Below are 288,358 nucleotides of genomic sequence, written 5' to 3'. Positions count from 1 at the left end.
AAGGTTCTATGGATTTTTCCCAAGGTTGTGGATACACGGAGGATGATCTCACACTTTGGTCTTTAAACCTCTATCTCCTTCCCCAGATTTCCACTTTCACAGCAGTTGCTCCAACGCTTCCCCCAAAGAAAGGCCTCCGGGCAAGCTCTCCTTCACCCCTCTGGGCTCTTTCTCAGCTTCTTCGCCTGCCTTGGTTCTTCCTCTTTGCATTCCCACCCCACTGCATCACAGAACTTCCCCACTCGTCGCTGTGATCCAGTAAGTCAGCCAGCAAAGGGGAGCAGGCAGAGCCAGGGCCTGGAGGGAGGAGGGGGGCCGGGATCCAAGTCAGCGAGAAGAGCAGACCCTCATGAGCTGGAAAGACTGGAGGCCGAGGTAGGACTCACCCTGGTCAGCATGTAAATCTGCCCACGGAGGTAGCGCTTCTGCCTCCCGTCCCCAGCTTCCCGGCATGGAAATAATAATAATGTAATGGACTCGAAACAATAATAGCATAAATTAAATTAGTTGATACGAATAAAGTGCTTAGTGCAGAGCTTAACATTTAGTGAGTGCCCAGTGAGTGCCCGCTATGATCGTTGTTCTCCCACACCCTGAACCTCCTCCGTCCCTGTATCAAAGTCCAATGTAGTTGACGGGAGGAAAATGCTAAAAAGCATGAGTTGGCTGCAGTGGTTCTCATGCTGTGGCCAAGGACTAATCTTAATTTCAGTTTCCAATCTGTCCTGGTCCTTCTGCACACGTCTAGAATGCAGCTCCTGCCCACAGGCAACTCGCTGTGTGAACTTGACAGGTTAAACCCCGTTAACGAGATGCGCTCACCAATCATGAGTTCATCACATTTGGAAGTCACGGCAATATCGTGTTGTTAAGAATGTTTCTAAACACTTGTTCTCAATTTCTGTCACGGACTAGTAACGAGAGTTCTCAGACCACACTCAGCGTGGCGGGTAGTGATTAGCCGGGGCCCGTGAGCTGAGCTCCACAAGGCTGAACTCCTCTGAGCTCCAGCAATCTGAAAGTGTACTTAGCCTTAGAGAAAACTGATACGCCTCTTCCCACGTATCCAAGGAACCAGAGGTATGCTTTCAGACCCAAACTCCACGACCCTGTCTCCAACCCAGGCCTTCGGCTGAACAATCTGTGAGGTGGTCAGGGTCCCCCCCGTGCTCCTTCCGGTGGCTAGTCCCTGTATCTTTCCACTCTTTCTCCCCAGCCCAACCTGGCACAGAGATGCACAAAAGAAAAACCTACTTGCCCGGGATAACCATTTGATAAGCTAATTCATGCTACCATGTTAGAGATTTGATGGGGGCAGGGAGGGGCTTAAGAAGGGATTTGAGTTACAAAATGGTAGTAAAGGGAGGATAATCGTCCCTATAAAGAAACATTAGACAGTTGCAAGTTTTGGTGAGAATGTGAAGGAACTGGAATCTTCATACACTGCTAGTGGGAACATAAAATAGTGTAGCTCTTCAGAAAACAGCCTGGCGTTTCTTCAAAATGTTAAACAGAGAGTTTCCGTAGGACCTAGAAATTCTATTTTGAAGTATCTACCCAAGAGAAATAAAAACATCAGTATACACACACACACACACACACACACAGAGCCTGTACATGAATGTTTACAGCACCGTTATTCATAACAGCCAAAAAGTAGAAACAACCCAAATGTCCATTCAAAGGCGAATGGAAAAATAAAATGTGGTGTAGTCATAAAATGGAATACTATCCAGCAATAAAAAGAACTGAGGTACTGATCCATGCCACAAAATGAATGAAACTTGAAAACACGCTAAGCAAAAAATGACAGGCAGAAAAGGCCACGTGTTGTATGATCCCATTTATATAAAATGTCCAGCAGAGGCAAGTCCACAGAGATTGAAAGAGGATTAGTGGTTGCCTACAGCCGGGGGAAACGAGGAGTGACTACTACCAGGCATGGGCTTTTTGTTTTTGGAAAGACAAAAATTATCAAAAATTAAATTGTGATGGGGGCGCCTGGGGGGCTCAGTCAGTTGAACATCCGACTTCAGCTCAGGTCACGATCTCACAGTTTGTGGGTTCAAGCACCACATCAGGCTCTGTGCCGACAGCTCAGAGCCTGGAGCCTGCTTCGGATTCTGTGCCTCCCTCTCTCTCTATCCCTCCCCTGCTTGTGCTCTGTGTCTCTCTGTCTCAAAAATAAATAAATAAATAAATAAATAAATAAATAAATAAATAAACAAACAAACATTAAGAAAAATTAAATTGGGATGGAAAACAATTGAATTGTGATGATGATTCCATAACCCTGTGAATACAGTAGAAAACACTGAACTGTATACTTTAAATGAATAAATTATGTTTGTTAATGATATCTCAAGAAAGCTTTTCAGAGTAAGGATATTAGCATTTAGTTATATATGTTATTATACATGATGAGATGTTTCAGTTCAGCAATAGTTTTGGGAGAACTACTTCCAGAAGCACCACACCACATAGGGATAATCCATATGCAGACTAATACATAAAAAAAAATTTTAATGTTTATTTGTTTTGAGAGAGAGAGAAAGTGTGTGTGTGTGTGTGTGTGTGTGTGCGCGCACAAGCAGGGGAAGGAGGAAAGAGAGAGGAGAGAGAGAATCCCAAGCAGGTTCCACACGGTCAGCACAGACCCTGATGTTGGGCTCGATCCCTCGAATCATGAGATCATGACCTAAGCCAAAATCAAGAGTCGGTCACTTAACTGACTGGGCCCCCCAAATCCCCTTACGTAAAAATTTTAAACTGCATCGACAAAAAGACTGGAGCAACCCCCTTACAATATGAAGAGCAAGGATTGCCTTCGTTCTGTGGAAGTAATTATTTTTTTTCCTCAAACCAATTCTTCTTTATTTAAAATGTTTTCCTGAAAAAAAAAAAAAAAAAAAAAGAGGCTAGAGAGGGAGGGAGCCAAAGCATAAGAGACTCTTAAAAACTGAGAACAAACTGAGGGTTGATGGGGGGTGGGAGGGAGGGGAGGGTGGGCAATGGGTATTGAGGAGGGCACCTTTTGGGATGAGCACTGGGTGTTGTATGGAAACCAATTTGACAATAAATTTCATATATTGGAAAAAATAAAAAATAAAAAAAATAAAATGTTTTCCTGTATTTTTGGTGTTTCATTTTATAATAAAAAAAAAATACGACCCTAAACGTATAGAGAGGTGCTCTTTTTTTCAATATTTTTTACGATTTTTTTTTTTAGTTTATTCATTTGTTTTGAGAGACACAAAGAGAGCGAGCGGGGTAGGGACAGAGAGAGGGCGAGAGAATCCCTAGCAGGCTCCACACTGTCAGCATTGAGCCTAATGAGGGGCTCGAACTCACAAACCATGAGATCATGGCCTGAGCTGAAAACAAGAGTCGGGCGCTTAACCGACCGAGTCACCCAGGCGCCCCTGGAAAGTGCTCTGTATATATAACCCAAATCGATCCATATGTGGTGACCCATGTTGACATGAAAATCTAGCCCTTGGGAAGTGTTGAAGACACATTGCTTTAGCAGACAGGGATTGTGTTATCTTCCCTTCCGGAGGTGCTCATGAGGGTGGGCACTGGGAAGCCCTACAGGGAGAAAAGAAACACCCTGTGATGCTCCAGAGACCCCTGTACTGGAGCCAGGACGTGGCTGCCATTTACTCTTCTGAGACAGCTTGTACTGACATTTGGGTTTATAATTCTAGGTCCTCTTAACCTGCCAAGGGAGAGACTTGGAGGGAGCATTCATTTGGGATTCATTTGGGGGTGGCCTTTTAAGTATCTGCCCTGGCAAAGGGAGATTCTGCTGCAGGTTTGCGTTTGTTTGCTTTTTCATGGCACTCCTCTCCCTTCCAAACTTACTTTTCTCATCTTCCTTGAATATAGTGTCCTCAAACAAATAACGAATTGCAGGTACACATAACTGCTTAGCTATTTACAGAGCATTTGCAATGTAAATACAATGAGCTCAAGAGTATTCTTGTGTAAAGTGCTAACAAATATTTGTTCTGCTGAGGAGAGCCCCAGCCCTCCCAGGCTGGGATGGCTCTGGGGCCGGCCAAGAACAGCCTCGGTGCAGGGCCCCAGGCCACTAGCTCTGTGCTCCCCTCACACTTTGGCAGCCAAGGCAGCTGACCTCCTAACTCAGTGAAATTAAAAAAACACTTAGTCACAAATGGATGTTTAAACAGTCTCATTCCTTGGCTTATCTCAGAGTCTGTGTTTCTGAAACAGAACTTAGTTTGGGAATAAAATTGTACTTTCCTTCCTGCGCTTGCCAGGTCAGAGTGGCCCATCCATACCTGAAGCTGTCACTGTTTGCCGAGCCCTCCAGACCCTCTCCCGAACCCACAGTGTTGGAGACATCCCGGGGGGGGGGGGGGGGTCGGTAAAGGTGCCACTGAAAGCCACAAAGAGATCTCATGATGAAAACTCATGACAGAGTTACTTTCCTGAATGACATCAGTCTGGGTGCAGAGAGAAGAGAAGGGGTGGAAAAGAAAGTGAAGGGAGAGCTTTTCCACAAGGGAAATGCCAAAGTTCCAGAACCCTTCAATGGCTTCCCATTGCTCGAAAGATAAAGCTCACGTTTGTCCTCCAAGGCTGTGGGACCAGTCCGCCATACTTCTCCATCTTGCTCACTTCCCCCTGCTCTCTGTAATCCAGCCGTGCTCACCATACCCCCTCCCAGAACCAGGTCTTTGCTGTCTTCTGCCTCCACCTCACTCTCCTTCCCGTCTCTGCTAGATAATACCGTGCCATCCCTCAGGGTTCAGGCCAGGAGTCAAGTCAGTTCCTCAGGAAATGCTTCCCTGACGTCCTGTCCAGTTCAAATCCCCTGAGCATAGGCTCTCTGGGTATCCTGCACCTCCCCTGTCTACACTTGTCAAGGTTACAGTTTTTGCAGCCATATTGGTGTTTGATTGTTTCTCTCCCTTGACAAAACAGTAAGCCTGTAAGATCAAGAGTCGGAAATATTTTGACTCTTATGGCTTCAACAATGTCTCGGGCATAATAGGCGTTTCGTAAGTATTGAATGAATGACAGAATGAATGAAGCCAGGCCTTAACTCAAGTCTTTCCCCTCGAAAGCACGTTTTCTTAAAATAACATTTACGGGATGGAGCACCTGGGTGGCTCAGTCGGTTGAACATCCGACTTCGGCTCAGGCCGTGGTCTCCCAGTCTGTGAGTTCAAGCCCATGTGGGGCTCTGTGCTGACGGCTCAGAGCCTGGAGCTGCTTCAGATTCTGTGCCTCCTTCTCTCTCTGCTCCTCCCCCACTCGTATTCTATCTCTCTCACACACACACAAAGGTAAATAAACATTTTTTAAACATTTAAAAGAACATTTACTGGAAAGGGAAAAGCCTAATCACATAAAAAGGTAGGAAAAGAACACTCAAGGTAGAGACTACCAAGTACAAAGACTCGATGTTCCAGAAAGAGAAAGGCAGCTGGGAGGTAGAGTGAGCGAAGGAGGTGTGATCACAGGCCATAGAGCCTCTCCTCTTCCCATCTCTCTGAGACCGATGACCTCCCAACCTTATTGGAGTATATTTACAAATACACTGGTGTGACCCTGACATTGCCGCCACCTCATCTCCACCACATCCCCCAACACTCTTCCCCCCGCCACACACACACACACACACACACACACAGACACAGAAAGAGAGCGAGAGAGAGAGCTGGCCACTGCCCTAAAATAAATTCTAAAAGAGGGGAAAACATCCTCATTTCACTTTGCAGAGGTGTTTTTAACTTTAATACCTCACCTATCTAGAACTTCAAAGTTTCTCTGTACGTGCAATGAAGAGGGGGGAAAAAAAGCAGACTAACAGAGAAAGCATCAATAAGAAAAACGGTGCATTTGGCAATGGTGCAAAAGCATGCTGCCTGAGGTTACTACTCAGGAAAATACACTAAGAAGAGATCCTAGAAAAGCCTTCAACTATGAGGGAAAAAGGTACAAGTTCTATTTTTTCAAATTTGTTAATATTCAAGGGAAAATTGTTTTTCATTTAAATATGATGGAGACATCCCAGCCCATGCATGTTTCTGGGGCATGCTAGCAGCTGTTGATCAATTCAGAGAATAGATGGTCAATATTCCATATCCTTTTGCTTCATTTAAATAGCCAGGCGCAGCAAAAACCTCAATTTTAAGCTCATGGATTTTCCCATTTGCTGCTCTAAGAGCCCATAAACATATGTATCTTTGGAAAACTATCATGTGTTTTCAACTTCCTGAAGAATTCTTGTAAAATATAACCGAACCACATTACCCTTTGTCCTGAGCTTTTATTCCACTAATGGACAAATTGGGAGGAGGCTGAGAACAAATGTGCTATTAATTACCCAGATGGCTTTTTAATAGAACCTTGGATTATTCTTCAGCCTCTAAACATTGTCCAGAAATTTCTTAATAACACTGGCGTGCAGGGCATTCCTTCCAGAAGAATAAAGATCTCATTGACTGGCAGGCTGGCTCAGTTATGTCAGGTTGGTTTAGGAGACGGTAGACAAAGGGTGGGTATTGTATAGACCAGAGACATGTCTCAGCTGCCCAGTCTCCTGAGCAATGACAGATTTTCTAATTCACTGCAGATTCTCACAAAACTGGGTGGTCAGCTTTGGAGAGGACCAACAGTGGGCCTATTGATTCTGGGTGGGAGCAACAGAATTCTGAATTAACCTGAATTGATTCAATACAACAGAGAGTCTTGGTATCGGATTAAAATTAGGATTAATACATTAAATGTTAGGTCAGAATGTTAAGTCCCAGTGCTGAAAGACCTACATGCAGTTAAGTCGAAGCTAATGCAGGCAGGTATTTTAGGCAGGAGATAATCTGTACTTTTAAACTCTAGGAATACGTCATCCAAAATTCACTGGCCCAGATGAAGCCTTTTATCAAACTATGTGTTGTGTTATGGTTTGGGCTGCTTAGATCATAAACAGTCATTTTAAATGTGTGCCTCTTAAGTTCATCGTGTGTGTGTGCATGCGTGTGTGTGTGTGTGTGTGTAGAGAGAAAGAAGCTTTCATCTGACATAGTAATGGCTGAGAGACAGCCTGGCTCATTATTTGTTCCCGCTTTTGTAAAATTATCTTGCCAGGGGCAAACTCTGCTGCTTCCAGCTTTCCAAGTAGACAGCAATTAACTTTCGCTGTGCTCTTTAGCAGACACATGCTCCTATTAAATCATGAAGGATGCAAACTACCATTTTGAATATGTTTTCCCAACTACTAGATGAACGTATTTATATTTAGGAAAATAAGATGAGAACTAAATACCTTACAGTTTCCTGGAGTAATTATTTTAATATAAAAATTTTAAACCCTCTGATTTTCAACCCATATTTAAAAAGTATCCAAATAGCTATGTCTAAAGAAAAGAATATGAGGGGGCACCTGGCTGGCTGTGCTGGTGAAGCGTGTGACTCCTGATCTTGGGGTCATGAGTTTGAGCCCCGCATTGGGTGTAGAAATTACTTAAATGAATACATAAATAAAATCTTTAAAAAAAAAAAAAAGAATATGAACATCTGTTGCAAAATAGTCAGGATACAACCAAGCAAAAGAGTTCGCAAATAAGCTGCGGTAAAAATAAAATATTAGCAAGCAATGAAACTGTGACATTTCTGGGGGGAGTGTATTTTCTTAAATGTTTAGCATCGCTTGGTTATTTTACTGCATACTTCATCTTACCTAAAAGAATGAAGTGATAAAAGATTGAAATGGTCTGTCGCAATTATCCAACACGTTACAGGGTACTTTTTTTCATTTTAAAAAATGAGATGCTTGTACTTAAATCTTGATAATTTACAAAATACACCTGCCTATCGGTCTTCCTCTTTCTTTCGACCGTTCTCTATTCTCCTTGTCATGCAATCACCCCCACAAAGGGCCATGCAATCATCCTTTATTAAGGGTGATTTACTATCACCCTTAATAAATTTGAAAAGACTGTTGTATCTGTCTGTGTACTGCAACTTAGTCACATTATCATTTAAAAGCATTTGCAACCATAATGGTACGTTCATTTTGCCCTCACCTCGGAAGGATTGGCTTTCGTGTCTTCAGACAGACCCAATCATAAGTAACTTCTTATTTATAGTTTCAGTTTGGGGTTTAACCTGCCAGGGGCTCTTTGCCAAGTCTTACTAACCGAAATACAGTTTTCATTTCCATTTTCCATTTTGATCCAAGTTTGTTTTCCCAAAGCTGCCTCTTGCCTAGATTTCTAGCACCTGCACACTGACCCCTGGTGGCAGAAACTAGGCCCCGCAAAGCCTCTTGCACGGTAATCACACTCCTCAGATGCAAAGTTCTCTTCCTGAACCACTCCATATTAAAACCCATCGTCCTGTATCTCATTCTCAGACTCCTGCTAGGTAATTCAGTTAACTAATCCAAAATAAGCTGTGAGTGTGGATTTCCATCCCTTCCCCGGTGCCGCAAAGTTTTATGGCAAAGGAGTTTCTCATACCCAGCTGGACAAAGGAGAAACTCTGGAGCAAGGGACCTTCACAGGCAAATCATATCACAGAGGTCTTCCATCCAACATACTCACAAGATTGGCTTGAGCCAGTGACACTTCCTCGAGTCACGTAATAAGAAGAACAGAGGCTCGGTTTAATCCTGATATCTTGGTTTACAAGCTGTGTGGTCTTAGAGAAGCTACTTAACCTTCCTGAGTTCTCAATCTGCCTATTTGTAAAACCAGGATAGTGATGTTTTACCCTGAAGGATTGTTGAAAGGAATATGGATGCAGACTAACTGGAACGTAAGTCCTCAAATAAATGTTTGGCATTATTATTTCCAAGGAAAAGATGAGGGCCCTCGTATCTGTAGGATCGTATTTTTTTGTTTCAAAAACCGCGTTGGGGACATGAAAAGAGTAAATGACATGGAGAGAGAAAAGGACAAAAATATTTGAGGTCGGAATCGTCTCTGAGAAATCTGGGTCCTATAGGCAACACGTCTGTGGGGCAAAACAGCAGGTCGGTTTTTCGGTTGGAGTAAATCCATGTGCTGGTGGGTGTAGCTTCCAGAAGAGTGCTAGCTAACACCAAATCAGATTTCCATAGAAGCCCAGAGAACAGGCAACCCCAACAAATGGACAAGTGTTCAGGAGATGTTTGTTTACACAGACATCTTCTAACACTAAATAAGACAATAAGAATGCACACTCCTGCTCAGCATCCAAAAAAGCTAGAATGGAGTTAGGCAGTGTCTAGACGCCTTTGATCAAAAATCAGGGATTAGTGGTTACTGAATTTACTAACACAATTTTCCTTCCTTTTCTCCAATTATTTCTATTTTCAGCCTTCACTTTTAGGATTTAGTTACAGCATCTTGCACTGCTTAGTCAGCAGACATGTGCCATTTGGGGGATGCCATGATCCCCTTTTTCAAAATTAAATTTTGAAGCCTGAAGTGTCAAGTTTCATTTCTCATTTAGTGTAATTCTATGAGACTTTACTCAGCATTAAAAGACAAAGTCAGTACCCAGTGATCATCACGTGTTTTCGGGCTTTAAGCATACTGACTCATGCTTGCTATTATTCTTTTCCCCATGCACTATCTACAAACCTTTATCAATTAGGTAAACACTCATAACAAGACACAGAGAAATATAAGCTAAGTTCCCTAATGGACACATAGTTTAGCTAAAGAGAGCCAATCTATGCAAATTAGCACTGGTAAAGTATTAGGGTATAAATTATACCAAAACCTCACTAGAACACTTTTTAATCGTTAGGTATTCCTTAAGAAAATAATCGGTACCTGAGGCCATGCTGGCAGGTACTTTATCTTACTGCATTGTTCGGCTTGCCTAATGTTGTATTCCCTACAGGTCAGGATTTAATAACAGACCATCATCCGTCGTAGGTGGCCCTGCATTTGCGATTTTCTGCAGTATCAGAGCACCTCTTTCATTACAAGACAGGCTCAACTGTAAGACGGCCCCAAAGACATAGACCCAGGGGGCAATTTTACAGAGAGATTTCTGTGTAGATGCTTGTATGCCAGGGGGGTGGAAGATAAAGGGAGCACCTAATCCCTTTCTTGTGAAGCTCATGGTAAGTGAACATTCCAACTGTGTCTTCGCTCCTCAAACCCTTCCTTACTTGCTGCAGCTAACTGGTCACCCCTTCCCAGAGAGGGGGCTCCTAGGCAGAGATTTAACTGCTGCTGAGAGATAGGAAATTCTTCATTCAACCCTAGCTGCTATAGGGTGTAAACTGAGACTCATGGGGAACAGATACTATAGAAAAGATGAGGGACAGTATTCACAGAAATGATCCATAGCTGTGGTGAATTCTCCCTGCCTAGAGTAAGAACTGCAAGTTCAGATGAGACCAACCCCATATTCTCATCTGCTCTCCTATCTGGGTAGTTTTCCTCACATGACTTTATATTCATCACATTCTGAAGATTTCGAGCTTTTTGGCTTTTTTGACTCAGAGCTCCCCGTGTTTGGCAAAACTCTTTGTCCTGAAGAAAAACCCAGTTGTTTTTCTCTTAGGCTAGACGATTATATATATCGTACACTGCGAACAGAGATATCATTTGCTTCTAAAGATGAATCTATTCTCCTTTTTAACACTTCTGAAACGGCTCCTTCCCCAGGTGAAAATCTGGTTTTGGTGCAGTTCTCTAAGAGGCAGTACAGATCTTTTTGGGGGAAATGATTCTCTCAGGCTCTGAGAAGTACAAGGTTGTCTGATACATGCATGGAAGATAAATTTGAACATTCTGCACAAAGATGCATAGAAACATGTTAGTTTTATGAATTATTGGAAGTCTAGACAATTATGAAACATTTCTATTTATTCTTTTCAGGAAATACTCAGATATGCAAGCCTGAATTCTTAAAATTACTTATGTGTACTACTTAATAAGAAATTGAAGCAGAATATAACTTTACTAAAAATACTTTTCCTATTATGGATGGGAAAAGATAAAAAGCTGAAGATGGCATTCACTGTAATGACCAAATTATCAATTTTAAAATTAGATTTTAATTTAAAATTGCACATTTCCTGGGGCGCCTGGGTGGCCCAGTCGGTTGAGCGTCTGACTTCAGCTCAGGTCATGATCTCACACTCCATGAGTTTGAGCCCTGCGTCGGGCTCTGTGCTGACAGCGCAGAGCCTGGAGCCTGATTCGGATTCTGTGTCTCCCTCTCTCTCCGCCCCTCCGCTGCTCATGCTCTGTCTCTCTCTGTCTCAAAAATAAATAAAAACATTAAAAAATTTTTTTTAATTCCACATTTCCTGATCCCTGAAAATTTTCATAAATCCTCATTTCGAAATATGGTACCCAAGTCTCCAAGCTCCAGTCCAGGATTTTACTTAGAACTCTTTTCCCAAAGTCTGTTCATCATATGGGAAAGAAAAGAAGAAACCAGATTTTGGTAAAGAAAGACCTATTACATTTCATTGCCATTTAAAAGAAAAAAATATTTTGGCAGTGGGCAATGGTGCTTAAAACTTAAACAGTTGAGTTTGGTATTATTTAGCATTTAGCCAGATATTTACCTTTTTAAAAACCTGCTTCAAAAAAAATTGTCCCAGTTTTCCCTTAATTTTTGAATCAAAATGTATTTCAAAGAAAATGAAATCCATCTGCTCCTAGTTTATCCCCCCTAATTCCTCAACATTTTGTTTTGGAAGATCATCTGGCAGTTAAAAAGCCCTAATTAATCTCGAGGTTTTGTCATTTAATTATTGTATTTGACTAACAACTGTGAAATCACGAATTTGGAAAACTGAGTATTTATTACAATCCTGAGCCCCTTAGATCTTAAAGAAGTGCTTTAACAAATAAATGAACGAATGAATGACAAGTAGGGGACAACTCAAAACAACCAGATATTACTTAAATAAGTTTTAAACTCTATTAGTAAATAACAATTGAAAATTTTACCCATGCTGTACATGTTAAATTTATATAGTTGTGTATGTATCAATTGTGTCTCAATAAAACTGGGGGGAAAAGAGAAAAAGAAAATTTTATCCTGGTACCAGAGAAAGACTTTCCTTCCTTCAAGTATTAATTTGGCCAATATAAATACAATTTTCATATATTTTTTAGACTCTATTATAAATTCTCATGTGCTCTATATACACCATTTTTTTCATGTAAATCTCTCCAAACTTTGAAAGAATGCACACGTTTACTAAAAGTATGGAAAAGATTAGCAAAATGAAACTTCTCATTTAAGATGGGAATATACCAGTAAAAGTAGATAAGACTTATGAGCTGGCCACAGAATGTGATTCTAGAACCGCCAACGGTTAATAACATCAGAGCTCATGTGCTAGGCACGGTGTTCTGTGTACCATATACATCTGTTCATTTAATCCTCATGAAAACCCTAGGAGGTCATGCTTTTATCCCCGTTTTGTAAAATTGCAAACTGAAGTTCAGAAAAGTTGAATCAGTGATCCCAGGGTACACAGTTGGTGAGGTGAGCCCCAGTTTCAACCTTGGGACTATGTGTGTTCAAAGCTGGTACTCCTAAGCATTCCTAAATTAAACTGCAGTAGGGGAGGACTTTAATATTATTAATATAAATAAGCAGTCACTTCTCCCTTAAAGGATTTTCCCAACCCACCCTGCTCCTCGGACAATTGCTCCTGCCTTTGCCTGTGGGCTGCTTTTGGTTACCAAGGAAGGTAAGTAAGAGATTAATGTCAAGGCTCCCGTAAAACATAATGCTATAAAGGTACCTCTAATCTGAATCTACATATTATCCAGGGAGATCATAGAAAAGCTCCTGGGGAACCACAAAAGTCAAATATAGTTATCAGCTGTGATCACTTTTTAACTAGCTGCAAGGTGAAGTGTTTCTAGGATACAAGGAAGGGTCTTGTGTCTCTATTACCCTAGGACTAGACTGATCCCACTGGTAGAGCAACAGATTGCTGAAGACACTTTCTTAACTTACACGGAGACTGGGAAGAGCCATAAATGAAAATATAACTGTTCAATAAGCACATTGCCCAAATGGAAAAGATAAAACCCTTTTTAGTGGCAGAAATCATGATTTGAGAGCACCAGGTGTATGGTTCCTTATCTAGGTGGAAGTTAGAGGCTTTGGAAGAGAGTATCACTTCTTTCTCACCCAGTAGTACACTGATTGTTATTTCCAGTCCACAACTTGTACAATTTTATTTCTCCAGGTTTGCCCTTCTAGGAAAAGCAAGGTAAATATCTAATAATCATGAGATGAAAGTAGCTCATGAAACAAAAGTGTCTACTCTTTTTGCAGTTAGGCAACTTATCAAAGGGAGATTCATACCGCTAAGTCCACAGAGATGGAGAACACTAACGTTCATCAGTGTGGCCTTATGACTTACATAAGAAGAGTGTAGAAGATTTCAAACCATTATCCGAGCCACTTCCACATCTAGTTTTAAGATCTGAGATCATATCTAAGGAAACTCCATTCCTTCGCTGGGTTTCTTAGAAGTAACCCACTCAGCAGATCGGATTAGCCACAGTTTCCAACCCAGATTTCACTTTTGTTTCCTTACAGAAATTCATTCCCCTCTTCAGATGCTCTGTCTCTATTGGCTTGTTCTGGAGTGATTATAAGCTGCTACGGTTTTTCTCTTAAGATTTGTTGAAATAGCCAAATTATGGAAACAGCCTAAATGTCCATCAACTGATGAATGGATAAAGATTCATATATACAATGGTTCATATATACAATGGAATACTACTTGGCAATGAGAAAGAATGAAATCTGGCCATTTGCAGCAACATGGATGGAACTGAGGGTATTATGCTAAGTGAAATAAGCCAGGCAGAGAAAGACAGATACCATATGTTTTCACTCATATGTGGATCTTGAGAAACGTAACAGAAGACTGTGGGGGAGGGGAAGGGGAAAAAGAACAAAGTTACAGAGAGGGAGGGAGGCAAACCATAAGAGACTCTTACGGGCTGAGAATAAACCAAGGGTAGATGGGGGGTGGGGGAGAGGTGAAAGTGGGTGATGGGCAGGGAGGAAGGCACTTGTGGGAATGAGCACTGGGTATTGTATGGAAACCAATTTGACAATAAATTAGATTTAAAAAAAGATTTGTTGAGATGATAAGCCTGCTCAGAACCAGATTCACTAACTTAAGTCAGGCCATGTCATACCTCAAAACTAACCCTCATCTTCTCCTCTCTAGATATCCTGCATATCTTTAAATACAGCTCAAGTGTCCCTTTTACCATTGAAGCTTCCTCTGATAATCCTCATGGAAAATGTTTGCTTCTTCCTCTGTAGCACTCATGTGGCATAATCACACATTTCCTGAAACAGTTAATAATCTTTTTCCAGGGAAGGAACTAATATACAACCAAATCAGTCGAAATCCCCCCCAAATTGCACCTGGGTCACCAAACCAGCATGATGCCTTCCACACAGTATCTGCTCAGTAAGTCAGAATCTAAGTTCTCTACACTCTGTGGACAGCTCATGATGCTAGGGTTACTAGGCTTATGTGGATACTCTTTAAAATGCAACCCGAATGTCTAAATAAACAGTGCAATCTCAGGGAGCCCAGCTGCTGAAAGCTAACCCAGAGGATTTGGGAGGATTCTGGGAAACTAGGTTAAAATTAGTCTTCTCTCCCCCATTAGAATGTCCCATGGAGTGTTGTACATTGTTTTTCTTTCACACAAGCAAAATTATCTTTACAAAGGAGATTTATATGTACAACCTTAGGTATTTTTCATCCCTAAACCAAAGTCTTCAAGACCTGCTGGAATTGGGCTTTTTCTAAGTATAGTTAACTCCAGATCCTGGGCTTGTCTTTAGGTTTGACTGGGCAACATTTTAAAATTAAAAAATAATAAAGCTGGTGGTTGTTCAAAAAGTGAAACATGGAGGGGCGCCTGGGTGGCTTAGTCGGCTGAGCATTCAGCTTCGGCTCGGGTCATGATCTCACGGATGATGAGTTCGAGCCCCGCATCGGGGTCTGTACTGACAGCTCAGAGCCTGGAGCCTGCTTCGGATTCTGTGTCTCCTTCTCTCACTCTGCCCCTCCTCTGCTCATGCTCTGTGTCTCTCACTCTCCCTCAAGAATAAATAAATGTAAAAAAAAATTTTTTTTAAGTGAAACACAGGATTACCAAAAAAGTCAGCAATTCCACTCCTAAGTATATACCCAAGAAAACCGAAAACACGTACACAAATACTAATACACAAATGTCCATGACATTGCTGTTTTCAGTAACCAAAAGGCAAAACAACCCAGTGTCCATCAATGGTTGAATGAATAAATAAAATGTGTTTTATACCTACAATGGAATATTACTCGGCCATAAAAAAGAGTGAAGCACTGATACATGCTTAAAAGCATTATGTTACATTAAAGAAGCCCCACATAAAAGGTCACATATTGTATATGTGTATTTCCTATCCACTGATAGGAAACGTCCAGAACTGGTATGTCGTACGGATTTCACTTCGATCCAAAAAATAATAGCAAAGCTTGTCTGACACCTATAGCTCCTCTAGTCCAAGATCCCACAGAAGCAGAGAGAAGGGCAGCCTAACTCAGGCATGGAAAACTTCTTGGAGAGGCTGACAGCTAAGCCAAGAACTGAAAGACAAGTAGGATTTAAACTAAGCGGGAAGACTGATGTGGGTAGGGAAAGAAAAGGGAAGAGAAAAAGATCCCAGGAAGGCATGTGTATAGCGCTGATATAAATTATTTCCCCTCACCCATAAAATCAAATTAACAAATGTGTATTAATTATTTATTATTGTGAGAACCATGAAAGGTGCTGGGAGAAACATAGGCAAAAAAAAAAAAAAAAAGACATGGTCTTACAAGAGAAATAAAACGAGCATTTATTGAGTGCCTTCCAAATGATGGATATTTTACATATATTTTCACAATTCTTTTTTTAATTTTTTAATGTTTATTTAATTTTAAAAGAGACAGAGAGACAGAGTGTGAGCGGGGGAGGGGCAGAGAGAACGGGGGACACAGAATCTGAAGCAGGGTCTAGGCTCCGAGCTGTCAGCACAGAGCCCGATGCGGGGCTCAAACCCACAAACCATGAAATCATGACCTGAGCTGAAGTCGGATGCTCAACTGACTGAGCCACTCAGGCGCCCCACAATTAATTCTTTAAACATACCAGAGAGGTGAGAATAATGAACCCTACAGAGTTAAGTAACTTGCTCAATATTGCACAGCTTGCAAATGGAAGAGACGAGGTTCAAATCTAAGTGTGTCTGACTCCAGAGTCTACATTTTTGCCAAGACAGGAGTCTGTCAATCATAAAGGACATCATTATAGCTGCTGAAAGTTGAAGAACTTATTGAGGCATCAGTGAAGAGAGGTCATAAAGTAGAACACAATGCTCCTCGTCAGTGACAAAGGCCATGGAAAACACTGGGACCAGACCTCGAGAGGAACAGAAGTCCCAGATCCCAGATCCCAGGGTCAGAAGTAGAGGTGAGGAGAAAAAGGCCTGCACATCACCTGCTCCTGAAACCCTACCCCAATCCCTATTATATTAAGCTGATAGAGCCTCCTCTCTGCGCCCTGAACCTACCCCAACAGAGCACTCCACAAATTCAATGTTTGGTTTTGAATCTTTATTTGCACCCCAGGTCCATCATTTACTAGCTGTGGGTACATTACAGAAAGGTGTGTGACTCCCTGTGCCTGGGTGTACACAAAGGAAAAACTAGAATAATATTGGTAATAATTCTGGATCAAATGAATTCATACCTACAAAGTACTTAAGGGTCTACAAAACAGCAAGTGCTTAATAAATGTTGTTGTTGCTGTTGATGTCGCTGTGTTACTGTTTCCCTTATCAGGAATTCTCAGCTTCTTAAAACCATGGGCATATCTTTCTTTTTTTATTTTCTTTTTTATATCTAGCCTCTAGCACCAAGCCTTAGAAAGGTTTCAGTCAGGGCAGTAGTGGACCCACTGCTTTGTTGATTAGTGGAATTTTCAGGACCAAGGCTGTGACATCCTCTAAATTCTCACACTTTTGTTGTAAACCCCTTGACAACTGTAAAATAGAGATTGTCAGTCGTCAAATATTTAGTGAATACCTACTATCTGGCAGGCCCGGCACTGAGGGTACAGGGTTCTCTAAATTGCCAGAACTAAAATCATTCAGTTGAGACAGAGGGAAAAAATAAGAATGCACACACTTACACAGTCTCTAGGGAAATACCTGTGCAGTGTCAAAGTTTTGGCTATCATTACAAAGAAAACATTGCTACTCATGTACAAAACAAACTATGATCCATTAACTCAGCACAGAAGTCCTTTTTGGCTCCAAAAAAGCTGGCACCCAAACAAGTTTTGTAGTCACACTGCCAAAAAATACCTGGCTGATACATTTTAACATCCTTCCTTGTTTTCTTTCAGACATATTTCAGTAATAGCCTGTCTGCAGGTACAAGATGCTTACAGGAAGTGATTAATCTTTCATGAGACTATTCTACTATTCCTCAATGCAATACGATAAGAGCTTGAAGGGACAGGCACCCTCGTGTCAGTGCATGCTTCAAGGAAAGGAAGTTTTCATGGGAGATAAATCTGATCACATGATAGCAGCCGATGATAAAATCTCTTTTTTAAAAGAAAGCAACCTAACAGGACAAAACCACTCTGGGAAGGAAAAAAACAATAAAAAGCCCACCTCTAAACCTAAAACTTCTTTTTTTCTGGTAGGAGGCCAGATGGGATCCTTGGACATCATGAAACGCTACAGCTGGAAGCTGAACGGTTCATCTATACCCCCAGCCCCCCACATGTAGATACTGGAGATGAGAAAGGCTCTTGTTTGCTGTCTGAAGCAGGTGTGGTTGGACTAAATGGGGAGAAGATGTCCAGCTGGAAGAACCCATCAACCAGCTGCCCAGGGCAGTCTGCTTAGATAAATACCACCTGTTACTAAACAGCCAGAGAAAAATTAGTCATATCCCAGGAACCTGCTGATTCTCTCTATTATGCTGAAGCTTTTGTGTCTTCTGACATCCCAAATCCCATGTGTCTTAGAGCGATAGTCATTTTCACTGTGCTTAATTTGATTCTAGACAATGGCAGAGGCTTTTGAAGCATTAGGTTAAAGTATTTCCTGGGGGCTGGGAGCAAATACATGAGAGAATAATAAATAACATAGAAGAAGAGGGCAGTGACTCCAAAAAGTACCTTTTAACTCAACAACAATCTCAGCGCCCTACAGAGTCTGTCTCCTTTGATGGACAGAGCACGGCCTTATGTTTTATATGCTGTTCCCTCTCCCTCATTGCTCCCAGCTGGACCGGCCCTCTCTTGAGCACTATGGTCAAATACACACACGCACGCACATACACACTTAGACACACACATAGACACACACTCACTCCTTTACTCGTGCTGTTCCCATACCTGTAATGTCTTCTCCTGAACTTTCCAAAACCCACTCTTCAAGGCCCAAATGAAATCCTGCTTCTCCTGGAGTGTTCCCTAAAAATTTTAGTAAAAAATGATTGTCTCTTACCCACTATAGCACTGAACGTCCATGTGGTACATTTTGCACTAGAACTTGTTGCTTTCTCCTCTTGTCCCAAGTAGACCTCATCCCCAACAAGATTCTGCGAGTGTAAAACCCACCCCCCAGAGGCCTACCCCTCATCCAATACAAAGTTAGGCATACAGCAACCCCATAAATGTACTCTCAACTGAAATAACACTGACCTCAAAAGTTATTTTAGAATGACAGGCAAAATGCTAGGTCTAAATAAGAGATCCCATGTGAAAAGGCTTTTGCTGATTTTCACCTTCAAGCTACCAAAAGTCAATGTGCTGAAAGCCCTGGGCATGTAGCCAAAAGGCTTGGGACTGAATCTTGATTTTCCTAGTTATTAACTTTCGGATACTAATTAACTATGGTATTAATTAATTACTAACACTAATGATATCAGTTCCCTCATCTGTAAAATGGAACTCACAACGTCTAAATCAAGGTTACTATTATTGGAAAGCTCCAATGAAGCAACTTATGACTACTGCGGTTATACGCATTGCCAAAACCACGCATTTGTGGTTCTTCAGTAAACTGCACAATTCCTTCGACATCCAACTGATCAGAACAAAATGACTTATTCTTCTAGACTGACATTTTAGGCTTCACAAACTTGGCTGATTATCAGAACCATCCGGGGATCTTGTTAAACTAGGTTGCTGTATCTCTGTTTTGGAGATTCTAATTCAGGAGGCCTGAGTGGGCTCGAGTGAATTTAACAATTAGCCAGGTTTAGGAACTACTGGATGGAAGCATTTTTGTCCGTATTTGTTTTTCTCAGTATCTGACTAATGAAAAGTTATTGGGATTATGAGCTTTTAGCAATATATCTTAAACTGTAAGAAACCCATTGATAGTGCGATTCAACTTAAAAATAGGTTTTATCTCCTAAGCTTTTTGTGTAATTAAAATTTATATAGGCGCATACACACACACACATATGCAGGAGGTTAATGTGGAGTGTGTGTGTGTGTGTGTGTGTGTGTGTGTGTGTGTGTGAATTTCCTGAAGGTATGTGCTGTAATTACCCAGTATTCCGGAACCTCTCATATATCAATTTATCTCTGTAATCTGATCATTTGCTAGAGTCAGGGTATGTCCCATTTCTACCCCTCCACAAAGTTCACTCGTCTTTGTAAAATAATTACTCCAACTAAGAAATAAGACAAAAAGTGAAAGAAAAGTAACATACCAAGAAAAAAGACAAAATCCTAGGCACGCGACATTTACTTTTTAAAGAAGCAATTTGGGGCACTTTCCTACCTGAAAATCTGCCAGCATCATGCAGCCTTGAGCGGAGAATACAGGCACTCCTAAGAAAGCCCTCCATCCAAGGCATTTAGTGCCTCAGCTGGGCAGAGGTCAAGGCAATCAACAGTAGTTTAGACTCAAAGAAGAAAACCAGCTCAATTAATGTGACAGACACAGGAAGAGTCATCCCATTTAGAAGCAACACAACTTTGAGAAGAATTTGGTTGCTGAGAGTTAGCTAATACGTGCAGATACCTGCGTCCCCCATCCTTTTCAAATGTATCTGGTAAATCCACCAGATTTACAAGCATTGTATTGCACTCAAGTTCCCCATAGAGAGTCCACAAAAATCAACTCAGTCTCTTTCTAAAAATATTGCCAGACATGGCTTCTGGCACAGAGGAAACAGAGCATCCCTTTGCCTGCCCCCCGCCACCCCGCCCCGCGTAAGGAAAGCCACCAACTCTCACAGGAGCAGATTGTTTCAACTTAATTGAATGAAGTAAACTTGGGGAAATACCTGACATTGCCAACTTGACCTCTGCTAAGCCTTTTGAACTTCAATCACTGTCCTCCAACACAAAGCTTTCTATTAGGCTTTCAGCTATTTCCCCCCCGGTTACACAGGTAGCTTATCTTAAGGCTTGCATGGTTTCAGTTCTCATTTCTGACCTGATTGTGAAGCAAGTATTATTTCCGTGCTGGGTTTTATGACTAAGTCTGCAGAGGTATTTGCTGGTTTGATTGAGTAAAGAGCATCTCATTTCAGTTTCTTATCCACCAAGATCCAATAACTTATTTTAAAGAAAAAAAAAGTTTTAATTTATGAGAATGCAAAGGGAAAGACTCAAATTAGCACTAGTCAGAAACTGTCCAGCATCATAATCTTTGGTGTTTTGTATAGATTTCAAAGTTAAAAATATAATTTGTAACGTGGGTTGATAAAGATGAAGATTGTTCCCAATAACAAAGCGCAGATGGTAAGTACAAAAAAATGCCTGAATTTCTGGAACAAGCAGAAATACTTATTTCTTGTCTCACTCCCCCACAGAAGTAGCAAACATTCAGGTTAATGTCTGAAACATTTTGAAGTAATTACCAATCCTGGCAAATAAGATGTATTTTTTAATGTTTATCTATTTTTGAGAAAGAGAGAGAGAGAGAGAGTGGGAGACGGGCAAAGAGAGAGGGAGACACAGAATCTGAAGCAGGCTTCAGGCTCTGAGGTGTCAGCACAGATCAAGACGTGGGGCTCGAACTCATCAACCACAAGATGATGACCTGAGCCAGAGGTGGACACTTAACCGACTGAGCCACCCAGGGGCCCCTAAAATGTATTTTTAATCTGACATTAAAGATGTGAATAGTAGTTATTTTAAGTGGTGTTTAGTCCTACCTAAGCATCTGATTCTAGAGTACATGTACCTTTTAGAATTATACCAGAAAAAATTTAAATGTATGAAACACTCAAAATCATCCAGTTCTTTATTGCAAAGTAAAACAAAATGCAATTTGCCCTTAGCAGATTGTCAGTGATACAAAAGACTGCTAACAGCCAGCTCCATGGGGAAAATATACAAATACAAATTTACAAATACAAATCGTGGGGAAAATAGACAAATTTTGTGGAAAGTAATTTGCTTGTCAATATCTACTGAAATTCAAAATGTGCATACTTGGCAAGGCTATTCATTGAAAAATTGTTTACATCAGCAAAAAGAAGAAAAAACCTAATAGAGGAAAAATATAAAAAATAAATGGGGGAATGGTTCCATAGCAACAATACACAGACATTGAAATGTTAAAAAAAATCCTGCATGAAGTGACCTAGAAAAATACCTATACTATTGTAAATAAAACTGATTCTAGATAAGTATATTTAATAATATTATAATTTAGGGTATCTGATGTATACAGGCATATAAAGTATAAACCTAGGGAAAAAAGGAAGAATACACATCAAATAGCTAGCCAATAGTTTTTAACCCTGAGAGGAGAAAAATGTACAGCTGGAAGGGGTCTTTAGTGCCTTTATTTAATAAAATCCAAACTTAGATGACAGGTGAATTCTATTTATTTTGATCTTTCAGCATATTTCAAAATATTTTTAAACTATAAAAGTGTTTGGAAACCAGAAACTTTTATTTAAGTAAATATTAAAAGAAGTAAATACTTATTCTCATCTGCAGAAATAAAACATCTTTGAAATAATTAACCTCTTAATTTAGGCAGAATTACATTTGTTAAATTGAGTTACATCAACTTGGATTCTTTTCCTTTGCCATCTCTTATCATGATATCCAGTCAGTCTAAATATAATAACATGGATATTTTATTTCTTTCTGTATATTTGAAATGTAAGTTGGTTGAAGGAATACACACATTGCTTGTGTTATAAATTTTTTTGGTAATTGCCAAGAGTTGCCTCAAGAAACTTTATTATGTTGTTTGGTCCAATGAATGGAAATGATCTTCCTTTAAATAAAACTGTGAAGGGGGGTGCCCAGGCAGCTCAGTCGGTTGAGTGTCTGACTTTGGCTCAGGTCATGATCTCTCAGTTAGTGAGTTTGAGCCCCGTGTCGGGCTCTGTGCTGACAGCTCAGAGCTTGGAGCCTGCTTTGGATTCTGTGTCTCCCCCTCTCTCTCTGCCCCTCCCCTGCTCATGCTCTGCCTCTCTCTTTCGAAAATGAATAAACTTAAAAAATTTTTTTTTTAAAAACTGTGGAGGACTATGGGATGGAATATTGTAACATTCCCAGTAAATGTTTTGATTATGAGTTGTTTCATTTTGCTTCATAAAAATAAAACATACTTATGGGCTCACATCCTACTGAAAGAAAATAGATTATCACACAACAGGTTTTTGTTCGTATTTTCCAAAGTTACACACCTTATTTCTAAAGCTGCCCAAATTTCTTATCAAACCAAAAATGTGAACATTAGCCAAGCAAACAAGTCTCCATAGCCTCATAAGTGTCATAGAGGGATGTTAGTATTGGCAAGAAAAGTGCATGAAATCTATTTCTTCTGCCACAAGTGTGTGGAATTTCCTGGCATTCCATTTCATCAGAATATCAGTTTAACAGTTGAGTTCGGCAATGCCCAAGCAGGCAAGCGTCTTAGGAGTTCATATGTATTATAACATCCACACAACTGAGGTAACAGATAACTCTAACATAGTTTTTTGCATAACAAAAAAATTTGCAAATTAGTATGTTTACCAAATTTTCGTTCTCTTTTCCCCTTCACTTTTTTGAATACTACTACTTTACGTGGCCTTGAGAAATCTGTTTAACTTTTCTGAGTCTTGGTTTCTCATCTGCATGATCTTCACCATAAAAGTTTACTGTGAAAATCAAGTGAATGTGTTGCTTACAACAGTACATAGCTTAAAATAACTTCTCCAAAAATAGTAGTTTCTTGTTGTAATCCATATATATTAAAGGTAGCAATACGAGAATCAAGAGTAGTACTCTACTCCACTATATATATAGGGCAATACACCTCAATCTCTAGAGAGTAAAAAAATCAAATCCAGACTTTCAAAATGAAGATTTGGGAAGCCCACCCACCAAGAATTCCGATTTATTCCTTCTGGGATCAGGCCTGGGAATAGGAAATCTTCATTCCTCACGAGCATCCCAAGTGACTCTGACAAGGAGCAGGAATTCAGGAGGAGCAACGGAGAGCCTTCAAGGAAGGAGAGGAATAGAATCCATGCCCCCTCTTAAAAGATGTTCAGTCTTTAGGAATATGAACTGCTTTCTCCTGACCCTGAGACCAAGAAATCTTTTCCTAAATCTAATTTACATTTATGTCATGCCAGAAAAAAAAAAGAAAGAAAGAAAAGAATCAGAATGGTTCCCCTACTTCATCTCTATCAACTCTGTATTTTCTCCCAACTTTAATGGTACATTCCTCTATGCCTTATACGCCCTTTCTGCTCCATTAGGTTTTGTTCCTTTGGATTCCCATTAATGTTGCTTCCTTTTGACATTATTGGTGTAGGATTGGAAGATTAAGATAATTGCTGAAGACCTGCACATTTAATTCCTACGTATCGATCCCCTAAATCTAAAAGTTTTCACAGCTCCATCAGAACCTGGGAATTTCACATCAGCCCCTATGTCCTCCATGTCAAACAACAGAGGAATCTCTCACTTGCCCACTTCCCCCCACATCATCCCTCCTCCGGTCTACCTCTCCTGCTGAACAGTGGGCCTAATGAATATCTTGCCCTCAGACAGAAGGTGGACCCACACTGCATGGGGCCTAAAGCCTATCCTATGGGGGGTGGGGAGGGGGTACTCTTAAAGAATACAAAAAGAATCTTACTTTACACACACACACACACACACACACACACACATCATGTGAATTCAAGGCCAGATCCCCTCTCAGATCCTTAGAAGTTGTAATAGACTATTTTGTGCCCTATCGTCTCAAACCATATATTGAAGCCCTAACCCCCAATGCGACTGTATTTGGAGATAGGACCTTTTAAGGGATAATTAAGGTATAATGAGGTCATCGTACCTTATGTATGTACCGGATACAATACAACAGAGTATTGTATAAGAATAGACAGAGAAACCAGGGATGTGCATGCACAGAGAAAAGGCCATGCGAGGACACAGAGAACTTGTGGCCATTTACGAGCCAAGGACAGAGGCCTCAGGAGAAACCAGCCCTGCTGATACCTTGATCTCGGATTTCTAACCTCCTAATTTGCAAGAAAATGAATTGCCGCAGTTTAAGCCATCCAGTCTGTGGAATCCTGTTATGGCAGCCCGAGTGTACTATTACACAAGTGGTCCATGCAGTTGGGAGACCCTGAAGCTAAGGTGCCATTAGCTTTTTGCCATAGCCTCCTGTCCTACCAGGCAAACTGAATTTCACGTCACCATTACAGCAATTCCAACCCTGACTCCAGACCAGTGGTTCTCAGTTTGCTGAATACACTCATTCTTAAAAATCCGGTTCAAATATTATGCTCTTCTCTAATCTCTGTAAGTTATGTATATCTTCCCTCCCCCATATCATAGCCCACAGGTGTCTGCACCTCTTTTGCTGGCTTTATTTGATTCTGTCTTATACTGTCATCAGTCATTATACTTATTATACTATGATATGCATGTTATCATTCATATGCATTAATATTTATGTTAATTTGTAATTATAATCGTCATTTTAATTAGTTGTTTAAAAAATTTAAATTCTCTGTGGGAAGAGATTATGTTTAATTCCATGCCTAACACTATATTTGCACACAGGAAGCCATGAACAAATGTTTATTAAATTGACTGATAGTTATAAAAAGCCATGAGGTCTTTAGTGAACAGAACATGACAGTTAATTATCTATGTACTTAGCTGCCTACAGAGAACATACATAAAATCAAATTTTACAATTAAAAAGGTCTTAGAGATCATTTATTGCCAGTTTCTTATTTTACCATTCTACCAAGCATCACTCAGTGAGTTAATTCTCAGATCCATGACTGAACCAGAGGTCTCACAAATTCTAGACCTCATCCCACCAAACAACCTGGACAGTCATCCAGACTTACCAAAAAATCGTAGATGCACAGACACATCCAGGTATTTTAGAATCACCTAAAGAACACTGTGCTGCCACAGAGCACATAATCCAATTATGATTCGGCTTCCATCACAGGTCTTCCTAGAAGCGTAGAATGCACGGATTTCACCAACATGCGCATTGCAGTTTAGATTACCGTTTTACTTCTCATTGTAGTTAAATAAATTAACATTCTGGTTTTTTAACTTAAACTTGAAGCAGATTGAAAACTTCTTGGAAATAGTTCAACTGCTGTGGATATTTATTTAAACTCGAGAAAAAGAATTTCTCTCACTCCTAACTCAAATACAGACAGCAAAGACTACTGCTCAGAGCAAGTAACATGCATCCGGCCAAACTTGGAAGCAACTGGCTCAGGTCAAACTGAATACCTGATTTAGCCTTTGTGTTTAAACTCTTCACTTCTTCACCAGAGAGCTGAAAAAGACTCTGACGGCGATGCTACTTGGAACATGAACTACAACATTCCAAACCATGTACCAACCAACGCTCGGTTCCTCCCATGCTGGTCTCTGAATAGAAGCAGTGACGACAGCCATTAGATAGACACTGCTAACAATGAAGTGCTGACTCGGGAGGATTTACATCCCATTACCAATCCCTTGGGCCACGCCATGGACTTTTAACTAGACATTTTATCATGTTGGTTGCCATTCTCTGAATTTTCTCTAATTTGTCTCTTTTTCAACATGTGGTATCCCAAACTAAAAGCAGTTGAAATATGTTCAGGCAGGATGAGTGCCAAGTTGCTGGAAATAATTCTTTTCTTTTTTTTTTTTCCTGGTTTGGAACATAATGCTTCCATTAACACACACTGATATCACTTTGAAAGGATTTGAGGGATCTTTCTTTTTTAACAAATCATGCTGTTTTGTTGACCTTAATAGCTCTCAAAATATGCTCAATGAGTGGCAACCTATGGCTCACATGCCAAAGTGGTAGATAATTTTGAGAGAGATAAATGAAGGTGGGCTTCAGTAGCCATTAAGTCCTTCCATCGGCCTCCTTCCTCCTGGCCCTCCTCAGCTGGCTCGCCATCATCCTTCCCCACAATTCCATCAGCCCATCTCATCTATATATCACCTAATCATAACTAGAGCGTTAAAAGTGACAGTCTTAGTAGACACAGGTTCATATGCTCTCGCTCCACCCCACCTACAACTTCCAGCCACTAACTCTTAGGTTTCTACATTTTTAAAGTGATTCTAGAGAATAGAAAAGAATTCAAAACCAAAGCAATGAAGTTACTCTATCTAGTATGAGATCATGTTTTATTTGGGAGTTGGGTTCTAAAGTTAGTGTGAAATACAAAAATCAAGCCTGGTCAAAATTACCCACCCATTGGAAATCTTGGGGTGCCTGGGTGGACTCAGTCACTTAAGCATCCCTCTTTGACTCCAGTCATGATCTCATGATTCATGAGTTCTAGCCCCGCATCAGGCTCTCTGCTGCCAGCTCAGAGCCCACTTAGGATCCTGTCTCCCTCTCTCTGCCCCTCCCCTGCTTGTGTTCTCTCTCTCATGCTCTCTCTCTCTCTCTCTCTCTCTCTCTCTCTCTCAAAAATAAACACTAAAATTACCATTGGAAATCTTAAGAAGAAGGTGACTGTGTAGACAGAATGCTAAAGGTGGCCTCCTGAATTCCCATCGTGATTATTCAACACTAACCTAAGTTAGTGTTTAAGTCAGCGTTTATTCAACACTAACCTAAGTACCACTGTGAAGACATTTTGCAGATGCAAAGTCCTTAGTCAGTTCACCTTAAAATAAAATAGGTGGCAGATTAACTGGGTGGGCCTGACCCAATTGAGTGAGCCCTTTAAAACCAGAGTGTTTTCACAGGCCGGTAGCAGGAGAAATCAGAGAGATTCAAAGCACTGAAAGAAATCAACAAGCCACTTTCTGGTTTGCAGTTGGAATGTGCCATGTGGGAGGACCACGGATTGGCCACTAGCCACTGAGAGTGACCTCTGGCCAACAGCCAGCCAGGAACAAGAACGTTAGACCTATAACCACGAGAAACTAAATGAGCCTACAAGCAGATTTTTCCCAAATCTCCAGATAAAAGCCCAGCCCAGCCAATACCTTCATTTCAGTCTTTCAAGATTCTAACCAGAGAAATCAAAGGATCTCAGACTTCTGACCTAAAGAATTGTGAGGTAATTATAAATGGGTATGTAAACCGCTAAGTTTGTGGTAACTCTGTCATGCCGAAACAGAAAACTAATGCCATTCAATATGGCAGCATGAGGCTATCTCATTTAAATTAATTTGTATTAGTTTCAACTTCTCTGGCACACGAGCCACATGTCAAGTACTCCCTAGCCACGTGTGACTACTTGCTACCATACTGGACACTACGAACTATAGAACTTTTCCATCATCACAAAAATTTTACAGGACAGTACTCCTCCGGAAGAACCATTTTGCTTACAGCTTTGGCCCAGGCGACTATTTCTTTGGTTGAGCAGCAATTAAGGTTGGTTGCAATAAACAGTTTCCCTCCATGTCACACTCAGGGACCTCTCTGAAGTGGATTACATGAAGCGTATATATTTATTGAACTACATTCTGAAGAAAACTCTCATTCTTTGGTTCAAGAGAATTGAACGAGAGGGCCATGTGGTAGGTATATGTGTGTGTGTGTGTGTGTGTGTGTGTTTAATACTGTAATCACACTTAGCCCAACGAGATGCTCACACCATGGAGAAACAAACGGGAACTAAGACTGATCGAGAGAAATGATTTCTGCCTTCCATTTCCTGCCGGCACCCAGTTGCACAATCAGTTGGCAAAATGGTAGGTAGATCTATGGTATTATCTCCACCCTATCTCCCTGAGCCCCTGTAGTTGGACTTGTTTAGTAAAATGTGCATATGATTCCACTGTACCCTTCCTACTCCTTCTTTGCACAAAGCTGGCGATCACATGTCTGGGCCATCTGGGAGACAAGAACAAGCTGGGACGGACTTTGGAGTCTGACCAGCTTGGCAGGAGGAATACTTTGGCCATTTAAGACCAAATCCAGGGAGGTCTGACCCTGGCTAATGGCGTGGGGATAATGTTGAGATACAAACAATGGAAGAGCACACAGGCTTTGAGGTGGCAGTGATTATAGATATCAATTAAGTATCAATAGTAATCCACAAAATTGTTTTTCTAAAAGATGATAAGATTTTCATCAGTGTCATAGCGGGCATCTCTGTCATTTGCACATAGTTCGTGAACCAAAAACAAAAAAAAAAAACTCACATTTTAAGCCGTTTTAAACATTTTTGCAACAGATAACTTCGTCCCATGGTATGTGCTTAAGAATGTCCCCAAGGCTATGGGAAGACTATACAGTGGAAGGCCAAAATGTCCTAATAAAAACCTGGAAATCAGATGTTTCTTTAAGCCCTGGCAGAAAAGAAAACTACAGGAATTAGACAAAAGGCCAAATCTAGACTCAAGTCATTCCAGGAAGATGGAAGGCAAAACCACATACCAGGGCCTTGGGAAGACGGGGAAATAGGAAAACTAGGCACAACAGACACAGTCGGAGGGCTCTATACCTACACGCAGTGCCAAACAGACCACAAACATATATTAATGGTCAGAAAGTCTATAGCTTCAGGCTCAAATGGGCCCTGGTGCTCAGTTTAGTCTTACTGAGATAAGTAGGGGATATCAGTTCATTTCGAGACCATTCTCTTTATAAAAGAATGGAGACAGTTTCGTATGTACTATCAGATCCAGTGCCCATTGGCCCATGACCTCAGGCAGGAGGACTAGATCGGCTCAAGCTGACACAGGGATGGTAAGCATGTGGATAGGGCCAAGGAAGGAGGGGTGAGCCCATGGCTCTCCACTCCTGATTTTGTTGCTGACCACCCAAAGAGGTTCTTTGCCTAGAAAAAGTGGGTTCATCCTCTCCCTTCAGTTAACTCCTATCTTGTAGCACTCCCAGCTGTTAGGAACTTCTCACCCGGGACTGGGCACTTATCTGTGTCCCATCTTGTTTTCAGCTTACTGTCAAACAATCTCAACTCAGGACATTATAGCTTTTACATCCAGTCCGTTGCACATACGTATGCAATATATATATGAAAGTGAAACCCTGGCAGTTCGTGTAACTTTTGTAAACCCACACACTTAACGGCACGATTAACTGTCAAAGCCATTTATGCCACGCATAACCAGGCATGCCGGGCCTCCTGACTCCTGGTCCAGTGGTCTGGTCATGCTGCCTTCCAGCAACTGTTCTAAAATTTTCCAAAGCATTTTCAAAGGTGCTATTCCCATCATCTTCACACATTGGTGGGGCAGTCATTCATCACGATACCACAGAGAAGAAAATTGAACTTCAAATAGTAAGTCACTTGTGTGTATTTTGTCTCTGCGGTTACTAAAAATTCAGATCGGTTGAAATAAACAGTTTCCCTCCATCTCACACTCTTTGAAGTGAATTAGATGAAGCATATGTATTTATTAAACCACATTCTGACGAAAATTCTCATCCTCTCTGTCTCAGTAGATGTTTTGTGAAAGAAGTGTTTAATGGTTCAATCTGTTTAGGGAAAGTTAGGTTAAAAAGGGGGATAAACGGGGGCGCCTGGGTGGCTCAGTCGGTCAAGCGTCTGACTTCGGCTCAGGTCATGATCTCATGGGGGTCAAGCCTCACATCGGGCTCTGTGCTGACAGCTCGGAGCCTGGGTCCTGCTTCGGTTTCTGTGTCTCCCTCTGTCTCTGCCCCTCCTCTGTTCACACTCTGTCTCTCTCTGTCTTTCAAAAATAAATAAATGTAAAAAAAAAATTTTTAAGGGGGATAAGTGTAAAAATGGGGTGGGGGATAAATGTTTCTGAAATTCCCCTAGTCTTTAACATCTAAGTGAGCAAAGTTTGATTATAAGGTATATGGAATATTTTTCCAGTGAAACAACCATTGCCATCTTGAAAACATTAGTGTTCCATAGAACACAGTATGGGAAACACTGTCATAAAGTTTAGAAACATCAGTCCTATGATGTGTATTTATAATGTACGAGAAAGTGCTCTGCAAATCAGTCTATGAAACTGGTGCCTGCCACCATCTACTCACCCATTTCAGAAATTCTTACCACTTTTTTTCACTTGGTTTACTAGATACCTTTCTGTATTTGTTCCTTCCTGTATTCCTGTGCCTGCCCCATCCCAGTTTTTTCCTACAGAGCCAATAGCAAATTTCTTTATTATGATAGCAGCCTCCTCTGCATTTCTTTTGTACACTGCTTTTCATTCTCTCCTCTCTTAGCTTCCCCCAGTAGGCCTTATTCCCTTTTCTTAAACAACACTTAATATTCATTAAGTGTTCATCATGTACTCACTACAGGCATAAGCCTGGCTTTAATTCTGGTAGTTTGTCCTATTATCCCAACTATGTCTCTTTTTTTAATGTTTAAAGTTTGTCATATCAAGAGAAAGGATTAATTTCATAAAGACATTATACTTGGAAACACTAATAGCCACAAAACCAAAAGCTTCCACTGTTTATTTCCAGATTCATCATTTGCTTCTATCATGTTGGATGTATTCTGACTTCCACTTGTATCGATGTGGAAAAAATCATCTCTCCTACCTTGACCACTGCCTCACCTACTTCATCCTTTCATTCATATATCCATCCATCCGTTCTATATTCAGCACATACTTATTGAAGATTTCTAAATGCTATCGAGGGCCCATTTAGTCAGGCCTTGAGGATATCAAGTTTAACAAGACATGGTTCCTATTCTTGAGGAGTGTACAGTCTAGCCATAGGAGATAGGCGTATTAACAGATGGCCATGTACATCCTCATGAGTGCCATAAAAAGTATGGAAAGAATCCTGCTGGAAGACCCAAGAACCTTATGATGTTGAGTGACCTTCACAGGGAAGGCAACTGGAAGTACAAGAGATACAGAATGTTTTTTGAATGTGACAATATGATACGTTATTGGTTCAACAAGCAGAGAGCATTATTTTAATGACTATCTCTGAGAGCTGATTTGGGCAGGAAACCTGAAGTTAACTATTCACACTCCTAGCCTGGGATCCCAAATCTATATTCATCTTCTTTTATCCTGCAACAGTGAGTAATGTGCTTTAGAGCCAGTAATGAAAGAGTGGTCTTATTTGTTGGGACAATATTATTTTGGGTACTGTTTGGTGAGGTACAAAGGGAATTTGGGGAAATGTAACTCCTGATATGGAGATATTTCATTCTTTTGTCCCTCTTTTTGTCCTGGATCTTCAAAGTAAACTTTTGTGAATTTCATGAGTCCCTACAGAAGACATCCTTGAGGGAACCGTCGTTTAGGGAAACCTTTCCATAGTCTGAAAAATAGGCCAGTGTATAGACATGTGCATAGGAGTTTGCCAAGCAGAGAAAGGAAAGAAGCAGAGGCAGAGCATGAACAAAGGCCCAGAAAAGTGATGGTTTCAGCATGTTTGGGAATTGTTGAGTTCACTCAGGAAGCTCCAATGCTATGGAGGGAGATGAGGCCAGATGATGTGTACGAGCCAGAACATGAAGGAACTTATAAACAAGTTTGGAACTTAAATTTTTCCCCTATGGATAATGGGGAGGCCAGAGGAGGATTACAACAAGAGGCTCACATGGTCCAATTTGCATCTTAAGCAGTAAATCTAGTGGTATTCTATAAAATATACTGTGCTCACAACAGCCAGGTAAGGGGAAACAGGATAAGAAGATGTTAAGAATGGTCTTGGGAGGATGGGATTGAGGCAAGATGAAATTCTGAACTAAGGACATTAGAAATGAAGAAGAGGGGCACCTGGGTGGCTCAGTCAGTTGAGCATCCGGCTCTTGATTTCTGCTCAGGTCATAGTCTCACAGTTCGTGAGTCTGAGTCCCACATTGGGCTCTGTGCTAACAAAAGCACGGAGCCTGCTTGGGATCCTCTCTCCCTCTCTCCTTGCCCCTCCATGCTTGCAGTCTATCTCAAAAATACATAAACTTTTAAAAGAAGAAAAAAGAAATGAAGAAGAGAGGCCAGTTCATAAAATTATTCCTGAAGAAAATTAGTGGCATATTGGAGCCATGTTGTACCAGCTTACCATAGTCAATTGTCACATAGTCAGAAATTCTGTGAGCTGGTTGGTTTTTTGTTGTTGTTTTGTTTTTACTTAGTTTGAGAGGGGGTGAGGAGCAGAGAGAGAGGGAGAGAGGGAATGCCATCCAAGCTCTGTGCTGTCAGTGCAGAACCCTACAAAGGGCTTGATCCCACAAACAATGAGATCATGACCTGAGCCAAAATCAACAGTCAGACACTTAACCAATTGAGCCACCGAGGTGCCCCTGTGAGCTGGTTGTTAAACCACTGGTAGCTTGGTATCTGAAATAGAAAGTGACAGATATTAGCACACACTATAAATCAGGGCTTTTTATTTTTTGAGAGTCAGTTGACCAGCATACCGCTAGATGGAATTGACAGGATTTGGTGACTAGATACAAGGAGCTAGAGGGAGATATCAGGTTTTTTGGACCTTGCAACTTTTACAGTTTAGAGGATCCTCCTTAAAAAATATAGAACTATGAATTCAAAATTAGGTATAAATAATGGACAGTAGGAGTATTCCTGGAAGCCAGCAATAACATATATACACGGAAGTGACTGCAAACCGCATAAAAATTTCCCACTAAACCCAAACTAAATGTGTCCCCAACGCAGCTTCCCCTTAGCCAGACACGAAAAGTGCCCACAACCACTCCAACACCACATCACATGATGGGAAGTATGTCAGAAGAGAAGTCAAAGTGGAAAGAAACAGCAGTCCTAACCCACTGTGGTTAAAATGTCTTACTTTTGCACATTTTGCAAAAATATGTAACCATGTGAACCCCTTGCGAGGGCATCTCTCAGAACCTGGGAAAGAGCCCATGCAATTGCAAGAATGTGAAGCTTGGGCTTCCTCAGCTTCGCGGTAAATTTGGCTCCGAGAGTGAGAGAGGTATTCTCAGCAACGGGAAGACTAGGGGACCAAGGGAATGGCTCATTGAGTTACTTATACTTCCATCTAGTTCCACTACGGATTCAAGATGGCTGGATGGATGGTGACACTGTTATCTGAAGAAGAGGTGAGGGTTGACTATCCCTGTGAGATCACAGAGCTTTCTCCATTATTCCTATTGGAAGCATAGGAGAAACGTTGTTCATATGTCACCGTTAACTGTTAACAAGAACTAACCTTAACTGATAACCTTGTCAGGCCTTGACATCCCAGAGCCGTTTTTAAAAGCACACCATGCGGGCTCCCCTCTGTGGGCCCTTATAGAGAGTGGCCTGCTCTTTGGCAGTGATGTTCCTGGAGGACGTCACCATGAGGAAAGGTGAAATGTTTCCAGCACAAGCCAGAATAATCCATTCCAGACACATGTGTAATGCAGGGGAAACAGGTGCAAACAATTGAACCAGCTGTCAACAAGCTACAGGGATCGCTTTTGATGTCTTAATCGTTAGTTGATCCATGGGCCACGTTGGCAGCGTCACTGTCATGGCTGCCTGCACATCTGTAAACCTTTTTGAGTCTCTTCAGATGTCCATGCGAGTCCGTGAAAAAGCCTGACATCACGGGAGACTTAAATTGAGCATGATTGCTGCTGTTTCCGTTTTCCTGCCATAGAAGCAGACTTGACAAATGCCAATAATTGCTAATTCTTCACTACTGTTTGTCAAGAGCAGAGAGAGATCCTGCTGTCTCTGAGAGCATCCTGTCATTGCCGGTTTGAGGGATGGCATATCCTTCCTCTATCAGAGAAGCTATTTGCCTAGGAGCCAAGTTAGGGAGTTTTATGATGTGTTTACCCCCGCCTCTTTATCATATCAACAAAGATAATACCCCATGATCAGCTGGGAAAAGATTTTAAATGAATGAATGTTTACATTGATAAATGTCTTCATTCTCCTTTCATGTCTCCTTTCTGAAAAAAAATGTCTTCACTATGATTACCTCAGTAGGTCATTATTCCCAATAAGGAGACTGGAAATCAGTGACATCTGTAGTGACCCATTAGCTAAGAGATTTATATAAAAAGATTTATATAAAAATACTTTATATAAATATATATAAGTATATATTATATACAAATAATAAAATATGTTGTATAAAAGTTTATATAAAGAGATTTATATAAAAATCTTTTCATAGAAGCTACTATTACTAATTGAACACATTAGAAAAGAAACTATTTTGTTTTATTTGATTCTTTGATTTCTGTTTGGTATTTAAAATGATATTTTTCTTGTTAACATTTTTAGAATGTTAGTTTAGAGGATATAACATATTTTAATGGAAACTTAGGGGTGCCTGGGCGGCTCAGTGGGTTAAGCTAAGTTGGACTTCGGCTCAGGTCATGATCTCACCATTCGTGGGTTCGTCAGACTCCCGCGCTGACAGCTGGAAGCCTGCTTGGGATTCTCTATCTCCCTCTCTCTGCCCTTCCCCTACTTGCACTCTCTCTCAAAATAAATTTTTAAAAAAACCCTCAATAATGGAAACTTAGATCTGTGTGGAAATTCAGCCGTTCCTATTCAATTGGTGACCTTAGGCAAGCATTAGTTTTCGCATCTATAAAAATAGGAATAGTAATAGTATCTGGAACTTCTATGAAGACAGTGAAAACATATTTAAAGGACTTGGCCAATGCCTGATGCATAGTAGTGGGTCAATAAATGGTAGTTAAGGAAAGCATGTAGAAAATGCTTATTTCACTTACTCTGGAAAGAGAAGTTAAAATATTTTTTCTTGCTTGCTTAATTTCGAAATAATGGAAACAGTTACTCAAAAATGTAGACAGGTTACTAGGAAAACATCACAATCATATCCTAACAATTTGAGATAGGTAAGTGCAAAAAAAAAATGTCCTTAAGTGACGGCGTCTCATGCATTCTTTTCCCTGAATTATTTTCATTTGAAAACTAGTGAACTCATTTAATTCCACATCATTATTTTTGGTGTTTTACCAAAAACGAAGATGTCATACTTCACATCCACTCTCCAAGAAAAACCTTTAGCTGTTCGAGTTTAACAACCTTCATTTTTGTGCAAATGCCAAAAAAAAAAGTTCTGGTAAGTAAAGTGTTGTTTAATTTTTAGGTTATTTTTCATGTTTGAATCTAAAAATCTTGATAAAAGTTAAAATAGGAACATAATTTACTGTCAGTAGACTTTTTATAGTGGAAATTATCTTCCAAAAGTTCTCCTGAAGACCTTCTAGAATGTTGTACCCATGATGTGGATAATGATAAGCGTTTATAAATCTTCAACATCTCTCAAGTGAATCTTAGTGTCTGTACAGCATTGTAACAATTCTGAAAGCCATAGGCAAAACCGTAAAGAAAGAGAAGTTAAATTATCTCAACACTTTCAATATTTTAATGTTCCTCTTCCCAATCCTGGTGTCCCTTGCCTATGTTTCAGGTGCTGTTGTGATCATTTTGCATACTGTGTTCACATCGCGTACGGTGGGTTCCCTGCCCTCATGGAGCAGGCAGCCCCATGAAGAAGACAATAATCAAATATTCACAAGAATAAAGGTACACTCAGTAATTCCTGTGATATAGCAAGGAAATAAGAAAAGAGAATACTTATCTTGGAAGTAAAGGGTAAAATGAAGAGAATTAACTGGGGTATATGCAAGCCACTCCCCCAGTTTCTAAAGGACTACTCTGGAGTATCCTAAAGCATATCAGTGATACCCCACTGGATACTCCATCCAGGAGTAACATTCAATATCACTTCTTCTTCCTTTTTTTTCCCACCTTCCCCTATTCAAACCATTCACTGCTACAGATGTTTTGCCCTTGGCAGACAAAAAGAACTATTATTAATTGAGCGAATGCAAAAACATTCACCCTAACATATAAATGACCAATAATAGGGAGAGAAACTATCATTTATTGAGCTTCTATTCTGTACCTGGAACTCTGCAGAATGCATTCACATGTTAGCTCAATTAATCTTCCCAAAAAACTTCTATTAGAAACATATTATTATTTTCTTTTTCATCAGATAGAGAAACTCAGGCTCAGAGGAGTTAGGTATCCCACTCAAATTAAGACACATTATAAACAGCAGAGCTGAAATATAAGTGTCTGACTCTAGCCCAACTCCTTGTTACTGTACCAACCATGCTTCGTGTAAAGATCTCATGATCCGGATGCTAGCTCTCAGATACTTCTAGTTTTATTATAACCAAATGACTAAATCTGAGACCAATATCACTCCTTTTACAGGAGCTCTCTAAGACCTTTTGGCTCAGCCTGAGGCCAGCTGAGTTGTCCCCCAGTTGCATTAACTATCTTATACCCCAGTCCAAGAACTAGATATTATCTATTCCTTAATCTCTGACTTGGTTTCCAGATCCAGCTCTTTGTATCTGAGGGCTTTACTTCCTCCAAGTCTTTCCAAGGATAGGAGCCCTCCTTCTTATGTATAGTCCCTCACCTATGTTCTCACCCTCTCTGCATCTTCCCTAATACAGTCTATCTGCCACCTGCACCCATCTTTGTTGATTGACTTCTACATTGGTCTCTCCCAGTCTGGGAACCCTATCTTCTCTCTCTCAGTCATTTCTTGTCCAACCTGCATAGCTGCTTGGTAGGGACAAACAATGACTAAATCCAAAGGAAAAAAATCCCAAAGATAAAATGTCAAGCAATTTAGCAGACATGTAGAAGATTCTGAAGCAAGAAAACCTTCCCACTGCCCCTCAAGCTTACCATACAGATGACTGCTGGTTCTACCTACGTGTAAGGCAAGATCTCCACGTAACTCCCTATACTACAATTAATAACTAATATGTTTGGAGCACTTACTATGTACCTGGCTTGGCTAAGTATGTTGCATGGATTATTTCATATAACCCTCATCTTAACCCTTGAGGTAGCTACTACTATTATCCCCATGGAGGGAGGTGGGTGAGGAAAGAAACTTACAGAGAGATATGTAACTTGCTCAATATCACAACACTTAGGAATACATAAAGCTAGTATTTGAATCCAAGCAATCTGGCTTAAAGGCCTACATGCTTAACTGCTATACTTTGAAAGATTATGATAATCCATGTTTATAAGATGCTAACATTTAGCAAAAGTCAATAGGTTCAACCATGCCATTTATTCATTTTTTGAATAAATATTTGTAAAGCCAGGAATTATAATATTCTAGGAACTAGACACAGAAGTGAACAAGATAGATAAGGGATCTGGCCTCCTTTTTTTTTAATAGTTTAATGTTTATTTATTTTTGAGAGAGACAGACAGACAGACAGAGTGTGAGTGGACAAGGGGTAGAGAGAGAAGGAGACACAGAATCCGAAGCAGGCTCCAGGCTCTGAGCTGTCAGCAGAGAGCTTGATGCGGGGCTGGAACTCACGAACCAGGAGATCATGACCTGAGCCAAGGTAGGACGCTTAACCGACTGAGCCACCCAGGCACCCTGGGATCTGACCTCCTATAGCTGATATTCTACTGGGGTAAGCTAGATCATAAGCAAATTTTAAAAATTGGGTAATTTTGAATAATAAAAAGTGAGATAAGGGAAATGTGATTAAAGGAGGAAAGCTACTTTTGGTAGAATGATCAGGGAAAGTCTTTCAGAAGAGGTGTTACTTGTACTGAAAGGTGACATTGACCCAGCCAATGGTCTAGTGAGGCATTCTAGTTGAAGGACTATGAGGAAAAGGCCCTGGGGCAGGAAGAGATGGGGTCAAGGAACAGGCAGACATGAAGTGAAGACAAGAAGAATAGAAGGCAATGCCAAAATAAGCCCAGCTAGCTCATGCAAAGCTGTGTTGACCACATTAAAGAATTTGGGTTTATTCTAAGTGTAATGAAAATCAATCAAAGATTTTTATGCAAGGGATCTTAAAGATCGCTCTGGTTTCTTTGTAAAAGCGGATTGACTGGAAAAACAATTTTAAAGGATTGAATTATATCTCAACTCAAAAAAATTAATAAAAGACAGGTTGGGGATAGGAAAGGATCGAAGTAGGGGAAAAAGTCAGGAGTCTTCTGCAGTTGTCCAGGCAAATGATAACAATGGCTTGGACTAGAATATTGAACATAATATGTAAAGAAATAGGTAGAGAGACATTTGAAGGTAGGGCTTCAAACACATTTGGATGGATTGGATGTGGGGAAAGAGGGAAAGGGAGTAATCAAGGAGGGAGTCAAGGGTAAAAAAAAATGTAATGCACTGCATCCCACAATAAACTAAGTTTGTGGGGCACCTGGGTGGCTCAGCCGGTTTAGCACCGACTTTGATTCAGGTCATGATCTCATGGTTCGTAGGATCAAGCCCCGTGTCAGGTTCTGTGCTGACAGCCCAGAGCCTGGAGCCTGCTTCAGATTCTCTCTCTCTCTCTCTCTCTCTCTCTCTCTCTCTCTCTCTGTCCCTCCTCTACCTGCACTCTGTCTCTCAAAAATAAATAAACACTAAAAAAATTTTTTAATTAGGAAAATTAAAAAAAAACCCTGGTTGTTTACATCCATCTCATTTCTCATTGATTCTAATCAACCAAATCAGTCAACAGTCATGAACACGTTTTTTGGCATTACAGTGTAATACCTCTATGAATGATATGAAGATACAAAACTAAAAAGGAAAAAATTAAAGTACGTTGCTGTTTCATGTTGGATTCTCTGGAAGCAGGTACTGATGAGGAGTTTGGAGGGCTAGATATTTACTAAGGATCCACACCATGGGAAAAAAAGAGGAGGAAGCAGGATTGGGCAGGTGGAGAATTTGAACTGCGATGTAAAGACGACCAATTCTCGACCAACCTGGTAAGGAGCCCTGGAGTGAGTGCTATGCATCAGAAATAACCCCCACGTCTCAGTCGTTGGATGTGAGGAGCCTGGGAAGGTTGTGACTTGTAGCAAGGCAGCCCTCAGTAGTTGAGGCAAACTCTTCATAAGCTGATGCCTGAATGCGGCCCACTGATGGCACTTTCCACAGTTCAGCAGCAGATCCTTCCTCAAAGGGGGCCTTAAGTGGCATATCCACCATAATTCTGTTTTATGTCTTGTATACTTAACAAATTTTCCAAGACAGCCCCTTTACAAATACTTGGTGACATTACAGACCATGTATCAGATAACAGGTTCTCATTATTAGTCCAGAAAATATGTTTAGGGTATATATACTTCAAGAGGAGAGGGAAAGCCAATTCAGTTTCTATTTATCTTCCCGTGTGGGTTGCCCTATAGCAGCTCTGTTGTGCAGAATGATACCATTTCAGGACTGTATCTGAGGTATATTTTTCATTGTCGCCTGTTGCTGAAGTGGGTTAGGGCCGCGTGGCCGGGCTGTCGTTAATTAACCTCTCAGTCCAGCTCAGAAAGTAGAGAGCTTGAAAGAGCACCACTCCCACCTTTAAAACAAGAAAGAAGATGGACAAATTGAAAATCAATTACTTTTCTTGAACCTTTCTGAGAACTGAGGTCGCAGAACAATTAATCCCAAAGTAAGAGAGACTGGCACCTGCGGGGAGAAACAGAAGCTGAGCATTTGCTTATCCAGAGCAGAGGCAAGCAAACATCATATATGCCAGTGTATTAGTCACCTTGGGCTTCCATAACAGAATACCATAGATCAACTGGCTTAAACAGCAGAAATTTATTTTCTCATAGTTCTGGAAGCTAGAAATCCAACCTCAAGGTACCAGCATGGCTGGGTTCTTACAAACAGCTGCCTTCTTGCTCTATCCTTATATGGTTGGTGGGGAGAGATATCTATAGTCTTCCATGGTCATTTCTGGAGAGGGGAACAGCAGCTCCTGCCAAAACATCCAGACCTATCTCTCGGATTTCCCCTATGGAACAAAACCTTTAAACATCAGGGATAAGAGCATAAAAACTGGCTGGAGAGCATCGGTAGAAACCCGCTGCATCTAAGAGACAGAAACAAGGGGGGGGGGGGGGTACAAAGAAGCTCTACCCTTGGGGTGGAGAAAGGATTCAGTCAAATATTACATCTACAGAAGGTGCAGAACACGTGTGAAGGCCACACTGCTAAAACCTAGGTTCTCAGTGCCTACCTAAAACTGAGGCTTAAAAAAAAAACAAAAAACAAAAAACTGAGGCTTAATGAGAACATCAGAGAATGCTCTACTCTCTCTTCCCATGCATCCTAGTAAAAATAACAGTGAAATAGAGGTGAGAGTGCTTCAGAAAGAAAGACTCTCTAGGAAATAGTGCAATAGAAGACAAAAAGCCAAGCAAAGAGACCAACATAACCTTGATAATAAAAACTGAATTTTTCAAGGAAATAAAGTCTATGGTCCAATCTCTTTCATGAACAAACCTAAATATATATATGCAAATACATATATGCATGCATATGCAAATTGAAGGCAGTGTTGTATAAATAGAATATTATATCATAACAAAATTGGCTACATTTCAGGAATTCAAAGATAGCTTAACATTTGAAAATCAATCGGGGCACCTGGGTGGCTCAGTCAGTTAAGCATCTGACTTCGGCTCAGTCATGATCTCACAGTTTGTGGCCCACGTCGGGCTCTGTGCTGACAGCTCAGAGCCTGGAGCCTGCGGTCAGATTCTGTGTCTCCCTCTCTCTCTCTGCCCCTCCCCCACTCACACTCTGTCTCTCTTTCTCTCAAAAAATAAACATTAAAAAATTTTTTTAAAGACAATCAATGTACTTTTGCACATTAAGATAACAAAAGAAGGAGGAAAAATATATAATCCTCTTAATAGATGAAGAATAGAAAATCTGGTAAAATCCAAAACCTCTCAGAAAATTAAAGTTAGAATAAAATTACCTTAATCTGATAAAGTACATCTACCACAAAAATTTGTAACAAATATCATCTTTAACGTTTAGAAATGTTAGAAACCTCCAAGATCTACATCTAAATAAGAAGGCCCTCCAGCAACATTTTTATTTAACAATATATTTAAATCTTAGCCAAAGCAAATAAGACAAGATAATAAAATAAAAGTTATAATATGGGGAAGGATAAAAAAAACTCTCCTTATTTACAGATGACATTATTGTATAAATAAAAACTCCCAAAGAAGTTATAGATTAATGGTTATAATTAAGTGGATTTAGCAAGACTCCTGGATATTAGGGCAACACACACACACACACACACACACACACACACACTGAACAGCACATCAATATATCCGCAGTAAACAATTAGAAAATAAAAATATTTATTAATACTAATAACATCAGCATCAAAAGCATCAAATACCTAGGAAGAAGTTTCATGAAAGATCCACAAATTCTACACAGAAAACTGCAGAACGTCATTTAAGGAAATTAAGAAAGACCTAAATAGGCACGAACTTCTGGGAAAATGGTGGAGTAGGAGGATCCTAAGCCCACCCCATCCCACAGACACACCTAGATAACAGCCACATTAGTGCAACCAACCCAGAAAATACCCAAAGACTAGCAGAACAGATTTCCACAGTTAATTGTAGAGAGGAAGCCACATAGCAGAGGGTAGGAGGGGTAGAGATGCGGTCAGAACCAAACTCCTGGCGAGACTAATTACAAACGGGAAGGACACCACAAGCACAAAGAAGGGAGAAAAGCAGACCCTAAGCCAGGCACCCCAGACGTAGGGGACCTGCACGGGGAAGATGAGGGCCTTAACATTTGGCTTCGAAAATAAGTGGATCTTAATTTCAGAAGGTTTTACGATCCGCAGGGCTTAAGTCTGGGTACTTTAAAACAGCAGGCTTGGCTCTGGAAGAGCCAGAGAGTGACAGGAAACGGGGTCCCTGCCCTTAACAAGCCAGCATAACAAATAACCTTGCTGGAGATATAGACAAAAACAGCAGTTTAAAAAGCACATTCGGGGCGCCTGGGTGGCTCGGTCAGTTAAGCCTCGGACTTGGGCTCAGGTCATGATCTCGCAGTTCATGGGTTTGAGCCCCGTGTCGGGCTCTGTGCTGACAGCTCAGAGCCTAGAACCTGCTTCAGATTCTGTGTCACCCTCTCTCTTTGCCCCTCCCCCACTTGCGCTCTGTCTCTGTCTCTCAAAATAAACATCAAAAAAAGTTTTAAAGCACCTACAGTATATGAGTAGAATATTTTTTCATTAACTTCAGAACATGTGTTGGAGGGGCAGGGATCTTTAGGAAACTTCTCCAAAAATGAAAGTGCTATTAGCAGGTACCATATCTCTTCCCTACCCCCAGACTACCCCAGCCTGGATGGTGGGACACTTGTAGGCACCAGTGTGAATACCCTCTACCTACCTTGCTAACACTGCATGCCCGGCATTCACACTCTCCTGCAGATCCAACCCACCCCACTCAGCAGGAGGGAGTCCTTCCCAAGGGGCTCCTGCCATGTCACATCCTGCAAGTAGCCCCAGCAGGGATCAGCATTACTCCAAAGAAACTCTTGCCCTGGGAGAGGGGAAGATAACCACCACACCAGTTCCACTGCAGCCCCAAAAGACAGACTGAGGGCAGACATATGATCTGACTGCTGGCCCTGCCCACCAACAAAAATCTCTCAGGGTGCATCACAGGGAGAGCATCCTGCAGTTTGGTGTGACCAGATCCCCAGCAAACAGGCTGAGGGCAGGCATCTGATCTGACTGCTGACACTACCCATCTATAAGCCCACGGCAGCCCCAAACTGACCCCTTAACAGCACATTGACCAAACCCTGCCTGGTGCACCCACAGCAGGTAAAGTGGGCCATGGCAGCCAATTGGACTGAAGGTCAATGAGTCTCAGCCACAACACTAGGGCACACACAAACCACACAGGAGACACCCCTGAAGTGCCCGGTTCTAGTGAACAGGGGCCATTGCACTACAAGGCATCACAGGATTTCATGTTCATAAGGCCACTATTTTCAAGATCAGGAGATGTAGCTGATGTTTGTATTAAGTATAAATAAACAAAGAGTGTTACACAAAATGAGGAGACAAAGAAAGGAATATGTCCCAAATGAAAGAACAGCACTAAACCACAACAACAACAAAAAAATCAAATGAAATGGAGATAAGCAATATGTCTGATAAAGAATTCAAAGTAATGGTCATAAAAACACTTACCAGACTTAAGAAAAGAATGGAGGATGGAAGGACAAATATTATTAAAATATCACTACTACCCAAAGCAATCTACATATTCAATGCAATCCCTATCAAAATAACACCAGCATTCTTCACAGAGCTACAACAAACAATCCTAAAATTTGTATGAAAGCACAAATGACCTTGAATAGCCAAAGCAATCCTGAAAAAGAAAGCCAAAGCTGGAGGCTTTACTATGCTGAACTTCAAGCTGTATTACAAAGCTGTAATCATCAAGACAATATGGTACTGCACAAGAACAGACACTCAGATCAACGAAACAGAATAGAGAACCCAGAAATGGACCCACAAACGTATGGCCAACTAATCTTTGACAAAGCAGGAAAGAATATCCAATGGAATAAAGACAGTCTCTTCAGCAAGTAGTGCTGGGAAAACTGGACAGTGACATGCAGAAGAATGAACCCAGACCACTTTCTTACACCATACACAAAAATAAACTCAAAATGGATGAAAGACCTAAACGTAATACAGGAAGTCATCAAAATCCTAGAGGAGAAAGCAGGCAAAAACCTTTTTCATCTTGGCCACAGCAACTTCTTACTCAACACATCTCCAGAGGCAAGGGAAGCAAAAGCAAAAATGGGGACCTCATCGAGATAAAAAGTTTCTGCACAGCAAAGGAAACAATCAGCAAAACTAAAAGGCAACCGACAGAATGGGAGAAGATATGTGCAAATGACTTATCAGATAAAGGGCTAGTATCCAAAATCTATAAAGAACTTATCAAACTCAACACCCAAAAAACAAATAATCCAGTGAAGAAATGGGCAAAAGACATGAATAGACACTTTTCTAAAGAAGACATCCAGATGGCTAACAGACACATGAAAAAATGTTCAACATCACTCATCATTAGAAAAATACAAATCAAAACCACAATGAGATACCACCTCACACCTGTCAGAATGGCTAACATTAACAACTCAGGCAATGACAGATGTTGGCAAGGATGCAGAGAAAGAGGAACCCTTTTGTGCTGCCGCTGAGAATGCAAACTGGTGCAGCCACTCCGGAAAAAGGAGATTCCTCAAAAAATTAAAAATAGAAATACCCTACAACCCAGCAATTGCACAACTAGGTATTTATGCAAAGGATATCCAGGTATGCTCTTTCAAAGGGGCACAGGCACCCCAATGTTTATAGAAGCGCTATCAACAATAGCCAAAGTATGGAAAGAGCCCAAATGTCCATGGATGGATGGATGGATAAAGAAGATGTGGTACATATATACAATGGAGTATTACTCGGCAATCAAAAAGAATGAAATCTTGCCACTTGCAACAATGTGGATGGAACTAGAGTGTATTATGCTAAACAAAATTGGTTAGTCAGAGAAAGACAAATATATGATTTCACTTTTCTGTGGAATTTAAGATACAAAACAGATGAAGATAAGGGAATGGAAGCAAAACTGATACCAAAACAGGGAGGGGGACAAAACATAAGAGACTCTTGAAATACAGAGAACAAACTGAGGGTTGCTGGAGGGATTGTGGGTGGGTGAATGAGCTCAATGGGCAAGGGGCATTAAGGAGCCACTTGGTATGAGCACTGGGTATTATATGTAGGGGATGAATCACTGGGTTCTACTCCAGAAGTTATTATTGCACTGTATGCTAACTAACTTGGATGTAAATTTAAAAAAAAATGAATGAATGAAATTTTTTTAAAAAAGAAATGTAGAATTGTACATTTAGCCACATATATTTTTAATGACCAAATGTTATGTTTATGAAGTTAGTGACAGTAAAAGTTAACTGATTAAAGATGGAAAATAAAGGTGAAATGAAAATGAAAAAAAATATAAATGAAAATAAAAGCTATTTGGGGCACCTGGTGGCTTAGTCAGTCAAGAGTCCGACATCAGCTTGGGTCATGATCTCACGGTCCATGGGTTCGAGTCCCACATCGGACTCTGTGCTGACAGCTCAGAGCTTCAGATTCTGTGTGTGTCTCTCTCTCTGCCCCTCCCCCACTTGTGCCCTGTCTCTCTCTTTCTCTCAATAAATAAACATTAAAAATTTTAAAGAGGGGCTTCTGGGAAGATGGCAGCGTAAGAGGATGCTGGGCTCACCGCGTCCTGCGGATCACTTAGATTCCACCCACACCTGCCTAAATAACCCAGAAAATCACCAGAGACTGGCAGAATGGATTCTCTGGAGTCAAGCATAGACAAGAGGTCCACAGAAGAGGGTTGGAAGGGCAGAGAGGCGGTGCGTGCTCCGCGGACTGGCGGGAGGGAGCCAGGGCGGAGGGGCGGCCTACCGGCAAAGCAGAGCCCCCGAGTCTGACTTGCAAAAACGGAGGGGCCAGAGGGAGTGTGTTCAGACAGCAAGCAGGACTTAACAACTGGAAGGTTATAAGTTAACAGCTCTGCTCAGAGAACGGGCGGGCTGGAGGACAACGGGAGGGAGAGTTGTTGAGCCCTGGACAACAGAGCACAGATTGGCAGGGAACAAAGGCACTCGCCAGCACCATCTCCCTCACCCATCCCCCAGCCAAAATCCCAAAGGGAACCAGTTCCTGCCAGGGAAATTGCTTGCAACGCGCAAACACCCAACGCTGTACTTCTGTGGATCCATCCCCCCAGCGGGTCTGACTCCCTCCTGGTGCCACAGGGCCCCTCCCGAGGCAGATCACCGAAGGAAAAGTGAGCTGAGCCTGCCCCTCCCGCCCCTGTGCAACTTGCCAATCCACCCCAGCTAATACACCAGATCCCCAGCACCACAAGCCTGGCAGTGTGCAAGTAGCCCAGAAGGGCCATGCCGCTCCACAGTGAATCCCGCCCCTAGGAGAGGGGAAGAGAAGGTACACACCAGTCTGAGTGTGGCCCCAGCGGTGGGCTGGGGGCAGATATCAGGTCTGACTGTGGCCCGCCCACCAACCCAAGTTATTCAAGACAGCACAGGGGAAGTGCACCGAAGTCCCGCACCACTCCAGGGACTATCCAAAATGACAAAACAGAAGAATTACCCTCAAAAAAACCTCCAGAAATAATGACAGCTAACGAACTGATCAAAAACGATTTAAACAATATAACAGAAAGTGAATTTAGAATAATAGTCATAAAATTAATCACTGGGCTTGAAAACAGTATAAAGGACAGGAGAGAATCTATTGCTAGAGAGATCAAGGGACTAAGGAACAGTCAGGAGGAGCTAAAAAATGCTATTAATGAACTGCAAAATAAAATGAAGACGACCACAGCTCGGGTTGAAGAGGCAGAGGAGAGAATAGGTGAACTAGAAGATAAAATTATGGAAAAAGAAGAAGCTGAGAAAAAGAGAGATAAAAAAATCTAGGAGGATGAGGGGAAAATTAGAGAACTAAGTGATGTACTAAAGAGAAATAATCTACGCATAATTTGTATTCCAGAGGAGGAAGAGAGAGGGAAAGGTGCTGAAGGTGTACTTGAAGAAATAATAGCTGAGAACTTCCCTGATCTGGGGAAGGAAAAAGGCATTTAAATCCAAGAGGCACAGAGAACTCCCTTCAGTCGTAACTTGAATCGATATTCTGGACGACATATCATAGTGAAACTGGCAAAATACAAGGATAAAGAGAAAATTCTGAAAGTAGCCACAGATAAACGTGCTCTAACATATAAAGGGAGACGTATAAGACTCATGACCGAACTCTCTACTGAAACTTGGCAGGCCACAAAGGAATGGCAGGAAATCTTCAATGTGATGAACAGAAAAAATATGCAGCCAAGAATCCTCTATCCAGCAAGTCTGTCATTTAGAATAGAAGGAGAGATAAAGGTCTTCCCAAACAAACAAAAACTGAAGGAATTCGTCACCACTAAACCAGCCCTACAAGAGATCCTAAGGGGATCCTGTGAGACAAAGTACCAGAGACATCACTACAAGCATGAAACCTACAGACATCACAATGACTCTAAACCCATATCTTTCTATAACACTGAACGTACATGGACTAAATGCACCAACCAAAAGACATAGGGTATCAGAATGGATTAAAAAAAAAAAAAAAAAAAACAAGACCCATCTATTTGTTGTCTACAAGAGACTCATTTTAGACCTGAGGACACCTTCAGATTGAAAGTGAGGGGATGGAGAACTATTTATCATGCTACTGGAAGTCAAAAGAAAGCTGGAGTAGCCATACTTATATCAGACAAACTAGACTTTAAATTAAAGGCTATAACAAGAGATTAAGAGGGGCATTATATAATAATTACAGGGTTTATCCATCAGGAAGAGCTAACAATTATAAATGTCTATGCGCCGAGTACTGGAGCCCCCAAATATATAAAACAATTACTCACAAACATAAGCAACCTTATTGATAAGAATGTGGTAATTGCAGGGGACTTTAACACTCCACTTACAGAAATGGATAGATCATCTAGATGCACGGTCAATAGAGAAACAAGGGCCCTGAATGATACATTGGATCAGATGGACTTGACAGATATATTTAGAACTCTGCATCCCAAAGGAACAGAATATACTTTCTTCTCAAGTGCACATGGAACATTCTCCAAGATAGATCACATACTGGGTCACAAAACAGCCCTTCGTAAGTATACAAGAATTGAGATCATACCATGCATACTTTCAGACCACAATGCTATGAAGCTTGAAATCAACCACAGGAAAAAGTCTGGAAAACCTCCAAAAGCATGGAGGTTAAAGAACACCCTACTAAAGAATGAATGGGTCAACGAGGCAATTAGAGAAGAAATTAAAAAATATATGGAAACAAACAAAAATGAAAAGACAACAATCCAAATGCTTTGGGATGCAGCGAAGGCAGTCCTGAGAGGAAAATACATTGCAACCCAGGCCTATCTCAAGAAACAAGAAAAATCCCAAATACAAAATCTAACAGCACACCTAAAGGAAATAGAAGCAGAACAACAAAGACACCCCAAACCCAACAGAAGAAGAGAAATAATAAAGATCAGAGCAGAAATAAACAATATAGAATCTAAAAAAACTATAGGGAAGATCAATGAAACCAAGAGTTGGTTTTTTGAAAATATAAACAAAATTGATAAACCTCTAGCCAGGCTTCTCAAAAAGAAAAGGGAGATGACCCAAATAGATAAAATCATGAATGAAAAAGGAATTATTACAACCAATCCCTCAGAGATACAAGCAATTATCAGGGAATACTATGAAAAATTATATGCCAACAAACTGGACAACCTGGAAGAAATGGGCAAATTCCTAAACACCCACACTCTTCCAAAACTCAATCAGGAGGAAACAGAAAGCTTGAACAGACCCATAACCAGTGAAGAAATTGAATCAGTTATCAAAAATCTCCCAACAATTAAGAGTCCAGGACCAGATGGCTTCTCTGGGGACTTCTACCAGACATTTAAAGCAGAAATAATACCTATCCTTCTCAAGCTATTCCAAAAAATAGAAAGGGAAGGAAAACTTCCAGACTCATTCTATGAAGCCAGTATTACTTTGATTCCTAAACCAGACAGAGACCCAGTAAAAAAAGAGAACTACAGGCCAATATCCCTGATGAATATGAATGCAAAAATTCTCAATAAGATACTAGCAAATCGAATTCAACAGCTTATAAAAAGAATTATTCACCACGATCAAGTGGGATTCATTCCTGGGATGCAGGGCTGGTTCAACATTCGCAAATCAATCGACGTGATACATCACATTAATAAAAGAAAAGAGAAGAACCATATGATCCTGTCAATCGATGCAGAAAAAGCATTTGACAAAATTCAGCATCCTTTCTTAATAAAAACCCTTGAGAAAGTCGGGATAGAAGGAACATACTTAAACATCATAAAAGCCATTTATGAAAAGCCCACAGCTAACATCATCCTCAATGGGGAAAAACTGAGAGCTTTTTCCCTGAGATCAGGAACACGACAGGGATGTCCACTTTCACCGCTGTTGTTTAACATAGTGTTGGAAGTTCTAGCATCAGCAATCAGACAACAAAAGGGAATCAAAGGCATCAAAATTGGCAAAGATGAAGGCAAGCTTTCACTTTTTGCAGATGACATGATATTATACATGGAAAATCCGATAGACTCCACCAAAAGTCTGCTAGAACTGATACATGAATTCACCAAAGTTGCAGGATACAAAATCAATGTACAGAAATCAGTTGCATTCTTATACACTAATAATGAAGCAACAGAAAGACAAATAAAGAAACTGATCCCATTCACAATTGCACCAAGAAACATAAAATACTTAGGAATAAATCTAACCAAAGATGTAAAAGATCTGTATGCTGAAAACTATAGAAAGCTTATGAAGGAAATTGAAGAAGATATAAAGAAATGGAAAAACATTCCGTGCTCATGGGTTGGAAGAATAGTGTCAAAATGTCAATACTACCCAAAGCTATCTACACATTCAATGCAATCCCAATCAAAATTGCACCAGCATTCTTCTCGAAACTAGAACAAGCAATCCTAAAATTCATATGGAACCACAAAAGGCCCCAAATAGCCAAAGTAATTTTGAAGAAGACCAAAGCAGGAGGCATCACAATCCCAGACTTTAGCCTCTACTACAAAGCTGTAATCTTTGTACAGCATGGTATTGGCATAAAAACAGACACATAGACCAATGGAATAGAATAGAAACCCCAGAACTAGACCCACAAACGTATGGCCAACTCATCTTTGACAAAGCAGGAAAGAATATCCAATGGAAAAAAGACAGTCTCTTTAACAAATGGTGCTGGGAGAACTGGACAGCAACATGCAGAAGGTTGAAACTAGACCACTTTCTCACACCATTCACAAAAATAAACTCAAAATGGATAAAGGACCTGAATGTGAGACAGGAAACCATCAAAACCCTAGAGGAGAAAGCAGGAAAAGACTTCTCTGACCTCAGCTGCAGCAATTTCTTGACACATCCCCAAAGGCAAGGGAATTAAAAGCAACAATGAACTACTGGGACCTCATGAAGATAAAAAGCTTCTGCACAGCAAAGGAAACAACCAACAAAACTAAAAGGCAACCAACGGAATGGGAAAAGATATTTGCAAACGACATATCGGACAAAGGGCTAGTATCCAAAATCTATAAAGAGCTCACCAAACTCTACACCCGAAAAACAAATAACCCAGTGAAGAAATGGGCAGAAAACATGAACAAACACTTCTCTAAAGAAGACATCCGGATGGCCAACAGGCACATGAAAAGATGCTCAACGTCGCTCCTCATCAGAGAAATACAAATCAAAACCACACTCAGATATCACCTCATGCCAGTCAGAGTGGCCAAAATGAACAAATCAGGAGACTATAGATGCTGGCGAGGATGTGGAGAAACAGGAACCCTCTTGCACTGTTGGTGAGATTGCCTTCTCACCAGTTTGCCTACTGGTACAGCCACTCTGGAAAACAGTGTGGAGTTTCCTCAAAAAATTAAAAATAGACCTATCCTATGACCCAGCAATAGCACTGCTAGGAATTTACCCAAGGGATACAGGAGTACTGATGCATCGTGGCACTTGTACCCCAATGTTTATAGCAGCACTCTCAACAATAGCCAAATTGTGGAAAAAGCCTAAATGTCCATCAATTGATGAATGGATAAAGAAATTGTGGTCTATATACACAATAGAGTACTACGTGGCAATGAGAAAGAATGAAATATGGCCCTTTATAGCAACGTGGATGGAACTGGAGAGTGTGATGCTAAGTGAAATAAGCCATACAGAGAAAGACAGATACCATAGGTTATCACTCTTATGTGGATCCTGAGAAACTTAACAGGAACCCATGGGGGAGGTGAAGGAAAAAAAAGAGGTTAGAGTGGGAGAGAGAGCCAAAGCATAAGAGACTCTTAAAAACTGAGAACAAACTGAGGGTTGATGGGGGGTGGGAGGGAGGGGTGGGTAGGTGATGGGTATTGAGGAGGGCACCTTTTGGGATGAGCACTGGGTGTTGTATGGAAACCAATTTGACAATAAATTTCATATATTAAAAATATATATATATAGCAGGTTAAAAAAATTTTTTTTAAAAGAACAAATAGTGACAACTCAATAACTGAAATTAAAAACACACTAGAGTATATCGATAGTAGATTAGAGGAACCAGATGATCTGGAAGACAGAGTAAGGGAAAGCAAACAAGCTGAACCAAAAAAAGAAAAAAGAATGATAAGAAATGAAAATCGGTTAAGGGAACTCAGTGACATTATCAAGAATAATAACACACAGTATAAAGACCCCAAAATAAAAGAAAAAAAGAGGGGCAGAAATTTATTTTAAAAAATAACAGTTGAAAACTTCCCTAATTCAGAGAAAAAAACAGACATTCAGATCCAGGATGCACAGAGAGCCTAAATCAACCCAAAGAGGTCCACACCAAGCCACATATTAATTAAAATGGAAAAGTGTAGTGATAGACTTTTTAAAGCAGCAAGAGAATAAAAAGTTACATACAAGGGAAGCCTCATAAAGCTATCAGCTAATTTTTCAGTAGAAACTTTGCAAGCCAGAAGGGAGTGGCTAAACCACCCTTACAAAAAAATTAAAGGGAACTCTGAGTGGAAAGAAAAGGCTGTAATCAGGATTAAGAAAATTATTTCAAAGGAAGAAATTTCACAGGTCAATACAAACATAACAAAAGTAGTAGATATAAAACTAGCATGGGGGTTAAGGGAAAAAAAAGGTAAAATCAATTACATCTATAAAAGTCAATCAAGGGGTACACAAAATTAAAGGATGTAAAAGTATAGCATCATATACATAAAATGTGGTGGGGGACCAAAAATATAATGCTTTTAGAATGGGTATGAAACTAGAAATAAATCCAAGAAAAAGTCTGAAAAGAAAACAAATACCATGTACTAAGTGATGAATAGGTCAACCAAAGAATCAAAGATGAGATAAAAAAAAAAAAATAGAGACAAATGAAAATTCAAACACAATGGTCCAAAAACTTTGGGATCCAGCAAAGCTATTCTAAGAAAGAAGATTATAACAATACAGGCCTACCTCAAAAAGAAAGAAAAATCCCAAATGAACAATTTAACTCTACACCTAAAGGAGTTAGAAAAAGAAAAACAAAGCCCAAAGCCAGTAGAAGAAAGGAAATAATAGAGATTAGAGAAGAAATAAATGAAATTGAGACTAAAAAACAAAAAAACTGATCAGTGAAACCAGAAGCTGGTTCTTTGAAAAGATCAACAAAATTGACAAACCTTTAGCCAGATTCATTAAGAAAAAAAGAGAGTACTAAAATAAATAAAATCAGAAATGAAGAAGAAAAGATAACAACTAACACCACAGAAATGCAAAGCATTATAAGAGGATATTATGAAAAATTTATATGCAAATTGGACAACCTAGAAGAATTGGATAAATTCCTGGAAACATATAACCTTCCAAAATTGAAACAGGAAGGAATAGAAAATGGGGCACATCAATTACTAGATATGAAAATGAATCAAAATGAGTCAAAATTTCCCAACAAACAAAACTCTAGGATTAGATAGCTTGACAAGTGAATTCTACCAAACACTTAAAGAAGAGTTAATATCTATTCTCAATCTATTCCAAAAAATAGAAAAAGAAGGAAAACTTCCAAATTCATTCTCAGGCCAGCATTACCCTGATGCCAAAACCAGATAAAGACTCTACTAAGAAAGAGAACTACAGGTCAATATCCCTGATGAACAGGAATGCAAAAATTCTCAATAAAATACTAGCAAACCAAATGCAACAATACATTAAAAAAAATAAAAGATTCATTCACCACAATCAAGTGGGATTTATTCCTGGGTTGAAAAGGTGGTTCAATATTCACAAACCAATCAATGTGATATACCACTTTAATAAAAGAAAGTATAAGAACCATGTGATCATTTCCTTTTTTTAATATTTTATTTTATTTTATTTTATTTTATTTTATTTTATTTTATTTTATTTTATTTTAGAGAGAGAGAGAGAGGGCACAAGCAGGGGAAGGGCAAGCAGGGGAAGGACACAGAATCTGAGGCAGGCTCCAGGCTCCAAGCTCTCAGCACAGAGTACAATACGGGGCTTGATCCCACAAACCGTGAGATCATGACCTGAGCCAAAGTCGAAAGCTTAACCGACTGAGCCACCCAGGTACCCCTAATTATTTCAATAGATGCAGAAAAAGCATTTAACAAAATACAATATCCATTCATAATAAAAACGCTCAACAAAGTAGGTTTAGAGGGAATATACCTCAACATAATAAAGGCCATATATGAAAAACTCACAGCTAATATCCTCAGTGGAGAATTTCTTCTATGATCAGGAACAAAAGAGGGATGTTCACTCTCACCACTGTTATTTAACATAGTACTGGAAGTCCTAGCTACAGCAGTCAGACAAGAAAAGGAAATAAAAGGCATCAAAATGGGCAAGGAAAAAGTAAAACTTTCACTGTTTGCAAATGACATAATATTCTATATAGAAAATCCAAAAGACTTCACCAAAAAACTGCTAGAACGGATACACAAGTTCAGTAAAATCATAGGATACAAAATCAATGTACAGAAATCTGTGGTATTTCTATACACCAACAATGAAGCAGCAGAACGAAAAATCAAGGAATCAATCCCATTTACCACTACAACAAAAACAATAAGATATCTAAGACTTAACCTAAGCAAAGATGTAAAATACCTATACTCTTAAAACTATAGAATGCTGATGAAAGAAATTAAAGAGGACACAAAGCAGTGGAAAAACATTCCATGCTCATGGATTGGAAGAACAAATATTGTTAAAATATCTATACTACCCAAAGCAATCTACATTTAATGCAATCCCTATTAAAATACCACCAGCATTTTTCATAGAGCTAGAACAAATAACCCTAAAACTTGTATGGAACCACAAAAGACCCGGAATAGCCAAAGCAACCTTGAAGAAGGAAAGCAGCTGGAGGCACCACAATTCTGGATTTCAAGTTATATTACAAAGCTGTAGTGACCAAAACAGTATGGTATAGGCATAAAAATAGACACATAGATCAACGGAACAGAAGAGAAAACCCAGAAATGAACCCATAACTATTTGGTCAATTCAACAAAGCAGGAAAGAATATCGAATAGAAAAGACAGTCAGACAGTCACCTCAACAAAACAGAAAACCATCAAAATCCTAGAGGAGAACACAGGCAGTAACCTCTTTGACATTGGCCATAGCAACTTCCTTCTAGACATGTCTCCTGAGGCAAGGAAAACAAAACCAAAAATAAACTATTGGAACTACATCAAAATAAAAAGCTTCTGCACAATGAAGGAAACAACAAAACTAAAGACAACCCATGGAATGGGAGAAGACATATCTGCTAAAGGGTTAGTATCCAAAATATATAAAGAACTTATCAAACTCAACACTGAAAAAATGAATAATCCAGTTAAGAAATGGCTGAAGACATGAATAGACATTTTTCCAAAGAAGACATACAGATGGCCAACAGACACATGAAAACATGCTCAACATCACTGATCAACAAGGAAATACAAATCAAAACTACAATGAGATATCACCTCACACCTGGCAGAATAGCTAAAATTTTTTAAAAAATGCAAGAAACAACAAGTGTTGATTAAGATATGGAGAAAAAGGAACGCTTTTGCACCATTGGTGGGAATGCAAACTGGTGCAGCCACTCAGGAAAACAGTATAGAGTTTCCTCAAAAAGTTAATAATAGAACTACCTTACAATCGAGCAATTACACTATTAAGTATTAACCTAAAAAAACAAATATACTAACTTAAAGGGATACATGCACCCAGATGTTTACAGCAGCATTATCTACAGCAGCCAAATTATAGAAGCATATAACAGAATATATATATATATATATATATATATATATATATATATTGGAATATTAGTCAACAATAAAAAAGAATGAAATCTTGCCATTTGCAATGACATGAATGGAGCCAGAGAGTATTATGCTAAGCAAAATAAGTCAGTCAGAGAAAGGCAAATACCATATGATTTCACTCATATGTGTAATTTAAGAAACAAATCAAATGAGCAAGAGGAGGGACCAGGGGAGAGAGAAAAGAGGCAAACCAAGAAACAGACTCTTAACTACAGAGAACAAACTGATGGCTTCCAGAGGGGAGGTGGGTCGTGGGATGGATTAAATAGGTGATGGGGATTAAGAAATGCTTTTGTCATTATGAATACCGGGTGTTGTACAGAATTGTTGACTCACTATATTGTACACCTGAAGCTAATATTATACTGTATGTTAACTAACTGGAATTTAAATTAAAACTTTAAAAAAGAAGAAGAAGAATGAGGATGATTTCTATGAACGGATATAAAGTGATTTCCAGGAGGTATTGTTAAATTAAAAAAAAAAGACACCAATGTAATTAAGGTTACTAATCAGTTAACCTTAATAAAGTGAGATTATCCTGGATTAACCAGGTAGGCACAATATAATCATATGAGCCCTTTAAAACAAAAGAGGAAGGCAGCAAATCAGAAGAGAAGGTCAGTGAATTTATCCTAGTTGCTGGTTTTGAAAATGAAAAAAGAGAGCCACAAGCCAAAGAATATGGGTGGCTTCCCGAAGCTGAGAATAGCCTCTGGCTGACAGCTAGCAAGGCAACAGTCTCCTCAGTCCTACAACCACATAGAATTGAATTCTTCCAACAATTTTCAGGAGCCTGAAGGCTGATTCTTCCTGAGAGCCACCAGATAAGAGCCCAGGCAAGCTGACAGTTTTAGTTCAGCCTTGTGAGACTAAACAGAGAAGCCAACTGAACCACCCAGACTTCTGACCTACAGAACTGTGAGACAATAAACTTGTGTTGTTTTAAGTTACTAAATTTGTGGTCATTTATCATGGCAGCAATAGAAAACTAACAGAGGCTCATTTCCTATTCGACCACCAGTTTGCAGGGACTCTCTGAATAAATTATTTCACATTTCTGCTTTAGTTTGCTATCAAGTTCTAACTAATAAGTGGGCTTGCAAATAAACGAATTAAGTAAAAGGAACTACTTGAAAGAACTTAATTTTTTTAAGAATTGAGAATCATCTTAAAAATAATCTAACTGAATCTCCTTTTTTTGCAGACTGGAAAACTGGGTTCCATATTCCTAATCAACAGAAAAGCTGCTATTTGGGGCCAGGTTCGTAACTACCAGCCTAGTGTTCATTTGACCACATAATGTAACTGTAGCACTCACAGATGGCTTCAGCTGTACTAAAGAGCCGTCCAGCATGGTGTGGAGAAGGGTTGCCACTGGCAATAAGAAACTAGAAATTCCTTGGCTTACTGACTTAGTAGTTAGGTGAACTCTGAGGACATCCTTCATTGCCTCAGGGCCTCAGCTCTCTTATCTGTATGACGGGAAAAAATATTCCCTGCCCTGCTTTCTTTACAGGGTTCAGATCAATAAGCGTTTCTTAAGCACCTACTACATATTAAGTATTCATTAAGTGCTATGATATAAAGATAAAATTGGCTTCCTGATCTGAAATAATTCACTTATAAACAGATTATTTCAATGTTATGTGATACATGTTATGCAAAAGTCAAACAAACGGGCCATGGGAATTCTGGGGAGGGTCATCTAATCCAGACATGTAACCCAGACATGAAGACAGAGGAAATGAAGAACACTCCCATATCTTGAAGAACAAGTAGATATGTGCCAGCAGAAAAGGGCTTTCCAGGCTGGGGGACCAGCATGAGCCCAAATGTACCAACAAGAAATTGCACAGTGCAAACTGCAAGTAGCCCTTTTTGCCAAGAACCAAGGGTGTGAGGAGACACGTTCATAGGCAAAAACTAGGTAATAAAAACCATTGTATGACTTGCTAGAGAGTATGAACTTTGTCCTCTAGGCAACAGAAGCCATTGGAAAGTTGGAAGTGAGAGGTAAAAAAAAAAAAAAAAAAATGTGGCAATGAAGAAGATGGATTTGTTAGAATGTAGACTGGAAACATAGGCACAGGGTATCACCATAGTGCAGGTGCGAGGTAACAAAGACCTGAAACAGGAAAATGGTGGTGGTTCTCTCAGAAGAGAACAATCCAACGAATCTTCAGAATTCGCAACCCTGCCGTGGCCATAGAATCCCTTGATCCCAGAGAGACCTTCTGAATCAGAGTCCCCAGGAGCAAGGCCAGGCGCTTTTCTAAAAGTCACAGATGATTCTGATGAGCACCTCGGTTTCTGAGCTGTTCTAGACCAGGGATTAACCACCTACAGCTATGCACCAAATCTGACCCACTGGCTGTTCTGGATAGCCCATGGGCTAAGAATGGTTTTTACATTTTTAAACGGTTGAAAAAATCAAAAAGAATATTGCATGATACATGAAAATTACATGACATTCAAATATCAGTATCCATAAATAAAGTTTTATCAAAACACTCTTTGTTTATACATTGTCAATGACTGCTTTTGTACTATAATGATAGAAGTGAGTAGTAGCAGCAAGGACCACAAATCCTAAAGGCCCAAAGCCTAAACTATTTGCCATCTAGTCCCTTAAAGGAAAAGTTGCTAAGTCCTTATCTCGAGCAATCATTCTTACTCTTTGCTGTACCTTGGAATCATCTTCATTTCCCAAGTCAGATCTCTGGGGGTGCAATCCAGGCATCAGTATTTTTTTTAAGTGTCCTAGCAAGCTTTAAGCTGTACAACCAGTATTGAAAACTGCTGATTTAGAGGGTTATAGTGATAGAGATTAGTGATTGTTTACATGTGATTGGTGAAGGAAAGGAATATTATATGGATTTAAAAACACCTTCTTTAAGATTGTTGTTATTATGAACTCTTTGAAGGCAAAGAATGAAGTCTCCTTTCCACATCTCCAGTACCTAGTACTGAATCTGAGGCATAAAGGTATTCAGTAAGAGTTTACTGTGTGAATGTATGAACTAAGTACTCCTCATTGAAGCAGTCTCCCTCCAAGGTACTTGGGACATAGCTTATGTTCATTTCAGTGCCACAGGAAACTTTTGAAAAATAGACCTTATCTACTTGCACAAAAAATATAGGTTTCATTTCAGCTGGACCTCCAGAGATTAGTAATATTACAAAAATTATGAGAAATTTATGAAGAAGATTAGAACACAATTGCCATTAAAAGTCAAATTTTAGTTACTTAGTTTTCTGAAATAATAATTTCCTTTTCACTCTGGCAGAAATTATTGTATAACTTTCTGTTTTTAGCCTTTAAGCTATTTCAAATAGTCAAATAAGATGAGGTTATATCAAAAATTTTTTTTTAGTCAAGGGTCTTTGCAAAACTTAACAAAGCAAAGAATAAATATGATGGGATATTTTTAATAAATGATAAAGATCAAAACAGACTAAAGTTGGAGGTCATGTTTGACTATAAGAAAAAGGAACAACCATTCACAAATTTGTTATTCTGGTGTCTAAAGTAGGTCTAGATATCAATCACAGACAGTTAACTATTTCTATACTATACAAGAATTGAGACTAATTAGATTATTCCCCCTCCCAACTCTGCTATACTTATCAAGATTTTCTACCATTCTTCAACATACGTATGCTGTTTTGGAGACAGGAAGAGAAAGAGAGAGAAGAGTAAAAGAAAGAGAAGGGGATGGAGGGAGGAATTCTACATACATGGGTACATCACTTTATAAAAAGTCCTTAGTCATGGCAATGGATATGACTTCAGTCCACACTGTCATAAAGGCATGTCTGACTTTTGAAAAGGCAGTATAAAATAGGAAGTGAAATCTATTCTGTCCCTAGTAGCTATTTTTAACTGCACCAATTTTTATACAAAACAGCATAATAACAGTGTTTTGATCAAAGACCTAAGGTGACTGACTTCTCAAGAAAACATTTGAGTTCACAGAGATTGGCCAGCGATGAAACAGTCCACAGAGCTTCAACTAGAGTCTCAGGCAGGCAGAGCATAATGGCTTTCATGGGAAATGGTGGCTGAAACAGGGTAGTGTGTTTCACATTTCCATTTGTAAATATTGTACCTGATCCTGGCGATGGCAAACAAATCTGTAAGACAGATTACAGAGCATTGGTTGTTGAGGCTGGAAATAGGGAAAGGGATGACAGCTAAGGAGCAGCACAAGGACATTTGTGGGGGGTGACAGAACTACATCTCGATGGTGGTGCTAGTTGCACAAACTACACATTTGTCAAAACTCATAGAATTGTGCACCAAGAAGAGTGCATTTTGCTGTATGTAATTTATTAATATATATATGTGTGTGTGTGTGTGTGTATAGTTAATTGTATATATAGAGAGAAAGAGAAAGAGAGAGAGAGTTAAGTGTGTGTGTGTGTGTGTGTGTGTGTCTGTGTATATATATATATATATATATATAGTTAATTGTTTTTAGAATAAACTGAGTTGACATACAGAACTGACAAGGTGATAAGACTTGGTTAGATCAGTAGTTACTTTCTAATATTACATAAAAAATAATCCATGTTATCTTCTAATTGTTAAGTAGAAGCTCTAACTGCTTAATGAAATGTACTATTTTTTATTAAATGTACAAACAAAAGCCAAATAGGACCCTTAGAAGAAGTAAAATTAAGAAAACTTGACATAGAGACTATAAATTGTTGCTGTTATAAGTTAGGTAAAATAAAAATAAAGTATATAAAGGGAAGCACGTTTTGAGAACAATTTTGATGGGAAAAAGTAACCAAACAAGAAAATCTTTGTTATAAAAAGTCAGCTAAAAAATGCAGTTCTGAGAGAGGCTGAGACTCCAGTTTCAGTTAAGAATGTTTAATGCCAAGACTCTACACTCAAAAAGTCTAAGGATAAATAAACCCATCTACTGTATGTAAATTTTAAAATAAGAAATGCTAAATACTGTATACACATAAATCTAATTATCTTAGAAAACCTTTCATACATTCATCAGAGAAAGGGACATATCATTTATATAGACATCACTGTGGAAAAGCATTTTCGTTAAAAGGAACACATTTATTCTCCCCATTTCTCTTACGCCCACATTTCAGAATAAACACAGAAAGGCCAGACAACTCATTCTCTACTTCTTTCCTCAACTCACCATTCAAGCTGAAGGTAGATAATTTTTGTAGATAAGTGTTTAATTTTCAGCCAATGGCTTGTGTGGCCAATATCCACTATAGCCACCAAGTAAAATCAGAAAACAAAAAGGTCAGCAAATGAAAAGAGCAGTGTGGCCTTGAGGATACAACCCGCCAGTTCTCCTTCCGTCCCCAGAGCCAAAAGGGCTACACACGTGCATGGAAGCTAATGTGATGCTTTTTTTTTTTTTTTTTTCCATTTTGCTTTGTCAGCCCTCATAGGATGTTCTATAAAGTTGAATAATATGCTCAAGTCTGAGAATCACATGATCGAATTCTTCCTATTCCAGAAGAAGACTTAGACCTGTCAGACAGGTATTTAAACTCTACTTAAGGATACATGAGCCAAGTATGCTAACATGTTGGGGTTTCTTTTTAATATACCATTTTTGCATTGGCCACCAAGGGTGAAGAATGTAGACCAAATAAAATCATAAATTTCCAACATGTGGAAGATCTGAGTGATTTTGTTTAAAACCTGGGTCCAGGGGAGGGTGGGGAGGAATTGACCCTTCTAGCTAAATACAAACCCCAAGCAGTTATCAGAAAAAGGAACACAGTGGTCAATAAGTTATGAAAGAATGCTCAGCCTTGACCATTGTGAAAAGAAAGGTAAATCAAAACAAGAGACCTTTTAAGGGGCTCCTGGGCGGCTCAGTCGGTTAAGCGTCCAACTTTGCCTCAGGTCATGATCTGACAGTTCAGGAGTTTGAGCCCTATATCAGGCTCTGTGCTGACAGCTCAGAGCCTGGAACTTGCTTCACATTCTGTTTCCCTCTCTCTTTGCCTCTATCTCTCTCTCTCTCTCTCTCTCAAAAATAAATCAACATTAAAAAAAAAAGATAGCTTTTTCACTTATCAAACTGCAAACATTTTTAAGTCTCCGGTCAAGCATGGGTGTGGAGAAATGGGCATTCTCAGGCACTATTTGTGGAGGTGTGTGCACATATCCTTCAAACTATGATTCCCTAGCTAGCAATTTAGCCTACAGATGTACTCACAAAAATATTCCAACGCACATGTGTAAAATGTTGTCTCAGCATTGTCAGTAGCAAAAGATAAACAACTTATTAAATAAACTATGATATATTCACAAAATGAAGTACTCTGCCACTTTAAAATGAACAAAGCAAATCTGTACGTGTTGATATAGAAGCATCTGCAAGATGTCAATTTTTAAAAACCAAAGGCGACAATTCCAGCCAAAATGGAATTAACTCTACTACTGCCCTCTCTCCCCCTATTGTAACTAACAACTCTTTACAAATTAAAAAGCAACTACAAAGGAACTGTGGAGAATTAATAATTGGAGCCAAATCGCACAGGGGACTCTTGACTTCGACTCAGGTCATGATCTCATGGTTTGGGAGTTGGAGCCCCGCGTTGGACCAGCGCTAACAGCGCAGGGCCTGCTTGGGATTTTGTCTCCCTCTCTCCCTGCCCCTCCCCCACACTTCCCTCTCTCTCTCTCTCTCAAAATAGATAAAAATAAACTTTAAAAAACAGTTTTTTCAAAAAAAGAACGATCTATATATAATAGGGCTGAGTTTTGCCATTTTATTTCCTCCTTTATCATCCAGCTTTGACCCAAGGGTGACCCCAATGCAAAACTGAACAGTGGATACAGGCAGCCAAACCTCTGAGAAAAGCTGTCTTTCTGGGGAGAGGACTGGGGAAAGGGATAACAATAAGTAGAAGAGTATAGGAGACACCCACTGATTCTTTTTTGTTGTTCTTTTCTTTTAAGCCATTGAAGTCTCCAAAGGGGAGAAGAAAGAGTTGGATGCAGAAAGAAATATTTTAAGAAATTTGTTGAAAGTCATGAATTTAGAAAGTCATGAAACTCAACAAATCCTAAACAGCAGAAACTCAAAGAAAGGCACGCACAGACATATATCAACCAAATAACTGGACAACAAAGATAAAATTTCAAAATCTTGAAAGCAGCCACAGAAGAATGCGTATTACACATAGGAGAACAAAACTTTGACTGCAGAATTCTCCTCAAAAAGCATGGAAGCCAGAAGAGAATGGGACATCTTTCAAGCAGTGAAAGAAAAGAACTGTTGAGTTCTGCATACAGTAAAGCTATCCTTCATGACAAAATAAGGACACTCTCATCTAAAGAAAAAAATTAGATAACTTAAAACAGTAACAAATTTAAAAGGATAAAAATCTCAGAAAGTGTGCTCTTGGACCATAATTAATTAGATATTACACTAGATATCAAAACAGAAATATATCTAGAAAATCCCCAGTTTGTAAAATGTAGACAGTACATTCTAACTAAGCCATGGGTCAAAGGGGAAGTCACAGAGGAAATTAGAAAATATTTTGACTTGGGGCGCCTGGGTGGCTCAGTCGGTTAAGCGGCCGACTTCGGCTCAGGTCATGATCTCTCACTCCGTGAGTTCGAGCCCCACGTCGGTCTCTGTGCTGACAGCTCAGAGCCTGGAGCCTGTTTCAGATTCTGTGTCTCCCTCTCTCTGACCCTCCCCCGTTCATGCTCTGTCTCTTTCTGTCTCAAAAATAAATAAACGTTAAAAAAAAAAAAAAGAAAATATTTTGACTGGATGAAAACAAAAATATAAGGTACCAAAATTTGCAGCATGCAGCTACAAGACTTCTTAGAGGGAAATGTATAGCATTAAATGCCTATGTTAGAAAAAGAAAGATCTCAATAATGAAAGAAAGTGGAAAAGGAAAAAGCAAAGTAAACCTAAATAGAGGCAAGGAAAAGACAAATCTGAGAACAGAAATCAATAAAATTTTAATAAGAAATTTGATGAAACCGAAACCTCGTTCTTTGAAAAGGTCAATAATATTTGTAAACCTCAAGATAGGCTGACAAAGAAAAAAGAGAAGACTTAAATCAGTGGCAGGAATAAGATATCCCACAGACTTTAAAAGGATAATAAGCAGTGGTGCCTGAGTGGCTCAGTTGGTTAGGCGGCTGACTTCATCTCAGGTCATGATCTCACAGTGCGTGAGTTCCAGCGTGAGTTCCAGCCTGAGTTAGAGGCCCACACAGGGCTCTGTGCTGACAGCTCGGAGCCTGGAGCCTGCTGCGGATTCTGTGTCTCCGTCTCTCTCTGTTCCTCTCCCACTTTCATTCTGTCTCTCTCTCTCAAAAATAAATAAAGATTTTTTAAAAAATAAAAGGATAACAAGCAAATACAACAAGCAACTCTATGCCCATTAACTCAACAACTTAGATCAAATGGGCCGGTGCTGTGAAAGACAGAAATTAACGAGGTGCCTGAGTGGCTCAGTTGGTTAAGCGTCTGACTTCAACTCAGGTCATCATCTTGCGGTTCATGAGTTTGAGCCCCATGTCAGGCTCTGTGCTGACAGCTCAGAGCCTGGATCCTGCTTTGATTTTTGTCTCTCTCTTTCTCTGCCCCTCCCCCAGCCTCTCTCTGTCTCTCAAAAATGAATAAATGTTTAAAAATCTTTTTTAAAAAGACAGAAATCAACAAAACTCACTAAAAATGAAAGAAATAACCTGAATATTCCTTTATCTATTAAAGAAATTGGAAACCTTCCTACAAAGAAAACTCCAGGCCCAGATGGTTTCACTGGAGATTTCTACCAAACATTTCTAGGAAAAAATAATATCAATTTTATGCTATGTCTTCCAGAAAATGAGTTGAGACAATACTTCCCAACTTATTTTATGAGCCAGCATCACACTGATACCAAAACCAGAAATAAGACATTATAAGAAACTACACACCAATATCCTTATGATCATAAATGTCTAAATCCTCAACAAAATTCCAGCAAATTGTATTCAGCAACATATAAAAATATAACACATATAAGCAACCTGGAGTTTACCCAAGGAATATAAAAACTGGTTCAATAATTACAAATCAATGTAACTCACCATTAAAATTTTACCTTATTTCATTTTTAATGTTTATTTATTTATTTTGAGAGAAAGAGAGAGTGTGTGTGTGTTTGCTTGAGAGGGGAAGGGGCGGAGAGAGGGGGAGAGAGAAAATCCCAAGGAGGCACTGACAGTGCAAAGCCTGATGTAGGGCTTGATCTCACAAACTGTGAGATTATGACCTGAACTGAAATCAAGAGTCAGACACATAACAACCTCAGCCACCCAGGCACCCTTTTTTTCAAATCATAGATAATCTCAATTAATGAAAAAAGGAAGCCTTTCACAGAAGTCAACATCCATTCATGATAAAAACTCTCTGCAAAGTAGGAACAGAAGAGAATATCCTCAACCTGATAAAGGGCATCTACAAAAAAGTCTAGAGTGAATATAATACTCACCCAAGTCTTAATCCAAATTAAGCCTTAATCATATCGTCTGTAAAATGAGGATATAAATATTTCCTTCCACTTATGAAAGTGAAAGTTGTTAGCATAATGCCTAGCACATTAAAGTTAGTGAAAATAATAATTATTATAGATGCACTAATAATTATTACATATGCAATAATAATAAAATTTGTATTCGTCACATATCACTACTGCATTATTGGTTGGAATGTTGCATAGTCCAGATCTCAGAATGTCTCCAGCATTAACACACCACACACACACACACACACACACACACACACACACAGCCTACATTGTAAAAAGCACAAGACGACTTTTAAAAAATCAAACAAAAAGGAAATAAAACTGGAAAAGGGAAATAATACCCTATGATTGATCACTCTTTATGGTAATGAGCATTAGTAGTCACTTTCTAAAATCTGACTCCATTGAAAAATAAAATGGAAAACTGAAATGGATTTGAGAAGAAACCTGCTGAAATAGTTTGAGACTCACAAAATCAGTTTCCTAGTGAAGGTGTTACACTTGTGGCTTTTCTTAAATCACAGTTCTCATGAAAGTTCCAACCAGTCTTCTGGAATTTGTGTCAGTTATGGATTTATTTCATATAAAAAATTTTTAAATGTATAGATGTATTTATTTTTGATAGACAGAGAGAAAGAGCATGAGTGGGGGGAGGGACAGAAAGAGAAGGAGACACAGAATCCGAAGCAGGCACCAGGCTCCGAGCTGTCAGCACAGAGCCCTACACTGGGCTTGAACTCAAAAGCCGTGAGATCATGACCTGAGCCAAAGTCGGACGCCTGACCAACTGAGCCACCCAGAAGCCCCTGGATTTATTTCTTTTAGGGAGTTGAAATAGTAGGATTGTCCAGATTACTTCAAAGAGGAAACTTTTATTGATATAAACTAAGGAGCATTTTTCATGCTGGAGAGATTAAACAAGAGCCAAATCTGTGTGAGAATCAAGGGAGAAAAAGGATACCTGTCCACCCACCCACTTGCTAAGAATAAATCTTCTGATAAACAAAAGTAAACTTTCTGAAGTTCCTACTTCTTGCATCCAAGACTCAGTAATTCTAAAACTTCAGGTAGTATGAATGCTTCGGATACTTTATGCTTTATTTCAAAATATGGAATTCATACCACCCAATACCGCCTTTCTATTGTGTGGTAATTATTTCTGTGTTATATATTTTTGGGTATTTGTGTGCCTGTTATTCTCTATTTATGTCCTCCTGAGTTTTTCTTCCCCTACATTTATGGTTTACTGATATACTAGGAATCTAGCTCAGTTTCTACCACCCTCAAAAGGAGTTTTTCTGTTGAAATTAAATAATGGTTTGGGGTTTTTTTATTTATTTATATTTACATCTTGAGTACCTCACACTATGACAAGGACTAGTTTAACTTAAGAGTTTTAGTCTTTGGGACTGCAGAAACTCATACAGAAATAAATTACTGAAGGAGGGACAGCAATATAATGAAACTTAATTGAATAATTCCAAATATATTCTTTAATGGAGTATACTGATCTTGTATCCTCATGGAAAGTTAAACTTAAAAGTTTCATACTGTTCTGATTGTTAGGATGTATAGAATCCTTTATGACTCCATTGGCAGATGTTACTATCTTAAACACTCAGAAATCCATGAGGTTACATAGAACCATCCAGTTGGATGCAAAATTTAATTTTATAGAGCAGGATACATATTTTGTGTCCTCTTTACAAAGAACATTTAAAACTGCATCTCCTCAAAGAAAAAGCATCATGAAGTTGTGTAAATTATATTAAAAATCATTTGAAATGAAATGAATATAATCACACAACTTCATGATGCTTTTTCTTTGAGGAGACACAGTTTTAATATTCTTTGTAAAGAGGACACAAAATATGTATCCTGTTCTATAAAAGTTGATTTTATATCAATATCAAGGGATTTTGCTGACATAAGAATACATGTCTTCGCACCAAGGCAGGCCATATGGCCAAAAAGCACAGAGCAGTTTTTCTTCTATAAATGGAAACATTCTCTACTTAAGGATTTCACAGCCCTGAAAATCCCTGGTTGTAAATCATGGTCTCATAAAAAAACTAATGAGCAAACCCAAATGTGTAAGATAGAGAAAAATTGGTGCACTGGGGTAAGAGAGAGGCAGCTGTGGAACCCACTGCTATGATATAAGGCAAAGAACAGATAGGATCTTTCTAGATACTACATATTGCTAAAAATAATGTAATGGACATCTGTATTCATGCCCTTTCCTTCTAGTAGCAGAAGTCTGATATTCCTTATTCTCAGCTCATGTGGTTTGGGTAAGACTGACACTCACCAGCTCCAAGAATGGGCATGTGACTCAAGACAGACCAACCAGAGCCAATGAAACTCAATTCTTATACTTGAATTGTTGCCAAAATAGAACATAAATCTAGAACTATTGACAGCTATTTTATCACCATTGGGGAAGAACTTGCTCCATAAAATGTTGCCAACGAGAAGCAGAGCCAAGAGAGAAAGACAACCTTACTGACATCATTTGGATCCCTGGATCAGACCATGTAGGTAAAGGTCTTGGCTTTTCAGATATGGAGTCAATCCTTTTTTTTTTTTTCTTCTTCTTTTTTCTTAAGCCAGTTATCAAACAAAAGAAAGTCCTCTCTAAAGGATTAGTCTAAAATACACTCATGGTTCACACTTTTAAATACTTGAGGAGAGTCAGTACTACAGTCACATAGCTCATATTCCAGTCTTAAAAGATGCTTTTGTTTGCAATGGGAAGAGTCTCTAGCAAGCACCATACTTTTGTGTTATTATTTATTTCTTAATTTGTGTATATTTCTACTTACTACAGATATTTCAGAGTATTCAAAGGCTTTCCTGTATTCATAGGAATCCCTGGTAAAGAATAAGCCTCTTCATAAATAAAGAGAAATGTACATATTAACAGAAATATCAGGATAGCCTATTTTTAACTTTCATAAGTTATTCACATATTAAGAAGGAAGAAATTAAATGAAAAAACATGAGACTAGTTATCTTTTTATCCTCATCACCTAGCTGAGTACTGGGAACTTTATATTGGCTAAATGAATAAATGTATGGACAAATAAAGAGATGAAAAAATGAATTTTTTAAATTAATGAAAACTCATTACCCAACATCCGACTCTTGTATTTTACCCATATAACATTATTTTTGTTGATTCAGTTTCTCTACAAGTAAAGTGTAAGTATAAATGACAACTTGGAATCACTGTATGTTATTAGCACAAATCTGGGAAATCCACTAACACTTTTACAAATAGTCCACGCTTGTAGCTGGAGAAAATACCATGCTTTCAGAAGATTTTGCAATTGACACACTTCTCATTGCCAGTAAAGAAAGGCTTGCCCTTATTTTTCTTTTCTTTTCTTTTCTTTTCTTTTCTTTTCTTTTCTTTTCTTTTCTTTTGGTCTTACAGCTTTTAGCAAAGAAAAGTGAATGATAAAATCATATGGTCTAAGTTCCACTTGTTACATTTTAGCAAATATGAGCTTCTAATTTATTCTGATCTTTCACAGGCTAGGCAAATATATAATAACCACATAGTTGTAGAAATAGAACTTTCCCAGATTATTCTATAGTCATTATCAACCTCCACAATAAACTGATGGTATAAATGTTAATATCAACTTTTAAAAAATTAATAAACTGAGAATCAAGATGCATGATTGACCTTCACATGGCAAATTACCAGGCCTAGAGCACAAAAGGACCTGGCCTCCACATTTAATGAGACCACGCAATGGTGGGTCTCACAAACACAAGAAGCAATGCAAAAGTCTCACTAATATAACTAGCTTTTAGAGAATTCTCTTCCTTCTATTGCCAGCCTAGGGGAACTCGGTTAACCTCCTCGATACTTGATTTATTTGGTTTTTTTCCCATCTGTAAAACAAAAATAATAAAACCTACACTACAAAGAGAAGCTGTGAGGTTAAAAATAATGCATTTTTTAAAAGCTTCATACTTAGGACGAGTCCCATAAATGGCTACTGTTATTATTTATTTAAATATCACACTTCCGTTTAGCAGGGAACTGTTCTATTGTTGGAATGCAATATTTCTTTCCATTATTCCATTGGTCTGAGACAAGGAAATGGTCCAACCACCCTTTAAATGAATCTTTCTAATAGATTGTGCTCCCAAGCTCAGTGGAAATTCCTCAAGCTAGCTTAACTGGCTCATCCTCTAATTGCCTGACCACAGCTCTCCACATTAATATCCAAATATGTAACTCACCAGTGAAAACACCACTGCATCCATAATCACTCCCATCCCCCAGCCCCACGTTCTGGTCTTTCACATTAACCTCTCCACTTTTATTCTCAAGAAGGTACAGCAGGAAGTAACTGAGCATTTTGTAGGCACGTTGCATAGTGGAAAGGGCATGGGCACCAGAGACAGAGTGGGTCACAATGGCAGCTCCTCTGCCGAGGAATTTCAACCCAGACAGGTGAACTTAGGCAGGTGTCTTAGTCTCTTGAGTCTCAGTTTTCCTTCTTTATAAAATGGAGATGATAATGTACAGTTTACAATGTTATCAAGATTAATGAGGCTTTACATGCAAGGCACAAAGGAAACTTTCAGGGAAACAGAAATTACTGTTATTTTGAAAAGTGTTTTATTTGTCCCTTCTAAGGCTAAATTATTGAATCTTATAACTTGACCAAATCAAACTATTTTTATAAAGCAAATCAGCAATAGGATCTTATTTTTTCAGCACAGACAACCTCAATACTCTCTTTCACCCTACGTATTTAAAAACACCCAGGGGTACTTGGGTTGTTCAATCGGTTGAGCATCCAACTTCGGTTCAGGTCATGCTCTCACGGTTCGTGGGTTTGAGCCCCACATTGGGCTCTGTGCTGACAGCTCAGAGCCTGGAGCCTGCTTTGGTTTCTGTCTCCCTCTCTCTCCTCTGTTTCTCCCCCACTCGCTTGCTCTGTCTTTCTCTCTCAAAAAATGAATAAACATTTTTAAAAATTTTTTAAAGCATCCTAATCAGATTAATTTTTAGAAAAAAATTAATGAGCATTAGGTAAAGGTATATAGACATCTCACTTTCAGAAGCACAAGTCAGGTTTCAATATGAAGAATACATAGGGATTTTTTTTCTTCTATTATCCTTTTCAATATTATCAATTTCAATTCATGAGTACTCTGGCTATTGCAGATATGATATTAATTTTACTAACCATCACTACTCTGCTCTACCTCTTTAAACTGATTCAAATGGGATGAATATTTTCCAGAAAAACAGCAGTGAATCACCTGGGCTTGCCCTTTCTAAAAAGCAGAAAAATAAAATAATTCAGTAGTTGTAATTTCTATTTTTTAGTTTGAGACTGTGAAATTCAGTCTTGCACTGGAACTATATGCTCTAGCTTTATAATATTAAGAAGTAATTATGAACATCATTAGATTTTAAAAGATCTATTAGGATGTAGAAATCTTGAGTGGGACAGAATTTCAGGGTTGATCCCAGCTTCAGAAGGCATCTGATTTCCCTTTTTCCTTCAAAAAAAAAAAAAAAATGTTGAGAAGGACTTTTGATCAGTACATATAAAAGATTCTTTCTGTTGTCCGTCCAAAAGACAAATTCTTCCTTGGGGAAAATGCTTCACTCCTTTAAGTAAATTCTCTCTACCAGCAAAGAAACTGTCAAAAGCACTACTCTCTCCCCACCCCTTTCCAGGTAATCAGTTTCAAAACCTGGGCAAATATGAAAAGAAAGGCACTTTGATACAGAACAACTGTCTCCTGGAAGAAGTAAACAGAGGAAGATGTCAAGCTGCCCCACTTTCTAATTAGAATGATTCACAGAAAATATCATGTTTTCTTGCCTGAATGAAGGCCACTTTAGGCCAAAAGGGTTGAAGTAAGCCTGGTAGGATAGTTTTCAATGAATTTCTGTGGAAAGTTTTTTGATAACACATGGTGCTGCGGTGAAAACTTTAGGATCTGGAAAGGTTATTCTGGAGATCATCCACCCTGGGTAATGTGGTATCTGGAGACCCGATAAGGTTAATCCAAATTATCCGGGAGATTACCCCTGAGACAGCAAATGGTTCCATAAACATCACCATTGCTATCCCAAGCGGAGAGATGATATGCTTCACTTTTGTTAGCATTTTCAAGGAGACTAAACCTGAAAATGTCAGTGAAATGAAGGCTTGAGTTTATAGGCAAAGCTGTCACTGGACCTCTGAATTATGAGGCTAGACTTTCAGTAGCTGCCAAGTTATAGGTCAGCACTTCTAGGTCAACTTTCACCTCTTTCACAAAACCCACGATGAAATTTCAAAGGCTTTCATGTGAAGTTTTATTAACTTAGGTTAGTTTGAAAGAAAAAGGTAGGCAGGGCAAAATGTAAAATCTCATTATCTTTGTCCATTGTTTTCTGCCCTTTTTGCTGCAATGCTTGTAGGATCGCACACAGATAATCAATTAGTCCGGGCACACAGTGGGAAGGCAGACGAAAAGGCTAAAAGGATTCTTAAAACATTTAGGACATCTGGCACACAATATTCAAGAACTAAAAAGTTTAACTTCTTTTTCCTGTTACATTTTAATACTTTTAACCCCCAAGCTTTTTAAAACTAAGTTGAAATCCTTTTGATTTTTTCAGAATTAGCATACATGTTATAAAATTATGGGGGGATACAAATTTACAGGTCATAAACTAAAACCTGTTATTACCTGGCACGTAGCAGGTGCTCAGTAAATGTTTGTTGGCAAATTCTGTTTAATTTCTGCATTAACAACAAAGCCAAAGTGTTACTCTGTGCTAATACTGACATGTGCAAATTTTGTTATTTCCATATCAAGTGGTTGTTCATACATGCAAATAGTTGTTTGGAAAATGAAAAGTTTAAAATATATCCAGATATGCAAACATGAAAAGACAGTTTCATGTGGAGGAAAAACAAAAAAGAATCACTATATTGGTGTAATTTAGGGAATCTTATTTACCTTTCAGTCAGGTTACATAATTCTAGCACTAATATGGGGATGGCATTCTATGAACCCCTAACTTGTGGTTATTCTCTGTATTTCATTCGAAACAAAGACTAAACCAAGCCACTTGTGTCTTTCCAGCTCCACTGCCATCACCTGCCATATGCCTCCAGCATCTATTATCAGGACTACTGCAACAGTCTCTTAATTGACCTCTCCAAATTCTCACGGGCCCCTCTAAAATCTGGTCAATTTACATTAAGAGTGTTTTTTCTTAATATGTATGCCTTGACTGCATCACTTTCCCTTGCATGCAATATTTCACTAGTTCCTTATTCACAGCCTATCTGAGAGACCACGTGGCCTCACATTCATGAAAAGCCACAAATTTAAAGTTTGGCCCTACCTCCAAGTGAGGATATATATATACAGTCACGGAGACACAGTGCCAGGATTGAGAGAAGATGCTCATTATACAACTTAAGTTTTTTTTCAATGTTTATTTTTGAGAGAGAGAAAGCATGTGTGCATGAGCAGGGAAGGGGCAGAGAGAACAGGAGAGAAGATCTGAATCAGGCTCTGTGCTGATAGCAGAGAGCTGGATGCGGGGCTCAAACTCATGAACTGTGAGATTGTGACCTAAGCCAAAGTCAGATGTTTAAACGACTGAGCTACTCAAACAGCCCTCGTTATACAACTTTAAATTGGTGTTTTATTAACAACCCATACCACCTGCTATATTACTTTAAACTGATCTTTTGTAAATTCTGTAATTTTCTTATGAATAGCATGCTTATATGGAATTGTATTTGTTTATATTTTCAGAATATTAAAATTAAAGCCTTAATTATTAGCGCTTTTTTTGGCATTTCTTCATTTTTTTTTTCATATACCAGAATCCATGGCCTAAGCTTCTCTCAACATCTGAGGGGTCCTTTCCCAGAGAACTTGGGACAACACGGGTACTTAATATGGCCCACAAAGCCCTAATTGCTCTGGACTCCTACCTACTATATGATCTCATCACTGAAGCTACACTACACCCCTCCTTGCCTCTGAACTCTGGCCATTCTCACCTTCTTTCCCCTCTTGAGACAATCCATGCTCCCTCCTACCACAAACTTTTGCATACAAATGCTCCTGTCTGCAATAATCTCCTTCCTTAACTCCCTGATGGCCCTGCAAGGTTATTCTCTGCTCATCCTTTCGACCTCAGCTCAAGCGCCCCTGCCTCAGGAAGCCTCCTTTGGCCTCTCCTAATATATACTCTCTCAATACCATGTTCTTACCCCAGGTATAATTATTCTTTTATTTACATGATGCTTAGATTACTATCTGTCTCCCCACCTGATGTAAGTTATAAGAGAAGAAATATCTTTTCACCAGAAGCAGGAGGGGGCAGCGATGTGTGTGTGTGCACATACTTTCTCTTCACCCAGTACAGTTGGCTGACATTTATTAGAAGCTTAAAAGAGGAGCACCTGGGTGGTTCAGTTGATTAAGTGTTGGACTCTTGATTTCAGCTCAGGTCACAATCTCATGGTTTATGACATTGAGCCCCCCATGGGACTCTGTGATGACAGCGTGGGGCCTGCTTGGGATTCTTTCTCCCTCTCTCTCTACCCCTCCCTCTCCCTGTCTTTCTCTCTCTCAAAATGAATAAAGAAATTTTTTAAAAAAAGAAACTTAAAAGATATTTGGTTTTTTGTGTGTTTTTTAAGGATATTTGTTTAATGAATGAATTTTCTTTATCATTCCACGCTGCCTCTTTAAAAATGTGATCAGATTAATTATAATCTACGTTTAATTATAATTATATATTATAATCTACGTTTAATTTTTTTAATGTTAATTTACTTCTGAAGGAGAAAGAGACGGAGTGTGGGGAGGGGGGGGGGTTGCAGAGAGAGAGGGAGACACAGAATCTGAGGCAGGCTCCAGGCTCTGAGCTGTCAGCACAGAGCCAGACACAGGGCTCAAACCCACAAACCGCGAGATCATGACCTGAGCCGAAGTCAGACGCCCACCCAACTGAGCCACCCAGGCACCCCTACAATCTACGTTTTAGAGGGCAATATATCCAAAGTCTAATCTGTACTGGCCCAATTTATCTAAAACAAACAACTTTTCAAAAAATAGGTATAATACCAAAATACTGTGATACCCATTCAAAAAAGCATCTCTTTTGCTACAAATTTGCAGTTATTAAATAAATAGGTCATAGGAATACAATGTCCAGCATGGTGATTATAGTTAACAATACTGTACTATATATTTGAACGTTGCTTAAAGTATAAATCTTAAGAGTTCCCAACACAAGAAAAAATTGTAACTATGTGTGGTGATGAATGTTAACTAGACATAAGATGGTGATCATTTTGCTATATAAACAAATATCAAACCATTATGTGGTATGCCTGAAATTAATGTAATGTTATATGTCAATTATATCTAGATTTAGTTAATTAATTAAACAAACTTTACAGTAGCCTTAGGAGATAACACTACTTAGTTCCATTTTATAGTTAAGGAAAACAGGGATCAAGGTATTTGAGGCACTTTCACCAGGTCACACAGCCAAGTCCAGAGCCCAAACAAAAGAACTACGCTCTGTGGTCTTCTGAAGTTCTAGATTCTACAAAGCCCCCAGAATTTAGGTAACATATTTATCCACAAGCAGGATAAAATGGGTAGAAACAAAGCAGAGTTGTAGGGATGAGGGGCCTAAATTAACTAATTTCCAAGAGAATGCCTAATGTACAGGAGGAAATTTAATCACTAGTTCATGTAGAAAAGAAAATATTGCAAATAAAGTTTAGAGAAGGTTTGGAAGGGCAGCTTTTAAAGAAATTAGAGATATGACAGTAAAAACTCAAATAACTAGTATTTGTATAAGAAAGGACTTGGCAATACAAATAATAATCACAATAGCAATAATCCTGATAGTGTTTACTAAGCATCAGACATTATTCTGAAGACTTTACATTATCAACTCATTTAATTCTCAAAATCACTCTGAAAGACACATATTATTACTATTCATATTTTATAGATGAGGAAACTAAGGAACAAAGTTTAATTAACTTAACCATAGTCATACAAAAAGTAACTTGGGCAATTTAAGACAACCTATGCTATACTCACCTTTAAGATATTCATAGTGGGAGGCTGCATTTATCTGTTTAATAGGTGTATGTGTGATTTCATATGCCAAATTCAGGTTAGAGGCAATCATTTTCATTGTGCTTTTTAAAAATAGTCTCTTAAGTCCGTATATTTCCTTTTTGAAGAAGGGATTGTGATAATTTTCTGTGAAAGTGCACTTTAGTATGAAACTTAAAAGGAACTAGTAAAGAAGAAATAGGAAACTATGGGCATGCATTCTAACTTTAGTGATCATTAAAATCCCTGTTATCTATTTTAATCTATAATTTCATAGGTCTCCATTCTTTTTTTCTTCCTTCTCTCCTTCTTCAGTATGAAATTCATCAGGCAGACCTCATTAGGACTCAAATGGCATCAAAGTTGTGGAGAAAATGGAACCTGAGCAGCCTAACGGTGGCACCTCTTAAAGATGGTATTTAAACCATGTGGTGAGAGAAGCCTGGCTACAGCTGGTAATGACAGCTCATGTGAAGATGATGTTGGAGTAGGGCAGCAGGAACAGTCTGACAAGGTCAGTAGTTGGTTATATAAAAAGGATTGAGCAAATGAGTAAATATATTGGTGATAATGAGAACCAGGTTTCTCAATGATTGGGAAGAACCCCGTGGTATTGGAGTTATTAATATGAATTTATAGTCTCAGAATACATAAATATAGATGTAAAAGGATGTGTGTATTTGTGTGTATTTCTTAGCTCTGGCCTGGGAACAGCAACACCCCATTTGCAATGAGCACACCCAGCACCCTGAACTTGGTTTCTAAATACCACTTTGCAGTTAAAGGAACTAGGACTTCTTGAGGGAATGGCTGAATCCAGGGCTGGGCAAGGAAAGTACAAGATGAGACTAAAACATTTTTTGGCCTCAAATGCTAGAAGAATGGTAAAGATATGTCAAAAGGACACAGAAGCTAGCTTGAAGGGGCAACTGAAGGCCAAGTCTGGGTCATCAAAATAATAATGATAATAACAGACTATAAACCATTGAATAAAATAGGAATCAGTGCATCTATACTGATGTAAGTAAATAAACAAATCAGTGGAAAGAAAAGAAAGCTCTGCTTATAGTATAACAACAGCTAACAAATGTAGGAGAAATGACAGAATTAGAAACAACACCACTTAGAAACCATCATACTGATAATTAATTCAAGCATGAACAATAGATGCTAAAACTTGAGTGTGAAAGTGAGGTGAAGATCAGGTATTTATACAGTTTCAAAGAATTTCCACAAAAAAACACTTATTTAATTACAAAGAAAAAAAAGCAACTTCACAGTGGAGACTCCTATGGCAATCAAGTGATCAGAATTTACACTACCACTGAGGGGACAAATCAACATCATGTGCCATCTGATTGGAATGCCGCATCATTCTGTAAAATTTTTCCCAAAACTGCATAACCTGATCATCAGGAAACATTTCAAAAATTGACAGACATTCTACAAAGTGACCGATCTATGACCTTAAATTTGAAAAGGATATGAAACTCAAAGGAAGACTGAGGGACTGTTCCAGATTGAAAGAACCTAAGGAGATATGACAATTGGTTGCAGGGTGTGATCCTGCGTGAATCCTTACACTATGCAGGATATCAGTCGGGCAATGGTAAAACTTGAATGCAGGCTCTAAGTGAAGAATATACAGGAGATTTTTGTGCTGTTTCTGCAATTTTTCTGGAAGTTTGATATTATTGCCAAATAAATTGTTTCTTAAAATCTCAAATAGTTGATAATGTTGAATATGACATAGCATAAGACTAAATTGTAATTTGTACATTAACCAGAGGGTTCGTGGATATCTGATAAAGTACTTAAGTAGGCAGAAATATTTATTTTTAATTATATCCACACTAAAAGCTGAGAAATCACCCACTCCATCCTTTATACAGTTGGAAACTGAGGCTGTGAAAATAAGGAAAAATTGAATGTTATGATTTTATCAGATTTACAGAATATTATTCAGAGATAATGTTTTCTTTTAAAAATCTGAGGTTTTTCTCTCATGCTTTAAAATTATCAAAGCAAGGGTGGGGGGGTTGCCTTGGTGACTCAGTCAGTTAAGTGTCTGACTTTGGCTCAGGTCATGATCTCATGATTTGTGAGTTCGAGTCCCAGGTCGGGCTCTGTGCTGACAGCTTGGAGCCTGGAGCCTGCATCGGATTCTGTGTCCCCTCTCTCTCTCTGCCCCTCCCCTGCTCATGCTCTGTCTCTCTGTCTCTCTCTCAAAAATAAATAAACATTGGGGCACCTGGGTGGCTCAGTTGGTTAAGCATCCAACTTAGGCTCAGGGCATGGTCTCACAGTTGGTGGGCTCGAGCCCCACGTCGGGCTCTGTGCTGACAGCTCAGAGCCTGGAGCCTGCTTCAGATTCTGTGTCTCCCTCCCTCTCCCTGTCCCTCCTCTGCTGGCACTCTGTCTCTCTCTGTCTCTCAAAAATAAATAACTAAACTTTCAAAAAAAGAAATAAATCATTTAAATTAATTTGAGATAGGTTTTCTGTTGCAACCAGAAGTTATCTCAATACATACACGTCAATAAAAAAAAGCATAAGATCAGAGAAAATCGCCTACAAAATGAATAAATCTTAAAATGTGCTTTAAAATAAAAGAAGATATCAGCCATAGGTCTTAAGTTACTTAACACAGTTTCCATATCTCAACCAGTTTCTGGAAGGGTACAGTCCAGTGCAGGTGGATATCGTAAGCAAGGGTATAGAGGTCTGTAGAAGATAAAGGAGCGACATGAGGAGAGCTAAACCAGTCAACCAAATTCAAAACGACAGCCTTTTTGTTGTGGGGAAATCTTCAAGGTTCTTATTGATATAAAACACCAACATATTCTGCTTTAAGGTTTGCTCACAAGTTATGGTAATTCAATGCTTAGCATCCCAAAACATGGGTTAGCCAAGTGCAGGAGATCACAGAGGTGAGGACAGCAAATAGGCCCATCAAGGTCACTGTGGAGAGCAGTTAACATAAGTTGCTTGTTAAAAACGTGTGCTCCTAATACCAAATCCAGGCATCACGTTCAAAGCACCTACCCTAGTAGCCATGTTTGACCTTTAGGATGGCCGGCCACAAAACGCTGAGTGGAAGAATTGTCAGATGGAACGGAGAGATGAGATAATAGCTCAGAGATAATGTTAAATGGGTTCCTACCCAACCAAAGCTATCAGGTTTCTCTGAAATGGCATGTGACTTCACTGAGGTATCAGTTTACTTAGGTGCTTGCCATTTGTCTGCAAGGAGATTCCATGTAGGGGGATTGCCATCTGCTGGTGGCTCTCTACTTAGGGACAGATGCCCTTGAAATTTAGGGACTGTGCCTTATGCCAGAGCACACAGAATCACGCAGCAAGTAGTAGTTTCTTTTTCACTGTTAAAATTAGACTGTCTTCTCTGTTGATTAGACAGATAGAAAATTCCCCTGAGGAACTTGAACAAGATATCTCAAAAACCAGAAGAGGAAAAAAATAGGTAACAAATGCATTTTTGTCCAAGTGCTACACTGAAATCCTGCAGATAAAATTGTCGTATTTAAGCAAGTAGTAACAAATTTTTACCAAATGGATGGTGATTCCTATGCTCGGAAAAATAGCAATGTAGTACATTGATTTATCTGAGAACATACCTAAGACTAAGTCTTAAAACCCCCAAGAGACCTAGTCTCCCAGGGAATATATTTTCCATGTGGCATATAAAAAGAAAAGAGAAACACTAGCTTCCAAGCACATAGCTGCAGAACCAACCTTCAAAACAGAGGCTAAAATTCCCTTTTTTTTTTGTAGTGAAATTCCTTGGAAACATACTGTTTTCTATTGTAAATACAGTCATGCAGGCAAAACTCAGTCCTTCAGGATAACAAATATGGATTTTAGAATTATGAAGTTTCCCTTACTCTCTGTCCAGTATATCCCCAAGTCATAGAAGTATAAAAAATATGGAATTAGGTCATCGTATTTACCTACATATTATTCTTCAAAGCAACACTTTTCTCTTGAACAATATTGCAGGACCACTATATCAGGAAACAGCCCCTCAGAACACACCAGGTTATGCTGTTTTCTTTAATGTTCAGCAACAACACAAAAAATCAAAATAAAAGGATAAGCAGCCTTGAAGCAGAAAGAAATCCTGTCACAGGCTACAACATGGATAAACCTTGAGGATGTTGTGGTAAGCGAAATAAGCCAATGACAAAAAGACAAATCCTGCATGATTCCACTTATATGAAACATCTGAAGCAGTCAAATTCATAAAGACAGAAAGTAAAAAGGTGGTTGCAAAGGACTTGGAGGGAAGGGGAATTGGCGTTTAATGGATATAGACTTTCAGTTTTGCAAGATGAAAAAGTTCCGGAGGTCTGCTTCACGACAATGTGAATATAATTAGCCCTACTGAATTATACCCTTAAAATGGTTAAGACAGTAAGTTTTATATGTTTTATTTGATCACAATTTTAAAAAGATAAGCAAAAATATTGGAGGCTGAAAACATGAGCTATAAGTGAAGGGTAAAGGATTTGCCATCACAGTATTTAGTCTAGCAAAACCGAGCATATGCGGTTGCTTAATCACTTGGATTTGAAAAGAGCAAACCCTTGACCTGTTTTCTCTACCTCTGCAGAGGACAGAATGAAGAAACAAAACAAAACCACAGAGCAGCTGCAGGATGTAGTAGAAAGAAGAACCAAATTTTGAGTAAGAAATTCCACTCTCCTTCTAATTGTGTGACCCTGGACAGATTAAGTATCAGAGAAAGAACATCATAACTTTGAGGTAACATGGACTTTGGCAAAAGATGTGACTGCTTTTGATGTTCAGTTTTGTTTCGTTTTGTTCAATGAATTTATGAGTTTGGGCCAGTCCCAGAGCCTCGGCTTTCACATTCGTAATTTCGGGGTGAGAGTACCTATCTGACAGGGTTGTTATGAGGCTATGAAATTGAACTAACAGTGATAAGAATGCACTAAGAATGCCTGGTACATAGTAGGTGTTCAGTAAGTGCCCATTCCCTGAGTCTTTTTCAGCCTGTTTTCTTTTCTGTAAAAGGGAGGGCAATGATATGTACCTAACAAAATAACATCCTAAATACCTGATATATGCTCTTTCTTTGCCTTCTCTGAGCCTCAACCTTGCCATCTATAAAAAGATGCAATAATACTTACTACATAAAGAGAGACAATAAATATAAAATTGTTCTGCACTGAATATGGCACTGAGTAAGTACTCAACAAATCTGTGTTATCATCATTATTATTCTTATTTAGAAATATATTCAACAATCAGCTCTCAAAAAATTTGATCTATAATCATGCCTGCGTGTAGATCAGCTGGTCTTTTCAGCACCCTTGAAGTCTTCTCTAAAGGAACAAATATTTTTGTCACAAACTGTTAACATCCAATGACTGAACTTTTGTCTCAGCAGTGATATTCAAAATTTCAAGCCCTGACTAGGAAGGTGATTTTCAGTAACAGTGAAGGATCATGAACGTGTAAACAAGAGATAGTGGTTAAAAACCTCAAGATATCTCATTCGACATCAATTGATTATTATTTTCACCACTTCTGCGTTAGCTGCTTCTAATTAGCTCAATGTTGGAACAGAAACAGAAAGGGAGAATGTACATCCTCCATGGCCTGGAGATCCTAAGAGAACACTGCTTCTCTCTCAATTTATATATAGGATCCACTGAAATCCAAGGGTAACAATAATCCAGTAGGTGTTTTTGTTGCCTCCAAACCAGAACTGAGACCAACACAACCAGGATTTGACTAATTGTGAAGTTTGCTAAGTTTGTTTCTCTTGCTCCCTTCCTTCCTTTTCAGTCCCTCAACCCATACGTCTTACACTTTAAGTCCTTTTACCAGGGCTGAGGCTCAGTGACCTGCCTCCAGAGCAGCCTTCTATTTTATATCCCACCTTCTAGAAGATTCATGTCCTCTGTCCCATCCCTTCAGCTTTCTGCTCTGTACACTAATAATCTGACAGACAAATCCACAATGCTATGACAGCATGTGTTTACAGGATTTCCTGCTTCAAGTTTCTCATTTAAATCCTTACAAAGCCTTGTTGGGAACTATGTCTTAACCCCAAATATCTGTCTTAAGTCATTTATTCATCAGACATTTACTGAGTACTTGTTATTTTCCATGCAGTGAGCTTGGTACTAACATTATGCACATAAGTGAGAGACATATTTGATTCAAGAAGCCCACAGTCCAGTACAGGAAGCAAGTGTGTGTGCAAATAATTGCAATACAATTAAATGAGAGGTATTGGAAGTATGTACAGGAGGCTATAATAGCAGGTAGTTGGGGGATAAAGGAGTCAAATAAACTGTTCCAGAGTACATAGCTGTGAGTGGTAGAACTGGGATTTGAGGGGCGCCTGGGTGGCTCAGTCGGTGGAGCATCCGACTTCGGCTCAGGTCATGGTCCTGTGGTTAGTGAGTTCCAGCCCTGAGTGGGGCTCTGTGCTGAGAGCTCAGAGCCTGGAGCCTGCTTCGGATTCTGTGTCTCCCTCTCTTTCTGTCCCTGTCCTGCTTGCGCTCTGTCTCTGTCTCTCTCAAAAATACATAAATATTTAAAAACTTAAAAAAAAAAACAACTGAGATTTAAACCCAGGTATTCAGGCTCCAGAGCCTGTGGTCTTAACCACCATGTAGTAGTGGGAACAGTCTCTATTGAACCTATTATTTTGAAAGAAGAATTACAAAATAATGTAGAAAGTGTACCTGATCAACTTCATAAGACAAAACCTAAAAATAATACATTAAACCAGTAGGAGAAAAAAACATGACACACATTAGATCAACTAGCCTTCACAACTGTATCCCTCCCCACTGCCTAACATAGTGCCTGACATATAGTAAGCAGCCAATAAATATTTAGTCTTTAAAATATGAAATAATATTTATAAAACTAAATGTACATTTACCTATAACCTAGAAATTCCACACCTAGATATTTACCCAAGAGATACAAAAACCTATGTCCAGAAGAAATACTGGTACAAAGATGTTTATAGCAACTTTTTTTGTAATAACTAAGACCTGGAAACAACCCACCTAGCCACCAACATTTGGCTTATAATGGATTTTAAAAACTATGGTGTATTTATTTAGTAACGGAATAATAGTCAGAAATAAGAAGAACAGACTACCAATACAGGCGACAACACTGATGAATCTCAAAAATAGTATACTGAGTATAAGAGGCCATCACAAAAAGTAAACAGAATACTTCTATTTATGTGAAGTTCTATAACAGGCAAACTAATCTGATATGAAGGAAAAAAAAAGAACAGTGGTTACCTTTGGTAGGGGCCAGGGATTGACAGGAAAGGAACTTGAGGGAAACTTCTAGTGTGATGGTAATGCTCTATACCTAAGGGGAGTTTAGGTGACACAGGTGTATTCGTGTGTCAAAATTCTGCAAAGGTTCAGTTAAGATTTCTGTATTTTTGCATGAAAATTTTACCTTTAAAAACCTAAACACATATTGAACTCTACTTGTATATTATACATACTGAAGTGGTTAAGGGGAAGCATACTAATGTCTACAATTTACTTTGCAATGTACCAAAAAATAAGATGGATAGATAATGATAAGACAAATAGAGCAAAATATTAATGGTAGAATCTGTGTAGGGAGTATATGGGTATTCACTATAAAATTCTCGCAACTTTTTGTATGTTTAAAATTTTCCAGGGTGCCTGGTTGGCTCAGTCAGTTGAATGCCCCACTCTTGGTCAGCTCAGGTCATGACCCCAGGGTCATGGGATCAAGCCCCACATCAGGCTCCTCAATCAGTGTGGAGTTTGCTTAGGATTTAATACAGGAATCTTCTCTACGACCTGCCAAAACAAGCAAATTGTGACAGCCTCAGTTGACAAATATACGGTGCATGGAAGCTTGCTACACCCCAAGGTAGACTACTGTATCTTTGAACATGGCTAAAAGCAGTTAACTTACATTTAGACTATACTTAAGCAGAGCATGTGAGAAGGAGAGCGTGATTTTGTGTAAGAAGTACAGTCCAAGGAACTAGAAACCTGGGATTTAGTGTGATATCCCTCTTCCCAGGTCCTTACCCTGTTAGGTACTTGTTTGCCTAACAAGTCTATAGATTAGCCTATATTAACCTACCCAGCCTATAGATTTTTATGTCATTCATTCATTCATTCATTCATTCAATAAATAATTACTGAGTCCACATTATATATCTTAAAACCTTAATACCTGAGTGCTTTAAGGCAAAGAGGTAAACTGGATGATGCTGAGATCCCTGTCCATTCTAAAGCCTAATGGTTCCGGATGAAAAACTAACGAATTAGCTAATTGGTCTATTCCATGTATCTAACCAATTGAAAAAGAAGAAGAAATTTACTTTTTTCTTAGTGGAGGGGTTATATTTGAATTATATGTAACTCTCTTGTTTCTTTTCCCTTTGAAAATAAAGACTAGCTTACACATTTAAAATTTCCTCTATAAATGTCATTTTTGAGAAAGATCATTATCTAAGATAGGCCTCTTTTCTGAAAGATTATCTTTGAGCTGCCACTCCCAATCAGAAGCCAGCCTCTTCCTTATTAGATCATAGCTCCTCCTTGTGGTTGAGAGATGTAAGACCCTTAAATTCCAACCACAGAAACAGTTTTTTAAAAATTTAATATGATCATACTAGGATTAACTATGAGGTGAAAAACACCAGTATGATTTTGTTTTTATTCCATTTCCCTAGATGCTCACTCATTCATCTTTTTAACCAATCCAGCTCAATGACTGTTACTTGAGAGATAATCCAGAGTATGATTTTCAGTCTCAGGATCTTTCTTCAATCTGTGGTGGTTTAAAGTAACATACATCTTTTAGCTGCTCAAATCTAGTTCTAAACAATAAATTCACTGCTTTTGCTTTTATCTATGCTAAATCCACACTATAGCATGGTAAATTATAGACTGCTTCATTGGGTAACAAGTCCTATCCTACTCAACATAATTCTTATCAATGGCTTAAATAATATATAGAAGGACTTCGTATCAAACTTGTAAATAACACAAAGATGGAAGGGGAATTAAAACACCAGGTGACCAATTAATCCAAAAATAGTTTGACAATCTGAAAAATGAGATGAAACTAAAAAGAGAGACTTTTAAATGAAAACACAACCTCAAAAGCTTAAACATGAAATATAATTGGGACAAAATATAAATTGAAATGAATGAAAATGAAAAAATAAATTTTTTTTCAGAAAATGAATTACAGTGGGATGAGAAAATCATAGATTAGCAGCAGCATATGGAAAAATTAATCAAAAGTGTGAGTTGTTTATTCGAAAGGTAATATGAATTTGGACAACATTAAAATAAATAGAAACAGCCTAAATGTCTGTCAGCAGAGAAAGGATAAATATTGGTATAGTTACTACAATAGAATCTGATGTAATGATGAAAATAAATGGACAAAATCTTCATATAGCAACATAGTTGAATCTTACAAACATAACAGTAAGTTGGGATAGAATATACATATTATATACATACACATATATGTGTGTGTATATATATGTGTATATATATGTATGTATATGTGTATATATATATGTGTATGTATATAATATATATGTGTGTATATATATCTAAAGGTTCAAAAACTTTTAATGCAAAATGATGTCATATATTGCTTAGGAATACATAAGTTTATAATTTAAAAAGAGAAATCCACGGTTACTTTGGGTGAGTGCATTTGAGGGAGTTTCAACTATAACTAGTTAATATACCATATGCTTAATCTGGTGGTGGGTCTATGGATACCCATTGCATTATTCTTTATATCTCTTTGTATGTCTTAAGTATCATGTTGATATTTCTTATATCTTAGATTTCATTTAGAGAAAGAAGGTAATTAAAAATCCTCTGTATTACACTAATTAAACCATATATTGACTTTTATGTTCTTTTCAGGGATACTAAGTGTTTAAAAAGAAAAATTAAGTACAGTGAGAGGGAAAGGCGCTATGAAGGTATTCAAATCCATGTCATAGTAAAAATAGTTTTTAAAAACTTATTTTTCAAATTTTTCAACTATAGTTGATACATAATGTCACATTAGTTTCAAATGTTCAGCATAGTGATAAAACAAGTTTATACATTATGCTACATTCACAAGTGTAGCTATGGTTTGTCCCCATACCACTATGACAATATCATTGACTATATTCCTTACACTGTGCCTTTTATTCCCAACACTTATTCATTCCATAACTGGAAGTCTGTATCTCCCATTCCCCTTCACCCATTTTGTCCAACCCCTCAGGTCTCTTCTCTCTGGCAGCTATCAGTTTGTTCCCTGTATTTATAGGTCTGATTCTGCTTTTTGTTTGTTTATTCATTTGTGCTTTGGTTTTTCTGAGTTTTTTAGATTCCACTTACAAGTTAAATCATATGGTTTTTGTCTTTCTCAGTTTGGCTTATTTCACTTTGCATAACACCCTCTAGATCTATCCATGCTGTCTCAGATGGCACAATCTCATCCTTTTTATGGTTGCATAATATTCCTGTGTGTGTGTGTGTGTGTGTGTGTGTGTGTGTAGACATACACCACATCTTCCTTATCCATTCATCTGTTGACAGACACTTAGGTAGCCTCCACATCTTAGCTATTGTAAATAATGCAGCAATAAACAAGTGTTCATATTTCTTTTTGAATTAGTGTTTTCATTGTCTTTGGGTAAATACCTAATAGTGGAATTATTGGATCACATGGTATTTCTATTTTTAATTTTTTGAGGAAACTCCATACTGTTTTCCACAGTGACTGTACCAATTTACATTCCCACCAACAGGGCAAGAGGGCTCCTTTTTCTCCATATCCTCATCAACACTTGTTTTTCTTGTGGGGTTTTTGTGTGTGTGTGTTTTATTTTAGCCTTTCTGGCAGGTGTAAGATGATACCTCATTGTGGTTTTTATTTGCATTTCCCTGACAATTAGTGATGGTGAGCATCTTTTCATGTGTCTGTTGGCCATCTATATGCCTTCTTTGGAAAAATGTCTATTTAGGTCCTCTACATTTTTTTTTTACTCAGATTGATTTTTGCTGTTGAATTGTATAGTTCTCTTATATATTTTGGATACACTTTATCAGATATATCATTTGCAAATATCTTTTTCCATTCAGTAAATTGCCTTTTTGTTTTGTTGGTGGTTTCCTTTGCTGTGCAAAAGCCTTTTTATTTTAACACAGTCCCAATAATTTTTGTTTGTTTGTTTCCCCTGCCTTAGGAGACATATCTAGAAAAATGTTTTACAACCAATGTCAAAGAAATTACTGCCTGTGTTCTCTTCCAGGATTTTTAAGGTTTCAGATCTCACATTTAGTGTTCAATCCATTTTTACTCTATTTTTGTGTATGGTATTAGAAAGTGGTCCAGCTTCACCCTTTTTCCCAGTATATTCTTGCCTCCTTTAATTGACCATATAATCATGGGTTTATTTCTGGGGTCTCTGTTCTGTTCCATTGATCTAAATTGCTATTTTTGTGCCAGTACTGCACTGGCACAAAATTTTTTTATTTTTTGTTTTTTTTTATTTTTTTATTACTACAGCTTTATAGTGTATCTTGAAATATGGAATTGTAATACCTCCAGCTCTATTTTTCTTTCTCAAGATTTCTTTGGCTCCTTAAGGTCTTTTGTGGTTACACACAAATTTTAGCAGTATTTGTTCTAGTTTTGTGAAAAATTCTGTTGATAAAGATTGCATTGGGTAATATGGACGTTTTAACAGTATGAATTCTTCCAATCCATGAACATGGACTATCTTTCCATTTATTTGTGTCATCTTCAATTTCCTTTATCAGTGTTTTATGGTTTTCAGTGGACAGGTCTTTCATCTCTTTTGTTAAGTTTATTCTCAGGTATTTTATTACATTTGGTACCACTGCTCTTTTAATTTCTCTTCTACTACTTTGCTATTAGTGTATAGAAATGCTACTGATTTCTTGGTACTAATTTGGTATCTTGAAAATTTACTGAATTCATTTATTACTTCTGGTAGTTTTTTGGTGGAGTCTTTAGGGTTTTCTATGTATAGTATCACGTCATCTGCAAATAGTAATAAAGATTGTTGTATTTTTTTAAACATAAAAGGGCCTAGCTCAAATATTAAGGTAGGCTCTAGACATATTATTCTATAAATTTTTTTAACATTTATTCATTTTTGAGAGGGACATGGAGCATGGGTGAGGGAGGGGCAGAGAGAGAGGGGGAGACATAGAATCCAAAGTAGGTTCCAGCTCTGAGCTGTCATCACAGAGCCCGATGCAGGGCTTGAACTCATGGACTGAGTGATCATGACCCAAGCTGAAGGTGGACATTTAACCAATTGAGCCACCCAGATGCCCAGGCTCTAGACATATTTTTACAACTCCTCCTGATTCTATTGCACAGCCAGAGTTGAGAACACTGAGCTAGACATTGGAGGCTCTACCTTTTATAAGATACTTCACATTTCGTATGATTTTTTTGCAATCTAACACATCTCAAAACAGAGTACCATCTACGTATATTTTACCTTTTATTTCTGATATTTAAAAAGGTTTTGAAAAATAGTATGTCCTTTATTATGTTAAATTCAAAAATTAATGAAGATCTGACATAAATCTCCAGACTAATAAATAGACAATAAGTTCCATGCAGGTCTAGATGTCTGTCTCAGTCATTGCTGTGACACTGTCACTTGTTCATTCACCTGAATTTCATGAAAATCATAGAAATCAATTACTATAAATTATAATTATGAGAAATACATCTGACTCAAATTGGTAAAATTCTAAACTTTCTCTCCACCATCTCTACATGGAGGTAAACTCAATATTTAGAGGTGGGAAGGAACCCTCTACTGATTAGCTAAACCTCTTCCCTGAATCTATAAAAGCTTCAGGGAAATAATACAAAAGTGCTTGAAGGAAGACCCAACTAACCGATGAGAGATTTTTTTATTCAGCTTTTAACTTTAATTCCAGTATACTTAATGTGCAGTGTTATATTAGTTTCAGGTGTACAATATAGTGATTCAACAATTCTATACATTATCCAGTGTTCATCATTATAAAGCCACTCCTAATCCCCATCACCTATTATATCCATCCCTCCATCCACCTCCTGTATGGTGACCATCATTTTGTTCTCTATAGTTAAGAGTCTGTTTCATGATTTGTCTCTCTCTCTTTTATTTTTCCTTCATTCATTTGAGTTATTTCTTAAGTTCCACATATGAGTGAAATTATACAGTATTTGTCTTTGTCTGACTGCCTTTTTCGCTTAGCATCATATTCTCTAGCTCTATCCATGTTGTTGCAAATGAGAAGATTTCATCCTTTTTATGGCTAATATTCCATTGTATATATGTATATATATGTATGTATATACATATATATATGTATATATGTATACATGTATATACATATATGTATGTATATATAGGTATGTGTGTATATATGTATATATATGTATATATGTATATATGTATACATGTATATACATATATGTATGTATATATATGTATATGTGTATATATTAATGTATGTTATACATTATATTAATGTAAATTAATATATTAATATATGTATGTGTGTATATGTATACATATATATGTACATATGTATATATGTATACATGTATAATGTAAATTAATATATTAATATATGTATATGTGTATATATGTAAATATATTAATATGAACATCCCAGTGATTTCACACAATTCCAGGTTTTTATATTTTTTATATTAAAAACTGCTACGACTACTGAGGGTTGATGGGGGGTGGGAGGGAGGGGAGAGTGAGTCACAGGCATTGAGGATGGCACCTGTTGGGATGAGCACTGGGTGTTGTACGGAAACCAATTTGACAATAAATTTCATATTAAAAAAAAAAACTGCTACAACTAAACTTCCTTTCGGCTCATTCTCTCCTCAACATAAGTCCTTTTTTAATGTAAGTAAAGACTTCCTCTCTCAATTATCTTTTGTCTATATTGTCGGAATTAAGCGCCTTTCATTCCATTTTTGAAAATCTTTTCTTCTACTCCAGCTTTCGTGTCTATCTTTGCCAAGTACTTTCCATTTCTCTTTTCTTTTGCTTGTATCCAAAAAAAGAAAAAAAAAATCAATGTCCAGGTCTAATGAATGTCCAAACCCAGTTGTCTGTGGAAATTTGAAGACCAAGAGGGTTTGAAAACTGTAGGTCAGTATGTCCTCATCTAGTCTGGAACAATAATGCAAATGTGATACTCTCTAAGAATGAGCTCATAGAAGAGTGGGGCAATGTATTCATTTATAGAAAGGAAATTGCACTCAGGATACCTGCTTTCTAGATCAGTGAATAGATGGCTATCAAGCTAAAGTAAACCTCTTAAAAGTTAATTTTTATGTGTAAGTCAAGCTGTGCAGAATGACCCTGAGATGGAATTAGGTTTATGGGATGGGAACCAAGAAGTGCATTTACAGCTGCTCAGACACAGAAGAAAAACTGCTTCTAGGATCATAACAGGTGAAAAGAATTTCAATCATCCCCGCCAGGAGTCAGCAGGGTGCAACAGGAAAACACCTGAACTCTGAACATGGCACCAGGATTTACTAGCTGTGAGGCCTTGGGCAAGTTGGCAAACCATGTTTGTTCATCACCAGTAAGATGGAAAAGATAGTAATATCTACCTTCTGAACTACTGTGAGAATTAGAGAAGGTAAGGATTATGTATAGCATCCTGGATTTAAACATTTATGAGAGCCAGACATGGGTTTTATCATTGACGGAAAGAGAAAGAAGTGTGACTGATTTGGCAGAAACCAGCACAGATAGCTACAGGGGTAAAAATGCAGAGCCTTACTGAAAGATGATTTAAAAAATAAAAGAGAGAGATAGAGAGGGTTTATAACATGGAGATGACATGAATGAAAAGCCCTTACAAATAAGACATGATATAGTTCCTGACAAAGGGAAAATAAAAAGGAATTAAAAGATATTTTAATGAAAGCAGATGCCCCAATGTAAATATTTTAAATATAGATATTAGCTCAACAAATGTTCTTTCCTTTCCTCGTCTCTAGCAAGGTACCTGGAGCAGCAAGAATTTGAAATTTTAAAACCCAAAGAAGTTATGTCCTTAAAAAAATATTTACTTGGTATATGTAAAGTTTTTCAAAAACATTCCAACAAATGAGTGAAGCACAGATTTGGAACTGGAGGATATGGATTCAAGTTCAGACTCTGCTATTCACTAGTTGTGTAACCTAAGAGAAGATACACTCTTTCTGAGAATTGGATATGTGATAGTATACTAATAGCTATCTTTTACTCCATAAGGCAGTTGTAAGATATGAAATAAAAGTATAGAACGTATGTTAGAAGTGTTTTGTAAACTATAATGTGCTATATCAACAGATACTGGGTACCTGATTGGCTTATATAAATATAAATTTATAGGGGCACCTGGGTGGTTCAGTCGGTTGAGCGTCCGACTTTGGCTCAAGTCATGAGCTCGCACTTGACAAGTTCGAGCCCTGCATTGGGCTCTGTGCTGACAGCTCAGAGCCTGCTTCTGATTCTGCTTCTGATTCTGTGTCTTCCTCTCTCTCTACCTCTCCCCCGCTCATGCTCTATCTTTCTCTGTCTCAAAAATAAAGATAAACATTAAAAAAATTTTTAATATAAATTTATATTTAATAGGAGACTTTTGCTGTGATTGTTGGTGACAAGTTTCAATTAGTAAGAGTGACTTCTTAAGCTCACACAAAGAAATGATTCCAAGACCTTGAAACTAATGAGTAAATTACTCCACTCTAGGACTTATTCTGAACTAACAGTTGTTTTCATAAATCATAAGAATGGGGGGCTTTTCAGTGGAAGAAACAACAGAGGAAAAAATCAAGATATTTCACTATATAAGCACTTGAAATTTCTACATATGAAATATAAAATTAAAAGGAAGAAATATTTACAACAAATATGACAAAGGGCTAATATCCTTAATAAATAAAGCACTAATAAAAATAAATGATCAAAACAAGAAGACCTCAAAGAACAATAGGACAAGGACCTTTTACAAATAAGTAAATAAATTCATTTTTTTAATGTTTATTCATTTCTGAGAGAGAAAGAGAGAGCAGGGAAGGGGCAGGGAGAGAGAGACACACAGAATCCAAAGCAGGCTTCAGGCTCTGAGCCAGAGCACAGAGCCTGACGTGGGGCTCGAACCCACAAACCGTGGGATCGTGACCTGAGCTGAAGTCGAATTCTTAACCGACTGAGCCACCCAGGTGCCCCAAATTCATTTTTTTAAATCAACCTATTTAATCACCAAAGAAATGAAAATTAAAGCCATAATGTGGTATCACGTTTGAACATAACAAAGATTCAAATAATGGTGTGTTGGTATAGGTGGAATGGGAACTTTCACAGGTACCTTGGAAACATAAATTAGTAGAATCTTTTTGGGGAAACAGTGAATAATACATATCAAGAAGTTTAAAAATAGTCAAAGCCTTGGTCCAAAAAGTTCTATTTCTTAATGCAGAGCTAGGTCGTAAAGACTCCCAGAATTTCTTGGTCATTAAAGTATGTAGTAACAAACAATAATTGTTGTAGCCAGCACTCATTTAGTGCTAATTGTTTTCAGTGACTTACTTGTATTTTCCTGTTTATACAGAAGTCCTATTATCTTTTTTTTTTAAGTTTATTTATTTATTTTGAGAGAGATTGCACACACAAGCAGGGGAGGTGCAGAGAGTGAAGGGGAAAGAGAGAGAGAGAGAATCCTAAGCAGGCTCCCCACTGCCAGCGTGGAGCCCGTGTAGGGCTCAAATTCAGGAACCATAGATCATGATCTGAGCCAAAACAGAGACGTTTAACCAACTGAACCACCCAGGCACTCCCAGAAGCCCTATTATCTTCTTTATCTCAAATGGGTTGAGGCAGAGAAAGATTAAATAATTTCAAAGGCTACACATTTGGTAAGAGAGGAACTAGGATTTAGTTCACACTTGGGCAATAAATTTCACTCTTTTTTTTTAAATGATAAACCACAATGCAAGCATTTGTGACAATAAATGCCAAAGAAATATCATATGTGCCATCTATTTTGTTGGCAAAGACTTTTGTGACTTTCAACAGGAGAATTTCCCTTTCATGGAGAAAACAGTGAATTTCTTTCACAATGAAAGCAGTTTACTTCTCTAAATGGTAATCAGGGAAAATTGTTGGGGAAATAACAGGTAGAGATGGAAATCAATAATGTATGTAAAATTCTTAGAATGGGAACTTGACTTTATTCTGAGGACTCTTAATTACCCAATAGATAATACAACTAGAAATAATTAAATTTTCATGGTCATTATATACTGTATTCTCCTAAGCACCATTTCCGGTCCCCACCCCCAACCAATCCTTTTTACACATTAAATCGAATGGTTAGGTATTCGACCCACAGCCCCAACCTAAACCTTGGAAGTCCCTGTCCTACTCCCCATATGGTACGCCAGCCACTGGTCTTCTCCTTATATATTCATAAGCTGCAGAAGGGAGACCAATCATATGAAATCAGTGTGAACTAAGGGATTTATGAATTGATTAATCGTACATCTAAAATCCAAAGTTTACTTGGAATTTAATTTTTTATTCATTGAAAACTTTTCATTAACCTTTATCTTCTTTGAAAATGGAAGCCTTATCTATAAATCAGTGTACTGTTTGAAATCCTTAAAGGAGTACCCAACTTTGGTCAATTCTTTCAAAAAGTGCCATGAAAATACCGGAAAATGCCAAGCAGCAAAGTTGAAATAAAAACCTAACTCTACTCACCCAATTGTTCCTATGTTACCTATTAGAAAGTGTCTTACATGATGTTCAGCACTCACATTTTATGACATTGTTAATAATGAAAATCTTGTGCAAAAAGCATTATAAATGTATAAAGTGATTTATTTATAAATAAGGTGCTCACTGGATTTATAAAGAAATATTAAAATGGGATCACAAAATTTGATATTTTAACAAATATCTGTGATAAAAATGGGAAAATCCCATTTAAATTCTAGGTTAACTATGAATTAAGCAATTTTTTTTATTTTTCTTGCTTAAAACCTTTCCTTTCTTGGTATATTTTCATATATATTAGCAATATGAAAATGACTTCCTTTTTAAAAAAATACATTAATAAGCAGTGCTGACATTTCTCTGGACTTCACTTAAACTGCCAGAGATTTTTGGCATTTTGCCAAAAGTCTAATTGCAGTGTATGTGGATGCCAAGGAATGACCTTTTTTGCTTCAAAAGAAGTATGTATCTGTGATCACTAAAGTGACATATAAAAATACACTACAGCCTAGATTGAGGGCCTGAGGAATATTTCCAATGTCTCACAATATAGCTAACAGATTTTTCAACATCACAAGCTTACCATACTCCCCTCTACTCTCCTAATTAAATAAGGTACATATGTAAAATGCCTGCACACGATAGCCTCTCAGACATTAGTGCTCTTCTCTCTACATATATCTGGAGGCAGAGAGAAGGACAGGGTGGAAATTGAAAGAGCACTGGATAATCTTGAGTCTCAATATTTGGTAAACACATTCACATCCAGACTTGACTGACATTTGTTTGTGTCATGCTGTTTTTCTTTCCTGCCTATCAGTTTTCCAAGAACTAAATTTTATAACTATTTATTAAAATAAACAACACAAATAATATATACACACATACACTTACATATTTTGGCATAATACATATATATGTGTATGTCTGTACATAGGGATAGATTTTAATCATGGAATAAATATTCCATCAAAGAGACTTTTATGTTCCACAGAGGCAGTTCTCAAATGACTTTCATGGTATCATGTTAAAAACCAGAACACGGTCCATTTTTACAGTAGATTTACTGAATCACAGTTACTAATCAGATTAGCACCGCTTTTATGTCTAACAAATTTTAAAAGTTGGGGGATCATTAGAGAAGCTACATATTATGAGCCTGTAGCCTGCATTGTGCTTTACTTGTTAACCTTTAAAAAAATGGTCTTCAAAAATTCTCTTCAAGGAATTATTTTTCTTTTTTAAACTATACTTAGAATAGGATACAAATGCATCACCAAAAAATTATTCATTTTTAATGTTATAACATAAGCATTTTTATTTTAAAAGTTGTTAATCCTTTATTTATATTAATATATTAAACAGCTAATCTCCATTTCTATATACACACTATTTGAGACTAGGACAGCAATGTTACCTGCCGAGTTTCTCAAATTAGCTGTAACAGAAAAAAGATCTTCCAAATATGGACAATGGAAAGCCTGCAAAATCAACCAGACTGACTTATTATAACTCTTAAAGGAAGTAACATAAATCAACATAAAAGATTTTACGTGGATAGAATAAGGCAAGTTTCCATGCCTCTAAATTTCTCATAATTTAAATATAAGAAATATTTAAGTCATTTTGTTTGACTTAAATTAGGCTAAACTGATGTGTTTTATCCAAAAAAAGGCAAAATTTATGTTATCTACTTATGTCATTAAAAGTTGGGGGATCATTAGAGAAGCTACATATTATGAGCATTCACTTGATTGACATTCACTTGACAATGAAAAAACATAGTAGACAAACCAAAAGAAGTCAGTGTTTGATTTGCCAATAACAAAACAAAAGCAAACAGACCTTTTACAAAGGTCTTCCAACATATCATAAAACTAATTAGTTCAAATTTCATTTCCTAATTTCTACAGTCCACACTTTAAAGGATATACCAAGATCTAGTCAAAACTTGGGAAACCAGAGCAGAAATTTAACATTTGAGAGTTTATTGTACAAATGCCTTGACCCAACACAGTTAATACAGTTTTTTCCTTAGAAAACACCCAAAATAAGCTGTAATTACAGCCTCACTTTTATCAACATACATTTAACTAGTACTCTGAGGTTTCTGATTCTAATTTTTCCTAATGAATTATTCTAACTACATACCCTACTTTAAAATCTAACTACATACCTTAATTTAAAATCAGTTGCAAAATAAATTATAAATATATAATACATAAATATATAATTTATAAATATATATGTATATGTGATATCATCAAAAGAATAAACTGGACCTTTCTAAAGGAAGTATAATTTGCTTTTAAATCGCTTTGCAACAAATTCCTTTTTCCAGCATAATCTTTGCAGGACTGGAGGAAAGAGGAAGGAAGTTGGATAGTTAATAGAGCGTGTCCATAGATCCCACAAATGAATGATCAATTTTCAAAGGATTCTTAAGTTTCCAGGTGTCTGGTAGATTTCCCCATGGCTTATCTATTAAAATTCTAGATGACAGCAATGACATTCACAGACATGGCTGTGCAATTTGTTTGGGAAACATAGAAGTGACTGAATCCTCATCAAAAAAGCTCTTCAGGGTGGTCCCATGAAAGAATTAAAGGAACTCTGAAGAGACAACTAATAGCCAGTCTTCAAGGAAATGTCCTTTTTCTAGAATATGAAGATAATAAGATGAGATATCTTGCCTGGATTCTATGAAAGAACTTTATGAGTTTACAATATTCTCTTAAATCTAGAAAAACTTTGAGGGAAGGCGTAAAAGAAGGAAATAAATTTCCTAGGCAATGGGATTTAGAAAAGAATTCAGGCTAACAAATTTTCAAGATATCTGAGCAAGATGTTCAATGAAGTAGGATGAGCAAATCAACCAAGTCCAACTGAGAACCCCAGCAGCAAGAAGAAAGTGTGAGATATGATCAGTATGGGAGCAGAGCAAGGTGGGAGGGGGAGGAAGGAACAGCTACAAGCTACAATTTATCATTCACCAAATAACTCAAAGAGAGCAAAGAGAACTTCTAGAAAATCTTCAGTCAAATATCAGGCTAACAAGTCCACACAAAGGAGAAACCAGAAAATCGTGATGAATATGGAACTTCATTCAGCTCAAAATAAAATACTCTTGCCACTGAAACTATCCTGGATGTTTTAACTTTATTTTGAGGGTTGAGAAACCACAGAAATTTGCAGGACCTCTGTTATCTTATGATTATTAACATTTCTATTAGTACTAGAGAGTATTTGATCCCCTAAAGAGCTATTATACTTGAGAGTTACTTCTCTCAAGAAGTGCTTCCATTTAAATTGAGCCCACCAAGAGAGCCAAAGCATAAGAGACTGTTAAAAACTGAGAACAAACTGAGGGTTGATGGGGGGTGGGAGGGAGGGCAGGGTGGGTGATGGGTATTGAGGAGGGCACCTTTTGGGATGAGCACTGGGTGTTGTATGGAAACCAATTTGACAGTAAATTTCATATATTAAAAAATAAAAAAAATAAAAAATAAAAAATAAAAAAAAAAAATTCAAGACAACAAGGAAAAAAAAAAAATAAAAAAAAAAAAAATAAATTGAGCCCACCAAAATCTAAGACCATATACCACAACATAAGAAGACCATAAAATAGTTTTCATCATATAATCATAGCTATTCACTAGATTTTTGTTTTGCCCTTCCTAACATTCTAGGGTATAAATGTCTGCCCATGAATCCTATACAGAATTTGAAAGAGAGAATATATATAATTACTTAGTCTTCAATTTCCTTCAGGTCTTCAGTATGTAGTTGGCAAGAGGATATGATCCTCTTAACAGAAGATTTTCAAATCAACACATAAACCTATTTTGGGGATCTATCTGAACTAAAGCAGTAAAAAGCATTTTGCTTAAAGTGGTTGTTACGGGCTGAATTGCATTACTCCAAAATTTATATATCGAAGTCCTAACCCCAATTACTTCAGACTGTATTTGGAGATAGGGCCTTTAAAGAAGTAGTTAAGGTAAAATGTGGTCATGAGTAGGTGCTAATCCAATATGACTGGTGTCTTTATCAGAAAGAGAGATCAGGACAAAGACAACACACACAGAGTCCGAAGGAGGATCATGTGAGGACATAGACAGAAGGCATCACCTGCAAAGCAAGAAGACAGGCCTCAAAAGGAATCAAATATGCTGACACCTTGATGGTGGACTTCTAGCTTCCAGAAATACGAAACAACAAATTCTGTTGTTTAAACCACCGAGTCTGTGGCATTTTGTTAAGTCAGTCCTAATAAAGTACTACAGTGTTAATGAAAAAAGCCTTAAAATATGATTATTAGACTAGGAAATAGAGAGCTAAGTTAGAAGGATGAGTCCTAAATTAAGAACAGAGCTATAACACCTAATGAAGAGAAAAGCAAGCATAGGCTCCAGTTCCTCTAAGTTCTAGATTGAAGACAATAATCTTGTGTTAGTATTATACTAAACAATGTATAAGTGTTGTGTACTTACTTCATGTCAGACACCACACTAACATTGAAAACAGGTAAAATAGAGTATAGAATCAACCAAATGTTCACATATTCCTTTTCTAAAAGACACAATGTCTGAAAATGGTCAATGGTGTTTTCATAACCAAAAATGGTCTGTTTTGTATCTCCTTAGGCACTATCTCAGAATCATAGTGTATATCAGCTCATTTTTTTCCAGTATTCTCTGCACAACATTATATTTAAGCTAATACACCTCTAAAGATATTGTGATCTAATTTTTTTCATTAAAAAATTCTCAAAAGACTACAAATTATTTTGATAATACATTCCAGTGATTCACAATTCCATGGTGAGAAATTTTTGCTATAGAAACGAGATTTCAAGTTCTTTGAGAATGGAAGTAAAACAGTGAAATGGACAAAGTTTATCTTCAGCATTCCTAGTGCCCTTCCTTCAGCATCCCCCTTGACTCCTTTATATAGTCCCTGTCCACTTCATGAAGGACTCAAGGGCTCTTGTTCCCCCTTTTCCTCCCCAATCCCCATCCCCATTCCATCCCCATCTAAAACTTCTCTCAGGGGATAATCTCATAAACCCACCTACCTAATTGAGATACGAAAATATTGAAAAAATACTAAATAAAAACAGTTTTCCCCAAGCACAAGAATCTTTTTCCAATGACAATATTCTCTAACTAGAAATTCTAGTCTCCCGCACGCTTTTTAGCTACCATGCGCATTTGAGTTCCAGAGTCCCTAAGTTATAAGTCATTCCTATGAGAGTGAAGTAAATCAAGAAGGAACTAGTGATTGGGATTGGAAAAGATAGAATGGAAGGGCCAGCAGCAATAAGAGTTGTCTCACTGGCCCCTTCCAGAGATAAAGGAAGCTAAGGAAAAGTAATTGTACTTGGAATTGTACTTCTACTTCTGTAAGGAGGGAAGTTGAGTTATTTTGCTGGTGGTATGTTTTTATGAACATTGCAGTGATCAGAGCCAAGGATATAGAATCTTGAGTTGAGGACATAATTTAGGAAATATCTATTTAGTTCTGTCAAATATGTAAAATAAGGCTACCCAAAGTTTGGTAAATGTAAATCCATAAACTATGCTGCATTTCTGGGACCACAGTGGAAACTAGAGATTGGAGTCAATATTCTGGACTATTAAAGTTCAAACAGAGCATCAGACACAAAATAAATAGCCCTTTAGTATTTGTGCTATCTCCCATAAGGCCAACTGGACATATTTTTACATCTCACTGAAACTCAAGTATATAGAGATCCTGAAAATGTTCGAAGAAGCAAGCAGATGATTGATGGAAATTAGTTGTAAAGTGCCCATTATTATTAATCTCAAGTGGTTAAATGATACTGACTCTTCTCTATTTCATGTATTATGCTTGTTGCTTTATTTTCTTGACTTTAAGATTATTTATAATAACTTTTATAGGATCCTAAAATCTTCAATCTTTCTAACTGTCTTATATCCTTTAACTATGAATTGTCCTACCAAAGAATCAGGAACTTGGCCCTCTCGGTGTGTGCGTGTGTGTGTGTGTGTGTGTGTGTGTGTGCGTGCTGGGGATGGGGTGAGGAGTCTGCTCTTTTGCATTTTCGGAGTACATAAAGTCTTAAATCTGGAGTGTGGAGCAGGGACGGAAGGAAACAAGTCTAGTTGTTGCTAAAGCTAACCTTGCTGCTCTGAACCAAGTTTCACTGAGTAGTGACAGTGTCCATTTCACTATCCTGGGCAGTTATTAAGTTAAAGTGATTATCTAACTTATATTCCTGCTGCCATAATTGGAACCAATTCCCTTTTTCTTTTCTTAATGTAAATTATCATATTATTTACCATTATATTTATCATTATTAAATTATTATAAAAAATATCATCAATAAATTATATTTCTCAGTTTTATGGAAAATGTAAGTAATATAATAATTTGGGGGAATTAGATTCAAATATTTAAAAAAGAGTCCTTTATCTTCTACTTGTATTACTGATGGCCACAAATATTTCTGTTCTTTCCGAACTATCTGAAATAATTTTGATAAGATCTTTTTCTATGACAATTATGATAAATAGACAAGATCTATAATTAAACCACTAAAACTGTACTGATGAAATTTAGATGAAGAAAATAAGATTGTTTTTCAACAAATTGTTGAAAATTGTTTCAAAAATTGTTGCTTGGGGAAAATATTAAAAATATTATGCAAAACAAAAAGCTAAACTGACTTTTAATTAGGTTGATAAATATGTCAAGGGTATTTCTGTTTTCCTTTAAGTGAAGTGATGGGTTAAGTCTATTAAAGTAATGCATCTATAATCCCCTTTAATAACTACATGCTAATGATGCTCTTCCAAGTATATGCTTTGTATCTGAAGTCTGTACTTCCATAGGGGCTTTGCTAGAAGAGACATGACAAGGAAAAGGATTTTATACAAGCCTTCTTTTTGAAAGCTGGCAGGTCACTTAAAAGACTCTAGGGTTTCCTCCAAATTGCATCATAGAGTCTGACACCTGTTCTGTCTGAAAAAAAAAAAAGTATGGCCCTAGAGGAATAACTAACTAATGGTTGAAGAATGTTAACATTTTCTTTAAAGAAAAAGAGAGGGGGAAAAGCTTTGGCAAGGACATAGTACTTTACATTTGCAAATAGCTTTACAGCATACAAAAATCAAATGAAATAATGGATGTGAGGACACTGAGTTAGGTAGAACAGCTGTTATTTCTATTTTACATAAGGAAATTAAGGCTCAGAGATGTTAAGTGACTTTTCTAACGTCCTCAAACTGTTAAGTAACAGAATCATAATTTGAACCCTTCTTTAAATTCCATGAGCAACACTCTTTTCTCCACCACTCAGACAACTGAATACTAGAATACCAGTGGACAGCTTCCTGGAAATACCATCCAGGTTCAGAATGGCAACTCTTTATATGTTATTAACATACTAAAGATTTCTAAGAGGTATGATTCTTCTCAATTTTCCTAAGATATCAATAAACCTTTTATTTTAAGGAAGCAGCAGAGAAACAGGAATGTTATCTCAACTTTTGATCTCAAGGTGGAAAACTCTAAGACATCTACAGTCATCTTATCAATAAGTCAGACAGAGAGAAGTTGGAGGTGTAATAAACAAAGCAGAAAATCAGTTCCATGCGGTGCTAAACAAATAGCTCAAGGGGTGGAAGAACAGATCCAGGCTGCTGTTCATTGGGCAGCCAGCTCTCTTTCTTCTCAGCTTCCTGGTGTAAGTCTTTGCCTGTAAGCAGTGTTATGAAATAGTGTGATTTTAATCAGCTTTGACTGTACCTTGCTCTAAAGGTTTACTCAGTGCAGTCCTTAGAGGCACATTACCATTCGGCCCCATTCCAGGGAAGAAGTCTGTTCTTCATCAGCTTCAGAAAGACAGCAGTGCTTTTGTCTCACCATTCCAGAGCTACAAGAAGGACCTAAGACACAGATGGCCAGCCATAGACTCGGCCTTGCCAAACTGCAACCCCACTGTAAATAGGCCAGTGTGTAACCCAATTTGGTAGCAATGACTTAGGAGAGGTATGTCAAAATGGCACTGTCTCTAAGACCATTCAATCCCTAGTTACATTTCCCAATAGCAAGCTAGTACAAACCAAAGTCCCAGACTATCAAATGTATTCTGCATAACACAGCATGAATGCTACCTAATGCTACCAATATGTTTGGCTCTTTGCCTTCAGATTTCATAGATTTCTTCAGAATCTCTGAGAACCTTCAGATATATTAATTCATTCATTTAACAAAGTACTAGACACTGGTTATATGGTGATAAACAGTCACAGTTTAAGAGTTGGTTACATTACAATAAATAAAAATGATAAATCACTACACTCATAATGGTTTTAATCCAGGTGAGAGATCGCTAATAAATGATTAAATTAGTAGATAAACAGAATGTAATTATAAGGTAAGAAAGATGCCACAAAAGAAAAATAAAAAAAGCACTGTAATAGGAAATAACAGTGCCTGGATGGGGAATGATTTTTAGATAGGGTGACCAGAGAAGGATTTTCTGAGGATTAGCTGAATTTTGAAAGGTGAAAAAGAGCTAATCATGTAGAAAAATCACTTTGGAAAGCACTCCAAGTACTGCAGGATCATTGAGCACAACGGTCGAGAAATAATTCTTGAGATGTTTTATGGTGTAACTTGGGTTTTTTTAAGTAGCACAGGGACAGGACCAGTGGGCAGAAAGAGCTGCACTTTTGTTGTATAAGCTGGTGCTTATGAGCCTAGTGCTCAAAGGGGAGGGGACATGCAGGGAACGTTAGATCATAAATTTTTTTTTCAAATTTCTACTTGTAAAACTACTTCCAAGATATTTCTCTGATGCTTATCATTCAGTTCAATATTAACTATCAGTGAGATGTACAGGCAGTCAAGAGACCCTTTAAGAATGTGGCAACCAGCATGTATTTGATCCTTTTTGAAACTATGCAGGCTATAGGTCAGCCTTCTGGGCTAAAGATGAACATGTTTTTTGCTACTATGCCTCATCATTTCCCCCTGACTAATATTCAGTCCTTAAATCTTTAAGGTTGTGAAAGGGTGAAGGGCTCATCCTCTTAAACTTTTTCAAACTGGCAGGCACCATAGAGATGTCCCTACTTATGGACCAAAATTGGTCACTCTCTGTCCTTACAAGTAACTATTATGGAAGGCCATTGCTGAGAGTGCGGACTGGACATCAGAATGAATTTGTTTCAAGTAGTTAGGACCATCTGTCAGCTGGGTGAAGGAGTCAAGAAGTGACTGTGTTTATCTCAACAAAAGGACAGAATAAAGCAAAAGAGACAACATATTAGGATTAATATTATAATTTTAAAAAAAGAGGTGTGATAAGAAGACTCTTTAGGGTAGAGCACAGTCCACCTCCTGACCAAAAATTTAACCAATCATTAAGTGACAATGTAGGGTCTAAAGGCACCAATTTGGTTATTTATTTCAGTGAGTAATCCTATTATATTTTTATCATAATCTGGAACGTAGACACAAATTACAATTTAATAATGGCACATGTTCCTCCTTGTGCTGCTAAGATATCTAATGCTATTCTACTTTGTATAATTGTTATACTCATTTGAGTTACCTTAGTGTTCAATAATGTAATACTATTTTGAGTCATTGAAGGTCTTTTGTTATTTTATTTTTTTAATGTATATTTATTTTTCAGAGAGAGAGATAGAGAGTGAGTGGGGGAGGGGCAGAGAGAGAGAGGGAGACACAGAATCTGAAGCAGGCTCCAGGCTCTGAGCTGTCAGCACAGAACTCCACACGGTGCTAAAACTCTCAGGCCACGAGATCATGGCCTAAGCCGAAGTCAGATGCTCAACCAACTGAGCCACCCAGGCACCCTAAGTCATTTAAGGTCTTAATTGTGTAGTTATCAAGGGCTTCCATATGCCTTATGACATCTTCTAAACCTACTGATGTAAGAAAAATAGATGTCAGACTGTCATACCAACAGAACAAAGATCTTGTCTGTTGTTGTTTTATATATGGAAGATCAGCTGGACTTGCGATAGGCCTAGCGCTACAGCCATGCATCCGGGCATAACCCATAGTACATTTTCTTTTTTTTTAACGTTTTTTTTTTTTTTTTTTTTATTTATTTTTGAGACAGAGAAAGACAGAGCATGAACGGGGAAGGGGCAGAGAGAGAGGGAGACACAGAATCAGAAGCAGGCTCCAGGCTCTGAGCCGTCAGCCCAGAGCCTGACGCGGGGCTCGAACTCACGGACCGCGAGATCGTGACCTGAGCTGAAGTCGGACGCTTAACCGACTGAGCCACCCAGGTGCCCCCCCATAGTACATTTTCTGATATGGCTTGGTGGAAGCCATGACCACAAATTTTGCCCACATAACCACTGTGTTCCATTAGGTTCTAGCCATCTGATGTCTGGTTGCCTTGTCCAATCAGTAGTAAACCAGTCAGTTGCCTGTAAAATAATGGTGTGGTCACAGGCTTCTGGAGAGAGCTATCTCATTTGATGAGTACTATTGGGCCCTTAAGAAGGGTATGATTTTTCTGTTTCCATCATGAAAGGGCCTTTTGGCTTAGTTGTCCTATTGAGTAAGCCACATATATCCACTCCATATTTGATATAATCCTTCCTGGGGTATTGATGGGAAGGACTACATAGTCAGGGAATTTGTTGTCATAAGCTTACCTGTGGGTTGGCATATTCAGTTAAAATTTTGATAGTTTGAGGATAAAAGCTCAGAGAGTCCCATGTAACATTTACCATAGGGCAGCAAGAAACATTTACCATAGGCCAGCCCCTCCCCAGCTTGTGCTCCTTCATTCAAAATAAATAAAATAAACTTTAAAAATATATATCAAAATGTATAAAACCATTAAGAAGACTTGTTTGCCTGATGTCTAGCCCTAACAATATCCTAAATACGAGAACCTATTAGCAAGTGGAAGATAATTTGTCCCAGTAGATGAGGGCATCCCCAAGTGTATTTTCCAATCCAAATTTAAGGAACATGGGACCATCCATTGTCTCCACAAATTCATATAGTTAACCCAGTGGAAGAGGGTACACTCTAACTTTTAAGGAACAATTTTGTTATCCCAGCCATATCGAATTGATCAAGGTGACAGCTAAGTTATACAATTGTTGCGGAGTCCATCCCATTATCCAGCTGTTTAAATAATCATATGTCCATGGGGTCTCTTTTATTATCTGCTAAGGGTAACAAGGAGGAAGATTGTCTATATATGAGCTATTATGGGAATTTCTCTGAAGTTTATCTCTAGTTGTCTAGTTTAGGCAAACAAACATTTTTTTGGTTTTTTTTTTTTAATTTTTTTTTAATGTTTATTTATTTTTGAGACAGAGAGAGACAGAGCATGAATGGGGGAGGGTCAGAGAGAGGGAGACACAGAATCTGAAACAGGCTCCAGGCTCTGAGCTGTCAGCACAGAGCCCGACGCGGGGCTCGAACTCATGGACCGCGAGTCCATGACCTGAGCTGAAGTCGGCCGCTTAACCGACTGAGCCACCCAGGCACCCCTGGTTTATTTATTTTTGAGAGAGACAGAGACAAGAGCATGACCAGGGGAGTAGAAGAGACAGAGGGAGACACAGAATCCAAAGTAGGCTCCAGGCTCTGAGCTCTCAGCACAGAGCCCAAAGCAGGGCTTGAACTCACAAACTGTGTTATCATGACCTGAGCCAAACTTAAACACTCAAATGACTGAGGCACCCCTAGGCAAACAAACATTTAAAGAAAATTAATCAAAACTAGAATCTGGAGCTGCTGGGAAGATGGCAGCGTAGGAGGACGCTGGGCTCACCTTGCGTCCTGTTGATCACTTAGATTCTACCTACACCTGCCTAAATAACCCATAAAACCGCCAGAAGACTGGCAGAATGGAGTCTCCGGAGCCAAGCGCAGACGAGAGGCCCACGGAAGAGGGTAGGAAGGGTAGCGAGGCGGTGCACGCTACAGGACTGGCGGGAGGGAGCCGGGGCGGAGGGGCGGCCCGCTGGCTAAGCAGAGCCCCCGAGTCTGGCTGGCAAAAGCGGAGGGGCCGGACTGAGTGTGTTCGGACAGCAAGCGGGACTTAACACCTGGAAGGTTATAAGTTAACAGCTCTGCTCGGAGAACAGGAGGGCTGGAGAACAACGGGAGGGAGAGTTGTTGAGCCCCGGACGACAGACCTCAGTTAGGCGGGGAACAAAGGCGCTCACCAGCGCCATCTCCCTCGCCAGCTCCATCTCCCTTGTCCATCCCCCAGCCAAAATCCCAAAGGGAACCAGTTCCTGCCAGGGAACTTGCTTGCACCTCGCAAACACACAACACTGTGCTTCTGCGGATCCATCCCTCTGGTGGCGGGTCTGATCCCTCCCAGTGCCACAGGACCCCTCCCGAAGCGGATCTCCCAAGGAAAAGTGAGCTGAGCCTGCCCCTCCAGCCCCTGTGCACCTTGTGGATCCACCCCAGCTAATACACCAGATCCCCAGCACCACAAGCCTGGCAGTGTGCAAGTAGTCCAGATGGGCCACCCCACCCCACAGTGAATCCCGACCCAGGAGAGGGGAAGAGAAGGCACACACCAGTCTGACTGCGGCCCCGCCCACCAATGCAAGTTATTCAAGACAGCACAGGGGAAGTGCCCCACAGTCCCGAACCAGTCAAGGGACTATACAAAATGACGAAACGGAAGAATTCCCCTCTGAAAAACGTCCAGGAAATAACAACAGCTAACAAACTGATCAAAAACGATTTAAACAATATAACAGAAAGTGAATTTAGAATAATAGTCATAAAATTAATCGCTGGGCTTGAAAACAGTATAAAGGACAGGAGAGAATCTATTGCTACAGAGATTAAGGGACTGAGGAACAGCCAGGAGGAGCTAAAAAATGCTATCGATGAACTGCAAAATAAAATGGAGACAACCACAGCTCGGATTGAAGGGGCAGAGGAGAGAATAGGTGAACTAGATGATAAAGTTATGGAAAAAGAAGAAGGTGAGAAAAAGAGAGATAAAAAAAATCCAGGAGTATGAGGGGAAAATTAGAGAACTAAGTGATGCACTAAAGAAAAATAATCTACGCATAATTGGTATTCGAGAGGAGGAAGAGAGAAGGAAAGGTGCTGAAGGTGTACTTGAACAAATCATAGCTGACAACTTCCCTGAACTGGGGAAGGAAAAAGGCATTTAAATCTAAGAGGCACAGAGAACTCCCTTCAGTCGTAACTTGAATCGATCTTCTGCACGACATATCATAGTGAAACTGGCAAAATACAAGGATAAAGAGAAAATTCTGAAAGCAGCCTTGGATAAACGTGCTCTAACATATAAAGGGAGACCTGTAAGACTCATGACCGATCTCTCTACTGAAACTTGGCAGGCCAGAAAGGAATGGCAGGAGATCTTCAATGTGATGAACAGAAAAAATATGCAGCCGAGAATCCTTTATCCAGCAAGTCTGTCGTTTAGCATAGAAGGAGAGATAAAGGTCTTCCCAACCAAACAAAAACTGAAGGAATTCATCACCACTAAACCAGCCCTACAAGAGATCCTAAGGGGGATCCTGTGAGACAAAGTACCAGAGACATCGCTACAAGCATGAAACCTACGGACGTCACAATGAATCTTAACTCATATCTTTCTATAATAACACTGAACGTAAATGGACTAAATGCGCCAACCAAAAGACACAAGGTATCAGAATGGATAAAAAAACAAGACCCATCTATTTGCTGTCTACAAGAGACACATTTTAGACCTGAGGACACCTTCAGATTGAGAAAGAGGGGATGGAGAACTATTTATCATGCCACCAGAAGTCAAAAGAAAGCTGGAGTAGCCATACTTATATCAGACAAACTAGACTTTAAAGGCTGTAACAAGAGATGAAGAAGGGCATTATATAATAATCACAGGGTCTATCATTCAGGAAGAGCTAACAATTATAAATGTCTATGCGCCAAATACAGGAGCCCCCAAATATATAAAACAATTACTCACAAACATAAGCAACCTTATTGATAAGAATGTGGTAATTGCAGGGGACTTTAACACTGCACTTACAGAAATGGATAGATCATCTAGACGCACGGTTAATAAAGAAACAAGGGCCCTGAATGATACATTGGATCAGATGGACTTGACAGATATATTTAGAACTCTGCATCCCAAAGCAACAGAATATACTTTCTTGTCTAGTGCACATGGAACATTCTCCAAGATACATCACATACTGGGTCACAAAACAGCCCTTCATAAGTATACAAGAATTGAGATCATACCATGCATACTTTTGGACCACAATGCAATGAAGCTTGAAATCAACCACAGGAAAAAAATCTGGAAAACCTCCAAAAGCATGGAGGTTAAAGAACACCCTACTAACGAATGAATGGGTCAACCAGGCAATTAGAGAAGAAATCAAAAAATATATGGAAACAAACGAAAATGAAAAGACAACAATCCAAACGCTTTGGAATGCAGCGAAGGCAGTCCTGAGAGGAAAATACATTGCAACCCAGGCCTATCTCAAGAAACAAGAAAAATCCCAAACACAAAATCTAACAGCACACCTAAAGGAAATAGAAGCAGAACAGCAAAGGCAGCCTAAACCCAGCAGAAGAAGAGAAATAATAAAGAGCAGAGCAGAAATAAACAATATAGAATCTAAAAAAACTGTAGAGCCGATCAATGAAACCAAGAGTTGGTATTTGAAAAAATAAACAAAATTGACAAACCTCTAGCCAGGCTTCTCAAAAAGAAAAGGGAGATGACACAAATAGATAAAATCATGAATGAAAATGGAATTATTACAACCAATCCCTCAGAAATACAAGCAATTATCAGGGAATACTATGAAAAATTATATGCCAATAAACTGGACAACCTGGAAGAAATGGGCAAATTCCTAAACACCCACACCCTTCCAAAACTCAATCAGAAGGAAATAGAAAGTTTGAACAGACCCATAACCAGCGAAGAAATTGAATCAGTTATCAAAAATCTCCCAACAAACAAGAGTCCAGGACCAGATGGCTTCCCAGGGGAGTTCAACCAGACACTTAAAGCAGAGATAATACCTATCCTTCTCAAGCTATTCCAAAAAATAGAAAGGGAAGGAAAACTTCCAGATTCATTCAATGAAGCCAGCATTACTTTGATTCCTAAACCAGACAGAGACCCAGTAAAAAAAGAGAACTACAGGCCAATATCCCTGATGAATATGGATGCAAAAATTCTCAATAAGATACTAGCAAATCGAATTCAACAGCATATAAAAAGAATTATTCACCATGATCAAGTGGGATTCATTCCTGGGATGCAGGGCTGGTTCAACATTCGCAAATCAATCAACATGATACATCACATTAATAAAAGAAAAGATAAGAACCATATGATCCTGTCAATCGATGCAGAAAAGGCATTTGACAAAATTCAGCAACCTTTCTTAATAAAACCCTCGAGAAAATAAAAATTCGGGATAGAAGGAACATACTTAAACATCATAAAAGCCATTTATGAAAAGCCCACAGCTAACATCATCCTCAATGGGGAAAAACTGAGAGCTTTTTCCCTGAGATCAGGAACACAAAGGGATGTCCACTTTCACCGCTGTTGTTTAACACAGTGTTGGAAGTGCTAGCATCAGCAATCAGACAACAAAAGGGAATCAAAGGCATCAAAATTGGCAAAGATGAAGTCAAGCTTTCACTTTTTGCAGATGACATGATATTATACATGGAAAATCCAATAGACTCCACCAAAAGTCTGCTAGAACTGATACATGAATTCAGCAAAGTTGCAGGATACAAAATCAATGTACAGAAATCAGTTGCATTCTTATACACTAATAATGAAGCAACAGAAAGACAAATAAAGAAAGTGATCCCATTCACAATTGCACCAAAAAGCATAAAATACCTAGGAATAAATCTAAACAAAGATGTACAAGATCTGTATGCTGAAAACTATAGAAAGCTTACGAAGGATTGAAGAAGATATAAAGAAATGGAAAAACATTCCGTGCTCATGTGTTGGAAGAATAAATATTGTTAAAATATCAATACTACCCAAAGCTATCTACATATTCAATGCAATCCCAATCAAAATTGCACCAGCATTCTTCTTGAAACTAGAACAAGCCATCCTAAAATTCATATGGAACCACAAAGGCCCCGAATAGCCAAAGTAATTTTGAAGAAGAAGACCAAAGCAGGAGGCATCACAATCCCAGACTTTAGCCTCTACTACAAAGCTGTAACCATCAAGACAGCATGGTATGGGCACAAAAACAGACACATAGACCAATGGAATACAATAGAAACCCCAGACTAGACCCACAAACGTATGGCCAACTAATCTTTGACAAAGCAGGAAAGAACATCCAATGGAAAAAAGACAGTCTCCTTAACAAATGGTGCTGGGAGAACTGGACAGCAACATCCAGAAGGTCGAAACTAGACCACTTTCTCACACCATTCACAAAAATAAACTCAAAATGGATAAAGGACTTGAATGTGAGACAGGAAACCATCAAAACCCTAAAGGAGAAAGCAGGAAAAGACCTCTCTGACCTCAGCTGCAGCAATTTCTTACTTGACACATCCCCAAAGGCAAGGGAATTAAAAGCAACAATGAACTACTGGGACCTCATGAAGATAAAAAGCTTCTGCACAACAAAGGAAACAACCAACAAAACTAAAAGGCAACCAACAGAATGGGAAAAGATATTTGCAAATGACATATCGGACAAAGGGCTAGTATCCAAATCTATAAAGAGCTCACCAAACTCCACACCCTGAAAACAAATAATCCAGTGAAGAAATGGGCAGAAAACATGAATAGACACTTCTCTAAAGAAGACATCCGGATGGCCAACAGGCACATGAAAAGATGCTCAACATCGCTCCTCATCAGGGAAATACAAATCAAAACCATACTCAGATATCACCTCACGCCAGTCAGAGTGGCCAAAATGAACAAATCAGGAGACTATAGATGCTGGCGAGGATGTGGAGAAACGGGAACCCTCTTGCACTGTTGGTGGGAATGCAAACTGGTGCAGCCACTCTGGAAAACAGTGTGGAGGTTCCTCAGAAAATTAAAAATAGACCTACCCTATGACCCAGCAGTAGCACTGCTAGGAATTTATCCAAGAGATACAGGAGTACTGATGCATAGGGGCACTTGTACCCCAATGTTTATAGCAGCACTCTCAACAATAGCCAAATTGTGTAAAAAGCCTAAATGTCCATCAACTGATGAATGGATAAAGAAATTGTGGTTTATATACACAATGGAGTACTACGTGGCAATGAGAAAGAATGAAATATGGCCCTTTGTAGCAACGTGGATGGAACTGGAGATTGTGATGCTAAGTGAAATAAGCCATACAGAGAAAGACAGATACCATATGTTTTCACTCTTATGCGGATCCTGAGAAACTTAACAGAAACTCATGGGGGAAGGGAAGGAAAAAAAAAGAAAAAAAAAGAGGTTAGAGTGGGAGAGAGAGCCAAAGCATAAGAGACTCTTAAAAACTGAGAACAAACTGAGGGCTTGGGGGGTGGGAGGGAGGGGAGGGTAGGTGATGGGCATTGAAGAGGGCATCTTTTGGGATGAGCACTGGGTGTTGTATGGAAACTAATTTGACAATAAATTTCATATAGTAAAAAATAAAAAAATTTTTAAAAAATGTCAAAACTACCCAAAGCAATCTACATATTCAATGCAATCCCTATCAAAATAACACCAGCATTCTTCACATTCTTCACAGAGGTAGAACAAACAATCCTGAAATTTGTATGGAACCAAAAAGACCTTAAATAGCCAAAGCAATCCCGAAAAAGAAAATCAAAGCTGGAGGCATCATAATTCCAGACTCCAAGCTGTGTTACAAAGCTGTAATCATCAAGATAATATGGTACTGGCACAAAAACAGACACTCAGATCAATGGAACAGAAAAGAGAATCCAGAAATGGACCCACAAACATTGCCAACTAATATTTGACAAAGCAGGAAAGAATATCCAATGGAATGGAATAAAGACAGTCTCTTCAGCAAATGGTGTTGGGAAAACTGGACAGTGACATGCCAAAGAATAAACCTAGACCACTTTCTTACACCATACACACACAAAAAAAAAAACTCAAAATGGATGAAAGACCTCAATGTAAGACAGGAAGCCATCAAAATCCTACAGGAGAAAGCAGGAAACCCTCTTTGACCTTGGCCACAGCAACATCTTACTCAACATGTCTCCAAAGGCAAGAGAAGCAAAAGCAAAAATGAACTATTGGGACCTCATCAAGATAAAAAAGCTTCTGTAAGGCAAAGGAAACAATCAGCAAAACTAAAAAGCAACTGACAGAATGGGAGAAGATATTTTCAAATGACTAATCAGATAAAGAGCTAGTATCCAAAATCTATAAAGAACTTATCAAACTCAACAACAACAAAATAATAATCCAGTGAAGAAATGGGCAAAAGACATGAATAGACACTTCTCCAAGGAAGACATCTAGATGGCTAACAGACACATGAAAAAATGCTCAACATCACTCATCATCAGAGAAATACAAATCAAAACCACAATGAGATACCACCTCACACCTGTCAGAATGGCTAACATTAACAACTCAGGCAATGACAGATGCTGGCAAGGATGCAGAGAAAGAGGAATCTTTTTGCATTGCTGGTGGAAATGCAAATTGGTGTACCCACTCTGGAAAATAGTATGAAGTTCCTCAAAAAATTAAAATAGAACTACCCTATGATCCAGCAATTGCGCTACTAGGTATTTATCCAAAAGATACAGGTGTGCTGTTTCAAAGGGGCACACACACCCCCATGTTTATAGCAGCACTTTCGACAATAGTCAAAGTATTGAAAAAGCCCAAATGTCCATTGACGGATGAATGGATATAGAAGATGTGGTATATATACACAAGAGAGTATTACTTGGCAATCTAAAGGAATGAAATCTTGCCATTTGCAACAATGTGGATGGAACTAGAGGGTGTTATGCTAAGCAAAATTAGTCAGAGAAAGACAAATATTATATGACTTCACTCATATGTGGAATTTAAGATACAAAACAAATGAACAGAAGGGAAGGGAAACAAAAATAATATAAAAACAGGGAGGGGGACAAACATAAGAGACTCTTAAATATAGAGAACAAATTGAGGGTTGCTGGAGAGATTATGGGTGGAGGGATGGGCTAAATGCGCAAGAGGAATTAAGGAGGACACTCATTAGCATGAGCACTTGGTGTTATATGTAGGGATTAATCACTGGATTCTACTCCAAAAATTATATGCTAACTAACTTGGATACAAATTAAAAAAATAAAAAGTAAAAAAATTTTTAAAAAGGAAAAAAATTCTGTTTTATGAATCTACTTGAAGATGAAACACATTTTGCAAGAACATCAGAACAGTAACTATAAATGACAAACTCAGAAATGGACATAGTTAACAGTCTGATATGAGGATTCATTATAATGAAATTGACAAATCCAGTTATTTCTCTGACACACTTTTCAATAATTCAAATAATGACCTTTTACCAGGATATACTAAAACTTCAGGGATTTCATATATTTCTTAGAATAATTAGAACATTTATCCATACAATACAACATAAGGCCTATCATTATTGGCTTGACAGAGCTTTCCAAGTAATTTAACATAGCAAACAAACAAGCCTAACTAGTCAAAAAGACTTTATTTACCATTTAAATATTGGGAAGTTTGTTAAAAATCTCAGAAAGTTTTAAAGCATGTGCCTAAATAGGATTACAGATCATTATAAATTTAATATTTATATTTAACAAATGTGGCAATAAGGGGTTCTACAGGAAGCTATATAGTTGTTAGCAAAACTTAACTCCCTTTAACACTGAGAAGATTTAACTTTCTTAAGTAATCAAAGACCTGATAAAGACAAAACAGGAGCTTTGGCTTTCTGGGCAGATAAAGAAAAAAAAAACTTTGTTTATATTTTCTTATCGAAAGCAGACCAACAATCCAAGAAAACTTTGTCTTTTTAAGAAAGAGAAAAGCAGAATTTCAGTCTTATACAAGTATATATTTAAAATTCATTCATTTCAAGCTCAGTCCTGACCACACATAAAACTCTTTTCCAAAGATTTCCCCTCACAAACCTTCTACAATTTTCTTTTTCATTCTGATTTTGTCCGAAGCCCTTTCTCTCTAAACAACCAGTCTCAGGAAAAAATTATCGTCTTTTACTCACAATAAAATATATTGCTATTCTTTATATATTTCTCATATATCTCCTATTTTCCTACATACAGATTCTTTCCTTATTTTCATCAGTCTTAATTACATCGAGCAGAATTTTAACTCTTAGAAACCTTAGTTCCAGCAAAAATTAAATAGTAACTAATTGTGAAGTATTACACAAGAATTCTTTAGATCTGAAATACACTAATACATTCCACAATTTCTTTAAAAAAAACAAAAACAAAAAACAAAACATGTTTTTCCATAGTACAATCTTTCAATAAAGCATACTTACCAACAGACCCAAGTATCTTCAGTTTCTCCATAAGAAGTCAGAGTAGATAAACCTACATTCAGGAATCAATGTTTTAGTATTTTATCTTATTTGGAAAAGACTTATATATCTAATGAATTCAATCCATTTAATTTGGCCAAACTTCAAAGTTTCAGGTTACCAAAAATTTCAAAAGTTATTTAAAAGTTTTACTAATAAAGATACCTGGGTGATTCAGTCAGTTAAGCATCTGACTCTTGATTTCAGTTAAGGTCATAATCTCACAGTTCGTGGGATAGAGCCCCGCACTGTCAGCACTGAGCCTGCTTGGGATTTTCTCTCCCTCTCTCTCTGCTCCTCCCCCGCTTGTTCTCTCTCTCTCTCTCTCTCTCTCTCTCTCTCCCCCTCTCTCCCTCCCTCCCTCCCTCCCTCTGTCTTTCAAAATAAATAAAATAAACTTTAAAGTTTTACCAATAAACATTTTTATTTATTCAACTTATTTGTTCTCTACAATTACCCATGAAAACTCTTATGAGACAAAATTAACCAATCATTTAAGTCATCTTTTTGCTGACAAATTGCAACAGAGATACCATAAGCGTATTTGATCTTTAGTGAACATTGGTAGAATAAAAGTTATATTTAATGCTGATACGTCTGAAGGTATGTCTACCTTAATTAAACTAAAAAACTTAAATTACTTTAAATACGGAATATGTTGCAGCTGGGTCCACTAAAATTCAATTTATTCTCCACGGTCAATTTTTACTTGGAGCACCTGTGGGGGAAATGAAGTGGGCAGTTTAAGTCCAAGGGAACCTTTGGGCCCCTTCGTGTTAAGGAGGTGGTCCAACAGCTTGGGGTGCCCTTTGTTCTTTGATAGAGTAGGAGAAACAGGAACCAATGGTGCCAGAGGCATGGAGGATAGTATAGGAGGTGGTTATGCAAGCTGAACCCATGGTGATGCAGAAACAGGAGGAGCGGCAGGTGGGAGCAGAAGAGTTGAGGTGCCACCACAAGGCTGAACACAGATAAAAGCCCAGAGGGCAGAGAAAGAAAACTCCCAGTCCTAAAGCTGGTCAGCTCAGACAGATGAACAGACACACAGTTTCCTTCCACCAACAAAAAGTGAAAATAGGTAGTCTATATTGGGCCAGAGAAGACAGGGACCTCCCCAAACAAAAGGAATTTCAGCAACTTCTTTGGAATATTCCTTCAAGTCCCTGTCCCAAGATAGACTAACCAGACTATTGGCTCCAATTATCATAGCCATTAACTCAGGTAATGAACGAAGGAGAAAACCCCACATACAACAAGTGCCCGGCAACATTCATCCAGTCCTCTCAAAATATATTCCAGATTTGACACACAAGAGAAGCCAACATTGAGGAGACGAGTGACTCAGGAAAAACATAGACAGGCATGTATAGGATCTTGGCAGCAACCAGCTTACAGGAGAGCTGCATACCCTGAGGGTTGGTTTTCTATCTTTTATAGCCCAATAGCTTGGGGTGCTTTTTCTCTAAATACAAATTGACGCCAGTGTGCTAAAAGAGAGCTCAAGAGGGAATATTTTGAGATCAAGGAAGCTGATCCCAAGGCTGATTCCTACAAAACGAGGAGAGTACATTAACTAACTAGGAGTCCATTACCAAAAATTCCCTTCAGCTTCTGAATGGCATCCCGTCAGGAATACTGCTGAAGGTTCCTGAGGTTCAGAATGGCAGGAGGCATCCCTCTTTCTTGAACACTCTGACACCTTTGTACTACCTCCCTTTGCTTCCCCATTGCATTCCAGATTACAATAGGTGTTGGTGGATGAACTGAAATGCCAAAGAAATTGGGGCTGCCTCTTTCCATTTTGGAGTAATTGGTACATTTGGTAACCAATAATAATACCGTTTGTAAGCCTGTAGATCTAGTATTAATGAATGGGGTAGAGAGTCTGGCCTTTGTTAAGAAGGGGCAGCTATTTTATATCATATTAAGCCACATATCTAAGCTAGAAGTACTTTCAATCTGAGAGCAGGACCAAGAACACCAAATCACCCGTGGGTAAGAACAAATGAAAAACAATGAAAAAAAATGAAAGTATGGAACTCCTATCTAATTCAGGCACCTTTCTTGTGAGTTTTGTCCATGATCCAGTCCCAAAGGAGTACACCAAATTGGATGAGTGCCCCAACTTGGTAATAGCTCCAACCAGTCCCTTTCAGGAAGCTCACAGTCAGATGTATCTTGGATTTTTGCTCACCAAGAGATCACAGAGGGTTATTTAGAAGGAAGACTTACATAGGAGTCTTCAGATCCATAACTGTCCTAATAACATGCATGGTCATCCCATGCCCTAGGAGAATACAAGTATTAAAAGAACAGGTAAAAAGAAGGATTTCCTGATTTCTGAGCTCAACACCATTATGGCCAAGGTACTGGTGTCCAGCTGGGTGGCAGGAGTTTGTCCCTCCCCATAGTGTAGTCACAGGCAAGAGATTCCTGAGCACTCAGGAGAGACACATTTTGAAGGGTCATACTATTCAGGATATCCTCAAAAAAGAAAAAGAAGAGGTAAGAAACAAAGACTGGCAGTAAAGAAGACTTACCAAGTCTCATTGACACTCTTGAATTCACTCCATTGTCCCAGTCCAGGCCACCAAAAATGTTGCAAGATTGTTGAGCACAATGGTCAAGGAAGAATTCTTGGTATGTTTTATAATGCAACTTAGTAAGTTTATTTAAGTAGCATGGAGACCCATGGGCAGAAAGAGCTGCACTTTTGCTGTATGAAACTGGTGATTATACGCTTAGTGCTCAAAGGAGAGGAGAGATGCATGGAGTATTAGATCATAAACATTTTCTTAGAATTTATACTCCTAAAACTACTTTCACAAGATTTCTCTGGTGTTTATCATTCAGCCTGATATTAACTATCAGTGAGATGTACAGACAGTTATGAGACCCTTTAAAACTGTAGCAACTAACATGTTTTTTATCTTTATTGAAATGATGCAGGCTGTAAGTCAGCCTTCTAGGCTAAAGGTGAACATTTTTCTGCTTCTAGCCCACACCACAAGCAGATGACCTGAGTTTTTACAACACCTAAAGACCTGAAAGGAGACCATAGTGGATAGAGTATAAGCAAAGAGAAGAACATTGAGATTAGAAAGGCTAAGTATCATAGGATAGAACATGTAAGATCTGTAGTCCATGACACAAAGTTTTGATTTTATTTATAAATACAATGTAAAACCAGTTAAGTGCTTTAAGCTAAGAACTAACATAAACCTACTTACATTTCTAAAAGCATTGACTCTCACTAATATGTGGAAATCAATTGGAAAGAGATAAGACAAAAAGAAAAACAGTTGGATGCTATTGCTATTTATACATGAAATGATGATGTACTGCCTAAGAAAATGGCAGCAGAGATGCAGAAATGTAAACTGATTCAAGATATATTTTGGCAATTACACATACTAGATTCAGCTAACATAAAAACTCTTAGTATGAAACCATTTTTAGAGAAAATAGTATGTTTTATAACTCCTTGTCCCTGTTTGTTATCCACGGATAACATATCTACCACCTTACTATACCTTATATCTCCAAGTTGTTTCCCAATTTTTATCTGACAACAACAGCCATATGCCAGGTGTATGCTAAGAACTTTACATACACAATATCATTTAATTTCATTTAACAATTATCACATTTGGCAGATGTGAAAACTGAAGCAAAGAAAGGCAAAAAAATTTGCCTATCTTCACATAATTAATAAACTGAGCTGGGAAACTCAATTGACCAAAATTTATTTTCTTCCAGAAGTTTACACCTGAGACAACCAATATTTATAGTGTAATATATTTTGTATTAAAAAAAGTAAACTCATGTGGTAATAATGAAAAAAGTCTGGCGATGTATATAGATATAGATATAGATATAGATATAGATATAGATGATATAGATGATATAGATGATATAGATGATATAGATGATATAGATGATATAGATGATATAGATGATATAGATGATATAGATGATATAGATATATAGATATAGATATATATATGGATACAGATAGATATAGATATAGATATAGATATAGATATAGATATAGATATAGATAGATAGATATAGATAGATATAGGTAGATAGATACACACACACACATACACATACACACACACACTAGAGGGTTAGTTGCAATTATCTCAGGGGATAGAACTATAAATGATTTTCTTTTCCTTCTTAAGAATTATTTATATTTTCCACGATAAACAGGCATCACTTTTATAATCAGGAAAAATGTCCTTTTAAAAATAATAGCAATAACAAAATGCTACCACTGTTAGTACTGATAATAATAATAAATAACAGTATGTAACTAACAGTATAGAAACATACCTTATGTATATTAATTCATTTATCATCATATAACCTTATGAGGATTAGTACTATTTTTTATTTATCTTTTACAGATGAGGAAACTGAGGTATAGAGTAACTTGCCCACATTTACACATCTAGAAAGTGATGAGGCAGATATTTTAACCCAGTCAGTCATGCTACAGTCTTATTCTCTTAATCATTATGCTACATATACTATAAATAACATAGTCTATTGTTATATACAAAGCTCTCACTAGTTAGAATTAAGGTTTTTTTGTGTGTTTATTTAAAAATCAAAATGGGAAATAGTCTAACTCATATTATTTGGCTAGCCAAGTAGAGTTTCTCTTCTGTGACTGCAATAGTTTAAAAGCCATTCACAGTTACCATGTGCTCAAATAATTTTTGTAAAATTAATTAAAGGCTAAAAGTTCTTTACAAATGCAAACTATTATTATTATCCACAGTACTCAAAAGACTATACTATGTCACTTAGCATCATCACTACGTATGAATTTAAAGACTGTGCTTCAGGAAAAATGTTTTTGCAGTTAATGTCACTTGCTATATCTTTAATTTTTTTCACTTAAAGTTTATTTATTTTGAGAGAGAGAGAGCAAGCAGGGGATGGACAGAGAGTGAGACAGAATCCCAAACAGGCTCCACACAGTCAGCACAGAGCCCAATGAAGGGCTCAAACTCACAAACCATAAGATCATGACCTGTGCTGAAACCAAGAGTCAGATGCTTAACTGACTAAACCACACAGGTGCCCCTAGATTTTTAATTTTTATTTGCCCTTATACAATACGAAAGTTTTAGGCATACCATCCCACTAGTATTAATAGTATTAACCAAATTTTACATATATGAATTCCTTATCACAGCATACAAAAGCTGATCTTTACATAGTAATTAATCTGTGCTGGAAGGGTCCTAAGCAATTTATATAGATTAACTCATATTAATCCTGTGAATAAATACTACCACTATCCCATTTTATAAATGGTAAACTAAAGCAAAGGGAAGTCAAGGAGTTCCCCAAGATCACACAGCTGGTAAGTAGTGAAGCTGAAATTAAAAACCAAGCAACCTGGACTAAAAGTCAGAGCTCCCATGTTTATGCTTAGCACAGTAGTATATGTATACTTAATTTCTAAGGCCCTTGGGTTAGAAAAAATATATTGCTGGAAAATCAAATAAGACCTAAACAGATGAAGAGATATCCCTTATTCACAGGTCCAAAGATTCAATATTAAGATGTAAACTCTCCTCAAATTGATCTATATTTCAACACAATTTCAATAAAAGTCTCAGCAAGACTTTCTTGTAGAAATTAACAAGCTAATTCTAAATTGCATATAAAAATGTTAAAGACTTAAAAAATGTTAAAGACCTATAATAGTCAAACAATTCTATGAAAAAAATGATAAGAAAGTTCAATAATTTATACTACTTATTTCAAGAATTATTACAAAACTCTATAATCAAAACAGTATGGTGTTGGCATAAATATTAAACAAATACATCAATGGAAATGAATACAATCCCAGAAATAAATCCACACAGAAATAGAAAACTGATTTTTGACAAAGGTGCAAAGAAAATGTAGTGGAGAAAATAAGCCTTTCCAATAAATCGTGATGGAATTACTGCATATCCATATAAAAAAAATGAATGTGGATCCACATCTTGCAATAAAAAAAAAAACTAAAAATGGATGATAGATCTAAATGAAAAATCTAAAACTATAAAACCTCTAGAACAAACATAGGAGAAAATCTCTGGACCTTGGATTAGACCAAAGGTCAGCAAACTTTTTCTTTAAAGGGCCAGAGAGTAAATATTTTAAGCTCGGGATCAAGAGGAAAAAAAATAAGAATATTGTATAGGTACTTATATGGCAAGAAAGAAAACAAATTTCCATAAAATTTTGAAGAAATTCAAAATAGAATCATGATAACTGAGTGCAATCGTTGTGGTACATGTCCACAACATGGTTGTCAATATGAATAATGGAATTTGTGGTGGAGGGATAATATTTCACTTAATTGGACCCCAAGTTAGTGTTTTCTAACATCAAAACTGATTTCAGAATGATATCAATAAAACTGGCAAAGTAAGTACATCCACAAGTTTGCCTCTCCATAAAAGCAACCAAAAAATGCCCCCCAAAAAATTGTCAAAATTAACTTTTTTAGAACTCTGGAAATTAACAAAAGGCTTGTAGCAATCCAGGAAGCATTTAATAAAAAAAAACAAAAACTAAATCTCAATAAGAAATTGAGGTTTGTTTTAACTTGCATTAGTCCCATACCCTATCCCAGATAGACTTGAAAAAAAATTCATAGCTCACATTCTCGGTTCCAGAGGGAGTACAACAAAATTCATCTCAAGGAATTATTCATTGACCTATCTGGTGGTTCCCTGGAAGATTCCACTTAAAATACCTGCATTTATTTATCTCACTTGAACTTGTCCAGTACCAAATGTCTCTTTCTGGGAAGCATTTGTCAAATGCTTAATATCACACATACCTGAGGTGATGGATAACAGTTGGAGCAAACAATATACTAATCAAAAAGTTTAAAAGGAAAACTTGAGAAATGAAATGTCCATATGGGCTTTGAAAAAAAGATCTGACATATTCCCAGGCATGTAGAAGTCCATATGCCTGCCCAGGGCTATAAGTATGCTAAGGAAAAGACCTAAAAATGCCCCATTCTCTCACTTCTAACTGACCTTAAGTCTCTGTACAAGTAGGAAATGAAGGGTAAGGCAGTGTTGTAAACTTCTTGGCTGAGGGTTGAAAACATGTCTCAAAAAGCATTCATAGTCCCTTGGAAAATACTGGGAAACCTAATGGTTCCAGATATTTAAGGAAATTTCTGTTTAATAGTTAGCTGACCATTCAGCTAACAAATGAAGACTTCAGTGGATTCACACAAAAAAGATACAAAGTTAGGTCAGAAAAGCCACTTAACAAACAAACAAACAACCACCACCACCACCACAACAACAAAAAACTACTACTACTACTACAAGGAACAGTAACCCTAAATTCTAGTGATGGGACAGAATCTAATTTCCAGAGCACTACATTATATTATTTGAAATGTCCGGTTTTTCAACAAAAAATTTTTCAACAAAAAGTTACAAGACATGTGAAAACACAGAAAGAATTAGAAGAACTCAGGAAAAAGTTATCAACATAAACTGTCCCTGAGGAAGCCAGACATTGGACATACTAGCCAAGGACTTTAAATCAGCTATTTTGAATATGCTGAAAGAGCTAAGAAAAATATATTTAAATAAATAAAGTAGCAAATTACGTACATTCAAATAGAAGATATCAATAAAGAAATATAATTATAAAAAGGAATCAAACTGATTCTAGAGTTGAAAAGTGAATAACTTAAATGAAAACTTTACTGGAAGAACTCAACAGCAGATTTGAGCAGGCAGAAACAACAATTAGCAAACTTAAAGCTGGTCCATTAATATTATCCAGTCTGAAGGACAGAAATAAAAAATAATCAAGAAAAATGAATAGAACCTCAAAGACATGTGAAACACCATCACATATGCCAACATACACAATATTGTAGGGGGAAAGAGAGAGAAAAGAGTAGAAAGAATATATGAAGAAATGATGGTCAAAAACTTCCAAAAATTGTTGAAAAACATTTATATGTACAATCAGGAAGCTGAACAAATTTTAAATAGGATAAGAATTAAAGATATCCACACTTATACAAATCATAATAAAACTGTTGAAAGCAGAAGACAAAAACAGAATCTTGAAAACAGTCAAAGAGAAGAGACTCATCACATCATCACATACAAGGGAGTCTCAATAAGATTAACAGCTGATTTCTCATCAGAAATCATGGCGGCCAGAAGGCATTAGGATAACATTCAACTAGTGAAAGAAAAAAAAACCTGTCAATCAAAAAGTTTAAATCAGGCAAAATTATCCTCCAAAAATGAAGGAGATAACACTAAACCTGTTCTTTTTTTTATGTTTTTATTTTATTTTTGAGAGAGAGACAGAGCGCAAGTGGAGGAGAGGCAGAGAGAGGGAGACACAGAATCCAAAGCAGGCTCCAGGCTCTAGGCTCTGAGATGTCAGCACAGAGCCAAGGCAGGGCTCAAACCCACAGACCATGAGATTATGACCTGAGCCAAAGTCGGACACTTAACCAACTGAGCCACTCAGGCACCCCTAAACCTGTTCTTTTTTTTTTTCTGTTTTTCTTTTTTTTTTTAAATGTCTATTTTGGGCACCTGAGTGGCTCAGTCAATTGAGCATCTGACTTAGGTCAGGTCATGATCTCATGGTTTGTGAGTTCAAGCCCCCCATCAGGCTCACGGCTGTCAGTGTAGAGCCCTCTTTGGATCCTCGGTCTCTTTCTCTCTCTGCCCCTTCCCCACTTGTGCTCTCTCAAAAATAAATAATACATTTAAAAAAATTAATGTCTATTTTGTAAAATGAAGAAGAAATTAGGATATTCCCAGATAAACAAAATCTAAGAAAATTTGTTACAAGCAGAACTGCCTTACAAGAAATACTAAAAGGAGTATTTCAGGCTGAAATGAAAGGATACTAGATTTTGGCTCCAGTCATAATATCATGATTCATCAGTTTAAGCCCCCCCATCAGTCTCCATGCTGATGGTGTAGAACCTGCTTGGGTTTCTCTCTCTCTCCCTCTTTCTCTGACTTTCCCCTACTCGTGTTCTCTCTCTCTCTCTCTCTCTCTCTCTCTCTCTTCTCTCTTTCTCTCTTTCTCTCTTTCTCTCCCTCAAAATAAATAAATAAACTTTTTTAAAAAGATTAAAAATATATACACCGAAAATTTATAAGAGAATTAAAACATGTAGAAATATCCATTTAACACAAAAGGTAGCATTAATGGAGGGACTGAGGGGGAAAAAAAGAAATATGAGAAACAAATAGTGAATTGAAAGTATAAATTTTACCTTAGCAATAATTACATTATATGTAAATGGATGAAGTTCTCCATTTAAAAGTCAGAAAATCACAGACTTGGTTTTAAAAACATGATCTAACTATACACTGACTACATAACAGTTTAAATTCAAAGACAAAAATATGTTAATAGTAAAAGTCATCAAAAGAAAATTAGAGAGTCTACACTAATATTAGACAAATTAGACTTTAAGACTAGTATTGATACTAGAATCAAAGAAAGACATTTATAATGATAAAAGGGTGAATCATCAAAATGATGTAACAATTATATATATATGTATATGTAATAAACATCCAAAATTACATTAAAAAAAAACTGCCAGAAGTGAAAGAAGAAATAGACAATTCAACAATTGTTGGAGGCTTCAATATCTCACTTTCAATAATGGATAGAACTACTACACAGGAAATCAGCAAAGAAATCACAGGTTCCACGACAACTTAAGCCAACTAGATCTGACAGGTATCTACAGAACAACAGCAGAATACACATTCTTCAATGCACATGGAACATTTTCTATTATAGATCATATGCTAGGCTGTATAACAAGTCTTGATAAATCTTGAAAGATTGAAATCAAACAAAGCATACTTGACAATGACAAAAGTTTGAGAGGAAAACACATAGAGAAGAAAATGTGAGAAATTTACAAATATATGGAAATTAAACAGTACACTCTTTATTTTTATTTTAGAGTGAGAGAGAGAGCATATGAGTGGGGGAGAGGGGCAAAGGGAAAGAGAGAATCTTAAGCAGGCTCCATGCTCAGTGCAGAGCCCAATGCAGGGCCTGATCCCACAACACTGGGTTCATGACCTGAGCTCAAATCAAGAGTTGGATACTGAACCGACTGAACAACCCAGGCACCCTCTAAACAGTGTGCTCTTAAGCAATGCATCAAGGAAAAAATCATAAGACAAATTTAAATATAGTTTGAGATGAGAGAAAATGAAGAAACAGCATGCCAAAATCTATGGAATGTAGGAATAGCAGTATTCAGAAGTAAATTTATACCTGTGCATGCTTATATTTTTTTAAAAACCTCAAATCAATAACCTAATAATGATTACAGCTAAAATAATGAAATAGAAAATAGAAAAATAAACAGTAGGAGCACCTGGGTGGCTCAGTTGGTTGTGTCTGACTTTGGCTCAGGTCATGATCTCATGGTTGGTGAGTCCAAGCCCTGCATCACACTCTGTGCTGACAGCTCAGAGTCTGGAGCCTGCTTTGGTTTCTGTGTCTCCCTCTCTCTCTGCCCCTCCCCTGCTCATGCTGTCTCTCTCTCTCTCTCAAAAATAAACTGAAAAAAAAATAATAACAATAACACAGTAAATCAATGGAACCTAAAGTTGGTTCTATGAAAAGATAAACAATTGACAGACCTTTAACAAAGGAAAAAAGAGAAGAAAACTCAAACTACTAAAATTATGAATAAAAGGAGAAACATTCCTATTAACCACACAGAAATATAAAGGATTACTAGGGAGTATAATGAACAATTTTATGCCAACAAATTAGATAAATAAAATGGAAAAATTCCTAGAAAGACACAAACTGCCAAAATTAACTCAAGAAGAAATTAAAAATCTGAATGCACTTATAACAAGTAAAGAGATTTAGTTAGTACTCAAAAAGCTTCCCACAAAACATTCCACTAATATCTATAGTCATCAGAAAGAGAAATTAAGAAAACAATCCCATTTACAATTGCATCAGAAAGAATGAAATACCTAGGAATTAATTCAAGCAATGAGATGAAAGACCTACACACTGAAAACTATAAGACACTGAGGAAAAAAACTGAAGATGGCATAAGTAAATGGAAAGATATTCCATGCATATGGAATAGAAGAACTGTTAAAGTGTCCATACTACCTAAAGCAGACCAGTTTGAAGGCAATCTCTATCAGAATTCCAAAGGTATTTTTCACAGAGCTAGAACAAATAATTCTAAAATTTGTATGGAACCACAAAAGGTAACAAATAGCCAAAGCAATCTTGAGAAAGAACAAAACTGAAGGTATCACACTTCTTGATTTTAAACTATACTACAAAGCCATAGTAATCAAAACAGTATGGTGTTGGCATAAAAAGAGACACACAAATCAATGTAACAGAATAGAGAGCTCAGAATCAAACCAACACATATATAGGCAATTAATTTGCAACCAAGGAACCAAGAACAAGCAACAGAGAAAGGACAGTCTCTTCAATAAATGGTGCTGGGAAAACTGGACAGCAACATGCAAAAGAATGAAACTAAACTATCTTACATCATACACAAAAATTAACTCAAAATGGATTAAAGACTTGAATGTAAGACCTGAAACCATAAAATTGCTAGAAAAAAATACAGGCGGTAAACTCCTTGACATTGGCCTTAGTGATATTTTTTGTGAATCTGATTCCAAAGGCAAGGGAAACAAAAGCAAAAATACACAAATGGAATTACATCAAACAAAAAGTTTCTGCACATAAAAGAGACCATTATCAAAACCAAAAGGCAAACTACTGAATGGGAGATTTTTGCAAATCATATATCTGACAAGGATATAATATTGAAAATATATAAAGAACTCACACAACTCAACAACAACCAACAACCTGATTAAAAAATGGGCAGAAAAGCTGAATAGACATTTTTCCAGAGTGGACATACAGATAGCTAACAGACACATGACAAAATCTTCAACATCACTAATTATTAAGGAAATGAAAATCAAAACCACAAAGAAATATTACCTCACACCAGTTAGAATAACTATTATCAAAAAGACAAGAAATAATAAGGGTTAGAGAAGATGTAGAGAAAGGGAACCCTTGTACACTGTTGATAGGAATGTAAATTGGTACAGCCAATATGGAAAACAGTATGGAGATTCCTCGAAAAAATTAATACTAGAACTATCATATGATCTAGCTCTTCTACTTCTGGGTATTTATACAAAGAATTAAAAATGCCAATCCAAAAAGAGATATGTATCCCTATACTCAATGCAGCATTATTTATAATAGCCAAGGGTTGGAAACAAACTAAATGCCCATCAATAAATTAGTGGAAAAAGATGTGGAATATAGAATGGAATACTATTCAGCCACACACATACAAAAAAATCATTTATGACAACATGGATGGACCTTGAAGGTGTTATGCTAAGTTAAATAAGTCAGATAGAAAAAGACAACATGATTTCACTCATATATGAAATCTAAATAAGCACAAAAAACAAAAGAATAAATAAAACAAAACAAAATCAAACTCATACATACAGAAAACAGAATGGGAGTTACCAAAGTGGAAGAGGGGAGGAAGAGTGGGTGAAATGAAAGAAGGGGGTCAACTGTATGGTGATGGATGATAACTAAACTTTTAGTGGTGATTCCTTTGTCTCATATATGTATGTCAAATTATAATGTACACCTGAAACATAATGTTATATAACAATTTTACCTCAATATATAAAAAAGAAAAGAAAAAAATCTATTAGAATAAACGAGTTTAGCAAGGTTGCAGGATACAAATTCAATAAAAATCACTTATAACCTGGCAATGAACAATCTGAAAATGAAATGAAGAAAACAAATTCATTTGCAAAAGCATCAAAAAATACCAAAATATTTAGGCATATTTTTTTAATTAATTTATTTATTTTGAAAGAGGGAGAGCACTTGCATGTGTTAGAGAGGGAGGGGCAGAGAGAGAAAGGGAAAGAGAGAATCCCAAGCAGGCTCTGTGCTGTCAGCAGAGAGCCTGACCTGGGGCTTGATCTCACCAACAGTGAGATCATGACCTGAGCCAAAACCAAGAGTTGGGTGCTTAACCGACTGAGCCATCCAGGCACCCCTAGATATAATTCAACATAAGAAGTATAAGAATTATACTTAAAAGAAATTAAAGAAATAAATATGTGGCAGATATACATCCTGTGTTCATTGAATGGAGCATTTAATATTGTTAAAATACCAATACTTCCCAAATTGATCCAGAGATTCAACGCAATCACTTTTAAAATTCCAATTGCCTTTTCTTTCATAGAAATACAGAGCTGATCCTTGAAAAAGAAGGGCAAAGTTGGGAGATTCACACTTTTTTATTTCAAATTCTACTACAAAGCTGCAGTAATCAAGACAGTGTGATACTGGTATAAAGACAGATATATAGATCAGAGGAATAGAGTTGATATTCCACAAGTAAACACATGCACTTTTAGATAGAGGAACCAAGATCATTCAATGGGTAAAGAATACTCTCTTCAGCAAATGGTGCTGGGACAACTGGATATCAACATGCAAAAACATTAATTTGATCCCATACCTCACACCATACACAAAATTAGCTAAAAATGAATCAAAGACCTAAATCTAAAAAGTGAAACCATAAAACTCTTAAAAGAAAACATAAGTTTAAGTCTTAATGACCTTGGATCAAGCATGGTTTCTTCTCTATGACACCAAAAATACAAGCAAAGAAAAAAACATTACATGACTTCTTCAAAATTAAAAACTAGTATGTATCAAAGAATAATGAAAGACATCCACAGAATGGGAAGTGAAAGTGAAGAGACATCCACAGAATGGGAGAAAATATTGTAAGTCATATATCTGATAAAGGTCTAATATCCAGAATACATAAAGAACACTTACAACTCAACAATAAAAAGACAACCCAATTTAAAAATAGGAAAAAATTATCAACAGATATTTTTTCAAAGAAGATACACAGTGACCAACAAGCACATGAAAAGATGCTAAACACCATTACTCATTAAGGAAATGCAAATCAAAACCACAATGAGCTACCACTTCACACACACTAGAATGGCTATATTAAAAAAAATTATTAGTGAGGATGTGGAGAAGTTGAAGCCCTCAAATACTGCTGATGGAATTGTAAAATGGTACAGCTGTTGTTCAATCAGTTTGACATCTCTAAAAAAGTTAAACATAGAATTATATAACCCAGTGTATTCGTTTCCTAGGGCTTCCAAAACAAATTACCATAAGCTGGATGAATTAAAACAATAGAAATTTATTCCTTTACAGATCCGAAGCCTAGAAATTCTAAATTAGTGTGTGATTTCAGACCACACCCCTTCCAAAGATTCTAGAGAAGAATCCTTCCTTGTCTTTTCTAGCTTCTGGTAGTTGCCAGCAATCCCTAGCTTTCTTGGCTTGGAGTTGCATCACTTCAATTTCTACTTCTGTCTTCACATGGCTGTCTTCTCTCTGTGTATGTCTGTCTCTCTGTCCAAATTTGTCTCTTCTTATAAGGACATCCATCACTGGATTAGAGTTCATCTGAACCCAGTATGACTCATCTTAATTTGATTATATCTACAAAGATCCTAATTTGAAATACAGTCATATCACAGGTCCTAAAGGTTAGGACTACAACACATCTTTGGGGAAGATACAATTTAACCCACAATACTCAGAAATTCCACTATAAAGTATATACCCAAAAAACATTAATAACAGATGCTCAAACAATGTCTTGTGCAGGAGCACTCCCAGGAGTATTATTCATAATAGCAGAACATGGAAACAATCCAAATATCCATCAACTAATAAGAGAAAAAATAAATGTGGTATGTACATACAATGGAAAGCTATTCAACCAGGAAAAGGAATGAAGGACTGAAATAGGATATCCCTGGATAAATCTTGAAAACATTATGTTAAGTGAAAGAAGCCAGACACAAATGGCCATATATATATGATTTCATTTATATGAAATGTTCAGAATAAGCAATTCCATAGAGACAGAAAGTAAGTAGTGGTTGCAGGGGATGGGGGAAAGGGAAAATTAGTAACTACTAATGGTTATGAGGTTCTTTTGGTTCTGATGTAAGTGTTGTGGAACTGGATAATAGTTGTACAACACTGTGAAAATACTAAAAATGATTGAAGTGGATACTTTAAAATGATGAATTTTCTGATATGTGGATATCTCAATATAAAAAATAAATTTTAAAAAATATTTGCAAATGTGCAACTGTTAATGCTCATCTATAATGAGATTTTATAGATTTTTACCTTTGAAAATGTCTTTTACACAGGTACTACAAACTACTGATATCAATCCATAATTATCTGATTTTAATTGAGTATATTTATCATTATACATTTGCAACATAGTCCAAAATATGCTGCTGGAAAAAAAAATGTCTGCTACAAATTTGTGTAGGAAAAAAGATCTCATTTCTTTTTTTAACTTTCAAAATAGAGAAAGTATATAAAATAGCTTGACATTACTTGTGATTCAAACAACAAAAATCAAGATGACTTTGCTTTGGTACAAGTTACATAAGTGCTGTTTTCCTTGTAATTTTAGGTTGAACTCATTAATACATTTTATTAAGTTGCAGCAAAAGCCAACTTTGAAAGCTACTTGGTGCTTGATAATAGTAATTCAAAGACATTCTTCTCTTTCAGAAAAATTTCAATCTTGGCTCTGGGCTCAAAAAAATCATAATAAAACATTACCACTGCTAAATCATTGAATTGTTATGTGAAAGAGCAAACGAGGATATTTCACTTCTGTTTCTGACAAAAATTCACAGAACTCATGATGGTTAAGTCCACAAGAGTGAATGAACTCCACTGTTAACACTACTGGTTCAATAACAAATGACAGATTGAAATATTTCTTGCAAAGTACCACTGAATAACCAAATAAACATCTTTTGTTTTCAAATGCTTTGTTAATTTGTTCAACAAAATCCTTCCTGCTTCACACATATTTTTACTACTATCAGTTGTAATATATTTTAGCAGATATCATCTTCAGGTTGTACTATATTAGCATTTTCATAACTTATTTAAAAATATTCTCACCTGTAGCTGTTCCATACAGACTATTCATAGGGCTAATACTTTATCATTTCAAACTTGGTATTTAATCTTGGAATAAGTAAAAACAATTGAGAAATATTAATAACATTTTCAACTCACCAAGAGTCAAGGAAAACCACTTGAAATAATTTGCCTTCTTTTTTAACTGACTATTGATGTTACTATTAATATCCTCAAATCTTTGAGAAATTGCTTTTGCCAAAAGATTAATAATCTGAAATGTTTTCTCTAGACACACTTTTTCTTCAACTGCTACAAACATGATTTAACTAATTCAGCATCAGAAATCCTTGGTTGGCTAACAAATGGGCCACTCGAAAACTGACTCTGGTTGCAGCTTCATTTTTTATTTTTGGAATGAAATTTTGCCATGATGAGATATTCCACATTGAATTTTCTAATTTTTTTCTGTTTCTTTCCTATGAGTCGGGAATATTGTGATAGTCTGATAATGTCCATGTATTTTTCATTCTTTCAGCAGAGGTATGGTGTCACTGCATAATAAATACAATGCTTTACCATCTGGTTTGTTAAGAAAATAATCTAAACTCCATTGTGCTTTATAAGCATGATATTCAAAGTCTGCTTTTCCCTTCTTTTCTTGTTATGACATGATGGGAATGCACTGGAAATTAAAATGAAATATAATGTAATTGTACGGTGATGTATGGTACACAAAATGCTGTCAAATTATAACTGCATCGCTGCAATTTATAGTTCACTGAGCAGCAGAAGTCAATGAGATCACCACATATGGTCTCTGTAACAACTACTCCATTCTTCTATCATAGAGCAGAAGCAGCCATAGACAATACATAAATGAATAAATGTAGCTATGCTTCGATAAAAGTTATGGACACTAAAATGCGAATTTCATATCATACTCATACATCAAGATATATTATTATTTTGACTTTTTCAACCATTTAAAAATGTAAAAACTGCACCTGGCTGGCTCACTCAGTAAGTATGCAACACTTGACCTCAAGATTGTGAGTTTGAGCCCATGATAGGCATTGAGTTAACTTAAAATGTAAAAATCATTCTTACCCCCACAAATGAGTACAAGTAAAATTTGAAATCTTAATAAGGTTTGTGGATTCTGTCAATGTCAGTATCTTTGTTGCAATATTAAATGGTGTCCTTTTTACCATCCTTCTTCCCATCCGGAGAAATTAGGGAAAGTGTTCATGGATACCTTGCTACATTTTGTTACAATCGCACATGAATCTACATTTACCTCAAAAATTTCAATTAAAATAATTGAAATAACACAAAAACAATCAGCAGACCAGATTTGGACTCCAGGTCACAGTTGGCCGATTCCTGGGTTAGGCTAAAATTTCTTAAAGATAAAACAAAAAGGACAATTCTTTAAAAAATAAATTGACTGCTAAAAATAAATAAATTGACTAATTGTACTTCATCAAAATTAAAAACTTATACTCTTTAAAAGACTCTGATAAGGAGAGGAAGATGGCAAAATAGGAGGAGCCGTAGGCTCATCTTGTCCCACCAACACAACCAGATAACTATCAAATCATCCTAAGTACTGCCAAAATCGACCTGAAAACTGACAGAACTCCACAACTGAAAGGAGAGAAGAGACCGCATTGAAGGTAGGAAGTGTGGAGACATGGTTTAGGGGATAAATGGATCACAGGTGCTGCAGAGGGGAGGGAGCCATGGTCACAGAGAAGGGCAAGAGAGAGAGGAGCATACAGGGGAACACAGGAGGACATTTTCCAAAGCCATTGGCTTGGAAAATAAAAGGGGCTGAATTTTGTGGGTTCTTGCAACCAGCAGGACTTAAAGCCTGGAGTTTTAAAGGTCATCAGGCTTGGCTGGGATATAGCCTGGAGGGTACTTCCCTGCTTCTGGAGAGAAGACAGGTAAACAACCTGAGCTGGGGGGTGTGTGGTTCACAGTGTGGGAACAGCATCAGAAGAATTTCTGAGGCACACACAGGGGAGATTAGTAGCTCTACTCTGAGCATGTCCCTGAGAGGCAGCATTCATGAAGACACCTCTGCAGGAACAAAGGAGTGGCTGGCAACATTTCAGCCCTCACCTTTCAGCACAAACATAGAACCACCCAAATGAAGCAGCACAGCACTGACATGGGCTGACTAACTTGCTGCTTAGATCAAACCCCACAACCCTACACTCTGGCAGGACTGCCTTTCTCAGTCAAGCTTGCCTCAGTCCCAACGTGGTCAGCCCCTTCCTGAGTAGACCAGCACAAACTCCTGCCCACACCACATCTCTTAACCAGAGAGTTCTGCAGGACCTCAGTTCTGGTGGAGTTGGTGTCAGGTCTCATTTCACAGGCAGACCAGAGCATACCTAGTTAAAACTTGCCACATTCAGGCCAGGGACCAAACACTTCCCACAACAGGCAAAGAGAGCCTCTACAGATAATTGGCCTGAAGGACAGAGCAGCCAAAACACAAGAGCAGAGTGCATACAGCTCACACCAGAGACATTCCTTGAAGCGCCATGCCCTGGGCACTATATGACCTCTTCTTCATAAGGCCATTACTTTCAGGAGCAGGAGACATGCAGAGACTTAGACAAAATGCCAAGATGGAGGAATTTATACCAAATGAAAGAACAAGACAAGGCCATGGACAGAGATCTAAGCAAAACAAATATAAGTAACATGCCTGATGGATAATTTAAAGCAAACAGCATAAGGATACTCACCAGGCTTGAGAAAAGAATAAAAGAAATCATTGAGACCTTTACCAGAGAGATAAAAGAGTTAAAAAAAGAATCAATCAGATGGAGAATGCAATGAACAAGTTTGGAAACAAGCTTCAAGCAATGAACAGCAGGCTGGAAAAAGCAGAAGAATGAAGTAGATATGTCTCCTCAAGCAAGGGCAACAAAGGCAAAAATAAACTATTGGGACTACATGAAGGAAAGAAAGAGAGAGAGAGAGAGAGGAAGGAAGGAAGGAAGGAAGGAAGGAAGGAAGGAAGGAAGGGAAAGGAAGGAAGAAAGAAAAGAGAAAGAGAAAGTGAGAAAGGAAGGAAGGAAGGAAGAAAAATGGAGAGGGAGGGAGGGAGGAAGGAAGGAGCATACAGTCTGAAAGAAAAAGGTAAGACTGTCTTAATTTGCAAAAGAAATTACTGTGTACATAGAAAATGTTAAGAAATCTATGAAGAAAAAGCGACTAGAATTAAGTGAATTTAGCAAGTTTATAGGATACAAGATCAATATGAAAAAAATCAGTGTATTTGTATATATCTTAGCATGAACAATTGGAGAAATTGAGAAAATAATATCATTTGCATTAGCATGAAAAATTAAATATGTACATTGAAATTACAAAATATTACTGAGCAAAAATGAAGATCCACACAATGAGAAAATATTGGGAAACTCAATAGGGTTAAGATATAAGATATAAATCATCCCTGGGGTGCCTAGGTGGCTCAGTCAGTTAAGCGTCCGACTTCGGCTCAGGTCATGATCTCACAGTTCGTGGGTTTGAGCCCTGCGATGGGCTCTGTGCTGACAGCTAGGAGCCTGGAACCTGCTTCTGATTCTGTGTCTCCCTCTCTCTCTGCCCCTCACCTGCTCACGCCCTGTCTCTCAAAAATAAATAAATGTAAAAATAAGATATAAATCATCTCTCCCTAAATTGATCCAAAGATTCAATGCAATCCTAATTAAACCCCAGGAGGCTTCTTTAGAAAGGCTGACAGGTTAATTATAATATTTATATGGAACATCAAAAGACCTAGAATAGTGAAAACAGTTTTGAAGAAGGACAAAGTTGTAGAACTTACACTACTTATTCCAATACTTACAGCTTATTTCAACACTTATAGCTACAGTTATCAGAACATTATGAATTGACCTTAGGACAACAAATAGAACAGGCTAAACCAGTGGCTATGGGCATATGTATGTATGTATGTATGTATATGATGTATATGTATATGTATATATATACATATACGTATATGTACATGTGTGTGTGTGTGCATATATATATATATGCACACACAGTCAATTCATTATTTATAAGGGTGCTAAGATAATTCAATGGGGAAAGGACAGTCTTTTCAACAAATTTTGCTGGAACAACTAGAAAGCGATATGGAAAAAAATTAAATTCAATCCTTACCTCATACCACACATAAGAATCACCCAAAATGGCTCACAGAATTAAAGTGAAGATTATAGAGCTTCTAGAAAAAAACACAGGAGAAAATCTTTGAGACTTTGGAGTAGCAAATATTGACTTGCTTTTGCCCAAAAAAAAAAAAAAAAAATGTGAATGGATATGAAGGGGCAGATTTAAGTGCCAGGGTATGATATAACATGTTCCTTTTCTCATGTAATCATGAAAGCATCTGTCAAAATGCAAAGTGCAGAGATCCTTTGTGGATGCATAGCATGAGTGAGACTTAAACCTTTGTTATGTTAAACCACTGATATTTGGGCATTCTTTGCTACTGAAGCATATTCTAGACCAGTCAGTAATAAATGTTTTGGTTATACAGTTCATATGCTATTTTTCTTAGAAATGTAAGATCTTATTGGCACTTTTAATCTAGAAATATGGCAAATCATCAGTTGAGAACTTCAATCAAGCATGATATTGGAGGTAAGACCTCAATAAAGAAAAATGCTGTTAAAGGTGACTTGGGAAAAGAAAAAAAAAATAGAAAAGTATTATTAAAAGAACACCAAGAGAAAAATATGAAATCATTTCTAATAAACCACTGCTCTAGATTTTAAATCTCCATACTTTTATTCTACATAAAGATGACTCTGTACCAATAGCTGAGTTCTGTTTTCTAACTAAATCTTACCAAGATTACAAAGAAATGAAGACACCATTGCAACCAACTGGCTCAGGGACTAATGAAATAGCTGGACTTCATGCTGGACTTTAATTCCAAATATTACAATGATACACTCATTTTGTCCATTCATTGTCTTTGTAGGTAGCAAATAGATCAATGTTTTTGACTCTGACACTTCTCTTTTTTAACTGACAAATGGAAGTTAGAAATGGTATGCCAACATTTCACCATGGAGCTATCAATTTCTTTCCTGGAGTCTGATCCACACACATTCCAAAAGATTAACACACAAAATTTAATCCAAGCATTTCTTCCTTTTCTCAAAATGCACAAGTTGAGTCCATTTTACAACAATCGGGATCATCCAATTTTGCATGTGGAGTTTGTTAAGTGCTACGCCAAAAGAAAAGTCAGCCTGATGGGAAGAAAAAAAGCTGTGTTCCTCTATGACCATGGCCAGTAGATTGCATTCAGTTAAGTTCTTTCAGGCATAATCCATCATTGACAGAGCCAATTTGTTAACACATGTTCTCTGCTGAATTAGGCCATAGCCCTGTTGCCCTGCATACCATTATATCCATAGACATGCCAAATAATACTCCTTTTTCAGTCGGGCAACCTTAATTAAAAATCCCTCAATGACACTTATAAACTGTTTACCTCACCATATCTGTTGGTTAGATCTGTTTATAACCACTCAAAGAACATTTCTGAGCACTCAGTAATCACAATATTGGGGCTTTTTACAAAGTAACAAGACCTCTCTTATAGTACAATAACTATACAGTAAGTTCATCACAAAAATGCATTTCCCTTACATGTATAAATAACCTTATACCTTAATATTTTCATGATCTATTAATTTCCTATCCAGCCTATGGACACAGCATTAAAAAAAATCAATTCTCAAAACAATTATTCAACTGGAACCAACATTTTTTGTCCTTGCCATTAAAATTCTTTGTTTCATACCAAAATATTCCCCTTTACTGGATACCTGGCTAGAAATGGGGAAAACTAAAAGATTTTCAAGTCCTAATAAGCAAAGACTTACAACTCATAAATTAGAAATCAAAGGACTAATTTTGCTGTTCATCTTTACACAGATCTTTTTATATTTTAAAAATATTTGTATGAATAAAAAGAAAGAGTCACCATGGTATTTCAGCATGATGTTATGAGGAGATATCACAATTCAGAATATTTGCAGTCCATCAAATGAAATCTTACACAGCATACATTATTAAACTCCTATCAGTGTCATAAACATTATAGGATTCCTGACTTGTTAGCTTATGGAGGTTGTGATAACCAAAGCATTTCATGGTGTTTTAAACTAGAGTACATTGCCAAGAAATCTGTTTCTCCCCACTATCCCTGCCTATTATTAAACTGGGCCATCCAAAATCCTTTCGGGGTCAACACAAGTTGAAATTCGAATCATTAGGTTCCTTTGGCATGGAGTATTATCCTAAGCATAAAACACTAAAAAGAGATATACATCATTTCCTTTGTGTTCTCTTTTACGAGTCTTTTGTTCAGAGATCAGCAAAGATCTATACAGACATCAAACATACCTTAAGTATTTACAGTGTTCCAATTATCATGCTACAGTCTAAGGTTGCAAAAGTGATTAAGGCACAGTCCTGGTCTCAAGTTGCTTACAGTCTAATAAAGAAAACATCCTTTAATTACACAAAAATAGAGGCATTTTTGTGGTGTTATTGTATTAACTTTCTGATATATAAGTGTAAGTTTGGTAGTTAGCCAGACCATGTTAAATAAAATCTAACTATAAAAGTGTTCAATGGTACATTATACATGGCAAACAAAACATTTTTATTTTGTATATTTTATTTTGTTTACCTAAAGCCCATTTAGAAAATTTTCTTGGGTTTTTTTTTTATAAGCCAATTGTTATTTTTTTTAAAAGACTGGCAAAGATCTGTAAATATCCACAATTATCTTTTTGCCAGGTCTTAAACAATTCATGCTACGGCAGGACTGGATCATCTGCTTCACCCAATTCCCAGAAAACAGGGCTTGACAAGTGTGAGTGGGTTCTCTGAAGGTCTACTCACAGGACACCATTAGTGGAACACACAGTCAAGGAACATTTTAGGTACTACCAGCCTTCTATCAATGGGTATAGGCCACATTTTCTTCTGAGATAGCCTCACTTTATCTTCATTTATAGGCTAATATCATATTCAAGCCAGATTAACTAAGAGTCACCTGATCTATATATAACAAGCATAAAACTTTTTATAGTGTATCAACAGCTTTCCTCTTTTATATACCACAAAACATCATAAATTATCTATCTTCTTTGAAATTGGGTGAGGAGATTAGGATTGTGGCAGCATTAAAATAAGTAGAAATAAAAATTAGTAATCACTTAGACCACAACATAGAATTTTCAAGTCAATCTTTTCAAGTCAATGAGGATAAGAAATAGTCTTGAAAGCAGGCTTTGTAGGAGAGAAAAGGATTTTCTAAATTCCTTGAGGTCCCTGTTTAACAAATGAAAATGCATATCTGACTCCATCACAGATTTTTCTACAAAAGAAGTCTATCCACTCTCACCACTTTTATTCAACATAGTACTGAAAGTCCTAGCCACAATAATTAGATGACAAAAAGATATAAAAGGCATCCAAATTGGTAAGGAAGAAGTAAAACTTTCAAATTTGCAAATGATATGATACTACATATAAAAAAACCCTAAAGCAACAAAAAAACTCCTAGAAATGATCGATGAATTCAGTAATTTTGCTAGATACAAAATCAATGTACAGATATCTGTGGCATTCCTATATATAAATATTGAAGCAGCAGAAAGTGAAATTAAGAAAACAATCTCCCTTAAAATAAAGAAAACAATCACATTTACAATTGTACCAAAAAGAACAAAATACCTAGGAAAAAACTTTAACCAAAGAGGTGAAAACCTCTTTTTCAGGTGTACTATAAAAACTATAAAATATCAATGAAATAAATTCAAGACAATGCAAAGAAATGGAAAGATATCTTCATGGATTGGAAGAATAAATATTGTGAAAATGTCTATACTACCCAAAGCAATCTACAGATTTAATGCAATCTGTGTCAAAATACCAACAGCATTTTTCACAAAACTAGAAAAAACAATCCTAAAATTTGTATGGAACCACAAAAGACCTCAAATAGTCAAAGCAATCTTGAAAAAAGAAGAACAAAACTAGAGGTATCACAATTCCAGACTTCAAGCTATATTTTCAAAGTTGTAATAATCAAAACACTATGGTACTGGCATAAAAATAGACATGTAGATCAATAGAACAGAATAGAAAATCCAGAAATAAACCCACAGTTATATGGTCAATTAATCTTTGACAAAGGAGGAAAGAATATGCAATGGGAAAAAAATAGTCTCTTCAACAAATAGTGTTGGGAAAACTAGACTGTTACATGCAAAACAATGAAACCACACCACTTCGTTACACCATTCACAAAAATAAAGTCAAAATGGATTAAAGACCTAAATGTGTGACCTGAAACCATAAAAATCCCATAGAAGAGCACAGGCAGTACTTTCTCTGACACTGGCCATAGGAACATTTATCTATATAAGTCTCCTCAAGGGAAAACAAAAACAAAAGCAAACTCTTGGGACTACATCAAAATAAAAAGCTTCTTCATAGTGAAGAAAACAACAAAACTAAAAGGCAACCTACTGAATGGGAGAAAATATTTGCAAATGACATATCCAGTATAGGGTTAGTATCCAAAATATATAAAGAACTAATACAACTCCCCAGAAAAACAAATAATCCAATTAAAAATGGTCAGAGAACATGAATAGACATCTCTCCAAAGAAGACATACAAATAGCTAAAAGACACATGAGAAGGTGCTCAACATTACTCATCATCAGGTAAACACAAATCAAAACTGCAATGAAGTATCACCTCACACCTGTCAGAATGGCTAAAATCAAAACCACAAGAAACAACAAGTGTTTGATGAGGATGTGGAGAAAAAGGAACCCTCTTACACTGTTGGTGGGAATGCAAACAGATGCAGCCACTGTGGAAAACAGTATGGAGATTCCTTTAAAAAATTAAAAATAGAACTACCCTAAAATCCAGTCATTGCACTACTGGATATTTACCTAAAACACGAAAACACTAATTCCGGGGCACCTGGGTGGCTCAGTCAGTTAAGCGTCCAACTTTGGCTCAGGTCATGATCTCATGGTTCATGAGTTCAAGCCCCATGGTGGGCTCTGCGCTGACAGCTCAGTCTAGAGTCTCTCTCTCTCTCTCTCTCTCTCTCTCTCTCTCTCTCTCTCTCTCTCTCAAAAATAAAATTAAAACATTAAAAAAACCACTAATTCAAAGGGATACATGCACCCTGATGCTCATTGCAGTGTTATTTACAATAGCCAAATTATGGAAGTAGCCCACAGGTCCGTCGATATATGAATGGATAAGGAAGATATGGTACACACACATGCACACACACACACTGGAATACTATTCAGTCATAAAAAAAGAATGAAATCTTGCTATTTGTAATGACATGGATGGAGCTAGAGAATATAATGCTAAGCGAAATAAGTCAGAGAAAGACAAATATCATATGATTTTACTCATATGTGGAATTTAAAAATCAAACAAGCAAAAGGAAAATAAAAAAGAGAGAGGTGTGCCTCAGTTGGTTAAGCGTGGGACTCTTGATTTTGGCCCAGGTCATGATCTCACAGTCGTGAATCTGGGCCCACGTCCAGCTCGATGCTGGGCAGGGAGCCTACTTAAGATTCTCTCCCTCTCCCTCTGCCCCTCCCCAGCACGTGTGTTCTCTCTCTCTCTCTCTCAAAAAAAACCCCAAAAAACAGAGAGAGAGACAAAGCAAGAAACACACTCTTATCTATGGAAAACAAACCAATAGTTACCAGAGGGGAGGTACATGAAGGGATGGGTTAAATAGGTTTGAGGATTAAGGAATGCACTTGTGGTGATAACCACCAGGTGATGTATGGAATTGCTGAATCACTATATTGTACTCCTGAAATATAACACTGTATGTTAACTAATTGGAATTAAAATAAACACTTACAATGGTTAAAATCGTAAATTCTATGTTATGTATATTATGTAACAATAAAAAAGGTAGTAACTATTAAGTATTAAAACAATGCTTCATATGGTGTTTTGTAACAATGCACCCTACAAGTAAAGTCTCCAAGGGATACATGCTGTATTACATTACAGATCTTAGTTACCGATGTGAATTTCCAACAGAAACAGATGAATCTGTTAATGGGAATACAAGTAAAACAGCTAAAATATTGAAAATAAAGATCAATAATTATCTCCTCATCAGAAGCCTTAACAATTTACAGACTGGATTGAGGGCAGTGTACATTTTGTTCTTACTTAGATGTACACCGAATAAGAAGAGATAAAAATATGTTGTAACAGAATTTGAAATAGCTAAAGAATGATACCTTTTAAAGATATGCTAGTTTCACAACTAAATATTTTTAAAAGTCACTATGTTTATTCTGTAATAAGTACCTCAACAAGTAAATATTAAAATATATATCTGAAAGTAAATATGAAACAATATGGTGAATACAAGCAAGTTAGAACACTAAGTCCTCTAAAGAGTTAAAATAAGCTGTAGTCTGTGAGCGGTCACCCTCTAGAACTGTGTCTTCATAAATTTGAATCATTTATAGAGTGTTTTTGATGATAGGCAATTCTTTGTTGAAAGTTAAGTGCTCTTTTATATGAATAAATAAAGAAGGCTTTGGTTTGAACTAATACATTATTTTGACAAATGTTTATTGGAAACCCAATTATGGGTTCATAAATCAGGGTTCATTGTGGCCCATCAGGTGAGCTCACCAATGCCACCAGATGTCATGGCACATACCGATAGGATAATTAAAACAAGTCCATGGAATGCTGTCCTTCTCCTACACAATGACAGTAGGGAAGACAGAGGAAGAAATAGCTTATTATCTTTAAATTACTAAAAATGCTTTTGCAAGATGTCATAACCATACCTTAAAGGAAAAAGAAACACATTTCTTTCTATTTACTGCTGGATTAAAATAACAAGGTCAAGAATGATACATGATCTCTCAGACAGTTGATTCCTCATAATAAAAAGGGAAAAAATTCATCTGCATATATGCCCTGTCTGAACTATGTCCTTAGAAGAACTGTTCTTTTTTTATTTTTATTCTTCCCTTCCTTATCTTCCATCCCCTTTTTAAATAAGTTCTTTCCAGAAGAAGTGAGTCTTATTAATAAGGCCTAGTGTACTGGGGCCAATATAGCACAATTCAGCAATATATTGTATGGATCTGAGTTGTATGAAAAATTCTATGATAAAAGCTTACATTCTTCATTGCCAAAAAAGAAAACAGTCGACAAGAAAATTCTGGCAAAACCACAAACTCATTGCAACTGAAAATTGGAAAGACTCTTAACTCTAAAGACTTGTCAATGTCCCTCTATAGGCCAAATGTACCAACCATGAAAAGGTAGGGGAATGCGGTATGTAATGAAAGCACAATTTGTGTATTGTAACCAAGAGTAAGAAATTTTCTTGACATTAGACTGTCTAAACCTAGTGAAAGATGTAGAAAAATCAGATCTGAGTGATTAGCATGATAAATAAAATAAAATCTAAGAATTCTGCCTCTTAATAATACAAATTTGTAATAATTATCTAACCATTTTATTTTTTATTTTTTTTTTTTCAACGTTTTTTATTTTATTTTTGGGACAGAGAGAGACAGAGCATGAACGGGGGAGGGTCAGAGAGAGAGGGAGACACAGAATCGGAAACAGGCTCCAGGCTCCGAGCCATCGGCCCAGAGCCCGACGCGGGGCTCGAACCCACGGACCGCGAGATCGTGACCTGGCCGAAGTCGGACGCCCAACCGACTGCGCCACCCAGGCGCCCCTATCTAACCATTTTAAATCTTTCCTTGTTATAAGTGTTTTAATGACTCAGTTTTATTTTCTATGTAGGTATTTTTTCCTTTATAGAAAGAACAACACATACAATAAAAGATATTTGAGTATATTCTGTGATGGAAACAGAAATTTTATGCTTTCTCATACAATACAGCTAAAAAGGGCTTCCGCCCTTTTTGTTCACACACCACGACTTAGCAGTACAAAACGAAGGATCTCTGCCTGTCACAGATTGCTAGACAGGCCTCTGCATAATTCATCCCAAACAATTGCAAGTAATGGAGGCCAACACATCAGAGTTCTGCCACTAGACCAGCCAGACAGCTCCACATGAAGTGCCAGCTGAGTCAGGCCACAAATACAGAGCTCTGCCATTACTATGTAACTGCACTGCTCAAGCCCGCTGGCTTGGCTATTGCTGATAATATAAACAAGAGGGTAAAGGACAACTGAAAATGCAAGCTGTTAAGCCACTCCAATCTTAAACCCAAGAAATTGTGTCACCAAGACTGACTTTTAAAAAGTCAATGTCTAGGGGCGCCTGGGTGGCTCAGTCGGTTAGGCGTCCGACTTCAACTCAGGTCACGATCTCACGGTCTGTGAGTTCGAGCCCCGTGTCGGGCTCTGGGCTGATGGCTCAGAGCCTGGAGCCTGCTTCCAATTCTGTGTCTCCCTCTCTCTCTGCCCCTCCCCCATTCATGCTCTGTCTCTCTCTGTCTCAAAAAGTAAATAAACGTTAAAAATTTTTTTAAAAAATAAAAAAAAATAAAAAGTCAATGTCTAAATGTAACTGTTATATGTGAAAGACAAAAAAATGTCACCATCGTGTCACAGGAAAAATATTTAGAAAGAACGGAACTGGGAGCTGGGTCTCCAAGCACCCTTGATTTCAAACTATCTGGACAGTTTCGTATAAAGAAGAGCTCTATTTAAACGGGTGCCTAAACAGCCCTGAATTCTCATAATGAATTAAGAGACTTTCTTATTGGCTTGAGTTGAATGAATCTTCATAATGTCAGGTTAGTGGACAGTTGTCAAGAGCAACAGACCGCCATGAAAGCGGCATAACAGCACAAAGAGCCCCACTGACTCATTCCCAAACTGGACAGGATTATTAAAAAGCAAGCAACTAAAGCCTCTGGAAATGGTCCTGTGGGTAAACAGCAAATGAAGAAAAACATCTTTTTTTCTTCTATAAAAACATCTTTTATCTTTCGATAAAACCTAAGAAATTTCTTAGGTGATACGTGACAGTCTGTGGCATTTGAATGAAGACCACTTCTTCCACCCCACACCCAGCACAGTGAGGCAGACCCTTCATTCAAGACTGCTGCGGCAGGGAACTCCTCCCTCTGTCCCCTGTTCTCTCCCAGGGAGAGAGAGCTTTCTTTCTGGAAGCTAGCAAGATTTCAGTGCTTCTCATCTTGCACCCGGCTGCCCATTGCTGGGGATAAGTCCCAGGCAAGTACATTCAAGAGGTGGGAGCTCTCTTCTTTCACCCAACTCCCACTTGGGGAACTGAGGCTCCTACGGTGGTATGTCACCCAAACAGAACCTGTCATTGTCCCCACTCCCAGCTCCAGAGCCCTGACCCACAGATTTTGCCGAGGGGAGAAGCAGCCATAAAACAGAGAGTTCCTGATATTTTCGCAAAGCAATTGACTTCATCTGCAATAGAGCTTTGGAGAAGTTTAACCTAAGAGCACTCTTGAGAACAATAACCTGGGTGGCTCAGTCAGTTGAGCGACTCTGGCTTAGGTAATGATCTCACGGTTTGTGAGTTCAAGCTCACAGAGCTGTCAGCACAGAGCCCTCTTCGGATCCCTCTCTCTCTACCTCTCCCTTGCTTGTGCTCTCTCAAAAATAAATAAAACCTAAAAAAAAAAGAAAGGAAAGGAAAGGAAAGAAAGAAAGAAAGAAAGAAAGAAAGAAAGAAAGAAAGAAAGAAAGAAAGAAAGAAAGAAAGAAAGAAAGAAAGAAAAAAGAAAGAAAGAAAGAAAGAAAAGAACAGTGGAGGCTATGGTAAAAGGCCATTGGGAGGGGACTTGTGTATGTAAAGAAGAAAAGGCCTAGACTGTGGCCTGGCTAGTAATTTAGAGAACTGGGGAAGGAGAGAGCCTTCCTGGGGTCAGGACAAATATCACCCTGATCTCAGAAATGATTCTGTCCAAAGAGCCACAGTCTGATTGGATTCATTTGTAGATGAATTTATGCCCCAGGACATTTTTGTAAAAAAAAGAGTAACAGGCAGCAATTACGGGAGTTTTAGCAGCTGAGTACAGTCAGGGAAAGAGTGGAAAAGAGCCCTACCACTGCTGCTGTCATCCCAAAGTGACGGTGGGCACACCTAAAGCTGTGCCTCCCTGAGGAGCAACATCAGATTCATAACCTTGGGGGGGTGAGGAGGTGGGTGGGGAAAGCAGGGAATAGATTTCACTAAAATGATCCAGCCAATCACTAAACAAATAAATAGGCAAGTAACAATAACAAGCCCCAGAATGAGGGGAACAGTGCCCAGGGTTACTACAATATATTGTCTAAAAAGGCCATAAAATTACCGTATCAATAATGCCAATAAAAATTAAGAAGTATGCAAAGAAATAGAAAAGTATGACCCATACCTCAGAAAAAATAAAAGCAGGCAACAGAAACTTCTTGTGAAAGCAACCAGAGGTCTCATATAACAGAAAAACATTTCAAAATAGCCATTATAATTAGGTTCACAGAACTAAAGAAAACCATGTTTTAAGAAGTAAAGGAAGGTATATTGACAATATTGTACCAAAAAGAAAATATCAAAAAAGAGATAAAAATGACTTAGGTATGAGTGGCTCAGTTGGTTAAGCAACTGTCTCTTGATTTTGGCTCAGGTCATGATCACACAGTTCATGGGTTCGAGCCCCATGTCGGGCTCTTTTCTGACAGCATGGAGCCTGCTTGAGATTCTCTCTCTCCTCCTCTCTCTGCCCCTCCCTCACTCATGTGTTCTCTCTCTCTCTCTCTCTCTCTCTCTCTCAAAACAGATAAGTAAATAAATAAGTTTTTAAAAATTACTTTTAAAAAAGAACCAAATGGAAATCTGGAGTTAAAAATGCAATATCTGAAATAAAAATTTACAAGAAGGGGATCAATGGTAGATTTGAGCTGGCAGAAGAAGGAACTGGTAAACTTGAAGATAGATTGATGGAGATTATGTGAACTAAAGAACAGAAGAGGAAAAAGAATGAAGAAAAATAAACAGCCTCAGAGAAATGTGAGACACCACTAAGCACAACAACATACAGATAAAGGCAGTACCTGGAAAGAAGAAAGGAAAAATCCATGATCAAGTGAATTTTTCCCAGGAATTCAAGATTGGTTTAGCATTGAAAATCAACTAACGCAGTACATTATATCAATAGAACAAAAAACAAAAGTCATCAATAATCATCTCAATCACAAAAGCATCTCAAGAGATTTTGAAAAAACTCATCACCCCTTCATGATTAAAAAAACATTAAATAAACCAGGCATAGAAGGGGATTTCTTCCATTTCATAAAGGGCATCTATGAAAAACCCACAGCTAACATTATAATTTATGGTGAAAGACTGAAAGCTTTCCTTCTAAGATGAGGAACAACACAAAGATGTCTGTTCTCACCACTTCTCTTCAACACTGTACTGGAAATTCTAGCCAAGGGAGTTAAATATGAAAAAGAAACAAAAGATATCCAGATAGGAAGGGAACAAGTAAAACTATCTCTACTTGCAGGTGATATGCCCTTGTATAATTGAAAATCCTAAGGTCCCACTAAAAAGTTATTAGAACTAATAAATGAGTTTAACAAGTTTGTAGGACATAAGATCAATACACAAAAAACAGTCGTATTTCTATACATTGGCAACAATCTGAAAATGAAATCAAGAAAATCATTTCATTCACAATAGCAACAAGAAGAATAAAATACTTAGGAATAATTTGATAAAAAGCAGTGTAAAATTTATACTCTGAAAAGTATAAAACACTGTTGAAAGAAATTAAAGAAGATCTAAATAAATGGAAAAACATCTCACATTCATGTACTGGAAGATTTAACTCTGTTAAGATAGTATTAGTTTCCAACTAATCTATAGATTTAACACATTCCCTATTAGAATCCCAGCCAACTTCTTTGTATAAATTAACAAACTGATTCTAAAATTTATATGGAATTGCAAAGGATCAGAATAGCCAAAACAATTCTGAAAAAGAAGAAAAAACTAGGGGCGCTTGGGCAGCTCAGTCAGTTAAGTGTCCAACTCTTGATTTCAGATCAGGTCATGATCTCACAGTTTGTGGGATAGAGCTTGCTTGGGATTCTATCTCCCACTGTCTGTCTGTCTCTGTCTCTCTCTCTCTCTGTCTCTCTCTCTCTGCCCCTCTCCAACTTGCACGTGCGTGCATGTGCTCACTCTCTGCTCCCCTCCCTCTCAAAATAAAAAATAAATAAAAGAAGAAGAAAAAACTAAAAGGACTCATACTTTCCAATTTCAAAATTTACTACAAAGCAAAAGTAATCACCACAGCATGGTTCTGGCACAAAGACAGACACATAGAGCAAAAGAATAGAATTAAGAGTCCAGAAATAACCCCCTTACTTCTGTGGTCAATTGATTTTCAACAAAGGTGTCAAGACCAGTCAGTTGGGGAAAGAACAGTCTTTTCATGATCTCGGAGTTGCAAATGATTCTTAGATATTATGTCAAAATTATGAATAGCAAAAGAAATAATTGATAAATTACACTTCATCAAAATGAAAACTTTTGTGTTTCAAAGGATACCATCAAGAAAGTGAAAAAGCAACCCCTGAGTGGGAGCAAATATTTGTAAATCATATATTTGATAAGGGACTTGAATCTAGAATATATAAAGAACCTTTACAAGTCAGTAATAAAAAGACAAATAACCCAACTAAAAAGATGAGCAAAGGTTCTGAATAGACATTTCCTCAAAGAAGATATACAAATGGCCAATAAAAACCTGATGCTAATATCATCCTCAATGGGGAAAAACTGAGAGCTTTCCCCTTAAGGTCAGGAACAAGACAGGGACGTCCACTCTCGCCACTGTTATTCAACATAGTATTGGAAGTCCTAGCCTCAGCAATCAGACGACACAAAGAAATAAAAAGCATCAAAAACGACAGGGAGGAAGTCAAACTTTCACTCTTTGCAGATGACATGAAATTCTATGTGGAAAACCCAAAAGATACCACCGAAAAACTGCTAGAACCGATTCATGAATTCAGCAAAGTTGTAGGATATAAAATCAGTGCACAGAAACAGTTGCATTCCTATACACCAACAATGAAGCAACAGAAAGAGAAATCAAGGTATCAATCCCATTTACAATTGCACCAAAAACCATAAAACACCTAGGAATAAATCTAACCAAAGAGGTGAAACATCTATACACTGAAAAGTATAGAAAGCTTATGAAAGAAACTGAAGAGAACACAAAAAAATGGAAAAATGTTCCATGCTCCCGGATTGGAAGAACAAACATTATTAAAATGTCAATACTATCCAAAGCAATCTACATTTTCAATTCAATCCCTATCAAAATAACTCCAGCATTCTTCACAGACCTAAAACAAGTAATCCTAAAATTTGTATGAATCAGAAAAGACTCCTAAAAGCCAAAGCAATCTTGAAAAAGAAAACCAAAGCTGGAGGCATCACAATCCCAGACTTCAAGCTGTATTACAAATCTGTAATCATCAAGACAGTATGGTACTGGCATAAAAACAGACACTCAGATCAATGGAACAGAACAGAGAACCCAGAAATGGACCCACAAACGTATGGCCAACTAATCTTTGACAAAGCAGGAAAGAATATCCAATGGAATAAAGACAGTCTCTTCTTCAGCAAGTGGTGCTGGGAAAACTGGACAGCGACCTGCAGAAGAATGAACCTGGACTTACACCATACACCATACACAAAAATAAACTCAAAATGGATGAAAGACCTCAATGTAAGGCAGGAAGTCATCAAAATCCTCAAGGAGAAAGCAGGAAAAAACCTCTTTGACCTCGGCCACAGCAACTTCTTACTCAACACGTCTCCAGAGGCAAGGGAAACAAAAGCAAAAATGAACTACTGGGACCTCATCAAAATAAAAAGCTTCTGCACAGTGAAGGAAACAAGCAGCAAAACTAAAAGGCAACTGCCAGAATGGGAGAAGATATTTGCAAATGACATATCCAGATAAAGGGTTAGTATCCAAAATCTATAAAGAACTTATCAAACTCAACACCCAAAGAACAAACAATCCAGTGAAGTAATGGACAAAAGACATGAATAGACACTTCTCCAAAGAAGACATCCTGATGGCCAACCGACACATGAAATATACTCAACATCATTCATCATCAGGGAGATACAAATTAAAACCACAATGAGATACCACCTCACAGCTGTCAGAATGGCTAACATTAACAACTCAGGCAACGACAGATGTTGACGAGGATGCAGAGAAAGAGGATCTCTTTTGCACTGCTGGTGGGAATGCAAACTGGTGCAGCCACTCTGGAAAACAGTATGGAGGTTCCTCAAAAAACTAAAAATAGAACTACCCTACGACCCGGCAATTGTACTACTAGGCATTTACCCAAGGAACACAGGTGTGCTGTTGGCCAATAGTAAGTTTATGAAAAGATGCCTAACATCATTAGTCATCAGGGAAATACAAATCAAACCACGAGATACCATTTCTTACCACTAGGTGTTTAGAATAGAAGATTCAGATGACAAGTGTTGGTGAAGAGGTGGAGGAATTGGAACCCTCATACACTACTGATAGGAATGTAGAATGGTGTAGCTACTCTGCTAAAGAGTGGCAGTACTTCAAACAATTAAACATAGAGTTACCATATGACCCAGCAATTCCCCTTGTAGGTATATTCTCAACAAAAATGAAAACATGTCTACACAGAAACTTGTACAAATGTTCATAGCAACATTATTTATAATATCCAAATAGTGAAAACAACCCAAATGTCCATTAAAGAACAGCCAGATAAACAAAATGTGGTATATTCATACAATGGAATATTATTCTGCATAAAAAGAAGAAATGAAGTACTAGCACATGCTACAACATAAACCTTGAAAATAATATGTTAAGTGAAAGAAGCTAGTCACTAAAGACCAGATACTATATAATTCCTTCATATGAAAATCCAGAATAGGGAAATCTATAGACAGAATGTAGATTAATGGTTGCCTCAGGCTGGGAGCTGTGGAAGGGAAGATGGAAGAGGAGGGTTATATTAGTGTTCTCCAGAGACACAAATCAATAGAATGTGTGTATATAAAGAAGGAGATTTATTTTAAGGAATTGATTTATACAATTATGGAGGCTGGTGAGTTCAAAATCTACAGGGTGGCCAATAGGCTGAGACCCAGGATAAACTGATGATGTAGTTCAAGTGTAAAGACCAAAAGTCCTTCCTGCTTTGAGTAAATCAGTCTTTTATTCTATTCAGGCCTTGAAACGGATTGGATGAGGTTCAAAGTCCATCTATTTAAGTATTAATCTCATCCAAAAACACCTTCATAGAAACATCCATAATAATGTTTCACCACATTTCTGGGCACTGTGGCCCAGCCAAGTTGACACACAAATTAACCATCACAAGATTAATAGATAAAGGTACAGGGTTTATTTCTGAGATGATGAAAATGTTCTAAAATTGACTGTGGTAATGGTTGAACATGTCTGTAAATACACTAAAAAACACTGAACTATACAATTTAATAGGTGAAATGTATGTGAATTACACTTCAATAAAGCTATTTTTTTTTTCAAAAGGACAAACTACACTAATACCACCACTACCACTAATCTTCATATCCTTGGAAAATGCAAACAAATTATTTTACCCATAATTCTCACTCTACATATACAGAAACTGAGACTTAGAGACATTAAATGATTCATCAGGGTCACATAGGTAATAATGTCAAAGCAGGGAATCAAACTCAAGTCTTTGGCCTTTCAAATCAAAATTTCTGCAATACAATGAAAAGCAATCGCTGTTTCAATCTAAGAAAGAGGCCTACTCAGAAAGATGTCTATGTCTACAGCCATGATCTATCAAAAATTATTTTTTAAACTAATAACAGCAGTACTAAAGGCAGCTTTCAAGTTCTGTACTAGGCCAGGCAAACAAAAAATATAACAGCCCTACAGACTACATCTTTTGATTTTTCTCTAATCCTTGTCTACTATCAAAGGAAGTATCTAGGAGAAAAAAATTACAAATTCCATACACTGTGTGGATCTTTATGTTTTGTGAATTCATGTTTGGTATAAACTTAATCTACTAAGTTTAGTATCTTTAAAAAGTACTTCGATCTCGCTTTCGTAAAATAAAAGGTGGGTCTTAAAACAATACCTCTTAAGTGTGGCATTATCTCCATAACAAACTAAAACTATTATCAAAATGTAGTCTCTTTGGGAAACCACAAATAGTTCCTTTTAACCTCAAAGGCTACTAGGTGTATGTGCAAATGCCCACTTAAAGAAGTCCAACTTTTAATTTATCATGATCACTAAATGGGCTTCATCCAGAGTTAGAGCTGCATTATACATTTCTGACCCCCACAATCATAAGGACAAGCTTTGATTTATATTACAATTGAGAATGAGCCTCAAGATATTGTACAGGAAATTAATGTTTGGCTTGGGTATTCTCATGGCTTATAGCAATATTGTAGTTGATGGCATAAACCAGGGAACCTATTAAGCAGCACATCCAATTTGTCCATGGTTCCATTGCCCTCTAGTGGCGATTTTGCAACTAGTTATTAACGGTAGCCTTTGAAAGTCAGCAAGTGCTTCTCAAAGCGTGTAAGCAGATCAACATCAACAGCAACATCCAGGAACTTCTTAGACATACAAATTTCAAGCCCTAACTAAGATCTAGTGAAAAGAAACTCTGTGGATGGTACCCAACAATCTGTTTCAATGTACCCTCCAGGCAATTCTGATGCACAGTAACTTTTGGGAACCACTCACTAGTTTAAGGGAAGCATTTTATTCAATTTGAAGTAAATGTGAATACAGATAGGTGCATGTGATGGTTAGTTCTGTGTGTCAACTTGACTGGACTAAGGGATGTCCAAATAGCTATTAAATAAAACATTATTCTTGGTGGTTTGTGACGGTATTTCTTAAAGAGATTAGCATTTGAGTTGGTGAATTGAGTAAAGCAAAAGTCCTCCCCAACATGGATGGGTATCATCTACTGGGTCTAAACAGAACAAAAAGGCAGAGGAAAGGCAAATTTGCTCTCTCTCTACTTGAGCTAAGACATCCATCTTTTCCTGCCCTCAGAATATTGGCATTTCTGGTTTTAAGATTTCAGACTCAGATGAATAATTACACCATTAGCCCCCCAATTCTCAGGCTTTCAGCCTTAGACTGAATTACACCACTGGCTTTCATGATTCTCCAGCTTGCAGACAGAGATCATGGGACTTTTCAGCCTCCTTAACCATATGAGCCAATTCCTATAATAAATCTCCTCTTGTATGTATGTATGTATGTATGTATGTATGTATGTATGTATCTATCTATCTATCTATCTATCTATCTCCTATTGGTCCTTTCTCTGAAGAAACCTAATACAGTAAATATAAGTGTTCTTTTATAAGAGTATTGCTCATAATTATTCCTATGCTTTTTCTGAATTTTGAAAGGTCTTTTATATGCACAGAATACTCTAAGAAAAGCTTACATTCATTTGGGGAGATTTAAAAGTGCTAAAAAGCCATGACTAACTGATACAGAAAACCATAGGATAAAATGAATAAAAGTAAATTCATTTTAAGACCTTGCTGACTAACCAAAACATCTGACCAGGATCTACCTATTTGTTACTTGTCTATAAATCAGAGAGAAAATGTTTGTTTGATGAACTAAATATTAAATCCAGGTTTGGGTGGGGAATTTAATAGCCAAGCTCTTTAATGGATGTATATTATTTTCTACCCATTTTTCCATTACATAAATTGCTACTTCCCATTACATATATTGTTAATTGAATCATTCAAACTATCAGAGACAGTACCTCAGCCACATCCCGAGCTAAGGCCAAAAACTATGTAAGGCAGACTTTTTAAAAATTATATTTTGAATAAATATTTCAATAATTTTTAAATCATGTATAACTTAGTGTCAGCTCTAGGCTGCTAATGGTCACTTATTCTGTTCATCAGATAAAGATGGTGTGGTTCTACAAAAAGCAAAATAGACTTGAGGTAAAAAAAAAAATATATATATATATGAGATTTGATCTATGTGACCTTTGGTAAGTTTCCTAAACTCTATAAGTCATGGTTTCCCAGCTAAAGAGTAGTGGGAAAAAATGATATCTATATTACTGAGGTTTTGTGAGGGTCAAGTACACAAGACTAAAGGAAGATTAAATGTTAAAAGAAACTTATACATCACGTTTAAGAAAATATCCCAGAAAGAATGGCATATATTACAGAGTATTAAAATTGTTATTGATTAATAAAAAGATGGCCGTATCTCCTACTGCACAAAACCCTTACAAATAACCACTATAAACTCTGCACAAAATATAGAAAAAAACTAACTGAAAGCACTTGAGGGAAAAAAAGCAAGCAGACATTGAAGAGGGGGTCAACATTTATAAGAAAGAATGGCTCTGAGCAAGGATAGACCCCAGTCAACACACTGAGTACACAAACACAGAAAACCTGCAGTCTTAGTGGTTAAAGCCTAGAAGACAGAGTATGGAGTGACCACAGCAGCTGAAAAGTAAGGGTGAAAATCCTAGGGAAAGAGAGAGCCAATAGAAAGTAAGCCTTACTCCATATATTAAATAGTCTTCTAATTCTCTGACTGACTCTGAACAATATATAGAAGGGCAAAATCCAATCAGCACAATGAAGGCTAAGCAAATAAAGACCGTTCAGAGTTTGAAGTTCAGGTTAGCTGTCTGCTAAAAGAAAAAAAATATACTCTTCTGAAAAACAAACATGATCAAGGGAGGTCTAAAATACATCATTCATAACATCCAGGACACACAAAAAAATTAGTAGACCTATGAGAAAACAGGAAAATATGACCTGTACTCAAGAGCAAAGGCAATCAATGGAGACCACACCTGAGATGACTCAGATACTGAAATTAACACACAAGGATTTTAAAGCATCTATTACAGTTATGGTCAAGGATATAAGGGAAACATGCTCATAGTAATACAAAATCTTAGCAGAGAAATAGAAACCATAAAAAATGAAAATTCTAGAACATAAACATAAAATCTCTGAAATTTTTTAAAAATCCATTGGATGGGAGTGCCTGGTGGCTCACTTTGTTAAGAATCCAACTTCAGCTCTGATCATCATCTCATGGTTTGTGAGTTTGAGCCCCACATCAGGCTCTCTACTGTCAGCACACTGCCGGTTTCTGATCCTCTGTCCCCCTCGCTCTCTGCCCCTCCCCCCTCACATGCTGGCTCTCTCTTTTTCTCTCTCTTTCAAAAATAAATACAAACATTTTTAAAAAATTCATTGGATGAACTTAACAGTAGATTTAAGATGAAGGAAGAAGTCAATGAACTTGAAAACAAATCCAGTAAGAACAGAAAACATAAATTGGAAAAAAAATGAACAGAGCTTCTCAGAAATCTGTGGGATAACATCAATAAGTCTAACACATGTGTCAATGGAGTCCAAGAAGAGAAGTAAAATGATAGAAAGAATATGTGAAGAATAATGACTGGAAACTTTCTAAATATAGTAAAAGACTAAAATTTACAGGTTCAAGAAGCACAGAGAGCCCCAATTAGGATAAATACAAAGAAAAACTACACCCATAAACACAGTAGTCAAACTACTGCAAACAAAACACTAAAGGTAAAATCTAAAAACATCCAAAGAAAAACAACCAATTACATATAGGGGATATAATTTGAATAACTAACTTCTCATCAGAAACAATGGAGGCCAGAAATTAGCAAAATAATCTTTAAAATGCATAAGGGGAAAAGAAAACTGTCAACCCAGAACTCTGTATCCAGAAAAAATATAAGAACAAAGGAATAATAAAGACATGTTGAGATAAGGGGTGCCTGCGTGGCTCAGTTGGTTAAGCCTCCAACTCCTGATTTCCACTCAGGTCATGATCTTATAGTTTATGAGCTCGAGCCCTGTATTGGGCTCCACACTGTATTCTCAGTCTCTCAAAATAAATAAATAAACTTAAAAAAAAAAAAAAAAAGACACGTTCAGATCAAAGAAAACAATTCATCATCGACAAACCTAAACTACAGAAAATGCTAAAAGATGTTCTCTAGGCTGAAGGGAAATGATAATACATGAATATTCAAATCACCAGAAAGGAATAAAGAGCACTTTCTGTTTATGCCTCAAAGTCTGTCTTTTAAAATGACTCAAAGATTCTGATTAAAGTGCTACTAAATGGGCCTAACTTCTTTTCCCAACTTCACTTTCTCAAACATACAGGCATACATAGCACCAAACATGCAGGGATGGGGAAATATTCAATAAGTGGTATTCACATATACAAGGATTAAGTACCCAAAGTAAACTGTAGATTCTCTAGTTCCTGCAAGGTTTTTCCACACTGCCTATCTTTCTCAATGGAGATACTGAGTTTATATACTCTATAAATATAACCACTTTTGTTAGTCAATATTTTGTTTCACTTACTATAAAATGAAAACTGCAAACATTAAACATTCTGAAAGATAACTCATCAGTTTCTATAAATGCTTCAGTATATAACCTTTTCAAGGAACAGAACTCTATTATACACTTGTTTTGTACCCCGAACAATACCTAACAGAATGGTGGGCAGAGTGAGTGTTTAACATTTACTTATTGTTTTCAAATAGCTTTGATAGTTGAAATGTGTTGTATCCAGTTAACTTTAATCTCATCCCAAAAGTTATACAGTAGTTTTACATTAATTTAGAAGACTAGGGATGCCCAGATGGCTCAGTTTGTTGAGTGTTCGACTTTGGCTCAGGTCATGAGTTTAAGCTGCGTGTTGGGCTCTGTGCTGACAGCCCAGAGCCTGGAGCCCACTTTGAGTTCTGTGTCTCCCTCTCTCTCTGTCCCTCCCCTGCACGCTCTCTCACACTCTCTTTCTCTCTCTAAAATAAATTAAAAAATTTTTTAAGTTATAAGACTAAATGTGGAAACGGAAATTTTTTCTCCTGGTATTAGAGAAGGCTATTGTTTGAGGACTCATTCATTAACAGCTGACCCAAGGAAAAGAAAAGGTAAGAAACTGAAAAAGAAAAGAGAATCTGATGGAAAAAGTTTGATTATTTCCAGAAGTTCAACGTAATCTTATTGTCCTATTTACTCCTAGGACCAAATTTACTTCTTACTGTAAGGAGTAATGCAAAAAACTATTAATATATGATTTGGTTAAAGTCCTTTCCCTATTTTTTAATCAGGCTATTTTAGTTTTGTTATTGTTGAGCTGTAGTTCCTCCTCCATTCTGGATATTAATCCCTTATCAGATACAGACATTTCCCTGAAGAAGATATACAAATGGCTAACAGGTATATAAAAAGATGTTCAACATCACTAATAGAGAAGTGCAAATCAACACTATAATGAGATTATCACCTCACACCTATTAGCATAGCCACTATCAAAAATAGAAAAAATAGAAAATGTTGGTGAGGACGTGAAGAAACTGGAAGAAACCCTAGTATACTATTAGTAGAACTATAAAATGATGCAGCCAGCCACTATCAAAAAATGGTATGGAGACTCCTCAAAAGATTAAAAATGGAGTTTAGCAATCCCACTTCTGGGTATACATCCAAAAGAGATGAAAGCAGGATCTTGGAGAAATATTTGCAAACCCATGTTCACAATGGCATTATTCACAATACCCAAGAGATGGAAGCAACCCAGTGATGGATAAACAGAGAAAATGTGGCATATGCATACAACAAAATATTACTCAGCCTTTAAAAAGAAAGAAATCCTGTCACACGGCACAACAGACAACATGCTACGTAAAATGTACCAGTCACAAAAAAGACAAAAACTCTGAGATTCCCCTTGTATGAGGTATCTAAAGTAGATACCTGTTTCAAATTTATAGAAACAGAGGGGTGCCTGGGTGGCTCAGTCGGTTAAGTGTCCGACTTCAGCTCAGGTCATGATCTCACAGTTTGTGAGTTCAAGCCCCGCGTCAGGCTCTGTGCTGACAGCTCAGAGCCTGGAGCCTGTTTCAGATTCTGTGTCTCCCTCTCTCTCTGCCCCTCCCCTGCTCATGCTCTGTCTCTGTCTCAAAAATAAATAAACATTAAATTTTTTTTTTTTTTAATTTATAGAAACTGAATATAGAACTATAGTTCCCAGAGGCTGGAGAGAGGAAAATGGGAAGTTGTTCAATGAGAAAAGAGTCTCAGTTTTACAAGACGAAAAAGTTATAGAGATGCACAAGGTGAATGCTAGTTAACACGATTAAACTGTGCATTTAACAATGGTAAACTTTATGTTTTGCTTTTTTCTTCTTTCTTTCCATTCCCTTTCCCTCTACCCAATCTGTCCCAAACTCAAAATATATGCACTGAATCAACAAAATAGAGGAAGGAAAAATGAGCATTCTGTTCTTCTCCTCCCTTTGAGTTCTCCACAACAAGCATTAGTTTTGGTTCCGAAACAGTGAGGGGAAAATTGGAGGGAAGTTCAATTCCAGGCTTCTGATTTGGGGGAACCAGAACATTTCTTCCAATTCAGGTCAAGTTGGCAACTCTACCAGGCAATAGGGAAACGTATCTGAGTACTCAAGATCTTTAAAGCCCAATGAGAAATTAATTTAAATAATAAAATATTACAATACTCTCATATTCATAGTTAATATACCAAAACTGATCTCAAAATAAAGGAAAGAAAGAGAGAGAGAGAGAGGGATGGAAGAAAGAGGGTACGAAGGAAGGGGGGCAGGAAGGAGGCAAAAATAAGAAACAACACATACATATGACATTTTCTTTACTAACCAATGAAACAAAAAATAAAAAAACATATCTCGTAAATGAATAGCTATTCCATTAGAAAATACTTCATTCTACAATCTCTTTCAGCTGCTATTCCATCAATTTCATCAGGTTTTGTTTCTTCATTTCTGTTTGGATGCAAAGTCCCATAATAAACAATAAGAAAAATAATTCCAAGGACCAGACTAAGAGCTATAGTGATACTGATAGGTATAAAATAGTCTGAATTAAAAATAGAGACTGGGCAAACCCAAAACCCAATCAATATCCCCACTGTGACCAGTACCCTTACAATATAATAACAGAACATTGGATATTTGGTGTTCTGTCCCTTAATATTAAAAAACGTAAAGGTAAGTATGAATCCAACAACAACTCTGTATAAGAATTCCATACTTATAGAAGCACAAAACTGAGTTTGCTTTTTAAATGCCCACAATATCCCTAAAAACCAAAGAAATAACAACAGAAATAATGCAATCTTAACATTTATGAATAAAAGAAGTACAACACTCAGCATCCAAGATAATAATGTAAACAATTTGTAAAAGAGGTATGTGAGTTTAGGACAGAATCCATTAAGGAGATTTTTATCAGGCAAGGATTTTCTTAAAGCTACTTGATAATCAACAGTCGACCAAGAAATAGCACAGCAAGAAACCATGATGGCAGCATCTACAAAACAAAAAATAAAAACATATATTGTTATAGGAATAATAGTAGCAATATCAAATTACTATATGCCATACATGCTTTATCTGTATATATGCATGCCCACAAACATGTCAGGTACCTTATATATTCATTTCATCTAATCTTTGAAGTAGATATTAATATTCCCATATTACATATGAAAGAATTGATGCTTAGAGAATATACATATTACTTGACTCAAGTCACACAGCTAGCAAGTTGCAGAGATCTGAAGCTAAATCTGCCTGAGGGTTCCAAAGTTGGTTTACTTAAATGCTACATTAGACTGCTTTATAAAATTTTAAATAAATTCACTGCACAAATCTTATTGAGCAACTTATATAATGAAAACTGCACACTCTAGAAGTTCTCTAAGAGACTACAGTTACAGTCCTAGTCTTTCCAGTCTTTTTGGCTTTGACCTTGGACATATACCTAATTCTCCAAGAGACAGCAAGATGGGGGATGGGGGTAGGAAGGGAAAGAGGAAAAGAGGGATGTTAAACAGAAAATTTAATGTCAGTATAAGGTATCAACAAGCTTAATTTCCATTTCTATAAGACGAATCAAATGAGCAAATATATTCTAAAACTTACAAATTTCTATAGGTTTGACATCTTTGTCCCATTTTTTTCCCCCAACAAGTAACAGAAGAGTAAGTTCATTACTACTGTAAAAAGGTATGCCATTAGCCCCATTGCCAAAGCTGGGAACTTTAACAGAACTGAAAGCAAAGACATTAGAGAATTAGAATTTAAAGCAGACTACAGAATGCTATTCCTTCCCATTTAGCCTCATTGGAGGTCTATATATTATGATAAAAAGGCAGACTTAAAATAAACTGACCTATTAAGGAGGATTATGATTATAAATGCCTTTGTCTACCCTCCTGGTTTTACCATATTCCACTCTGGACCACACAATTAGCTGAACTTTTTTTTTTCTTCTTTAATTCAAACATATTTTAATTAAAGCATCTCTTTCCCCTAAATTTTGTTTTTTTCTAATTAGTTTTATCTTCTACCAAATACATATACATAACAATTGAACAAATAAACAAAAACAAATTAATACACATATATAACTTAAAAGTCAGTAAGTACTATAGAACTTATAAGAAAAATACCCTGTTCTACCCCCCTCCTCACTTCTCAGTCGCAACCCCCAGAAGAAATCACTATCAATTTCTAGTTTTTCTTCTGACACTTATTGCCATATTTGCAAGTAAAACACACCTATTCTATTTCATAATTTATCTGCTTTAGACAGTGCTTACTGATTTCCTATTTGGAAAGAGGAAAATTTAGCACATACACACATATATGCACATGCTCCTTGCATTTTTCTCTCCCTCCATCTGCCCAACGGAGTAACATCACAATTTTTGGTAAAAGTCTATATTCGGTGTTTATCTTACTATAACTACATAAGTAGAGCTTTTTTTTTTTTTTTTTTTACTGCTCAGCCAAGTATTACATTCATTATATTTTCTTTCCTTTAAAACTGCCCATTGCTCCTTTACTTGTTTAGTTTTTTATAAATTTATTAATATTTCTTAGGAAAATCTTCAAATTAATTAATAAAACTCCCCTATGGGGGCGCCTGGGTGGCTCAGTCGGTTAAGCTTCCGACTTCGGCTCAGGTCATGATCTCATGGTCCATGAGTTCGAGCCCTGCGTCGGGCTCTGTGCTGACAGCTCAGAGGCTGGAGCCTGTTTCAGATTCTGTGTCTCCCTCTCTCTGACCCTCCCCCGTTCATGCTCTGTCTCTCTCTGTCTCAAAAATAAATAAACGTTAAAAAAAAGTTTTTTTAAAAACTCCCCTATATATATCTATCAGTTCTTATTTTTTTAAGAATATAATCCTCCTGGTCTAAGGTGGTTGTTCCCAAGGTTTGCTTCCTGCCTTCCAAGAACTTCCCTTCACTTCTCTTCGGTGTTGACTTCTGTTTCCTGTTCTCATGTTTCTTTCTCGCTTTATTCCCATGTTTTTACCAAGCATTCTCCAGATATTCCTGAGAGAAGCTGCATCTAAGCAAAAATTTTTAAGACCATGTATGCCTCAAAATGTCTTTACTCTACCTTCAAATTTGATACACAGTTTTGCTAGAAATAGAATTGAGTGTTTAAAAATGTTTTCCATTAAAATTCTAAAGTCATTGCTCTATAAGCTCTAATTTCAAGTACTAGGGTTAAGAATTTCAATGCCATTCAGTTTCTCTATCCTTAAGTAATTTTTTTTCTCTCAAATCTTACAGAAAGTTATCTTTATTCTTGCTTCTCTGAATGTTATAATGATGGGCTTGGTATGCCCATTTTTATTCATGCTTTCAATCTAATAACCCACATCCTTCAGTGATATGCTATTTTATTCTTCGGTGGTTTCACTACAAATCACAATATGCATATCAAATATATCAAAGTTATAAGTTAATGCTCTACCTCAGAGGTGGATTTACAACAATGGTAATGAAGCTTAAATTTCAGGGACTCACACTTGCCCAGGTTCCTTCCAAGCCTAGCAAAGCCCTAGCAATGTGTTCACTTTGTCATGTATTTTTATAAGATTCAGGAAAATAAAACATTTTAATTGAAGTTGATTAAAATCCCTGTCTCTACCCCTACTTACTCTCTCTTACATTTTCCCTTGCTGTATTGAAGTAGTTGTGGGTCATTTTGGAGATCTGGCTAAAGGGAAACTGAGTTGAGAATACATTAAGTGTAGGTCTGAGGGACATGTTTATAAGATCTGTTTCAATAATTAAGATTAGTAAGTGACAGAGCTAGAATTCTGTTTGCCTGATTTTAACACTTCACTAGATTGCCATCAACAGGCCTTTGACTATGTAGCAGGAAGGCATGATGATCTTGCCTCATCCAGTAGACGTTATTAGTTTGACACTACTTCCCATTTCTTACTAATCTATATGCTCTAACATATTTTTCTTGTAATTTAGCTAATGTAACACTATATTATACTCTACCCAAACTGAATTCCTTGTCTTTGCCAAACCATGTCTTTGCCTATGTATTTCTCTCAGTCTGAAATGCCCTTGCCCAATTACACATACACAGATCCTTATTAATTTCTTTTTGATTTGACATTATTGACACCGGTGAAGAAAACCTAAGACTCTCAATATTTACTGAGACATCAACAATAAACTAATGTTGTCAATTCACACTATTTAAAATTAGTTACTTCATCTAAAAAAATTGTATATACTCTGATATTATAGCACATTATTGACAAAATTGCCAGGGTTTTTCCCAAATTTAACAATCAAAAAAATATGCATATTATTAATAATCTGTGACATTGAATGAAGCTTTTCTAAGTTAAAATAAAAAACAAATTTCAATCAACTATGCTAAAAATCGGATTGAAATTTTCTGTTCTCTCCATAAATATTATAAAATGATAATCAAATCAAGTCAGTCAGAGAGTACATGCCAAAAAATTTAGAAGAGTATCAAAATAATAAAAACATATTACTTTTTTCTCTCGTGAAATTTATAGTATTTGTCACCTTTCTTACATCTGTAATTTACTACAATTTATTTTATTTTTTAAAAATGTTTACTTTCGGGGCGCCTGGGTGGCTCAGTCGTTGAGCCGCAGACTTCGGCTCAGGTCATGATCTCGCGGTCCGTGAGTTCGAGCCCTGCGTCAGGCTCTGTGCTGACAGCTCAGAGCCTGGAGCCTGTTTCAGATTCTGTGTCTCCCTCTCTCTCTGACCCGTCGGGCTCTGTGCTGACAGCTCAGAGGCTGGAGCCTGTTTCAGATTCTGTGTCTCCCTCTCTCTGACCCTCCCCCGTTCATGCTCTGTCTCTCTCTGTCTCAAAAATAAATAAACGTTAAAAAAAATTTTTTAAACGTTTACTTTCATACCTTTTATGGACTGAACTGTGGTCCTCCAAAATTCATATAGTGAAGCCCTAACCCTCAGTGTGACTCTGTTTTGAGATAGTGCCTTAAAGAGGTAATGAAGGTTAAATGAGGTCACATGGGCATGGCTCAAATCTGATAGGACTAGTGTCCCTATAAGAAGAAGAAGAGACACCAGAGAACTTTCTCCACACAGAGGAAAGGCCATGTGAGGACACAGCAAGAAGGTGGCCATCTGCAACCCAAAGATAGAGCCCTTACCAGAAACCAACCCAAATGACACCTTGATCTTAGACTTCCTGTCTCCCGAACTATAAAAAATATATATTTCTGATGGTTAAGCTGTGAAATTCTATTATGGAAGCCTACACAGACTAACACAATACCTAATTTGTTTACATATTACATTCTTTTTCTTAAATAGGGTCTTTCTAAATGTTTTAGTTTTACACTTCAAAAAACCCAGATCTACCTTTGCTTTACCTTTTTTCTGGACTACACAAGGAATTTAAAACACTTTAACTCCATTATCTTTTACTGGACTTACACATTTTTGCTGTTTTATACTTTCATTCTATCTTTTTCTTAACCACATAGTATTATTTTCCTTTTATACAATCTTAATGTAGATTTACCCACATATTTACTATTTTCTTTCCTCTTTATTCCTTCTTGCATTTCAGAACACCTCCATTCTGTATGAAGTACATTCTTTGGAATTTCCTTTAGTGAGGATATGCTAAGGTATGAATTTCTTTCTACTTAGTTGCTTGTGAGATAAAGGGCTTCCTGAATCTGTAGGTAAGTGACTCTCATCAGTTCTGAAATTTTTTCAGCCATTAACTTCTCAAATACTGCCTCTGTTCCATTCTTTCTCTCTCCTTCCCAGACTCTGTTCAGATGTATATTAGACCTTCTCATCTCTTCTTCCATGTCTCTTAATATCTCTTACATATTTCCCATCTCTTTGTCTCCGTAAACTATAATCTGGATAATTTCTTCTGATCTAGCTTTGACTCACTAATTGTCGATACAGTTGTGTCTTATCTAAGTTTTCATTTTCAATTCTTAAAATTTTTAATTATCAAAAATTCTGCTCTTTTGTCAAATACACAATTCATTTTTTTTAATTTTTTTAATGTTTATTTATTTTTGAGAGAGACAGAGACAGAACATGAACAGGGGAGGGACAGAGAGAGAGGGACAGGGAGACTGAAGCAGTCTCCAGGATCTGAGCTGTCATCACAGAGCCTGACATGGGGCTCAAACCCACAGACTGGGAGATCATGACCTGAGCTGAAGTCAGACACTTAACCAACTGAGCTACCCAGGCACCCCTACACAATTCATTTTTTATAGCTTCCTATTCCATATTTTCAAGTTCATCATTTACCTCTTTCAACATAATAGGAAGTATGTCATACTTGGCAACCATTAATTTCCAATATCTAAAGCCTTACTACATACATTTTTTTCTATTTCTGCTGATTCTTACTCATGATGCCTTATTCCTTCTAGTGCTATAAATTATTGTAAAACATTCATTCTCCTTGGAAAACTGTGAAAATTATTTGAGGCCTAAGAGAAAGTGAATTCCTCCAGGGAGGATTTATACTTGTTTGTGCTAGACAGGGTCACTATCAGTCTGGGACCACTTTAACCTATATTCATAGGTTATAGGCTTTTATTGGTTTGTTTTTGGGGGTTTTTTTGCCTTGTTTTGTTTTTTGGACTAACCAAAGGTGAGAATTTTGATTGCACAATTGTTACAGTGTTATGTTTACCTTCTCTACTCGGCACCAGGCAATATTCCTTGCTGTCTCTTCAAAGTAGAGAGGGAGGTAAGTAACTTCACACTTTTATCTTGAGGAGGGTACCTTTTGGAGTACCAGTTTTACAGATTAGAATTTTCTACCAGATGTCCTTCCCTTGTGAGGACTCAGTTTTGTCTTCAGTCTTCCCCACACTGGAAGCTATTGAAACTGAATCTATTATTTATAGGTTTGGTTAAAACCTCCAGGTATGCCTTCAAAGTCTTACTTAACCCTGCTGTGTTCCCACTTTCACATATTTTGGCTTGTTGTATCAGATTGTTTTATGGCTTTAGGAAGGCTTTTGAAAACATTTATCCAATTGTTTTACATATTTTCAGAGAGAGGATTAATTCAAGTAATTTTGCCTTTCAGTGGTAGGGTTTATTTAAATAATCTGAGTTTTCCATCTGCTTTCCATCTTCTAAACATTTGTTGATATTTCTAATCTGCTATTCTACTCTGCATTCTCTTTGTCCTTGTGGGTTTAGATTGTTTTTACTCCTTTACTCTCCTTTTTAGTATAATTTCAGGAAAGTGCAAAGATAAAGAATATGTTCAGTCTTCTGAAGTACTTCTATATATAACCTGATTATTTTTTACATTTTGAATTATTCTTCCTGATTGTCAAAACAATATGTGATTTCTGCAGAAAATTTTTAAATTCAGAAAAGTATAAAGAAGATTAAATAAAATCACTCATAACCCTACTACCCAGAAGCAGCCACAGTTAACATTTTTGCATATTTTCTTCCAGACATTTTTATATAATGATTTCTTTGTATCCTTAAAAGTATGCTGATAGAAAATTTCATACTGCTTTTTGCCTAAATTTTATTTTAGAATTACTTTCTTGTCATCAAAAGTTATCTGTAAGTACTATTTCTAGTGGCTATATCATTTTTTATACTAACAGTCTACAATAAGTTATTTACTAATTCCACTGTTAGCCAATTAGGTTTCTCATTTTTTGCTATTTTTTACTAACACCTCAACTTCTTATTTCATGAAGAAACTAAAGGATGAGGATAGAACCGTAACATATAGCTAGCTGTCACTGGAACCCATTGTTGGTCTGGATGCTGTGTACTACTCAAAATCATCAGAAGATCCACCATAATATAGGCTGTAAGTTCTAAATGTTGATCTTCCAGCTTCAGGAACTATATGATACAGAACTTTTAAGCCCAAACCCACAAAGTCTTTGTATCACAAGGAATAAAATGTCTCATAAGTAGGTTCTCTTCAATGTCTTACTATCAAAGTAAAGGTAAAAACATTAAAAGGGGCTGCAGTCTAGAGGTTTATGGGAAACCAGAAACAGGAAGCCTGGGAGAATGAACGGATCTCATGGGTGACTCTACCATAGAGAGAACTCCAGGGAAGATGATAATCTGTTCCTCTGAGATGAATCCATGTCTGCACAGAACAATAGTCATTATTGAAAACTGGGTCTATTATTTAGCAAGTAGGTTTTTTTAATATCTAAATTAAATACCTAAAAAGGTTTTTTTTTTAATGGAAATACCAAATTCTGGAAATTCCCAGAATTTACCCTATGAATAAACTTCACACATGCAAAATGATGGCTACATAAGATTACTCATTGTAATTTTACAATAGTAAAATATTAGAAACAACCTAAATTAACATAAATATGGGACTTGTTAAATAACTCGTTGTACATCCATAATTTGTAATCTTATACAGATAATAAAAATGAATGAGGGAGCTCTTTCTGTACAGATATGGATAGATTTCCAACACATACTGTTAAGTTCAAAAAGCAAAGACAGATTTTATGTTTACCATTTCTGTAAAAGAAACAATAGGAAAAAAGGATATAGGCTTTTTAAAATTTTTTCTGAAAGAATCATCAAAAAATTGACAATAATAGTTTCCTTTCTGGGCAGATGAAAAGAAGGAATGGGAATAAGGGAGAGAGAGAATATGTCTTCATATACTTTTTGATACTTCCACAATGTACTTCTTTTCAAAAAAAATGAATAATTCTAAAAAGAAAAAATATAAGAAAAATTCTAAAACCTGCCAAAGAGCTGTGTAGTTGACACAAGATCTCAGTGTATTCATTTAACATACGGTGTGAGGAAAGACTTACACTGAGTGAAATTTGCTTGACCATGCTCCAGAAGGGTGTAGAGCTGCAAAACAAGTTGTGGGCAGCCTTCCAGGTAGGTCTCAAATAGCCTGAGCATGCTCAAGTCAGTCATTCTATCTATAACTTCTTTATGCTGATCAATTTGTTCTTCCATGAAGTTATCAGTTTTGCTGCTGTATTTGAAAGCCACATGATAACCTTTTTTCAAGGCAAACCAATACCTGTAAAAACAAACATTTATCTCCAGTAATATATTCTTTATAAGTGTATGTTAATATACATAATAATTTTGGAAAAGGTAACATGTTTAACTATAGAATTTTCATACAAACTTTGTCTACTACAAAATTTCTTTCAATTCTGAATATTTCATAGTGGCTATATTGAGATTCAGACTCCATAAACTTTAACTGCATGTTTGATTTGTAGGTGTATGCTAGCACACATGTTAAGCATACATGATCTCAATTCATCTTCACAGTAATTATAGGAAATGAGTAGGTATTATTCCATTTCACAGATGAGAAAACTATGGCTGAGAATGTTAGAGTGATTCACTGAAAGTTATGCAGAGCGTAAGAGGCAGACATAGACTCCAAACGTAGATCTTAAGATTCCTAGTCTTAACCACTACTTTCTGAAAGACAAATTGCAATTTTCAATTCATGCAATTTATCTTAAATACAAGACAGATGCATGGTTTTATGATAATGTCAAGGTTGAAGATAAGACTGAACCTAGCAAACAATTACTCAATATCTGCAAAGTGCTAGCCTCTTTGACCACTACCACCCTAAAAAATATGTAATGTCTCAAAGACTTTTAAAACATTCTTGCTCAAGCTCCTCTTTTTAAAGAATTTTAAAATGAACATGATTTTTCACCATGCAAGTAAAACTAATAACAAAACATATCGAGACACTTATTTAGAAGAAATTTGGAGCTAGCAACAAGGCAACCAGGATTCTAGCCCAAAGCTTATCAAAACTCTTTATCTATTCCTCAGTTTCCTCATATATAAAATAAGGGCAGTGATATATACCTTCTTTCAACCTGCCTCTTCTGTCAATTTTTCCCATTTCAGTAAATGGTACCAACATTTACCATGCTGCTCAGACCAAAAACATGGAAATAATTTCTAACTCCTTTCTTTTTCTCACAACCTAAAAAAATTCCTCACCAGGTTCTCTTGGTTCTTGGTTCTAACTTCAAATATATCCAAATCTAAACACATCATCACTTCCACCGCTTCAATCCTAGTTTAAACAGCCAACATCTCCAGTCTATATTACTTCAATAGTTTCATAACTGGGCCTTCTGATTCTATTGCTCCCAATGCATTCTACTCCATAGATAGCATCTAGGTTGAACCTGTTAAACATAGTTCTGATGTCACTCTGCTCAAAATGCTCCAATGATTTCCATCAAACTTAGAAAAAAAACAAAGTCTTACCACTTTTTACATAGCCCTTCATAATCTGCCTCACATGCATTACTCCCGCTACCTTTCCATCATATTTTTCTCACACTTTTGGTATTCTCTTCTTGCTATTTTTTCCAATGTAAAGGCTTTATCTTTGCTACCCGCCTCTGCCTGGAACTCTTCTGGGCAAGATGTGGCAGACGCTGCTCCAGGAAGCTCTACACACGTGTGGCACCATCTTCTGTGAACACCCATGGGAGGTCATGCCCGATCTCTACTTCTACAGAGATCTTGAGGAAACTGGAAAAAAGAAGCAGGCTACTGCTGAAAAGGATGTGACCAAAGAGAAATTTTAGGGTGAATGGACTGCTCCAGCTCCTGAGTTCACTGCCACTCAACCTGAAGTCGCAAAATGGTCTCAAAAAACTCAGGTGCCCTCAGTACCTATTTAGCAATTCCCTATGGAAGACTGGAGTTCTCAGCCTGCCACTGAAGGCTGGTGTGCAGCTCCCACTGGTCTGGCCACTGAATGGGAGGAACAATCACTGAGTGGTCTTAAGCTGCTCTCCCACAAACTCTTACAACAGAAATAAGGCTGACCAAAAAAAAAAAAAAGTTCCTTAAAAACCAAAAATGTTTAAAAAACAGAAAATTTACTAATTTACTCCTTAACTTCATTCAGGTCTCTACTCAAATGCTACTTCCTCATAGAAGTCTTTCCAGGTCACACCATCTAAAGTAGTAGTACTCCCCATCATACTCTCTTTATCCTGTGGTGGTGTTTTTTTATCGCCATTTGACATATTATTTTTATTTTTACCTCCTCACAAAAATGAAATCTACATGAGCAGGGACTTTATTTATTGCTATATCCTAATCAACTAGAACAGCTGGTGCATAGTAGGTTCTCAGAAAATATTTATTCAATGAATGAATAACTGAAAGCTCATGACATTTTTCCCATAAAGATAAAGAGACAGTAGATAGGAAAGAACTTTGAAAAGCTGGAAGTAACACACAAATATAAGATATTGCTATTGTAAACAAGATGTATGCATAAATGGATATACAAAGATTCATTATGTGGCCAACAGCAGTATATTTTTACCATTACAGTTTTAAATACCACGGTCTATTATATTCAGTGTGGGCTAGATGCCAGGTTTACAAAAATGACAAAGGCGTGATCTCCCTCTTCAATGACCTTACAGCCTAAGTAAGTAATCACTATATCAGTAATCACATAAAATGTAAATGGATTAAACGCTCCAATTAAAAGAGAATGTTGGAGCACCTGGGTGGCTCAGTCGGTTAAGCATCCGACTTCAGCTCAGGTCGTGATATCGCGGTCCATGAGTTCGAGCCCCGCGTCGGGCTCCGTGCTGACAGCTCAGAACCTGGAGCCTTCTTCTGATTCTGTGTCTCCCTCTCTCTCTGACCCTCCCCCAATTCATGCTGTCTCTCTCTGTCTCAAAACTAAATAAACGTTAAAAAAAATTATAAGAGAATGTCAAGGCACTTGGGTGGCTCAGTAGGTTAAGTGTCCTACTCTTGATCTCAGCTCAGGTCATAATCTCACAGTTCGTGGGTTTGAGCCCCGTTGATGGCACAGAGCCTGCTTGAGATTGTGTCTTTCTCTCTCTCTCTACCCCTCACTACTCACTCTCTCCCTCCCTCTCTCAAATTTAATAAACTTTAAAAATTTTAATTAATAAGTAAAAGATATTGTCAAACTGGATAAAAAATAAAGATTCACCTTAGGTGATTTGGAATAGACACTTTTTTTTTATATGAAATTTATTGTCAAATTAGTTTCCATACAACACCCAGTGCTCATCCCAAAAGATGCCCTCTTCAAGGCCCATCACCTACCCTCCCCTCCCTCCCACCCCCCATCAGCCCTCAGTTTGTTCTCAGTTTTTAAGAGTCTCTTATGCTTTGGCTCTCTCTCCCACTCTAACCTCTTTTTTTTTCCTTCCCCTCCCCCATGGGTTTCTGTTAAGTTTCTCAGGATCCACATAAGAGTGAAAACATATGGTATCTGTCTTTCTCTGTATGGCTTATTTCACTTAGCATCACATTCTCCAGTTCCATCCACGTTGCTACAAAGGGCCATATTTCATTCTTTCTCATTGCCACGTAGTACTCCATTGTGTATATAAACCACAATTTCTTTATCCATTCATCAGTTGATGGACATTTAGGCTCTTTCCATAATTTGGCTATTGTTGAGAGTGCTGCTATAAACATTGGGGCACAAGTGCCCCTATGCATCAGTACTCCTGTATCTCTTGGATAAATTCCTAGCAGTGCTACTGCTGGGTCATAGGGTAGGTCTATTTTTAATTTTTTGAGGAACCTCCACACTGTTTTCCAGAGTGGCTGCACCAGTTTGCACTCCCAACAGTGCAAGAGGGTTCCCGTTTCTCCACATCCTCTCCAGCATCTTTAGTCTCCTGATTTGTTCATTTTGGCCACTCTGACTGGCATGAAGTGATATCTGAGTGTGGTTTTGATTTGTATTTCCCTGATGAGGAGCGATGTTGAGCATCTTTTCATGTGCCTTTGGCCATCTGGATGTCTTCTTTAGAGAAGTGCCTATTTGTGTCTTCTGCCAATTATTTCACTGGATTATTTGTTTTTCGGGTGTGGAGTTTGGTGAGTTCTTTATAGATTTTGGATAGCCCTTTGTCTGATATGTTATTTGCAAATACATTTTCCCATTCTGTAGGTTGCCTTTTAGTTTTGTTGGTTGTTTCCTCTGCAGTGCAGAAGCTTTTTATCTTCATGAGGTCCCAATAGTTCATTTTTGCTTTTAATTCCCTTGCCTTTGGGGATGTGTCAAGTAAGAAATTGCTGTGGCTGAGGTCAGAGAGGTCTTTTCCTGCTTTCTCCTCTAGTGTTTTAATGGTTTCCTGTCTCACATTCAAGTCCTTTATCCATTTTGAGTTAATTTTTGTGAATGGTGTAAGAAAGTGGTCTAGTTTCATTCTTCTGCATGTTGCTGTCCAGTTCTCCCAGCACCATTTGTTAAAGAGACTGTCTTTTTTCCATTGGATATTCTTTCCTGCTTTGTCAAAGATTAGTTGGCCATACGTTTGTGGGTCTAGTCCTGGGGTTTCTATTCTATTCCATTGATCTATGTAGACACTCTTTTTTAATAAATTTTTTTAGTGTTTATTTTAGAGAGAGAGAGAGAGAGAGAGAGAGAGAGAGAGAGACATAGCACAAGCGGGGGAGGGGCAGAGAGAGGGTGACACAGAATCTGAAGCAGGCTCCAGGCTCTGAGCTGTCAGCACAGAGCCCGACACGGGGCTCAAACTCACAAGCCATGAGATCATGACCTGAGCCGAAGTCAGACGCTTAACTGACTGAGCCACACAGCCACCCCACAATAGACACTCTTTAAACATAAATATACAGATAGTTTGAAAGAAAATTAGAAAAAAGTAGTTGGTAGGGTTATATTAATATCTCAGACAAAAGAGACCTCAGATCAAGGATTATTACCAGGGAAAAAGAGGGTCATGTCAAAACGATGTAAGAATAAATTCTTCATGAAGACATCTGTGTGTACCTAATATTGGAGCTTTAAATACCTGAAGCAAAAATTATCAAAAATAAAGGGAGAAAAAGACAAATTCATAATCTTAGTTGAGGATTTTAACATGCATCTCTCAGTAACTGAAAGAAAAAGGCCAAAAGAAAAAATCAATAAGCATACTGAAGATTTTAATAACACTATCAGCCTAAACGCCCTAATTTACATGCATAGAACACTGCACCCAACAATAGCAAATTATAAATTCGTTTCAAATGCACATGGACTATTCACCAAGTTAGACTATATGCTGAGCCTTAGAAGAAGTCTCAATAAATTTGAGAAGGCTGAATCATACAAAGTATGATTAAATGAGAGATCATCAACAATAAAATATCTAGGAAAATCCCCAAATATTTAGAGTTTGAGGTAAAAGATCCAGATCCTAAAGTTTCATAAATATTGCAACCTAGGAAATTTGAACATTACTAAAGGACATGTCTCTAAAGAGTTTCAGATAGAAAATAAATAAGAAAGAGGGTTCAACTATTTAATGACCATTTGAGAAACTCTATAAAGAAGGGTGTAGGGATCCGTGGGAAGGAAGAGACTCATCACCCACTGTATTCTGTTTTATACAATTTGAACTTTTTTTTACAATGTATTCAAAAGGAGCAAAAATAAATTCCATATTTTAAATAATTCAAATGTCTTTCATGTATCTATCAAAGGGAAAGTCTCCTTTGACAAAGAAAAAGATTTTATCACAAATCATACATAAAATGGAAATGCGAAAGGGTCATCTAATTTATATTCTGAAAAGTGAAACATTTTTTTCCACAGACCCCTGAGCAGTAACAGCATACTTACTAACAACAGGCACTTATATCTAATAAATAATTCATGTTGATATTCCTTGTCTTTCATCTACCAACACAAACTCAATTTAGCTATCCTATAAGGAAATGAATCCATAATTCAGTATGTCTCAATTTTTTCTCTATTTAGTCTGGACAAACCCTGGGATAATTTGCCCATTTTTACTGTTTTAATTTTTGCTTATTTCTATTTGTCTCAGTATTCTACCACTTCTTACACTAACTAAAACGCAAAGAAAAAGAAAGACAAAAAGAAGGAAGAGTTTTTGTTTATCTAGCTGGCAGGCATTTTTCACTAAGAGCCAATCTAATTCAACTTTTTCTTTTCTTCTTTTGTTTAATTCTTTGAGCAGGCAAAATACATAATTCAAAAATCAAAAAATACAAAAAGTTATTCACTGAAAAAACTTCTTCCCACTCCTATGGCCCAACTACCCAGTTTTTACCCTCCCCTATGACCACAAGAATTCACTGTTACTGGTTTCAGGCATACCTTTCTAGAGTTTGTTAATGTATATGCAAGCAAAAACAAGCATATAAGCCTTTCACCACCTTCTTTTACACAGATTGTATCATATCATACTTACTGCCTGCACCTTGTCTTTTCACTTAAAAATATATCTTAGAGGCACCTGGGTGGCTCAGTAGGTTGAGCATCCAACTTTGGCTCAGGTCATGAACGCATAGGTCATGGGTTTGAGCCTCGCGTCGGGCTCTGTGATAATGGCTTAAAGCCTGGAGCCTGCTTCAGATTCTGTGTCTCCCTCTCTTTCTGCCCCTCCCCTGCTCACACTCTGTCTCTCTCTGTCTCTCTCTGTCTCTCTGTCTCTCTCTCTCTCTCTCTTACTCTCTCTCTCAAAAATAAATAAACATCAAAAAATTAAAATATATATATACATATATACATATACACATACACACATGTATATCTTAGATAGTCTTCAACAAATGGTGCTGGGAAAACTGGACAGCAACATGCAAAAGAATGAAACTGGACCACTTTGATACACCACACACAAAAATAAATTCAAAATGGATGAAAGACCTAAATGTGAGACCAGAAACCATCAAAATTCTAGGTGGTAACTAACCTCTTTCACATCAGCCATAGCAACTTCTTTCTAGATATGTCTCCATAGGCAAGGGAAACAAAAGCAAAAATAAACTATTGAGACCTCATTTAAAAAAAAAAAACCTTCTGCACAGTAAAGAAACCAATCAACAAAACTAAATGGCAACCTACAGAATGGGAGAAGATATTTGCAAATGACATATCTGATAAAGGATTAGTAACCAAAACATATAAAGAACTTATCAAACTCAACATGCCAAAAAACAAATAATCCAGTTAAAAAATGGGCAGAAGACATGAAAAAACATTTTTTCCAAAGAAAATGTACAGATGGCTAACAGACACATGAAAAGATGCTCCACATCACTCATCATCAGGAAAATACAAATCAAAACCACAATGAGATACCACCTCACACCTGTCAGAATGGCTCACATTAACAACTCAGGCAACAACAGATGTTGGTGAGGATGCAGAGAAGAGGATCTCTTTTGCACTGCTGGTAGGAAGGCAAACTGGTGCGGCCACTCTGGAAAACAGTATGGAGGTTCCTCAAAAAGTTAAAAATGGAACTACCCTATGATCCATTAGTTGCACTACTAGGTATTTACCCAAATGATACAAAATACTGATTTGAAGGGATACATGCACCCCAATGTTTATAGCAGCATTATTAACAACAGCCAAATAATGGAAAGAGCCCAAAGGTCCACTGACTGATGAATGGATAAAAAAAAATGTGGTGTGTGTCTGGGGTGCGACACACACAGACACACACACACACAATGGGATATTACAAAGCCACAAAAAGAATGAAAACTTGCCATTTTCAATGACATGGATGGAGAGTATTACGCTTACCTAGAGAGTATTATGCTAAGTGAAATGAGTTAGAGAAAGACAAATATCATATGATTTCACTCATGTAGAATTTAAAAAACAAAACAAATAAACATATGAGGGGAAAAAAAGAGAGGCAAACCAAGAAACAAACTATTAACTATAGGGAACAAACTGATGGTTACTGGAGGCAAGGTGGGAGGGGGGACATGGGTTAAATAGGTGATGGGTATTAAGGAGGGCACTTGTAATGAGCACCAAGTGATGTAGGTAAGTGATTAGTCACTAAATTCTACACCTGAAACTAGTATTACACTGTATGTTAACTAGATGGAATTTAAATAAAAACTCAGAAAAAATACATCTTGGAGATCTTTTCATTTCAGTACATAAAGTACTTAACATTCTTTGTAATAGCTATGAAGTACCCCATTGCCTTGGATATACCATAAACTCTCCCAACAGACATTTATTGAAACTGTTTCTATTATTCGCCTTTTACAAAAAAAAAAAAAAAAGCTATGACTGAAAATTGTGTTCATATGTGTCATTTTACATGTATGCAAGTATGATAAATTCCCAGAAGAGGAACGTCTGGCCAAAAGGTATATATATACATTTGAAATATAATCAAATTGCCTTCACAGGGATTGTACCAATCCATCCTCCCATCAATGAAATATAAGAGTACCTGTTTTCCCATGCCTTTCCAAGAGAGTATATTATCACTTGGATTTTTGCCAATCTGGTAAGTGACAAACATCTCAGTGAACTTTTAGTTGGCATTTTTTTAATTATGAACAAGGCACAGCATCTTTCACATAATTTAAGAGCCACCTGCATTTCCTTTTTTTATGAAGTATCTTATTCTTTTCCCATTTTTCTATTGGAAATTCCCATTTTATACAGGCAACATAATGGCAATAAATTCATATCTTTCAGTACTCACTCTAAATGTCAATGGACTAAATGCTCCAATCAAAAGACACAGGATAACAGAATGTATAAGAAAACAAGATCCATCTATATGCTGTTTATAAGAGACCCATTTTAAACCTAAACAAACCTGCAGATTGAATGTAAGGGGATGGAGAACCATCTATCATGCTAATGGTTGCCAAAAGAAAGCTGGAGTAGCAACACTTATATCAGACAACCTAGATTTTTAAATAAATATTGTAACAAGAGATGAAAAAGGGCATTATATCATAATTAAGGGGTCTATCAAGAGGATCTAACAACTGTAAACATTTATGCTCCAAACATGAAAGTTCCCAAATATATAAATCAATTAATCACAAACATATAGAAACGCATTAATAATACTATAATAGTAGGGAAATTCAACACCCTACTCACAGTAATGGACAGATCATCTAAACAGAAAATCAACAAGGAAACAATGGCTTTGAATGAATGGACTGGATGGATTTAACAGATATATACAGAACATTTCATGCTAAAGCAGCAGAATACACAGTCTTCTCCAGTGCACATGGAACATTCTCCAGAACAGATCATATACTAGGACACAAATCAGCCCTCAAAAGTACAAAAAGATCAAGATCATACTGTGCATATTTTCAGACCACAATGCTATGAAACTCAAAATCAACCACAAGAAAAAATCTGGAAAGATAACAAATACTTGGAGACTAAAGAACATCCTACTAAAGAATGAATGGGCTAAGACGTTAAAGAGGAAATTAAAAGTACATGGAAGCCAATGAATATGATAACACCACAGCCCAAAACCTCTGGGACACAGCAAAGGCAGTCATAAGAGGGAAGTGTATAGCAATCCAGGCCCTCCTAAAGAAGGAAGAATGATCTCACACACACAACCTAACCTTACACCTTAAAGAGCTGGAAAAAGAACAGCAAATAAACCCCAAAACCAACAGAAGACAGGAAATACTAAAGATTAGAGCAGAAATTGATGCTAGTGAAACCAAAAAAGCAGTAGAACAGATTAATGAAACCAGGAGCTGGTTCTTTGAAAGAACTAACAAAATTGATAAACCCTAGCCGGTTTGATCAAAAAAAAAAGGGGAAATGACCCGAATAAATAAAATAAAAAATGAAAGAGGAGAGATCACAATCAACACTGCAGAAACACAATAAGAGAATATTAAGAGTAATTATATGCCAATAAATTTAGCAATCTGGAGGAAATGGACAAATTCCTAGAAACATATATATTACCAAAACTGAAACAGGAAGAAATAGAGAATTTGAACAGACCAATAACCAGTAAAGAAACTGAATTAGTAATCAAAATCTCCCAAAAAGCAAGAGTCCAGGGCTGGATGGCTTTCCATGGGAATTCTACCAAACATTTAAACAAGACTTAACTCCTATTCTTTTGAAGCTCTTCCAAAAAATAATGGAAGGAATATAATAATGGAAGGATAATAATGGAAGGAAAACTTCCAAACTCATTCTACGAGGCCAGAATTAACTTAGTCCCAAAACCAGACCCCCACTGAAAAGGAGAACTACAGACCAATTTCCCTGATGAACATGGATGCAAAAATTCCCAACAAGATACTAGCCAACCAGATCCTACAATGTATTAAAAGAATTATTCACCATGATCAAGTGGGATTTACAGCTGGGATGCAGGGCTGATTCAATACCCACAAAACAATCAATATGATACATCACATCAATAAAATAAAGGACATGTACCACATGATCCTCTCAATAGATGCAGACAAAGCACTTGACAAAATACAGCATCCTTTCCTAATAAAAACCCTCAAGAAAGTAGGGATAAAATTATCATACCTCAAGATCATGGAAGTCATATATGAAAAACCCACTGCTAATATCATCTTCAATGGGGAAAAACGGAGAGCCTTCCCCTTAAGGTCAGGAACATAACAGGAATGTCAACTCTCGCCACTTATTCAACATAGTATTGGAAGTCCTAGCCTCAGCAATCAGACAACACAAAGGAATAAAAGTCATCAAAAATGACAAGGAGGAAGTCAAACTTTCACTCTTTGCAGACAACATGAAACTCTATGTGGAAAACCCAAAAGATTCCACCAAAAAACTGTTAGAACTGATGCATGAATTCAGCAAACTTGCAGGATATAAAATCAATGTACAGAAATTGATTGCATTTCTATACACCAATAATGAAGCAGCAGAAAGGGAAATCAAGGAATTGATCCCATTTACAATTGCACCAAAAACCATAAAATACCAAGGAATAAACCTAACCAAAAAGGTGAAAAACCTATAAATTGAAAACTATAGAAAGCTTATGAAAGAAACTGAAGAGGACACAAAAAAATGGAAAAAGATTCCATGCTCCTGGATAGGAAGAACAAACGTCATTAAAATGTCAAAACTACCCAAAGCAATCTACATATTCAATGCAATCCCTATCAAAATAACACCAGCATTCTTCACATTCTTCACAGAGCTAGAACAATCCTGAAATTTGTATGGAAACACAAAAGACCTTGAATAGCCAAAGCAATCCTGAAAAAGAAAATCAAAGCTGGAGGCATCATAATTCCATACATCAAGCTTATCACAAAGCTGTAATCATCAAGATAGTATGGTACTGGCACAAAAACAGACACTCAGATCAATGGAACAGAACAGAGAACCCAGAAATGGACCCACAAACGTATGGCCAACTAATCTTTGACAAAGCAGGAAAGAATATCCAATGGAATAAAGACAGTCTCTTCAGCAAGTGGTGCTGGGAAAACTGGACAGCGACATGCAGAAAAATGAACCTGGACCACTTTCTTACACATAAAATAAAACAAAAAAATAAACATACACAAAAATAAACTCAAATGGATGAAAGACCTAAATGTAAGACAGGAAGCCATCAAAATCCTCAAGGAGAAAGCAGGCAAAAACCTCTTTGACCTCGGCCACAGCAACTTCTTACTCAACACGTCTCCAGAGGCAAGGGAAACAAAAGCAAAAATGAACTACTGGGACCTCATCAAAATAAAAAGCTTCTGCACAGTGAAGGAAACAAGCAGCAAAACTAAAAGGCAACTGACGGAATGGGAAAGGATACTGGCAAACAACATATCAGATAAAGGGTTAGCATCCAAAATCTATAAAGAACTTCTCAAACTCAACACTCAAAAAAAAAAAAAAAAAAAAAAAAAGATCCAGTGAAGAAATGGGCAAAAGACATGAATAGACACTTCTCCAAAGAAGACATCCAGATGGCCAACCAACACATGAAAAATACTCAACATCATTCATCATCAGGGAAATACAAATTAAAACTACAATGAGATACCACCTCACACCTGTCAGAATGGCTAACATTAACAACTCAGGTAACAACAGATGTTGGTGAGGATGTGGAAAATGAAGATCTCTTTTGCACTGCTGGTAGGAATGCAAACTGATCTAGCCACTCTAGAAAACAATATGGAAGTCCCTCAAAAAACTAAAAATAGAACTACCCTACAACCCAGCAATTGCACTACTAGGTATTTATCCAAGGGATACAGGCGTGCTGTTTCAAAGAGGCACATGCATCCCAATGTTTATAACAGTGCTATTGACAATAGCCAAAGTAAGGAAAGAGCCCAAATGTCCACTGACGAATGAATGGATAAAGAAGATGTGGCGCATATATATACACACACACACACACACACACACACACACACACATACACACACACACATATACATATAGTGGAGTATTACTCAGCAATCAAAAAGAATGAAATCTTGCCATTTGCAACTATGTGCAATTAGTCAGAGAAAGACAAATACCATATGACTTCGTTCACATGAGGACTTTAAGAGACAAAATAGATGAACGTAAGGAAAGGGAAGGAAAAATAATATAAAAACAGGAGGGGGACAAAACATAAGAGACTCTTAAATATAGAGAACAAACAGAGGGTTGCTGGAGGGGTTATGGGCTAAATGGGTAAGTGGCATCAAGGAATGTACTCCTGAAATCATTATTGCACTATATGCTAACTTGGATGTAATTTTTAAAAATGAAAAAAATGAATAAAAAAAAAAGAAAATTTCCATTTTCTTATTCTATTTCTATTATATTTTTCTTTTACTTTTCACTTCACAAGCTCTTTAAATATTAGAAGACTAGGACGCCTGGGTGGCTCAGTTGGTTGAGCGACTGACTTCGGCTCAGGTCATGATCTCACAGTGTGTGAGTTTGAGCCCTGCATTGGGCTCTGTGCTGACATCTCACAGCCTGGAGCCTGCTTCAGATTCTGTGTCTCCCTCTCTCTGCCTCTTTCCCACTCATGTTGTGTCTCTGTCTCTCAAAAATGAATAAACGTTAAAAAAAATTTTTTAAATATTAGAAGACTAGCCCTTTGTCTGTTATAAGCTGCAAATATTTTTCTTCCCTGTTAATGTTGCCTTTTCTTTTTGCTTTGCTTTTGTTTTTGCTGACTTGGGGAATTTTTGTTTTTGCTTATTGACATGCATTTTTATAGGTCAAACCTATAATTTTATGGCTTATGGGTGAGTTATGGTTAGAAAGTTCTGACTCCAAGGCTATAAAGAAATTCTCCCATGTTTTCTTATAGTACTTTTTTTTTTTGCTTTTTTACATTAACTATTTATTCAATTGGAATCTATCCTGGTGTTTGATAACTTACCCAGAATATAATCCATAACATGCAATCTTAAATTATCCCTACTCTAAAGTTAATCAAAACTTTACTGTTCTAATGCCGCATATACTTGCTATTGTTTCCTCTTCTAGTCTGGTATATTTCTACAATCTGTGGTCTTTACATGGCATACAGACAAAAACACCTCTTTTCTTATCCTTGTGGTTTGGATTTGGAGGGGTAGGGAGTAGTGCTACCCTGGAAACAAAAGTCTTCCAATTTATCCTTTCATATGTTCTTCTGTCTAGCAGGAATTAGAACACATATTTTCTCACATAAAAGACTGGGAGGCTGAAGACATAAACTGCAACATTTTAAAATTCTCCCAATACCCACCTGTATGTTTCTATCAAGCTACTTCTAAAGAGTTCACCTTTATCACTGAACAAGCTAAACCCTTTTCAAGACCATGTGCCATCCTAGGTTATGAGCTAAGCCTGACTTTTATATGAAGGTCCAGTCTAATTATAATTCACATATGCTTTTTTCCCCCAAATGGCTACCCAGTTCTCCCAACACACCTAACGACAAAGCAAGAAATCATTAAGAATGTAGAATTTCTATGTGATACTATCAACTACATTTACTAAATTTCATTTATAGAATACTACAACTAACAACAGAACACATATGTTTCAAGTACACATGAAATCATAACGATGGACCATATGTAGGACAGTAAAACAAACCAAAATAAATTTCAAAAGATTGAAATGTCAAAAGTATGTTAGCTAATAATGGAATTAATTAGAAATCAATATTAAAATATCTACAGAACACCTGAATACCTGAAAAATTATTTAAATACAGCCTAACATTTGGGTAAAAGATGAAGTCACATGGAAAGCAAACAGTTTTTGAACTGATTGATAATAAAAGCACAAACTATCAAAATGTCTGGAAAACAGCTAATTCAAAGGTTTGGAAAATCTTTATAGCTTAAATACTTTTATTAGAAAAAAGAAAGGGTTAATAGTAATGATATAGGTTTTCACAGAAATGAACTACAAAAAGAGGGGGAAAAAAGCCCTAAACACATAGAAAGAAGACAACAATAAAGATAAAAGCAAAAATCAATAAAATAAGTAAGAGACAAACATAGAAAAAACAAAGTCAAAATCTGGTTCTTTAAAAAGACATTAGACACTGATAAATTTCAAACAAGACTGCTGTGGGGTGGGGAGAGGTAAAGAACACAAAATGCCAATATCAGGAATAGAAAAGGTGACAGCACTAAAGAGCCTATAGAGAGCAAAACTACAATAAGGGAATATTAGGAGCAAGTTTACACCAATAAACTGAACAACTCTGATGAAATAGAAAAATTTCCTGAAAAACACAACTTACTAACACTGACAAACGATCAAACAGAAAATCTGAATAAATCTAATTGTTCTAAAAAATCTACACACATTAACTCCATCCAATACATTTTTTCTAACATTTATGGAAGAAATAGCACCAGTCTTATACTAACTCCTTCAGAAAATAAACAAAGAAGGAACACTTTCCAACTTGGGTTATGAGGCTAGCATAAAACTATCTACAACCTGCCAGTGAGGGGTGCCTGGTTGGCTCAGTTAAACATCTCCTGAGTTTGGCTTAGGTCAGGAGATCCAGCCCTGAGTCCAGCTCTGCACTGACAGTGTGGAACCTGCTTAGAATTCTCTCTCTCCCCCTCTCTCTGCCCCTCCCATCCTCCTTCCCTCCCTCCCTCTCTCTAAGTAAATAAACATTTTTTTAACTAAATAACAAAAAATAAAACCCGCCAATGACATTAAAGGAAAATTGTAGGGCGCCTGGGGGGCTCAGTCACTTAAGTATCTGACTCTTGATTTTTGGCTCAGGTCATGATCTCACAGTTGTAAGATCAAGTCCTGAATCAGATTCTCTCTCACCCTCCTCCCTCTGCCCCACTTGCACACATGTGCACACTCTCCCTCCCGCACCCCCCACCAAAAAAGGAAAAGAAAATTGTAAAACAATTTGTTGTAAAACAAATATCCCTTATGAGCATGGACACAAAAATGCTTGATGAAATATTTGCAAATGAAATTCAGCAATGTATTAAAAAAATCAAGATCGATTAGGGTCTGTCCCAGGAATGCAAAGTTGGTTTAATAGCCTTAAATCAATCAATGAAAAATGAATTAATGAAAAACCATATGATCTCAACAGGTACAAAAAAATATTTGACAAAATTAAACATCAATCCACAAAAATAAATCTCTCAAGATTATTAAAAGAGAATGAAATCTCTTTAATCTGATAAAGGGCAGCTATGAACACCTTGCAACTAACACCAAACTTAACGGCCAAAGATTCAACACTTTATCCCTGAGATCAGAAACAAACCAAGAATGTCACTGTCATCACTTCTATTCAATATTTTACTGGAAGACCTAGATAGAGAATGATGCAATACAAAAGATAAATAAAAGGAATAAGCATTTTTAAAAAGGAAATCAAACTATTCTTATTTGTAAATGACATGATGATTAACACAGAAAATACCAAGAAACCAAACAAACAAAAAATTGACTACGTGAGTTCAGCAAGTTCTTGGGAGATTAAGTTAAAAAAAAGATCAGTTGTATTTCTACTCAGTGGAAACAAATAATTGAAAAATGACATTTTAAAGACAATGCCAATTATAATAGCTGGAAAACTGATTCAAATTTATGTAGAAATACAAAGGCCCTAAAATAGACAAAACAATTTTGAAAAAAAACATAATGAATATATGACTTCAAGACCCAACTATATGTTGTCTAGAAGAAACCCAGTTTTGACATAAAGACACATACAAATTGAAAGTAAAGATATGTCAAGAGAATGAGAAGACATGCTAAAGATTGGGAGAAAATAATTGTAAAAGACATATGATAAACAACTGTTATTCAAAATATATAAAGAACTCTTAAAGCTCAACAATAAAAAAATGACCTGATTAAAAAAATGGGCAAAAACCTGAATAGATACCTCACCTGAGAAGATACATAGATAGCAAGCAAGCATATGAAAACATGCTCCATATCATATGTTATTAGGTAAATGCAAGTTAAAATGAGGTACCACCACCCACCTATTAGAACGGCCAAAATCCAGAATACTGACATCAAGTACTGGCAAGAATGTGGAGCAATACAAACTTTCAATCACTGCTGGTGGGAACAGAAAATGGTACAGCCACTTTGGGAAATAGTCTGGCATTTTCTTACCAAATTAAACATACTTAGAGCACCTGGGTGGCTCAGTCAGTTGAGCGTCTGACTCTTGATCTCAGCTAAGGTCATGATCTCACAGTTTTTGAGTTTAAGCCCCATGTCAGGCTCTGCACTGATGACATGGAACCTGCATAGGATTTTGTCTCTTTCTCTCTCTGCCCCTCCCCCACTCATTTTTTTCTCTCTCTCAAAATAAATAAACTTTAAACACACACACACACATACTCTGTTTAAAAAAAAAAAAAAAAAACTTACTCTTACCATATGATCCAGCAATACATACCAGTTCCTTGGTATGTATCAAATTAGTGAAGATTTATGTCCACACAAAGCCTATACATGAATACTCACAGTAACTTTATTCATAATTCCCAAAACTTGGAAACTAAGATATACTTCCTTGGGTAAATGGATAAATAATCTGTGATACATTCAGACAAAGGAATATCATTTAGTGCTAAAAGAAATGAAGAGATACAAAAGAATGTTAAATGCCTATTGCTAAGGGAAGGAAGCCAATCTGAAAGGCTACATACTTCATGATTCTAACTGTATAATGTTCTGGGAAAGAACTGGAAGACAGTAAATAGATCAGTAGTTGCCAGGGGTTAGGGAGGCAGTAGGGATGACAGAGCCCAAAGGATTTTTAGGGCAGTGAAACTATTACATATGATACTATATGGTGGATACGTGTCATTATACATTTGTCAAAACCCACAGAATGTACAACACCAAGAATAAACTCCAGTGTAAACTATGGACTTTGGGTGATGATAATGTGTTAATAGAAGTTCATCAATTGTAACAAATGTAACATTCTGGTAAGGACTGTTGCTAGTATAGAAAGCTGTTGATGGGGGATTAGGGGATATATGAGAACTTTACTTTCTACTCAATTTTTCTTTGAACGTAAAACTGCTCTAAAAAAATAAAGTCTACTGTAAAGGAGTGAAAAGCATATGACATAAAGGAGTATTATAAAGCTACAGTAATCAAGACAATATGGTTTCTTTCGAAACGGCATGCTTCCCTATGTAAAAAATTCCTAAAAAAAATTCCTAAGGAGTCTACAAAAGAGTTACTGTAACTAGTAAATGTCTACCAAAAAAGCTATTAGAACTAATAAGTGACCCTATCAAAGTCATAGGATAGAAGATCATTATAAAAAACAAGAATGAAGGATAAAAATCATGATCCTCTCAAGAGATGCAGAAAAACATCCGACAAAGCACAACATCCATTCATGATAAAAACTCTAACAAATTGGGCTTGGAGAGAACATACCTCAACATAATAAAAACCATGTATGACAAACCCAAAGCCAATATCATACTCATTGGTGAAAACCTGTGAGCTTTCATCTAAGATTAGGAACAAGACAAGATGTCCACTCTCATTACTTTTATTCAACCTATTACTAGAAGTCCTAGCCACAGCAAAAAAGGAAATAAAAGGCACCCAGATTGGTAAGAAAAAAGTTAAACTGTCACTATTTGTAGATGACATGATACTATATATAAAAACCCTAAAGACTCCACCAAAAAACTATTCGAATTAATAAACGAATTCAGTAAAGTTGCAGGATACAAAATCAACATACAGAAATGTGTTGTGTTTCTACACACAAACAACTAACTGGCAGAAAGAAAGAAAAATCCCATTTACAAATGCATCAAAAAGAATAAAATACCTAGTGGGGGTGCCTGGGTGGCTCAGTCGGTTGAGCATCCGACTTCAGCTCAGGTCATGATCTCGCAGTTTGTGAGTTCAAGCCCCACGTTGGGCTCTGTGCTGACAGCTCAGAGCCTGGAGCCTGCTTTGGATTCTGTGTCTCCCTTTCTCTGCCCCTTCCCTGCTCATGCTCTGTCTCTCTCTGTCTCTCAAAAATGAATAAACATTAAAAAAATTAAAAAAGAATAAAATACCTAGGAATAAATTTAGCCAAGGAAGTGAATTTAACCTGTACACTAAAAACTGTAAGACACTGAAGAAAACACAACAAGTGAGAAAATATACCATGCTTGTGGATTGGAAAAACAAATATTGTTAAAATGTTCATATTACTCTAGTAATCTAAAGATCCAACACAAAATACCCTATCAAAATACCAACAGTACTTTTCACAAAACTAAAACGAATAATCCTAAAATTGTATGGAAACACAAAAGATCCTGAAAAACCAAAGCAATCTTAAGAAAGAACAAAGCTGGAGGTGTCATAATCCCAGATCTCAAACTATACTGCAAAACTATAGTAATCAAAATAGTATGGTATTGGGGCACCCGGGTGTCTCTGTCGGGTAAGCCTCTGAGTTCAGCTCAGGTCATGATCTCATAGTTCATGAGTTTAAGCCCCACGTCAGGCTCTCTGTTGTCAGCACAGAGCCCGTTTTCAGATCCTCTGCCCCCCTCTCTCTCTGCCTTTATCCCGCTCATGCTTTCTCTCTCAAAAATAAACATTTTTTAAAAATACAGCATGGTATTGGCACCAAAAAAAAAAAAGACACATAAACCGACGAATAGAATAATGTCCAGCAATAAACCCATGCTTGTATGTCGATTAATCCACAAAAACTAAGCAAGAATATACAATGGGAAAAAGACAGTCTCCTTAATAAATGGTGCTGTGAAAACTGTACAGCTACAAGCAAAAGAATGAAACCGGACCACTTTTTAACACAACAATAAACTCAAAATGGTTTAAAGACCCAAATGTAATACCTAAAACCATAAAACTTTTAAAAGAAAACACAAGCAGTAAACTCTTGACATCAGCCTTAGCCACATTTTTCTGGATCTGTCTCCACAGGCAAGGGAAACAAAAGCAAAAATAAACTACTGGGACTGCATCAAACTAAAAAGATTTTACAAAACAAAGGAAACCATCAACAAAAAAAAAAGGTAACCTATCATATTTGCAAATGATATATCTGACAAGGGGTTAATATTCAAAATATGTAAAGAACTCATACAACTCAACACCAAAAACCCACAATGATCTGATAAAAAAATCGGCAGACAACCTGAAGAGATATTTTTTTCCAAAAAAGACATACAGACACATGAAAACATGCTCGACATCACCAATTATCAGGGAAATCAAATCGAAACCCACAATGAGATATCACCTCACACCAATCAGAATGGCTAGTATCAAAAAGACATAAAATAAGTGTTGGCAAGGAGGTAGAGAAAAGCAAACCCTCATGCATTATTGGTGGGAATATACATTGGTACATCCACTATGGAAAACAACATAGTTTCCTCAAAAAATTAAAAATAGAAATCCTATACAATCCAATAATTTCACTTCCACATTTACCCCCCCACAAATAGTAATTCAAAAAGATATATGCACTCCTATGTGTACTTCAGCATAATTTACAATAACCAAGATACGGAAGCAACCAAAGTATCTATCAATAGATGAATGGATAAGGATGATGTAGTATATTCACAACAGAGTATTTTTTTAATGTTTATTTATTTTGAGAGAGAGTGCATGTGCACGTGTGCAGAAGTGGGGAAGGGGCAGAGAGGGAGAGAGAGAATACCAAGCAGGCTCCATGCTTTCAGTGCAGAGCCCAACACAGGGCTCGATCTCACGAACCGTGAGTCATGACCTAAGGCAAAATCAGGAGTCTGGCAGTTAACCGACTGAACCACCCAGGCACTCCCACAATGGAGTATTACTCAGCCATAAAAGAATGAGCTCTTGCTCATTCTGCAACAACATGGATGGACCTTGAAGGCATTATGCTGAGTGAAATAAGTCAGAGAAAGACAAATATCATATGATTTCACTTATCTGTGGAATCTAAAAATCAAAACAAGACAAACAGAAACAAACTCATAAATACAGACTGGCAGTTACCAGAAGCAGGGAATGAGAGGATAAGCAAAATAGGTGAAGGGGAGTAAGAGGTACAAACCTCCAGTTATAAAATAAATGAGGATAAAAAGTACAGCATAGGATATGTAGTCGATAATATAATAACTTTGTGTGGTGACAGATGGTAACCACACTTATCCTGGTGAGCATTTTGTAACATATGTAATAGTTGAATTACTGTGTTGTACATCTGAAACTAATATATAAACTATACTTCAGTTTTTTTAAATCCATTTAAAAAATAAAAACTATACTTTTATATATCAGCAATAAAGAATTAGAAATTAAAATTAAAAATAAATAGCACTTTATAATAGCATCCAAAAAAATGAAACACTTAGGGATAACTATAACAAAACATATATAAGACCTATACATTAAGGACACCTGGTGGCTCAGACCGTTGAGTGTTAGACTCTTGATTTCTACTCAGGTCATGATCTCGTGGTTCATGAGATCAAGCCCTACATAGGGCTCTGCACCGACAGTGCAGAATCTGCTTGAGATTCTCTCCCTCCCTCTCTCTCTGCTCCCCCACCTCTTGCACATGCTCTTTCTCTCTCTTTCTCTCTCTCTCTCTCAAAGTAAATAAATAAACTTTAAAAAAAGACCTATACGTGAAAAAACCACAAAACTTTGTTTAAGGAAATTTTCAAAAGTCTAAATAAATGGACAGAAAAACCTTGTTCATGGATTAGAAGACTAAATGACTCAAAACTCTTAAGATATCTTTTATATATGTATATGTGCATCTTATCATATGTAAAATTATACCTTAATAAGCTGATTTGTTTAAAAACTGATCAGTATATTTATTGTTGACACAGACTTTCCTGGAACAGAGTCGTATACCAGTTATGCATTACCTAAGTAAGACCAAGGAACCTCAAGCTAAGAATTTAAATGTAGATCCCATATGATAGACCTTTTAGGCATCTCCTAAGAATAAACTCAAAGCCTCTACAGAGGGCTTGGTGAAGGCCCCACAAATAATTTTTTCAAGAGCAATGACCAGAACATGATCATTGACACCTGGTACACAGGAAAACAAGGCAATATGAGTACTCGATAGCAGAAGCAGAACCAGTTGGAACAAACTTGAAAAGGCTTCAGACATTGCAATTATAAATGAAACAACTAAGGAAATTATAAAAAGTGACATAGCAGACTTGAAAAGAACCAAATAGAGTTTCCAAATATAAAAATTATAATAGTCAAAATTTGAAACTCAGTGGTTGGATGTAATAACATTTTGCCCACAGCAAAAGAAAGTACTAGTGAAATTTTTTAAAAGAGTTATGAAAAAAATTCACAGAATGTACCACAGAGAGTCAGAAAATAAAAATTGAGAACATCTAACATGTAACACTCACGTTAGATAGTGTGAGGTCTAATTTATATTTTCTTGGAATCCCAGAAGGAAATGTGGCAAAACTTTAGAAAAGACTGGCATTTAATTTCTGAATAGCAACAATGGAAACCCAAGAAAATATAATATGCAGAGACAAAATAACTACTCACTAGATTTCTAGAGCCACTAAAATATCTCTCAAGATAGATGGTTATTAAAATAGACCAAATTCAAAATCTAACTGTAACAAAACAATTAATCCTATCATCTTAATATTTGTCTTTAATTTTTCTCTTTACCTAGAATATATATATTGCTTTTAACATAATTAAATTCCTTAATATAATAATGAAAATGTCAGATGAAATTAGACATACGGAAAATCACAGAATTCTCAGGACTATTTGGATACTAGTTTCTTTAACTATAAAATAAGGTTTTGAACAAGATGATTCTTAAGGTTGTTTTTAGTTCTGCACATGGCTACTGCATTATTGCAGTAAAAATTTCATTTAGTTAAATCAGTGGCATAAGTAACTTGAAAAATTAAGTGCTCTATCAGAGTTGCAACTGATAATCTATATTTACATTATCAGGCTTGGAATATAAAATAGAAGATAGAAGATTCACAAGGCACAGAAAAGAGTCATTTCCCTCCTATATTAAGTGAATACATATCAGAAAAAATAACTTAATTAGGTAAATTAAAACATTCTATTAATGAATCTGGAAAATTCTAACAGTACAGCAATGACTCATATAAGCACTGATACTAAGGAGCAAGTAACCTTTGTGCTACATGCAAATAGGGGATCTTTGTACATTTCACTACCCAAACACAGAAACATAGTTTTTATTTGGATGAAGGAAAAATAGTGTTAATGATCAAAAGTGTATGCTCACCTTGTAAAAACTCCTCCTTGCAAGCAATGAAGTAGAAGAAAACAACGCTGACTTTCTTGGCCTGCTTTTTTTAAATCAGCCTTGAACCAAGAATAACTAAAACACTGAACCACAAGTGTTCCAAAGAACATAAAGCTTACTGTTAAAATACCAAAAACATATTGTCCATCATGGAAAAACCTGACAGACACCCAGATGTCCACAATTAAATCAGTTATATAGATTACAATGCCAAGAACTGACATCATAAAATTCAATTTAGTGTATTTCATTATGAATCACTATAGCTCTTGGTTAGCTACTTTTTTCTCTCACACACACACAAAGAACAAATATTTGTGTCCATTAGGATAGCAATGAATTTTAGTTTCTGTTCCCTGAATTTATTCAGAAGAAAGAATAAATATTATAGATTGGAACACTAAAACTAAAGTGACTAATTTTAATTTTCTTTTCTAAATCTCCTATCCAGATCCAATGTTAAAAGTCTTCATTCAGTTTTCTCAATGATCTTCATTACAGATGACAACACCTAAAATGAAAGATACATAAAAGATTCTAAAAATCTTGAGTATAATATTAGTCCATGACTTTATCAAACATGTACTTTTTCTAAAAACAACATATCACCACTACATACAGTTCTTATAATAGCTTTGGTAAAGTAAAGCCTCAGAAATAAACTTATTAGTTGACAACTTCCTGTCAGACTACTTACCTTTTAAAAACCATAACCTACTAACAAAAATATCTATCACTTGTCTATCTAAAGTGGCAAAAAACTAGAAATGATCTAAATGTGGCAACATAAGGAACTGGTAAATAACGGTAGATTCACAAAATGCAACATTACACAACTACCAAAAAATATTTAACAAAGGTGCAACAGCTGTGAAAATTTTTAATCTGGTTCTTAAATTTTATTTTAATTCATTAGTTAACACACAGTGTTATATTAGTTTCAGGTGTACAATATAGTGATTCAACTATTCTGTACATCACCCAGTGCTCATCACCACAAATTCACTTCTTAATCCCCCATCATCTATTTCACCCATCCCCCCACCCACCTCCCCTCTGGTAACAATCAGTTTGTTCCCTATAGTTAACTTTATATGGTTTCGATTCAGCAATTCTACCTAAGAATCAAGCCTAGGGAAATAGTCACAAATGTGTACAAAGATATGTGCTCTTTGCAAAACCTGTTTTTAGAACAGCAAAAAGTTGAAAACTATTTAGATGACAAGAGACCTAGTTCAATAAGTTAATTTACCTCCATAGCAAAGAATATACTATGCAACTTTTAAAAAGAATGAAGCAGCTCTGTATAAATTGACTTCAAAAGATCTCCAAGATATGTTAAGCAAAAAAAAGCAAGTGCCAGAAGGAAAAATATAGCATTTATGGTTTTCAATTATATATGGAGAAAGTAAGGAAGTTGGGAATAGAAAGTAAATGCAATTTCAATCCTGTAATTAATTACTCTTCTATATTGTTGGGAGTTTTTTACAAGAGATATGTACTCATGTATTACTTATATAATCTCTTAAAATAAAAATAATAGTAAATTATACTTTTAAAGAATTTGAATGACTGGAAAAAATGTTTATGCTACTAATGTTAGCTAACATTTACTTAGCCCTATGTGTCAGGCATTAAACTAAATCTTATACAAGATTTAGACGTAAGATTAAATTTGATGTAAGATTAATTCTTACATCAAATTTAGGAGATAGGTACTACTATTATGACCCCTATTTTATAAATGTGGGCTGAATGCAATCCACAGACAAAATCTGTCTGACTTGAAAGATGCTCCCACATTTCGTGGGGTGTGTGTGTCTGGGCCCTTTGTACCAGCCAGTGGTGCTCTCTGGTAAAGGCATGGAATTGGTGGCTGCAGCCTCTAGGCTGGGTAGAAGCAGGGGACTTAAACCAGACCCAGAGCCAGAGCCAGTACAGTGGTAGCAAATGGATTGACCATTACTGCTGCAGGATTTGCAGGCTGTTATAATTTTGTAAGCCATAAACCATACGGAGCCTAAAGCAAAACAAGCTTTTCAAAGTCTACCAAAATCTGCCTTCAGTGGTCGCTATTACAGAGGTGGGTTTGAACCCGAAATGACAAAATGAGAAGCAGCACTAATAGCAGGAGTAAGCTAAAAAAAAATAATAATAATAATAATAATAATAAAATAAAAATAAAAAATAAGTAGTAGGCATAAGTTCTACTGCCAATAAAGGAAAAATAAGAGATGCTCATCAACGAATTACAATTTTAAATCACCTAGACAAGAGAGGATCTCCTTACAGCAGCCAAAATCAATGAAGCTAAAGATTTACTACAAGGTCAAGCTAAAAAATGAAGTAAATATGCAATGATTTTTTTTTTTAATTTTAGGGAGACAGAGAGAGAGAGAGAGAGAGAGAGTTGGGGAGAGGGGCAGAGAGATAGAGAGAGAGAATCCCAAGCAGGCTCCACGTTCAGCATGGAGCCTGATGCGGGGCTTGATCCTGGGATCATGACCTGAGCCAAAATCAAGAGTCAGACACTCAACAAACTAAGCCACCCAGGTGCTGCATGGGCAATGAATTTTAAGTTCTTATTAGTTTATGTTTAAGAGTGCCAGGTTTTTATAATAAAATGTTTCAAAGCTACAAAAAAAGGAAAAAAAAAAGTTTGAGTCAACAGGGTTTTTTTTTTAATTTTCCTAAGTAATTGCCAATATTTCATATAAAAATCCAGATTTTTCACGGCTATCAAAAAACTGAAAGAACTGCTACAATAGGCTAATATTCCTTCATTAGTAGTGGATGCCTCCTACTAATGGGGGCATGCTCTCTCAAGTTCACCACAGTAGCAAGCCACCTAACTTCAGTCATTTCAGCAGCTGGGTCTCAATGCTAATACAGCTACCTACTAGCTGTGTGTCCTTAAACATGTTCTTTTACCTGCCTATGCCTTATTTTCTTTCACCTGAAATATGGAAATAATAATGGCATATACCTCACAGGGTTGTTGTGAAAACTAAGAAAGGTAATATGTATAATACACATAAACCTCTAGCACTTGGCATACAGTTAGAGCTCAATAAATGTTAAGTTACCATCATTACCTTGCCTGCCTCCCTGATCTCTATAAGCATCTGAGTTTGCCATCTTTGACTTCACTTTCAAGAATGTTAAGTAAAAATAAATACTGTGGCATGTTCTTATGTTGAAGTACTAACTACCAGTGTGACTGTATTTAAAGATAGGCCTCTCAGGAGGTAATTAAGTTTAAAAGGAATAATAAGGACCGAGCCCTAATCCAATAGGACTGATGACCTTATAAAACAAAGTGACAGAGGTGCCTGGGTGGCTCAGTTGGTTGAACATCCGACTTTAGCCCAGATCATGATCTCGCATTCATGGGTTCAAGCCCCATGTGCTGACACAGCCTGGAGCCTGCTTCAGATTCTGTGTCTCCCTGTCTCTCTGCCCCTCCCCCTGCTCGCACTCTGTCTCTGTCTCTCAAAAAATAAAATAAAACGTTAAATTTTTTTTCAATGAAGTGACAACACAGACCTATCTCCCCCACACACCCTCCTCCCATACACTCACATGAGGACACAGCAAGAAGGCAGTCATCTGCAACCAACAAAAAGAGGACTCACAAGAAACCAACCCTGCTGGCAGCATGATATTGGACTTCTGGACTCCAGAACTATAAACAATTAATTTCTGTTGTTTAAGCCACATAGTCTGTGGTAGTCTGTTATGGCAGCCTGAATAGACTAACACCTGATATGCTCTATAAAGAACATTTATTACTTTAAAAACCAGGAGGGGGCAATGTTACTAAAAACACACACAACCCAATACTTACAGTGTTCTCGTTATTTTACCACGTATAAGTATTTTGTTTAAAAGTCTTCAAAATTATATGAAAAGGTATTTCACTCTTCTTACAGAAAAAAAAAAAAAAAAAGCTCGCTATTACTACTTTTCCTGTCAAGAATGCTGTGGCCAACAGTATAGAAAAAAATAATCTTAAAATCTGAGTTTTCCCTATCCAGCAGGCCATGAATTTCCCTGCAGTATGCTTCTTATTTTAAAATGAAAGACATCATGCCCAACATAAGCATGGAGGTTAGGAGGATGAGATTTAATCAGAAGGTTCTGTTCAATTGAATTAAATACTTACTTAGAACCTACCATGTGCTATTTTAGGCTTTTGGGATATATCAAATGACAAAAGAGACAAAAATTCCTGCCCTTGTGGAACTTACATCCTAGCAGAGGAAGACAATCAATTAACAATAAAAACAGTAAGTGAATGAAATATTATACTGGAAGGTGATAAGTATTATGGAAAAAAATACAACTCTAGGAGTTGAGAGTAGAGATAGTCTCATCATGAGTTGAAATTTTATTTTTTTTAATTTTTTTAATATTTACTTATTTTTGATAGAACACAAGGTGGGGGGGAAGAGAAGAGAGAGGGAGACACAGAATCTGAAGTAGGTGCCAGGCTCTGAGCTGTCAGCACAGAGCCCGATGAGGGGCTCAAACCCACAGACCATGAGATCATGACCTGAGCTGAAGTCGGTCCCCCAACTGACTAAGCCACCGGGTGCCCCCCATTATGAGTTGCAATTTTAACTAGAATAGTCAGGACAGGCCTCACTGAGGAGGTAGGCAAATGAGTAATGAAATTAGTTATGTCTATATCATGTAGAAAAGTTTTCCAGGTGAAAAGAACAGCTAGTTTGAAAATCTAATGTACTAGATTTCAAATATATCCTCCAGAAACAAAAGCTCCACTAAAAATTGGCAAATTCCTTACCATGGTCATACTGGATGTGTTCAATGTGCATCCAAACCCTGTTCTAATATCATTCTAAAAAATATAGTATTTTTGTAAGTTTTTATTTAAATTCTAGTTAATATATAGTATATAATATACTATATATTATAGTATATTATATATATACTGATATAATATACATCATTATATATAATATATAATATAATATCAGTTTCAGGAGAATTTAGTGATTCATCACTTACATGTAACACCCAGTGCTCATCACAAGTGCCCTCCTTAATACTGATTACTCATTTGGCCCATCCCCCGCCCACCTCCCCTCCAGCAACTCTTAGTTTCTAATGGTCTCTAATGATTTGATAAGAGTCTCTAATGGTTTGCCTCCCTCTTTTTTTTCTCCCTGCCCCTATATGCATCTGTTTTGTTTCTTAAATTCCACATATGAGTGAAATCATATGGTATTTGTCTTTCTCTGACTGACTTATTTTGCTAGACATAATACACTCTAGCTCCAACCACATCACTGCAAATGGCAAGATTTCATTCTTTTCGATAGCTGAGTAATGTTCCATTGTATAGATATACACATCTTCTTTATCCATTCATCAGTCAATAGATCTTTGGGCTCTTTCCATAATTTGGCTATTGTTGATAATGCTGCTGTGAACATCGGGGTGCATGTGCCCCTTCCAATCAGTATTTTTGTATCCGTTTTGGGTAAATACCTAGTAGTGCAATTGTTAGGTCATAGAGTAGTCCTATTTTTAATTTTAAAAAAGAAATTTGTTAAGCTTCACTACCTAGGGAAAAGAATATCACATATATAATGGAAGAACAGATAATAGTAACAATAGCTACCACTGCTGAGGGTTTACTATGTGTGAAGTATTTTTAGACAATTTTATTTAATATTCACAAATCTCTATGAGAAGGGTATTATTGGCCAGAATTCTGAGGCTTGTGAGTTATCTCTAATGAGTAAACGGACTTTAATGTAGATAATTTCCTTAACGTTACAGACCTAAGCACTCCATGGGTACATTTCTTAATCACTATCCCCACAAAGATAGTTTCCTTTACCTGGCCTGGATATGGAAGTCACTTGCAATTCTGAAACAAATTTTACAAAATGGCAAAAATAATTTCTAAGTTATTGGCAAAACATCAGACTCAATAGACTGATCTGACATGGCAACTTCTATATTCCTAACTTAGTCAGGCAGAACATAATGCCAACTGGAAAGAAAACTACATAGCAAGGAAATAAACATAGCAGCTCTCATAAAGAGGCTCTCCAGCTCCTTCAATGACCACATAGTTGTATAAATTATATAAAGGATGGTTCCTATCTATCCCTACAGTATAATCACTGTTCCATTTATCACCTTAGGACAAATAATACCACCTACAAAATTTGACTTCATAGAGAATTTGTGATACTTGCTGACTTAATAGGACAGTTTCAATCCAATTTCAGTCAAAGGTCAACCCAGCTATGTGGCTAACTGGCTGCCAGCCAAAATAAATAACCTTTGCCCGCTGTGTGGGATCTCTTTGCAATAATCCAGACATCTGAAGAAATAAAAACTAGCAAACTTTCGTTTGTTAACCAAATTCAATACGTATAAAATACAGACTTACTTGCCAAGTATAAAAAGCTGTCTTTAACTCAAAGTCCCTTCTGGAAAATCTTCATCCTTGGCATCTTTTATTTCTTCTTCACTGAAAATAAGTGTCATTAAAGGGTATGTAAACCTTTAAGATCGAATACTAAAATGAAACTGAAATCATCTGTTAGTCATATTATGGGATTTCCTCATCTAGTGATAACAGAGTTTATGTCACTGGAACTAACAGTACACCCTTTCATAACTATCACATTGGGAGAAGGAATCACATGGCCCCTTTTATAAGTTAACTAGGTTACAAGGTTTTACTGTATTCAAAATTTAAGTTTCAAGAAAATACAATTTGCTTCCCAGCATATCCAAGTAGATGACAAGTGTATGAAAAGGAAGGAGAGAGATTGTTCAATTTGAAGTACTCTGATAAAGAAATTTACGAAGTATTTTTAACTTAGTACCACCTACCTTTTTCAAACTATATACCTTCTCAAACCCTATGCCCCAAGAACATATGATTATTGATTTCTCTTCCCCAAATAAATACTACAGTTCTTCTATTTCCAAGCCTTTTCTCAACATTATTTACTGTTTAGAATACCCTTCCTACCTCCATCTACCTGATCAAGTTCTATCAGTCCTTTAAGAATCAGTTCAAAGCCCTACCACCTTTAAGCTTTCCCAGATCTTCCCAGTTAATTTGATTCTCCCCTTCCCCCTTGCAATCCCACCACTTCAACTATACTTCACTAGGATTTACCCACACATGCTTTAAAATAAGATAATGTATGTCTCCTTCCTAGTTATAAACCTCTAGAAAGCCAACTAACATTTTTAACACCCCCCCCATATGTCTACAACAATACGTTGCACATTGCAGGCAGATGATAAATGATTGTAAATAAATTAACTGAACAGAATATAAAATCTTTCATCTTATTTCTTGAAGGGCTTTAACTTCAAGTCACATTTCTAAACATATCCACAAAGACAATTTTGTATCAGCAGCTTAGAACTCTTCTGAGCTCAACACATATAACCAACTGTCTATATATTTCTTTACCAGAATATCCCATAATCATCCTAATTTCAGTTGTCCAAACCAAGTTCACTACCCAATCTCTGTTCCTCCTCTTCTGCTGGTGTCTAATGTCTCAAATCAAGTCACTCAACTTTTATATTATTTGTTGGGTCCATTCTCTGCCAAATGAAGAGCTTGGCAACAGATTAAAAGAACTTGAGATGGAACCCACAAAGGAAATTCTAACTTAAAACAAAAAGTCGAGGGATAGAAGAATGGAGCTGCCCACAAGTCCCAGAAATTATTGTTCCACCATTTTCTCAAAGGTTGGCTGACTTTCCAGCTCAGGAATTTTAAAAAAGGAAAATGGAAGTAGCTTCCTGACTGAATACCCATTAAGTGATGGCTACAAATAAATAAAATTGGGAAGTTGAAAATGCCTGATGTGGGGAATTTTTATGATTCTTCCAAACATTTTTTTTTAAAGGGCATATTGCCAGCCTACCTATTACAAAGGGGATAATTTACGCGATTATTTCAGCAAAGGTTTTTGAAACACTTTTCCATTAAAAGTACATCTTTGAGACACAAGGCAAAGAAAATGTTATACATGATACAGGTGTGTCTTTCAAGAAATCTGGAATAGTAAACTAATGATTTGCAAAATAAATATTGTACAAATTAATAGCAGTCTTTTCTTCAGAAATACCCGCAAAACAAAAACAAAACAAAACAAAAAAGTTAAACTGTGTTTCCTAAATTTTAGAACCACAAGCATCTACTGTCAATTTCTCATTTGTTTTGAAAAAGAAGCGGGCTGGGACAGTGGAGATGATCTAGATCGCTTTTGAGGTAGGGCTTACATACGATTGCCGAAACTCAATGAAACTGATCATAGGATCTGTGCATTTCCTTTTAGGTAACGTGTAACTAGATTTTTTTTTTTTTTTTAATAGGTAGCAGCGGTTAATATTGGGATAGTTAGTGCTGAACCGCTTAGAAATGGACTCCTTATAGAGAAAATAACTCCCTTAGGTCTTAGGCACACAACTCCTCAAGGCCGACCGAGGTGTCTGGGCAGGAACACGGCCCGCGGAGGGAGGGACAAGCTCCTTGAACGTGACCAGATGGGGGCAAAGCAGCAGACGCTGAGCGGGGGTTCATAGCTGTCACCTGGGCAAGTCTCCAAATCTCCGTTTTTCATTTATAAAGCGGCCATAAAAATAGCGCCTACGTCTTAATGTTGTGAGGGTTAAATAGTGTCTAGAGAAAGCACTCAGCATAGCAGTAAGGACTAAGTAAATATTAGCTGCCGCTATTATGAAAGATTCACAAGCTCCTTCTCCCTCACACACACACTCACACACCGCCAGGGCCTAAAAACAACGAGGTGCCAGTGTTTTGTAACCAACCCCACACCTGCCTGTCCTTTGCTCCACTACGAGACCTCCTGGGTTAAAACGTCTCTGGACCACTGAGATGAACTCGCCTGTCTGGACACAAATCCCTGTGAAGGCACCAGGCTCTGTGACAGGCGACAGCGCCCGACGAGCCGGAACCCAACCCGGCCTCAAGACGCCTCGAGCCACGCGCCTTCGCTCGCCCGCCCTCCCGCCGGTGCCCGCGCAGCCCGGGAGGCGTCCTTTGACCTCTGGCCCCGCCCCCAGCACAGCTGAGCTCTCCTCCCGTCTGGCGAGCGCGGCGTCAGCTGACTGCCGGCCCCGCCCCGAGCCCAGTCACCAGTTCCGCGCTCTGGTCTCCGCGCGTCGCGGGTGGCGGAAACCGAGATGTCGACTGTCCTGCAGCGCATCGAGCGGCTGTCCAGCAGGGTGGTGCGCGTTCTGGGCTGTAACCCGGGACCCATGACCCTGCAGGGCACCAACACCTACTTGGTAGGGATCGGCAGCAGGTAAACGTCCCTCTTCCTCTCCGACAAACACCCGGGCCTGCGGGACACACGGAACTGGGGTTGCGACAACTGCTCGCCGGAGACGGAGAGGCTGTGAGCCGGCACCCTGGAGCTCGGTGACCTGCCCGGGCCAGGCTGCCCCACTCAGGACCACCGTCAGACGCCCCGATTCCAGCCATCCCCTAAATCACTGTAGTACCGGGTGGTAGCCCCTCTAACTGACAAATAGCCGATGGGGGAGAAATAATGGGGGAGGGAGAACCTTCCTGTTTTTGAAACCCCACTTACTTTGCATTCAATGTCAGAGTGAGTGTATTTAAGATGTTGAGAAATTAGGATCGCCTAGAGTTAGTAATCCAGAAAAGCGTTTACTTTGCTCACCTTCTGCCTTTGACCTAGTGTTTTGCTCAGAGTATAACTTGCCCTTCAGGAAAGTAGATTTCTTGTGCTGAGACCTTTTTCTTAATTCAGCAGCAGAGGGCAGGATTTTCTTGCTTGCAAATTGCTCAAGTCTAGAGCTCCCCCCCCCCCTCCCCGCCAGCTCTTGGGAAAGAGGAGCCCACTAACAGATTTTGGGTTTTGTTACTATTGTGTGGCTTCATTTAAGTTATTTTGTTGGTGGAATAACCTATCTGTATTTCTAAGATTTTTCTCTTATTCAGCTGCATTGTTTTAGTGTAATTCTGCAGAAGTGGGGAGGTGTTGTACTGCACAAATGTGCATTGAACAGTTTTTGTAGGCTTCGTCTTTAGTATATATCCTGTGTAATACAAAATAAAAATAAGATAACAGTTCTCCTTGAACCTAGAATTTAATCGTATATTTCAAGATGTGATTTCCAAAAACAGTTTAGTAAGAATAATTGGAGTCTTCGTTTGAGGTGTCTGCTGTATTTGCTCAATGTTAGATGGAGCAGGATGAAAGGAAGTGGAAGTATTAAAGTCAGGAAAACAAAACTTAAGGAATCGGAAATGCTAAAGCCAGGAAAACAAAACTTAAGTTCAGAGTAACAAGGTAGGATCAAGTAGGTACAAAAGCTTTACTTTGGGCTGCCTCCAGAACTAGAAGGATAGAAAATTCAGCAGAAAACATACCTCAGAGCTAGGATAGAGTCTGTCTTGGCTGGGACTCCCTCACCCCAGGAAGTCCCTAGGCATTTCTTCTCTCTTCAGCATGTCATCTTAAACTAGTTCCCACGTCAGTACCATGATAAAATGGAATATAGTCAGAATTACCCTGAGAAGTCTCTTAGGAGGCACTGAGTTGGAGGTCGTGTACTATCTAACAATGAGTTCAGTGCAGCCTGCTTTTCTTCCAGCAATGAAGCAGATGGCTGGTCCTGTTTGAAAACCAGATGACGAAGTTGGCTTGCATTTAGGGGCCATGTTGTATGAAAAATACGTACTGTATCTTTAAACACTGGAATCACTTTCACTGTAGCAGAGTGCTTGTGGTAAAAGGGACATAGAGAACCTGGAAGTGACTAAGGGAAACTTTCACAGTCTCCCACTTTATACTGCTTATGTTACCACTCACGTCAACTCATGGGGTGAAATGGCCAGTGGAATCACTCATATATGACATATATATGACCAATTCATACAGTGGAGCTAGAATAACGTGCAGATGATGTTACTCTATAAAGTAGAAGTCAGGTGGCAAGAGATGAATATTAATTTGGTACAAATAAGAGATCAGATATTGGTATCCACTTGTTCTGCACAAAACAGTTCTAAGATCACAGGTGGTGCTTATATCACCAAACCTAATGGCATTTCTCCATTCCTATCTTATTTGGACTTCAGTACCTTTTGACACTATTGACCATTCCCTCGATTTACTAACACCACAGTCTCCTGGTTTCCTCTTACCTCTCTAGCTATTATTTCTCAATCTTCTTTATAGAATCAGCCTCTTTACCAGATCTTTAAGTGTGTGAGTTCCTCAGGATATAATTGGAGTTTGTCTTATGTTCTCATGCTATATTCTCCATCTAGGGGATCTTGTCTACTTCCTTGGCTTCACGTATTATCTATCCATTAATAGCTCCCAACGTTATAGCTCCAGTTTAGGTAAAATACAAACTTGATCTTCAGACTAGGATATCCAGCTCCTTTTCTTAAATCTCTACTTGGATGACACAGCCACTTGAAACTGAGTGTTTCACAAGCTGAACTCCTGTGCTTTCCACCAAACCTGGTCCTCTTCCAGTCATCCATATCTTGGTAAACAGAACCATCCCCATATTTGATCAGTGCAAATGCTTAGCACCCTCCCTGCCACTTCTCAGCTTCCTGCACACACTTCCATGCCATTTGGAGGATCTCTCCATGTCCACTTCTGTCGCCCAGACTGCGCCAGTATGACTCTTGCTTACGCTTCTAGAAAGCCTAAAGGCTTCTCTGGAACTGTTTTTGTCCTTCTTTAATCCATTCTCCCCCATGTGGCAGGAATAGTATTTTCAAAATTAAAATTAGAAGGTCTTGCATTTGTGGCTTCCACTTGTCTCATCAACCTCATCTACAACCCTTCTCCCATCCCAGCCAGATGGGTTGTATTCATTCTGCCCCCTGACTTTCATGCAGGTTTTCCTCTAAGTCTCCCACTTATCCCTCTCCTCTTTACCAAGCTATCTTCACTCATGCTGTAGAGTTCGGGATGAACTCTTCCAAAATATTTCTTCACGGAAGCTGTCCCTGGCCCCTTAGACTATGTTAGGTTGACATAATGCACTGTGTTAGCACTCTATGCTTTTCATGGTCCTTGTCTTAGTGGGGAAAAAAAAAATGATTTTTTTTTCTTTTTCTTTTTTTGTTTTTTGTTTGGAAATTTATTGTCAAATTGGTTTCCATACAACACCCAGTGCTCATCCCAAAAGGTGCCCACCCACCCCTCAACAGCCCTCAGTTTGTTCTCAGTTTTTAAGAGTCTCTTATGCTTTGGCTCTCTCCCACTCTAACCTATTTTTGTTTGTTTGTTTGTTTGTTTGTTTTTTCCCCTCCCCCATGGGTTTCTGTTATGTTTCTCAGGATCCACCTAAGAGTGAAAACATGGTATCTGTCTTTCTCTCTATGGCTTATTTCACTTAGCATCACACTCTCCAGTTCCATCCACATTGCTACAAAGGGCCATATTTCATTCTTTCTCATTGCCACGTAGTACTCCATTGTGTATATAAACCACAATTTCTTTATCCATTCATCAGTTGATGGACATTTAGGCTCTTTCCATAATTTGGCTATTGTTGAGAGTGCTGCTATAAACATTGGGGTACAAATGCCCCTATGCATCAGCACTCCTGTATCCCTTGGGTAAATTCCTAGCAGTGCTACTGCTGGGTCATAGGGTAGGTCTATTTTTAATTTTCTGAGGAACCTCCACACTGTTTTCCAGAGTGGCTGCACCAGTTTGCATTCCCACCAACAGTGCAAGAGGGTTCCCATTTCTCCACATCCTCTCCAGCATCTATAGTCTCCTGATTTGTTCATTTTGGCCACTCTGACTGGCGTGAGGTGATATCTGAATGTGGTTTTGATTTGTATTTCCCTGATGAGGAGCGACGTTGAGCATCTTTTCATGTGCCTGTTGGTCATCTGGATGTCTTCTTTAGAGAAATGTTCATGTTTTCTGCCCATTTCTTCACTGGATTATTTGTTTTTTGGGTGTGGAGTTTGGTGAGCTCTTTATAGATTTTGGATACTAGCCCTTTGTCCGATATGTCATTTGCAAATATCTTTTCCCATTCTGTACGTTGCCTTTTAGTTTTGTTGGTTGTTTCCTTTGCTGTGCAGAAGCTTTTTATCTTCATGAGGTCCCAGTAGTTCATTGTTGCTTTTAATTCCCTTGCCTTTGGGGATGTGTCAAGTAAGAAATTGCTGCAGCTGAGGTCAGAGAGGTCTTTTCGTGCTTTCTCCTCTAGGGTTTTGATGGTTTCCTGTCTCACATTCAGGTCCTTTATCCATTTTTAGTTTATTTTTGTGATTGGTGTGAGAAAATGGTCTAGTTTCAACCTTCTGCATGTTGCTGTCCAGTTCTCCCAGCACCATTTGTTAAAGAGACTTTTTTCCATTGGATGTTCTTTCCTGCTTTGTCAAAGATGAGTTGGCCATACGTCTGTGGGTCTATCTATTCTATCTATAGTTCTGGGATATCTATTCTATTCCATTGGTCTATGTGTCTGTTTTTGTGCCAATATCATGCTGTCTTGATGATTACAGCTTTGTAGTAGAGGCTAAAGTCTGGGATTGTGATGCCTCCTGCTTTGGTCTTCTTCAAAATTACTTTGGCTATTCAGGGCCTTTTGTGGTTCCATATGAATTTTAGGATTGCTTGTTCTAGTTTCGAGAAGAATGCTGTGCAATTTTGATTGGGATTGCATTGAATGTGTAGATAGCTTTGGGTAGTATTGACATTTTGACAATATTTATTCTTCCAATCCATGAGCACAGAATGTTCTTCCATTTCTTTATATCTTCTTCAATTTCCTTCATAAGCTTTCTATAGTTTTCAGCATACAGATCTTTTACATCTTTGGTTAGATTTATTCCTAGGTATTTTATGCTTTTTGGTGCAATTGTGAATGGGATCAGTTTCTTTCTTTGTCTTTCTGTTGCTTCATTATTAGTGTATAATAATGCAACTGATTTCTGTACATTGATTTTGTATCCTGCGACTTTGCTGAATTCATGTATCAGTTCTAGCAGACTTTTGGTGGAGTCTATTGGATTTTCCATGTATAATATCATGTCATCTGCAAAAAGTGAAAGCTTGACTTCATCTTTGCCAATTTTGATGCCTTTGATTCCCTTTTGTTGTCTGATTGCTGATGCTAGAACTTCCAACACTATGTTAAACAACAGCAGTGAGAGTGGGCATCCCTGTCATGTTCCTGATCTCAGGGAAAAAGCTCTCAGCTTTTCCCCATTGAGGATGATGTTAGCTGTGGGCTTTTCATAAATGGCTTTTATGATGTTTAAGTATGTTCCTTCTACCCCGACTTTCTCGAGGGTTTTTATTAAGAAAGGTTGCTGAATTTTGTCAAATGCCTTTTCTGCATCGGTTGACAGGATCATATGGTTCTTATCTTTTCTTTTATTAATGTGATGTATCACATTGATTGATTTGCGAATGTTGAACCAGCCCTGCATCCCAAGAATGAATCCCACTTGATCATGGTGAATAATTCTTTTTATATGCTGTTGAATTCGATTTGCTAGTGTCTTACTGAGAATTTTTGCATTCATATTCATCAGGGATATTGGCCTGTAGTTCTCTTTTTTTACTGGGTCTCTGTCTGGTTTAGGAATCAAAGTAATACTGGCTTCATAGAATGAGTCTGGAAGTTTTCCTTCCCTTTCTATTTTTTGGAAAACCTTGAGAAGGATAGGTATTATCTCTGCTTTAAACGTCTGGTAGAATTCCCCTGGGAAGCCATCTGGTCCTGGACTCTTATTTGTTGGGAGATTTTTGATGACTGATTCAATTTCTTCGCTGGTTATGGGTCTGTTCAAGCTTTCTATTTCCTCCTGATTGAGTTTTGGAAGAGTGTGGGTGTTTAGGAATTTGCCCATTTCTTCCAGGTTGTCCAGTTTGTTGGCATATAATTTTTCATAGTATTCCCTGATAATTGTTTGTATCTCTGAGGGATTAGTTGTAATAATTCCATTTTCATTCATGATTTTATCTATTTGGGTCATCTCCCTTTTCTTTTTGAGAAGCCTGGCTAGAGGTTTATCAATTTTGTTTATTTTTTCAAAAAACCAACTCTTGGTTTCATTGATCAGCTCTACAGTTTTTTTAGATTCTATATTGTTTATTTCTGCTCTGATCTTTATTATTTCTCTTCCTCTGCTGGGTTTAGGCTGCCTTTGCTGTTCTGCTTCTAGTTCCTTTAGGTGTGCTGTTAGATTTTGTATTTGGAATTTTTCTTGTTTCTTGAGATAGGCCTGAATTGCAATGTATTTTCCTCTCAGGACTGCCTTCACTGCATCCCAAAGCATTTGGATTGTTGTCTTTTCATTTTTGTTTGTTTCCATATATTTTTTAATTTCTTCTCTAATTGCCGGGTTGAAACATTCATTCTTTAGTAGGGTGTTCTTTAACCTCCATGCTTTTGGAGGTTTTCCAGACTTTTTCCTGTGGTTGATTTCAAGCTTCATAGCATTGTGGTCTGAAAGTATGCATGGTATGATCTCAATTCTTGTATACTTATGAAGGGCTGTTTTGTGACCCAGTATGTGATCTATCTTGGAGAGTGTTCCATGTGCACTCGAGAAGAAAGTATATTCTGTTGCTTTGGGATGCAGAGTTCTAAATATATCTGTCAAGTCCATCTGATCCAATGTATCATTCAGGGCCCTTGTTTCTTTATTGACCGTGTGTCTAGATGATCTATCCATTTCTGTAAGTGGAGTGTTAAAGTCCCCTGCAATTACCACATTCTTATCAATAAGGTTGCTTATGGTTGTGAGTAATTGTTTTATATATTTGGGGGCTCCCGTATTTGGTGCATAGACATTTATAATTATTAGCTCTTCCTGATGGATAGACCCTGTAATTATTATATAATGCCCTTCTTCATTTCTTGTTACAGCCTTTAATTTAAAGTCTAGTTTGTCTGATATAAGTATGGCTACTCCAACTTTCTTTTGACTTCCAGTAGCATGATAAATAGTTCTCCATCCCCTCACTTTCAATCTGAAGGTGTCCTCAGGTCTAAAATGAGTCTCTTGTAGACCCAGCAAATAGATGGGTCTTGTTTTTTTTATCCATTCCGATACCCTACGTCTTTTGGTTGGCGCATTTAGTCCATTTACGTTCAGTGTTATTATAGAAAGATATGGGTTTAGAGTCATTGTGATGTCTGTAGGTTTCATGCTTGTAGCGATGTCTCTGGTACTTTGTCTCACAGGATCTCCCTTAGGATCTCTTGTAGGGCTGGTTTAGTGGTGACGAATTCCTTCAGTTTTTGTTTGTTTGGGAAGACCTTTATCTCTCCTTCAATTCTAAATGACAGACTTGCTGGATAGAGGATTCTCGGCTGCATATTTTTTTCTGTTCATCACATTGAAGATTTCCTGCCATTCCTTTCTGGCCTGCCAAGTTTCAGTAGAGAGATCGGTCACGAGTCTTAAAGGTCTCCCTTTATATGTTAGTGTACGTTTATCCCTAGCTGCTTTCAGAATTTTCTCTTTATCCTTGTATTTTGCCAGTTTCACTATGATATGTCATGCAGAAGATCGATTCAAGTTACATCTGAAGGGAGTTCTCTGTGCCTCTTGGATTTCAATGCCTTTTTCCTTCCCCAGATCAGGAAAGTTCTCAGCTATTATTTCTTACAGTACACCTTCAGCAACTTTCCCTCTCTCTTCCTCCTCTGGAATACCAATTATGCGTAGATTATTTCTCTTTAGTGCATCACTCAGTTCTCTAATTTTCCCCCATACTCCTGGATTTTCTTATCTCTCTTTTTCTCAGCTTCCTCTTTTTCCATAATTTTATCTTCTAGTTCACTTATTCTCTCCTCTGCCTCTTCAATCCAAGCCGTGGTCATCTCCCATTTTATTTTGCAGTTCATTGATAGCATTTTTTAGCTCCTCCTGACTGTTCCTTAGTCCCTTGATCTCTGTAGCAAGAGATTCTCTGCTGTCCTCTATACTGTTTTCAAGCCCAGCGATTAATTTTATGACTATTATTCTAAATTCACTTTCTGTTATATTGTTTAAATCGTTTTTGATCAGTTCGTTAGCTGTTGTTATTTCCTGGACTTTTTTCTGAGGGGAATTCTTCCGTTTCGTCATTTTGGATAGTCCCTTGAGTGGTTCGGGACTGTGGGGCACTTCCCCTGTGCTGTCTTGAATAACTCGCATTGGTGGGCGGGGCCGCAGTGAGACCTGATGTCTGCCCCCAGCCCACCACTGGGGCCACAGTCAGACTGGTGTGTGCCTTCTCTTCCCCTCTCCTAGGGGCGGGATTCACTGTGGGGTGGCGTGGCCCGTCTGGGCTACTTGCACACTGCCAGGCTTGCGGTGCTGGGGATCTGGTGTATTAGCTGGGGTGGATCGGCAAGGTGCACAGGGGCGGGAGGGGCAGGCTCAGCTCGCTTTTCCTTCGGAGATCCGCTTCGGGAGGGGCCCTGCGGCACTGGAAGGGAGTCAGACCCGCCGGAGGGATGGATCCGCAGAAGCACAGCGTTGGGTGTTTGCGCGGTGCAGGCAACTTCCCTTTGGGATTTTGGCTGGGGGATGGGCGAGGGACATGGCGCTGGCCAGCGCCTTTGTTCCCCACCAAACTGAGCTCTGTCCTCCCGGGGCTCAGCAACTCTCCCTCCCGTTGTCCTCCAGCCCTCCTGTTCTCCGAGCAGAGCTGTTAACTTATAACCTTCCAGGTGTTATGTCCCGCTTGCTGTCCGAACACACTCCGTCCGGCCCCTCCGCTTTTGCCAGCCAGACTCGGGGGCTCTACTTGGCCGGCGGGCTGCCCCTCCGCCCCGGCTCCCTCCCGCCAGTCCGTGTAGCGCTCACCACCTCTCCGCCCTTCCTACCCTCTTCCATGGACCTCTCGTCTGCACTTGGCTCCGGAGACTCCGTTCTACTAGTCTTCTGGTGGTTTTCTGGGTTATTTAGGCAGGTGTAGGTGGAATCTAAGTGATCAGCAGGACGTGATGAGCCCAGCATCCTCTACGCCGCCATCTTTCCTCCAAAAAATGAATTTTTGTGTAAGAAGCTTCATGTCTTTCCTCACTTCCACTCCCCACCAAACTAAGCGCAATGAAGGCTTACTCATCACTGTATCCCCAGCACCTCACACAGAGCTTTGTACATAGTACAGTAAATATTTGCTGAATGAATGAATGAGGGTTCTCTAGGTTTTCTCTTCATTTTCAGTACTATGATTCAAAGATTTCTGAGTAACTGCAGTTGTAGCTGGTATTCTTCATTCTCATTAGCCTGTGTATGCCAAATAAATTTCCCTAAAGCATTACTAACCATCCTGTGATGCCCCAGTACACAGGTATTCGGTAAACATTTGAATGGACAAATAACAGCCAGATCTTCTGACAAGTGTTTCCATGTTCCTCCTCTGCTCAAGAATCTCCAAAAGCTGGGGCGCCTGGGTGGCTCAGTCGGTTGAGCGTCCAACTTCGGCTCAGGTCATGATCTCATGGTTCATGGGGTTCAAGCCCCGCGTCAGGCTCTGTGCTGACAGCTCGGATCCTGGAGCCTACTTTGGATTCTGTGTCTCCCTCTCTCTCCCTGCCCCTCTCCCACTCATGCTCTGTGTCTCTCTCTCTCTCTCTCTCAAAAATAACTAAACATAAAAAAAAAAAAAAAAAAAGAATCTCCAAAAGCTGCAAGTTTAACCTTTACTATCAAAATTGTAACTCCCTTGATGGCAAATAGTATATCTTTTAATAGGAAAAGGTAGTCTAATGTAGCAACTAGAGTTAAGACTCTGTACCTAAATCTGGATCCTAGCTTATGACTTTGGACAAGACAGTTGACTCTCTTAAGCTTCAGATTCCTTATTTGTGCAATGAGAGTTGAATAGTACCCACCTCAAAGGGTATTCCTCATATCCAAAGAAAATGTGCATTGCAGTTAGAAAGGTCTGGATTCAATTATATTCTCTGCTAGAGTTTGTGACTCTGAGCAAGTTACTATATTACTTATATGTCTAACTTGTCAAGGCCTCAGTTTCTTCATCTATATAATGAGAGAAGAATCTCAGGATTGTTTTGATAATTAAATAAGATAAAAATAAAGCTACTGCCTCCAACAAACATTTATTCCCTAGTACTTGCCACTATCTAGGTTCCAGCAAAGCCAGACAAGGTTTCTGTCCTCAGGGAGCTTAAATTTGTAGGTTGTGGGAGGGTATGGAGATAGGCAATAAATAAATAAACATGTAAGTATATAATGTGTCACATGGTAATAGGTGCTATGGAGAAAAAGCAAGGGAAGATGGCTGGAATGTCATCAAAATTCACCCTGGCCCAAACCAGATTTATCTCACATTTGTTCCCTCCAGTGTTTACAGTCCTGGTTAATGACATACCAGTCATCTCACCTAGAAACCACAGAATCGTCAACTCTTTCCTTTCCCTTCCGACTCCAGTTGTTTAAAAAAAAAATCCTGTTGAGGTGCCCGGGTGGCTCAGCTGGTTAAGTGTCCAACTGTTGATTTCAGCTCAGGCCACAATCTCATGGTCGTAAGAGCAAGCACAAGTTGGGCTCTGCACTGAACATGAAGCCTGCTTAAGATTCTCTGCCTCTCTCTTTGCCCCTCCCCACCACATGCACGCACAGGTGTGCTTGCACGCTCACTGTCTCCCTCAAAAAAAAAAAAAAAATCCTGCTGATTGTGTCAATGTTTTTTAACCATCTCCTCCTTACATTTCCACTGCCTACAGGACCTCATAATGCATTCTTGGGCCAATATAACCATCTAGTTTCCCTGTCTCCAGAAGGGACAGTTATAATACTATGTACTTGTGAAGTATGGCCACTGCTCCATGGAACTTAAGGTGTAGATAAAAGGCTGTGGACCACAAGGCCATTCATGCCCCCCCCCACCACACACACAGAAACACCCCAATCCTGCAAGCAGACAGTTTGTTTTTATTGGGTCTCTGGGAATACGGTTAGGGAAACAAGCCACCCAATATAAAATAGCCATATGGTTTCTTCCTGTCATTTACCCCATATTAATGTTCTGCAGAATGCTGAACTGTTTATCTGTCAACTGTTACTATTTGTTTTCATAGCTCTTCCCACCCTCCACTAGTATAAACAGGATTTTTTGTCTTATAAGAAAGGCATGGCATATAGTAGATAATTCATACAGTTATTATATTAATGAATGACTCAGACTTTTCATTAAGACTAATCTTCTGTCCCCCAATATGAATTAGGGAGGTGTTACTGCGAAGCAGCATGAATTAAGAAGTTTGTGAGCTGGTTCTTTAGTTCAGGAAAACCTCACAGAGAAAGAACGTCATCCCATAAAATAGTGAGGAAGGGCAAACAAAGTATAAGGAAGGTTCAGAACCACAAAGCTGAAAAATATAACAGGGTTGTCTAAGTCAAGAAATAAAGCAACTCAGACATTTCCCCATGCTTCCCTCCTACCTTCATTTTTATGTGGAAGGGAACCAATGTAAAACTTGAGTGTAAGTTTTTATGTAGTGCAGAAGACGAGGTTTCTTTAGGAATACCATTGAATCTAATTCTTCCATATCTATGAGACATTTGAGGATGTCATAAAAGATCTCAAAGAGTGGATAGAAGCACCTGGATGGATCAGTCAGTTAAGCCTCCAACTTCGGCTCAGGTCATGATCTCATAGTTCATGAATTCCAGCCCCCCATCGGGCTCTCTGCTGTCAGCGCAAAGTCTGTTTTGGATCCTCTGTCCCCCTCTCTGCCCCTCCCCTGCTCATGCTGTCTCCCTCTCTCAAAAATAAACATTAAAGAGAGAGTGCATAAAAGCACATTCTGGAGCCAGAATATCTGGGTTTGAATGCTGGTTTGGCCATTTATTTGCAGAGTAACCTTGGGCAAGTTACTTAATTTCTGGATATAATAATGAAATACCTATTTTTAAAACATTTTCTTAATGTTTATTTTTGAGAGAGAGACAGACAGACAGTGTGAACAGGAGAGGGGCAGAGAGAGGGAGAGACGTAGAAATGGAAGTGGGCTCCAGGCTCCATGCTGTCAGCACAGAGCCCCATGCAAGGCTCAAACTCACAAACTGTGAGATAATCAACGGCCGAAGTCAGAGGCTTAACTTACTGAGCCACCCAGGCACCCCATGAAATACCTATTTTAAATAGTTTTATGGGAGTGAGGGGGCCTGGGTGGCTTAGTCGGGTAAGCATCCAGTTTCGCCTCAGGTCATGATCTCATGGTTTGTGGGTTCAAGCCCCACATTGGGCCCTGTGCCGACAGCTCAAAGCCTGGAGCCTTCTTCAGATACTGTGTCTCCCTTTTCCCTTTGCCCTTCCCCCCGCTTGTTCGTGCGCACTCTCTCCCTCTCTCTCTCTCTCTGTCTCTCTCAAAAATAAACATTAAAAAAAATAGTCTCATAAGGAACATAATTGTTAAAATATGTAAAGTCCTTAGAACAATGCCATATTTAAGTGCTATGTAAGTATTCAATATTATTGTGCCTTGAACTTGCCAAGTTCAGACTCACATTTAACTATAGGTTTTGTTTTGTTTTGTTTTGTTTTTTGTTTCTTCTTGAAAGAGAGAGCATGCACACACAGGCTCTGGAGAGAGGCAGAGGGAGAGAGAGAATCCCAAGCAGGCTCCACAGTCAGCACAGAGCCCAACATGGGGCTTGATCCCACAACCCTGAGATCATGACCTGAGCTGGAATCAAGAGTCAGACGCTCAACCGACTAAGCCACCCAGGCGCCCCTATAAGTTTTTTTCAAAGAACTTTTCTTACAGTGAGATTACTGTGGTTAAGGCAAAGTATCCTTTAGTTGGTTTTTGAGAAGGTTGAAAGCCAAGCAATTTATGTAGTTTCTTAAATGTAATATGAATTATCTATGTGAGACATATGCTGATACTCTCTGTTCCAATTGTGTGATTATCTTCCATTTAATTTTCAGGAGAATCCTCATTGACACTGGAGAACCAGCAATTCCAGAATATATCAACTGTTTAAAGCAGGCTCTGACTGAATTTAATACAACAATCCAGGAAATCGTAGTGACTCACTGGCACCGTGATCATACCGGGGGCATAGGAGATATTTGTAAAAGCATCAGTAATGGTAAACAGAAAGCATTAATTGAGCTCATTGAGGAAAAGTACGTTTTCAGAATAATTTATTTCAGTTACACAACTATGTAAGCTAGTTGGTCATTTACTGAATACCTTATATATTTATGTCATACTTTTAGAAGTTAATATACTTTAATACTGCCCCAATGTTAAGAGGAGAGGGAAAGTCCTGTTTTCTACTTCAGATCTCTTATCCCGCTTATTTTTCCCCTTTGCCCAGTGATGAAGGTCGGTTTTAATTTTGTCTGTGTGACAGTTAGTACTTCAGATCCAATAACTAACCAGTGTTGAGCATTTACTGTGTGCCAGGCACTGTGCTAAACGCGTTACAGGCAGCTGCTGTTTTTGTCCACATTCTAAACCTGGTCTCAGGTCCTCCGTAACTTTAAGGCACTTACTGCAGTACACTGAAATGCTGGTAAAAGATCATTGCACTGATAATTCTCTGTACCTGAAACCCATTCAGAACTGACACTTTACTGTTTCTCTCTTTATTCCCCCATCTCGCCATCACACACAGATTCATTCATTCCTTCCTTTAACAAATATCCAAGCGACCACATATCCAGACACTGTTCTTGGCACAAGGGATATAGCAGTGAACACCACAAAGGCTCTGCTGTCCTGAAGCCTGCATTCTAGTAGGGAAGGTAAATGATAAATACATAATAAGTCAGATGGCGATAGGTGCCATGAAGAAAAAAATAAAGCTAAGTAAAGTAAAAGGGGAAAGAAGCCAAAGTGGCGGAAGGGCAGTGGTTTGTATCAAGAGTGGACAGGGAGGGGGAGTAAGCTATACAGTATGGCTGGCTGGCTGGCGTGTCTGAACAGACAAGAAGGCATTGCAAGAGCAGAGATACTGGAATTGGGGTGTGCTTGGCAAGTTCAAGACACATGAAGGACAGAAGGTCAGGAGCATTCATTCACAAAAGGAATGCACATCTGCATTCAACTCATGTTTTAAATATTTTTAAGTGTCGTCTTTTTTGGGCTTGAGATTACATTTGGGACACCAAGATATTTTCAGCCAGAGCACCCAATATCACCAGGCCCATTATTAAAAAACGCTCCAACCTTTGTTACCTTCTTAGCTCTTTTTTTTTTTCCTGATGTTTTATTATTTATTTTTGAGAGAGAGAGACAGAGTGTGAGTGGGGGAGGAGCAGAGAGAGAAGGAGACACAGAATCCAAAGCAGGTTCCAGGCTCTGAGCTGTCAGCACAGAGCCCCATGCGGGGCTTAAACTAACAGTGAGATCATGACCTGAGCCAAAGTCGGACACTTAACTGACTGAGCCACACAGTCTCCCCCTCTTACCTCCTTTCTTACAATCCTAGAGGACCGTATGCCATAGGAAATCATTATCTTTCAGTGTCACTTTTCCTCACCTTTCTCTTATCTATCTACCAATTAAATTTTGTGAATTAAAAATCAATGCTGAAGGTTCTTGACTAGCTTTGGCCAACTCTTTTAGCATGAGGGTCAGTTTGAAATTTTTTAATGTTTATGGCCTACTGTTTCATAAATCAACTTCATTGAACTTGAATTTATATACATAAAGTGTACCCATTTTAAAAGTATAGTTTGATAAACACCTTTGTGACCAATCCAGTCAAGATAAAGAACACTCTCATGCCCCTAAAGAGAGGTCCCCTGGTGCCTCTCTGCAGTGATTCTCCCTCCAGCAGCCACTAATCTGCTTTATTTCACTATAGATTAGTTTTGCCTGTTTAAAATGTCACATAATGGGGGGTGCCTGGGTGGCTCAGTCTGTTGAGTGTCTGACTTTGGCTCAGGTCATGATCTCGTAGTTCGCAAGTTCAAGACCCACATCGGGCTTGCTGCTGTCAGCGTAGACCCGCTTTGGATCCTCTGTCCTCCTCTCTCTGCCCTCCCCTGCTTTTGCTCTCTCTCTCTCTCTCTCTCAAAAATAAATAAGCATTAAAAAAATGTTTTTAATAAATAAAATGTCACATGATAGAAGCATACAGAATCACTCTCTGGCTTCTTTCACACAGCGTCTTGTTTTTGAGATTCACCTAGGTTTCATATATCAGTAGTTTGTTCCTTATTGCCTAGTGGTAATCCATGGTGGGACTATACCATGATTTGTTTATCCATTCACCTGCCAATGGACATTTGACCTATTTCTTTAAATTAAAAATTAAAAGTTTTGGGTTCCATATAAAATAATGAATATTTGTATAATAGATTACCTATTAGGTTGATTTAAAGAAAATTGAGAAGGGGCACCTGGGTGGCTCAGTCAGTTACGCATCAGACTCTTGATCTCAGCTCAGGTCATGATGTCAGGGTCGTGAGTTCAAGCCCCAAAATAAAGAAAAAAATTTGACACTGCTCTATAGCCACTAAAATTTTAATATTTTGAGAAGTAACTTGTTGACTTTCATTCTGAACTTTATTGAAGCTAGACCAACTGTATACAGACCTTGAGTTGCTCAGCACTAAAATCATACAGAGCTACCTTTCAGAATCTCCCCGCAAGAGTCCCATGTATTTCTTCATTCTCTAAATCCTTAATTACTGGCATTCTTGTTCCATTTTATTTTATTACTTTCTTTGCTCCATATCATTTTACTATTTTTGTAAACTATCAGATGGCAGAAATTTTTCAACTGCTTTATGATGCTAACAACCTGTGGTTTTACAGGCCACACCTAAATTATGAATGCCATTTATAAGACTTATGTGACCAGGTGCCTGGGTGGCTCAGTTGGTTAAATGTCTTACTTCGGCTTAGGTCATGATCTCATGTGGGTTTGTGGGTTTGAGCCCCACATCAGGCTCTGGGCTGACAGTTTGGAGCCTGGAGCCTGCTTTGGATTCTGTGTCTCTCTTTCTCTCTGCCCCTCCCCTGCTTGCTCTCTCTCTCAAAAATAAACATTTAAAAATTTTAAGAAAAAAAAAAAGACTTCTGTGAGAAGATACAGTAACTTCAAAGCATCCTGCTTTCAAACATTTAATATACAATCAGTGTATAATTTAGGAATTCCCAGTAGCTGGCAGGAAACCAGAATTTTACTAGACATGAGAACTATATAGCCCCAGGCTGCCCCAATATTTTGGTTTATTTTTAAGTAAATCTTACAAAATATATTTTGTAATCTGATAGCTGTTATTTTGCAGCTAAAGCTGGGTCTTTGCCGTTTCTTTCCCATCCCAGTCTTAAGAGTCAAATGTTTGCTTCTATGCCATTCAATTAGAATGTATTCTCATTGGAAGGTATTATAAACAATATGACTTGTATCAGCTTCAGTAATTAGCATTAACAATGATGTTATAAACCATTATTCAAACCTTAACAAATGACTGAGGGTTTCCCCCTGTTAAAATAATTACATGATTGAGACAGAAAGTAGGTAAGTGGTTGCCAGGGGCTGGAAGAAGGAGAGAATAGGGAGTGACTACAGTTGGGTAAAGGGTTTCTTTGAGGGATTTTGAAAACATTACAAAATTAGATAGTGGAGATAGTTATACAGCTCTTTGGATGTACTTTTTTTTTTTTTTTTAGTTTATTTGAGCGAGAGGGAGAGAGAAAGAATCCTAAGCAGGCTCCGCACTATCAGTGCAGAACCAGATGCGGGGCTCAAAGCCACCAACTGTGTGAGATCATGACCTGAACTGAAACCAAGAGTCAGATGCTTAACCAACTTAGCCACCCAGGCAACCCTGGATATACTTTAAGGACACTGAACTATACACTTTAAAAGGATGAATTTTGTACTATTGAATTATCTGTCAATAAGCTTTTATTAAATACAATTATTATTATATGATTGCTTTCAGCATGCCCTTCTCCATCCTGCCTATATAGGTTGTTAATTTGAGGAGGACATGTGTTTTCATATTTGCACATAACTTTAAAAACTAACACAAAGTTATTGTATGGCATTTGTTTTATAATTTTGAGATAACGGTGAGTTTTTTGGAAAGATTGTGTACCAAAGGTCTCATAACCAGAAGAAATGTAATACCTCTACTTCTCTACTGAAAGACAAAATTATACAGATTAAAAATAAACACATACCAAAAAACCTCCCCATCTCACTCCAGAATGAAGACAGCCTTATTATGTAATGCCAGTTCCCAGAATAGCATATTATTTTTTGCTTCAGCCTCCAAGATACAAAATAGTGGAGTTTGGGGCTGGAGAGGGAAGATCTGGTCCCAGTTGTTTTATTTTTATTACATTTGCAGTATTTCTATCTCTTTTCTCTTCCATTCTAGCCTGATTTCTGTGCCTTGTCAGTGTTTCCCTGAATGTCTTCTTCTCCATGTTGTCCACTGCTGTCACCTTAGTTCTGACACCTAGTCATCCCCTCCTGGTCTTTCTGATCTCTTCCCCTCCATTGTCCCACCTAGAGCTGCCATATTGATCAACGGGTTAACATTATTTCATTTTCTTTCCAAAGAGTGTACAGTGGCCACATACGGTAAAGTTTAAATTCCTCTATTCTGTGAAAGGCAATATAAGGCCCTCCATGGTCTGAGCGCATCTAATCCCACTTGATCTCCGCTTCTCAGCCAGTGTTTTGCATTAGACAGGTTGGTAGACTCACGTGGTCATCTCTGTGCTTTTCCAGATGCTGTTCCCCTTATCTATAAGTCCTTCTCAGTACCTTTTCCCAAATTACTCATCCTTTACGCCATGCTTCAAGTTATATCAAGTCTATGAATTTTTTTCTTAATTGTTTCTTCTTTCTCTTAACTAGCATTGCATTTATGAGCTGAATTGTCCACGTAGTATTCATTAAATGAGACCAAGGATAGTTCTTTAATTATTTCTGGTTTGTAAATTTTATGTCCCCAACTGTGACAGTTTTTAAGCATCTGGATGTCATGGTGCTTCTATTCACTATGTGTAGTATACCGGTTAGATAATTCACACTCAGCTATTGATTGGTTAATTGATTTTCTTAACGTCAGTGAGAGGTCTAGTATGGGTTAAATTTATTTTAACAATTTCATATCTTAGCCCCGGGTTTGAGGCTTCCGTTCAACATTCACAGAAAGAACACTGTGCTCTCATCCTTTTATTATTAAGTACTGCCATGATGCCATGACTTCTTCTACTCTATGTTAAGACCTAGATAGAAAGAAAATTCTCAGGTACTGTATTACTGCCTCTTCAACACCCATCTTGATAGCAAAACTAGCTGAGATTATGAAGAACTACTTTCAAACTTTTGTATAAAATAAGGGTGACTAGAAAATCTCAAGGGCGTTTATGTAGACCTAGAAGCACATGAAAGAATAAAGAGCTCTTTTGTTGGGATAGAAAAAATACTATTCCAGAGATAACGCTGCTATAACCCATCCCATTTCCTCTTGTCTCTCTGTTAATGTTAGTATTTTTTGCCGTCATGCACAGTGTTAGCTCTATGAAAGCTGATCTCTTAAAAGGGTGAATTGTCATTGAAAGTATGACTTAATCTATTTTACATGTTTTGTTACTAGACACTGCATATTGCATTAAAAAACTCCCACGGAACCCTCCAAGAGAAGAAATTATAGGAGATGGAAAGCAACAATATGTTTATCTGCAAGATGGAGACATGATTAAAACTGAGGGTGCCACTCTCAGGTCAGTAAACATCCTTTAGCCAGGGAAGGGGGGAGGAGGTGATGTATGTCTTATAAAAAGTAAATAGGGGAAGATTTCTGCATATTTGCTTATAAGAGTGAAGAGTATCTCGAGAAGGATATAAAAGATCTGATAACATTGGTTACTCTGGGAAGAAAAACCAGTTGCTTGAGAAATAGGGGAAGAGACTTTTCACTCTATCTACCCTTTTAAAACTAATTTGTTTGAATTATAGGATTACCGTTTTTTAATAAAATTTAAATTAAAAAAACAGATCAGCATTTCCTGCCAGGGTGGTTTAGAGCTCTCAGTCAAATTAAGGACCTTCTCATGCTGTCAGTTCCAAAAGATGATCCGTACCTAAAGTAAATACATTTTAGGCCAGACCCATAATCTCCCATAACCTAAGTGAGATTGAGGAGTTGTTTCAAACTCAGTAGTTTAAAAACCGAACTACTGATGGTTCTCCTCTGTCCCCCATGATCGACTTGCTTTCCGACTTCAGAACACCTATTGCTCTCAGCACATAAGATTTTAATTTTTCTTCTAAGATGAAAGCTGGCTCTACTTCACCTTTATCGCTCCCCCTTTCCCCACCCACCACATCTAATGAGGTTAGTTTTTACCTTAAAAATATTTGTCTATTCTGTCCCCTTTTCTTCATGTCCACCACCACTGCTTCTTGCTTAATATTTCTGTCTCCAGGCTCCCCTTTTCAATCTACCCTTCACACCCCATGTCACTTGAAACCTTGAATAACTCTCACTGCATACAAAATCATGTTTATTCTCCTTACCATGTCACTGTCTGGCCCCAAACCACTTTCCTGGCCTGAGTTCTACCATTTCCTTGTAAACACAATTAACCGTATCCAAATATTCCAACTTCAGTTCACATGTTACTTACCCAGGCAGAATTAACTGCTCCTTCCTCTAACTTTCATATAACTTGTATTTTATTATAGTAATTATTGAGTTGTATTGTAATTTTTGTGTGTGTGAGTAGGTATTTCCTTAAACGGTAATAAACCCCTTAGGTTCACAGTGTTAATGACAGTTGCTGTAGTAAACCAATCCCAAAATGTATGATGGTTCATACATGAATTAAGTTTTCTTCCCAGTCACATAAAGTCCACAAAAGCTTCCTGATCATCCAGTGCCCCCCGCCCCTGCAAATAATGTTTCGGATACCTTTCATCTTACGACTCCACCATCCTCAGTAGTTGGTTTTCAAGGTCACCTTGTTCACCTCAGTCAATCCATTGGGTTGTAGAGAAGGAGCATGGAAGGGATCTTTCATGGGAGGCTTTCACAAACCAGACCTTTTGTTACATTGGCTGTAAATTCAGTCGTGGTGGGCCACTGCTGACTGCAGGGAGGCTGGAAAAATGGAGTTTAAATTCATGCCCAGGAAAAAGAAGAAAGGTTTGATGATAAGCTGGCTGTTCTCTGACACAAGGCAGATACCAGATTCATCTTCAGATCCTCAGTCCCTGGCACATAGAAGGCACGGAATATTTACCAACACAGAGTAAATATCTAAAAGAGGGAAATAGATGAACAGATGAATGAGAAAGAGAAGATGAAGAACTGGGTATCCGTGCCCTCTTTCAAACCAGTGTTCCCTTTTTTCCTACTATGCCATTGATTTATAAATTTAATGCATAAACCATAAATTTATGGGCAATTTTCTAAAAATGCTCTTGGTGGAAATACGGTAGTATCTCCTATAATTTGTTCATGATACCTAAGGATAATAAACATTACATTACTACTTCTTCAGGGAGTATTCTCAACAATGATGAATTTCCCCCATCACACAGTAAGGGTCTGTCTCAAAGGCTTGGGAACCATGGTACTGGTTTATTGGTTATTACAGAATCATGGATATTAGATTTATACCTAATTTGCAGATTGAGAACATTTGGTCCCAGGTAATTAATTACCACCCATCTGCCATGAACAGACCATATCTTTTTAAGCTTTTTATTAAAGTATACAAAAAGAAAAGTGTACATATCATCAGTGTGCAACATGGTGAATTATTACAAACTGGACAAACCATGTGAGCAGCACTGGATCAAGTGATGACAGTATCAGTGCCCTAAAGCCTCTCATGTGCATGCTTCGTGTCACTGCCTCCCCCTCACTTGAATGTGATCTTAGATTCATGGGGTGAATTGATGCCAAAGCCCTCGATATTATCTGAATTGCATTTAATTTTTCACTGAATTCTGATTAAGATGAATTATGGGAATCTATTTTAAGATTTGGGAGGTAAATGAAAAGAATCAAAAAAAGTAGACACACTCTTTAAAAATGACTTAGTAAATAACCTTTTCACAAAAATCTAATTATACTAGAGTTTGATTTTCTTTTTTTTTTTTAATGTTTATTTATTTTTGAGAGAGAGAGAGGCAGAGCACAAGTGGGGAAGGAGCAGAGAGAGGGAGACACAGAATCGGAAGCAGGCTCCAGGCTCTGAGCTGTCAGCACAGAGCCTGACGTGGGGCTCGAACTCACAGACTGTGAGATCATGACCTGAGCTGAAGTCGGACGCTCAACCGACTGAGCCACCCAGGCACCCCAAATTATACTAGAATTTGAATAAAACATTTAGTTTACTGATGACATGGTTTCCAATTTCCATTTTTAATAAAGTTAGTAAAACCCAGTTGTTTTAAATGTTAACGAGAAGATTCGTTAAGCAAAAGTTCCATAAACAGAAGATTAAAATCTACTTAAGTCCTCAAGTACTTCATGTCCAGTTGATGTGGTCTACTTGCCAATTTGGGGGGGAGAAATAAAATAGAGATAGAGACAATACCCACCAAGAACCCTTTAGTGAAAAAGAAGAAAGCAGGTGTTTCAGTAGGATTTGATTCTGAATATAACCTTCAAGAATTTTCTAGTGACCTAAATTCAATTTCTCAAAGACAAGTCAGTCTGACAGCTTTTGTTACCTGTTCTAAATCTTCTAAGAGAGCCGTCCTTATAAAGTCTGCTGTATCACACAAGTGGCAGAACTAGATAAATGTGGCACCTGATGAATGGGAAGGCCACAGCTGCAGTCCCTCTGATCTGTGGCAAAGCACCTCTGATGTCATCTCCTTTCCTCCCCCTGCCTATGTGAAGTGAATTTTAATACCGTTTTTATGCAGATTAAAGCATTTGCTGCCCAGGTGACTGGAGAACTGGAATTTCTGATCCCCTAATTTAAGAAATCTCATTGCCTTGGTTATCAAAGAAAACCATTACTGAGTTCAGGAGTAGGGAATGGGAGGAAAAAAGAAAGGACGCATTGCAAGCACAGTGACAGATAAGACAATCCGCAGACTCTGAAAAAGAGTGCTTCTCCTGATCAATTTTTGTAGATTAAAAAAAAAAAAAAATGATTGGGGTTCTGTTTGTAAATGCATTGGATGTGTGATTGTTCATAAGATTGTCCATAAGATATCAGACAACCCACACATGTTTATAGCTGTGAAAATACGCCTCCCGGAATTATTTTCATGTAACATTGAACCAGACAAAAGAGATGTCTCCGTATCACTTTTTACTTTCCCTGCCCCAGACCTGGAGCCAGCCATGTCTTCAAGAACCCTGACTTCATTAAGTGGGAAATGGTATTTAGAAACAAAGAACTAAGTGTGAGGTGTGCTCATTACTACCGGAGTATCATTACTTCTGGGCCTTTCATGGAGCTAGAAAAAAAAAAAATGAATTCATAATGATTCCTCAGTTCAGATGAGAAACAACCCAAAACCTTAATTCCCTCATTCATATATATTTCTTCCTTATCCCACAGTAAAAACCTTGCTTCTCAACATCAATTTACTTACTCGTTTATACTATGATACAATAAACACAAAATAATCTCAGAAACACGGTAACCTTCACACTGCCAAAAATAAACCTATTAAGCCAAGTTCAAAATCCTTCCAGTTCTTTTAATCTTGGGATATATTCTATTAAGGATGTATAATCTTAGTACTTAAAAGTTACTGGAGTTAATATTAGTATGGCTGTTATCTGCTGCATAGTAAGATTGGCTTCTTTCTGTATTCAGTGTTAACGTTTTCTTTCACCTTTTATTTAGTTTCATGTTTAGAATATATCAGCTTAAAATTTAAAACCAATAAAAAGTTACTATCAGAGACTTCTTGCTTGTATCTTTGTTCCCTACATCCTACCTGCCTACCCCTATAAGGCAACTATATTCATTCATTTTTTTATTTATCCTTCTTTTCTTTTTACAAAAATAAGGAAATAGATACATTTTCATTTCCCTAACTTTCTATACAAAAGAGCAATTATCAACACTCTTGCACACTTTGTTTTTAAGAGAAAAGCATCTGTTAGCCTTTAATGAACCTCCCTCCACATGGCTTCAAGCTACCAGGACACAGCACACAGCCCCCCCGCCCCCCACACACACACACACCCTTAATCTTCTGCTCAGCTCTCCCACTGTCATTGTGTCTTCAAGGTGACAGGCTGTCTGGGGAATTTTCCCTTCCCCAAAACTTTGTAGTACCCCGATCACACCACGCCAGTGATAGGAGCAGCTCCAGTCTTATTCTTGGCAGCATGTACCCGTGTCTGGCCACTGGCCACAGTCCACGGTTTATCAAGGTTGACGGTTGGGCAGAAGCCCCGGTTCCTCTGTCGTGATGCCTCATATCAACTTTCCCAAAGCAAGCTGGATGATACTTGTCAAAGTCGGTCCCGTGGTGATGCATGCCACCAGCATTATCCCGGCCTTCTGGGCGCTTCCGTGCTTACTGATGGGGCTGTGGCTGTGGCTCCCGTGGCCCTGAAATTTCCAGGTCTTCCTCAGTCTGGATGGCTGTGTGGAAAAGGTGCTTGGTGATAAGGCAAATGGAGACGGGGCAGGGGAGAGCTTACCCAACTGTGAGGGGTCTGTAGGCGGAGGGAGGTCAAGGATCTGCTTCGTGGCACATTCAGCAAAGTTGATGTTAGGGGCTGGCCCAGGGCCACGCGCTCTCATCAGGGCAGTGCGGGGTGCCGAGTACAGCTGCCTGTGTGTCTCCGGGGTCCAAACGCCAGGCCAGACATGCACCCGCAGGCTCCCAGAACCATACCAGCCACCTTGTCCTGAGGCCCACCGCGCATGGCCTGAAAGACCAGGGTGCAATGCCAAGTAGACTTCGCAGCCTGCACCAGCAACAAAGCAAAGGCATGGAAAGAACCATGCTTTGCTCTCTCTTTTTTTTTTTTATCACTTGTCCGTATATCCTGTGGGTTACTCCATATCAGTTCTTAGAGAGTTTCATCATTTTTTTTGATGGCTGCTGCATATATTCCATTGTGTGGATGTACCACAATGTGACCACAGTGTCCTATGGATGGGTATGGGGTTGTTCCTAATACTTTGTTTTTATAAATAGTGTGATGAATAACTTGTATATGTTTTTCGTTTTTGTGAAGGTGTATCTTCAGGGTAAACTTCTAGCAGTGGGAGCGATAGGTCAAAGGGTTATGTAATTTTGCTAGAAAATGCCAAATTCCCTTCATTGTGGGCTTTACCGTTTTGCTCTCCCACCAGCAACTCACGAAAGTGCTTTTTTCTCATAGTCTTGCCATAAAGTATATTGTAAAATAAACATATGCAAAGGAAATTGAAAAAAAATTGTTTTTAAATAATAAAAGCACTGTCTTTGAGTAGTGCAATGATTGTGAATTGTTGTCTCTAAGTATTTTCCTTTCTCTTTTCAAAATTTGTTGTAATCAGTGCATGCTTATTATTGAGAAAAAGGTGGGAAAGTATTGAGTTTGCACTTCAGAATGAGAAATTTGATTTAAAGGAGAGAATTTTCTGGTGATAATTTTCAATGGGCCACAAGAAAAAAAGGACTTTTTTTTGCTTTTTGGTTTTTTTCCCCAAGGCGCCTGGGTGGCTCAGCTGGTTAAGCCTCCAACTTCGGCTCAGCTTACAATCTCGTGGTTCATGAGTTCAAGCCCCACATTGGACTCTGTGCAGACAGCTCAGAGCCTGGAGCTGCTTCAGATTCTGTATCTCCCTCTCTCTCTGCCCCTTCCCCACTCGTGCTCGCTCGTGCACGCACTCTCGCGCGTGCTCTCTCTCTCGCTCCCTCTCAAAAATAAAAACATTTTTAAAAAATTTTTAAAGGAGCTTTCTAACAGGTTAACATCATTTATTTGTGTCTTACTGAGATAAGGACAGAGAATAATTTACTTCTCAAAATTTCTTCTAAGCCTAAGAGTCTATAATTGTTACTATTTCTTCTTTGTCTTTTAACTAGAGTTATACACACACCTGGCCACACTGATGATCATATGGCTCTACTTTTAGAAGAGGAAAATGCTCTCTTTTCTGGAGATTGCATCCTAGGAGAAGGAACAACTATATTTGAGGACCTTTATGATTATATGAACTCCCTAAAAGAACTGTTGAAAGTCAAAGCTGATATTATATATCCAGGTGGGTAGTCTCTTGCATGTACCGATCCACTTGTGTGACATGATGGAGAAGGTTCATTTTGGTTTGTCCGTATGTGTATTTATGTTTTCAGGGCTTGAAGAGATAGACAGTGCTTCTTTAAATCACCCCCCCCCCCCACGTCTTATCAAGCCATGCAGTTAAACAGGCTGAGAGTAATATTAATAACTTTTTATAAAGATACAAGGGTTATTTTTTAATATCTACACAGCTATTAATAGAACTGTTAAACAAAGGAAATAAACTTACATTTTCATTCCACAAACTGTCTTCACTTCTGTCAATTTGATTTCTGTTGTAGACTGCATTTTAGCAGTGAACTCTGAGCTCTAGTTTCTTTAACTCACACTATTGAAATATCAGTAGCTTCCATGTCAACTGTAAAATTGTGTATTCATTTCACTTCTCCAGAAAAAGAAGCCTGTTTTAGTATCTCAGCTGTCACTGCATTGCTCTTCAATATGAACCTCCCTTTTATCCTAAAAGTGAAGAAAGACATAGGATGGGACAAGAGGGCCCAGAAGGAAAAAGAAACGAGGTTACCTAATTGTTTAAGTCCTTCCAACTTGTTCCTAACCAGAGAGCCATGGAGAGACTTGTAATTACAGTGTCTTCAATCCCCTTATATTCTTTCATGAGTTTCTACTGCTGAGGGGATAGGAAACATGGTGGAGCTGGGCATTTGGATTTATTATGACCTAAGAGGAATGGAAGCTGACAGCTGTTTTTAAAGAGAAGAGAGCACATGTTTGATGTACTCACATTGGAGTAAAACTAATGAGAGGCTGCCTTGGTAAAGGTTCTTAGAGTATTAGTGACTCCAGTGAACTGGCCTACTGGCATAGCAGGAACTTAAAATACCTTCTGTAACCATAGCTACTATATATTAAGGCCTGCTACCTCTCAGGTACTGTGCAGGGACCTTTCCAGTGTTGTCCTCACAAAAACCCAGTGAAGCAGGTCGTGGGATCTTCATTGCACGGCTGAAGAAACAAGCTCAGGGATTCAGACTTTTGATGGCCACGCAACTAGTAAGTGATAGTCAATATTCCAACCAAAGCCCATGCTCTGTATATGGTTAACAGGTTAGTCTGCTTAATTTGTTCTCAAATATTTTAAACATCCCTCTTGCAGACTTGGGTCATACATAATTTGCACTATCTGAAAGAGCAACTAAATTTCAATATGACTTAGGGGCACCTGGGTGGCTCATTCAGGTAAGCATCTGGCTCTTGGTTTCATCTCAGTTTGAGCCCCACGTCAAGCTCTGCACCAATAGCATGGAGCCAGCTTGGATTCTCTGCCCTCCCCCCACTCGTGCTCTCTCTTTCTCAAAATAAATAAATGTTAAAAACAAAAAAACAAAAAAACTTTAAAAACTTAAAAAAAAACTTTTACTATAATTTAATCGGGGTTGTCAGCATTTCTGAATGACTAGCCTATACATAAGATGCTTAAAATTTTACTGTGGTTCTTGTGAATTTTTAGTAGATCTTGGTCACTTACAAGAAGCTACTTTTTACATTCCTCCTTTCAATCTTTTGTAAGTGTGGCATGGTGGGTAAGAGCACAGAGTAATTAAAAGCTCACAAGTCAGAACCCCAGCACCGTCCCCTCCTCACTGTTGAACTGTGGGCAAATTATTTACCCTCCTTACACTCCCACTTCTGTTATAAAGAAGGTATGATAAGAGTGCCTACCTCATCGGACTCTTATAACAATAATATATAGAGGGTGGGTGATGGGCATTGAGGAGGGCACCTTTTGGGATGAGCACTGGGTGTTGTATGGAAACCAATTTGACAATAAATTTCATATTTAAAAAAAACAATAATATGTATTATGCATTTAGAGCAGTGCCTGGCAGATAATGAGCACACTATAAATAGTACCTATCCTTACTCATGTGCTTACTGTTTTTGTTGTTAATTTTTTTTTAAGTATATAGTAACATTTCATGCAGATTTTATCTGATATAATACTCTGGTTTTGGCATTGTATGTAATTTTTAAATCTCTTACACCTGTATCATTTTCCACAAATTCATATTTGGAACACTTAGTATGCTTTTTCAATACATCATATGCATTATTTTTAAACAGGCTGAATTAATTTCAGTTGTACTTAGTGTTTTTTATCTGTTTGAAATAAATATTATAATTCTAATTCAGGACACGGCCCAGTAATCCATAATGCCGAAGATAAAATTCTGGAATACATTTCTCACAGAAATATGCGAGAACAGCAGATTCTTACATTACTTCATGATAATTTTGAAAAATCATTTACAGCAATGGAGCTGGTAAAAAACATTTACAAGGTAATTTTCATTTATCTTATTTGTACATAGCAACAGTTTTATTAGAATACTCTACACAGGGGTACCTGGGTGGCTCAGTCGGTTAAAGCATCAGACTCTTGATTTCAGCTCAGGTCATGATCTCACAGTTCGTGAGTTCAAGCTCCACATCAGACTCTGAGCTGACAGAGCAGAGCCTGCCTGGGATTCTCTGTCTCTCTCTCCCTCTGCCCCTCTCTGCTCTCACTTTCTCTCTCTCAAAAATAAATAAATAGATTTAAAAAAAAAAAAAAAAAAAAGAAGAATCTATGTAATAGAACACATATGGTAGACTTATCACATCCCAGAACAGAATAAGTCTGTTAATTTTATAAGTAGTGTGCTTGTATAAATTTGAGATCAACAATCTCAACTTTCTAGAACACAGAAGTTAAACAAACAAAAATGGACATGGGAAACCAAACAAACCATTCTGAACTATCATTAAACCTTACGTACTTCATTCTGTAGGAGAGACCATTACCAACAGCCTATAGCGATTTATGTATTATTATATCCCTCTTGATTGTTGGTGTCCTAGTCTGTAGCAAGTGAGAAGGGTTATCTGCTAGAGACATACTGGGATAGCAGGGAGAAGTAGCAATGCCTAACAAGGAAGAAGAAGGAGAAAGTACATGTAACAGAACATGAGTAAATAACTTAGTATATAGAGAAAAGAAACCCTCGCGTCAGTGGCCTCTGAGCATATCATATATAACTACTACCACAACCTGTATAGCCATAAGATACATGGGAGTATAAAGATGAGCGTGAAAAGTACCTGGGCCCAGTTATAATTAGTAAAGAACTGTAACGTTCCATAGGCGTAAGTTATCAAGACAATCACATCGTACTCAGTGTGCTTTGTTTTAAAAAGGAGGGATGAGTGGTTAAAATGGCTAAAGATAAAAAGTGCCACTGGCAAAGCGGTAATATAAATTTTCTTTCTCTGAGAGAGGGGGAGAGAATGCTTATGCATGAGTAAGGGAGGAGTAGAGGGAGAGCGAGACAGAGAATCCTAAGCAGGCTCCACATGTGGAACCCAACTCAGGGCTCAATCCCACGGCCATGAGATCAGGACCTGAACCGAAATCAAGAGTCGGATGCTTAACCGCCTGAGCCACCCAGGAGCCCCTGGTAACATAAATATTTAAATTCTGTGAAAGAGTTCATTTCCTCATAATACTAGAGTATAGCCACTCTAGACTATACATTGGTACACTGGGGTTTTCTCTCCTAACTTAAGTATAGACAGCAGAACTCTTATAACCCTCCCAGATGAGTCATTAAGCAGTTTCCCATACCCTAAAAAATGCTGGTTCTGCATTCAGAGGTATGTTCAGAGGTATACTCACTGTATATGTGTGTCAAGTACCTGTTGCATACAGAATAATACTAGGTATTACACAGAGATGTATTCAGTCAACATTTACTAGATACCTGTGCCACACAATGGACGAGATACAGAGTTACACAGATGATTAGAGATCCCTGCCCTCAGAGGACTCATAGTTTAGTGAAGACAGACACGTTCAACAGATAGTTGTAATACTAACTCTATCATTTTTTGAACACATTATTATGTGCTAGATGCTGTACTCCTTGTTTCACACTTACAAACGTAATTTGAGGTCCTTAATTCATATACCTCTAATTCTCAATACATGAAGATACTATTATTCCAATTTAATAGACTTAAAAAACAAAAAACTGGGGTGCCTGAGCGGCGCTTAAGCATCTTAGGCTCAGTTAAGCAACTTAGTCAGTTAAGCAACTTAGGCTCAGGTCATGATTTCATGGTTCATGGGTTCAAGCCCCGTGTCGGGCTCTGTGCTGACAGCTTGCTCAGAGCCTGGAACCTGCTTCAGATTCTGTGTCTCCTTCCCTCTGTGCCCCTCCCCCACCACACTCTGTCTCTCTCTGTCTCTCAAAAATAAATAAATGTTGGGGCGCCTGGGTGGCTCAGTCGGTTAAGCGTCCGACTTCGGCTCAGGTCATGATCTCACAGTCCGTGAGTTCGAGCCCCGCGTCGGGCTCTGTGCTGACAGCTCAGAGCCTGGAGCCTGTTTCAGTCTGTGTCTCCCTCTCTCTCTGACCCTCCCCCGTTCATGCTCTGTCTCTCCCTGTCTCAAAAATAAATAAAAAAAAATGTTAAAAAAATAAAATTAAATAAATAAATAAATAAATGTTAAAAAAAAATTTTTTTTTAAACTGACTCAGAAAGTTTGAGTTAAGTAACTTCCAAAGGTACACCACTAGCAGATGTCACATACTCAAAAGTGAGATGTCAGATACTATTCATATCTTGCTTTTTCTATCATACCAGGCTTCCTCCAAGACCTCTATATAGTATATCAGAGCATTAAAGAAAGAAGAATAAATTATATCTGATGGAAGATGCAGGGTATTAAGGCTTGCCTGGAAAAGCTTTAAAATTTTAATCATTTCATTGAGTCTTAAAGAAAGAGTAAGTATTTCCCAAGCCAGAGTATAGGAGAAAAGAAGCCATTCTAGACAGAAGGAAAAACATGCCCTGGGAGTAATAAACCAGCATTGTGTACATTTGAAAACCCACAAAGAAACTGCATATGACTGGAGCACACAATACATATAGGGATGGGCAGGAAAGGAATCCCAGGGAATGAGGCAGAAAGGCAAGGATGATCAGATCATGGAAGCTTTCACCACCATGCTAAAAAGTTGGGCTTTAGCCAATAAACCTGGGCATAGCCACTCAAGGATCTTGGGAGAGGAGTCACATAATCAGATCTTGAAGATCACAATGCTGGGGGCGCCTGGGTGGATCAGTTGGTTGCGCATCCAACTTCCACTCAGGTCATGATCTTGCAGTTTGTGGGTTCGAGCCCTGCATTGGGCTCTGTGCTGACAGCTCAGAGCCTGGAGCCTGCTTAGGATTCTTTGTCTCCCTCTCTCTCTGCCCCTCCCCTGCTCTCTCTCTCTCTCTCTCTCTCTCTCTCTTTCTAAAAAATAAATATTTAAAAAAAATTAGAAGATCACAATGGCAGATATGGTAATGGAGCTTAAGGGAGAGTTGGGGGTTAGAAGTTTATATTTGGGAACATTAATATCTGATACTGCTGTGCCAAGTTGGTTGTGTAAGAAGTGAGTCAACAATACAACTCATTGTTGCATGAATGCTTAGGGGCGCCTGGGTGGCTCAGTCAGTTGAGCATCTGACTTCAGCTCAGGTAATGATCTTGCAGTTCATGAGTCCATGCAGAGCTCACTTTGGATCCTCTGTACCCCTCTTTCATTGCCCCCCCCTCAAAAAATTAAATAAACTTTTTTTTTTTCATGAGTGTTTTAAGAGAAGTCTAAGGAAATTTTCAGGATGAAAACTAAATGATGGGAGAGGTAGTATAACCAATGGAAACATACAAAGATACTATCGTGTAACCTAATAAATAAACCATAGGGCCAATGGATCTGTGGCATCATCAAAACTATCTAGAATAATTTTTATACTTATTTATTTATTCATTCATTCATAAAATGTGGAGTTCCTACTCTGTGCCATTATGCTAAGCACTGGGTATTCAGTGATGAACAAAACTGACACTATTAACTGTCTAGACTGTTCAGTCTATTTGATCTACAGGTATATAGATAGAAATACAGTGGCCTAAAGCAAGACATGTACAAGGTGAAATCATTTTGATTATTCCTCTATAAAAATGTATTTAAGTTAAAATTTTCCCCTTTTGATGCATTTTTTCTTCAATAGTTTCAAAACGATTAACTTCTTCTTTTTTAAAAAGGAAATATTTTCTTTCACTCTTGTCTTTCTTTTTAGACTGTTCCTGAGCATTTATATAAGATGGCTGAACATAATGTCTTGCTTCATTTGATAAAATTAGAAAAAGAAGGAAAAATCTGTAAGTATACTTCCAAACTTCACTTCTTTTATTACCAGTATCTAAAATATTTTCTTACAAACCCTTCCTTGAACGTCACTGTAAGATGGAGAAACGCACTAGGAAGGGTTAATAGTGAAAGGCCAGTGGACCACAAGTTGGAACCTAAAGTTCCCACAGGAATTAGAATTTTGCTTAGGGGTTGCAGTTCTTACCCACCAGAACTATAATCAAAGGCGTGTAATGGAAAGATAGTTTCTCCTCTCCCAACCACAAGACCACAAAGAATTTCACATGTAGAAGGCTTGGGAACAGCCAAGTGTTTTAGCAGTAGTAAAGGTAGTAACACAAAGATATTAAAGCAGTCAATCTGTCTTTACTAGTTTTAGGTTAATTCATCAAATTAATCTTTCTAGAAGTTTAATCCTTAAAATCAAGAAGCTTAAAGCTTGAATTTTGTGTGGAAGCCTCAACAATGCTTTTATATGTCCAAAAATTAAAAAAATACCCACTTTATGTTGAGCAATAAAATTATTTTAGGAATGAATGCTTTTACTAGCCACAAAATAACTTAAAATCCATTAAATTTGCTTATCTGTTGTTAAATTTTTACTCTCTAATTTTCTTTCCACAGTTAGCAACATGGATCCTGACAAGAAATGGAAAGCTAATCTTTAGTTGCAGATTAATGAAAGCTTGTGTTGGTTTGTTTTTAGAGAATGGTGTGATTTTCTTAACTATTAATTATTTATACGAAAGACAGAGTATAGAACATTGAAAATAACCCTAGATATACTTTAAAATATTGTCATATTTTCTTCTAAAATAAATGTTACATTTTACATGTTACTTATCTAACCTGAGTCGTATAACATTTTGTCAAAAATTCAGAATCCAACAATTTATCCATGTTCAACAGATTCAATAAAATGGCTACTTTAAAAATAATAGGATTTGTGTAATTTAAAACTGAATATTATTCTTGGAGATTAGTTATCTATTACAAATGGCCAATAATACTATTTTCTCCAGCTGCTGCAGTTAACAGCACAGATTTCTACATAATCCTTCTTTACGTCTGTAGATAACAGCTTTGTTTTCATGCTTCTATCGATTATGATTTTATTTTAGTTCTATAGCCCTGTATCTTGTATATTTTCTTATAATGGTATCCCACAATAATTTATGAACATCGACATTGGCATAATGCCAATTAAAGTCATTATATAATAATTATTTCTGTAGTCCATTACTACAACCAACATACTTTTTCAAGTTTAGTTTTTAGTATGTAGTCATCAGCATATATATGAATTATATACCAAAAGTTGTTTTTTTAATTAATTAGAGGATTTATAAGACAGGGCATTTTTTATATAAGTAGTGTTCTTGAATAGGGGTTAGGTTCTCAGGGCAGCTCTCCAGTGCTTATTTAACCCACAAGGTTGCCAAACTACAATACTAAAATGAGCTCAGAATCCTGAGAAATGGCCCTTTTAAAATTCTTTCCTAAAGGTAAGACTACAAAATTTTTTTAGGCTTTTTTTGATATCCTCACCTCTTTCTGCTCCTTTTCCCAAGGTCCGCAGCATGTTCATACTATTCTAAACACTTATTCTCATGCTTTAGAGACCTATTGTGTTCCTGAAACCATTTCACATTACAAAATAACTGTGAACTCAACAATAACAAAAATAAACAACTCCATTCAAAAATGGGCAAAGGACTTAAATAGACATTTCTCCAAAGAAGATATACAAATGGCCAATAAGCACAGGAAAATATGCTGAACATCACTAATCACGGCAGAAATGAAAATTAAAACCACAATGATATACCACTTCATCCCTATTAGAATGGCTATTATCAAAAAAAATAATAACATAAGTATTGGGGAGGATGTGGAGAAATTGGAACCCTCGGGCATCACTGGTGGAATGTAAAATGGTGCAGCTGCTATGGAAAACGTTGTGGTGGCTCCTCCAAAGTTAAACATAGAATTACCATACAATTCAACAATTCCACTTCTGGTATATACCCAAAAGAAGTGAAAGCAAAGACTTGAATAGATATTTACACGCCCAGGTTCATGAAGGCAGTGTTATTCAAAATAGCCAGAGGTGGAGGCAACCCAAGTGTCTATTTAAGGATGAATGGGTAACTAAAAGGGTGTATATACAGACAATGGACTATGATTCAGCCTTAAAAAGGAAGAAGATAGTGGCGCCTGGGTGGCTCAGTCGGTTAAGCGTCCGACTTCGGCTCAGGTCGTGATCTCGCGGTCCGTGAGTTCGAGCCCCACGTCGGGCTCTGTGCTGACAGCTCAGAGCCTGGAGCCTGTTTCGGATTCTGTGTCTCCCTCTTTCTCGGACCCTCCCCTGTTCATACTCTCTCTCTGTCTCAAAAATAAATAAATGTTAAAAAAAAAAAAATTTAAAAAAAAAAAGGAGATTCTGACACATGCTACAATATGGGTGAAACTTGAAGACATTATTCTAAGTGATATCAGCCAGTACAAAGGGACAAATACTATATGATTCCACTTATTTGAGATACCTAGTGTAGTCCAATTGATAAGAGACAGAAAATAGAATGAATGGTGGGGTGCCTGGGTGGTTGAGTCGGTTGAGCATCCGACTTTGGCTCAGGTCATGATCTCACAGTCTGTGAGTTTGAGCCCCGCATCGGGCTCTGTGCTGACAGCTCGGAGCCCGGAGCCTGTTTCAGATTCTGTGTCTCCCTCTCTCTCTGACCCTCCCCCGTTCATGCTCTGTCTCTCTCTGTCTCAAAAATAAACGTTAAAAAATTTTTTTTTTTTAAAAAGAATGAATGGTAGATGCCAGAGACTGGGAGAGACAGAGAAATGGGGCATAAGTGTTTGGTGGGTAAGGAATTCAATTTGGGAAGATGAAAAAGTTCTGGAAATAGATGATTGTGATCATGATTGTACATAAATCATGAATGTATTTAATGCCACTGAACAGTATACTTAAAAATTGTTAAAAAAAAAAAAAAATGGGGGCGCCTGGGTGGCTCAGTCAGCTGGGGCATCCGACTTCAGCTTAGGTCATGATCTCATGGTTCGTGAGTTCGGGCCCTGCGTCGGGCTCTGTGCTAACAGCTCAAGCCTGGAGCCTGCTTCGGATTCTGTGTCTCCCTCTCTCTCTGCCCCTCCCCCACTCATGCTCTGTATCACTGTCTCTCAAAAATGAATAAACATTTTAAAAACTTTTTAAAAATGGTAAAAAATGGCTATAAATATTTTCCCCAACACCACCACCAAAAAAGAAAAAAAAATCTGTATTCCCATTCCCTAAGTATAGCAGATACCAGCAAAATTTAGACAAGAAGTCTGATTATGTGTGTATGTGAATGTTTAGTTTACCTCTTAATTTGCATGTCCTCCATTCTTTCCAATCTCTTTGAATAAAACAGCAGTTGATCAAACCAGAAAACCCAATAGTTATTTTTGATATGCCCCCATCCCTTATATCATATCCAGTTTTTCATCAAGTACATACTGACTGTTCCAGCTCTGGAACTTGTCTCTGTCTCTTACTCCACCAATAGTCCTTAGCCCAGGCCATCACCCTTTTTTGCTTGGACAACTGCCATAGCCCATAACTCTGGTCTCCCTACTTCTGTTCTTGGAGGGAGTGAGGGGACAGGGATGAGAAGGGCATTCTGAACTGAAGAAATCTGCACAAAGCCATGTAATCACGGTCTTTTTTAAGTACCATGGCACCACTGCAAGTGGACCTATTGGAGGAGGGGTGATAATGGAAGGCCCTTCAACTTCCTGATTTTTCAGAGTCTAAGCAACTGACCTTTAACAAAAACAATGGCATTCATTAAATATCTGCTTTGTGCTGGGTACTGGATCAGGCACTGGGGACACAAAGGGGAACAAAACAGCATCTCTGCTCTCAAAAGAAGCTTATATTCTAGTTGTGGAGATACATAGTTATAATATGCAGTACCATGACATTTGGTTGGGTTATAGAAAGCTTAGAGGATGGGGCACCTGGGTGGCTCAGTCGGTTGAACCCACTAGGTTTCGGCTCAGGTCATGAATTTGAGCTCCACGCTCCAAGCTCCTGCTTGGGATTCTCTTTCTCCCTCCCCCTCTCCCTCTCCTCTGCCCCTCCCTGCCTCTCTCTTTCTCTCTCAAAATAAGTAAACTTTAAAAATTAAAAAAAAAAAAAAAAAAAGGTTAGAGGAGTCTGAGCCCAGTCTTCAAAGATGAGTAAGTGGTATCCAGGTAAAGAAGTTAGAAATGTTTAGATTTCTTTTTAATTTTTTTGAGAGAAGAGAGAGAGTGTGCAGGGCAGAGACAGGGAGACAGGATCTGAAGCAGACTCCAGGCTCCAAGCTGTCAGCACACAGCCCAACGTGGGGCTTGAACCCACGAACCATGAGATCATGACCTGAGCCAAAGTTGGACACTCAACTGACTGAGCCACCCAGGCACCCCTAGAAGTTAGAGATGTTTAGGAGATGAGAAGAATTGTTCCAGTTGGAAGAAATGGTGTATGCACATAAACAGATATGGCAGAGCATCACATGGTTGGAGAACTAAGTATAATGTTTGTGGGTTGAGGTCTTAGAAACAAAACGAATCAAGGGAACATAGAAATTTCACAGGAAGCAATGTATTGTCATCCAGCCATGCTTCGCACAGGCTGGAATATGCATAATTTAGGAATTAGAAAGTTAATCATATGGGAATGCAAGCTGGTGCAGCCACTCTGGAAAACGTATGGAGGTTCCTCAAAAAACTAAAAATAGAACTCCCCTACGACCCAGCAATTGCACTACTAGGCATTTATCCAAGGGATACAGGTGTGCTGTTTCGAAGGGACACATGCACCCCCATGTTTATAGCAGCACTATCAACAATAGCCAAAGGATGGAGAGAGCCCAAATGTCCATCGATGGATGAATGGATAAAGAAGATGTGGTATATATATATATATATATATATATATACACAATGGAGTATTACTCAGCAATCAAAAAGAATGAAATCTTGCCATTTGCAACTACGTGGATGGAACTGGAGGGTATTATGCTAAGTGACATTAGTCAGAGAAAGACAAAAATCATATGACTTCACTCATATGAGGACTTTAAGAAACAAAACAGATGAACATAAGGGAAGGGAAGCAAAAGTAATATAAAAACAGGGAGGGGGACAAAGCAGAAGAGATTCTTAAATACGGAGAACAAACAGAGGGTTACTGGAGGGGTTGTTGGGGGGGTGCTAAATGGGTAAGGGGCACGAAGGAATCTACTGAAATCATTGTTGCACTATATGCTAACTAATTTGGATGTAAATTAAAATAAATTAAATTAAAAAAAATTTTTTACAGTTAATCATAGTCTAGAGCAGTTGTAGTATTATTTTGTTGTCTTCCCAACAGCAAGAGTTGGTTCCCAACCATTGTGATTTCATTCCTCTTTGTTTCTGTCATAACCAATTACTATACCCTCCTTTCAATATACCCAGTAGTTTTGGATTACTCACAGCTTCTGCTTAAACACATTTTCTGTTTACTCAAGAATTTGCATTCTCCTTGTCATCACTTTTGCCTTTCTCTGTATATCTTCAACTTCTGTTTCACAACAACTGAGTAGACCTGTACATGTCTCAGATGCAGATCTCCTCCTAGAAGAGGACCTGCTTGGTGTAATTAACCTTCAGTGTCCCTGTTCAAGAGTGCTTTCCTGCCATCCCGTCTTTTATATTACTGACCAGCCTTTATGTAACTACTCTAGACCAATCATCTGGGACCAGAAGGGAACCCCATTCAACAGTGGACTGGGTAAGGATTCTGAGATTGGCCTTTTCAGTACAGTGAGAAGAAATAGAGCAGAGAAGGGGTCTCAAAGGTAGTAGAAGACAGGGTATAAGAAGTATTTAAGAAAAGGAATAGCACTTAGAAACTACTAGATCTTGAAAGAGGGGGGTCAAGTAGAAAAGGAGAAGTCTAGTAGAGATCTAGATTTCTGGCTTGGGCAGCTGGGTAGATGTTGACCTGATAACCAGGATGAGAAAATACAGGAAATAGAGAAGGTAGAATGGGTTAAGGAAGGAAAGATGCATTGTACTATAGATGAGTTGGAAGTACCAAGTAACATACAGACGGAGATACCTAGGAGGCACTTAGGTCTATGGAACTGGAGCCGAATAGGCAAGATCTATTTTGCTGCACATGACAGAAACTTATTTTCAACTAGCTTAAGCAAAAGGGGAAGTTGGTTGGCACATGTAACCAACCTAAGAAGGATAAGGGTGGAGCCAGGCTTGCGAACAAGAATAAAGATATGGATCCCATCAATACAACCCCAAACCTCTCACCTCTATTTCCTTTTTTGCAGATTAGACTGGCTTCTTCACAAGGCAGGAGACATGGCTACAGGCCTCTCTGGGCTCATATCCTAACCACTTCATAACCAGCAAGCAAAACTGATGCTTTCAGGTTCTGTTTGAAAAAATCCTAGGGGAAGGACTCCGTGACTTACACTGGCTCACTACCCTTTCCTTAGGCCAGTCTCAGCTGTACAGAACAAAAGGTACTGTAATTTGGCCCAGGTTTGGTCACATGCCTACCCCTGTAGCCAGAGTGGGTGAGGTCTGTTCTCAGATAAAGAAGAGTCACAGGAAGATTCTAGAGCAATATGGATTCCTTACTGAATTGCTTTCCTTTCCTTCCAGTGTATGATAAAACAGTTCCCTGCAGTAGCTCACAGAATGTCTGGACCAACTCTATGCAAACTGAACCTTTCCTGTGTATTTCTGTGAGAGTTTTTGAGTGTTTTTAAGTTATTTGGGAGTATCTTCACGTCCCCGATAGTCACTTCAAGAAAAAGTAAAATTGGCTAGTAGCAGGGAAGCTAAAATCCTAGAGAAAACGAGAAGAGATTCAAGTACAGGTGTTTCTTCAACCTGCCAGGACGATACATTAGCACCACCTCCCTTGCAAATCACTCTGTGCTTACCAGAGCGTGGACCGGCGTGAGACACGCTACCAACTTCCAGGCATTGTTGGACCAGGAAAATGCACCATTATCGGTCTTTTCCCCCATTCCGTTGGGCGGGGGGGCAGGGTGCTTGAACGGAGACTTCATTTTGATAGAAGAAAAAGGTTCAGTATTTGAAACATTGATTGTGAAAGTCTTACTTCCAACCTCCATGGAGCTGGGCCTTCTGAAACATTTGGAATTAAAATGGAGGAGGGATATGTATAGGTGTATTTACTTGCAGATGCAGAAAATATCTCTGGAAAGATACCAAAAATAGCTTGATCAAGGATAGGGTAATCACTAGGACAGAGGTGTTTTACCAGCCAAAAAAAAAAAGGTCAGTAGTATTAAATGAAGACTCTTATGTGCTGTTTATGCTTATTTTACCCATTATTGGATTATATAACATTAAATCCTCAACAATATTACCATATTGTTACTGCATATTACCAATTTTATCCTGAAAGATTGCACATAAATGCTAAAATTCTGAATCCCCAAGAAATCCACATTAAAATCCATTAACATTATAGGCAGTTTTAAAAAACAGTAAGCATTATTCTTTGAGAATGTAATTCTATTCAGTACTATTTGTGGCAGATTTACTACATGTTTATTGCTACTCCTTTCCAAGACCCAATAAAAAATAATACATACTAAGTATACAGAGTTATAGATTAAAAAAATAATAGTAAAACGTATAAACCTGAGAAGACAGAAAGCAAGAGGGGACCGCATAGATTACAACCAAATTTTGAAAGACTACAGATAGAGCTAGGGCAGGGATAAAACTATATCCTGAAATTGCTGTAGGAAGGAAAAGAGCCAAGTCACCCTAACAACCCTTTCAAAAGATTAGGACTTACAGGCACCAGGTGCTACAGAAGGTGGGGGCAGTGCTCTGTTCTAAAAGTGGGATTGTTGAAAGCTTATATGTGCAACATACCCGAGTGATACACAGCCAGGCAACAGCTGCCCCAAAAAAGAAACCAAAGTTTATTCTTAGAAGTGGAAGGCCAGAAAAAAAAAATTAAGTGAAAGAACAGTAAACTCCCATTCCCCTTTCCTTACCTGTCCCCAGAACAGTGGCTTCCAAGGAGATGAATGTTAGATAGAATATTGGGAATTTCATCTCTAGAGAAAGTGAATGGTACAGACAAAAAAAAAAAAAAAAGAACTTTACATAAATTTATATAGGAGTTCTCCAAGAGATTAGCTATATCTCCCTACAGGGAAGCCCATCCACACATATATACAGTTCCCAATCAATATCTCTTAATATAAACAGAAATCCAAAGTTCATAAGAAATGAAAGAACAAAATAAGCAGGGATAGGGAAAAAAAGAGTATACAAAAAAATATTTTAATTATTAGTGTTCTTAGATAAGGGAAGGTATTATAATTTGTAAAACAAGGACAGGATGCTGTGAAAAACAGCTCTAGGAAAAAGCCTGATTAAGTAAAGATATAACTAAAATAAATAGAAATTTTGGATAACAAAACAAAGATGGAAAACAGAAGGGAAAAGATAGAAGATTTTGGGAGAAAACTGGGAGGTACAACATCAAAGTAATTGGGGTTCCAGAAAAAAAGGACTGAAATTGGGCAGAAACTATCAAAGGAGAAGTACAAAAAAATTTCTTAGAACTGAGGGACATGAGTCTTTCAGTTGAAAGGGTCCACTAATGCCCAGCAATACAAAAAAGATAAAACAACCCACACTAAGTCATAACATTATAAGATTTCTGAGTGTAACATTATAAAATTTCAGGGGCTAAGGAGGAGATCTTCAAAGATTCTGGGTTGTGGGTATGGTAGCAGGATTGGGGATTTGGAATCACTTGGAAGGGAGCATGAATCGAAACGGCACTGTTTTTTTGTTTTTGTTTTTGTTTTTCAGTGTGTATTAGGACATAATGCCTTCAATAATCTGAGGGAGAAATTATTTGTCCTAGAAGTTTATAACCAACCAAGCTATCAGCCATGTGTGAATGCAAGGACTCAAAAAGTTTATGTCTGCCATGCAACTCTCAGGAACTGCTGGATAATGTACTCCAGAAGAACAAGAAAAAGCACACAACTGATAAAGTAAATCCAAAATAGAAAAACGTCAAAAGTACATTCTAAGGCAAAGGTGTGCCTAAACCCTGCTCTAGATTTATTTATTTTATTTATTTATTTATTTATTTATTTATTTCGGGGCAGGAGGAAGTAGGGGCTTCAAAAAGAGATCTCCGGAGGGGAAACTGATTGATTATCTGGTACTCCTGAGCCTTTGGGAGGAAAAATCTGTGGTGGTCCTATAACAGCACTAGCTGAACAACTGAAACAATGATCAAAGTAACAATAGAAAACTATACTGGTGGAGGAAAAAAATGAGGCAAGCACTGATTCCAAAAAACATAAGCTACACAAGGAAGGAATAATTATGAAATAGTTTTGGTCTCTGCAATTCTACCTAGGCAATAATGTAAACACTGACTAAAAATTGTGTTAAGGGGGCACCTGGGTGGCTCAGTCAGTTAAGCATCTGACTCTTGATTTCGGCCCAGGTCATGATCTCTTGGTTCCTGGGATCGAGCCTTGTGTCGGGCTCCATGCTGACAGCATAAGGCCTGCTTGAGATTCTCTCTTTCCCTCTCTCTCTGCCTTTCTCCTACTCATGCTCACTTGCTCTTTCTCTCTCCCTCTCCCTCCCTCCCTCTCTCTCTCAAAATGAGTAAATAAACTTTTTTTTTAATGTGGTATAAGGATAATAGAGGAGAGGAAATAAGAGGTTGTGAGTGCTGAATCATCACCTATGATAATAAAAAGTCAATAAAGTCTAAAATTGATAAATCAGGAAATAAAAGGGTTAGAATTTCATTAATGCCAGAAAAGGCATCTTAAAAAAATTCCGGAAGAGATTGGGAAAGGGTTTTCCTGTTGGCACTGATTTTTAAATAAACTTTTAAATATTTTTAAAATATTTTAAATAAAAAATTTTAGAAGAAATTTTTAAATAAATGTGATATAAACTAAACATTTTAATGTCAAAATAGTGATAGTATGCAATGGGTAAGTTCCAACTCTTTTAGTCCAGTGGAGTAAGCACTTTTGTCATAGAATTTGCTCTTGCAAAAATCCTCAGGAATTGTAAACAATGAGAGATACATGCTTATTTAATGTTCTCTTAGCCCAAAGGGTAAGAATCTTCCAAGTTCATAATCCTTAATGGATACAAATCTCAAGCATAAAGATTCCCCTAAGAGGAAATCCTATACCTAGTATCTAGACTGTAGGACCTGGAGAATGAAGGTGAACTGGACGTCCATGGCCTTTAAAGTTCCACTGCAGTATGAAACCATCTAAAGATAACTAGACCTGAGGTTACCCGAAGCCAGCAGAGTGCTATTTATAGCTGTATGGTAGATCCCAACTTTGTATTCCAATCATAACACAGTACACTACTAAAGATCTATCATAGTTCAAGTTTCTCCCATTGAGATCTAAACTGAATTTAAGATTCAGTAACTAGCCAATGTAAAGAAAAAAAGATTCTGCCTCTATCTCTCAACAAATACTTTCTCTGTGGTTGGTTAAGTTACCCACTACAGAATTTGCAGGCAAGCTAACCCTAAAATGACAGATTTCCTCACTTATGTTTACTAGCGTTTTTAAGAACTTTGGCCCCATAGAAGCACTCCTCTGAAGAAAATAGTATTTTTCCAAATCAGAGGTTTCCAAATATAAATTAGCCTGCAGCAATCCAGGCTATAATGAACTTACTTTGTGCATGATTATAATACTACTGTGATATCCTTGGTACTTAAGTTTGGAGGAAAGTACTTCTCTAACAAAAGACCAGTTACTTAGTTTTCCCATGTTTGTCCCCATAATTCCATGAGATTTTAATCCATTCAGTATCCATTTCCTCCTTTTAGGGTGAGACTAACATCTACTCTGGAGCCATATAAAGCAACCTATGCTCTTCATATTTCCCAAGAGTTGAAGAAAAATTTTTATTAGCAGAAGCTCTCTGGTTTCATACCACAGAAGTCTTCCCAGCGTACTTTGTGGAAGTAGATAATCCAGCCTCCTTCTCCTGTTTCAGTTTTCAAAAAAGGTAAAAATGTCTATCACAAATGGTATATCTCAAAATTTTGTATCTAAACTTGAAACTCTCAGGAATACTCTTAGCCATCTAGTCTCTCAGCACAAAATGTGCTCTTGGACCACTTGGATCGCTATCAACTGGGGAGCTTACTACAAATACACATTTCTGGAACCTCCCAGATTTACCGAATCAGAATTTCTAGAGAGGACCAAGGAATATAATTTCTTCTGTCAACCCAGATGATTCTTTTCTGATACCAATAGAATTCTAATTTAGCTGGCACAAAAACCAACACTCAGATCAATGGAACAGAATAGAGAACCCAGAAATGGACCCAGAAAAGTATGGCCAACTAATCTTTGACAAAGCAGGAAAGAATATCCGATGGAATAAAGACAGTCTCTTCACCAAGTGGTGCTGGGAAAACTGGACAGCAACATGCAGAAAAATGAACCTGGACCACTTTCTTACACCATACACAAAAATAAACTCAAAATGGATAAAAGACCTCAATGTAAGACAGGAAGCCATCAAAATCCTCGAGGAGAAAGCAGGCAAAAACCTCTTTGATCTTGCCCGCAGCAACTTCTTACTCAACAAGTCTCTGGAGGCAGGGAAACAAAAGCAAAAATGAACTATTGGGACCTCATCAAAATAAAAAGTTTCTACACAGCAAAGGAAACAATCAGCAAAACTAAAAGGCAACCAACAAAATGGGAGAAGATATTTGCAAACGACATATCAGATAAAGGGTTAGTATCCAAAATCTATAAAGAACTTACCAAACTCAACACCCAAAAACCAAATAATCCCATGAAGTAATGGGCAAAAGACATGAATAGACACTTCTCCAAAAAAGACATCCAGATGGCCAACCGACACATGAAAAAATGCTCAGCATCACTCATCATCAGGGAAATACAAATCAAAACCACAATGAGATACCACCTCACACCTGTCAGAAGGGCTCACATTAACACCTCAGGCAATGACAGATGTTGATGAGGATGCAGAGAAAGAGGATCTCTTTTGCACTGCTGGTGGGAATGCAAACTGGTGCAGCCACTCTGGAAAACAGTATGGAGGTTCCTCAAAAAACTAAAAATAGAACTACCCTATGGCCCAGCAATTGTACTACTAGGCATTTATCCAAGGAACACAGGTGTGCTGTTTCAAAGGGACACATGCATCCCAATGTTTATAGCAGCACTATCAACAATAGCCAAAGTATGGAAAGAGCCCAAATGTCCATCGATGGATGAATGGATAAAGAAGATGTGGTATGTATAGACAATGGAGTCTTACTCAGCAATCAAAAAGAATCAAATCTTGCCTTTTGCAACTACATGGATGGAACTAGAGGGTATTATGCTAAGCGAAATTAGTCAGAGAAAGACAAATATCATAAGGCTTCACTCACACGAGGACTTTAAGATACAAAACAGATGAACATAAGGGAAGGGAAGCAAAAATAATATAAAAACAGGGAGGGGGACAAAACATAAGAGACTCTTACATATGGAGAACAAACAGAGAGTTACTGGAGGGGTTTTGGGAGGGGGGGATGGGCTAAATGGGTAAGGGGCCCTAAGGAATCTACTCCTGAAATCATTGTTACACTATATGCTAACTAATTTGGATGTAAATTTAAAAAAAAAGAATTCTAATTTAGTATCAGGTTGTTGGCTTTTATTTATCAAAGTTTGCTGTGAGATACACACAAATAAAATCTCTATCTTTTTTTTAATGCTACCTGTCAAGGACATTGTCTATTTTATTATTCAGTGTTCTTTGGTTTCCATGGAACAAAATCCCTTTCAGATTTCAGAGCTGGATAAAAGGTTTTCTTTTCTATGAACTGCTGTGCTTTCTTTATTAGACTAGTGTTCATCAAATTTGGCTAATTATCAAAATTGCCTGGGGAAATTTTTAAAAATACATGCATCCCAGACCCCATGTAAAACCCATTCATGAGATACTCCAGGTAAGAGAGAATCCATGTAAGACTAAACATTAACCATGTTTCAAAACTATACGTGAGATGATGTCTAGATAATTCACCATGTTCACTTTTTGCCTTGGCTTCCTGGAAACTAGACTTAAAGCAATTTTTCTTAAAATTCAGTTCTTTAATATAATTATTCTCCTTTTCTTTCCCTCATTTTATTACTTGTCTGGTTCAGTATTTTTTAATGAGTTTCAACTTCAGAGGAAATAACTTGTAATAATACTATCCTTTGGACCAGCACATTCCTTGCAAGGGCATTTTAGCCTAAAATAAATCACTTATTGGGATTATAGAGTAAAAGAATCTGGTGGGCTTAAAAGTTTCATCATTCAGATTTTATGGAAGCTTCATAGGAAATTACTGTTTGAAAGGCACTCTGAAAATCATTGTTATTAAATGCCATATACATAATTAAGTTTCTGATCCCTTTTCAATCTCTTTGCTAAGGGTACTCCCCAGACTAAATACATTGTTTCTTTCTTTTTATTCACCACCTCAAAGATCGAATCCATTTTAGTGGTGTCAACCATTACCATCATGCTGAACAATTTCCAGATGTATGCTTGAACTTGAATCATTCACTAAAGCCCCAGGCCTAAATCCTTTGCTAACTGCAGAAACTCTTCATTTGGCTGTCTCCCAAAGACCACACATCAATGTGCAATTTTACATTCCTGATTACTGCCCTCTTCCAATTCGCCCTTTAGGTAAATAGCATCACCATTTTTTCCACATCCCCAGCTGAATTAGTCCTTGGTTACTCATTTCTTTGAATCCCCCTCCACTTAGCAGGGCAATATTTATGCTCTAATTTGAGGATGTGGATGCAATCTGAAGACCAAAGAAAATGCCAGTGATTATGAGTGATCTCAGAAGGAGTGATAAATTGCCTAGGAAATAAAACTGCCCTGTTTCACAGGGACAAAACTTAACATTTGTCTTAGACAGTCTCAGGGATAGACCCCTTTCTGTTTTCCCCAGTCTGGTACTCCTGCCCCAAATTAAAGTAAACTACTGATTTCTCTGTATTCGTTCAATTCCTCTTCTTATTCATCGTGGTGCTGGCGGTGGTGGTTAACGGTAATGGTTTAGCAATAGTATTTGTCCAACCAATTTCTCATCTGAAGAGAAGGAATGGTAACAGTACCTAACTCAATAAGTTGTTATGACTATTAAATATCCATAGTGTTCAGCATAATGCTTGGTACCCAATAAATATCAGTTGCTATTATTTTTGTTGTTGTTATTATTGACAGAATATAGTCACATAGTCCTTATGATTATTTCACTTTGATTTATACCAATTAAACTCCACAAAACACCAAATTTGCTCTCTGGTAAAATCTTACATAAGATTATGAGATTTTATAAGATAGAATTCACATTCTTCATCTTGGGAGTGAAAGTGTAATAGTTGTAAAACCTTAAGTCATTTTGCTGAGCCTCTGTTTCCTCATTTGAAATAGGAATAACATTACATTCTAGGTTGACATGAGGTAAAAATTAATATTATGAACAGCACTTGGGAGGCTGCAAGAAACTATATACATTTTAGTTGTTTTCATTGGTGCTGTAAGCTTTGTCTTAGAGGCACTGAGCCCTATACCATTTTTGATGGCTCCAAGATATCAACTCAGTTCAATCAGTCACAAATTCCCTGAGGCACAAGACCTAATGTTAAAAGCAGTTTAAGAAAGCATTTTGCACAGAAAGATGGGTTCATTATTTCATTCTCCTCAGATGAAAGTGATCTACTGGATGGCCTCCCGGGCAGATGTAATTGCCCAATTATTTTATGAGGCATCTCCCAAATGTGACAACCTCCCCAGGAAATGCTTACCTACTACCATTTTCCTGTCTGTTCCTGAGAACTAGGACCCTCTTGAAAGCACAACAAATTCAAACTAAGACCCCCTTGTCTATCTGTGTCTGCTGAGATTGTTTCCGGAATCCTTACTACACACGTCTCCACGGTCCTCGACCGTTGCCTCAAATACGAGTCACCTCAACCTCTGTTACACTCATTCACTCATGCTCATGCTGCTGTTGGATTTTTCTCCCCTGATCCAACCACTTCCTGCTGTTCCTCCACCTCCAGAACCTTTACACCATGTTCTCTGAAGCACCTGTGGTGGTTCATGTTCTTATGTGCCCAACACCCCTTCTTCCACACCCTCCAGTAACAAACTCACTTACCCTACCCACAGGGAAAAGTGGGTGACCACAATGGGCCATAAAAATGGACCCAGGAATGATCATGCTACCAAGCTAGACTAGTCTGGGTCTTTCCTTGGGATTATTCTGATAGATTTTCCAAGAAACCATGTTCTATGCCATGTAAATAAAGTCCATTTATAACAGGGAAAAATGAAGCCAAGCTGAAACAGAAGACAGAAAAAAAGGAGATATGTTGAGAGTCCCGATGAGGTCAAATGCCTGGTTCTAGATTCTAAGATCCACAACGGCACTCTAGAGCTCCCTAAGCTTTTTTTGTTGGTTTTTTTTTTTTTTTTCTTTTTCAATCTGTTAACTTTCAGCCCACTATGTCCTCTTTTGAGTCACTTGCAACTAGAAGAGTTATGACTAATACAATCCATTCCATTATAAATAAAATCCCCTACATCCTCGACTGTTCCACCAAACATTCTCTTCACCACTCGCTTTGGCTATATCACAGCCCTCCCCTCAATCCACTAATCTCCTTCAGCCTTCTTGAGTGGGACTGACAATCTCTTTCCTCTCCAAATCGCTACAGTGCCACCCTGGGAAAAACAAAAACAGAAACAAAAAACCCTGTTCCTTCAGCCATCTTTCTTTCCACTCTTACTGCCATTTGTCCCCCTCTCCCCATTCATTCATTCCGAAGAAGAATCTGGCTCCCAGTCTTCCTTACACTGCCTCTCCTGATCTCACCACCCAAGTGGGGGAACCTCTACTCACAGATCTACGACTGCCTTGTCCCTACTGACCTTTCCTCCTTCCTTTCGGGGTGAAAACTGGCATCCCCTCCTTTGTAAAGTTACTCCTCTATCTATGCTCTGTCTACCACAGAGACCTCAGTCTGTTGTTGCCACCTCTTCCCATTTCCCCAGTGTCTTCAACTCTCCCTGTCATCCCTTCTTCTAGTCATCCACACACGCACAACTGTCAGTCACATCATTCGAAAGCCTGCGCAAAATCTACCTTGGCTCCCTTATTCCTCCGTAGTTGCAGACCCTGCTTTCTCTTCCTCTTCAAAGCGAAACTTGGAAGTATTTACTCTCTCGTTTCCATGTCTTCCCTAGGCATTGACTGCTCTCTGAAACTGATCTCTCTTCTACCAGAGAAGATTTGACTCAGGCCCTTGACGTGTTAAATAAAGTAAGATGAAACAAAGTTAAATCAGTTAAATAGGTCAAAGGGGAGAAAGCCCACCTGGGGCCCCTTAAGCCTCTAGAGTCATAATCCCATGTCCTGGGCCGACTTGTGTCCTAGCCCTGGAGGAACACAGGAGTGGTCTAGGTGGGTCCCAGACTCTGTTACCAGCCGGCTCTCCCTCAATGGTCAGACCCACCTCCGGGCGTGCTGTGTCACCTCCCGCCAATCTGCCCTACTAGTAACGGTGCAGCCTTATAAATTTGGTTTACAGTTGCCATAGCAGTAAAATTTATACTCAAGGAAATTATATAATTTCCAACTATGAATGGAACGAATTTGCTTCCTCATAGAAATACAATTTATTCCTTACAATATGAGTGCAATTATATGTTTTAACAACTTACCACATATGATGTAACAATGGCATGTAAACAGATCAATGACCTGCTTTTATTTATTTTTTTTTAATTTTTTTTTTTTTAACGTTTATTTTTGAGGCAGAGAAAGACAGAGCATGAACGGGGGAGGGTCAGAGAGAGAGGGAGACACAGAATCTGAAACAGGCTCCAGGCTCTGAGCAGTCAGCACAGAGCCCGACACGGGGGCTCGAACTCACAGACAGTGAGATCGTGACCTGAGCCGAAGTCAGACGCTTAACCGACTGAGCCACCCAGGCGCCCCATGACCTGCTTTAAAAAGAAAAAAAAAAAAAAAAAGTGAGGCACCTGCGTGGCTCAGTCAGTTACGCATATGACTTGATTTTGGCTCAGGTCATGATCCCGAGGTTTGTGAGATCGAGTCCCGCATTGGACTCTGTGTTTGGGATTCTCTCCTTCTCTCTCGGCCCGTCTCTCTCAAAACAAATAAATAAACTTTTAAAAAATGTGCTGTGTTTCTATGAGGGCAGGAACTATAGTCGGGAATGGATTAGGTTGACAATCACTGTTCTCTGGAAGTTCAACATCATCCTGGTAAGTGAAGCTCCTGGAGGAGTACTTACATGAAACAAGAACAGGCTTGGCAAACAGATTACTAGCCCTGTGACTTTGGGCAAATTACTTAGCCTCTCTGAGCCTCAGTTTCCCCATTTTTAAATTAAAATAATAACACCTAGGGCACCTGGGTGGCTCGGTCGGTTAAGCATCCCACTTCAGCTCAGGTCATGATCTCATGGTTCGTGGGTTCAAACCCCACGTGGGCCGTCTGCTGTCAGTGAAGAGCCCACTTCAGATCTTCTGTCCTCCTCTCTTTCGGCCCCTCCCCCACTCATGCTCACTCACGCTCTCTCTCTCAAAAATAAACAATAAAATTTTTTTAAATAAAATAAAATAACACCTATTTCATAGGGTTTTTGTGAAGACTAAATGACATAACCCATGTGAAAGCAAAATGCCTGGAACACAGTAGGCATGCAACAAATAGTTCCTCTCCTCTCATCCTTCTGTCATATAGGAGGGGCCGAAATGCAACAGTCGCATTTTCCTTCTCACTCAATCAGGCACTTTCTTGCATGTGACTCTCACGTCATCTCAGAAGTGTTTTTTCATCCCTGGGTAGGTCTCATACGGCCAACTAGAGATAACCTCTTCAAGGGCAAAGATCGTCTTTCTGTTTCTTTCCTATTTCTCAAAACGACAGCAACCCTATGCCAAACATTTTCCTGGGTAGACCCAAATCCACATAATCTGCCTTTAGTCCTTTTCTGAATCACTGAAAATATCCTGAGAATCCCAACAATTGAGGGCCCAAGGTACATTTGCCAAAAAATCACTTACCCAAAATGTGGTGACTGCACACACTTTGGTCAGCACTATGCTGGACACACGATGGCCCCCACAGTGGGATACACCTGAGCAACCAACCTGCTTAAAAGAATCCTCCAGAGCCCCAAGCGCCTTAGTAAGACCACTTTCCCCGCTACCATAACACACGCTTAGAGGACTTAGTGGCAGTCACCCCTCCTTATAATCTCCTTAATCCTAAAAGGGAAGTTAAAATTAGAGTAGATTCCCCACTTTCCCCTAAAAGACCATCAGGATAATTCTATCATGCATAAGAACACTTCCCACCTTGGCACTCTCCAGAAGCAAACCTCCAGCGTCACCCATCGTCACCATTGTCTCTTCCCCACATGACTCTGTTCATCCCCTTAGTGACTTAAACTAAAAGCCAACCCTCCCCCCACCAGCCCCTTAACCCTTCTACTTTATCCCCTAGGACCCCAGCTGTGTTACCTCCACACTTTCCACCACTTTCTTCACCGTCTTATGCAGAAACCTGGCTACAGCTCTAACTGAAAACTGAACACTGAAAACTGAAACCTGTTTTCCTTTGTGCCTTGTCGAAAGGTGGCTATTTTTTCCCTCCTGCACCTCACATACCATAGAACTCAGGGGTGGAGTGGGTGTTTTGCATGATCCTTATGGCTGATGACAGTTTTTCTCCCTTGCTCAAAAGCCCCAACTCTTCTGGAAACCCATGCCCTCCAACTGTACCACCCACTATCCCCCTGTGGCAATCATCTGCTAAGCTCTCTGACTCCTCCTCGTTCATGTCAGCCGTTGGCAGCTGGCTCCTTCCCTGGCTCCCTTCTGATTCTACTCCTTCAGTCATTCTTGGTGACTGAACATCCATGCAAAGTGTGTGTCAGGCCCCCTAGCCTCCTGGTGCCTTGACTACTCACTTCCAATGCACTCCTCCTACCTCCACCTCCGCACCCTCTCCCTTCATCACGCCCTTACCGCCTCACGGCCGGTGAGTGCACAACACCTGAACTCACTCCCAGCATCCCACTCCCTGACTACTTCCTTTTGGGCCAACTAGTCCCACCCCAACTGTCTTCAACCCCGTGGGTGCCTCCCATTCAGAGGTCTTAGCACTATTGGTCTGTCCTCTGCATCTGTCAGAAGACTGGCAAGGGATAGATGGCATGTTCAGAAGGGTTAAACTGCTGAGAGTTTAGTGAAGGGCCTGTTCACAGAGGAGCGGGCAGGTAGAGGGAAGTAACAAGAGCCAGGGAAGTTCCTGGGGATAAGGAATGTGGGAAGCCATTACCACAAACAGCCTGAAGAGGCCAAGGAGAGAATAAGCTAAGGAGAGAATAAGCCAAGGAGAGAATAAGCTCTCACTGAGCCCAGTGAGAGCTGGAACAGTGAGAGAAAGGCTACCTGACTGGGCTATGGCCACAGGAAACCACAGCCACTGCCAGAAACAGTAAGGCAAGGAGGAATCAGGGACCATAAATCCCCAGAGCTCTCCTCTGATTTTTGGCCAGTGCCTTCCCTCAGCCGAAGTCAACTAGGAGTCAGAGAGAGTGCAAGGGAGCCTCAGGGATGCAGTCTATAGAGGTATGTCTTTCACAGCAGAAGAGTGGATTGTAGGCTGGAGGGTGCTAGAGGGTCAGAGCACGACTACCCCTCACACCTTCACTTCATGAGCCCTGCCCTCATCTACATGCCTCCTCAACATCCTTGCCCCACTGTCATACTGGCCTTGCAAGACCCAGCCTTCTCCACACCTATATCCAAGCGGGGGGTGTGGCTGGAGACAGTTGTGTGACTCTGCTTACAAGTGTCACTTTGAATTTATGTCTACAAGTCTCAAGAAGTTTCTGCGGTCTGGTTATGTTCCCCTAATCCACTCACCCTCCCAGTTTCATCCCATTCTCTCTTCATTGTACTATCCCCATTCCTGATGATTTCATTTCGTATTTTACTCAGAAAACAGAAGCGATCAGAAGAAGACAACTTCATCTTGCCGTCGTCAACCTCTCCATAAACTCCACTCTCCCTCTAGTTACTGTGGGTATCCCAATCCTGTTTCTGTGGGTGCTACACTTCCACGCCAGATGCCATCATCTTTGGAGTGCGTGGAGGGAGCCCTCAGTCCCTGACACAGCAGTGGTGGAAGGTGCCCCCCCATTTCTGCCCAGCATGCTGGTGCTCCCCACTGGGCTGTCTGAAACCTCCTCAGACTATAACTTCATCTGAGGATCTTCCTGCCTGGTCCTCCTTCCTTCTGGTCTCAGGTGTCACGCCTGTACAGTGATCTGAAGGCCTTCCCTACTGACTTCTCTCCCCTTTATTTTCCACAAATGTTATTGCCAAAAAAATCTCTTATGCTTCTAACTCTGTCTCGTCTGTTTCCTGGATAACCCAGACTGATGCAATCAGACAACCCCTGCCTTGCCATATCCAATGGTCATCTCAAGTCCTGTGGCTGCCCAGAGTATGATAGGTTTATGAAACTGAAAGACCAATGGAGGATTTTCCCATAAAAGAGTAAAAAATAATTAAATTTTTAAGGTTTGAAAGAGTCTATTTAAATTTAAAAACTCACTTTACTGGAACGATTAGTTTCCAAATGACCAAGAATATTCCTATCACCCCCTGCACCAAGCAAGTCTCGAAAACACCCATCACACTGGTAAGTACTTGTTTATCATCTTTTATTCCAGGTACAGGTTTCCCCTGTTGTGGGAAAGTAGAGTGTTCCTTTGAAACCTTTTGTAAGCAGAAATGGCAGAGAGCAAAGAAACAATTATCATTAATGTATATGGAAAGGTTTTTAGCATTCTCAGACCCAAAAAATAATCTTTCTTGGGCTTTTCTGATACCCTAGGACCCGTCTTGCCAACAGATGTACAAAATAAACTGAGATAAAGCACAGATGCTCACAGCGCAGTTTAAAGCAGCTTGATGCTGAGATGCCGAGTTCCCGGGGAAGGTCCAGGGGAAGGAGCTTGGCAGGGTCACTCTCACGGCCTGGGATGCACACTGCCTCTGTAACCACTCACTGCAAAACAGATGCTGAACGCTATTTTTGCTTCGTGCCTTTTTGAGAAAATCCTCTTTTGGATTTCTTTTGGTCGTCAAAAACAAGTACTAACATCGGTCTTTCATAAAGGGAAGTGGTGTAACGTGAACTTTTGAAAAGCAGGGGACACCTTTACATGAGCTTCAGAAACAAATATTAAATCTGTCTTGTTCACACTTGTTGAGCACTGTCTTGTTCCCTAGTGCTCAACATTTGCTAAGTGCATTGCAAGTGCTATTTATTTATTTATTTATCTATCTATCTATCTTGAAACTGTTCGCTTCTGTTAACCTTATTTCCATTTTGTTTGCCTTTGTGGAGGGGCAGCTTAAGACCACTCCGGGGTTGTTCCTACCAACTCAGTGCATCTATCTATCTATCTTGAAACTGTTCGCTTCTGTTAACCTTATTTCCATTTTGTTTGCCTTTGTGGAGGGGCAGCTTAAGACCACTCCGGGGTTGTTCCTACCAACTCAGTGCCCGGAACAGTGGGAGCTGCACACAGGTCCGCACGGCAGGCTGAGAGCGCCAGGCTTCAGGAGGGAACTGCTGAACAGGCACAGAGGGCACCTGCTACACCTGCAGACCAGTCTGCGACTTCAGGTTGAGTAGCGGTGACCTCACTGGAGCTGGAGCAGTCCATCCACCCTGAAATTCCTCCTTGGTCACAGCCTTTTCCTTTTCAACCGCTTCAGGTTCTCCGTAGAAGCAGAGATCAGGCGTGACCTCCCATGGGTGTTCACGGGAAATGGCGTCACGCACGTGCAGAACTTCCTGGACCACCGTCCACCACGTCAGACCCACTGAGCGAGCTCCCTTGTTGTTGCAAGGCGCGGCAATGTCCACACGGCGCAGAGGAGAGTTTGTGTTACACAGAGTGATGGCAGGGGGGTTACCAGAAGACGCCTCTGTGGGAGGGTGGTGGTCAGCCCTGGGATCCTAACCACCCCAAGTCTCGGCTCCCGGAAGGCTGCCTGGATCCGGTTAGTGAAGGTTCCAGGAGTGAAGTGGCCGGCAGTGGGACTGGCTCCAGTAGCAGCCGCAAACTTCAGCCCAGCTCGCTGGCCAGGATTCCTGGGTGATAGGACACTGACGGGAGCCGTTTTCAACGGCAACAATGGCACAAGCTGCCAGCAGAAGCTTCTCCCACGTTCTCTTCAGATGCCATCACATTTCCTTTTATAGATGTAGTTCCATCTGGAAGTCAAGGTTGGCGCCACCTAAGTGGGTTCCTGCTGCAAGGAATTTGAGGACACCCTCCTCCTCCTTCATTTACAGGACATCAAGGGCTCTGGACATTATGAAAGTTTCCTTTAACGACAGGAATGCAGAACAACACCATATGGACCCTTCCCTGGATGGCGCGGAAAGGGCAAGTGCTCTTTAAGTATCTTCAAAATCACTAAATTTGTAGAGCCATGATTTCCATTCACCTTTATATTTGTTTGTTGGGTAAACTATTTTAAGTTTTTGTCTAAGCCATGTGAAACCTTTTTCCTTTTCATTCACTCAATAGACATGGAGCACTAAAACTTGGCAGCATAGTGCCAAGTAATAGGAGATACGATGACGAAATGGCTCCCATTTCCCGAGGAGCACTAATCTACAGGACAGGCAGACTTACAATGAGAATACAGTACGGCAACGGCTAAAGTAAAACGATGTACAAAATACGACTCGGGGCGCCTGGGTGGCTCAGTCGGTTAAGCGTCCGACTTCAGCTCAGGTCACGATCTCGCGGTCCGTGAGTTCGAGCCCCGCGTCGGGCTCTGGGCTGATGGCTCAGGGCCTGGAGCCTGCTTCCGATTCTGTGTCTCCCTCTCTCTCTGCCCCTCCCCCGTTCATGCTCTGTCTCTCTCTGTCTCAAAAATAAATAAACATTAAAAAAAAAATTTAAAAAAAAAAAACAAAAAACAAAATACGACTGAATTATCAGAGACTTACATATAAAAGCCAAAACTATAAAGCTCTTAGAAAAAAAGACGGTAGTAAATCTGTGTCATCTTGCGTTAAGCAATGATTTCCGAGGCCACAGAAAGCAAGTGATAGAAGAGAAGACAGATAAATTGGGCTTCATCAATATTTAAACCTTTTGTGCTTCAAAGGACACCAGCAAGAAAACAGAAAGACAACAAACAGACTGGGAAAAAATATTTTCAAGTCACATGTCTGATAAGGGACTTGTATCTAGAATACATTTTAAAAACTCATAACTCAATCAATTTTTAAAAAAATAACCCATTATAGAAACTAGCAAAAGACTTGAATAGGCATTTCTCCAAAGATGGCTAGTAAGCACATGAAATGGCTACTGATAAACAGCATTAGTCAGTAGGGAAATGTACATCTAAGACACACCCACTGGGATAGATAAAATTAGAAGACAGAAAATAACAACTGTTGGGAAACGTGTACAGAAATTGGAACCCTCAGACGTTGCTGGTAGGATCATAAGATCCTTTAAGTGGTACAGCCACTTTGGAAATCAGTCTGACAGTTTCTCAAAAAGTAAAACATAAAGTTGCCATATGACCAGCAATTCTACTGTTCCACTCCTAGGTATACAGCCCAAAAGAACTGAAAATAAGCATCCTTACAAAACTTATATACTAATGTTCACAGCAGCATCGCTCACAATAGCCAAAAAAGTGGAAACAAACCAAATGCCTATGAACTGATAAATGGATAGAGAGGATGTGATATATCCTTACAATGGATATTATTTTGCCCATAAAAAGGAATGAAATGCTGCTACATGCTACAACACGGATGAACCTCAAAAACCTCACTTATGGTGAGTGAAAGAAGCCAGTCACAAACGACCACAATTCTGTGTATATGAAATGTCAGAACAGACAAATCTAGAGATGCAGAGAGATTAGTGGTTGCCAAGGGCTGCCAAGACTGCCTGGGAAAATGGAGAGTGAGTGGTAACGTGTATGGGATTTTTTTGGAGGATGACAAAAATGTCCTTAAGTTAGAATGTGATGATGTCGCACAACTTTGTCAATATACTCAACACCATCAAATTGTGCACTTGAACTATATGATATAAATTATTAAAAACTTAAAATTTCAGCTTAAATTTTTTTAATGTTTGTTTATTTTTGAGAGAGAGAAAGAGAGAGCACAAGCAGGGGAAGGGCAGAGAGACAGAGGGAGACACAGAATCCGAAGCAGGCTCCAGGCTCTGAACTGTCAGCACAGAGCCCGACGCAGGGCTCGAACCCATGAACTGTGACATCGTGACCTGACCCGGTCGGACAGTTAACCGACTGAGCCACCCGGGCGCCCCTAAAATTTCAACTTAAAATCTTAAAAATGTGTTTTAAAAAACACAATTGAATCATAAGAGACAGGATGCCTAGATCAGTCATAGAAGTCAGTGAAGGTTTCAAAGAGATCACACATGAATGTGACTTGAAGAAACAGTGGGAGTGTGCTGGGTGTATGAAGGGGAAAGGAGAAAACATTTCAGGCAGAAGCAGCAGCAGGCACAAAGCCAGGGGAGAGCGCATCCTGTAGAGTGTATAGTGTGTGAAGTCAGTAATGCTTGAACTAAGAAATTGGAGTCTATTACGGCAGGGTTTGAGCCTGTCTGGGTAGGCAGGGGCCAAATCATGAAGAGCTATTTAGTCATGCTAGCTTTCCATGAAAGAAAAGGAAAACCACCGAGAAATCTTGAGCCTGTTCAATGCATCATTCTAATGTAAAAATTGAAAGGTGATTTGGAGGTAAATGAAACTAGTAATCATTTGACCAGAAAGAAGAACATTCATAGCTAATGTGTATAGAGCCCTAATTCTCTACAAAGCACTTTCTTGGAATCATCTCATGTAATTGCATCTCATTTAATTACAATCATCTCCTCTTTATAGAAATGATATCAGCATGGCTTGATCCCTTAACTCTTTCAAGTCTTCAGGCAAATATAACTTCCCCACGCTTCCCTTACTCCATTTGCTTTATTTTTTTGTCTAGGACCCTCATCTCAACTTAACATATGTTTCACTTTTTAAATCCTGTTTAAAGATCCTTTCCACTCTCTAAAAAGAAAATGCCCAAGAACAGGTTAATTCGTATTTCTCATTCAGTTCTGTATCCTCAGTGCCGAGCACGTGGGCAAACGCTCAGTATTTTTCTCAATAAATGAATACACAAATGAGGAAATCGAGTCTCATAGAAATTAAGTAACTTGTCCATGGTCATTCAGGTCATAAGTGGCAGAATTCGGACTCAAAAAACCATCATCTTAAACCACTCAGTGATTCACCAGAGTTGTAATGTTGTAAGCAAGAAATAAGTCCCTTCCTCAGGCTGTGGCAGTGGTAAAGGTGCAAGGGGATAGAATTACCTGTGTCTGACAATAGTATGGATGTGGAAGAATGATGAAAGGTATCAGTCCAGGATGACTTCGGTTTCTAGATTTGGCAAATGGGTAAACAGTGGTGCTATTTAAAAGAAAAAGTACAAAGAAGTCTTGGTTTGAGAAGATAAAAGAGGAAGACCTATCTAGTCCAGAAACCTTCGTTACCATCTCTCTAGATTACTAAGAAATGCAAATAGGGATCAAGCAAGTAAACCCAAAGTGATGGTGATTGTTTTCAGGGAGAGACCCAACGGGGGCAGGGAAGGGCGGGGGATGGGTAGGTGGGGCTGAATAGGAATTGTTCCTTTTTTAAAACTCGTTCAAGCTTTCAACAGTTTTTTTTTTTAAGTCACCAAGAGAGTTCAAAATAACTCTGAAGTTAATTTTTAAAAGATGCTAAAACTGAAGGATGCACCTTACCCTTGTGTATGTAGTTAGGCTGTGGTCGTATTTAGATTATCTTGATGGCGGCTGCGGCTTTCAAGAAGTGACTATCTATATGGAGACAAGCACTGACACCCAAGCCCAGCGTGGGCAGGTGGGCTGGAAGGCATGCTTGCGACCCTGCACGCCACCGCACGTGGCCGCTCTCGGACCCGCCGCGGACTCAGCCTGTTAACTAGGCGCTGGAAGCTCGCGCCTCAAACGACTCCCAACCTCCGTCCGGCAGCGGAGCAGTGGGCGTGCCGCTCTGGTTCAGTACCCAGGACCGGCCGTGGGCCGACGGCCTCCGGTCCCCAGGCGGCGCTGTGGGCTCGCAGGGGCGGCCCCGGCACGAGCGAGCGCCGTCTCCCCGGTGCGCATGCTCACCCCCGCTGTGGGCTTGCCTTTATTTATTTTTTTTTTATTTTTTTTTTTTTTTCGGGCGGCCCTGGCGGCTGCGTACTGGCTGTGGGATGGGAAGTGAAGCCCCAGCGAGTGGCAGCGGCGGGGCTGTGAGGAGCAGGCAGGGGGAGGCGGCGGCGGCAGCTAGTCGGTGAGCAGCTGGAAAGAGCGGAGCCGGGGAGCACCTGCAGGCACGGGCGGTGGCTTCACCATGGCGATTCGCAAGAAGAGCACCAAGAGCCCCCCGGTCCTGAGCCACGAATTCATCCTGCAGAATCACGCGGACATCGTCTCCTGTGTGGCGATGGTCTTCCTGCTGGGGCTCATGTTCGAGGTGAGTCCGCCCCGCGCCCCAACCGCCCGCCCCGCCGCCCCCTCCCCGGGCTGCCAGCCTCGGGCCCCCGGCTCCCCCGCCCCTCGGCCCCTCGGCCCTGGACCGCGGGGGACGGGGCTGGGGGGGAGGTGCCGGCCCCCTGGACCCCGAGGTGCAGGCCTGCCCTGCCCTTCCCCGCGCGGGCCTGGGGATGCCGACCCCGGCAGGCCTGGCCACCGCCCGCAGGAGCTGGGGGCCACCGCGGCGCCCACTTAGCCTCCGCGCACACCCCGCCCCCGCCCCAGTCCCTGTCCCCGTCCCCTCCCGCCGGCCGCGCCGCGCAGTTCCTGGTTCCCGCGAAGGGTTACGTGGCAGCCGGCGAGGGGCCGGCGGGCGGCGGGGGCGGCCCCTGTGCCGCCGAGCTGGCTCCCGGGCGGGTGGGCGGGCTGGCTGGGGGATGGCCGGCCCTGGGCGCCGAGTGCGTCCGACCGGCGCGGGCTGGAGACTAGGGGAGGCCAGGCCTCGGGGGGGGGCCCTTGTAGGACCGAGTTCGGGATGAACGGGCAACAGCCGGAGCCAGGCGTCTGCTGCCTGTTTGAAGGGCGGTGGCCGCGGGGCAGCGAGTGATCTCCACGAGTTCGGTACATTGAGGCACACCCGATTGTTTTCATTCTTCTCTCCCAAGCTGGTATTATTACCACTTACCGAACTTTCTGCCGTGACTCTTGCTTTTTCCTTAAAGAAACAAGATCTGATGCATAAATGTAGCTCCTGAACAGCCGTGCCAAGAAACCGAGTGATTTTCTTTTTGTTTCTTGAAGTATGAGAGAATGGAAATGTCAGGAGTGTGTAAATTCTCTTCCCACATGCCTAGTATTTTGATGACTTATTTAACAGCTGTTGAATAGGGGTAATAAACTTTGCAAGGTGAACGTGTATGTAACATCCTACGGTTTTCTTTCCCTCGCTCCTCAGTACACACGCCCTTTCCTTACCTTCTTTTCCTTTAAAAATTTTCTATATAGCCGCTATGCCCCATCAGATATACCAATTATTTTACTTATGTATGGTTTGTCTCCCTCCTCCTGGGAATATAACTTCGGTGAGGGCAGAAACTTTGAGGTTTTATTAGTCTGTTTCCAGTGCCTGGAATAGTACCTGGGATATAGTAGGTGCTTTAAAAATATTTGTTGAATGAGTGACATTAAGAATTCTTGAGAAAAACTAATAGAACGAGACTGCCAGTGACAGATGAATAAATTTTTTTTGTGAACAAGATGAATAAAATTTTTAAGTGGAGTCGATGTGGGTTTTATAAATGTTATTAGGTAAGTTAACATTTTAGTTTACTTTTACTTCTCTTTTAATAGGCTTTTCTGGACCTAGATAGATTTTTTTGATTCCTGATAGTGTCATTTATTCCACCCAGTCCACTACTAAGGAGGTAGTAGGTATGGTGGAAGGAAAAGTTAGAAGGGAACTAACTAACATACGTCCCACGCTATTAGGCTGGCCCTATGCTACTTACTTATTGGGTGACTCAAGTCTAAGCCTGAGTGTTTCTGTGTAAGGAAATAACAGCACCTGTGGCATTCTCACAGCCGCTGTTACAAGAATCAGATAATACGGTGTGAGAGCATCTGATGGTTGTGTAAAGTACTATATGAATGTATGATATTAAAAATGCAATTCTAAACATTTGTACTCACTTTCCGAATTTTGCATTTGTATACATTTTCTGCCTTGATATTTGAAGTAATACTTTGGTATGTACAATTTTGTAAAAACAGTTTTGTGAAAGTTGCCATAACCCATCTCCACATGTTAAGAATTCCTGACTTTAAAAATATAATTTAAGAGTAATATTACCTGCAGGGTATATTTGCATTGTTTTCAATGAAATGGAATATAAATCAGAAATCCCGACACTTAAAAATGGTGTAACTTTGCTTTTATGTAAGAGATTTCACACTCTTCTACCGTATTTTGAGGGGAGTTCACCACCTATACCTTGCCCCACGTCAATGATTTTTTTATATAGTGAGTGGATTTTTGACTCTATGTAATCTGTAAAATTTGTAAATCTGAAAAGACACAACAAAGACTTAAATAGAAGTTGAGGGAACGTTAAAGTAATATACAGAAGAGGGGTGTTTGTGCAAGTTGTACATGTTTCTTACCACATGTTAAAGTTTTAGGATTTGAATGCATGTTATCTACATATCAGAAAAACTTAATTAGGTTAGTTTTCCTATTTGACTTTTAAAATAATTGCTGCTGAATCTCAAATTAACTAACATTAACATAACTATAGAATTACAGTATTTGTGCTAGAATAATAGAGAAGTTGATGTTTTTGCTGTAGAACCTGCTAAGCCTTTTGTGTAAATATATTGAGGAAATGTCAGAGGATTTATGGTGAAATTGACAAAATGATAACAGATACTGTATTACTAGCCAAAATGAAAAATCGATATAGATATACTGTAGAAGCATAGATGCTGTAGCTAAAGGGGCTCATGTTCAAGTTAGGGCTCTGCAGCCTGCTCACTAGGTGACCTAGGGCATATCATTTAACTTCTCAGAACTTGTTTCCTTTTCTGTAAAACCAGGCTCATTGGGTTACTCTGAGAATTAAATTAACTAATGTGTATCATGGCTTTAGTTCAGTGCTTGGCTTACAGGAGCCATGCCATAAATAGTAGCTATTATTATTCATTAGATATTTATCAAAGTTGAAAATAGAAGACAGCATTTTTTTTTTAATGTGTATTTTTGAAGGAGAGAGAGAGAGAGGGGCAGGCAGAGCTTGAACGGGGAAGGGGCAGAGAGAGTGGGAGACACAGAATCCAAAGCAGGCTCCAGGCTCTGAGCCATCAGCACAGAGCCCGACGTGGGGCTCGAACTCACGAACCGTGAGATCATGACCTGCGCCGAAGTCGGACACTTAACCGACTGAGCCACCCAGGCCCCCCTAGAAGACAGCATTTTTAAATGTGAGAGAAGAGTCCAGTGGTTAGCATTTAAAGAGATTCATATACAAAAAAGGTTGAAAAAGAAGTAGACTGTTTTGGAGAAATCGAAGTTTAATTTCCAGGAAACTTCATGTTATCAAAAATTGCTTGTAACTTAAAATCATGGTTTTAGCAGTCAGTATCTGTCCACATAATGCATATCACGGTCTATAGTTAATGACTTCATATTTGAGTTAGGAAAATTTGAACAATCAAAAAATACAAGGATGTTTGGGAATTCAAGTGAGGATAAGAGGAGTTAGGGCTTTCCAAGAGGAATATTTTCATCTGGAAAGGAGCTTCTTTGCAGGAGGCCGGGTTGTGTGTACCAAGCAGACTTGAGGGAGCATTTACAATTGTAGCTATCTTGGAAGAGTTCTAGAGGCTTGTTGTATTTTTAAGGATGACGTGCCTTAATGCTAACATTTTCTTTCCATCTCATTTTTTAAGAACTTAAGTTTATATAAGCTGGTGGGGAAGTGGAATTTGATACTCAGAAATTGTCTTTATCTTTCAGGCATACAGTCACTATAGTAAGTCACACCTTCCTCTAACAAGCACAAAATAATTTTAGCAAGAAAAAAATACCAAGCCCCAGCTGATGATCACTTGATTAAGCAAACATTAGGATATTCATGATATTACATACTCATAGAATTAGGTAATTCCTCAGGATTTATGTGACCTGTTCAAGATGTATCTATATAAGTCTCATTCTTTTCTCGTAAATGTCCAAAACTGTCATAAACTCAGTTATTTTTACTTCTGAATGTAACACAGGTTTTTGCAACGTATTTTATTCCAAACTAATTTTTGTCTTACTATTAACTGATTGTAATATTAATTTAAAGGATTGCTAGCTGGGGTGTGAGTCTTAGGAGGCCTGGAAATGGCTAATAGCATGATTACTGGTTTACTTTTTCAATAAACTTTTTGGGATGTGTGGTTTGTATTTTTCCTCTTGCTCTACTTAATGCCACATGCTAAAGTAGCTGGAGGCCAGGTTTTAATTGTATTTGGAAGCCCACCATAAAAACACAATCCAGTTTTTGTTGCTTTTGGTATTTGATATTAAATTTATCTTTAAAGAATGTCACTTGTCCTTTTTAAAGGACTCCTAAGTAGTTTTCTTAGCTATGGTAGTGGTGACCTCATATGCCAAACTAGAAACAGGTATGTGGTGAAAGTATGTTATGTGCTGATGTGTGAGAAGTCTAAACAAAGATATCAAAAAAATGAGATTTAGTAATCAGTCAACTTTATTAAAAATAATCACATGAAAGCAATGTTGCCCTAGAAACTCATGCCCTCATTCTGCTCTAATGCATCCGTATGAATGACCCAAATGGTAATACCAGAAGCCTTCCTCGCCTTTTCTATTTGAGTGACCTTTACATATCTACCACAGTTAAGCAACGCACTTTAGTGCCCATACTGTGGACTTTATCACGTAGCCTGCCTTGTTTCCAGATTCTGAATTCCAGTAGAACAGAACACAGCCACAACCTACATACTGTTTCATCTCCCTCATTCTGCTGTTCGTATGCCAGCTCTCTACCTAATCTAAGCTTTTATGGTCCCTTGGCCCTCGCATTGCTTTGCTTTCTTCCTGTAGACTGTAACTGCTTGTCCCCACTCACCCCAGGCCCTCAGCTCCCTTTCCTCATGGTCTTTCTCCATATTAGCCCTGCAAATATCCAACCAGCATCCGCCTTTTATGTGCTTCTCCATTCATGGATTGCTGAGGGCTGCCAGAGAAAGTGCTACACTTGTGCGGATAGATTATGTTACAAATCAAAGGTTTCTAATCTCAGACATCAGTAACACCCAGTGATCTTTTTTACTTTTCCCTGGCCAGCTCCTTTCCCTATAGGAACAATATAAATATTCATCATCCAAATCCCCCATTACGCTTAACAGATGGCATTGCTTTTTTTTTCCCCCTACAGAGAAAATAAGAGTTTATTAGATGTGAATTTCTTCAGTTTTCCTGCCTTTTGCACTTATCTGTCTCATCCATTACTGCTTCTTCATCTAAGAAGAAAACTATTCAAAATTAACTTCTAGCTCTATCCTTACATTTCATTCCTTGAGAGATCTTCCTGTCCATTATCCCCTTCTATGCTGAATTTCTTCCTTTTCCCTGGCACCTTCTTAATTGTCCCCACACAAGCTCAGTCTCTCTCGTCATAAAAACATTAATTTTGACCTGGCATCTATTGCTAGATACCATTTTCTTTCTATTGTGTTCTTCAGTCCACTGTATGTGGTTTTTGCTCTCACTGCTTCATTGGGATCACTCAAGCTGTGACCACTGTTGACTTCTTAAACTGTCCAGTCGATTGTACTCTTTTCCTGCCAAGTCTCTTTTGAAACCTTGACTTTATTAGCCATACCTTTTTGCCATGTTTCCTCCTTAGCTTCAAGGGCATCAAGCCCTCTTCATTCTCTTTCTGCCTCTCTGACCATTTCTTCTCATTTTGCCACCAGCTTTTTCTCTGCCCACTCCGTGGCTCTGATGTTGTCCTACTTCTCTACAAACACTGTGCACTCTCCATGAGTGATTTATGTACCCCCAAAGCTTCAACTACTACCTGTAAAGTAGAGACTCCCAAGTCTTTAAGCAAGGGTCTCTCGGCAGAGTTCCAGGCGTAGGCTTATATGCCCACTGGTCTTTCCACATGTGTATCTCACAGAAATCTAAGTTCATCTAAAACTCAGTTTTTTCCTCTTTTCCCCAAAATCTGCTCCTCTTGTATTCCACATTTTTATTAATAGTGTTACTTTTCACCTAATTATTCAAGCTGTAAGTGTCTGTACATAATCTTTGACTCTTTCCTCTTACTCCCCAAGCCTTATTCTGCCTCTATCCCACTATCACCGTGTTAGTTTAGGTCTTACTGTCTTTCATGTGGTATCTTGCAGAAGTTTTATATTTTGATTTGTGTACTTCATTTTATGTGTTATCGAGTATTTATTCAACAGTATCGATCAGTCAATCTAATATGGGTCAGGAGGCCCCATGCTGGGCTCTAAGCATGTAATGAAGAAACAGGCATGGTCCCAGCTCTTATGGAGCTTACTTTCTAATGAGTGTGATAGAAATTAGTAATATTATCACACCAACAGTATGTGTTTTGAAAGAAAGGAACACAGTTTTCTGAGATAATCTAACCAAGGAAGTGACCTACTCTAAGAAGACAGGGAAGGCTTCCTTGAAAAGGTGTGATTGAACTGAGATCTGAAGGGGGAAGGTTTTCAACAGGGTTTCAGATAGAACTTGCACAGACCCTGTAATAGGGAGGAGTGCGGGAGGCAGTGGTCTGAGGTAGGGCTGGAGAGAAGGGAATGGCACAGATTGTTGTATGGGCCGCGTTAAAGATCTTGTTCTTTATCCTACAAAGAATGGGAATCCAGTGAAGGATTTTTGGGGTGGGGATAGAGGATGGGTGGCATGGGGAAAGGTGTTAACATGGTCAGAAGGTGATTCCGGTTGAAGTGTGCAGAATGGATCTGATGCTTTAGAGACCACTTAGTAGGTTACATCCATGATCTTTCTGAAAAATACAATTAAACTCCCCCCGCCCCCACAATTCTCCAGTTGTGCCAAAATAAAATCTAAACTATTTAGTTCAACAAACAAGGCCCTTCCTAGCACTCGATAAGGTTTCTAGTCTTTTCTACTGCTTACTGATGCATATCCATGCCAGGCCTCATGTTTGCTGCTACTCAACCTTTGTGCTTTCTCTTCTTTTATCTAAGCTGCCCTCTTCGTCCCTCTTTATGAGGCTAGGGAACTTCTGTTTCCAACAAGAGACAGTTCCACACCACATGCTCTGAGAAGCCTTTGCCTCATTCCCCACTCCAGGAAAAAAGCAAAAACAAAAACAAAATGCATTCTTTATCCTGAGTACCTGTTTGCACTGATTCTATAGAATTATAACACTTTGTTTACTTATCTTCCTGACCCAACTGAGCTGTGAGTCATCAAGAATTGTATCATTCATCTTTGTTGTCCTTTCTTGTCTAGCACATTACCGGGCGCCTATAAATATTGAATAAGCATTCCATCTTTCTGTTCTGACCACTTCACTTTCACCAGTAGTCAGGTCAGTTAAGTATTTATTGACCACTTAACTGTCTCAAATGTGTGGGAGATAAACATACACCACAGACCCCACCTTGGATCCATTTTGTCATGGTAACTGTGCTTCCTTTTCTGTATGAATTTACATTCCAGTTTTTTCTTGATAGGAACTTTGCTCATGGTACAGAGTAGAGAGCCTTTTTTGGATCAAATCCCTATTTACTGAAACTGCAGAGTGTCCCTTTAGAAATCTAAAGTTAGGAATAACACAGACTCATCTAAACTGCAGCACTCTCAGGTGAATTATGTTCACTCCCAAGCTCAACTCCTTGGTGATCAGGAATTCCAGTTGGGCCTGTCATGGTGCCACAGGAATAGGGTGCCCTTGGTTCTTAGATTTGGGGCAGAACTTTTAATGGTTTCCTCCCCTGGTCTTCTGTTTCGGAGAAGGTCACAGATTAACTTGATCTTTTTTTTTTTCTTTCTTTCTTTCTCTCTTTCTCTCTTTCTTCCTTCCTTCCTTCCTTTCTTTCTTTCTTTCCTTCTAGATAACAGCAAAAGCCTCTATCATTTTTGTGACTCTTCAGTACAATGTTACCCTCCCTGCAACAGGTAGGTAGTTTTCTGTTAGTTTACTTGAACAAACTTGGAAATTTCCATGAATACTAAATTCCTTCATTTTAACAGATTTCATTCATGATTAGGCTGAACATTATTATGATGATTTTGTAATGCAGAAATGATGTTTTTGTTGGCTGCACTATATGCACTATATGAAAATCGGAATTTATGTGTTTAATGTTTATTGTATATTTTCTAAGTGGACTTGACTTTCCTTTTTTTTTTTCTTTTTGCCTTCTCTTCTGATCTTTTCCATAAGAAAATTCTAAGAATAGATATTGTTAAAGTGTTATCATTCAATCAAGGTTTCTAAAGGTACAGTGTTTAGGTTCAGTTTCTCTGACCTATGAGTTATGTTTTGGACCTATAATAATCCTTTTAAGCCTGTTTTATTTTTGTGTTTTTGTTGTGCTCTACCTGTAATAGTTACTTGATTAAAGAGGAAGTCAGTAAACTCTAGGAGTTATAATAGCATCCAAACTACACTTTCAGGCTTTATTTTTAAAAGTTTTCTTTCTTTCTTTCTTTTTTTTTTTTTTTTAATTTTAAGTAGGCTTCACATCCAACATGGGGCTTGAACTTACAATCCTAAGATCAAAAATCACATGCTATACCACCTGAGCCAGCCAGGCACCCCTAAATGTTTTATTTCTAAATTGGGCTATGTGAAAATCAAGTTGTTATTGGATATTGGTTGCAATTGAATACAGTAATACAGTTAACTAGCATGGGTGAGGGTATTTGGCTAATAAAATATTAACATATTCAGACAAGTATTTGGCTCTGTATTTAGAATGCAAGATCAGATAGATGTATGTATGTATATATATGTATATATGTGTGTGTGTACACACACACATATATACATATATATAAAACATTGAATTGGATTTAATTCAGTTATATAGTTGTATAAATACAGTTGACCCTTAAGTAATGCAGAGGTTAGGGGCATCGACCGCTGCACGATCAAAAATCCATATATAATTTTTGAATCCCCACAAACTTAGCTACAATAGCCTACTGGTGACCAGAAGCCTTACCAATAACATAAACTGTCAATTAACATGTTTTGTGTATGTATTATATACTGCATTCTTATAATAAAGTAAGCTAAGAGAAAAGAAAATATTATTTAAAAAAAGAAAATGTTACTAAAATCATAAGGACAAGAATGTTTCTTGAAAGAAATCGGTAGGTAAGTGGACCCATGCAGTTCAAACCCGTGTTGTTCAGATGTCAATCATATTTGATTTAGTGACTTAGATATCAGATCCCTTAAAATCACAAAGTTGTTTTGAAATTTGAATATGCCAGAGAAGAATAATGCTTCTTTTCCCAATTGTTTCCATAATCGTAAAGCTTGGTAATAAGCTATAGCAATTCGCAAGTATTTGATTAAGATTTGTTTTGAAAAATGACAATTTCAAGGATTAAAAACAATTTTAAGTAGCAGTTGCTTCTATCTCTACTGCTTATAGATCAAAACTAATTCATATATAGATTAAATCATTTTTTTCCATCAGAATCATAATGAAGTGTTTAATTTGAAATGAGGTAGAAAGTTTCAAAATTCCATGAAAAGACAGACATACAGGCTAAGTATAACTTTGTGTAACCTAAGTATAATCCGATCTCTACCTGGGATAATACCAATTTTACAGTCTTTTCGAGGATCTGAGTATGGCCTCCCTTTCCCTGTTTTTTGGTCTTTGATGGCTGTAATGGCTGTAACTAACACGTGTCAGATCTTTTGTAAGTAATTTCTGAGGCCTTAGATTTCTAAGTGGTATCTTCAATTTTCATTGCTCCTAAGACTCAAAATGTCTAAAGGCAAATTACCTATGATGTTTCTGTGGGATTTATTTATTAGGTTATTAGTCTTCTTTTGTTTGTTTCCATAACTATGTTGTACTTAGTGCTGTTTTTATAATCTTAATGTATATTTTTGTGTATGTGTGTCCTGTCCTTTTTGGCCTTCAGAAGAACAAGCTGCTGAATCAGCGTCCCTTTATTACTATGGTATCAAAGATTTGGCTACAGTTTTCTTCTACATGCTAGTGGCGATAATTATTCATGCCATAATTCAAGAGTATGTGTTGGATGTAAGTATGCAATCTTAGAAATCTATACTTTGTAAAGTACTAGCTCTCCATACTGTGGTAGTCATATATTAAATATATTTTATAACATATTCTTAATTACTAATGGTTGTTTTTATTTTTAGAAAATTAATAGGCGAATGCACTTCTCCAAAACGAAACACAGCAAGTTTAATGAATCTGGTCAGCTTAGTGCATTCTACCTTTTCTCTTGTATTTGGGGCACATTCATTCTAATATCTGTAAGTATATACTGTGCTGAAGTTTTCATTTCTTAAAGTATTTATGTTGTATACCCAGAACAAAAAATGATGTCCTATTTTTAATTCTCGTAAGCAAATCCTGAACCTTAGAAAATCCCTCTTCTATTCTTGTTCTTATCTAAGATGAGGAATTCTGTTTGAACTAGTATAAATTAGATTTCAGCGATAAATGGCTCTTTTGATTAGTTTTTATACAGCAGAAATTCTAAACTATGTCTATGTTTCAGAAAGTTATTCATTTTCAGTCAGTCTGAATGTCGATTTTGTATCTTGTAGTCATTTGCAGATAACTCTCTATTGGCAAAAAGAGTCAGAGGTCAGTGATACTTTTAGTGGGTTCCATGAGTTGTAATGTTTCCAGTCATTTCCTCTTTTAAAAATAGTCTGAGGGGCTCCTGGGTGGCTCATTTGATTAAGTGCCTAACTCTTGATCTCAAAGTCATGAGTTCAGGCCCCATGTTGGGCTCCAAGGTGGGTGTGGAGCCTACTGAAAAAAGAAAAAAGTCGAGTATTGTCCAAGCAACTTAAAATATTATATAACTTTTCAGTTAAAGCCATCAAAACCTTTAAGTATATCATTCTAACTAATGAGGGGGAAGAGAGTATCTACATCAGTTTTAATATTCACATTCTCTGAAATTTATATGGACTCCAGAATGTACAAATTTTTGAGTTTATCAGGACACACAATTTTTTTGCATTACTGTGTTAAAGATGAGTAAACAGGCAAGTGTATGATATTTAATGTTGGAAATACACTAAAACTCAATCTTTCCAGGGCTCATTCCATTTTATACTGCTGTTTCTATAATACTTTATAAATGTATGTAATTTTAGCTTAAAATCTAGTGTACAATTTTTTGAAAAAAATATAAAAGTACACATTTCAGTGGGAAATTATTTTTATTAAAGATAAGTCATTTGAGAGGTTTTTTTGTTTGTTTGTTTTTACGTGTACAATAATTCTCACTGAATAGATGGGGTCAGTGTGTGGACATCAATCATCCTATAAAACTTGGCAACACCTTCACCCTCCATCCACTGCCAAGTGCCACGTCTTCCTCAAAACCCTCCTCCAATTACCCGAGACGAAATTCATCTCTCCCGCAGCCATTGTTAACCTCTGTTATGTACATTACTGGTTTTTGGTTGTTTTATGTTTGTTCGCCTACATGTATTTTTTATCCTGATGAATTGAAAGAATTTTGAAGGCCAGGAATTATTCTTATTTGACCTCATGTCTCTCATAGTGGTTTTTACTTTGCTAAAATAAGCAATTCAACGGACTCAGAAATAACTGAAAAGTTCAACTTCAGTGGGACTCTTTGGAGCCTGGTCTGGGAAATTATAAATGTTCAAGAAATGAAAATACAGTGTTATTTTCCAAGAAGTTTGCATTGTACTCAATAGGCTAATTTTTATATCTTCTTTCTTAGGAAAACTACATCTCAGACCCAACTATCTTGTGGAGGGCTTATCCCCATAACCTGATGACGTAAGTCATTTTTAGCAGGCTTTTCCTAGTAATGGACCATGGTCATGTCACTTTTAAGCAGAATCCGTTCTTGTCATTCTCTTTAGGACTTTGCAAATTCATACAGTAGCTACGTCATCGGCAGTCCTGCTGCCATAAGAAAAAAATGTGCTTTTTTCATGTATATAATATTTCCAACATGTTCATTAGCTTGAGAAAACCGATTTTAACAAGATTCGTAATTTAGTTCTCTGTTTTCCCTTCTCCCTCATCCTTTCTGCTAATCAGTTCTCCATCTTCTCCATACTTTTGCTCCTTTTCTTTATCCCAGTCTCTTTTTATTCCTTTCATTTCTTGTTCTTTTACACTGTAAACTTGAAGGTAGGGATTGTTGTCTCTTTTATATCTTCCTAGCCCCCAAGGTGTCTATATAGACCTGTAAAACAGCCCAGGGTTGCAAAGACATTCTGCTAAATGACTCATTCTTCAGGCCCAGCTCTAGTAGGACTATTCCGCATTATTTTTCCTTGCTACTTTAGCCTGTATTGTCTTTTGCTTTCCTGAATTTGTCTTTTTGGTGTATTTTGGTAATATCTCTATATTGTCTTGAATGTTCTATAATTGCCTCATTTGTGTAAGTTATATTGTACCCATGCCCACCAAGACTCTGTGTACCTTGACGGCAGTAGGAACTATCTCTATATTATATTCCTTCGTTGTGCCAGGCTGTATGTAGGTGTTCACCACCTAGACAGTGTTCAGTCAATGCCCTATGATGTAACAGTTGGAGAAAAAGATATGAAGGGAACAACATGGCCATGCATACCTTTGTTTTAGGTCCAGCAGTAATACCCATACTGCTGAGTCATTCTGACTTTAAAAATGATATTAATTCAATGAGCTTCTGTGGAATAGGATGGTAGACATCAGGTTTATATGGGACTGTATCTCCCCTCTCCGCAAAAAACTTATTCCCGATTGGCTTTGTGTTTTCTATTATAGAAATCTGGAGGAGTAGGAGAATGGAGAACAAAGAGAAAGCAGGGGCACTGGAGGGTTATAATGTCATGAGACTGTTGATTCTAGGCTGATTAGATCTATCTCCAAGGGAACACTTCTATGCCTTATCCCTCTTTCTAATTCTGGTTTGCCTCCATTCTTTTGAGACTCTCTCAGGGTTCCAACCAGGTAGAGTTTCCCTAAGAAAAAATCCAGGGGATATCTGCAGTTGGGATTATACCAGTTTCGGGTGATGGTTTATCTATATACCTTCGCTTTTGTGTCTGTCTTTTTGCGCTTCCTGCTTTCCTTTTGATGAAACCTTACAGGTCTGTGAACTGATTCCCTCGGTCATGTTCCTTATGTTTTCAGTAGCTAACACGACATACTAATCAGTATTAATTTGCTAATAGACAAGGGGCTCTGGTACCTCTCAGCCAGCTTGCATGTCATCAGGGTTCTGCAGATGCTGTTTTTGCATCTGCTGTTTAATCCCGAGGAATTGACTGGTGGTAAAATATTCTAGGGAGATGGGGAAGTGGCTGCTGGGGGGGCACAGAGTATTGCGGGGGGGACATGAAATGGTAACACAAAGGGAGCTCCGTAGTACACCCTGATTTCCAGTGTTTTACTTTATTCTTTTAAAATATTATGCTTTAAAAGACATTTTTTGCTTTCTTGTGCAGATTTCAAATGAAGTTTTTCTACATAGCCCAGTTGGCTTACTGGTTTCATGCTTTTCCTGAACTCTACTTCCAGAAAACCAAAAAAGTAAGCTGAGATTTTGTAACTTTGAAAGCTGTCTTGTCATTTTTTCCTTTTTTGAAAAGTCATTCTAAAATTAAACATTTCCTCATGTCTGTAACCTCCCCCCTTTCCTTCCCACCTCAACTCTCCCATTATTCTCCCACCTCCCCTCTTTCGTCAGAGACTAAATATCCTCACGTATCTCTTGATGTAAACCTTTCGTCCTATTTTATCTTAGAGTGGAATCTTTTACATGTGACATGTTAATCACTTGTCTTAAAATTGTATTAGTGGTAATTTAAAATAAATTAAAATTAAAATTTCAAAATGCAACATTAGTTTTATATTATTGATACTCTTAGGAGTTTCACAAATGAGACAAAAGGATTAATCAAATTATTTTACAACTAACTGTTCTATGTGCTAAGTCGCAGTGAAAAATTCAGTATAAAATAAAGTAAACCATAGTTAAACACTCAGTGGTGAAACTTTTCCTGAAATGGGTGGAGCGTACTTTTAACATGTGGGAAAGATGTTTGTTTGTTGTTTGTTGTATTTGAACAAATAACTACCAGAGCAGTGCGATATCCTTCTTTCTGCTTTATCCTCCGTACTCCTGAAGTCGGATGTCCGCAAAGTAAATTTTAGTTCCCTTATTTAACCCTTTCTTCTCTCAAACCTGTACCAGTTCCCTGTTGCTTTAAACTGCTCAGGGCATCTGGGTGGTTCAGTCAGTTGATTTCAGCTCAGCTCATGATCCTGGGATCATGGGATCGAGCCCTGGGTCAGGACTTAAGATTCTTAAGATTCTCTCTCTCTCTCCCTCTGCCCCTCTGCCCTACTCATGCTCCCTCTCTCTCTCTCAAGAAATAAATAAGTAAATAAAATAAAATACAGCTGTTCACCTGTCCTCTATGGGTTTCTTTGGTGGATACAACCTCGTCTCTGCTCCTTTTTTCCTCTTTTCTCTCCTTGGTCTTCATTCACACTGATAGTCTCTAATTTTATGATCCCAGCACATCAGTTCTTTTTCTGGGAATACCTTTAAACTCATCAAATGCTCTTATTCCCTTTCTCAGGGAGAGATTATTTATAAAATCCCCATATAGGAAACATGGGTGGGAATATGGACAAAACAAGTTTGGTCCTGAGTTAACAAGTATTAAAGATGGGTATGGCTACATGGGGATTCTTTATACTATTTGTTATATATGTATTTACATTTTTCTGCATTTAAAGCCTCCTTGCTTTGAGAAGCTTTTCAGGATAGAAGTGTAATGTGACCAGTTTATCTCTGCCTTCTCCAAAGCCACATTTATTTCTGTATGTACTGCAAATAGTTAATCCATGAGTATAGATACCTGATTTACTACTGTTTTGTGTCTGTGTTTTTTGTGTCCTGTGTGTTTGTCATCAACAACATCTGTCCTGATGTTGTCTGCTATGATTAGAAAATAGCACCAATTTAGAGTTCATGTACTGTGTCTCGAAAGAAGTTATCTTTACATTAATTTCTTGTATCAAGAAGAATGTTTTTCTAGTTAAGTTGATTATAAGGATAAGGATGAAGATCCATAAAACCTTTGGCTTAAAACTATGTGAAGATAAGGGGCACCTGGGTGGCTCAGTTGGTTGAACTTCTGACTCATGATTTCAGTTCAGGTCATGATCTCACAGTTCATTTCATGACATCAAGCCCCACAGTTGGGCTCTGTGCTAACTGCATGGACCCTGCTTGGGATTCTCTCTTTCCCTCTCTCTGTGCCCCTCCCCTGCTCGTGAGCTCTTACTCTCTCTTTCTCTCTCTCTCCCTCAAAATAACAACAGAAAAAAAAGAACTGTGTTAAGATAAGATTCTTAGGCTCACAATTTCCAGAAGCCCTTCCATATTCATTAAGCACCTAATGTGAACCACAGATGTCCTAGAGCTGTATTGTCCAAAACAGAAGCCACTGGCCACATTTAAAGTAACTACAGTTGGGGAGCCTGAGTGGCTCAGTTGGTTGAGCGTCCGGCTTCAGCTCAGGTCCTGATCTCGCAGTCTGTGAGTTCAAGCCCCTCATCAGGCTTTGCGCTGAGGGCTCAGAGCCTGGAGCCTGCTTCGGCTATGTCTCCCTCTCTGTCCCTGCCCTTCTCCCACTTATACTCTCTCTCTCTTTCTCAAAATTAAGTAGCAGCAAAAAAAAAAAATTTTAATACGTGAAGTAATTACAATTAAAAACCAAATTTACTTTCTGAGTCACACTTAGCCCTATTACAAGTACTCACTTAGCCACAAGTGGCTACATGTCTGCCATTTTGGATAGAAGAGATAGAGAACATTTCCATCATCGCAGAAACTTCTGTTGGGCAGTATTGCTGAGAACATCATACTTTCTTGATGTCTTACTACCATGGCTCAAATATTTAAAGCTTTCTTCATGTATGTACTTGTATACCCATGGACATAAGACATTTGGGCTTCATTATTAATCCATATGTCTCTGTCTTGTTCCTTGACCATGTAAATAAAGAGGGACATTTCAAAGTGAATGTTCATTTTAGTTTTCAAAGTTCTTTCCTTATCAATTCCTGCCAGATGGCATTTCTCCAGAAATGCAATCTAATTTTTATGGAATAATTTGCATAACTTAGAACTTAACTGAAACTATTTTTAACACCTACATATGACAGTCGAAAGTAACTGTTTCAAGTAATTAACATAATTTGAAAGTAACAGCTGCATATGTGTTAAACAGTTTCTTAAAATTTACTCTATGAAAATTATTTTTGGAAGAACTCTTTACTGGAAGAAACTAGTACAGTGATTGTTTCGAACTGATCCTACAGAGAAATGAAGAAAGGAAGGAACACTGTTAGTAGCAGTTCAAGGGGTGTGTTAGTCACAAATAACTCAGTTTCTCCTGAGGAGAATATTTTAATTGCATACAGTATGTATGGCTCCATATAAACATTACTCCATTTTGCCCATAAGAAGATTAACCATGTAATTTCTCAGCCAACTTGAATATATGAGCTTTCAGGGAAGTCTAGAGGAGATAGCCAAATACTTTATTTCCAATATTCAGTTTATTTTGTTTAATTATACATGCATATTGCATTGTCATATGAAGTATTTTAAATTAGATGTAATGCATTTTCCCATTCCCACTTCATGAAAGTTATATTCACACTTTCCACATGCAACTTTGTTGTTCATACCTGTCATTCATCACTAGAGCCAATTTTGAATCCTCTAACTCAGTTTTTCCAAAGTACATCATCTTCCCTCTGGTGATTCCTCTGTTAGACCTCTATAAGCACTTAGAAGTAACATTGATTAAGGTTCTTCAGGCTGTGTAACTTCCCCAAACATATATTTGTTGCTCAAAATAATGATATAGATCCCTATAACATAAGAGCTTGGAAAAGATTTAAATAGGAGGTGGCTCCATGTGTGGTTTAGCGAAAATCTTTGCCTTGTATTTGGGCATATTTATGCTATTCCATTTAAAGTCAAGTTTTTAGTAGTGTGTAGTTAAGAAAAGCATTTTCTTATAAAGATAGAATTTTACTGAAGTATATGCCTGATATTTTTAATAAAAAGATGTTTGAATAACAACTGAAAATGTCACTTGAAGTTATTTATAATTTTAGAACTTGTTTTGACTTAATGTCCTATATTTACTAGATTTTCCATAAAAAAATGAGACTATTAGAATTTTAATTCATCATTCAGAAGAATAAAATCATTCTTATATAAACTATTTAAACATTAGCATTAAGAATATATAAGAACTTGGGGTGCCTGGGTGGCTCAGTTGGTTAAGCGGTCAGTTTTGGCTCAGGTCATGATCTCACAGTCTGTGGGTTTGAGCCCCATGTCGGGTTCTGTGCTGAAAGCCCAGAGCCTGGAGCCTGCTTCGAATTCTATGTCTCCCTCTCTCCTTTCCCCTCTCCCGCTCACACTCTGTGTCTGTCTGTCTGTCTCTCTCTCTCTCAAAAATGAATAAACATTAAAAAAATTTTAGAAAAAAGAATATATAAGAGCTTGATAAAGCTTTTCTAATAACTCATTTTCATTATATATTTTTTCTACTCAAATACAAAAGAAGTTTATTAATCTTTAAACAAAATAAACAAAACCTAATGTCTGGCTCCTGGTAGAAAACATTTGTTTACGTAATAATATTATAGGATGCTGTGTGAAAATGTCTTGAGAAGCCAAAACGGCTTTCTTTCAGCAATTCAGCTAGACAGTAGATTGTAGAACAATGATCGATGCTCTTGGACGGTATGCTGACTGCCTAACTGGAATCTCTGATGTGGCCAGTGAACTAAGATGGCCAAGTTTCACCCAGCCACCTCTGTTTCCCATTCCCCTCACTCCATGGAAATGTGTAACCCCAGAGACCATAGTGCTGGGCAAGGTTGTTGTTGGCCTCAGACATATAAGCACCCTGCCAGTGGAGCTGTAACCCCACAAGGATTGGAGAATGTTGGAGGAGTTTGGCCTAAAACAGGGGTGCCATTATAGCCATGATCTAATTGAAATATAGGTAAAATTTCTCTTTTAAAAAACCATGTTATATCATCCCCATTGCCTTTGTAATTTTAAAAGAATATGGGAATGTCTTTAATGTAGAATGTGTGTTCTCCAGTTCACAATGATGTCCACCATTCCCTGTAGTATTAACACTCCTCTGTGTCACCTGTTTTTACTTAAACTTTTTCTCTGGTTGGACTTTCAAACGTTCCTTTATAGACATTGGTCAATTTGTAGATAGCTGAAGGGAATGTTATTTGGAAAAAGATTTCTTGATCCTCTGTCCTTTGGAAAGTTGTAGAAACTATTTTAAAAGCTCTTTCTGGGGCGCCTGGGTGGCTTAGTCAGTTGAGCGTCCGACTTCAGCTCAGGTCATGATCTCACAGTCTGTGAGTTCAAGCCCCTCGTCAGGCTCTGCACTGACAGCATGAAGAAGCCTGCTTGTGATTCTCTCTCTCTCCCCCCTTCCCTGCTCTCTCTCTCTCTCAAAATAAATAAACATTTTTTAGAAATTAAATATTTTTTAATCCCCCCCAAGAAGTTAGATTCTATCAAATAGTTTTTCCTGCAGTCATTCCAGAAAATTAATTCCATTGTGTTACACAAGTTTTTATGTAAGAAAATGAGTTTAGTGTTCAGTCAGTAATTTAAACACTTCAGAGCTTTTGTTACAACTATCGAGAGTCTCCCTGGTCTCTTTTCGCTTCAGAAATTTGGAGCATTGATTAACACATCTGAAGGAATATGGCAGTATTTCCCATATAAAGTCATTTACATGCCACTTGCTCTAACTTAAAATATTTTAATTAAAATTATAGTTAAAAGTATTTTAACTGTACACAACAAAATACTTTTGTTGTGTACTATCTAAAATTATTTTGTACAGTGCCAGTGCTATGAATACCACACTCTAGGAAACATGTATATCATGTATATATTTAGTGGCACCTCTATTCATAGCATATGAAAACACATTTATAACACTACCAGTGAGCTGTTCTAAAATTATTATAAGAGCTGAAAAAGGTTCCCTTGTTGAATTTTTAGCATGTTAGTCTTGACATTGTTCTCCCTCTCTCCTTGTGTAAGGAGAAATATTTCATTGGAAGTTTAAAAATTATGTGGAGAAAATCTTAATTAAGAAAGTTCCTTTTCAGAGATCCTTCTCTTTCCAAATGAAAGAACCTCTCTAAAGTTGATGTTCTGTCTTGGGTTTTTTCCCTGACAGTCCCAAAACATCGTACTACGTGTGGTAATATCTGACTCTTCTCCTACCTTTCTAACACTTGATCTTTGTACCATTCTTACTAGAGAAGAGTTTTCAGTTTCAAAACTACAATTGTAAAATCTCTGTTCTTTCTCCGAAGATTTGGGGAAGTAACTCTACTGAACTGTAGAGACCTGCACTCAACTGTACTAGGTGGCAGACATGAGTTTTGTGAGGTTCCAGAAGAATACAGTTCAGTCCATTTAACATCAACCCACCATGTAAAAAATTGTAATTAGCAGCTGTATTACATGAATAGTACTAACCAGATTAATACAGCTTTATACTACACATAGATCAGGCTAATGTAACTATGTTTTATACACACAGGCGCACATACACACACACATACACACACACATACATGTGTGGAAGAGCAAAAACCAGAGAGAGTAGAAATGAGAAGTCTGTGCATTTCATTAATTAACAAGTGTTTATTGGGTTTAACACTGTCAGTTTTTACAAATATTTTTGACTGCAACTCAAGATGAAAAATCATAGTTTACATTATAATTTAATGTGTATATGTGTGTGTGTGAAAACCATAATAAAATTTTCATGAAACAGTGCAATGTGCTGTACACCCTAGTATTTTCTAGTTTATTTCATATTTTAAAAGATACTAGTGTGACTCCTAAATTGATTTCATGATCCACTAGTAGCCCTTGACTCACGTTTTTTTTTTAAACACGGTTTTTAAGATAACCAGGTCACTAGGGACTGTGGAAGAAAAAAGAAAAGCAAAAAGTAGAATCTGGATGTGTGGCTTTACAGGGTTATTAGAAGGAGAAAGACTATATAACAAGGTAGTATCCTAAGTGAGAAGATAAAATTTTAACCTTCAGTTTTAATGGTTATAACGGTTAAAAGGGAGTCAAAGCTTGAGCTAAAAAATACGAATACTATTTTAAAGAAAAGTATCTCTACTGCTATAAACATAGCAATTTTAATATTAGAAGGGCAGCATTGTGATTATCAACATTATGTCATTTAATAGATGTTTATTACAGAAAGAAGCCATAGGTTTTGGCCCTGAAAGGGATTTTGAGTTCTTCCGATTCAGGCAAACCCAAGTATTGAGTCACATTTTCCAGGTGAGACAGCTGAAGCCTAGAAAGGTGCTAAAGCCGTGTAGCAGCTGGGGTAGAATGCAGGGGCTGAATAGCCTTCAGGTCTTCTCTAAGAGTGTATTTTTCACTCCACCACACTGCTACTAAGGAACGGAAATGTTTCGGCATGTTTTAATCTGTAATGCATCTCTGTTTACAGGAAGATATTCCTCGTCAGCTTGTCTACATTGGTCTTTACCTCTTTCACATCGCTGGAGCTTATCTTTTAAAGTGAGTTGGGATTTTGTTTGGATGTGTAAATGGACTGGGTAGATAGTATGCTAATCTGTCTGCTAATTAATCTTTACATTTTAAATTTGTTCTTTTAACAGCTTGAATCATCTGGGACTTGTTCTTCTGGTGCTGCATTATTTTGTTGAATTTCTTTTCCACATTTCCCGCCTGTTTTATTTTAGTGACGAAAAGTATCAGAAAGGGTAAGTTGCTTAGCCATTCTGTTTCTTGTGTAATTAAAGAGTCAGGGCCTGTATTGTCAAGGACCGTGCTATTGCCAAGGTCCCTGCTGCCGGCAATTATATCACTCTGTAAGCTGTTAGTAGTAGCTTTAAATAAAATGAAACGATTTTACAATTCAGGATGGTATTTTATTCTCTAAAATGGAGTCTTGTCTTAGTTAGCCAGATGTTACATTGAAACTTGTAATTTGGAAGAGTTTTAGGGTTTACTTTTCTATTATAACTTCTCTTTTGTTTAATGCATGTTTTTCTTGGAGGAGGAGTAATAAGGAAGTGATAATAGGGATAAAAGTAACAGGGAAGAAGAAGATTAAATAATAGATTATATAAGATGCTAAAACATTTCAACGGCACAACTGGACTGAAAACAGAATTAGAGCACTATGACTTGTTTTAAAAAAAAAGTAGGGGCGCCTGGGTGGCGCAGTCGGTTAAGCGTCCGACTTCAGCCAGGTCACGATCTCGCGGTCCGTGAGTTCGAGCCCCGCGTCAGGCTCTGGGCTGATGGCTCGGAGCCTGGAGCCTGTTTCCGATTCTGTGTCTCCCTCTCTCTCTGCCCCTCCCCCGTTCATGCTCTGTCTCTCTCTGTCCCAAAAATAAAATAAAAACGTTGAAAAAAAAAAATTTAAAAAAAAAAAAAAAAAAAAAAAAAAAAAAAAAAAAAAGTAAAAGTAGGCCTATTAAATGGGAATGGGTGTTCTGTTAACAGGATAGCTTTTGTTTTGTCTTATTTAGCATTTTTGAAAATTTTTCTATGTACCGATAATTTTGAGGATCATTAATGATAGTTATATTTAAAAAAGAGATCAGCTAAATAAAAATAAATATTTCTTTTTTTAAATTAAATTTAATTTTTTTTATTAACTTGTATTATTTTTTATTTTTTTTTTAATTTACATCCAGATTAGCATATAGTGCAACAATGATTTCAGGAGTAGATTCCTTAGGGCCCCTTACCCATTTAGTCCATCCTCCCTCCCAAAACCCCTCCAGTAACCCTCTGTTTGTTCTCCATATTTAAGAGTCTCTTATGTTTTGTTCCCTTCCCTGTTTTTATTTTTCTTTCCCTTCCCTTATGTTCATCTGTTTTGTCTCTTAAAGTCCTCATATGGGTGAAGTCATATGATTTTTGTCTTTCTCTAATGTCACTTAGCATAATACCCTCCAGTTCCATCCATGTAGTTGCAAATGGCAAGATTTCACTCTTTTTGATTGCCGAGTAATACTCCTATATATATATATATGTATATATATATATACATATACATATATATACGTATATATACATATATATATATGTATATGTATATATATATATGTATATGTATATATATGTATATATACACTCCAATATATATATATATATATATATATATATATATATATCACATCTTCTTTATCCATTCATCCATCGATGGACATTTGGGCTCTTTCCATCCTTTGGCTGTTGTTGATAGTGCTGCTATAAACATGGGGGTGCATGTGTCCCTTCAAAACAGCACACCTGTATCCCTTGGATAAATGCCTAGTAGTGCAATTGCTGGGTCGTAGGGTAGTTCTATTTTTAGTTTTTTGAGGAACCTCCATACTGTTTTCCAGAGTGGCTGCACCAGCTTGCATTCTCAAAATTAATTATTTCTTTATTGGACTTCCTAGAATCTTAAATACGCTGTGTTATGTATCTTCAAGAGTGTGATATAGTATATAGCATATCCCAGACATTTTACTTCAGAATCTCTTTTGCAGAACAATAGGAAATGCTGTCTTAATATGCATTTACTTAATAGGAATCTGATTCATATTAGAATCTTTTCATATCTTTGCAATTTTATGAATTTGACTTAGGATATTTTTCTTACAGGTTTTCTCTGTGGGCAGTTTTGTTTGTTTTGGGAAGACTTCTGACTTTAATTCTTTCAGTACTCACTGTTGGCTTTGGCCTTGCAAGAGCAGAGAACCAGAAATTGGATTTCAGTGCTGGGAACTTCAATGTGTTAGCTGTAAGGTACAATCGATTTAACATTTTTCTCACTTTGTCCTGCTATATAGTATGTATTACCAATTTATGATACAAATCCCCTTAAAAAAAATAGAGACAAATATGGGGGGAGCATATTTATTTGATTTGATATCAGACCTGTTGCAGTTGCATATGTCTGAATTGAAATACTAAAGGATCTCTTTGACTTTGGGGATTAACTACTAATGGAATAATTGTTTATTAACATAATCTTGTCAGCCTTGGGAATTTAGCACTAAGTTAATTCTGTCAGTGCAAGATAGAATGCTTCATTCAATGACATTGTTTTGATGTACTCTTAATGTTTTGTTTATTGACTTTAATATCCTCAGAATTGCTGTCCTGGCATCCATTTGCATTACCCAAGCCTTCATGATGTGGAAGTTCATTAATTTTCAGCTTCGGAGGTGGAGAGAACATTCTACTTTTCAGGCACCAACTGTGAAGAAGAAACCAACAGTGACTAAAGGCAGGTCTTCTAGGAAAGGAACAGGTTTGTATTCAGTAAGCAGTGGAAAACATTTTTTTTTTAAATGTTGTGGAGTCTTATTATAAACGTAGTAAGATTTAAAATCTTATAAAGAAATTTTTTTTCTCTCTTTAGCAAAATTAGAGGCAAAGTAAAACTTGCCCCATTCTACAGTTATTGTGTGAGGTCAGTTATTCCCCTCAAAAGCTGTCCACTAAATTTCTCTTTCCCAAGTTTTCCATTAGACTAGTATGTTTGGGCTGTTTTAGTAGCCAGTAGCTAGCCTAGAGAGTGGTAGTTTGTGCTTTCAAGCATCTTACTAATATTTAGAATACAAAACCTCTTTACAGCCCCTTCCCATCTGCCCTTTAGTCCCAACTGGAAGAGCTCTTTCTATAACTTCTTATTGCTTGATCTTTCATATTTGAGCCTGCATCTACCTTCTTTTCTCCTCTGGATTTTGATTGAAAAGGCATTGACATTGCAATAATTTTTTTGAACTTCCATTTGGTGTTATATTTGGAACTGTGACACAGGGAGTTCCAGTTTTATCGACTCTGGTTTGCTTCTTGTATGTCTTCATATTTGATAGTTTATGTCCTCCAGCCTTGTCCTATTCAAGCTTGTCTCAGTAATTCTTGGGCCTTTGTATTTTGTATAAATTTTTGTACATCTTTGTCAATTTTCACTCCCGCCCTCTCCCCCTCCCCCAAAAAAACCTCTTGCTGAGAGACTGGATTGGAATTACATTGAATCTATAGATCATTTCAGGGAGAATAGAGCACTTCAGGGCGTAAACATGGTGTATACTTCTATTTACCTAGATTGTCTTTAATTTCTCTCAGTAATATTTATTTAATACCATACCAAATTTAATCATATACCATAAAATTCAACCTTTAAAGTGTAGGTATCAGTGGTTCTTAAGTATATTCACAAAGTTCGTGAACCACTATCTAATTCCAGAACATTTTTATCTCCCCAGAAAGAAACCCCATGCCCACTAGCAGTCATTTCCTATCCCTTTCTTCCCCCTACCCCTGACAAATACTAACCTATTTTCTGTCTCTATGGATTGGTCTTTTCTGCATATTATATGGAATCATATAATATGTGATCTTTTGCAAATGATTTCTTTCACTTAGCATGTACCTAGATGGATGTATATGCACATATGCAACATATATACATTGCAGCATATGCCAATACTTTATTCCTTTTTATGGCCAAATACTATTCTATTGTGTGAATATACCAAATTACGTTTATCATTTATTAGTTGATAGGCATTTGGATTGTTTCCACTCTTTGGCTACTATGAATAATGCTGCTGTAAACATTTATGTACAAACTTTTGCTTTAACCCCTGTTTTTGCCTTCTTGGATATATACCTAGGAATGAATTGCTGGGTCCTATAGTTAACTGTGTGTTTAACATTTTCAGGGAAATTGCTAAACTGATTTCTAAAGTAGTTGCACCATTTTACATTCATTGTTTTTACATATGATATGCAGTTGTCCCTTGCACCATTTGTCAAAAAGACTAACCTTTCTCTATTAAGTTGTCCTGATACTCCTATTGAAAACCAGTTGGTCAGGTGCTTACAGGGCAGAATAAATAACTTGTTTTTGGCGAGGGGAGAAAATCGGTTGATCCAAAAGTAAGAATTTATTTCTGGGCTCTCGATTCTATCCTGTCAATCTGTGTACCTATTCTTATGCCAATACCACACTGTCTTGATTACTGTTGCTTTCTAGTTAGTTTTGAAATCAGGAAATGTGAGTCTTCCATTTTGTCCTTTTTCATGCTTTAGTTTTTCTGGTCCCTTGTACTTCCATGTGAATTTTTTTTTTTAAGATTTTAAGTAATCTCTACACCCAGCATGGGGCTTGAACTCATGACCCCCAGACAAAGAGTCACATTCTCTAATGACTGAACCAGCCAGGCACCCCTCCATATGAATGTTAGGATCAGCTTGTCAATTTCTGCAAAAAAGCCAGCTGGGCTTTTGATGTGGATTACTTTGACTCTGTAGATTTCCTTGGGAAGTATGAACATGGATGTCTTTCTATTTATTTGGGTCTTCTTTCATTTCTTTCAATTAAATTTTATAGTTATCAGTATGTAAGTCTTGCATTTCTTTTTATTCCTCAATATTTTATTCTTTTTGATGATACTGTAAATAGAATTGTCTTCTTAATTTCATTTTTGTGTTAATCATTGCCAGTATGGAATTGATTTTTCCACATTTATCTTTTATCCTGCAACATTGCTGAATTTTTTAGGTTTATTATTGACTAGTGAAGTTTTGTGTGGATTCCTTGCCATTTTCAGTATGTAGGATCATGTCATCTGCAAATAGAAATGGCTTCACTTCTTCCTGTCAAATCTGTATGATTTTTATTTCATTTTCTTGCCATATTGCCCTGCCTAGAACCTCCAGAATAATTTTGAATAGAAGTAGTGAGAGTAGACATTCTTACCTTGTTACTGATTTTATCAGGAAGGCATCTAGTCTTTTCACATTAAGTATGATGTTATTACCTATGGGTTTTCCTAAATGTCTTTAGCAGCGTGAGGAAGTTCCCTTCTATTTCTCGTTTGTTAGTATTTTCATTATGAAAGAATGTTATATTTTGTCACTTGCTTTTTCTACATCTACTACTGAGATCATCAGATGGTTTTTGTCCTTCCATTTTTTTGATATCATGTATTCCTATTGATTTTTGAATGTTAAGCCAACAATGCATTCCTGGGATAAATCTCATTTGGTCATGGTATATAATCCTCTTTAAGATGTTGTTTGATTTGGTTTGCTAGTATTTTATTGAGCATTTTTATATCTATATTCATAAAGGATATTGATGGGTATTTTTTTGTAAAATACTTGTTTTCAGATGTAAAACCAGTCTTGCATTTATGGCATAAAGGTGATGATGATAATGCATCACTTTTAGTAGATTGGTGTTTTCAGTATTTTTTTAGAATTTTTGCATCTGTATTCACAAAAGATTGGCCTCTAATTAATCTGTTTTTCTTTTTGTTTTTGTAATATTTTTGTCAGATCTTGGTATCAGGGTGATGATGGCTTTATAAAAAGTATTGAGGGGCACCTGGGTGGCTCAGTGGTTAAGTGTCCAGCTCTTGGTTTCTGCCCAGGTCATGATCTTGTGGTTTTGTGGCTTTGAGCCCCACATCAGGCTCTGTGCTGACGGTGCGGAGCCTGCTTGGAATCCTTGGTGTCCATCTCTTTCTGCCCCTCCTCCACTCACACTGTCTCTCTCAAAAATAAATAAACAGACCATTAATAGCTTTATCCTTTGTGTGATTTCAAGCATTGTTTCGTACTTAAACGTTTGGAAGAATCCATCAGTGAAGCCATGTAACCTAGAATCTTCTCTAGGGGAGGATATTTACATTATTTAATAGATAATAGGCTTATTCAGGTATTTTATTCCTTATTGTGTCTCTTTTGGTAAGTTGTGTTTTCAAGGAATTTGTCCATTGCATCTAATTTGCAGTTATATTGGTAAAATTATTCATAATATTCTTTTATTAATTTGTGTACAACAGTGGTATCTTATTCCCTATGTTAGTAATTTATGCCTTTATCTCTTTTTTTTTTCATTAGCCAAGAACCAACATTTGTGGGGGATTTTATTGATTTTCATAGTCATATCATTGATTTCTGTTCTCATTTCCCTTTTTGGGGCTTGATTTGCTGTTTTGTTATTTGTGGTTTACCTTCTTGAAATGAATTTTTGTATCATTGATTTTCCACCCATCTTGTGAATTACTTGCAATTAAGGGCAGACTTTCCCTTTCAGCAATGCTTTAGCTGCATTTTACAAATTTTGATATGTCTTTTTCATTATCATTCAGTTCAGGATATTATAATTCCAATCTGGTTTCTTCTTTGACCCATGCATTACTTATTAGTACATTGTTTAATTAACATCTACTTGGGCATTTTCTAGTGGTTTTGTTGTTGTTGTTGTTACTCATTTCTAGCTTAATTCTGTTATTGTTTAAGAACATGTTCTGAATGATTTCAGTTCTTTGGAGTTTATTGAGACTTTCATTATGGCTCAGCATGTGTTCAGTTTTGGTAAATGTTCCATTTATACTTCAAAAGAGTGTGTTTTCCGTATTTGTTGGATATTCCATTATATATCAGGTCAGATTTGTTACTGTAGTGTTCAGTCTTTTCTATCTCTACTGTTTTGGTGGAAGGAGTTCTGTTTGTTCAGTCAGTTATTGCAGGAGATATTGACCACTTCTCCTTGTAGCTTATAAGTTTTTGCTTTAAATATTTTGAAGATGTAGGTACATCAAAATTTAGGGTTGTTCTAAATTCCTATTGAATATGTCCTTTTCTCTTAATGAATGTCCACCTTCACCTCTAGTAAATGTCTGAATTTACTATAGCTGCAACAGTTTTTTTTATGTTTATTTATTTTGAGGGAGAGAGAGTGAGGGAGGAGCAGAGAGAAAGGGAGAGAGAGAGAGAGAATCTGCCGGACAGTGTGGGAAAGACATAGGGCTCGAACTCACAAACCATGAGATCATGACCTAAGCCAAAATCAAGATTCAGACGCTTAATTGACTGAGCCACCCAGGCACCCTGCTACACCAACTTTCTTTTGGTAAAATGTTGAGGTGTATCTTTTTCTATATTTTTTCTACTTTAAACCTTTCTTTGTTATTAAATATAAATTGTGTCTCTTGTAAACACATATAATTGGATTTATTTTCATCCAGTGTGATAATTATTGTCTTTGTTTTTTGGCAGTTATACTGTGATGTCCCTGGGTGTGGTTGTCTTTGTATTTATCCTGCATTCTGTCATGTAGAGCTTCCTGAGTCGTGGCTTAGCTTCTTTTACATTTTTGGAAAGTTCTTGACCATAATTTCCTCAAATATTCTTCTGTCCCATTCTCTCTCTTGTCCTTTTGGAACTCCAATAATATGTGTTAAATCCTCTTCCCCTGTCTCTTACATCTTTTCATACTTTCTGCATTTTTCATCCCTTTTCTTTGAGTTTCAGTCTGAGTATTTTTTCTGGTTCACTGGTCTCTTCTGTTGTGCCTAATCTGCTGTTCATTTGTTAAGTCTGCATTTTCAGTTACTGTATTTTCCAGTTCTAGGATTAAAGATTTTAGTTCTCTGGTGAAATTCTCCATATTTTCATTTCTTTCTTTATGGGCCTTGATTTTCCTCAAATAGAATTCCAGCTTCTTGCGCTCTAGCACATAGCAATCTGCTCAGCCATACTGACCTGGTCTTCAAGCAATGCACACAAGAAGCTTGCCCTGATGGAACTGTTCCTCCTAAAGACTGCTGATTATGGCATTCTTTTTCCTGTCATTACATTTCTTCTGAAATTTCTTTGATTCTTTTTTGTTTAAAATCTCTTCCTCCTTAGGAATCAACTTGGCTCCCTGCTTGCAGCCCATGGTGGGACTCATACTGTTGTCAGCATGGTGTGCTGTCATTGAACACAGTACAATTCCTCACTAGTATCTTGGTGTGGACTAGTTCACTGTTGGATGCATTGTAGACAGTGTCAGTAATTCCACTCAGAGCCCCAGGAGAAGTTCCCCACATCCAGCCTCAAGGCACAGTACTTCTTATTGCCTCCCCAGATTGGGACTGTGTGTATGGGGCAGAGCATCCCAGCTCATACTTCTGCTTCTTGTGGAAGGGCTTTCTCTTGCCCCTGGTTTTGCAGGGCTTGTGCCAGTTGTCCCGTGAGATGCCCATCACCTGGTGCTGGCTGAAAAAAACGAAGATCTATTTCTGATACATACTTTTTTTCTCTTGGTTTTTAGTCATTTGGTCTTGCTTTCTGATGGCTGGTAATTTTTAATTGAATACTGGACATTTTATATAACAGTGTGTAGGCTCTAGATGTGTTTATAGAGGCTCTGGGTTGAATATGGGTAGATCATTCTATCCTGTCACAGTATCTATTTCCAGTTTGCCCTCATTCCTAGGACATCAACAACTATTTGTACAATCTGTCTTCTCTGACAGACTCTGAATTCAAATTTTTTTCTTCCTGTTATTATAGAGTAATCAGCTCTCTTGTACTTGCAAAGGAAGTGCTCTCTGCTTGACTTCTCTGAGTCTTGCTTTGTGCATGCGTGTTCAGTAATTGGGAGAAATACACAGAGCTGCCTTGTTTGTATGGTTTTTTCATTGTCTTCAAACAGCCAATTTTTGTATTCCAACTTTTTTTTTAATTTTATTTTTTTAATTTACATCCAAATTAATTAGCATATAGTGCAACAATGATTTCGGGAGTAGATTCCTTAGTGCCCCTTACCCATTTAGCCCATCCCCCGCTCCCATAACCCCTCCAGTAACCCTCAGTTTGTTCTCCATATTTATGGGTCTCCTCTGTTTTGTCCCCCTCCCTGTTTTTATTTTGTTTCCCTTCCCTTAGTTCATCTGTTTTATCTTTTAAAGCCCTCATATGAGTGAAGTCATATGATGTTTGTCTTTCTCTAGCTAATTTCACCTAGCATAATACCCTCCAGTTCCATCCACGTAGTTGCAAATGGCAAGATTTCATTCTTTCTGATTGCCGAGTAAGACTCCATTGTCTATACATACCACATCTTCTTTATCCATTCATCCATCGATGGACATATGGGCTCTTTCCATCCTTTGGCTATTGTTGATAGTGCCGCTATAAACATGGGGGTGCATGTGTCCCTTCGAAACAGCACACCTGGGGGCGCCTGGGTAGCTCAGTCGGTTAAACGTCCGGCTCCAGCTCAGGTCATGATCTCGCGGTCTGTGAGTTCGAGCCCCGCGTCGGGCTCTGTGCTGACAGCTCAGAGCCTGGAGCCTGTTTCAGATTCTGTGTCTCCCTCTCTCTCTGCCCCTCCCCCGTTCATGCTCTGTCTCTCTCTGTCTCAAAAATAAATAAACTTTAAAAAAAAAAAAAAAAAAAAGAAACAGCACACCTGTATCCCGTTGATAAATGCCTACTAGTGCAATTGCTGGGTCGTAGGGTAGTTGTATTTTTAGTTTTTTGAGGAACCTCCATATTGTTTTTCAGAGTGGCTGCACCAGCTTGCATTCCCATGTATTCCTACTTTTATGGATCTTTTTGGAGAGATGAGTCTGACATTAGTTATATACACACACATACACACACACATACATACATACATACATACATACATACATACATACATATGTATATATATATCCATCATAACTTGAAGAAGAAGGCAGCCATAGTACTATCCTAAACATAAGAGTTATCCTAAATACCGACTCTGTGTATTGTAAAGAAACATATCCCTAAGAACTTTGCAGACAAATGTGAAAAGGTTCTTTATTTCTATCAAAAGTACTGCTCTTAAGACTACTATTTTAAAATTCTTGTAATTGATTTTAGAATTTTTTGTTTTCTGTCACTTTTTTTTAAATTTTTTATAAATTATAAATTTACATATAGTAATTGCTTTTTTCTAATTTATATTTTTTGAGATACAATTGACATATTAGTTTTTTTTTTTTAATTTGCTACTTTTGGTTCATTGTGTTACATGTTACCAGGTTTTATGATTGGTTAAATACTATTAAAAATTAATTACCACTAAGTTTTACATAAGGACAAACGGATACATACGAGGTTTTAAATTTCCTTTTCTGAAGGTACTTTTATGAATAAAGATGATATTCTTTGCATTTCTTTAGAAAAGAGAGTAACCCTGATTCTTTTCTCTTTTCAGAAAATGGTGTAAATGGAACAGTAACTTCAAATGGAGCAGACTCTCCCCGTAATAGAAAAGAGAAATCTTCATAATGAATTATAATCTAATTGATTAATGTCCCCAAAGAAATCTGCTTTTTACTATATCTTTCAGCACTAGCGATTTTTTTCTGTCCTTGAAAATACAGTTTGTGCTCTTTGATTCTTGCTATTGTACTGTTTCATGCATTTTTTTAAAGGGCATTTGAGGGAAGGATGATTACTATGAGTGAAAAAAATATTTAGCTTAGACTAAGCTACCTGCCTTCAAAATAGTTTAGGGACCACCACCATATTTTATTTTGTTTTTTATCTTTGAACGTTTTTCTAATGATTTGGAGAGATAACTATTTACAAAAATTCTACATATCAGTGATAAAATTTCTTGCTGTCACCAATTTTTTATATTAGCAAGATGGCCTCTTCCAGCAAGGTCATATTTTTTAAGTTATCTTTCAGGGTAAAATGGAAATACTATAAAGTTGGAAGTCAAACTTTAATATGTTTTCAAGTGTTCTCTAATTTTTAGGAATTTTTGTAGTCTTTACACCTGGGGAAAAAGATTTGTAAATTCGCTAAAATAATTGTATGCTTTATTATATAGGTAACGGTTGTTAATGTCACATCCCCATTTAAAAGAAAACATACTATTGGTTACGATGTGTGGAGATTTATTGCCGTATGTATTGAATCAAAATATATGAACATAAAACTACATGTGAAGAAAAATCTTTCTTGTGCATTTTCAACACTTATAAACTGGAAATCAGAAAATTAAATATTTACTATAAAGAAGCAAAGTTGATTATAGCCCTTTTTGATATGTTTGTTAATAATGATTCTTAATGGGGCTTGTTATAAGTTCTATATGCACAGCATCTTAGAAAAATACTGTTCAACCTACAAACCCTTTTTAAAAATAATGTCTACTTTGATTTATATCTATAAAAAGAATGTTGGGTAATTATATTTGGAAAACACTGCGCTAATCTTAAAGAAATCAAAAATTGAGTTGGATAAATAGTCTTATAAAAGACAGTGCTTTATGTTATAACTATAGCTTTGGTCCCATCTTTAATTGAGAAGCATTTATCTGTATAAAACATATTTTTGGATAAATATATATATATATATTTGTATCTCTAAAGAAAGGCTCTAAAAAACATTTGAGTAAAACATTTGGTTCCCTTTTCTATAATTATCCTTAAAAATTCTTACAGCTATATTTGGTTTTCTGTTGTCTTCACAGGACCTATACTGCTCCTTTTGGTGTTCACATCTTGTTCTCCATTTCTCACTTTTGTCACCAGCTCATGTTTGTGCCATTTTTAGTATAAAAGTTGCAGGCTTGTTAGGTCTGCAGCTTAATAAGTTGCCATGCTGCTAGAAAGTTTTGCTTTCTATTTCCAGCTGTTTACTTACTTCCTGGAAAAAGTAGTAGCTCTCTGTAGCATCATGGAGTTTCAGTGGAACCAAATTTTTGCCATTAAAAACTGGCATTATATTGAACTATATACATTGAGAAATCAATCAAAATAAAATTTTTACTTTCACAAGCTGTATCCTGGACATTTTCTTTATTGTTAGCAAGTTTTATGCTTTTAGTATATAATCTCATTTAAATGTACCATGTTTAAACAGTAAACTCTTCACAGACATTCAGAATAGCCTTTCCCAAAAAACTTTTATGCAAAAAAAAGGTGATTAGTTTCATATAATTTATGCGAGCTACTGAGGGAAACAAATGGTCAATAAATTCAGAGACTGCTGAGTTAAAAGGTGTTTCTTCACTACAGAACTTTTCAACCCTTTATATGCAAATATGCTGATGCACCAAGAATATTTGCAATGGGGATATAATATGTAGTGTAAATCCTTTGTATGTAGCTAAAACTTCACAGACACACATAAATACCCAAGTGTATTTGTGAATTATATAAGCTCTAGACACCCCCCCCCCCCCCCCTTGTCCCAAATGCTCTCAGGAAAGTCTTTCTTTACTGGCCTCCAGGTCATGGCAGAATATGGCATTGTCACCTGGCCTCAGGTCAGCTTTGAAGCCTGATGGGAAGCATGCAGGACCGCCAGCTGTCAGATTCATTGAGTAACCTTGAACTAGTTGCTTTACCATTTTGGGATTCAGTCTTTGCCTCTGTAAAATGCCTTTTTGCTTGCTTGCATTTTAGAATATGGTTGTGGGTGGTCCAGGTGGACTATTCTGGAACAAAAGTATTAACTGCATTCTTCTAAAATTCACTAATTCTGCACAGTCAAAACCAGAACTAATCCCAGAA

General features: G+C 37.9%; 3 protein-coding genes, 1 long non-coding RNA gene and 3 pseudogenes across 6 annotated transcripts; 4 read left to right on the top strand and 3 right to left on the bottom strand.

The window, feature by feature from the left end:
- Nucleotides 1–156,543: 156,543 nt before the first annotated feature.
- XKR9 (XK related 9) lies at nucleotides 156,544–196,983 on the bottom strand. 2 transcript variants are annotated; one of them, XM_042924421.1, is made up of 5 exons: nucleotides 196,725–196,983; nucleotides 194,304–194,384; nucleotides 187,853–188,384; nucleotides 165,077–165,297; nucleotides 156,544–157,240 (listed from the first exon to the last, which is right to left on the bottom strand). In XM_042924421.1, exons 3-5 carry the CDS (start codon nucleotides 188,122–188,124, stop codon nucleotides 156,612–156,614), a joined length of 1,122 nt encoding a protein of 373 aa, XP_042780355.1. In that variant the 5' UTR covers nucleotides 188,125–188,384; nucleotides 194,304–194,384; nucleotides 196,725–196,983; the 3' UTR covers nucleotides 156,544–156,611. The 2 variants fall into 2 exon arrangements, with proteins under 2 accessions (XP_042780355.1, XP_042780356.1); XM_042924422.1 differs by lacking the exon at nucleotides 187,853–188,384.
- On the top strand, nucleotides 189,665–190,218 carry LOC122210583 (annotated as a pseudogene).
- Nucleotides 196,984–197,016: 33 nt separating the features above from the next.
- On the top strand, nucleotides 197,017–229,258 carry LACTB2 (lactamase beta 2). Its single transcript, XM_042924423.1, has 7 exons — nucleotides 197,017–197,214; nucleotides 209,836–209,999; nucleotides 215,488–215,614; nucleotides 221,901–222,079; nucleotides 224,269–224,417; nucleotides 228,250–228,331; nucleotides 228,945–229,258. The coding sequence occupies exons 1-7, from the start codon at nucleotides 197,093–197,095 to the stop codon at nucleotides 228,986–228,988; spliced, it is 867 nt and encodes a 288-aa protein (XP_042780357.1). The 5' UTR covers nucleotides 197,017–197,092; the 3' UTR covers nucleotides 228,989–229,258.
- Nucleotides 219,403–254,492, bottom strand: LOC122211290 (annotated as a pseudogene).
- LOC122211291 lies at nucleotides 233,705–239,779 on the top strand. Of its 2 annotated transcripts, XR_006198591.1 has the most exons (4): nucleotides 233,705–234,135; nucleotides 234,692–234,886; nucleotides 237,237–237,470; nucleotides 239,260–239,779. It is a non-coding gene; the product is annotated as an uncharacterized LOC122211291 (long non-coding RNA). The 2 variants fall into 2 exon arrangements; XR_006198593.1 differs by lacking the exon at nucleotides 239,260–239,779 and having other exon boundaries at nucleotides 237,237–237,486.
- Nucleotides 254,493–254,892: 400 nt separating the features above from the next.
- Nucleotides 254,893–287,617, top strand: TRAM1 (translocation associated membrane protein 1). The gene is made up of 11 exons (XM_042924420.1): nucleotides 254,893–255,140; nucleotides 262,769–262,832; nucleotides 264,825–264,946; nucleotides 265,069–265,185; nucleotides 266,643–266,701; nucleotides 268,366–268,450; nucleotides 275,488–275,558; nucleotides 275,660–275,764; nucleotides 277,665–277,808; nucleotides 278,156–278,316; nucleotides 286,045–287,617. Exons 1-11 carry the CDS (start codon nucleotides 255,018–255,020, stop codon nucleotides 286,116–286,118), a joined length of 1,125 nt encoding a protein of 374 aa, XP_042780354.1. The 5' UTR covers nucleotides 254,893–255,017; the 3' UTR covers nucleotides 286,119–287,617.
- On the bottom strand, nucleotides 283,026–284,505 carry LOC122211289 (annotated as a pseudogene).
- Nucleotides 287,618–288,358: the final 741 nt, after the last annotated feature.

The sequence above is a fragment of the Panthera leo genome, chromosome F2, assembly GCF_018350215.1.
Source record: "Panthera leo isolate Ple1 chromosome F2, P.leo_Ple1_pat1.1, whole genome shotgun sequence".
NCBI lineage: Eukaryota > Metazoa > Chordata > Mammalia > Carnivora > Felidae > Panthera > Panthera leo.
Note: the sequence above shows the minus strand (reverse complement) of the source record. Positions and strands in the feature narration are given on the sequence as shown.

Bases quoted from the DNA above. Each gene is read 5' to 3' on its own strand.
- TRAM1 (XM_042924420.1), top strand. From the start codon at position 255,018: ATGGCGATTCGCAAGAAGAGCACCAAGAGCCCCCCGGTCCTGAGCCAC. The intron at 266,702-268,365 runs GTAAGTCATTTT...TTTCTTGTGCAG, and splicing joins TATCCCCATAACCTGATGAC to ATTTCAAATGAAGTTTTTCT. The intron at 275,765-277,664 runs GTAAGTTGCTTA...TTTTTCTTACAG, and splicing joins GACGAAAAGTATCAGAAAGG to GTTTTCTCTGTGGGCAGTTT.
- LACTB2 (XM_042924423.1), top strand. From the start codon at position 197,093: ATGTCGACTGTCCTGCAGCGCATCGAGCGGCTGTCCAGCAGGGTGGTG. The intron at 222,080-224,268 runs GTGGGTAGTCTC...ATTCTAATTCAG, and splicing joins AGCTGATATTATATATCCAG to GACACGGCCCAGTAATCCAT. The intron at 228,332-228,944 runs GTAAGTATACTT...TTCTTTCCACAG, and splicing joins AGAAAAAGAAGGAAAAATCT to TTAGCAACATGGATCCTGAC.
- XKR9 (XM_042924421.1), bottom strand. From the start codon at position 188,124: ATGAAATACACTAAATTGAATTTTATGATGTCAGTTCTTGGCATTGTA. The intron at 165,298-187,852 runs GTGAGCATACAC...TTGTTTTTACAG, and splicing joins CAAGGAGGAGTTTTTACAAG to GTATTGGTTTGCCTTGAAAA. The intron at 157,241-165,076 runs GTAAGTCTTTCC...TTTGTTTTGTAG, and splicing joins TCAAGCAAATTTCACTCAGT to ATGCTGCCATCATGGTTTCT.